Source organism: Trachinotus anak, unplaced genomic scaffold, assembly GCF_046630095.1.
Source record: "Trachinotus anak isolate AG129_WGS33_773 ecotype Australia unplaced genomic scaffold, CSIRO_AGI_Tana_v1 ptg000011l, whole genome shotgun sequence".
NCBI lineage: Eukaryota > Metazoa > Chordata > Actinopteri > Carangiformes > Carangidae > Trachinotus > Trachinotus anak.
The window spans coordinates 4,629,237-4,894,850 of record NW_027273862.1 but is presented as its reverse complement, the minus strand read 5'-3'; the positions used below and the strand labels follow the sequence as shown (position 1 = coordinate 4,894,850).

Genomic DNA, 265,614 nt, shown 5'->3' with positions numbered 1-265,614 from the left:
CACCATCTCTCTAACCAGTGATTTGACCGTGGTACCACCATTATAATTATGTAATTTGTGCCTTGGCAAATGGAGATGGAGATACAGTTTGACTTGATGGTGTAATTCTATTCTTGGGGATGCTGCCTTCAGCAGCAATGCATGGAATACATAGCAACACGATAAATAACAAGCAGGGGACTTTGCAAATAAGACTCTCCAGTGTACATGTATGTAGTACGGCTGACGCAGATGGAGGCTGACTGAGAGTGTGAAGTGCATTAAAGTAGAGCGCCAAGTCAACACAATGAGACGTGATGATTCTGGTGGGCTAGCTGTCAGCAGACACAGCATAGCATGACGCACAGTGTCAAGCCAGAATTAGTTCATTTAAAAGCATGCTGTTAATGCATGTAATGATAAAAAAAACAAATATTCAGTATGTTACTAAGTTGCACACACTCTGTGGTTTGATGGACATGGTAATGGTTAAATACACATTTAACTCTAATGGCCTGCAAATTCTATTTTTGACCATGAGATAGCTTTATAATGCATACTGCATTGTGTTGTTGACATTTAAAAAAAAAAAAACCTCAGCTGACTCATAATCACTCACACTGCAGTGATTGTCTAATACAGATTTTTTTTTTCAAATAATATATATTTTTTGTTAAGGAATTCTATGGGATTCTGATTTCTGACATATCCGGTTTATATAGAGTATATTGTTTTTCCTGGCTTACTTTGTAAGTATTTAATATGTTTTGCATCAAAAATATGGATGTTTGTCCAGCTACTCACCATTGCAACAGATTTTAAAAAAAGATTTCAGAAAATGTTTAATCCTTTTGGGGTTTGAGATTGGGGGTTATAAAGGAGTATTTCATAATTTGGGAGGAAATACACTTATTCACTTTCTTCACTCACCAAGAAATAGTAATTCACATATCCCTCTGTAAAAATGAAACCGCTTCCCCCTGTTTTTTCAACCGGCTGCTGGTTATAGCTTAATATTTACTGTACAGACATTAGAGTTTCAGTCTCTCTGGCAAGAAAGCAAATAAGTGTATTTCCAAAATTGGTCCTATAAGTTTAAACCACCTACTATTCTCTGAAAAGTCCCACAGTTCAGTTACTCATGTTTTATGAGTCATTTGTTTGCTCAAGGTGGAGATTATTTTGGAAACTCACAACTCATGTGATGTATTTAATTTAGCACCTCTCTGAACCAACGGTATAAGATTTTAATTATACATCGATGCGGCTTTAGCATAATAAATAATAAAGAAAATATTTAGCAAATGGGGAAAATTGAATACTTGAGATCAACTCTAAATGGACCTACATTCAACAGAGAGCCATGCCAAACCAGACCAGGCTAATGTCTGCTTGTTTTGATGTGAACTAAGAGAGTGAAAATACAGATTTTTAGCACTGCAGCTAAGACTTGAATTATAAAAATGGAGGAATTTTTGAGTACTGGTGCCTGAAACAGTTTCCAAGCTCAAAATTTGATTGTCCCTGATGGGAAGTTCGGCTCCAAGCAGGACCTTCAGGAGACATAATGCAGAGATGTACAAACAAAATAAAAGGGAAGCTTCAGCATTTCTAACACGCAGGAGGAACCTGGTTAGCATGTCCTCCTTAGCAATCCCCCCACAGGTGGCGCTGTCTTTGATATCTGTAACGTCTAGTGTGTCATAGTGCTGACTCCTCTGTACATAATAGTGCCATACAAGTGCCAAAATGACACCATAGAAGTGTTCTGTAACATCCTGCAGAGAACTTTGTCTCAACACGCTGGAGCTCAGAGCAGATCCTCCAGCTGTATGTAGCCTTTCTGTGATATCCTCCACTTACTTTCACCATATCATACAAAAGTGTCCCAAAAACATATTGCCTATAAAATATTGTATATTGGTCTAGAAAACAGTATTATTTAGGATGTAATAACTGTTAATATGTAGGACTTTTCTACTAGTGAAGGTATTGTCTAATTTAGATTAATCTGTCTTTCCATCAGTGGCAAAGCTGATAACTGTTTGTTGCTTTGGTCCAAATAAAAACAATACTTTGCTTGAAATAAGTGGCACCAATGTTGCTGACATTGTACAGTAAATAAGGTTGACCTTTAGAAAATCAGCCAAACTTCACTGATAGCAGTCGTGCACCTGTGCCTGGATATTAAGCTCTACTCTGAGACTTTGTGATGGGAGCCGATGTTGTGCCATATCAACCTGTGCACTGTAACATTCAACACTCACGAAGAAGAAGCCAACATATTCTAGGTCTGTCTAATGCGCTGGCAAGTGTGACGGTGCTTGCTTGACCTTGTATTCACCTGCGGCGACAGGACTGTTTCTTTTGGCACCTAAATGTGCTTGAGATGTTTTGCCTTGCAACGAGAAAATAACTTTGGAGCATAAACGTTTTTTTACATCCTATTGTTCCCATTATTCTCTTCTGATGACCTTGCCTTTTGGTAACAGCAGTTGACTTTTATAGTGACAGAAGTATTGACTAATGAAGAGTTTACTGCCAAAATGTGACATTTTTGGGCAAAGATGTTCTTATCTGAGGTGTTTCAAGAGACGTAGCCAACAATGAACACTTATCCTGTAAATACGTCCATAATTAGTTTGACATTTTCGTTGCCCTTAATCGTTTCTTACAGATAGTCACTTTTTGTAGATGGAGAATGTTATTTTGGAAGGAAACTCTTCATATGCAGATAGATACTCCTTTGGTTTGAGCCTTTAGGCAGCATGTTGCCTTTTATTAAAGTGAAACCATGTGCTAACCAGGTTAGTGATGGTTTTGGAGTGATGTGTTTGCTTATTTTGTGGGTGGTATTCAATATGTGAATTTCATGGCTCTTTGCAGGGGACCTTTGAAAAAGAAAAGGGCATTGAAATAAGAAAATATCACTTATATTTTCAAAGCATCGCGGAAGATTTTAGATATGGTCTATTGCTTCTTTGGTTTAGTTTTCTTTTTTTCCTTAAAATTACATGAATTTATATTTAAAAGCTTTATGTTCTGTATATTTCTTGGAAAAGATTACATGATTGTATGTTTATTGTAAATACATTAAATATACTATTTTTGTTTTTAATATGACCTTTTCTGCCTGATTATTATAAAACGTGTGGTGATTTCCGGGTTAATCAGATCTCATTGTCACTGTCAGGTGGTTTTTACACCAATGAAACCTCATTTGTCATTTTCATTATACCAGAATCTAACATCTGCACTGTTAAACAAATGATAAATAATTTTCATCTGATGAAAATTTTGATTTACAAATCAAAATGTTTACTTGTGTAGAACAAATCAGCAGCCATACTAGTTACTCTGTTAGACTGTGCTTTGAGCTAAATGCCAAAGTTTTCATGCTAACATGGTCATAATAATGATGCTAATAACGGTAACTATGATCTCCATTAGTAAAGCATGTTAGAAAGCCAGGGGCAGACTAAAACAGTCAATCAGGCTGGGACTCCACAATTTATAGATGTTCCCCTGATTGATTGATTGATTGATTGATTGATTGATTGATTGATTACTTGACTTTATTGACCACCTCAGTGGAAATTGTCTTTGGCTTCTCCCTAAGAAATTGCAATTAAAAAAAACAAAAAAACAATCCACATATCAAAACACACCATTAAAAACATATAACATGTACAACATATAGTGGAAATGAGTAGGTACCTGCCTCACATGCAGACTATCGGTAGACACTACAATTTACAGGTGTTTCCTGAATGCGTCAAATGTAGGCGATAGCTAGATGCTAGCTACAGCCATAGACTGTATATGAAGACAGACGTAGCCTCAGAGTGGGCTGCTCCGCTCCGGCAGTGTCTGACTCCACCAAACTCACAGCTAATCCATAAATGGGCAAAGAGGTGGGGCGTGTAATGAGTCTTTGGTGCATGACAGTGTGGCAAGCATAGGCTCCTGTTAGCATCATTAGCATGGCCTGACGTCTTTGCGTCTCGCTTGAAGGCTAAGTCAATGCTGTTTCATTTGCTGGCTAACTAGCTAGTGAATGAGCTAAGCTAACCAGGTATGGTGAGCGCAGACACCAATACCTGCTAATTAGTGCTTACATATAACTTACATAAAATTATACTAGAATCACAGGAGCACAGACTCATATTGTGTTTATGTTATGTTCGATTAACCGAACAGCAAGCCTCAATATCAGAGAGTTCAGGCTCAGTAACTTGAATTAGCTGAGGGGGAAGTGAATGGACAGCTAGCAGCTAGCTAGCAGTCACTGAGCGGCTAATCAACTGTGATTGCACCCACCTGTCACTCAAAGCAGCCACACCAACTTTAGGCCTTAGTAAAATTAAAACAGGAGAGTTAAAAAAAAAAAGACAAAATTGTACCAGACTCTGAACATCTTTACTTTTACTGTAAAGTTGGACTCACTTTTGGAGCCAGCCTCAAGTGGCCATTCAAGGAATTGCAGTTTGTGGCAGTTACGCGTTTGCCTTATTTTTAAGCCACTGAGGTTCCTGCTTGGCTGCAGCAAACATCATCAGGGTCCCCACTTTTGGGACAACAGAAGTCCGCTATGTATGTCTTTATGGGAGGTTTAGGAGGGTTATAGTTGTCATTGCAAAATGTGCCAATTCGAGGGGCCATCAGGAACTCCTTTTCCCCTTGGGTGCCCCAGGCATTTGCCTGGTTTACTTCTCCTGATGGTGTGCCTCTGCCTGAGGGGGACATGAATGTTTTACCAAATGTCATGACAATCCATCACATAGTTGTTGAGACATTTGGCTCATAATGCAAATGTCAACCTCATAGTTACGCTAAAAAGTCAGAGAATCACCAAAGTCAGGGAGATTCATCGTTGGGGAATCTCCCTGACAGATGGACATCTGTTCAAAATGACCAGTGGACCAATCAACATACCACCTTTGCCATTCATAGAGCCATGTGTTTCACCTGGTTTTAGCATTTACCAGTAATTACCAGTATATAGGCAGAAGCTCTTTGTGATTCATCCACTAGATCATGGGTCAGCAGCCTTTATTATTTAAAGAGCAAATTTTCTCCATAAATAAAAAAACATATCTGTCTGGAGCTGTAGTAATATCTGTCTGTGATGTAGTAAATCATGCACATTTTAGTTGATTTATAGGCTACTTTTCTAATTGGACAAGGATGACTTTGGGCCTACAACAATGATAGCAGAATGTAAAATAAATAAAATAATAAATAATTCTACTCATCTCCATATTTTTATTTTTTTTTGACAAAGCTGACAACTGCTAGAGAGGGGCCAAAGAGCAACATGTAGCTGGGAGCCATGGATCTCTTCATTACATCACTGGTTCCCAAACCGGGGGTCAGGCCTCCACATGGGGTCACATGATAAAGACAGGGGGCATAAATGACATGATAGGAAAGAAGAAACAGATACATACTGTATGTTTAGCCTACTATAGGAATTCTGATCTTAGCTTTTATCATATGAATCACCAGATCGTTTTACCTTCTCTAAAAAGGTTCAAAATCAAACAATCTGAGAAGGGAACGTCACTGTTTGGTTGAAGTATTCACAGCTCATGTTGTCAGCTATATGAATGCATCCTGTGATGAGGGGTCATGAATAGAAATTTGTTACCTGTAAGAGTCACAAGAAAAAAGGTTGGGAACCACTGCATTAGATGATGATATGGAAAAGATAATTAATTTCTTTTTTTTTTTTTTTTGGCATTTCTTTCATACACAGACAATATGATGTAGAGTTTCTATATGATATGTGGAGCTATTCTTGTGTTTAAAGGCCTACATTCACTTGGTTAGAGTTAGGACAGACAGGATGAAAGGTCCCGTTTTCTTTTCCCATCTAGATGCACTGACAGAAGAAGATAAATCCTGACATCAGTTTAATCAAAATGTGCTTGTGCTTTGCCATGATCTAATTTCCTGTCGTCCAAGCCCTCTGGTTATCCACAGGCCTCCCTGTGGTGCTACAACAGCCCATGGAGATAATAGCCAGGGTTATGGATTGACCAGTGAATCACCTTGTACCGCTGCTTTGAGGGAGCAATGTACGTGTTTGTGGCCAGCTTGCATTGCCTTTATGCGAGAGCTGGGGCTGAGAGCTCTCCCCTGTTTCTCGAGTGCAGATGGGGTCTTGCCAGGGCCATGGTGCAGTGAAATGGAAAGCATGCCATTCCCTGTTCCGCTTGATGCCGAGTGACTGTGAGAGGTTGTGTCATGTTCCTTGGCTATTGACTCAATGACTTGGGACTTCACGACAAAAGCCTGAACCCGTGCGGGCTTTCTGCGTGCTGACAGAGAAATGTGTCTTCCACTTGTCTTCACATTGACCCAAGGACTCTGCTGGACTGACGTGTCCACATCCCCAAAGTCTCACCTTCTGAACCCAGAAATAACCTTTCCACGACCTCGCCTGTCTCTCACGCTCTGTTAGCCGTGGGTCTGACTGCTATTGAAACAATTCACTGAACTTGTGTTTTTTTTCCTAATATAGCTATGGATTACCTGTCTGTGGCAGTCAACCTATTCAGCTTCCGCTGCATGGATGACATGGCTGTGAAATCAGCCTTATGTGTAGCATATTATTCACTGTCACTGTGGGTTGAAAAGTCAAGGCACAGAGTAAGCACAGGCTATTAACTGGTACAGAAATGACAGCACAAAGAGCCAGAGCTTCATGGATGCCTCTGCCCTGAGGTTCATCCAGGAAACAAAATCACCATATGCCCTTCATTCGTTGTAGAAATTAGGATATCTGGATTTGCCATACTGTGAATACATGATATATTCCTCTTTACATTGTATGCAAAAGGATCATTCTGCATATTTGACTAATGCCTTGTCTTGTGACATGACTGCGACAGCTGACCTGATTTATTGCAAGGTTCCCCATATTGTTAAAAAACACAATCTCTGACTCAGTGACAGTGGCCCAATTATCCTTTTCATGCAGAAAAGGTCTACACACAAAAGAGGCTGTGAATTGCAAATCCAGTTGCAGGCTATCCTCTAATCTAATAATGTGATCCATCATTTCGGCAGTGACGGCTCTACACCCCAGGCATGGAAAAGAATCCCACAGAGGATTAATATTATATATTAAACAAAATGTTTGCATAACTGTATATGCAAAAAGGCTGTGTGGAGAAAAAAAATCACAATAACATATTTATAATAATGTACCAACTCAATACTCTGCATGTCCTGTGATAATGCCTCAAAAAAAGTATTTATTTATTGAGTGTATCTTTTCAGTCTATTACTGGCTGTCACTAAACTTCCAAACACACACTTGACATCCATAAGCAGCACAGATGTCTTCAGGAAAGCCAGAAGCTCTGTTTTCAGTCAGGAAAACCAGTAAAACTCTGTGTTCCCTGCTCAGTAGTGGCACTGTTGGTTGAGGGATGGTCCTGTTGCAGAATCATCCATTACCCTGATGAGCCTGCAGCCCCTGAGCTATGACAACACAGCCACACGATGAGCGACACAGCCGACTGCCAGTATTTGTTCCTCTAAGGCATTCATCACACTAATTACCCACGGTGCCAAGCAGCTCCTGCAGCCCGGTGAAGCTTTGGCTGCTCGTTTGGAGCTGAGACGAGGTAGGGAAACCTCACATGAGTCTAAACAGTAGGCTGTCCTCTTTTTCCTGGCTCGGCTGCACATAATTAATTCAGCACTCCAGCAACTTGACAAATTGGAATGATGAATCTGGCCTCTATGAATAGATACAAATACATGATCAATCAAAATACCGGACAGTGTTCTCAGTCTGAGGAAATGTGCCATTGTGAAGGACAAAAGAAGTGTCTTTGCTTTGACATGACATTTGGCTCTCTGATGGAAAAGTGAGAGGGGATTTGTGTTTATGTTGTCTTTGTGCTGCAAAAATGTAAAATCAAGTCAGTGTTAAAACGGTGGTGCGGAGAAAAGTGGCTGCAAAATCTCACCATTTCATCATTTAAATGCCAAATTAAAACCATTGTACTGTCTCCAACTTTCCACACATAATGCCTGTTTTAAAGGACTACACATGCAACCTGCCTCCCATCATCTTGGAAAACTATAACTGTGTCACAAGTGCAGACAGATGCACAGTGACAGTTTTTCCAAATTACAGTCATTTATGCCACCTGACCTTGAAAACCACACAGACACTCGCGTTTTTTGAGTTTCCATGTCATTCATACAAGCCTCACGCTGCCTGTGTCCCCTCTGGCCTTCACACAGCCATCTGAACCAATGTAACATCCAGTACATCACAACAAGCCAACACCACCTCCCTGCAGTGGTTCCAGATCAGCAGATCAAGGACAAGGAAACAACTTGTCCCTGATTGACCAAAAACAAGCTGCCTGACAGACAGCGTGTCACTACTGCTCATCAACCAGGGAGGGAAAAACCATTTCACTAAAGGATTCATAGCAGTTGTTGAAACACTCTGTTAGCCCTTATATGCATAGGTCATTGAAGCCTACACTCTTCATCTGACATCCTACCATACATACACACACACAATGCCCACAACATACCCAACATAATTCAGACTTCACCCCTAAATCTTATTTTATATACAGTGTCACAAATAAAGAAAAAAAAACAAACCTACACTCTTCCTTAAGTGGTTCAAAAATTATCCATATGGGAATAACAGTTTTTGGTTATGTTCAATAAATATATATGATTTTTTCTGATATTAATAATTACTTTTAAATTTCAAACCGAAATTATAAATTGTCATGTTTGTCATTTTCACCCTTAAGTCATCAAACTTGCAAATATTACTCTGTCTTTCTTATGCTACTCAATTAGCTGAGCTAAGCTAGCTAAGCTACTTACTACTAGTTAGTTATTGTGCAGTTCATCCACATCTACAGCAACACTGGCTAACAAGCTAATGTTAGCTAGCGCTAAAGTAGAGTAACCTGATCATCCTAGCGGATTCTTATTCACCTGTAAATATTATCTAAAACAGCTATCAGTTAAGTGATTTTCAGATAATACTTCATGTATTAAATGTAAAATTGACTTGATGTGTAAAATAATGTTTATGTGTAGTTGTTAATGTGGTTCAAGGGCAATAACATGTCATCTGTCACCAGCAGCAGGGATGAAACACAGCGGCAAAAGGCAAAGTGAACCTGGAGTGCTTTGTGTTTACAATGCACATTAAGTGAACTGCAACAAGGACTTGAAGTGCACCTCGAGAGGTGGTCTCAGTGAAGTGAACTGAAACTGAACTGAGACCACCTTGTTTGGTTCGCTGGCAACACTGCAGGCTGTAAACGCCTCTGTCGTCGTAACTGTTTGCGCCAGTTCATTTTGACAGAGAAATGGCCAATGGCCAACTCAGTCACATGGCATTCAGCTGGTCAATGGTGGCATAATGATCACTCAGTCAGCAACATTCACAAATATAAGGCTTAAAACGATGCATTTCTCTTATTAGCATACGTGGTATGTGGCATTTAAAACTGTTAATGTCTGTCAGCCATTACTAACAGTACCAAGTTTTTTTCATGTTCAGTTTAAAATGGCAACAATTCTTTTTTATACATAACACATATGTTACAATTGAAACAATTTTAAAGAAGGACTCATTGGACTCATGCATTGGTTGTAATAGCTATTGCGTGACAAATATATCACATTTCTTTTTTTCAAGTTCTGGTTTAATTGACTTCAAAAATTTTGTCTTATTTTAAGCTTAAATTGTATGCACTATGAGATGTTTCTTGCCAGTAACTTATTGGGTAGTAACAGACACAATTATTGCACAATATCAAATTCTTTATTTAAAACATTCCATATACTTAAAGAACTTTATATATAAATGTGTGAAAACATTCTCATTTCAAATTGTGTTATTTTCAGAAATGCATAAAAAAATAACAGAAAGCACATGAACTTACACATGTAAACATTTTTTCATTGTACTTATATTCAATGTCACATTTGTATTTTTAAAATACAAACATGTAGAAAATAAATTGAAGAACAAAGTATTTCGACTGCATAGAGAACTGTACTGTACACAAAAAACACATAAGGATATAAAAACACTTAAAAGCACAGTCTCCAAAAGCTGGGACACTGCAACATTTTCTTTGTCCATAGTCTGTTTTTAACTGCACTAAATGTAAAATTAAACAATGAAAGATTTTTAAAATTTTATTATAGTGTGTTTACATCCATGTTCATTCTTTGATATACAGTATTGAATACATAGAAAATGAATCATTATTATTTTGATCATTTTGATCATTTACTCAGTTATGTGGGTTAATCTTGTGCTAGGTAATGAGTTGCTGTCGCAGTGAGGTCAGAGGTTAAGTAGGACTTTGTACAAGTCTTAATGAGGATTTCAACATTTTGCCAGGATGATGCTTGTTCACAGATGGGAAGACCAGGGTTGGTGAGTTACCATTGCACACTGACCTGTAGCACAATGTGTCTCTCAAGCATGAAATTCCTCTCATGAAGAATGCTGCAGCAGCCCTGGAGGGGTCAGAGGTCAGTGGTGTGGGGCTAATGAAAGGTGAGAGACAGCCAAGATGTCACAGGCGAAGCACCGGCTGAGGTGCGCTAATCTCACTGACTAAACTATTGTTGCTCCCTGCCCAGAGTTTGAACCTGCTTAGGAGCCTGAGAGATTCCAGCTTTGTTTCAATGGCTGCCAAGGTTAACAGCAAGGAAACTGTCTCTCAGCTCTGTTTACTGTCCATCATCCACATTTTAAAAATGATACTCACTGTATCACCTATTATTGTACTTGTCAATGTAAATTATATTTTGGGTATGAATAACTTTTTTATGTGACTATAACACAACATATATTTGATTGTCAAATCAGTAGTTTAGTGTCTGCTAAATGTCTCTTATTCACAGCTGAAATTTAACACATGAACCATACGAAAAGATATCAAATTGGGACCCACCACCACAGATCACGCCAACCCTGAAAATATAAGACTGTATAGACAAAGGGGGAGAAGACATGTTTGTTGTATACATGGTCTATATTCAGTGGAGTGCATTCTTTGATGTAAGACTGATTCCATTCCAACTATCACATATGGGTGCTAGTTAATATATTATGTTGTTTAAGTGTCCCATACAACTTTGAGTTTCCCTTTCTTTCTCATTGCCTCCAAGCAGGGTTGTGACACTCCTAGATCTGCACACATGCTTAGGCTCTGCCCAAACCATAGCAGGAGACGTCTACCGGAGGTTGTGCAACAGGCTGCAGTGTAGGCCTACTTTTAGATCACAACCATTGATCTCATTAAGGTAATGAGTTTACTCCAAACTCATTTACTCTGAATGGCAAGAATAGTAGAGCATATTCCTAGAAGACTGTAATATACCCAAATCTAAAGTATTTCTTGTCTTGTCTTCTCTCTCACCTCATACAGACCTGTCATACTTCTACTGTATCTGTCCCATTTAACAGATGGTGCCACTGGTTGGTTAGATGAGGGGGTGCTTTCAAATTGTTAAAAAATGCTGCAGATCTCTGAGCAGCAAGCCAGCAATGCCTCCCACTGTGCCATAAACAGTCACATCCTGGTGGTTTTGCACACACAGCAGGTCTCTCCTGGCCAAACTCTCCTGCACTTTGTCTCCATTTAGCTCACTTTCAGCTCCCCACTGGTAATAAGTCTTAAAGGGCACCAGATTACCAAAAACAGGGGGGGGGATTTATCATCTTTAAACTCCAAAGTCTGTGATTCATGTTAACTGGACTTTTCACAAGGTAGGACAGGGAGGGGAGAGTTCAGTGAATTAAAGTTTGAAAGAATGAATCATCCACATCCAGTGAGATAAATACTTTAGCCTTGACCTTCCACTGTTGATTGGTCTTGGACGTCAGCCTTGTGTTATGTTAGCAAGCAGAGCAAAGCTTGTTTTGTGTGTGTGAGCAGTCACTGGATGACTGCAGCGCTGGCCGTCTGGAGGAACGTGACAGCACACTCGGCCTCAGGCCTCATGGAGCATGAGTCAACAGTGAAACGATCAGGCAGACATGTTCACATGGCAATGATTTGCTATCACAGGCCTCCATGAACATCAAGATCACTCAATCACAGAAATATAGGAATTAGTCTTAGTGACACTGGTGCAGAAACATATCAAGAGATTACAGTCGAGGCACAGATGGTGCAGGGACAAGTGGGTAATGCTATATGAATCATCCTACATACACTGTGTATGCAGCAAGTTGCAGATGTAATTCAGTGCTGTGTAGTATGTTGTTTTATGATATTGTGTGTATCATAAAACAACATACTACATGATATAAGTTGTGATGATTATGATAAGTGCAATTATTGAGACACGTACACACATATTAAACCACCAGATTAGACACACATAGAAACCTAATGTAAGTCCTGAATCTGTCCAGTTGGGTAAACATTACATTTGTGACAGTATAGGTGAAGAAACTGAGGGTGGATAAGATTAGACTTATAATAAGAATCCATATTGATCTTACATATTGATCTTTAAGGACATATGGTGATGCAAAACACTAATGATTTTTGTTATTCATGTTTTGCATGGGATGTCTTTTGATGATTATCAAAATCTTTGAAGGTAATTTGAAATTAGAAATGTTAACTATAGCCTAGAAGGTATAAAAACTGTAACACAGTGTGTTAGAAGTATTCTCGCTTTGGTAAAATTGTAAGTAGAGGTAAGGGGTAGAGGTAGAGGTAAGTTTTTTTTATGTTTTTTGTTTGTTTTTTTTTTTTTGAAAAAGAATATTGAGGGGAAAATTTGAAAAACAATGAGAGATTTATAATAATTATATAATAACAATAATGATAATTCTTCCCTTGAGTGGCGTCACCTTTGTTCAGTTCATGATGCACCAGTATCTTAAGAAATCATTACGCCTATGTCAACCCCATGAAATGATGTAAAAAAAAAAATTAAATAAAAGAGAAAAAAGATGGAGGTCACATTTGAAAAACACACTATAATAATAGTCAAATTGCACAAATAAAATTACAGTCAGGGGTGATATAGCCTACTGCAGCAAAGATAGGAGGAAATAAATTAATTAAACATGCCCTACTGTCCACATATGTGTGATAAACACTTAACATTAACGATAACATTTTACATGCTAAATATAAGAAATGTATCTCCTCAAGCCATGTGAGTCAAGTGCACATAAAGTAATTCTGTGTAATTTAATGATGTCACTAGGTGGCATCAAATTACTGCAGTTAGGATCTGCAGCTCCTGTGTCTGTAACACTCCTCATATCAGACTAATAAAGTGTGAGCTTAAGTACATCATCTCCTTATACATCAGAGGAAGCTGTATATGACAGATGTCTGAGAAAAGAACAGCAAGCAACACATACACACACACACACATACACACACACACACACACACACACACACAAGCAGGCAGACAACCAGAGAAGATCAGGGGGAAGATAAGGAATCACACTCTGAGGTGTGTATCAACAGAAACTGAAGCCTCACGCTGCCGCTGCTCCCAGATCAGCTTCTCCTGGCGTCAATCCCGCCCCAAACACAGACGTCACCGAGTCACAGCCGTGACGTGGGGACGCACCACTCTCCTCCTTCGTCCCGAGCAAAGCATCGTCAAAATCATCATCCATCACCCTCTCTCTCTCTCTCTCTCCCCTCCGTTGTCTTTTTAATGTAACTTCTGACTGATCGGGAAAGCAGGGAGCGTCTGGAAAGCCTGGTCCAGCGACTCCATCACTGATGAGGGATCAGCTCGCACGGTATTCTCTTTAAAGCTGGACACACCGGACAGAAAGGATCAGATTACATATTTTTGGGATAACGTTGCTTCCCCTTGTGGATTTTGGCTCAGATTTATCTGCCTTTATGTGGATGTTATAGCGCATATCTCGGTCTGAATGAAGCTTTCTTTTCGGATTCCCCCCGCGCCAAGCTGTTTCTGGGTGACTGCCCGTTCTCTACTTGTGAAGTCGCGCGTTATAATTTTATTACCGTTATCTTATGAGGTCTGTTCACATACTGAGGCGTAGCTTGCATTTATTTTTTTCCTTGAATGTGTTTTAGTAATTCATGTCGACATATCGTGTGCGTTAATTATTGCGTAAAAAGAGGAAAGTTGGGCGCGCAAAGTTTTGGAGACGGTCGATATGGCTATGGTGGCGTGGAGAAACACCGAGGGCGTCGGGGACACTCAGGGGACCCTCTCCTCCCCGGTGTCCCAGGTCGCACCTCTGTCTCTGCCCGGGGAGCTGACGGGACACATGAACCCGGCGTCTCTGGAAATACCTCCGGCAGCAGCAGCACCCCAGGGCGCACCCCCGCCCAATCCGTCCAGCACCACCACCGCGACCACCACCGCCAACATTAACAACAACACCTCCTCTTCCTCCTCCTCCTCCTCGTCCATGGACAAACAGCAGAGCCAACAGATCGAGTGCATCGTGTGCGGGGACAAATCCAGCGGGAAGCACTACGGACAGTTCACATGTGAAGGATGTAAGAGCTTCTTTAAACGCAGCGTCAGGAGGAACCTGACCTACACCTGCAGGGCCAACAGGAACTGTCCCGTAGACCAGCACCACCGCAACCAGTGCCAGTACTGTCGCCTCAAGAAATGCCTCAAAGTCGGCATGAGGAGGGAAGGTACGCGCTGGCATCCTCCTGTTGTTGCTATCGGTATTAACACATCATACTATCCAGCACCACACGGTCCAGGACACCGCTCAGCTTCACACAATGCTCTTTATTGACTGATTTATTTATCGATTGTTTTATTGACATCATTTTCTTTCAAGACACGTCTGCCTAATAAATTCCAATAAAATGTTGTGCACAGCTCTGCCGGGGTTTCTGGACACACTCATGTAGATGTTGTCTTTGTCTAGTCCATGATTAGCAGAGATATTTTCTCCGCCTGTTAATATTTCTGTAACAGAGCCTAGCTTCATATTGTTATCATGTTTGTTTTGGATGCTGCTCTTATAGCCTGCTGCCTGGCCTGTGATCGCGCAGAGATTAGTGCGCTGCGGCTAGCATCCCGTAGCATTTCCAGTTTATTATTGTTGCAGTTCGCCCGCTGTCTGTCCGTCACCTCGGCCATTGTGTGGCTGAAACAGTCTGAGGCAGCTTTAAATGCCACATGTTCAATTACGACCGCGGTGCTGCTGCATTTTAGTTTAATTTAGACGCGTTTTTCGTTTTAATTGTAGCCTTGAAGTGCGGGACGTTTTGGGCAGATAATGTGGGCGCATGTGGACTGTGAGTGTATGTGTGTGTATCTATCCATTATGCATGCTGGTCCTACAGGCCCAACGCAGCCTACTGCAGCCTACTATGAGCCCGCTTCAAAAGCAGCCCAGCGACATTTGAGAGTTCATTCAACAGTTTTATTCTAAATTCCAATAAACTTTAATCCAAATTTCCCCAACAAAAAATAACTGTCTCATCGAGGAGGGCTGAAAGTTGCTTGTGAGTGGTCTGTGTGCCCAGTGAGTAGGCATTATAACATTACGGATTTTTGACTGTCCATCGGGACAAATCCCGGTGAGCGTACGCCCGGTTAAACATCTCGCACACCATTATCTGCAGGTTGTGGCCTACAAACAGATTTCCGAGCTCAATATGACATTTTATTCCCCCAAAAAAGTCTAATGGTTAAAATGGGGACGTGGGGTATCAGATTGTCAATTGTTTTAATTAATATCTCTGTTGTTTTAAAGATGTCTCCTGCATTTAACTGGATGTATTGTTTTAATCGCCTGTAGCTTGATTCCACATTTCTGATGTTTTTCGTTGCAGCTGTCCAAAGAGGCAGACTTCCTACCCAGTCTTACCACGGCCAGTTTGCTCTGACAAACGGAGACCCTCTACAATGTCATTCCTATCTGTCTGGGTACATCTCTCTCCTGCTGCGGGCCGAGCCCTACCCGACCTCCAGGTTCGGCTCTCAGTGCCTGCAGAGCAACAACCTCATGGGCATCGAGAACATCTGTGAGCTGGCGGCCCGGATGCTCTTCAGCGCCGTTGAGTGGGCCCGCAACATCCCCTTCTTCCCGGACCTGCAGGTGTCGGACCAGGTGGCCCTTCTCCGCCTCACCTGGAGCGAACTGTTCGTCCTGAACGCCGCCCAGTGCTCCATGCCCGTCCACGTCGCCCCGCTGCTGGCCGCCGCCGGCCTCCACGCCTCCCCTATGTCCGCGGACCGGGTTGTGGCCTTCATGGACCACATCCGGGTCTTCCAGGAGCAGGTGGAGAAGCTCAAGGTGCTGCACGTAGATTCAGCAGAGTACAGCTGCATCAAGGCCATCGTGCTGTTCACCACAGGTAAACTCTCCGTCCCTTCATTCAAACATGGAGGCCTGCATGATGAAATGTGTTTAGGTGCTCTGAACACTGAAGTGTGGACAGTGGTTTAATGTGGTAAATACATTGATATCCAGTCAAACAACCACCAGTACTAACAGAATACTTAAAAAAAAATAAATCTCCCAAAAAGAAAGAAAGAAAGAAAGAAAGAAAGAAAGAAAGGCAACATACTACTACAGCTGCATGGGGCTTGAGAAAAATACAAAATTGGTGAACTATGGCTGAACTGAGTGTGTTTTTCAGCCTATAGAAGACAATGAATTTGTAATGGAAACAACCATCAGTTAAATAAAAGATATTTTAAGAAAAAACAATATTTTAATGATATTGATGGTGTGAACTTTGGTTGTGAAAGGTGAAAGTTGGTTAAAAAAATATACCTGTAAAACTTTATTTTGCTTAGGGTTTTCCTCAGTGATCCATACATAAATACATAAATAAATACTTTAATAAATAAAAACAAAAATAAATGCATCAAATATAAAAAAAAAACATTTATTTTGCTATACATAAATGCACAAATAAGAAAAGAAGAAGAAATCGAAGAAAAGACAATAAGAGGTCTTATCTTCATATAACCCATATAATTTCCTAACTACTGACTAAGACCTTCAGTGAACTTAAATGACCTTATAGAGTTTGTCAGCCCTTAAAGGAGCATAGTGAAGTGTATCAGTGTTATAAAGCGTATTTTTATTATAGCGTTTAAGAGGCTGTGGGTGAGGTTAGGTGGGTTTACAAACTGCATCAAATCCCTGCAGCCTGTAAAATATAAAACACTTTGCATGAGTCATCCAGTATGCAAATGAAAATAGGGCTGGGCATTTAACTTCTGACAGCCTCTAATATTTTATTCCATTTCTGATGCGTCTTTTATGTGGAGCAACAAAGCACTTTATCGAATACTATCTTATCCTATTGACAAATTTATTATTTTTATTTTAAGCCCCAAATAGAAAGCATCTAAATAAACTTGTAATTTGTCAGCTTTAAAATTTGCATTTATTTATTCATCAAAAAGTGAACAAAACAAATTAAATTTGATTTACAACTAATTCTTCCACAAAAGACCTTTATGACTGTCATTATTGGCACTGCAAATGCATGCTATTTATTTCACAGCCTTTTAATACAGTCAGAATATTTGATGGGTGGATCCAAAGGACAAGCAGCAGCAGTAAAAAATAAAAAAAGGTTTTCTATGTAGGTCTATTTCAGTCCCCATGAGCACTTCTGAACACGTGTCTTTAAACTGGGACACAGTAACCGTTCTTTAACCCCTGCTTCCATCCGGCCTGCAGCATTACAGTGGTGTTTACGGACAGAGGGGTCTGCTGTGTGAAGACATACCACAAATACAGTATATAAAGGTCTTATACAGTAACACTCGATGCTCGGGCTGTGCTATTGATACATTGCTTAATTTTTGTTTTTTTTTGATGGGAGCAATAGCACCATCTTTGATCCCTGATGGCAATAGACTGATGTGTTATCACTTTATTTCAATGACAGGGCAACTGTAGGCTGATGTTTTTCTTCATGCTGTTATGTTTTCACCACAGAAATTTAGAGATTTGACCCAGCCACAAATGCTCAGCAGTCCTGCCCATTCTTTCATTGTCTTGATCAGAGACATAGTAAATAAGTGGTATCAGTGAAAAACATCAGGAGAAAATCCATAGTGTAATTTCTCTAAAGTTTTTTTGTTTCTGGTGGTTTTTTGCCTTGTGATAATCAAGGTTTCATGAAACGCTGTCTTTCCTATGCTGCTGTGAGCTGTAGCCCCTCTGTCCTAACCTTGCTAGTGAAATTCCTACAAAATATGAAACTGTTTAGGTTTTTGTTGGCGATCCTTTCGATGCCTGAACCGCTGGTCCTGATCACTTCTTCTCCTGCCTGTTGTTTGTCTTGCTGTTGTCCTCTCTGTCTGTAGATGCTTGTGGTCTGTCGGATGTGGCCCATGTGGAGGGTCTGCAGGAGAAATCCCAGTGTGCTTTAGAGGAGTATGTGAGGAGCCAGTATCCCAACCAGCCTAACAGGTTCGGGAAGCTGCTGCTCCGCTTGCCTTCCCTCCGCACCGTCTCTTCCTCTGTCATAGAGCAGCTTTTCTTCGTCCGTCTGGTGGGGAAAACCCCCATAGAAACTCTGATAAGGGACATGCTGCTGTCAGGGAGCAGCTTCAACTGGCCTTACATGCCTATTCAGTAGAGGAGGAAGCTGCAGTGGCGCTGCTAAGGTCAGGAAAGGTCTCACACCTCAAATCAAGTCATTTCAGTGACTGCAGCTTAAAATCTGTGCCGCTTTGAACAAGGAAAAAAAAAAACTTCCACTGGAATAAGATAATTACAAAAGTTTTCCAGTTAAAAATGTATTACAGTTTCACCATTTTCTTGATACCTGAGCAGGGATCTGCCATATTCTGCATTGCGTTCAATAAATTAACCATTTTGGCAATGATCTGACCCCACTGGCAGAATTTTTTTACTTGTTCAAAAAGAAAGAAACAACATCTCACAAGATGAAATGGCTGGTCATGATGGACATTCTTGCAGCGCGGTGACCACTCACATTCTATGGTTTTTGGGATAACAAACAATATTTATTGGACCCTGTGTGTATATTTATCGTGCTTGTAAATTATGTTTTGGCTCCTTTTTTTTTTTTTTTTTTAATGTTTTATGTATTTTTGCCCCAGCCAGTGAGAAAACTGCAGGGATCGTCTTGTGTTGATCTATTTTTTTTCTGTTTGTTTGTTTCATACCTTCCAGACATGGCACTTTGGACTAAAGGAACGTTTCCTAACGATTTCACACAAGTGTTTAAAACCCAGCATCTCCTGACTTTTACCTATTTGCTCAGTTGTGTATGGACCGAAAAGTGACATTAACGCTCTGGTTTTCGTTAGTTTGGGTTCTTACTCTATTTGCATTATCGACACTGAAAGAATGAAAAAGAGCAAAACATATTTGGAAACTTCTCATGGTCAGTGTAAGCTTGCGCCAAGTAATGCATCACTTGTTAATCACTGAATAAGTAGTATCATTACTACAATATGTCCTTAAATATTTTAGTTAATACTTATTGGCTGATTTTTTTTCTTAATGGTCCATTTCTACTTCTTTGCCTTCAAAAAAAAATTTTAAATTTTTTTCTCCATGTCTCTTATCAAATGAGTCAATTTTGCCACTCACAGAAATTCAACTTTTCTTGTTATCTCTCATCCAAACAGAGTTAATGATGAGATGATGACGTTGAATAGGAAAAATAGATTGACTGTTGTAGTTTAATCTGATGGGTTTTTTTTTTTTTTGCGAAAAAAATCTTTTCTTCCCACTGGTAACTTGTTACAGTGAAAAGAATGACGTCACCCCACTGATTAATGACTGATGCATTACCACACGTCTCCAGGTCTTTCACACTGACTGTCTGAGAGAGATTTTCAGAACACTGGGGCCTGATATGTAACTACAGTTTCTTAATGGGATAAATGAACTGTACACAACTTCCCAGGAAAAAGTAACAAATCTATTTCATTATGATTCATGCATTTTTGAGCCCAGGCCGCTTTAATGGCACAATAGACCACTGCAGGGTATTACTGAACTGAAAGTGTGTGTATATGCATGTGTGCGGGCATGCGTCTGTGCGTGTGTGTATGAGTGTGTATTTGTGTTTACTTCTTTTTGACAACCACTCTGATGTACTGTGAAAGCATATTGGTTAACATATTGGTACCGTATTAAATTATAACTCAAGATTTATAAATAAAGTGTATTTGGTTTATTTTGTCATTTCAATCCTATGTGACTGGCCTCCCTCCCCACAGAGAGAAATATGTGTGTGTGTGTGTGTGTGTGTGTGTGTGTGTTTGTGTGTGAGTGAGCACATGAGTTTGTTTACTGAAACTGAGCAAGAAAATGAAAGTCAAGCAGAGCTGTCTGCTGCTCTGGAGCCTGTTTCTGACTGAAATATTGTCATTCATCAGACATTTTAATCAAACTAATTGCTTTCCATTGACAGCCTTTATGTGTGTGTCAGAGTTTATTTGAATTTGCCTTATTTGAAGACCTCCTGCAGGAAAACATTTAACTTGTCTTCAGCTGTAATGCTAAGTTGGGCTTGGTGAGCAATTAACTTGAACATATTTAAAACTTTATGAAAAAAAAAAAAAAAACACAAAACCAGAACAGACTGTTGACTCTGCATACAAGACGTGTTTATTTTTATTTTGCTCTGCTGGTACAGATTTGGGATTTTGTAATAATGTGAGATCTTATTATTTAATTACTGCACCAAATTCATTCTTATATATATTAATATGAATCACTATCTGAAGTGTAAAAAAACAAAAAAATAACATGTTAGATGCAACACTACAAATACAAACAGTGATAAATTAGAAAACGGAGGTATAACCTTTTAACGCCAAAATAAAAGCATCAAATGATACTTTTCCCCCATAGAAGTCTATTTTCACTTAGGTTAAACTAGTTTTTACTACTTGTCATTAACTTGACACCTCTTAACAACCCTGCTTTTTTTTTGTTTTGCTATTAAGGAATCTATTCATTCATAAAGGTGGTTAAACTCTGCATAAGGGAAGCGAGCAGAATGAAAATAGAGTTATAATCGTGTCTGTGTTACCAGATTGAGGGACAGGGGGGATTAAAGCAGCTTCTTTGCTTCTTAGTGGACAGAGAGCTAATGAGGGGCCCCTGAGTGCTCTGTCACTACCAGTTTACCCTGAGGAGGATGAAGCTGGGCGCTCCACGGCCCCTGTGCGTTCTGAGCCAAAGGGCCAACAGAAAACAATGGAGCATTTTCCCACACACGTCCAGGTCCGACAGAGGAAAATGCCAAGGAGCAGTGGGCTGGTGTGGTGGAGGAGATCCGGCTCAGGCTCAGGTGTATGAGCAGGAGAGACACCTGAACTGTTGCTCAGATGGATTTTCATTTGCTTCTGTATTTACCTCCCTTTATTAAGATTGGTCTAAGTCAACGGCGGCTCTGCTGTTTGTGGGCAGCTGCGGCTGGATCAGTCATTACGCGGTATGGTTTGGACATAGCCAATCAGCTTTCAGGAGTGAAAGTATGTAGCCAATCAGGTCACTCTGACGATTCTCTTTTTTTAAATGAATATTAATATTCATCATGTCAAGTGAGAACTAACTGTTCATCTTAAGAGACTGAAGCCCACAGGAGGATTTATCATAATGTGTACAAATGTTTAAGTGTTACAGCAAATAACATTATCACGTAGAATAATATTACAGTAGGCTAATATCTGATAAACTGTGTTTTTCTAGTGTGTGCGTGTGTGTGTGTGTGTGTGTGTGTGTGTGTGTGTGTGATCTTGTCTACAATGCAAATCAACCTTTTACGCGAATTCTTTTCACCAGGATACCCTAACACTAATATTTACTATAAATACAATTCTTTAACATTGTTTTAAGAGGTGGACCCTTCTGAAAAATACTGGGAAAAGTATAAACTGTGTTAAAGACAAGTAACATCATTTCTACCAATTTAGTTTTAAGAAAAAATCGTATATTTCAGGACTGAACAGAAAATAATATGATGTAAAGTACTGTTACATTTATATCTGTAGTTATAAAGTTACCGTATTGATCTCCCACGGCCCGTTTCCCAGCAGATGTCAGGAAAGAAATAAATGGACATAAGCCACATGACTTTTTGATGCTTTTGCACCTTGCTGATATTCTAGCTTTTAGGGCCGAGGGGTGAAATGAAGTCAGTCATTCTACAGCCTAATTGTGAAAATTGCAGTTAAATGTTTGAAATACTGTCTAATCACCGGGACGTGGCAGCTCCATTGCAATATATTGGTGATGTGATGTCAGCTTTTGAAAGTGCTTCACTGACATGTTTTAAACCAATAATTATCACTGTACACTGTCATTCTCCCCCCAAAATGTAATTTCACATCCATTGTGTCGATTATATATTGACATTTTATATTTTAGAAATAGGGTAGACAATACACAAATTAACCTATATATTCAAAAAAGATTTTCAAAGAAAAAAGGTTTGGGCTAATATTTTGATTGAAGACAAACAGTGCCAAAGAAAGCCACCCGGTTTTAGTCTCGAATGCCAAAAAATAAATAAATAAATAAATATAAGAAGAAAGAGCCTTTATGAAGTCGTTTTTTTTTGCACACAAAGCGATCATTTAAAACATCCTGAATATCGTTGGTGGTCGCATTTTTTTTTTCTTTCATAAGAAATAAGGAAAATTCGCCTTGTCCGTTTTCCTATTCTTGTTTGTATTTTTCTAATTATTTTTCATTATTTTTGTTTCTTATTTTTAAGATGCATCGCTGCTTTGGTGTGTTTATCTATCTATTTAAATCTGGAGGGAAACGGAGATTGAGATTATAATGATAAATAATCACTGATAGTTATTGCAGAAACACTCTCTTGAATGAACAGCTGAACCGTTGTGAAAGGCCTAAGTGGTGTAAAGTTGTGGCAGAAATATTTCATATTGAAACCTGCTAAATATCTGATAAGTTAGAGCCACCGTGTAGTTTATATATTGTAGATGTGCGAATATAAGAGTTTTACATGAATGTAATTTTTATGAGGCTACTGTCAAAACGTATAGCAGAGCCACGATAACAAGCCCACAGTCCCGACATACAACAGATAAACAGCTTCATTCCTGCTTCCACAAGGCAAAGAGCCAGAATCCTTCCTTTCTTGCAATTTTTTATTATTTTTCTAAATGTCGTGATGCCTTTTGCAATGATCTCTGTAGTTTTTTAAAATTTGTTTTTGTTTGTCTATTATGGAGGTTTCTATTATGGAAAAACAAGTAAAATATAATCGTATTTTTATGACAAAACACGTTCACTAACTGTTAACAGCACAGTAGGAAATAAATAAATATAGTTTGAGCTTCAGAGTAGGAAAAAAACAAGTTTAAAAAATTACAATAAATATGACCCAGAGTGTCAGAGCGCTTGGGCCTGAAGAAAAACGCTCCGTCTTAGTTTACGGTATTTTATCTCCGTGACTCCTTTGATTTTTACTGTACAGTGAATTTAAGTGCACAACTTTCTCATATGTCCTAAAGTGTTTCATTTTACTGTAGCCTGTACGATCCTTGATCTCTTCGCCTTTAGTTAGACTATTTGTTTATTTTTGTGCTTTTATTGTGAAGAATATAAAGTCTATATAAAGCGCTGCAATAGTGAACTTTGTCCGGTTCAGGAGCAGCTGTGAACAATGTTTATCAGACTCGGACTGGAGCTAAAACAACGAGAATCATCATGTTTCAGAAACACATCAGATACCGAAAGGTTTTGTTTTTATTAGCAAGCGAGTCTCTCGGCATTCAGTATTGTACAAGTCGTGAAAGTTCACCAGCGCAGTTGCTCGGACGTCCCTGGATGACTTTACGGATTTGAACGTGTCATCGCTGTCTGATACAGCGGGTTCAGGAGAATTCAAAGCACTGTGATTGCGGAAATGAAGCTCCATCTGTGCGGTAGCTGGCACTGAAAGGACCTGCAGGCGGAAACATCTGAGAACCAATTTCGCATTGCGTGCAGAAAACCTGTTCAAAAGCGAAATCTGCGGGACACTTTTAACACGGAAACCTCATCAGATCAAAGAAAAAACCTTCTTTCATCTTTTACAGGTGATCAATAGCTGCACTTAACATTTCATTACATATTGGGAATACATTACATTGCGTAATGTGTGTTTGTCCAGACTTTATCCATCACTTGTTTTCTCAAGTCTCTGAATTAGTTGAGGTCAAACTCAAACCATAAATCCGTCATCCTTCTATCGTCATATATAGATGCATTCTTTCTTTCTATCTATCTTTCTATCCATCCTTGTAACTATCTATTTATCTATCTATGGGAAAATCCAAGCTGCTTGGAAAAGAGAGCAGTGTCTTTCCTACTTCCTTTATTTCTCTTCCTTGTCCCCAAATTGCCCCTCTAATCCTGTTCTGTGTGTCAGACTGACATCACGCCACTCTGGCTCCCTGCTCTTCAAGCTGACAGTGTGAATCAAGAGGTTTCCCTGGATCCCTCCAGTCACCTTTGACCCCAGGCTGCCCTTTCCCTGACGCTGGCTAAAGTGATGGGGGATATGATGGCGGTGAGTTGATGAGCTGTTAGCATCAAGCCACCGGAATCTATGTACAGTCTCTTCATTTTATGTTATTTATCAAAATTTCTAAACCTGATGATTGAAAAAAGGTCACTATTAATCATCTTTACAGGAGCACTGATGTCAAGTGGCCTCTGACAGAAATCACTTTTTGTTTTGTTTTAAATTGGGTCCTCTCTGTCAGTTTTCTCCCTTGAATAATGCAAATTTACAGTGAGGGAGGCAAAGCTCCAGCGAGTGTGCCACGCCTCAGCGAGCCCATCTGACGCTCGTGGAAACAAAGTCTTAAAAGCAGTGAATATAGGAGGACGGCTGTCTGCTGAGGAGCCCCCTCACAAAATATTTCAGCAACCAGGAAGGGGCAGGGGGAGGAGGGGGGCACACATACACACGCACCAATCAACTCAAGGACTGTACAAAGAGCGGTCTGTTGTTGCTAAGAGACAGATGCAGAATAACCTCCATGAGAAACCTGACCATGACCCTTCCTCCTCCTCCTCCTCCTCCCAAACAGTCTTTCCATCTCCTACCCAATTACTACTGAACATTAAAGCCCACCTCTGTCACATTAAAGCTGAGAGAGAGAGGGGGGTGCGGATTGGGGTGGGGTTTGTTTCAAGAAGAAGCTGCACAGAAGAAGATTTCGGATTATGCCTCACAGCTAAAAACAAACCGGTTCTCCTTTTTTCTTTTTTAAGCATGACAGAATGAATCCGGTTTGGCTGCAGCAGGCATGAAGGGATGATGTTGGTGCGTTTCGTGCAGGCTGGTGTATGGGCGGAGTTTGGGTTGGATAAGAGGAAGGTGGGGGTGGGCAGAGGGAATCTGTCAGACGAATGAGAAGATGAAGATCTGGCAGAGAGGTGACAGAGAGTTCAGTTTATAGGAGGCCTGTCGATTAGTGCGTTTGTGGCTGACAGGTGGAATCCCAGGGGCGCGTCTGTCACTGCAGTCTGCTGCCAGGCCCGGCCGCAGCACCGCCACCACCAACACAGGAGACACCCATGCATGGGCGGGGATACGCTACAGCCCAGCCTCCAAGTCAGAGCCTAGATTAAAGCTTTATTGTGCACAAAAAGCAGGGCGAAAGTCATCTTAATCCCCCTCTAATACATTGCTATCAGTGATCTGTTTTTACAACACGATCCAAACAAGCTTCCTGGAACTGGCATTAATCTAACCGAGGACACACCAGATTTTTGAGCCCATGCAAAATAGTATTTTTTGTTTGTTTTTAATTCATACTGTTGCAGCAGTGCATGTGGCACTGAAAAGTGCAGTGCTGAGAGGGCCTCTGCTGTTGCTAAGATCCATTAAGATGCAAATCTTCCTTTTTGGAAAGTTTTTTTTCTCTGAAAAGGCAACTGGGGCAAAAGTAAAAATCATACTGGGATGAAAAAGACATGCCAACAATTAAATCAGACAGTATGGTAAAATCAGATGAGTGCAGCGTAGATCCATTGATAGCAAAGATCTAGATGAAATGTAGGTTGCTTGTTGATGTTCTACATAAAACAGTGTTGTTTCCTGTCTGTAAAAAAAGTCATGGCAGCTTGATGATCCCGTTTTTGTTGTTTTTTTTAAATCTTATTTTACAAAGAAAAGTTATATATATAAATATATAAGTATAATAAAATACCAATATAACCCTATTACTTTGTTCCTGGCACTAATTTCAGTTGTGAAGGATGTTTTCAAATCTACTTAAAGCACTAATTATCCATTTTTTTATAATCACAATAAAAAAAGAAGCAAAACACAATATGACAGTGAAAGGGGCCACTCATAGTGCTTAACCTGCAGAGAGTGGCTCCACTTGTTTTTATGAAGCTAGCGTTCACTCCTCAGGTGTCTGATCTGCAGCTTTTCTGTTCTAGTTCACTCTTGCTGCAGTTTCAGTTCAAAAGAAGCAAGCAATGAAAATTATCAATTAAAGTACAATTGCCTTAAATTGTATTTCAGTAAAGTGGTTAGGGAAGCATTATTTTCTTGCTAAAGCTGCATTTCATTGCAGAGTATTGAGTCTAACCTGAGAAACATATGTGACCATATGCGAAGCTAAAAGCCTGTTGAATATCTGATCTTTATGGCATCAGCTGTATTCATTTGTCACAGCACGGCTCAAGGCTGGACAAAAGAGGAAGACCACACAAGTGTTACAACAAAAAATAAATAAGTTAATTGTACATATCTGAAAAGGAAATGAATCTAAAGACCAACAAAATACAACAAAAACATATAAGCAAATAGGCAGGTGTGTCGTAGGCTGCCATTCTGGCACAAATACTGCCTGTTAAATTCCACGTCACAATAATGGGAGAATTAACAGAAACGTTGAGGACAGCAAAGTCGCCTTCAGAAACTCATACAAAGAAATTCACATCCCAGTTGATTCAACCTTTCTGGTTTCAGCTATAATGTTACACAAAAGCATTCTGGCTATTTTCTGTGAAGTCCCCCAGTGGATAAATAACACATCTAAATATAACAGTCATGATTAACACAGTTTTCCACTGTTTTATCCACCTATTGGATAAAGTTGCTGCGGGAAAACTTTGAACCTGTCAGGTAAACGCCTCAGTGACCGTGGGCGATGATTCATGTGCAGCCCAGAGGCGTGTCAGTGTCCTGATGACACCGGGAGGCCTAGTGTACATTTTGCTCCTGTGTTTGCTGTTGCCTATTGTGTAGCATTGTTCTGAACAAAGACAGAAAGACTCTGATTTCCTTCTCAGCACTTGTTAATCATCTCTGTTCACTCACGGGTCACAGGAATATTATCCGCGTGCTGTGACCTTTGACCTCTTGATCTCCTGACTGCTGGTTTACTCAAAATTACTCAAATTCAATTTGTTTTAGTTCAAAATTCTTGTGTTTTATTTTTATTTTGAATTTTGTTTTTCTTAGTTTTCTCTTGTTTTACGGGCTGTTTTGTGCTGAGACTTGTGGGGTGGGGGGTGGGGCTGTTGGTTTCTAGAGGGGTAACATTGATGGAAAATGTTGTGCAACATGTAGCTTTACATATTGAGACCTGAAGATGTGAAAAAAAACTTGAATGTTGTAAACTTTCACAAGTTTAAGACAATGACCTGCTGCAGCCTCAGCTCTGAGTGGCTGACGCTTCAGAAACTAGGATTACTGCCTCACAGCTGTATGCATCCATGTCTGTCCAGACTCATGTAATATATGTAATGAAGACTCTGAAGGAATTTAATGAAAGGTATCAAGTGTACATTGTCATAATTAGCATATGAATTCTTGACCACTGGCCAAAACAGTGACCCTGAACTTTTACCTTTGACCACCAAAATCTAATTAGATCATTCTTGAGTCTAAGTGAATGTTTGTGCCAAATATGAAGAAATTCCCTCAAGGCGTTCCCAAGGTATCGTGTTCACAAGAGTGAGACTGACAACACAGATGTGTTCCTCAGAGTCTTGACACTAAACTTGTAAAGTTTGATCTTGTGGGATTCAAACTGTGCTGGTTGAGTTTGAGTCAGTGTGCTCTGGATCGTCCGTTCCATTCTTTTATTGTGAAACTTCAATCACATTGAAAATAACATCATAGTTTTTATATTTTTTCTGTGAAAATCAAAAGCAAAAATGACCATTTCCACTGAAATTGTGACTCATAGGAGTATCTATCTACTCATGTCTAAATATCTGACAAAATAATTGCAATATGATTTTTTTGCACATTGTTCAGTCCTACACAGGAGGTAGTAGGAAGCTATTATTTTCCTTTAAATTTTATGTTGTCACGACCACGTGGACAGAGATTACCACTGGTGAACACACTGATATCAGCTTGTTATCAGGGTAAATGTCGAGAGTCTACAGTGTTTAACTGGAGATGGGACTGAGACGTTTGGATTGTACATTAAATTCCCGTTTAGTTCACTCCTGAGATGAAAACAGTCACTGCAGTCAGACTTTGTGTCTCCCCTTTAACTGCAGGTTGAAGCATTAGTCCACTGAGCTGAATTGTAATTACATCACATTATTTAATATACATTACAATTTGTTGGCCTTATTTAACTTTAACAGCGTTTACTTTTTATTCTTATAAAGCAAGAAGGCCAGCAGAGGTCAGGATTATTGTCCTTCTACAAAGTTTTTCACTGGGTTATGTTTGTAGTGCATCTGAATTTTGAGTCTGTGTGTGGCCATGTCCTATGTTATATCTCTAAGTAATATAATGTAACAGCATACTGTTTGATTTAATAGTTTAAATAGTTACAATATTATTCAAAAGTCCCACTTGTGACTTGACGTGATGTCAATGTCTCTGCGTGCAAAGAGAGTCTCTCCCTTGATGTTATGTAATAGGAGGCTGTAATCTGTTATATAATAACAGAGTTAGTGAAATGTACTTAAATTTGTGGGTTCCAGGATTTGATCTTTCTCTTACCAACATTTACGATAAAAAAAAGAAATATTGCTGTAATAATGTTAAATTAACCCTTTTCAGTCTGGAGTCTGGTTTATAGCTAAAGCAGAGGACGTGTAAAATGTGGGTCACATCAGTTGGCATAATACTCATAGTGTTGCTGATATCAAATAAAGGCAAAAAGACAAATAAATAAATAGAAATAAAAACTGTGGAAAAAAAGATTTCAAACAGAATCTTGCCTCAGAATTTTTTGGTCTAAGCCAGAAATTGATTTTTTTCATCCAGTGTTCTGTGGATTAGAGCTTCACATAGTTTGTTCTTTGTAGAGAGACTTCTCCTGGTGACCATGTGTGGAGGTATTTATTTCAGAAGACACAATAGGCATAAAAAACAGAATATGAAATGGTTGGCTCACTACAGTTAGAGACTGTGGTTTGGGTTAAGAGCAGTGATTTAAGAAAAAAGCAAAATGTGTATTTGCAGCTGTGTCAGAAAATGTCTGAAAAATATTATTTCATCAGGATGAAGTTATTTCAGTTTTTTTTCTGTCTTCAGGGAGTCTTTCCTTTTTACCTGGTACTAGCATACTAACACAGTGACACGCACATACACACAGGAGATATGGTAAGTTTATACTTAATATATACGGTATAATAGAGCTAGCACCTCAACTATTTTCGGACCTCAGTGATGTAATGGACACATTATGATGCTGTCAGTTATCTGAGCTTCAAACACAAAGTGAGACATTCAACTGTCTGTCAGTTGGATTTTGTGGAATAATTAGCACTGATTTTACTTTATTTTAATGCTGCAGCTAAAGAATTGATTACATTTAAATCATCAAACAATACTGACATGTACATATGTCCATTCATTGAAAGAGTTTTTGGTTGCTGCAGTAATTGTTCCTCCTCTCCGTGCCGACCATTGAGAGACCTCTTCCTGCTGTGATTCCAACGTCAGAGATGGGGAACAAAACACTGTGAAGGTGTGAAAGTTTCTGCGGCCTGAATCAGCCAGATATGAATTTTCAGTTGTCGGTGTTAGCAGTAACAGTAAGCAAACGTTTGCACATTCATCATGAGCAGAATCACAATGTATTAGTTACTATAAATATATATATATATCCCCTCTTTAAACAGCTGAACAAATCAGATGCTTTTTTGTCTTATGGTTACTTAGTTCGAGAAGAGAGTCACGATTTTGTGCATTACACAATCCAGACTGCAGAGGATCTGTCGGCTCCATTCACACAGCAAAACACAAACCGGTGCCTCTCTGTTACCTGCATGATGAAACCTGGCTCCACCATCAAAGCAAACTTTATGAATAAATATTTCTTGTCGCAGTGAGTCAGTGGGGAAAAGTCATTTCATCCTCATCAGACTGAATCACATTCTGTCAGAAACATTTTGAACTGTTTAGTCCTAGTCTGCAGAGGATATTTTTGGCTTCGATGTGATGAGCAGAGAGATGCACAGAGAAAAGAGAGAGGGAGAGGGAGAGAGAGAGAGAGGAGGGAGAGAGAGAGTGATGGCTGTCACAGGCAGAGAGAGGCTCACAGAATTCCCCCGGCGGGCAGTGTGTGAGATCTGGGGCCCTGGGGCCCTTTAGATGGCTCATGCTGAATGGGTGCCCTGGCGAGGTGACCAGACTCATTGAGAACAGGTTACAAGGGGAAGGGAATGCTTTTGCTCTGCGTTTGGCCCCGTGACCCACTGTCCAACGTCTGGCTTGGCAGCTTTGAGATCCAACATATTTATTTGCAGTGCTCTGAAGAGAGAGGGTGGAGCAGCTGTCAGAATAAAGTCATCGTCCTGCTGACAGCTTCATCTGCTGTTGAAGGCCAGCTATGACAAGCACACAATGTCACCGCGTCGGCCAGCCCTGGGCGAAGGACTGTCATATGTGGACTTGCTGGAAATCTAAAAGCCGCCCCACCTCTCTCAAGCTCCTCTGATCCACCAGAATGATTTCTTTGGCCCAGTTGGAAATGTTTTTCACCTGATTGTACAAGGATGTCAAATGGGTAACACATGGGAACCCTCCATTTTTTAGCTTGTCCGTTTTTGCTTTCATCAGGCAGAAATGTATTCATAAACCACATCTGAATATATTTATGTCAATATAAATATCTATCAATTACAGAGTCAGAAATTGAAATTTAAAAACCAATTCCAGTAAATTCATGTCAGTCAAGCTGAAACACAGGTTTCTACATTTTGTTTGGCTGCACACTTAGGAACTGTGGCCAAGAAATCACACAAAGATATGAACAGAAACAACACAGTATGAGCTTTTAGCTTTAAGTTTAAAAATCTGAACTGTGATTTTTTGAGCGCAAGCCATGGTTTATATTTTAGTTGCAAATAAGACGTGATGCACTTTTCCTTTGCCTTGGAGTTTAAGTAGTTTATGACTCTTCAAAGAGAAATGATGGCAAGATTAAGATGTTTAAACATTAACATAAAATGACAGCAGAGCGACCTCTGGGTACAGATCATCTACAGGTAATTGCATTAGCAATGTAACTGTACTGCGACCAGCTGGCATCATGCTAATATACACGAGGTACCCAGCATCCTCTCCTATCAATAAGTCATTATCTGAGCCATGCCACTGATGGGCATCCTGCAGCTCAGACAAAGAGGATGGAGGGGGCAGGAGGAGGCTTCAGCACTGGACTGCTGCCTATGTATGAGGAGTTGTTTGTGCCACAGAGCAGCAGGAGCAGCGCTGCCCCCAAAGTGGAGATTCAGACATGGCATTTAACAAATGGTCTGCATTGGTGCGGGCATGTTCTTGCAGGTCCTGGTCTAAAAATGAAATATGATCCAAGAGAAAGGCATAATTCCCAGCAGGGGTGGAGGGACCTCCCTCCTCATTTTCAAAAATCCTACTTTTGTTTCTCCCCCCACTTTTGAAGTTTCATTTCTAGATCGCCACAAATACCGCCGCTATTATCAAGATGAATGAAGCTCTGAGTTTACAGAAATGTGTTTTTCACGGCAATTTAGCTTTATGAGCAGTAGCAAGTACTTTGTGTAGTTCTCTTCCCCTTAACTGTGCCTCTCTGGTAACATACACCTACTCTTATCTTCTTGATCAAGGTTGCTGGGGCCAAACGCAGAAACTGCTCAGGGCTGAAAATAAGTTATCCATCTCCAAGCAATTTCTTTTCACAGTTAAGGCATTAGAATTCAACACCAATTATATAAAGGAAATACAGATGAATAAAGAAGGAAATACAGCATTATTTATTATGGAGTATGCAGTCAATGTAAGTAAGGGTCACTGCATTAATAATGCAGCAAATTACAAGACATTTTTAACAAATACTGCCATTCATATGGCAGGCATAAAAGGAAAACATGATATCCACTGTTATTGTAATTCTAGTTATTTACAAGATTGATTTCAATGTATCCTCTCTAATCTCCTCCTCTCTATGTATGCCGTGTATGTATGCTCTTACCCTGTGTCTATTATCTGTTTTCCTCTTGTATATCTTCCCGTATGTCTATATCATTTTTATTTGTGCTCTTATTTGTTTATTATTGTGTATTTTAATTTTAATTCTTTCATTAGATTTTATTCTTTGAATTGTGAAGCACTTTGTGACTAGTGTCTGTGAAAAGTGCTGTATAAATAAACTTTGCTTGTGTGCTTGCTCTCTGTGATCACAGCGTAAACATTACAAATTAGGGACATCGTTTCTTTGGTCCTGGCCTGATCCAAGTCCTTTAATAATGGATATCAACCAATACAGAGTCCAGTCCGATTCTTATATTTACATAGCAACAGAAGATATGCAATGGTGAATAAATATGTCTCTGCCACATTGAATTAGACAGCAGTCTTCATGCACATGCTTGTGCTTTCAATTACAGATATAATATGTGATATGTTTAAGTTGTTCAGTGGTGTAAAAAGTGGAGCTTCTTCACTACTGTAGCGAGCACACAAACTGACAAGTTTAATTTTGGTCTGTCATCATGTTGCCCATGATATTAGCATTAATTAGTGACGGCTGATATGACCTACCGCCAGTGATGCCATTTTAAATGGCTTAAGCAATGCTCAGTGCCACGTAAAAATGAGAAGCTGTTACCTGAATGTTTTGTGCTGCTACTCTTTGCAAATGAGAGACAGAGAGAAGCAAATTCATGTCTGTTGCCAACCTGGATGCCAGAACTCACAGTCACTTGTGCAGGTGTGCTGATATAATTTTTCACATCCACACACTTGCACACAGTAAGCAGCGAAATGCCTGCACCATAGGAGAGCAGTGCTGCAACACTGGCAGGGTGAGGTGGAAAAAATACACTGAGCGATGAGAAAAGTATCTGCATCTGATCAGCTTTATTTTAGCCAATACTCATCCCTCAAATTATCCTGATACCCTGCAAATAAAATGTATTGTGGTTTAGTGGTGGTTTTCAGATAAAGATGGACGTGTTTTTTGTTCGACCAAGTGTTGGTCTGAATACATTTTCTTTTCCGAACCTCTTTTCCGAACACAGAAAAGAGGTAAATACAGAGGAATGTTGGTTCACTCCACATGCTGCCACTAAATAGCTGAACAAAAGCTTGGCTTGGTTGTGACATTAACTGCCCCCCATATACCCACAACACCACCACAACCAAACCCATCAGCTCCGTCTCCACCATCAGCTCAAATTACCGTCCACCTCTAATTGATATGAACAATAACAGAAGAAAGCTTGTTAATGGTGAACATAATTGTCCCAGACAAGAGGCCAAACACTGCAAATCACACTTTACAGCAGAGGCGAGCAGAAGGCGATGTCTGGGCAGCGGCCAGTGAACGGGGAGATATTTCACTACAGATATCCATCTACCACCTGAATCACATTTCATCAGCGGGTCACCCGTTAAACAGAACACTGGACTCCAAAGGCTCCACTTTCACAGCCAAATACACGACATGGCAACGTCTCGGTTGGTAGATTTAATGTTTATGAGTGTGCATGACATAGGCACCGTAGTGACTGTGTATGTGTGTGGACTGAGCATGTGCAGGTGTGTAGGGGCATGCTGTATAAAAACCATTTACCTAATGAAATATATTCAAATTTCAGATTTAAATATTAAGAAAATGAGAAGTCAGGCTGTATCTGTGAAGGGACTCATTCATAATCTCCTGAAGACGCCTCACTGCTGTGTGTACTAGTGTTTTTTATCAGGTACATTGCATCACTACCAAAAAAAAAAGCTCCAGCCTGCTGGAGATGTTAAATGAGGTGGACAAGGCTTAAATCCTCCGCTGCGTTGATAACTGGCTCACCACTCTCTCTATTTCTAACACACTGCTGAAAGGAGGAGGGTTAACTATCAGTTATAATGTGTAACTGAAGATCAGCTTTCCCCGGCGGCTTCACTCCTCACACCCCCTCCTCCCGCACAGCACCCTCTTCCCCAACGACACAGCCCTCCCTCCCCTCCCAGCATCCCCTGCTGCTGTTGTTGCGGTGGTCTCTGCTTCTGCTGTCACCAAGCCGCTGGTCTTTCAGCTGCCTGCTCCCTCCCTGCTTTTTTTTTTTTTTTTTTTAGGCGTCACAAGATTACTGAAGCGGTGCTGACATCTCTATCAGCCTGACCTAACACTCTGCCCTTTTCCTCCCACCCACCATCTCCTCCTCCACCTCCTCCTCCTCCTGCACTCCAGGATCCATCACACTCTGGCCTCAGTCACTCTCTACAACTGTGCATTAAAAAATAAAAATAAAAAGAGTAAACAGAAACACAAAACATACAGAAAGAAAAACACAACTAAGTTTTCCCTCTCTGACAGAGCACATGAAATAAACACTTTACTGAGCATCTCAATAGTTTATTTTGCTGTGTTAAAATGTGAACTGGGATCTTTTACTCCTCATGCTCAGACTCAGCCATTGATCAGCTTTTAAACAGTTCACTGTGCAGTAACATAGACATGTCAGGAACATATTCTTTAAAAAGACAAGTCAAGTGTTTATTAACACTTTTCTGCTGAGCTTTGTTACATGAACTGCACATGAAACAAATACTAAAAATATAATATGAATTTGATGATCATGAAATATGATCATTATTCATAGAAAAGTCATTAAGGAAAGTAACAGTGGAAGTTACCTCCATTTACCTCACTGTACTTAACTGAAATCTTAGTTCTTGTACTTTACTTTAGTATTTTTATTTCACGCACTCTGCACTGCTCCAATACATCGATTTGACGACTACAGATACCAGTGACTTTAAAAATTAAGATTTTACACAGAAAACCTACAAACATTTGACATATTATTAAAAATGAAACCAAAAGATTCAGCCTCACCTCAGCCAACTACAACAGTAACACAATGTTTACACATGAATGCATCAGTGATATAAAATATAATAATATGTCACTCACTGGGGGAATTTTTCTGCTTTGAGCACTTTTAATTTGCAGGGTTCACACATCTTCTTAAAGACTCATCAAATTCTTGGACTTTTCAAGGACTTTACTCAAATTCAAGGACCCAGCACTGCACAGTTTGAGACACTTATCAAGGTTAATCACTGTTACAACAAGAAGAAATTTTATAATGAGAACTACAAGGATTTACATTCACAGACAACAATTAAGAAGAGAGAGAGGTTTGAATGTGTGAAGCTGTGCTGTGCTGTGTTAGATTGTGGCCTCTTGCACACATGCAGACAGCGGCACGCAGCCTATTTACGAACTGTAAGTAAAGAAAAATATCAGAATTTTAATTTCTATATTTGTACAGAATATATAAATCCAAGCTCCTTCAATGACCTGTGTTTCTTTATGACTATTTTCAAAAACTTTTTTTTGTTTGTTTGTTTGTTTTTTTGGTTACATTTTTGAAAATATAACTTTCTTTCAGACCACCTGTGTGAAAACAGTGAACTGGATAAAGAAACAGATGAAGAATTGTTTTGATGTTACATTTTCTGCTCAGAGTAAATGAGAGAAGTCTTTTATTTCATGCATGTGGCCTGAATAACCCCTTGTTGTATTGGGTACATACAGTATCTGCTGATGTAGATCGCAAAACTTTAGTTCGATTGTGTTTGTATTTTATTGGGATCTTGGCCACACACACAGAGTGCTGTCACATATTTGAAAGTCTGAAAAGCAAACAGACAGTCCACATCACTGTTTGTACCACCACCATGGCTTCAATAGCATTAAAAAAACACTTGAACTTTGTTTGTGTAATGAAATATCCACATATTTAGTATACATACATTCCCTGGGACTGCATATAATTCCTCCCTGTAGGAAACCAGAGCAGCCATCAGACAGGTGACGGCTGTTACATCATCTCTAAAATTGATCTGACTTATTCCAAACGCAGCGTCTGCATGTACCATTGCTATATGTGTTAAAAGTGTAATTGCAGAGTGATATGTGTTGTCTTTTGTTCCTGATGCCTTGCATTGTCGAGCACCTTGTGTGTCAGCATGTATGGCTCTATAATTGGCTGTCAGTATGTCTCTGCGCTGCTTTAAGAAAAACAAACGCCTGTAATTTTATTGTTCCTGCTGAATGAAGTGATTCTAATTCTGGTCTTTTCAGACATATGACCAGTTTCCCTTTGATAAGTTATATTGAATCCCCCCCCCCCCCACAAATGCCGTCTTTGCTTGCCGGCTGTATTCATCCAATCACCCCCCAGTGTTAGCTTTTCAGATTTGTGAGGGGAATGATTTTCATCTGCAAACAAACTGCTGTTCTTGATAGAATTCCTCCGTCCAGCCTGAGTGTTGTTTTTAAGCAACCTAAAATGACACAGTCTGCTGGGGGGCCTGCCAGTGGAAAGATGCTGTCTATTAGCTGTCAACAATGACCACTGGGTCTACCCTCCCATGGGACTGGCAAGCAAGGCATCGTCTCATCCTGAGTCTGGCTGAGAGATCACACAGGCCCCATTGTCTCAAACAGCCTGGGGTCTTATTGTAGCAGCGCCTCTGGGAAAGGACGAGCCTTCACGTCTGTGGTCTGCTAAAGAATGGGCTTTCTCCAGGCTAAGGCCATGAAAACTGTAAGGGATGAATCTAGGGGGACACAGAGAGGCTACGGAGTAGATTTGGAATAGGGGCACCCCTCCTTAGACAAGTTTGGAGTCCCCATCCAGACCTCCCTCTCCCTCTCCCAGTGCTGACCTCCCTTCTCCACCTCTGTTTAATAATGCCTGGGCCTTGGTCATTATTTTGGGCAGATGGAGACGGGGGCAGGCAGTGAAAGGAGCTGGTGTCACTCCTGAGGAGAGGATGGTAGGGATGACAGAGAAGAAAAAGCGAATCAGAGAAAAGATCAAAAGCAGAAGCTCGCCTTTCACTCGCCTGAAAGCGCTAAAGAGGATAAGGAACGATCGGGCCTGGGGTCTCCTGTCCTCTCTGGCAATTAGACTCAGCTGATGGAGAGAAAGGCGTGAATGGCAGGGTTCAAGGCCCTCTCTAGGACTCACACAACGGGAAGGAGTTTTTTCCCCGACGCCTCCTTTATCTCCCTCTCCTTTCAGAGTGTCAGAAATGCAGCTGAAATATCTCTCCAAAAAGACAGCACAATCCCCAATGCCAAACCTTAATCACAGTGGCTGATGAGATTGAGGGGAGAGGGTGTTGGTGGGTGGGGGGTGGTGGGGGCGATTGAGAGAAAACACATTCTTTTCACAATTCATCTTTACACTTTATATGAGGCCAGGATTCAAGGGAGGTGTAGTAGGTTTGTATGTGATAATTAAATTGAACAAATGAGAGTTTCATATTTTCACAAGACAAGAGAAGATCCAGGCCACATTGTTAAACACCAGTAAAAAAAACATTTATATCTCATGAAGTTTTCAAATCTATTACAGAATAAAGATGTTTTCAAGGCCTGCAGATCTTTCATCATTCATCAAAACATGGAAAGAAAATTAGATTAAAAAAATTAAAGGTGCTCAAAGTTTAAAAAGGGATGCATCCAACTAATAGAAAACAAATTCACTGATAAAAATGAATAAATTTGCATCCTTGCATCAGCGAACAAAGGTTACTGGTGTACACTCGCTGTCCCTGATGGAGGCGCAGCCATGATGGTTTTATACAATGGCCCGGACTGTTTCATACAATTTAGTATTCTTTTTTTTTTTTTTTTGACGAGAGAGCCATCTCAGCCACAGCCACAGCAACATGTCCCACAGGAACCTATTACCATCTTCTACATATGCAAGAGTTTCAATAGGCCGTCTATCATCCTCATAGCGGGACACACGGCTTTTGCTACAACTTTAACAGCTTGTCATAAAAGGCACACTGGGGATTTCAATTACACAGGTCATCATAGTATTTGGGTCACACAAATTTAACACATTTGATTTTAATTTATATGCTGCTTTGGTAAAGGTTGTGAAAAAGCCATTTGTAGAGGAAAGAAACGCTGTAGCTGTAGCTATAGCTACAGAGTAATTTGACACACACAGAGGACAAAATGGAGAAAAACGTTGGGGGATTAGATGTTGAAACAGTGGGTTTGTCTGTGGAGTCCTCCCTTCACAGGTTTATTTAGGACTAGCAGTGTGGACCCCAGCCCATAATCCTCCTGCAGACACACCTGCAGAGGAGAGTATAAAAACCCTGGACTGCACTGAGTCAAACATCAACCTTCAACCAGTCTGTCCTCAGAAGCTCCACAGCCTCCAGACTGACCCTGAAGATGACTCCCTCTGCCAGCCTGCTGCTGCTGCTCCTGCTTGGCCTCTCTCAGGCTCATCCTCTTCAGGAGGAAGGAAGTGCAGAAGAAGTCCCAGACACCATGGACATCACCACCAGGATTCTGACTTCTAACAATGCTACCAATGAGATCCTGCTGGAAGGAGACCTGCTAGCTCCCAGAACCAGAAACGCAATGATGTGCTGGTCCCAGAACTGCCTGTGGAGAAAAGCCTCCAACGGCTTGGTGATGATCCCCTTCACCATGAGCGGTGAGTTCACCAGCTGGGAGAGGCAGACGATCGACAACGCCATGAAGTCCTTCCACAGCAGTACCTGCATCCGCTTCGTCCCCCGTAAGAACGAGTACGACTACATCAGCATCGAGAACAGAGCTGGATGTTTCTCCTCTCTGGGCAGAGAGGGAGGTAGACAGGTGCTCTCTCTCAACAGGCAGGGCTGCCTCTACCACGGCATCATCCAGCACGAGATCAACCACGCTCTGGGCTTCCAGCACGAACAGACCAGGAGCGACCGCGACTACTACGTCAGGATCAACTGGGAGAACATCGACCCACAGATGGCCTACAACTTCTACAAGCAGTCCACCAACAACCTGAACACTCCCTACGACTACTCCTCCATCATGCACTACGGAAAAACAGCCTTCTCCATCCAGTACGGGGCGGACTCCATCACCCCCATCCCCGACCCCAACGTCCAGATCGGCCAGAGGCAGGGCATGTCCTACTGGGACATCAGGAGGATCAACACGCTCTACGGCTGCTAATAGCAATGCTGATGTCAAATGCTTTTTTCTCTTTGTTTTTCTGTAATAAAAGTTACTTTTATCTATGGAACCAATGGTGAAGCTTCATGTCCCTTTTACCACATTCTTTCAAATAGTCAGAGAACAGAATAAATGACCCCCAACATGCCTAAAATGTCTGTAATAAAGATAAAGCAACATGACTGATGTATCGTTATTTTCTTTGTCTATCAGTGTTCATACCTGTGAAAAGTTTCCATATGCACACATTAGCACAAACATGCAATCAATGAGCAATGTGTGGGATTGCTCAATAATTAATGAATATCTGCAAAACATTAGAAGTAGAAATCTCTTTCACTTTGATTTCAAGGGACTGAAACAAAAACTATTTTGTAACGGTGTAGTCATTTTTCTTTAGTTTCTGCGCAACTGACCAATTGTCTAAAGAATGAGAAAGGTATGCTGAACAAAAAAATACTCAGGATAACACTACAAAAATATTACAATATGTGTAAAAAAAAAAAAAAGAAGTTTTCAAAATAATACAAAAACTGAAACAAATTCTTGAGAAAATAATTAGGAGATCTGCAAACAGGTAAATTTAAAGCTTTTGTAGACATAAGCTTTGAAACTGAGATTTTTTCATTTGTAATAAATTCTGAGATGTGTGACTTACGGTCTATGTACTACACTGAACCAGCTTTGACATATTTTAAACAGCTAAATGATTGTCAAAAGAGGAACTGGACTGTAGAATCAGTCCCTGGAGATCTGTAGCCAGAGGTTTTGTTTTTTAACTATACAAAACAAAAAAGTTATTACAATATCTCTCATGAACGAAAACAATGTAACAGCCCCGTTGTTGATCAAAAAGTCAGACCAATGAAGGAACAGGGTCCTGTGATAATGTCATATGTTTAGGCCAAATTAAAAGGACCTTTTCATAGATTCTACTCTGTACGCATGTCTTTAGATATTCATATTATATGTTCAGTGGTTTCGTTGAGTACTGGTTATAAATTGACTATTTGGGAGTAATGCAAAGCTATAGTCTATATATACATATTTCTGAAACTGTGATGAAAAAGAAGTTGGTTTGAAGTGTGTATAAAAAGAAAATAAAAGAAAGCTAACGACAAAATCCTAAAATCTCTCTTGGACATTCTTTATGCACTTTAGAGATGGTCCCTAACTTCAGCTCATCATTTTCTCATCTACTGTTAAATCAGACAGGGTGCAGGCTTCAGCACAGGATGATGAGTTAAAACTAACACCTGTGTAACATGAGTCAAGTTTCATAACAAATCTGGTGAAAACTAATAAAGTTAGCGAGGATGAATCCCTCTGCGTATCATTGCCTGTTTGTGCCTCTTATGTATAATCATCAAATTTCTGTCACAGAGCTGAGCATCTGACTTAAACAAAAATAAAACCAAGTGATCTCCTTTTCTTGTAAGATGGAGAAGGTTTCTCCATTCAGCTATGTTAATGTCTGATTATTTAAATTAAATAAGACTAAGTATCCTCCTGCGTTTTTTGTCTGTAGGCTATTTGTTTACATTCTGGAAAATCATGATAAGAGTCATACTACTTTGGTGACTAGTACTTCAGCTTCACACCTTATATACAGTGTCACCTCCATGACTCTGCTAATAAATAGAAAGTCTGAATGAAGGAGAACTTTTTTGTCTTACTCTAAATTGGTTTACAAACCTTTAAGCTCAATTAACATCAGAGATCGTGCCACCACTTAAAACAGTGAGTTGTCTTGGTTATAGGAGAGTGTGGATGAAGTGTATGTGTTTTCAATTTGACAGAGTTATTGAAGAAGTGTGAGGTTTGTGACAAATTGTGACAAACCAATTACTGCAAATATTTGGATGCTGTCTGAATCCATTCAGAGTGTATTATCTGTTCCTATCTTTCGTATCACTATCATCAGGAGGTCTCAAAGAAATGATAATATAAATCCCTCTGTTTTCAGTAAGGGTAGTTCTTCTCAGATAATATGAGCTTTATTTGGCTGAAGACCATATAAAGTGTTCAGCTTAAGAAAATCCCACCTAGTGAAGCTGTGTTCGTCCATCTAATGATCAGACAAACCATGTTGAAACAGTGGGTTTGTCTGTGGAGTCCTCCCTTCACAGGTTTATTTAGGACTAGCAGTGTGGACCCCAGCCCATAATCCTCCTGCAGACACACCTGCAGAGGAGAGTATAAAGACCCTGGACTGCACTGACTCAAACATCAACCTTCAACCAGTCTGTCCTCAGAAGCTCCACAGCCTCCAGACTGACCCTGAAGATGACTCCCTCTGCCAGCCTGCTGCTACTGCTCCTGCTTGGCCTCTCTCAGGCTCATCCTCTTCAGGAGGAAGGAAGTGCAGAAGAAGTCCCAGACACCATGGACATCACCACCAGGATTCTGACTTCTAACAACGCTACCAATGAGATCCTGCTGGAAGGAGACCTGCTAGCTCCCAGAACCAGAAACGCAATGATGTGCTGGTCCCAGAACTGCCTGTGGAGAAAAGCCTCCAACGGCTTGGTGATGATCCCCTTCACCATGAGCGGTGAGTTCACCAGCTGGGAGAGGCAGACGATCGACAACGCCATGAAGTCCTTCCACAGCAGTACCTGCATCCGCTTCGTCCCCCGTAAGAACGAGTACGACTACATCAGCATCGAGAACAGAGCTGGATGTTTCTCCTCTCTGGGCAGAGAGGGAGGTAGACAGGTGCTCTCTCTCAACAGGCAGGGCTGCCTCTACCACGGCATCATCCAGCACGAGATCAACCACGCTCTGGGCTTCCAGCACGAACAGACCAGGAGCGACCGCGACTACTACGTCAGGATCAACTGGGAGAACATCGACCCACAGATGGCCTACAACTTCTACAAGCAGTCCACCAACAACCTGAACACTCCCTACGACTACTCCTCCATCATGCACTACGGAAAAACAGCCTTCTCCATCCAGTACGGGGCGGACTCCATCACCCCCATCCCCGACCCCAACGTCCAGATCGGCCAGAGGCAGGGCATGTCCTACTGGGACATCAGGAGGATCAACACGCTCTACGGCTGCTAGCAGCAATGCTGATATCAAAGTTATCATCTCAATGACAAGTGCAAGTTCCTGTTATGTTCTTTCTCAACAAGGCAGGATGATATAAGAATAAGTCTGTTTATGTGTGAGACCTCTGATCTGTAATTTAACCCATGCATGATTACAATAAATTCAAGCAAAAGATACATTTTTGTTTCTAGTTTTGCTTATTAAATCTGTGTGACTCATGTAAATCAGCTCACACATACACTGGTGTAAACTTGCATGAGGCTCTGAGATGCAGACAGGAAAACCTTGACAGTCAGATCTCATTTAGGGATGCTTGTAATAATCTATATTTCATTGATTCAATTGTCAAACAATCCCATGAAAAGATCCAAACCAACAAAGAACTGATTCTACTAACAAGTATTTTGTGTGTGTGTGTGTGTGTTTGTGACCAAAGCCTGACATAGCTTGTTCCTCTACACCAAAGAGCTCCACTGTTTCCAGAAACAATTAAAACACTTGCACTGGGCAACATGTTCCTTTATAACCGTGAACACACCCAGAGTCAGTCCCACTTATACTGTCCTGCTGCTGGAGAGAGTCACTGAAGTCACACATATGTGGTATACCTGGTTGAAATAAATTCAAGCAAATGATACATTTAGTTTTTGTTTCACTTGCTAAGATGTCTAGTTTTGCCTATAAACTTTATTTATACTATTTATTTATGATAATATTATATAGACTATCAGCATGAAAGTAGAGAAACTGAAAGAGTTAACTAAAAGTAATGGTGACGTGATTAAAATAGCTGTTTAAAAGTAAAAAAGGGATTAAGATACAGATTAAATTAATGGCTATGTGGATGAAATCGTTAGACATCCAGCTTTGGGCACACCAAGTTGCACAAATGCAAACTTAACCAAACCAACCTAAACGCTGACAGCTCAACTGTAGGAAGAAATATTAAGTTTTATATTGTATTATTAATGGTTCAATATTATCTGGTTCTTCACATTCAGATGAATACATTTGGAACATGATGGGTGGAGTCAGGGGCCCTGGCTGTGGGGGTATAAAGTTGGGAACCACTAAAGGACCAAACACGCATTCATCCATGGCTGAAAATAGTCCCAAACAGATTGACCATGAACTTCAGCTTGAGTGAAGTTTTCTACAGTGTCCAGAGGTTTAAGGAAATCATGTAATGATTTTTTTAAAAGCTGAAACTATTTATTGGAGACCAGTTATAAAGGTTTAGATTCAGTGGGGACTAGTGCACATGGGACTGAGGGTCACATGCAGGTGGGGGAAGTGCAAAACTACTGCGAGACAGATTTTTTTTCATGGGGTTTGGTGACACTAATTAAAATGTACAATACATGTCTGCCACCCTTTAAGATAATACAACAAAAGTATGAAGAATTAAGTTTTTCTTTAAGTTTATTTGTATGGCAACAACATTAAATGCTGTAGATGTAATTTCCTGATCATCAGTGGATTTTGCCTGTTGTGGAATGACAAAAATAAACACTTCAAAAGACTTAAAATGGCAACAGACAGATTGTGATTGTTCCAGTTTCTTGGAGGGCAGTATGAGCTCTGCTGTCCAGCACAGAATTTTACAATGTAAGTCAATGCGCACCGTGTAAAACTGTGAACATTTAATACATTTACACCTCAAAGTGTGTGATTCTAACAACATTTAAGGGTAAAGGACTGTTGATAACACACAATATTCATGTGTCTGAAATAAAACAGACAAAAGGCCGACTTAATATCAGAATTTTGGTCTCCCACCGCATCATTTTGCATCTCCTCTGTGGATCAGAGCTCTTGGCTGTTCGTTGCCTCAGGCTCTTCTGGATCAAAGGCTTTGATGTTGGCCTGCTCCGGGACAGCACAGTCACCCCACAGCCTCTGGGCAGCACAACTGTCAGTACACACTGTGTCTGTGATTTACCTGGACCCAGACTCCCTGAAGGATTGTCAACACCATGGGGAGCGATAGGGTGGTCTGTGGAATGTCCACATGGTCAAAATCAAGCTAATTACTGAAACTACATACAGCTAATCATTGTTGACTGATGATGAGACTAGAAAGAAATGAAATGTTTTAAAAATCAAGGCTTTCGATGACAAAGCTGTTGATCCCAGATGAGCTGAAACACTTCCTGTTGCAGTAGGAGAGTAAAAAAGTCTTCACCTGACGAAATGAGAACAGATTGATCTTCAAAAGGAAGAGCTATTTTTTGGAAATGTGCTTATTCACTTTCTCCTGGAGAGTTAGAGGAAGGGACCACTCTTTTGTCTATTTGCTAAAACTGAGACGTTAGAATAAAGGCAAAGGGAAACAGCTTGCTTGGCTCTGTCCACGACCTGTGAAGATAATTAACATGTTAAATCTAATTTGTTTAATTTGAACAAATCTTAACTGTAAAAATCACACGTTGCTGTTTTACAACCTGCTGGTCTGTCTCTTGGCTGGGCACTGTTTACTTCCTCAGGTCTCTGCTCGTTGCCTGGCAACTGTTAGAATGCAACTTCCGGCAACGGCCAGGACCGGACGCATGAAGTGTTAGCTATGGATGTTCTCAGGTTGTCCGTCCGTTCGTACGTCCGTCCCATTCTCGTAAACACGATATCTCAGTAACGCCTTGAGGAGACAAACATTCTTTTGAACTCAAAGGTCAAAGGTCAAAGGTCACTGTGACCTCACAAAGCGCTTCTTTGGCTGTAACTTACAAATTCATTTACTAATTATGACATAATTTAACACAAATGTCTATCACGGTAAAATGAAGTGACTTTTTATATCCAAATGGTCAAAAATCAACTGTAACATCATAACGTTCTGCAAAAACACTTCTGGTCATTATTCTACGCTGTAACTCAGGGAGGGAATATTGTGACCATATTTTCTGCAACTTGGCCGGTTGGTGGAGGCATACAACTATGAGACAGTAATTCTAGATGTAATTTGGTTTTCACTCCAACAGACTTTGTTAACTGTAGATACAGCCACTGGCTACTTCCTCTGGACTTAAGCCTCTAAACTCATATTTAACAGACATGAAAGTTATATCAACATTCAAACAGGCAACCAAAATGTCAAACTGTTCCTTAAAATTGAAAAACCTGCTGTGGTGATTTATTTTCCTTGAAAATAAAATATTTTGGAGATAATCGCAGTATATTAAATTCGTTCACCTCATGCTTTGCTCTAGTTATTTTCCTAATTAAAACCTTCATTCAAAAAGTGCATTCTCAGGTCAAACTGCTTACTCCAGCCATGCAGTCTGAAAAGCCCTCCTTTATTAAAACACATTAGCAGTTGTTAGCTAGAGGTCAGCAGTAATGATGGTAATGATGATTCACATTATCAGAACAATTTCAGGATCATCATACATCTCTTATGACGAGTGCGGATGTTTGAAAACAGACGTGATGTGGAGAAGACGAGAGGAGGTATATTCATAACATTCAACAAGAGCTCAGTGTGATCTGAACATATTTGACTGGTATCAGCTTCCAGCATTAAAATCTACCATGTGTCTGCTTTTATGCCACTTTCTATTCCCTCTCAGACAAAAGTGAATGTATAATCATTAACAGAATACCGGTGCCCATACGGTTTCAAACCAGCAGCCAGAGTCTGAGGGTGAATTGTCACAGACGCACAAAGTGAGCCACAAACCAACCACCTGGCCTATCAGTGTGGACACAGCTCCCAGCTGCTCTGCAGTTGGCTCACTGGCGATCTCTTATTTCAGGAACCAGTTAAACACTGTGTTGCTCATTAGACCTCTCCAAATGGTCCATGCTGGATGTAGTTATTAATGAGTTAATATAGACTTAATAGATAATAATGGTCATTCACAACCTCTACAGAGCTTTATATGCAGCTCCCCTCTTTGCGCACACACTCACACACAGAGGCACGCACATGCACACACAGACACAGCTGACTGTTCTCAGGTCCGATACTGAGTTGTAACAAGTCTTTTGAGACCTATCAGCCGCTGTATTTGTGGCTCATCAGAATGCATGTGCCACATCACATTAGTCCCCACGTGTGAACCATGATTTTACTTGGTAATTTTGACGCGTCTTGCTTCCCATACATATTCATGCTGAGCCTATAAGTGTCAAATTGAGATGTCCTTCCAGTGTCCTTGACAGCGGGTTATTAATATTGAATACCTAAGTCAACATTATAACTGGATGAAGAGATACACAGGTCATCATCTGCCACGTTCTCCACACCCTCTGTCCTCAAGACAATTGGACAAATGATCAAATTATTTCATATGTATGTGTAGCATTGTGTGGGATATTGTGTGGAAATTGCAATAAGCAGTTAAAGGACATTCAGCTTATTTCACAAGATGAGATGTTATTTCATGGATTTATCACAAAATCTAGTGTTACAGACATCAATTACACTCAAGTATCTATTGAAGTCAATCATCATTTGATACAAAAACTGTTTATTGTATTTAATGAGAAATGTTCCTCCAATTTACTCATTTCTCATTTAAGAGGCTGCTGACTGAGAGCCCACGCGCTCTGACTTAAAAGCCATAAATCCCAGGGTATTACTCTGAAGGCCGGCATCTTAACTATTCCAATTCTCCAATCCCTAAATTGGTGCTGCTGTTGTTGCTTGTGGCTGCTTTTAAAACCCTCCTCCTCCTCCTGCTGCTGCTGCTGCTGCTGCTGCTGCTGCTGCTGCTGCTGCTGCTGAGTGGTGAGCAGCCCGGTACCGGAGGTTCGTCTGGCTGCTGTGGTTGATAGGATGCTGGCTGCAGGCATCTCGTCACAGCAGCTGAGAGGAGGTCGCAGAGGTTCTTCTGCTTGTGGCGACGCCCAAGGGCCGTCAACACAGCAGGGAGCCCGGGTGCTGGTGAGGTCTCGAACAGCCTCACATCGCTTCATGAAAGCCTAATGAAGAGAGGGGGGTTCGGAAACTGTGCTGTTAAGACGCCCACAATCCTGCAGTACGGGAGCATGGAGAGGCTGAACATGGCGTGCAGGGGAATTCAGAGGGACACAGCATAGAACTGAGAGTGAGGCAGATAAAAGATGCGACACTGCGTGATTATGTGCATTTATTGCTGTTAGAAATGAGAGACACAAAGTGTTCATCAGTGATTATCATCAATAAATAAAGTTCAGTGTGTACAGAGCGCAGTGCATCTTCTGTGTGCAGGATAATCTAAAACTCAATGCAGGTGCTCACCTTTGTGTGTAAAAATAAATCCATTTATTAATTTAACTTTTCATATGTTGCTGTGCGGACATGCAGTATGAAATGTTGGAAAAGTGATTGTGACCTGAAATCCATCATTAATATTTAAAACCACAAAGACCATGCATAAAAATAAAACCATTTACTAAAAATATTTTTCTGCTTTATGAAGACTTCTACTTTTTTAGTTGCCCGTAATGAAATTTATCTCCCAGTAACAACATTGTTATTTTTTCAAATGGTGAATAATGCATTTTAGAATTTAAGTCTTCATATTTGTCAATGTAAATTACAGAAAAATACACACATACCGCACATATATATTTAGTATAATACAAACTGATATTTCAGTTGGTTTCAGGAGAATATAACCTATATATAAAATAAAGCAGCTTCTGATTGAGTATCTAAAAGAATAAACTGTACATACAATAAAACACCTACAATCTTTGGAAATATTCTCACAAATTGCTCCAAAGAACGCACAGGTAGTCACATTAGTAAAATGTGGTAAAGTAATCTCTGCAGGGTCCTCAGTGTGGACGTCTTTGGTTGAAAGGTCTTTAGGTGCAGGTCGATATGAGCGGTGCAGAGCTGTGTATCACCACAGCAGATTAAGCTTCAGACCTACCACACACCCTGAAACCAACAAAAAGTGAGATTCTGCAGACCACCATCAGATCCACTGGAAACAGTTTTTAGGTAGGAAGCCCACAAAGAGCAGCATCAGGTCCTGTTTACGAGATTTTCTTCTTCCTGCTGCTTCTCATCTCACTGTACTGAACCTGCAGGAGATAAGAAACAGAGTCGGAGAAAGGAGTCAGCACCAGGATAAGCTTTTCCGACACATTTCTTTTCATTTGTCTTATGCAGCTTTTATTCAATTACTACAGCTAAACAAAAACATTTTTACTCAGGCAGAGTAGGATGATGATGTGTAGTGAGCAAAATGACAACACTTGGTTATACACAGAACCACAGCGGTCAGTGGAGAGACCGCAGAGAGTCAAACTGAGACCCAAGGGCATTGGAGAAGGAAAGAGAGGAGACAAAAAGGGGTCAAACAGCTTAGAGAGAGAGAGAGGGACAGAGACAGAGAGAGGAGGAGAGAGGACGGAGTGTTAAAAGAGAGGGGACAGAAAGGAGAGTGGGAATAAAGGGAGAATAGAGGTCGGCACAGCAGAACACAGATGGAGGAGGAGAGATTTATTCTGAATAGTTCACACTTTTAAAAAAGAAGTGTGTGGTTTTTGGACAAGGCAATCATTCTGAACCAGCAGTGAAAAGTCCTGCAACGTTCATCATGACTTTCGTAGAGAAAGTGTGGTAAATATTCAAGTGATGTAAATTATTTTTTAAAACCAGCTCAGTGCAGTGCACTGGCTGACAGTTTGCTCATGCTCAGTTCAAACAGGAGACACCAGGCGCTGCGTCTCTGCGTCTCTCAGCCTGGGAACAGCAGCAGACCTCCACCGTCTCATGACCAAAACACAACAGAAATTATACAGGGCTACGTAATTATACAGATGAAGCTAATTATACAGAGAAGAGTGAAGAATGCCTGGGAGTTGTTGTAGTAAAACGCAAAGCTAGCAGGCTCTGGGATTTTGGGCTTCCTGGCCGGCTGATCCGGCGGGGCTTACCTTCTGCACATCTGAAGGCACCCTCGCCAGAAAATCAAGCACCTCATTGTTGTCGATGCTGTATGGGTTCCGTAATTTCTTGGTGAATTTATTGATACCTAAAACAGAAATTCACACCAACATATCATTAAGAGTAGTCTCTTGTAACTGCGCTCTTTGTTTCCACACAAACAGAAACCTGCAGAGGAGGCTCACGCTGTCCAAGAAATATTACTACGAGTACTAGAGTACGTGTCTTCTTCATGTTTTACTTTATTTAGGCTGGATGAACATTACACATTCTACCCCTTCAGCCAGTATTTTTAGTGAGACATTTTAACATTAGAATATGCTTCATTTCATCATCATAAGGATTTAATGGTAAAGAGAGAAAGGGGATAATCCATTGACCTTGTAAATCCAGTGTATCATAGAACGAAGCTACAGTAGGAAATAACTAACACTTGAGAATTTTTCTATGACAGTAAATTACTGCTGGTTGACAGTGGGGGTCTATGAGGTAATGAAATAAATTGGAGGCATACAGACACATAGACACCACACAGATAACATAACGGTGCTTGACACTCACCCCATATTAAAACTATGTAGCGTATAGGGATGTAGTATGTGAGGATTGCTGCAATGACAAAGACCAGCAAAGCCAGGACGGACAGGAACGGCACAGACCAGTTGAATGTGCTGACAAATGAAGATCACAAACATCTGTAAGTGTCAGGTAGGAATTTACTGATTGTACATAAAATACAGTAAAGAATAAAATGTAACTGAGGTCCCTCTAATGCAGACTTTTTTCTTTTATTATGGATAATTACAGGACAGGACAATTCAAATACTAGGGTAAAATATTCATTGTATATTCATACAGTTCCTTTCATATTGTGATCATAAACATTGAAATAAAAATAGATATTCAATAGTAAATAGCAACAAAATGTAATGGCTCTTTAATTCTTACTTTTTCATCCTCTCGCCAAAAGAAGCGATCTCATCCAGTAGGTTTTGAAGCGTGATGACAGTTTCTTGTACCATGTGGATTTTCTCCATCAGCCCTCTCCTCTCTGACTCCTACAGCAACAAACAACACAAACATTCACTGCTTAGAGGAAGTTCACACACTGTCTATGACTTCCAAGGGTTTCTTCACGGTTCATATTTTCTGTCTGGTGGGGAAAGTTATTCAGGGGGCAGTGGATCATTTTTAGCACAGACAGTAAAAAAGAAGAAACAAACAGAAAAGATTTAAAAAACAGTGAATGATAACAGTATAAACAGTCCTGTATTTGTATTTTAGCACAGGTCAAATTAAACTCTGTGTTCATGAATCTAATAAAGGTTTTTACATTATCTTCTTTCATACAGACATTAAAACTATTTTTTACAAACCACATTATTAGTTCTAATAGTACACATGAGATGATATGATTTTTAAAAAATGGAGGTAAAACTCAAGTACAAACATTAAAATTTGTATCTTTGCTAGAATTTGTTACATTGAGTTGTTTAACTTACTCATTTTGCTCAGGTATGTTTTCCTGTACTATATTTCTGTGCTCTTTGTGTTAACCATTTGACACTGCCCTTGTATTTGGGATAATGTAGGTAGATAATTGAATTGTAAATTTAACATTTAACTATTTCTTTTCTTAATTTAATAGGTTTTATTATTCTTAAGTAAATGTAAGTTGAATATTTCAAACATCTTGGTTTGGGTTGCCTTGTAGCCTAAAGCAATTTGGTGATAATTTGTCAGCTCAAATATAAACTAACTGAGTTTGTCCAGCTTTGGTTTGTCAGGCTGACAAAGAGACATTGTTGAGACATTCTCAAGGCCACAGGTTTGATCCCTGTAACACTTCATAATAATGCCCATCCAAGTGTCTCTGAGAAAGAAGCCACAGAAGTGAAACAGACTCATTCATCGCCGCTTGGGATGAGAGTGTCTGCAGAATGTGAATGTAAAGGCAGATACTTTGAAAGCAAGTTTGAACATGTCTTTTTGAAGTGAAGGCTCTTCAGAATGGGACTGGACTTCACATTATGAAAGAGAAGAGGTACCGTTCTCAGGCTAGACCAGATCCCAGGAGGGAAGGACGGCTTTTAAGTAAACAGAGGAGACCAGAGTCTCTGGAGATCTCTGCCGTGAGAGCCAGACTTCAGACGGAGACTCGGCCACATGTCCACATCAAACGCAGAGGAGGGTTACAGGACTACAGACAGGAGCTGGGCTCTGTGGGGATGGTGGGCTGGCAGTGGTGGTTATTGAAGGAGTGTTTACTGGCCAAAGCCACTGCCTTTGTCACTATGTGATCTCTGTGATATATGTTCACTTCTGCTTGGAATCACTGAATGATTGCTGGCTCAGTGCCATCAAGACTTTGGGGATGAGCCTGGGAAAAGGGCTGTAGAGGGGATCAAACCTGGGATCTTCCATATGCACAGTGACTATCAGTCTTAAAACACACATGTAAGACAATTTAGCTTCACCTCAGTCAAATATCCATCACTGCACTAAACCACTTGAGCCATTTCAGGGTCATATTCCCACTGGAACCAGTAAGAAGAAGCAGGCTGACGCAGGCCATTCAAAACGTCTACAATAAACTGCTGTCATTCTGGAGAAATATTTCATTGCCTAAAAGCATTGTAACACTTTCAACACAAACTTTCAAAACAAGCTCTGAAAAGCATGTCTAAGAGCTGTCATTAGTCCCATATTGATGGTATTATATGGTGTGTTAAGCGCAGGGACTTTCCCAAATGCAGCAGAACCTTTTTCTCCTCCCCTTTATTTGCATATGAATGTGTTGTGACATGTGGAAATGTCTTCATTAAACCCAAATGTCTTGTGGTAACCACAAGTTTACAAAGAGATACTAGTTTTTGGCAGGAATCAAAATGCATCAGAAGATTTGGTGCTGAATAAAGAGCTTAACAGCATGGAATCATAGATCATCGGCAGATACCTTTGTCAACATGAAAAAAAATAAATAAAAAATACAGCTAGATTCTCTTCTATTCATCTGCATCCAGAAATACAGAGTCAACAAAGAAGTGGAAAAATAAACAGCCAGCACATGAACGTACCTTCTCATCGTCCTCATCCTCATCCAAATCCATATTGTCCTGGAAAAAAAGAATTGTAACAGAGAGATGAGTGACTCCAAGATCTTTTACATGATAAACTTTGTCTCATTGTGACACTGGGACTCTGTATTAACTCCAGTGGCTCAGTGGTGACCCTGCAGTCAGCCCCCTGAAACACTGACTGACAGGCCATGTTGGCTTTGTTTTCTTTTTTACAACAAGCCACATGAAGGAAACACAACTCGTACTTCTATACTGAGATATGTTGAAGTGCCTGCAATCAATATTTTTATATCAACTGTGGATCTTGTGATTACTTGAATGTGAAAGTGAGAATTATCACCTGACTGCAGTTCCCCTCAGCTCTTCTGAACATCTTAGTGTCTTTAAGCTCATTTTTTTGGTTTTTTAGCCAACAACTTTACTATTCTCATAACTCTCCAAGTATTTTTTTGGCTGCAGCAGGCAGCTGTTTTCAGCCAATAAGCTCTAAAACCCTGTGAATACTGAATTTTCTGAATGTATAAATAGGCAATGTGATACCAATATGACACCACATTAACTTAAAATATCAACTTGCTTCTGCTGCCCACAAACTACCAAAAAAACCCAAAACTGTTATTATAGGTTGAAAACTTAACTGTGATCAAAATTTTCACAGATGTGTCCTCTTGTCACACTATGTAAGTACTGTCACAACAAAATTAATCAAAGGTATTAAAAGATTTATTTTTTCCAATGAACTTCTTATTATGATTAATGTTCTTGGTTATTTCACATGAGAGATTTTCCATCATTTTTGTTTTGTCTCATTTGAAGTGAGAGGGACTGGTAGGGAAAAAGGTGATATCTCACATTTTCTTTGAACCAATCAGGAGTGAGTGACATTTGAATTGAAATCTAAACCCTGTGAGGCTGTTTGCTCATGTTGCCAGTGAATCATATATGATCAGGGAATTTACCCACACAGTTCTGATGAAGCAGATTAGTTTGAGTATTTGAATGTAATATAATGTAATGTAATGTAACATGATTATTTGTTTATTTGATAGGGACAATGCATGTTAATGAATATCAGTACAAAATACAGGATGTAAACATGCCGAATTATGGCAAAAATGCTAATTTACATCTGTAGTCCCTTAGCAGGTAACATACAAAACAGAAAACATTACAAGTCCCAATACGCAAATAAAAATATCAAGTACACAAATAAAAAGACAAATACATTTTACTGAATACTGAGTTAAAAGTAATCACTTATCTGATTTGGCCTAAGCCAATACTTGAGAGGCGTCCTAAAGGTGGGATATATAGGACACTCCCTTATTGCAAGCAGTAAGCCATTCAAATATTTACTTCCCTTTACTGATAGCACAGTTTGTCCAAATATGATGAGGAGTCTCACAGTTTCCTCTAGTGGTCGCCCTAGTGCCACTGTCAGCCCTCTGTTTAATGAATTGATTTAAATATAATATTTTACTCAAACTTTAACTTTTATTGTGGAGTATCTAGTAATAAATATCTAAAGAAGAAATTAATTATTAAAGAGATTCAAAATCACATTTCCAGGAGCTTGAAATTAATTTTGATAAAAATTAAAAATAAAAATAATAATTGTATCAAAATGTTATCCCAGGGTCTGAAATGTATCTAAAATGATGAAAAGCATTCTGAAATTCTAAAATGACACCTGGAGCTGTTATTTTAAAAAGTTTGTTGCAATATTTTATATAGCATGGCTACACAGTGCATCAATTAACATAGTTGTAGAGCTGAAATAATTAGCTAATTCATTGTTTAGTTTATTGACAAAACAATCTGCAAACTATTTTGATAACTGATCAATGTAAACTTATTTATTATTGTTTTATGTGGTTGTAAATTTCATCTCTCTGTTTCAGAGTTCTGAAGATAATCTTGGGCTCTGAGAAACACTGATTGACTGTTTTTCACAAATTTTTGACATTTTTCAGTCTAAACAACTAATTAATTGTTGACAGATTGATTGAAAATAAAAATAATAATTAGTTGCAGCCTGCCTAATTATAAATCAGCACATTTCATTGATTTCACATCATAATAAAGTATGTTGTTGTCTGAACAGTGCCTTGTGTATATAATTTGGTATAACCTATAGTGTGTGTTGAACTACCATTACTGTGTACAGTAAATACAGCTGCTGCTCTACAATGAAAAACATCCTTTTTTCCTGTTAACAGTAAAAAAAAAAAAACAAAAAAAACCCAAAAAAACTGTTAATTGTGACTTTTTTTCCGAGCAGAGCATTAAAAATCTTTTCTAATTTGACCAGTCACAACAAGAACCAGGCAACAGACAGATTACAGTGAAGAAGACACAGGATTCAGGATAAGTAACTAGACTACAAAAAAAAAGAGAAAAAAAAAAAGAAAAAAAAAAGCACTGTTAATAAAGGACAAGCACTGAAAAATATCTTAGGCTATAATAATATGTTGGATTAGTCTTTTCAGTGAGTTTTCTATGCTTATGTATTATGTGTTATTTCATTTTTATGTGCCATGCAGAAGGTGCAGCTGGTTGCTATGGAAATGATAAATGGTAAATGCACTGCACTTATATAAACAAGCAGCTTTTAATTATGAGAACAAAACGTGGTTGAGATAGTTGTTGTTCTACATAATACAGAAAGGAGTGTGGATAGGAGCCTGCAGGTCCCTGAGCTGGAGGAGAACAAGATGGACAAGCTCTGCTCTGGACTCACCAGGTCTTGACTAACCCGACCGGAGCGGATCCAGAGGTAGTTCCTCAAGATGAGCAAAACCAGAAAGAGGGGCAGCATGTAAAACTCCCAGTACCATACTGTCACCACAAACACCTGCCGGCAGAGGTCAGATATCAGTCAGGTCAGGCACCATGGTGGTGGGAGGACAAAACAAAGCACGTTTCATTAAGTCACATTCAAAGACATTTTCAATAGATCCTGAATCCCTGCTAGCTAAAGGTTGATCCAATCTACTATTGATTAGATAAGCAGAGATCAAGCTGATGAGGGCTACCCTGCCACCATAAAGCCTGGCTTCCTACATATAGTTATCCTGCATATGCTGTGCGGCGCGGTCACTCTGCTCAGCAGGACTGACTCTTCCTCCAGTCCCTGCATATACACTGACATTAACCACATAAGTCTAATTGCTCTGCCTCTCTCATCTTGTGTACATTAAAGCTGACCGCATACGGAGGGTGAATATGTCATTAAAATCCATAATGGCACTTATGATGCACTTGCTCTTGTGTGTGGCTCAAGTAAAATGGACGAGAGAATAAAGAAATATGGCTTCTGATGTCTGGACAGCTAAATGGAACTATAAAATAATCCTGTAAGAGCGGCAGCACCGGCCAAAATGGCAGCGAGCCAAAAGGCGTGGGGAACGGTTTACAGGTTTTTAAATGCTAATAAAAATAGAAGTGAACATCTGGTAAAGACATCACTCTCCTCTGAGGCACCAACTGGCATAAAAGATGATCCCCCTCCTCCCTGCCTCCACCACCACTACCACCATCAGCTTTAATGTGCAAAAAGCCAAGCACGCTCTTGTCTGTGTTATCACAAGCCAAAACAGGGCCTGGGAGAGGAGATGAAACCAGTTCCTCACTGAAAGGGTTATGTTTTATTAGTGAGGACTTTGTAATGAGTGGGAGAGCCGGGACAAGGGGAAAGCCAAGTCACGCTTTGGTGGAAATGTATACTCAGCCCATAAAGATTGTGATAACTGCAGCCCATTTCAGCTTGAGAGGCATTACACAGTCTTCGACAGCAAGAAGGGATCTGGAAATACAATCCAGATTAGAGGAAATAAAAAATATGAAAGGCCACCTAATGCTGGGAGAGCTACTGAACAGGAGGGTAGCACATTTCCAGAACGCAGCAGGATTTCCACACTAATGCTTAGGGAAGGGTTTGCATTGCACAGATGTAATCCAAGAGCACAGAAATCACTCACATCATTGAAACCATTCATTCTGTTAAAGCCAGAACAAGTAACCTCCACTGAACAACCACAAGTGACAATTATGGGGCAACTGGTAAATGCTAAAATGTAGTGTAACAGTAGCACAAGTGGAGAAGATTCATGAACATTGGCAGCTGCAAAATCTATCAGTGTTGGATGAAGATTACTGTTATGTTGCACATTTTGTCTTCAGTCCAAAATTTTATATTTCAGGAGGTGTTGTCTGCTTTCCTGCAATCACCGACTGGCTGGCAATAATTAACTGGATGCCAGGAATTGGAAAATACATCATGAGTCTCTTTTTGAGGACTAGGTGACAGAAAATTTGCTGCATATGAATGAATTTCATATAGAAGATGTTATAAGACCGACAAATATTTCCTAAAGAGAGGAATACACATTTCTTTTATGAAGTGCAAGGATGAGGGGGAAGCACACTGATGACACCGATTTCCTTGTGGGAGTTGTGCTTTTGTTCTTCCTCTCTTGCGCCATTTTCTCCTTCTTCTTCTTTGCCTTATCTCTAAGAAAGCCACTTTGTGTTTTGGGTAACTTCTCTTGTTTTTGTGTTTGGGTGGAGTGAGAGTGGAAAACTGGGAGGTGCTATTTGGAAATAGGCTGCATCTTTTGATTGACATTATTCATATTTCAAAATAAAAACAGCAAGGCCCAGCACCTTTTCCAAACTAAAGTGATGACGGGCAACAGTTTGTGATCTACTATAGTTCAGAGGGCAGGATAAGGCACTAACAGGATTGAGGCTTCTCGCTGAGATAACCCAACCTAATGAGATACACTTAAAGCATACTATATTGACTAAAGCTCTTTGCACGATGGTGTCTGACAATCGGCAGGGGTTGCAGGTAGCCCGTCACCATTTCCTGTCATGTCGAGTGAACCTTTGATTCATTACTCTTATATGGCGGCATTAAACAGGCATTTATGTCTTCTCACTGAGGCTTGAAAAGGCGGGGAGCATTAGTGTGAAAACACGAGTACAGATGGTACTGCCTTTCAAACACTGAGCTGCAGTGGGCGAATGTGTGTGTACACTGTGTGCTTGTTCATGCTTGTATGATTCTTACTTTAGAGTGTGTGTCTGAGCTGTTAGAAAAAACAACAATATCATCCCCAATAATTAACACTATTTATAAGAGAGAGGGGATTACATGGTGTAAGAATCTTGTCTTCCATTGTGGGTGCCTCTAACTGTGCTTTTAAATATTTAAATTGCAAGCAGTTTCTGGTTAAACCACACTGACCTTACCCCATCCAGGACTAACTTGAATAAAAGCTAAAATGCAGACAGTCGCTTGTGTTCAGATAACAGATCTGTTGTGCAGCTCCCCCATTTTTCACAGCAAATTGAACAAACTGTACTATTGGCTGGCGTACAGTATCTCTTCACCAGCCCTATAAGAAAAGTGTTTAGATGCTGAGAAAAGCTTTAGTGCCATCTACAGGACATCAGCTTTAAAAACAAAAAGAACTCTGCATGACCTTGATTGCCTGCATCATTAATGCACAACTTTCTGTATGTTGTATTGATGGAGATAGATTTGAGGGATGATAATGTCAAAAAGATCAGCACCCACTTCACTTTGCACTTTAAAAACACAAGGGCTGAAAGGCTTCTCCTGTGTTTCTGGCTTTACACTTGCTTAACACTTGTATTGAACAATGGCAGGATGGAGAATCAGTCTTATCTCTGAAGAGCCTTTTAATTGGACTTCTGTCAGCATAATGGGGTCTAAATCAAACCAAGCACAGATTGGACAGAGGGTTAATGAGTTGTCAGGGAAGTAGAACAAAAATAGACTCTATCTCGACTCCACTGGGACTCTACTCTCTCCAGCTGAGGTTTAGCTCTGCATCCGCGACACACGCAACACTGAGAGCGTCCACTCCAGCACAGAGCCGCGGCCAAGCCTGCGATTCTGCTGAGCCCAACACCGCATTGATTAAGATTCTCGCTGGGAGAGTTCAAGTAGGGGTTGGCCAGACTGCAGTTGTCTTCCGCAGCCTTAGAGGGAAAACAGAGGGAAATGCAGATAGTGTGTTGATAAGCAGTGAAAGCACTTCACCAGGAAGGCTAGCAGGCTCCTCTGAACACTCTCCCACTGGAAGCAGCTTTTGATGTACTGCAGAGTCGACATGATGGCCCTGTACAGTGTCTGAACGCGCAGCACGTTCCTGGCCAGAGCCTGAAAGATACAGATGAATATTACATAATAATAATGATAACTCTAATAATAATAATAATAATAATAATAATAATAATACATTTAATTATGTTTATGTTCGATTCAAGCCAAATATGAAACATGTGGTCAGTTAGTGACACAGCGAGTGAGTTATTGTGGTCAGGGGGCAAAAAATAATAATCTGACCTGATTTTGTCAACCAAGACTTTCAACATTTAAACAAGCTGAAAACCTGCACATTACAACCAAAGTCCTCAGAGTGTAAGCCAATTTTGGCTTTAGTGAACTATCCATTGTCTCACAACAATGAGTCTTTGTCCAGGGCACAGACAGTCAGGCACCCTGTGTCACACCCTGTCTTTCACACTGTATATCAAACTAATGTTGTGGAACAGAGGACAAGAACTCAGCCACAGTTGGGGTCAATTAAAATAATTAAAAGCTCAATTCACCTAATTCAGGCAAAGCAAAGTCTTGCTTTTAAAGCTGTTGGTTTTTAAGAGAAAACCAAGGTAAAAGGTTCATGTTGGAGCTAAGTGATAAAAAAAATATCAGTTCTACAACTTTTTATCTACCTCCCTCTCTCTCTCTCTGTCTCTAAGAAAGAAAAAAAATAATTACTTCAGCCTTATTGTCAGAGTGCAATGACCTCTGACCCTTACCCTCCTTGCAGTTGGTTCCCACTAATGTTTAATGATATGGAGTTTAGGGCTACAATTACCTGTTATATTCTTTAATGAGTAATCTGCTACTTACTTTCTCAATCAATTTATTGTTTGGTTTATAAAAAGGTAAAGGAAATGTGAGAAATTAATTTTTAAAAAACAGAAATTCCTAAAAACTACCATGAAGTCTTCTAATCACTTGTTTTGTCCAAAAAACAGTCAGAAACCCAACGATTTTCTGTTTACTCTCACATGAGATAAAGAAATGTTCACAGCTGAAACCAGAGAAATGTCTGCAACAATTCATCAAATATCAAAATAGTTGTTTCAGTCGATCTGAACTAATCTAGCTTCAAATTAAATCTAATGACATTTTACATTCCTCCTACTGTATGCAGCTCTGGATAAGCAAACTAAATAAATTACAAAAGTTAAATGTACGTAGCATGTGTTCCAAAGTGAATCAAACTAATTCCTCAACCCTGAATTAAATGTTGAAATTATCAGAACTGTGACAAACCTTTTTGGAGAATTTGGGATTGTCCTCCATGAATCTTCTCTCTCTGGGTTGGAAGGTTCTGATACTTGCTCTGACCTGATGAAAAACAGTAAAGTTAAAAAAAAAAAAAAAAAAAAAAGACGCGGTGAGAAACAGACAGAATCAGGCCTGTATTTCATTTCCATCATGGCCTCTTGTCCTCATTGCAGGCTGAACTTTTACTCACAGGGTTAAAAATAACCTCCAGCTCCAGAGTGATGCTCCCCTTCGACAGTCCTCCTAAGTCCTCTTTCTTCAGCGGGAAGGCGATCTGTTGTCCCCTGCGGATCTGCAGGACAGAAAGGGCATCAGGTGCTGAACTGAGCCATGAGCCTGACTATCAGTCATGCCAGATTACATCTTAGCAAGTCTTCAACCCACTGGAGTGTTATCGCCCTCTTCACTTTAATTTAGACGCAGAGTGTAAATAGATTAGTCTATTGTCTACATGACGGACTCTTAGTGAGGTAGTGTATACCGAGAGCAGGGGTATGGCAACTTTTCCCAGAAAGTCTGGCGCCTTGTCTCCATCCTCATCAAAGATAGTCACCACCAGAACATCATGAATGTCTTTGACAGGGCTGTGCAGACAAACAAGGAGGTCAGGTACCACAGTGCTTCAGACTGCATGCATCTTGTAGCATTAATGATAAAATGTGGTTGGAAAGAGAAAGTCAAACTTACAATGTGAAGACTTTATTCCACTCTGGGTGGAGGCTCTTGTAGATGGTGTGGGTCTGAAGTCTGTCGTTCCCCAGCTCCAGCACACAGAAAGGGTCACTCTTGCCTACAGAACACAACACACAACACTTTAACTCTGGGCGCCCAACATCCATTTTACAGAACAGAATAAAGAAAGACGTTGAATCCAAGTGTGTGACATACCGTTTAAATCAGCAGCCAGCAGATCTGCAGCCTTGATAACTTTGACTTGAAGGAAACCAACATCACGGAGGTTTTTAATAGAGTTTGTCAAACCCTGTGGGGACAGTGACCAACATGAGGATATCCTCCAAGACTGCACAATCATCTATTGTTGTATTGTATTGTATGTCTACTGGCATTTTCTAAGAGATCAATCTTTAAAAATCTGGATCTGGAACAAAATACACATAGCGAATAATATGTGCCAGATTTTTTTTCATTCAAGTGCAGTAGTGAGACAATGGTGTTTTATGTCCAAATGTTATGAACTTGGATTCACACCTGGATTTAATATCTGCATCAAAAGCTACATACTTTTTCCAAGTCTCCAGCCTTCTGTTAAAATTTAACAGAAACGTATTGTCAGATTTACATGTCTGCATCATCTATAAATTGCTACAAACTAGTTAGGTCACAAAAACCTATTTGCACATTAGAAGATAAATGTATCAACAGCAACGATAGATTGAGGTTAATCTGTATATGTATACATTTCCTAACAAAGTGCTAAAGAGGCTGAGCACCGTGTCACTTCTGACAATAGAAAGATGTTACAATTAATACTGAAAGGGTGTTTAAATAATTGTGGAAAGTTGTGCATCTCAGTTTGAAGACACCGCAACTAAAAAGCAATGCTTTTTCAAGCTGCAGTATGTTGCTTGGTAATCCTTAGACCTGATACTAGGTGAAGGCATGAAGTGATTCAGGTGAATTAGTTCATTTTGCACTAAAAAGGTTCGTCTTCAGTTTTTTTCACAAGAACCTAAATCCACCAACACGTTACCATCACAGAACAGTCAGAGCTCGTAACTGCACTGATGCACTGAAATCTAACTTTTTTCATTTAAGTCACTGCAAGTTTATTTTCAAACTTGTCTGGTATGAATTGAAATCAGTGGCTGCAAGAAAGGTGTAACAGGATATAACCACTGAAAATCTAGAGTGTGTGGCACTTTGGGAAATGGTTGTTAGCAGTGTAAATGTAAAGTATTTATGTTTTTATTTAAAACACAAAAAATGTGGTGCGATAAATGCAGCTTCTGATAACAATCTCTAAAGCACCTGAGAGCTTGGTGCCCTCGTTCAGTATCTCTGCCAGAGTCGTGTTTTTTTTTCAACTTCACCATTACACTATAATTTACCTGAGGGGATTTTTGAATATATCTTGTTTTTATTGTGTACATTTTCTCAGCGCATGTCTTTTCCCTTGACATCCAGCTCTATCGCCAACTGTGGCACTTAGAGTTTTAATATTCTGAGCTCACTACACAGCCACGTAGCTGAAGTTCACAACAGAAAATGTCTGTAGCTCACAGAGCAGAAAAATTACAGGCTCTCAGCACTTTGCCAGAGAGATGCTGCCATCTCTTGGCCCCTCAACACTGAACACAGAAAGTGCTCTTTTCACACTGACTCAAAATGTGAACATCTGCCAATACTCTATAGACACTGAAACTATCACACAGTCATTTCTCCTCAGAAAATCGTCCTCGCCTTTTACTTGACTTGACCCAGAAAATGTGGATTGACTCCAGATTCTCCAGACCTCAGTTTACCTCTGTCACTTCCTGCCTTTATATATTAAATCTGATGACAGCCATACTGCATTTTAAAGCGTAGGTCTGGTTCCTCTTGTCTGATTTACAGTTGAGGCTAAAGTGGTGGTGAATAATAGACACAAGGCTCTTCTGCTGTTGGCTTGTGTAAATGGAGTAGATGGAGAAAAAAGGATGGATCTGGATCCGGCTGTGTATCATGGGGCTGACATCAATGAAATGACAGAAGTGTCAGGTATAATGACACTTCTACTGGGACATGTAGGGAGTGAAGTGAAGCAGCCATAGTACAGTTAAAGACAGAAGACACACGGCACAGAGACACTGACGTAGTTGTCCAGCTGGTTCTGTCGTTCGTGAGCTTCGTCGAGAGGTGCAGCACAGAGGTCAGAGATGGAGACACCGCTGCATGTGTTCAGGGTGAGGAGGAAAACTAGGCGTCCTCTCCCATGTTCCAGGGTGTGTGTGAACAGCTGCCTCTCATTGAAAGGGACCCTGGATAGGTCCACTTCACACCTGTACACACAATCACACAGCACAATTTCAGTCATGCACACAGGAACATACTGTATGCACACAACATTCAGTACATAGGTCTTCACAGGCATAAATGCACATATATGTGCATAATGTGCATATATGTACACTGTGCACACAACCAAATACACACAAGATATTGTGTCAATTATGGCAACTGCTCTGAAAATGCTACCAATCTCTTCTTAATTCTGTAACGACATTAGTTTCTAAAGAGGTAATCAACAGACCAAGGTGCAGGCATTTCATGGCACAGCAACTCCCACCATTAGTTTTAAGACAGGTCCAACACATAACTGTCAGACTTCGCACAATGTTTAGTACATACTGTACCTACAAGCACAGAGGTTCAAAGAGCTGAAGAGACTCACGTTCCCAAACACTCCTCAGTCCTTCGTCCTTCCTTGGACCAGAGCTCCACCTCCAGGATTTCTGGACTGTCCAAGAACTGATTTAAGGTAAACCTCTCTCTCCACTGAGGGTTGGCCACTTTGCAGTGATTCTGAATCGGACACAACATTAAACAAAAAAAAAAAACAACTTTCACATTCATTTTCTAACCTTAATCTTTTAGTTGTCCAGATGTATCACTACAGCTTATATTTAGAAACTTAGCTACTAGCAGTATGTCCAGATTTTCCAACATATTAGTGTGTGAATGTTTTTTTGTTTAGCTGCATTAGAAAGTCCCATTGCACATCAAAGTAAAATAAATAATTATTGTTTCTTTGAACCTGAACACAAAGAAAGGAAAAGAAGAGGAGCAATGCTGCTCATTAGGAAGCAGTTTAGATGTGTAATGGATGATGTCGAAAGATAAATGAAAAGCAAGATAATCATCAATGACAGTTTCCACAGAACCTGCAGCACAAGAAAGTGAGCATCAACTGCTAGACATCATCCAGCTGCCTGGATGAGCAGCAGTGAGAGCCTCAGTCTTTTATGTTATACATTTAAAATCTATTTCATATCTCCCCATGGCTCTTTTTGCTTTTCTTTTCCCAGAACATCCCTTTTAAATAATGTGCATTCACCAAAGACTATAAAGGTCTTCAAATTTAAACTTAACTATATAATAACTACATATTCATAAATCTGCTGCATAAACCACATTCAAATGTATGACAGCAATCTTTGTGTGCATATAATATGAATTTTGCATGTATTACACAAAGATAATTACAGCTTCTTGTTGTACACTTCTTGTCTTCTTGTACACATACTCTTAGCTCCAGGTCAGAGTTAAAGACACACTGTGTCCATATCTGGATGCCTCTACATCATGACTTTGCAAATCAAAGTCTGTTATAAGTGTAATGGCAACAACTGTAAAGATATGGTCTTTTTTATTATCATTATCATCATTATCATTATTAGTAGTAGTAGCAGCAGCAGCAGCATTTGTGCGCTTGAGAATATGTTTTAGAGCTGCAACAGCAACCAAGAACGTTCACAGAAAATCCTTCATACCAAATGCAATAATTTTGTTGAACTCGTAGGCATCATTCGCACTGAAATCATGTCTGTTATTGTTGTATTGTTGAACTGTCCATGTTGTGATAATTTATTATTGTATTTATTGTTTGTGAGTTACAATTCAAATTTCAACTTTCGTGGACAAGAGTAATAACAATAATCATCATCATCATCATCATTATTATTATTATTGAAAGGAAATAGCACAAGACAAGAAAACACAGGTTCATGGAAGAGGGATTGAATTAGTGAGGTGCTCAGAACTGGGTAGAGGCGGAGAGGAGGGGAGTGTGAGACAAAGAAAGGGCTAGAAAAAGGAAACGATGAGAGGCGCTTAGGAATAACAAAGACAATTCAAGAGGAGGAGGGGGCTGGAGGAGATGAAGAGTGTTAGTGCTTCAGTACCTTGCTTTTGTATCTCTGCTCTCCCAGTCTGAAGCGAACAAAGAGCTGACCTCCCTGAGTGTCCAGCGGCAGATCCTGACCCTCAACCAGTGTCACTGACACAACAGAAGTCCACAGCTGACTCTTCCTCAGTGATTCTGACAGACGCAAGTTCTGAGGGGAAGCTCCCGACTGCAGGAGAGGAGAGGAAAGAAGAAAAATCACACACAGAAAAAATGAATCTAATTCCTTTCACATTCTGCCCAGTTATATTTTTACTATTTAACACCACACACATGCATGAGGCAGAGACAGAGGGCAAGGAAACCAAACACAGAACCAGCTACACTTTTATAAGGCTACAATTAGATGGATGCATACTTCAGAGCAGTGCTTTGGACATTACAATCAGCACCATCCAAGATGGCCACTTATCAATCTAAAGCTGAGTGAGACAACATTATCTCTTTTCTCCTGTGAAAATTAACTGACCCTTCATTTCACTAGGAGATTAGGTAAAGGTAGCTACAGTGTCGAGCGGCATCTCTCTCTTATATGTACACTGTATAGTAGGAAGTGAAGCCGTATTCCAAGATAATGAGCTGAGCTTAAATGAAGACACGGCGCTGTAGGGAGATAAATTTAACCCAGATTTAATTAACACAAATCAAGCTGACACTGCTGTCTTGTCAGACTCTGTTCTGCCTCATGCAAAGCCGAAAACGATGTTTCAGTTAACATGCAGCTCTGAATGGGCTTGGCAGAGTACAGCAAGTGTCTGAAGCAGCAGGGGAAACATGCACACAGTGAACATTTTATTAGGGAGCCTACGCCTGTTTAGTAATGCAAACTCTGTCCAAATACAGAATCATGTGGCTGCCACTGAATCAGTCTGTGTCTGTCTGCTTCAAGTCTTAAATCTTTAAAAGTCATTCACAAATATATATTTTTAAAAGCAACACTATGTAACCTGAAAAAATAAATAATACATTCTTCTTCTCCTTATAAATAAATTGCTGAACTCATAGTCAATAAAACACACTCTTGCTAAATTCAATACACTCAATATAATACTACAGCCTTACTTGCTCAGGTATGACCAGCAGTTTATGGTGGCTAATGTAGCTGTTACTGAAATTACTAAGCACATTTGCTGACTTTGAGTACTTATTGTCCTCTTACACTAAGTTTGTGCTTCTACCACTATCCCACAAATGACACTTTTATCAATAGATATGTAGTCTCTCTTTAAAAGGCTCACTAATTTCCTAGAAGAGTATTTGTGACTGCAGGTTGGTGGATGCTGGATCGATCATACAGAGGAATGAGATACATCAAGCTTTTGATGCACAGACACTGTTTGTTAATTGATCAATTCATTGTTGTTTTTGGTCTTTTCATGGGATTTGTAAGAAACATATAGACTATCACTAAACTTACAAGGTAGGTAACACCTCTGCAGACCTATAGCTAAGGTCTGCAGAGGTGTAGAAGGTCCAACAAATTGAATTCTGTATAGAGTCTGTTTGGAAACACTTGGTTCAACTCAGGACTAAGCAGATATAAAGTTTAAGTTATCACTTAATACAGACATACATACATTTGATTTAATTTGCCACAAAAGCCATAGTGTTGTGTTTATTTAAAAAAAAAAAAACATGGTGATTTGCCGCCCTCTTGTGCAAGACATGAAAATGATTCTCATTAACTGAAGTACAGGTTATTACAGAAATAAGCACCACCAGAAACTGTCTGAAAAAAAGCTGTTCAACCACAAGGGACCAGATCAGCTGCTGTGTACCCCGTGGTATCATTTGACCAGCATGAGCTGTATCAGACGCCAAACCCTGAGCACGATGGTGGGAGCGTAATCTCTATATTTGTCTTTCAACCTCTCACCACAGCTCCTTGCTGCAGTGGGTGTCTCTTTTACCTTTGGCAAAAACATGTATAAAGCTGACCAGGGTAAATGCTACTTAATGTCTGTCCAGCATTTTCCCTCCATCATGCCTTACCCTAATACTTCGTTTTCGTTTTTGGGGCCACCGCTGTCAACAGGAGCATGCATGTTAGGTACAAAACAAAAACACTTTGGTTAGTAGGACATAAGACAGAAACTTTGAGTTAAAACAAACATGCAATAAATATAACGCATTACAACTCTCCCTCTTGCTAGGAAAGATGCAGTCAATGCATATGAGAGCTTGCCATACTTGGCCTTTTTTGCTGTCTCCACCTCGGAGTGACAGACTCATGTCCACGAACACAGTGCCCATGTCCTCCTCCAGGCTGTTTGGGTCATCCAGTGGCAGAGACAGCTGATTGACTCTGGAGAAAAAACACAAAGAAAATTTCAGCTTCACTTTAAGTTGAACAGATCTAGATTAGAGAGGGGGTGGAACAGAGAGAGGGCACTGTGCAGCTGCTCTGATGCACATGTGGTTTAGATGGTTAATGTGGGTTGAGGAAGCAGGTCCATAATTTTTTTTTAAATATGCACTGAGTTACCAGTTAATTATTGAAGTACAACTCTACAGTCTAATACTATCCAACACAACAGCCCTGCAGTAAATGTTACTTTTATAACATGTTCAGTTTTCCTGACTCAGTGTCAGAGAGGTGGCTGTTGTTAGTCATGTTGCTGTATTGCCTGTGCTTCAACAAAAAGACACAATTTACTGCAGGGCTGCTGCATTAGACCACACATCTTACTTCAGTGTATGCAAAGGAGGATTGTTCATGAATGGGCTGGTTAATAATAATTAATAATAATACTTTTAGAAGGAGACATGTTTTGTATTTTATTACAGTACGTCAGTTTTTATTATAATAAGGGCACTAATTACCATCCCCAATGATTTATGCATTGGGCTACTCATTGTTAGCACATTCTATACACAATATGCTGAAAGCAGACAAAACATTTGTCAATAATAGGCACGACTGATATTTTAGTTCACTACAGTGGTTCCTAACCTGAGGGTTAGGTCGCAGGATAAACCTGAGGGGTCATGAGATGATTAACAGGAGAGCAAAGCAGAAAAATACATTTCTACTAGAAAATGATTGTTATTTTTTCTGACATTTTTTTAGCTTTAATTTTTGTTTGTGGAGTTTACATACATACAAGTCTCAAATAATGATTTCAATCTTCACTTTAATCAATCTTCACACCATGCACAGAAATAGTGCAATATATAACAAATGGTCGGCAAGTACACAAAGTGGGCGTTTTAAGGGGTAACTAACCAAAAGGGTTGGGAACCACTGGTTTAGTACATGCTACATCTTCACTGTTCATAGTTCAGGGACAAACATTCCTCCCAGCCATTCCTAATTTCCACCACTTATAGCCTATGGCACAGTCGATCTTGACCGGGTGATATGTTGGCTGATAAATGTGAGCCATTAAGTAAACAAGAAACTGCAGCACAAGATGTGGTGAAGGTAAATTATTATAACTGTCCTCATAAGTACATATCATGGTCACAAAAAAAAAAATTCAAATTTAAGGGATCCTTATAAAATTTGTTTATGTTATGAAGAGAATTATTTTTTTATTATATAGGCATTTTTAAACTCTCAAATATCTATATCAGCATTGACCTTGAAAATTCAGCATCAGTTAATAAGCTCACTTCCAGTGCACAGTCCAGCACTGGCCACACTCACTCAAATTAACCACCGTACTCTCACTGAGCTACTCACTTGTCAATTTCCAGATCACTCAGGTTGACACTGGCGGAGCCCATAAAGTCATCAGTCGTCAGGTCACGGTCGTACACCTGTGTCAAGTCAAACAACAAGACAACGTTGATAGCGAGAGCATCAAGGAGACAATTACTCTAATAGTGAGAGGCTGAAGGTACAACTACTGTCTGTGTTGTTTTATTACTGTCAGTGGGGGGCAGAACTTGACCAGAGAATGTGTTTTTACAACACTACAACACAAACTTTGATTGTAAATGAGTCACTGAAATGAAATCCTGCAAAGCAGAAACATGCACTAACATGCTCTAAGGTTTCAGCTTGAGGGGACCTCTGAATCAACAGCTGACTTGAGGTGAAGTAATGTGGTGGGAATTTTTTTACTAAGAGACTTTAAACATTATACACACACCAGCTTCCAGTTTGGTTCATAATTGTTGTGTGAGTGAAATTTAAACTTCCCTTATGCAGGACTCTGCTGCTGCACCATCTGAGGCGCAAACACAGAAAGTCCCCGGGCTTTTAATACCTGATTAACACATTTAACACATTTGCAGGGATTTTCCTATGTTGACTGAGTGACAGGACACTAACAGGTTCTTTTATTTTAGAATAATACATTTCTCTGACAGAAAAATGCATTTGGCTCATGTGGAGTGACAGTGAGTTACCTTGATGTACAGTTTCTGATTCAGATCCTTCACAGGCAGAGAGAAGGTCTCATTCCATGTGGGGTTGAGGTTTTTATAAACCACTTTGCTTTTGTAGAACGTTTTTCCATCCAATTTGAACTTCACGTAAGGGTCACTGGTGCCTGAAAATGATAAACATGAAGTGATGGAGGTTAGATTATTTAGTTGTTGTTGTCTGTTACACATCAGTACCTGGTACTGGCACTTCACTAGGACACATGGATACTAATGGAGATCGCTTCTGTGACTGGGGATTAAACATGAACTAACAGACCACAGTACAGCTGCTGATTTAGCCTGGAAATGAGGCCAAAGGATTTTATGCAATGAATCAACTGATCAGACCTAAATTATGTGATGCCAACAATTTTTGAAAAGGTTTTGTTCTACTTTATAGGTCACAAAATATTCCTCCTGAGCTGTAATTTGCCTTTGGTTTGATTCAGGTCACTCCATCTTTGAAAAAGCAGGGTTGATTTGTAACGTGATCGACTGTTATAAATACAAATGAAATCTAATTTCCACACTAGGTTGCTAAAGAGCTCTTGATTCTTGTTTCTTAACTTCTTGGGAAATGTAGCAGTTTCCAGTAAAAGGGGCTAGCCTGCTTACAATGTCATCTCATGTCTGCATGGAGGATGTGGGTTTTTTACCTCCCCAACTGAGGTGACCACAACTTCCTGTAGCAGTAGCTAATCAGATTGAGACTTCCACTGCGAAAAGTTTTTTTTATTTTTGGTGAGGTTACACATGTCTATTAAGATGTTATGACCATCATATGCAGAGGGGGAATATGACTGCACCTGGATTAATAATATAGACTATTTATTATTTATTTATTCAGCTTTATACATTTTTTTAAATCTTACATCTGTTGATACTGTGACCAATCATCTCCACCTCAGAGTAAAGGAGGAACAGTGTTTTAACTTTTCTGTCGACCAGATGATGGCAGCAGGCAACCAAACACCGTGGATCATCAGCTTACACTACTCTGTATCGTTCTGTAAGATCATGCCTGGTTCTGTGCAGTTTTGATGTTATAAGCATTGCAATATAAACCCATTGCACCACAAACTGCTGTCATATGCTGTGCACACAGTGTGCATACTCCGAACAAACAGAAAAACAAAAGCTTGTTCATGCACTTCCTTTAAAAGGCCATATGGTTTGAACAACAATGCAGTGAAACCAAATCTTCCTGCATCTTGATCCTCCACCTCCACTCTCTGTGTTATCTTTACCCAGAGCCTGGTTGTGTAAATATGAACCAACACAAGGGAGAAAATGTAATTGAAATACTCAGAGTGAAAGACCTGGTGCAGTGAATGCTGGGTGTGGCTCAGACAGGTTGTAATATGCTTTGTGGAATCCTGCTCCGGCTGTTAAAAGAGCTTCACAGCTAACCTGACACGCAGCTGAAGTTAGTGTCCCTGGAGCGAATGACACTGTGTGCGATCAAACAGACATTCCTGGCTGTCTTTATCAAGACAAGGATAAATACACAAACTGAGGCTGATGCAAGCAGAAAACACACACCAGCAAAGGACACAGTGATTCCTGTAAAGTTCAACACGCTCTGGGTCCAGATCAGCTCAAAAGTTTCTTGAGTTGAGAAAACTAATCTGAGTTTTGAGCTTTAATGATCTATGTGTTGCTTCAGCAGTGACACAGGACACAACAGAGATAAATTAGACAACTGACAGAACGTATGAATAACAGCAATAGCACTTACTCACTGGTAAGTATCTAATGTAAGATGACATAGGTGATAAACTGTCAAACCATGTGTCAGAATAAGGCCAATGTGAAAAACACAGCTCACTATATCTGATGGGAAAAATTGCCAAGTGTGAAGAATGTCATTACTAGATTTAGAGCTCATGAACCCTCATATGGACAGGAAAAGGTAGGAGGGGAAGTTCTTACCAATCATCGATTTTCAGCTTGAGGACAGGAAGGTAAAGTGACTTATGAAAAATTGTTACCACAACAGCCCAGTTCCTTGTTCTGACCATTAGGGACTAATTTACCTCACTGCGGCTGAAGATCCAGTTGATTTAACGTTGTTTGCTAAAGCTCAGTATGTGTTCCAGGTATTTTACCATCTTAACATCTACCTACATTAAGTTGGTTCATTGTACTGCATGACTCTGATGTGTTCTGCTGTGCACTTCCTACTGTATTGATAATGACATGTGTCACTTTTGTTGAACCTATCCTGTGTTGTCACCTCACCATCACACATACATGACAAAGTTAATATTGTGGTACTGCTGATAGTGACAGCCTCAGTGACAGTGTTGGTGCTGGGACAGTAGCTGTAGTAACAGCAGCGCTAAGATGAGACTCTTACCACAGCGGTCCCTGATGACCAGGTTGCATCCTTCCCTCAGGTTGATGGTGAGCAGGAAGGACCTGGAGTGATCCCTGATGCTCCCCGACACACTCAGCGTCTCATTGCCCATCTCACTCTAGACACAGACACCAATACATTATCATTATTTATTTTATAACTACTGGCAGGAGCAAGTCTATTTATCTATTTAATTATTTGATCAATAAATATGTAGGGGATCATAAATGTAGCCAGATATTTGATTCCAGCTTTTGATAGTTGCACACATTTTGGTCAGTATCAAAAATGTATTGAAATTCCATGTGGGAAAAAAATGTCTAAGTTTCCATGTATATGTTCATATTTCAGAATTCTTTAATTTGATGTAAAATTTTATTCAAAATTCTTCATAGCATATCATATCAACTTATGCTATATTTTCTTTTGTCTCAGTATATTCTGCTGATAAATCGTAAACTCAAACACAGAACAAACACTTCTGTGTTTGTCTTTTTATTATAATAATACTAATACTAATACTAATACTAACAATAATAATAACAACAACAACAATAACAATAACAATAATAATAATGATGATGTTAAATTAAATGTTAAATGATGTTAAGATCCTGTAAATATTAGCAGTTATGGGCTTCACTAATTCATTTCAACAATTCAACAATTTACTCTTGCATTATATGTATTACTCTGAATTTGCACATTTAGACCATTTTACTGTTGTTTTTTGACTCAAAGAGAACACTGTGGAGAGCTTTCTGTAGTTTTATGCTGTGTTTCCTGTCCATGCAATGGATTATTTAATCACTATTAAGCCTCTCCACCAAATTGAGCATCTTTTAGTGAATAAAACCCAGTTGCCTGGAATCACCCGGCTCAGCTTTCCTGACCAGCCACAAAAGCCACGGTTACACACACTGAACACTGAACCACACACAGCCTACTGTCCCATCGTGTCCTGAACACAGCACGATAATCTGGAATTAAACTTTTGCATGAGTGTGTGTCATCCAAAGCACAATCCTGCAGTCTACATGATACATAACAAAAAACACTATCGCAGCCTCTTGACAGAGACAGACTACTGCAGAGTCCTTTTGATCACAGAGAGATGTAGCTCAGGATTTAAACACCTACACTCAATAAACCTACTCTCACCTTTTCAGCAAGATATGTAGATATGTATGTTTGTTTGTTCTAAATGTATGTAGCAAATTGTATATAATGTGTTAAGACAGGAAAAGATATACATTGGAAGTCAACTGATGATTATTAAATGCTGAGTAGAAAAGAGGTAAGATTAAATAAGCTTATGCTTCTTCCTACTCCTTTTTGAAAATGTCAAGTTGTTATTTTTCTTTTCTTTTTTGTTTTTTCTTTCTTTCTTTTCTGTTTTCTTTTGCACTTTAATGGATTAGTTTCATATGTTCAAAATAATGCCTTCATTCATTCATTCATTCATCTGTGAGACAAATCCTCAGTAGAAACCATACATAATATTAAAATTATACCAGTTCACAGAATCACCTCACAAATTAACAAATCCCCAAACTGGATAACAGCACTTACATTGTTGGAGTCCCCGTCCTTTAACCCATGACCATTGAAATCATGATTATCATACTGTGGAGAGAAAGATAAATGTCAAAAATTTACCATGTGGATTTCAAAAGTCCCAGCTGATGAAAAAGGAAAGTTTCAGTCTGCCGATCAGCTAAAGGTTCAGGAACTGATCTCTCTGTGGCATTCCTGCCACTGGGACAAATCCTCTGAGCATTTATTAAAAATTCCTGTGTCCTGGGGCCTGAACAGGGTTAAACCAAAGAACATAGTAATGAAAAATGCAAATTGTTCAGTTTTTTTTTTCTGAACCAAAATTAGGGTACAGTATTATTCCTTGTCATTTGTCTTCATCACTGTGTCAAGAAATAGCCCGTATATTATGTACTACAGTGGTTCCCAACCCAACCCTACAACAATACAAAGGCCTAACGATGCTAATACAGTGATAGGCCTTAGTGCTAGAAAAAAAAAACAATGAAAGGAGTTTTTAAATGCTTTTAAATATAATTTCTTCTTGAAATATTTAAAAACATGACTCATATTTTTCAAATCTTTTGACATTTTGCATCAAAACTGAACTGTTTTTACAAATGATTTGACGGCCAACTTGCAATACCTTCGCGGCCCGTGAGTAGGCAACAACCCACAGGTTGGGAACCACTGATACGCTACTTAGAGGAAAACAGTGGTGGAATCTAAATGTATTGCATTAATTAACAGCTACCACATAAGTGGATTTGAGGACTCTGGCAGGTGTTTATGTGTCTGTCTTCGGACAGATTTTGTCACAGTGATGGTGTCACAACTGTGCAAGATACAGTCACAAAAGTGCGTAGTTTACATCAAAATGAAGGCTGAGTTCACAGATGGGTGTGGTCCAACCCATGAGTACTGAGAAGTCATGTAATAATGTAGTAAAACAGTGCATTATGTTGCAAGATTATGCTTAAAGAAATCCCTTATCAGTCACTTGATATCCCATGATGACAAAGTAAAAATAGAATTTTAGAATTATTTTGCAAACACTGAAATATAAAATATCAAATACCACAAGTTTCTAACCCTTTTCTATGACACTTGAAATTTAGCTCAGACTCCTCCAATTTCTCTTCTACACCTTGACTGCAGTCCACCTGTGGTGAAATCAATTGATCGGACATGATTTGCCATGAGGAGGAAACAACTGCCTGCAGAGCTCAGAGACAGGATTGTGTCGAGGCACAGATCTGGGGAAGGCTACAAAGACTTTTATGCTGCCTTGAAGGTTTCAAACAGTAATTCTTAAATAGAAGGGATTTGGAACAACAAGGACTCTTCCTTGAGCTGGCCACCCGGCCAAACGAAGTAGTCAGAGGAGAAGGGCCTTGGTAAGAGAGGTGACCAAGAACCTGATGGTCACTCTGGCTGAGCTCCAGAGATCCTCTGTCGAGACAGGAGAAACTTCCAAAAGGACAACCATCACTGCAGCAATCTACCAATCTGGGCTTTAAGGCTGTGACCAGTGGCCAGTGAAGCCTCACCTCACTCGCAACAAAAGGTGGCAAAAATAGAGGACTCTGACTGTGAGAAACAACATTTTCTGGTCTGATGAAACAAAGCTTGAACTGTTTGGCCTCAATTCTGAGTGTCATGTTTGGAGGAAACTGGACATGATGCCTAGACTTGGCTGTCCTTCTGGAGGGTTTTCATTTTTACACTGGAGCCAGTTTTGATATCCATGAGAAGCTGCTTTGTGAAACTGCCAGTCCTGGCTGTAATTCATGTGAACAGTCCACGAACGTTAACTCAGATTTTATTTTAATTGTAAGGTAATGTTAACTTGACTGAGGCACTAGAATCTTTGGTTTTTGGATGTAGGCTCTGGGCTTTGACTATTTTTTCTCATTTTCATACATCACTTTCGGCACCACGTCCTTGTTTTATTTGCCTATTGAACAATTGGTTATGGGTGGAGGCCCAGGTGCATTTTTATTTTGACAGGTAAGATTAGTGCAGCCAGGCAGTGTGTTACCTTGGTTTTGTTTAAGCTGCTGTAGTGACTCAGTGTGGATTTGGTGGGTTAGGTAGGATGTAGATTTTGTTTTGTTTGTTTTATGATTTGGCACCACCCACAGTTCTTCTCCATTGTTCCTAGCCAAACTACTTCTACATTTTGATTTTTATTATGATTATACTGACATACTTTTTCTTAAGTACTTGGTTTATTCTTAAAGTATAGTCTTAGTACTTGTACTTAAGTAAAGGATCCAAATACTTCCCTGCACCACTACATAAAATCAGTGTCATTGTTTTAGGAATGAAGACAACAATGGTGATTTTCCTGTTTTCATCGGTGTGTTTTTTCAATTTACAGACTGTCCCTGGGGGCTGATGCAGTTTAAACAACTTGTCACCATACCATGTCCGGATTTACCTGCTCTGTGGCCCAAGGGCAAAAAATTAAATGCTGGGCGCCTATTCCGGTGTTCCCTGCCACTGCAAAACTATTGCAACCACTACCAGATTAAACAAGAACTCGTGCCTGGTTTACCTGAATATGTCATTGATATCCTCCTTGTTAAAATGCAGCACCCTTTCTTGGTTCTTGGTGCCAAATTTGATAGACCTTGTTTTTCTGGCTTAAAAAATCCCCACCCATAGACTTTAAATGGGATGCTGCCACAAATTAAGACTTGGGCGAGCCTTGCACTCACACACATTGCCACAACCCATTGATGTTCATGTTGAGTAGAGTAAAAGAAATCAGAAATCTCAAAACTCCCCCAGAGTAGTGGAAAATTTTTTAATTTTGACCTGATGATAGGACAAAATGAATGAATGATTTTGAGAATAAGATGACAAATGCCAGGGCAATCCATAAAATAGTTGTTAAGATATTTCTCTAAAATCCAATTCATCTAGCCGATGTTGAAATATTTCACTGGGTAAGGGATGGTGCTGAAGGTCTCCTTGATTCAGTGAAAAAGGTTTTTACTGGGATAAATACCATGTCGTCTCAGTTAGATCATCAAGGGTGTGGTGAAAAGTCATTAGACCACATCTGGTGAGATCCAATGTGACTGGCATGTATTTCACCTGTTGCATTCAAGCCACAACCCCTCAAAATGCACTGTGAGGGGAAAAGAATCCAAAAATACAAATTATTTTTTCACTTTCAACTCTGAAATATTATTAATTTATTCATTCATCGAAGTAAAGGAAGCTCTGCCACACGGAACAACACAACTCAGCACCAGTTTTTATTTAAAGAAAAAGACATTGTTCAGGCAACAATAGAGTAGAATCTAATGTAGGTGGAGATGATTCAGAACAAACGCTTTCCTTTGTTCATAGTATAATCCATTCAACAAGGTATTTACTGAGTTATGAGCTTTGATATAAGCCATACATTCAGCCTGGCCACCAAACAGGATTGTCTGTCCTTTATGTAAACAAAAACCACTACATGGTACCGGCTCAACTCGACTTTTTTTGTTATTACCTCAATCTTGGCTAGAAGTGAGCTGAGGCGATACCGAAAGATGACATGAAGCAGACGACTGACTGTTAAAAGACTGCATCATCACTGTGCGAGATGGGACAGCCAGTATATGATTAATATATGAAAGGGTTCGATTTAATGCCTTATTTCACTCTCTTTTTTTTTTTTTCAAACTAGGTGGGGACTAGAAGTTTCTGTGATTAGGGCGTTTAGGGAACATTGGTGAAGTGTAGCGTCTACAAATAGCCTGCATGTAAATTGTAGCTACAGAAAGCAACGTGAGTAACATTCCTCTCCTCTAAACTGCATGAGTCTCTGCAGCATGCACATCGGTGGCATGCTGCACCACCACAGACAAGTACATGCTCAACCTGTGGGACACACTGCACCAGAATATGTGGGATAGAGGGCATATGTAGATCTATTTAGAACGAAACATCTCTTAATACTGGTTCAAACCTTTGGAATATTCAATATATTTTTTAAACTGAAAATTACCAGTTTTGAAAAGAGATGCCATTAACCCTTAACGATGAAAAAGTTTCTGTGCCTGATATAACTTGTGGCTTCCTACTGATTTTATATTCATTAGATGGAATATTTTTACGACACATTTTGCCACAGTAGGTAAGAAAAAAGACAGAATTTTAGAGATCAAAGTTGTACATTAAATATTAACATTAAATATTCTCTAAGATTACTAAGTCCAAAATTTGCAAGAAAAAACTTGAAAAATGTTGTTTTCTGGTCAAGGAACCTCAGCGCTTCCCTTTCCACACAGTTCACAGTTCTTGTAATGTTTTCCTCCTCTCTCAATTCTGTATATATTTTTGTTTTTTTGCTTACAATGGGCCTAATACACCATCACAATAATAATATCTAACTGATCTTTTCAGACCATGTCAGTTTCACACCCATGCTCAAATCCACATCCTTGTCACTGTCAAAATTGTCGTGATGTTACAAAGCTGTGTGTTATTAAATCTCATACCGTGGCAGTGTAAAAACACACACTGCCAGTTTGCCCAGTGCTGCTGGAGACTATTGATTTTGGAAGGACCTCCAATTTCAACTATATCCAGCTCCTCCAAGTTAAACTTTGTGTATCCTGTGCAAACACACCTGACACCTCACACCCGCCAATGTACAATAAACCAGCCACTTCATGAGAGGTACCTTATCTTTTCGCCTGTACCTTATAGGAAAATAATATACACTAATATAGAAGCTTCTTCTATGGTCACACTTGCTGTTAAAGTTTCTACAGAAGTATTAATTAAAAAATGGATGCAATCTTTCTCTGAGTACATCCACCCAACAAACCTAAATCTTTATTAGGTCATCTGAAGACTATTGTTTATGTTTTAAAGACTGTTTTTTTTTAAAACTACTGATGCAACTTGTCACATGAAGTTTCTGTACCTGTGAGCTGTCCTGTGAGACCTCCACAGAGGGAGGGTCTGGGCTGTAGACAGTCATCATCTCCGGCAGGGCCAGCTCCTCAGGCTCCATGCCACTGGCAGGTCTGTAGTTTGTTTCCAGAGAGCTCCTCTCCACCTCACAGAGACTGCTGACTGACTCCTGGGAGGAAGCCCAGTCTGTGCAGTCTGTCGGCACGCTCAGTCTGTGTTCACTCCTCCCAGCACCTCCATCGAGTACTCCCACATTCAGGCCACTCCCACCTCCTTCCCTGCTTCGAGAGGACTTGACAAGCGGTGAGGAGGGATTGCTGTAGCTGGCAGTGTTGTACTGTTGGAGCTGCGTGCTGGAGGAGATGCGGGCGTACTCCTGCGTCATGTCTCTCATATCGGGAACGGAGGAGCTCATCCGATTGTCCATCATGAGTTGAAGGTGGGCGGCTGGCTTGCTTGGGCTCGTCTTGCCTCGCCGGAGGTGTGGCAGCATCTTCTGGCGGAGATGGCGCAGCACGCCCGGCTTTTTGGAGTCCATGATGGGAGGGAGTTTCAGTCTGTGTCTAAGATCTGGACATCACTGAGAGCTATGGTGAAGAGCAGAATCAGAGGAGTCATTCACTGTCATACACTTATAGCTTTCACTGACATTAAGCTACAGTTCATCAGTGTCTGTCTCACATTCTCACAGCTCCAGATGTTCACAACTGGCTGGGAAATTCTCAGTCAGACTAAAGTCTTCTGTCAACCACAAGAAACAACATGAATTCCTATGAAAATTGAATGAAGCTCAATTGGATCTTGATACGCCCTGAAATAATTACAGCTATTAAAGGATGACTGTATTAATGCGGATCGTCTTAAGTATTTGCTTTCATCCCCAAAGTGAGACGTGAATGTGCAGCCATCAGCCGGTTAGCACAGACACAGGAAACAAAGGGGAAAAATAGGGATGACCAATATGCAAGAAAAAAAAAAAATCATATTCCGATTATTTTGGCAGATATTGTGATTGTAGTATGAGTCACAATTTCTGTGCGAATGGCAATTTTTGTGTTTTCTGTTTGCTGAAAAAAATATTAAAATGATGATGATGTGATTTTAGTTATGTCTTGTGCCAATCAAGCATGTTCCTTTACATCTGGAGAATATGATTTGCAGGCCGGGGCATCTCTGTAGCACCACAACGCTTCATTTATCGTATGTTGTGACACATTTTACCTTTATCAAAAAAACTGCAGCTCTTGAGATCTGGATATCGCAATTGGCCATAATACGATTCTGATAATATTTAATTATTCAGCCCTAGGAAACAGCTAACCTGGCTCTGACCAAAGGTAACACACTTACCAGCACCTGTGTAGCTCACACATTAACAATTATATCTCGTTTGTTTGAGCCACATGATTTCTATGCCGGTGTAGTGACCTCCTAAAGATCCCACTGGTTGCTGAGCAATGAGCAAGGAATAGTCACATAATCCCCCCCATAAATCCTATATCCTATCCTATAAATAAAGGGTTTCACTTTTACATTCAAGTTTTTTATGTATTAAATGTATTAAACGCATGAGATAAAACAAGTTAATAAGAGATAGAGATAGAGTTCACATTATCTATCAGCTCTTGGAATAGAAACAAATGAGAAAAGAAGGAAAGGGAGAAGCCACGAGGTAAACACTCATCTGGAGGTTGATGATTAACTCATATTGACCAAGAGAGTCGTAAATAATAAATCATTCTTTGTCAAATGTTAGCACGAAATTTCACCTCTGTCAACTGTGAATTTTTATCAGATATGAAATAAATGAAACAAACTGAAGTGGCACTGAAAACCTGGAGGTAATAATTGTAGTCATGTAACTGTACCTAATTCATAATAATTAGGATAATTAATAGTTTCACACGCAGACACCTATGCACTGTTGATGAAAAGAATGTTTTCACAGCAGACAACATGGCTCATTACCCACCATAATGCTAGCATGTGTTGAACTGAAGTTACACTTAAAACATGTCAGACAATTATGATAAGGAGGGTGTGTGATCCAATGACACAGCTAAATCTATTTTTTCTCATTTCCCCTTATTAGAAATAGCTTCATACAGTACATTTGAACGTGGAAGTTCATTCTTGACCTTTGTAAACAGTATGTGTTACCTTTAACTAAATCTAATAAATCTAATGGTCTTCTGAAGCGGGTCTTTAAAGAAATGAATGAAATGAGGTATTTTACAATTGGGTGCAAAAGTTGTACAGTATGATGAAGCCTGTTTGTCCCTAATGTGATAATCCATAAAAACATGGTGTGACCTGAGGTTTAATCTCTTTTTTGGAGTGCAGTCACTACTGTGTTTTTAATGGCTTATTCCTAATGTGAATGTGTGTGTGTGTGTGTGTGTGTGTGTGTGTGTGTGTGTGTATTTGGCTGAGTCATCTATCATTCATTCTCAGTTTACTCACTGTGAAGTCCCTCTCATTAGGTGAAACAAGATCTGTAATTCAAATGAAATGAACAGCTGGCAGACAAATCAGTCAGTGCATACTATGTTGCCTCATTAATAACTCAAGCTGTCATCTCTCTCAATGATCTCTGTAATACAAACAGCAGTCAGAAGCACCTGCCCAGAGCTGCTGCTTCTGACAAAACCTGATTTTGTACAGCAGCAGCCCCATAAGCCTCTTATCAGCTTCATACTTCTTACTTTACTACCTCATACTATTGTTTGCTGTTACCAGTAACCAGCCATGTAGTCAGCTGGTAAGGGGAAGTGGAGGAAAGGGCGGGGAAGTAACAGATGAAGGAGCACGATAGGAATGAGTGTTTACAAAGCTGGCAAAGATGATAGCAGATGTTAAGGAGTGAAACTGAACGGATTATGTGAAAATGAGGGCGCAAGCATTTAATAATGTGACACCTAATCTCAGACACTATCATAGTTTTCCCAGGAGTTAGTCTACAACCTCTTATTTCTATATGTACTTTGGTAAAAACAGGAAAAACTAACAACTCTGATATCTGTAGCCTAGATTGAGAATTCTCTGGCCTGACCCAAATATAAGGATTAGATAGTGGATCACTGAAACAGAGAGACAGCAGGCGCAGGACAAGGATGATGGCCACTAATAGGCCATACAGCGGCCTGACTGCAGATCTGCCTGTTATTTAACCGACGAGTGACTGATGTTAATTTGATGTTTCACCTCAAGTGCAAAATTTGGACATGATCTACTACTAGTCTACTACAGACACACTGCGTTGACATTGCTAAAAAATGTCCAGAAATAAAATTAAAAGTCACTATGTGAAAATAAAATATCACAGTGTGATCATAGCATTTTTCAAACTGATGTGGAAAATGTCCAAAACTACACATAGCTGCTTTAAAGTTGCACTAATCAATGTTTTCATATTAACAATGGACAAAAAGGCTATGTGTAACGTGAAAGTGACCACTCATAATGTCAAACCTACAAAGAATTGTCACCCAACTTTACAACTCCACTCAGCACTATAGTGTTTTAGTGTCTTTTAACATAATGTTTTGGTTTTACAGCCTGAATCTTTAATGTTTTGATTCAATCTCACCGGCATCATTTTCTGCAGCAGCAGCAGAAGCTGTCAGAGAAGAAGCTCAAAAAAACCCACTATACACAACACTACCTTTCCAGCACCAAACAGCAGACACACATAGTAGCTAGCTTGTGAACATAATGACGCCTTTAGCAGCTAAAACACCAGATTGTTTCCCTCACGAGTTTGTGGAGACAAACAATTTTCAACTCATGGTCGACAGATGGACAGAAATACAAAAATGACAATAACAAAACAAATGAAAGCTAATGTTGCTCTGTGTCTGTTGGGTGTGTAAATAAATGCTACAGGTTTGTCATATCAAATTTGTTGATGATATGTCAGTGTTGTATTTACAGCTTGTTTCCTCTGCTGCTCCCAAGTAGCTAAAAAAAAAAATTTATTTAGTGGAGGTTTAAGATCATCACCATCACCGGCTCTAGAGCAGATATTATCCATATCATTCTCTGTATTGCCTCAGCACTTTGTATGGCCTTGTTGTTGAAAGGGCCATGAAGTTGTGAAGGCTGTAATATCAACCAGCCCAGTTCAAGGAGACGCTGAGGCCACCTATCCTTCCTGCACACAACCTTGTCCAGAAACCATCTGACCAACCTCCCTTACATCACATTTAAGTCATTTATCTGACTCTTTTGAAGCAACATTCAGTGAGATGGCAAAAACAAGCAAGTCTCCAAGATCATGATAAACAAGCAGCCTATAGTTCAGGGGTCAAAGGTCACAGTGTTCTGTAAACATGACTCTGAACACAAAATATACAGAAAACACAGAATTACTTTAAAAAGCCTTTCTCACTGCAACCACCCCCAACAGTACTTTGGTTAACTTTCTTGTAAAATACCTCTGTTAATATGGGAACATAATAATATAATATACAGTAGGTATTTTAAATTGGAAGCATATTTCCTTATGATTTATATGCTATCTGCTCTCTGAATGATAATCCATGAAAAGATCTTTTCTACAAGTGTGTTGACAGAAAAAGTAAAACAGCAATTGATGATCATAAAGAGAGACTGACAGTAATTTAGAGAAAATTATAAGGGAGCATGTAAGAGGGGAACAAAACACGAGTTCACTTATAAAAAATAATGTATATAAAAATTACATTCTATAAAAAAGACAACTAAATTATTCAGTAAATATTTAGACTATAATATTAGGGCATTTATCTAATTAGAATACACACTACCCTTGAAAGACTGCTGATTTTACTGATAACGATAAAGATAGTAGTAATAATAATATTAATAATAATATATAAGTTATAACACTATAAAAGTGTTGAATATATATTGATATCATGTTGTTGGATCATGTTCCCACAAATAACTAGAATATAATAACTGGAAACATGTGTACAGTTAATCAAAATACACATTTTATAACTGGCCAGTGACTGCTTTGTTCATGCAGGTTTGTTTTTTTTTACTTTGCATGAAATTTACATGAAAAGAGTTTATGCAAAATGAATGAAGCCAAGTTGTGTTAGTCATAAGGATGAGGCTGTCTGAGGTGCATCAGTTGAAGTGTAAAGGTGACAGGTTTTTAGTCATGTTTTGTTACTGGTAAGTGTGTAAACTCAATCTGAGTCTCTGTCATTGTTATTACAGGTCCTGGAGCAAGATGACACGTGTACCAGTGACTGTAAGAAAACCTTGCACATCTACACACACTGCATTTCCACTCTCACTCCCATATGAGGTCACCACCATTTGAAAAAAAACAAAGATACTGACTTCACAAAATGCCTGATAGAATACAAAGAACAGATGACAGCGTTTTAAAATGACAGTGGGTTAAGCCGTTGTTAAACACAAAAGCACTTGTGCTGACTGGATCCTCCAAATTTTAGAGATGATGAACCAGCAATGATTTATTCTGCCCAAAATTGACACACAATAAAGGAGCAGGTCCTGAAATTATCTCTCCATATATTTCTCATTCTCAAAGCAGTTATACAATATAAATCATTAGGAAACATACTTTCAATTTAAAATACCTTGTGTGTATGTTGCAGTAAAGTCTTGCATGTTTTGTGTTTTTTTTTTTTTTATTCTTTGAGCTGGGTTGAGCAAGACTGTGGGCTGTCTTGTCAGAACAAGACAAGAAGCTATTTCCTGAAACTATTTCACTTTGTGGTCCCACCTCTTTGATATGCTGCAAGACTACAGCTCACTGGAGCAAACACAAACAAAAAAATAAAATAAATAACAAAAAATCTGCAGTTCTGGTGGATTTAGAGTCCCTTAATTTGTCAGTTGCATGGTTTCAAGCTTTTGTTTACAGTGTCAATATAAAACATGACCTTAAGCACATGGCTTTAGTAAACACTGGAATTGCTGAGGGGAATACCCTTTTCTTTTGAGGCTATCACAAATGGTAAAAACATATATATATATATATATATATATATATTTTTTTTTTTTTTTTTTTTTTAATCAAACTTATCAATAATAGCATTTTTTCATGTAGTGTATGCATGAAACAGATACAGTGTCATGCTTTTGACTGGTACAGTACACTGACCAACAACCACCAGGCGTTTACGTACCCAGAAGTTGGTGCTCAAGGACCAGTGGGGGGGATACAACTCGACACCATCTTCATTTAAACTAGTTTTATTTGTTTGATATCAATGCCGAACTGATGACTGAGTCGTGCCGAAACAAAAGTTTTTGAATTTGTTGAAGACAATAAATAAGTTTGGGAAGCAGGGGTAAAAAAGTATGAAATTGCCAGATGTTTGAACAGAGTCTTACTCCAGGCTCAGCCTCCAAGGGCAGCAGCAGAGAAACAGAACAATCCGACGAGGAAACAAGTTGAAGTTAAGAGCTGAAAGTTGAAGTTGAAGCCGTTGAGGCTTCTCACCTGTCCGCCATGCGAAATGTTTCCGGGCAGGAAGGAGACTCACCTGGCATGCCCCACCTCAAAGACCCCCACAGGTAACTAAACTTGGTCGCTCCCTGCTTCTCGCACAGAAAAGGGAATAAAGGAGTGACCTCTTACCGTTTTCCGCTATAAGGGTACTCCGACAAGTGTTCCTCAGTCACTCACATTGTGGCCAGAAAAAACAAATGCAGCACCTCAAGACACCGACCGTGACGTGCCGCTCTGACCGGCTTCCTCCTCCCCGACTGGCGTCCAGCATCAAGCTGCCTCTGCTGGATGAAGAGCTTCAAAATAAAAGTCTTCCGGTGAGCGTGTGAAGCAAAAAGACTCCAGTAAAAGTCTAGAAAATCTAGGTAATACACGGAAATCATTTTAAAATAGGCTAAAAAAAGGCATCTGGTTATCTGTGAGTATAATGTACGTGATATACTGTATGTTTAATGATGTCTACACATTTTTAGCAGTCAAAAAGCCTGAACACTTTAATCGGTATACACAATTATCAAAATAGTATGGTAGTAATCCTCTGTATATTTATTCCAAGTTTGTTCTATTCAACTCTACCTACTCTAGAATATGCTAAAAATAACTTTAAGTCTGGTTTACATAATTAAAAATAAATAAATAAATAAATAAAATATTTTCCGGTAAGCTGTCACTCCAGTTAGCTTCATTTTAACTGCGATGGGAGAACAATATGCTGTGTGTTAGCTGGAGGCATCTTTGCCATAGGCTAAATCTCACAGCAAATGAAACTCCAGTGTTGTGCTTAGAGTCATTTGGTCCCTTTCACTTCTTCAAAGAACCTAAAAATATAAATAATAATATAAATTTAGATGGAAAACCTGGTTATCTCATATTAGGTATGTTTAGAAATTTGGAGTCAGTATGACCCTGTTGCAGAATTGGCTTGTAGCTTTACCAAAGGCAAAGGCATGGTGCTCCACTTTTTTTTTTTTTAACTCAGCGGTGTAGTAATGCAAGTCTATTCTAGATATGTCCATGTAAACCTGAGATAAAGTTTACTGGTCCTACTGATATGTTTGCCATAAATCTAAAGAAAAGGTTTATTTTATTTGAGTGTCTCTATTTCCTACAGGCACACTCACTTAACTTTTCATAAAAATTAATGATCAGTGAATGTATTTTATTTATTACATCTAAATTATACTGACATCTCATATCACATTGAGGACATCTTCTCTTGTGTTAATTTGACTTGTAATAAGACTAGTGTAGTTAGTCAACAAAGTAATCCTCATATTAATGATTTTACCATTAATGTTTCTGCTTTAATCAGTGATAAAAAAATTCAAATTTAGACCTGACAGGACATAGCAAGGCAAACAATATAGGACTTCAACTGCGATGCTTTAAAAGAAGAAATTGGCTTTTTTTTTCCTATGCTGATACATAACCTCTACACACTGTCATCTTTTCACACAATAGATCATCATTTACACGGCAGTTAATGTCAGTGCTCATGCTACCGGCCAGAGGTGTTACACATGACACCGCATCAAACCACCTTCTCTTCTGAATCCTCAACTTCCTCCACGTCATTCATATCTTACTGCCTGATGGGTTATAGTAATTCAGCTCTTGTTCCACTTCTCTTTCATGTAACACACACGGAATAAGCCAGGTCTTCTTTACGTTGTCAATATCTGACTTATCTGACAATATATGACCAGTACATCCTCATTGAACCACTGTAGTTCCTGTCTGTGTGATTTCAATCCAGCACACACTGTTGCTATATTTTAACATCCACCTTTCATGTGTTCAAACAGTCAAACTGTATTCTGTATTGTTTTTCCCCTTTTTTGGCTCATTCTTGCATTCCCACGACCAAATCACCACCACTTCCTCCACAGTTGTAATTTGCACTGTAACCACATTTTCCATTTAGGGTCACCTCTGCATCTAGCACATGCAGATACCAGATGCCCTTCTTTTAAGGCTTGTATCATTAAAACGCTGCTGTGCTTTTGGAGTAATCTGATGACACTCCCTTATACACTCTAATTGTTTATAAGCCTAAAATTTTGTCTTCCTTCTATAAGAAGGTGCCCCAGGTACAAAACTTTCTCTTTCTTTGTATTTGTCTCTGTTCTTTCTACTCTCACTCATCACTGCTTCCCAGCCATGCTATTGTTCAGTGGAACTACTGTGGTTACTTCTGCAGCTTTTGCACACTTCACCACATTTTTACCTTGTACTTACCCACATGTGCCATTTTTTCAGCTTTAATCATTTGCCATTCAGTCAAACAACTGTTCAGTACATTTTCTTTTTTTAAAATTTACAGTACTGAACAAAGTTGTTTTTGCATGTTGGTATGATTCTAAACTAGATGTTTGGCAAAACCAGGTCTCTTAAATACTTGCACTGTACTGTTATTTTTTAAATCTGTCCCTCAGAAGTCTTTAAAAGTCATTCAATTAACCGTCCCATAGTCATGCTAATGTTGTTTGCATTTAGGTTGTGTAAAGTATTCATGCATAGTAAGTGTATTACATGCAGTAGATTCAAATCAGCACGCTGCCAGTTAGGAGAGGCAGAAAGGAACATGTCACACTGGAAGAGAGATGTGCTGCTTTGCACAGGGTCAGCAGAAAAAACATGATTTAGACACTTTTAAAAGATGCCCACCATCCAATATCGGCTGAAATGTATGCTTCATAATATGTCCTCTGAGTAGATCCGTTCAGGACAGACTGAACGCTACAGTCAATCGCTATTGGAAAGTGACGAGACGGGCCAGAGTTAGCTAGTTAGCATGCTAACTTCAGTAGAAGAGAAGATGTAGAAGATGCACACATGAGTGATGGTCATTTGATCCTATTTTGAAGGTGTTAGGGGTTTATTTTTATTTTTCTATGGTTAGTGTGACATGTAAGTTTCTTTCTGGAGTTAATACAACAGAATTCAACTCATCCCGTATACTTTCATGTATGCTGGCCAGTTTTAACCCTGCTGAGGCCACAGGTCACATATCTGACAATCTGACCCTCACCATGTCTTTTCATCATCCTGGTCTTGTTTAATAGTGTGGCCCTTTTGGAAAACCAATTTCTGGGGAGTGAGATTCTGTAACAAATTTTCTGGCGTGCATTTACCTTTCACTATATTTTGGAGACATGGTTTCAAGAGAGTGCAGCGTGGCAAACTTCACAAAACAGATTTATCCAACAGACACTTGATGAGAGAGAAAATGACTATGCCTTTCAAATATGGCAATCATCCACAAAAATATACTTTTGTAAAATCTGGTGCAGGTGTTTTCACCCCAGACAGATACAACAGTCCAATTAACAATACAGTATATAATTACACCAAAAAGTGATTTATATATATATATATATATATATATATATATATATATATATATATATATTAAATATACTATTTACAAATCAATAAAGACATATTTCGGTAGTAAATACAGAAGTGTTCATGGCTTTAAGTTGTAAATCTGAATGAAATATTGTCTTATTCTGTGCACAATATAAAAACACTCACAAACAACATAAAAAACAGCATACTGCTTTGGCTGATATAAATAAGTGTTTTTGTAAAGAGGAGTTACAGGGGTGATGGTGTGGAGGGAGTATTGCCTTCATGCTGGACTTTGAATGTTTCAAACCCTGAGAAGATCAGAAATGAATTGGGTGACACCCAGTGGGAGACATCCATAAGCACGTCCCTGCCTAACAAAACCAACAGACAACACTAAACTCACCTTTTTCCATTATTGTGTGTACAGTACTGCGTCCCACTGATAAGAAAATGACAGACTGTACTGCAATTGGACCCACATTTTCAGTCTGTGATACTTAAAGTGATATATATTTCAAAAGCACGGCATCTTATGTTTATGTTAACGTAAGTATCACTGAAGATTTCTGAAAGTTGATGAGTTCCACAATTTCCAGACCGATGTTGTTTAATCCTTCTCAAAAATCAGACCAACAAAAAATAAACAGAGATAACTTAATGAAAAATAACAGAACACATCAATAAAATCCACATTTCATTTGCATAACAGTGTCCTTCCTGTGTTTGCCCTGGTGCTGTGTCGTCATGTGACTGCAGGGTCTATGTCACCCAGCTGTCCATTCGCATTCGTTTGAGCGTCGGACTCTCCCTGCCCTCTGACCGACTCATAGGGAGCAAGTGGAAGTCTGGCCGCTGCTGCTCCTCCCGGTCGCTGCTGCCTTCGTGGGAGCTGCAGGAGGAGCTGACACTGTCTGCAGGAGACCTCCCCATCTCTGCTCGGGTGGATAAGGAGTTGGAGGAGTGAGGATGAGGAGGGGCATGAGTCTGGGTCATGTACCCAGACTGGCTGAGGTGGTCACGGGGTGGGGAGATCGGCTCGGCTTTGATGTTAATGTTGTTGTTGTTGTTGTTGATGATGGAGAGATTGGAGCTCCCCGGCCTGCAGATAGAGGGAGAAGAGGAAAAGGAACATTTTTACAGCTGTGGGGTGAAAACACCACCTAGTGGAGAAACTAACACATCACTAGACAGAAAAGACATCTGGTTGGCTACATTTGCTCAAATACTGGATTTTAATACAAAATTTAGATACTTTGCATGAGTATTGCATTATATGGAGATAACCTTAGATGAACTTTAACAGATTAAACAACCCAACAGGACATAAAAATTAAATAAAAAATTAGCGTCAACTCGACCAGTTACAACAATAAAATGTTACCAACAAATGCATCAACAAAAAAATCTAATAATGTCATTTATAATAGTAAAATCCTCTCATGTGAAAATTGTTTTGCATTCAGTGCATTTACTTTTCATACTTTAAGTACATTTTTCTAATAACACAAACTTTTAATTTCAGTAACAGAAAGAAGAAACGACTTATTTTTTATTTTCTTACAAATGAAAAGCTGAACTCATGATGGCTTACTAAGATGTGTTATTCCACTGTTTCACTATGTTTTACCATTTAAAATTATCCCATAGCTGTCACTTGTGGCCACAGTGGCTGCTGCTCAGCAAAAGTCACTTTGATTTGTAATGGCGTATGTATTTTTACAGTGTCATATTACTAGTTAAGTAAAGATTCTGCGTACTTCCTCTACAACTGAACCTTTTATTAACCAATAATTTTAGCACTTTAGTCATTAGTCTTTCTCTTCATTAATTCATCACTGATTCCTAATAGATCCTGAGGCTTTTGACTACCTGTTTCCGTATGTCAGTTCATTTTTAACTAAGTAGAAAAAAACTATGTAAATGAATGAAGTGATGTTAACAAACTGTGAGAGAGTAAAAAGTCAACTGTGTCAGGTACTTACCCCAGGGGGCCAAGCTGGTGTTGCTGCCATGCTGCCATGGAGCCCAGAGATGGGCCTGCAGGGGAGTTGAAGCCCGACAGCTCTGCACTGTTTAAGGAGAAATCTGACAGAGAGAGGGTTGACATGTAACATGAGGCCACACACAACACATTCAACTGACACATGAAGTCAGAATGATACAACTTCAGTATCAGTCTAACAAGCTAAGGGGGAACTTTGCTTACATTGCCAGGATGAGCAGCCGCACCACCTGAAACTATTTCACTTTCACTTACCTCTGCTGGAAAGTGTAACATGAAGGCCTAAATGCACAGAGAACTTCGAGAACTTTGTTGATAATTTGAGATAAAATTTTAAATATAAAATATTTAAAGATACTATTTATCTCTATAAGCTTGTGTATCTGTATATCTTTACACTAATTACAAAATGCACATTAAAACACCCTTAGCATCATAGGACAGCAATGCAGGATACTTTGAGTAACATTGTAGATAATATACTGTGTTATTATACTTCCCCTTTTTTCATTTGGAAATTAAGACTGCATAAATAATGGTGTATGCACTTGTGCATCAAATGAAGTTAGAAAAAATAAAGACAAACAGCAATATTTCAATATATTTTTTAACCATATTGTGTCCTCTCTGGATCCACAGGGCCCTCACTAAGTACAAAGAGTAATAATGCTCAGGTACCGCTGTTGTAGGCAGAGCTGATTCCAGAGTAGACCAGACTTTGGTGAGGCAGACTGGGTGTGGTGATGGACACCACTGGGGTGGACAGAGGCTGGCTGGACTGACTGCTGCTCAGTCTCTGGTTGCTCTGGAAAAAAAACAAAAAAAAAAAAACAGGATTATACTCTATGATTGTTCTTTTAACTTCAATAACTCTACAAACTGTTCTCTCTGTGTGCTGCTTTTTCTGATATCCTGAACAGTGCATGACCTCAAGGTGAACATGGAGTGTGATACCTCATTTCAACCACATGATGTCAGTATAAATTCACTTTCTCTCAGAGTCTGTCTCCAGCAAGTGACATCTGCTTTCCTTTCAAGGAAAGAAAAAAACTGTTTCCTACATTTCCCAGAATGCCTCCAGCTTCCAGAAAGTGAGCTTAACTTGCTGAGGTCCAGCATGTTGCTCAGGAAAACTCTGGACGGAGCACAAGGCTGAGGAAAGACAAGTCTGCCAGGGATACACCAACCTGTCAGTGACTTTAGTTCATTTCCGAAACCCTATAAATCCTATAAGACAATCGTCAGCACTAGTTGTAAAACAGTTCTTGAAATGACAGCACTTCTGTCCTCTAAGAGCAATCTTACAATCTCAATTATTTGGTTCACTTTTGTGCTATTTTGCAAGATTAGGTGTATGCATTTGAAATGGGAGCAGTCTCACTACGGAATCATAATCAGGCATATTGCTACAACCTTAGAGCGAATTCACTTGGTTGATTGTTTTCAACAAACCACTGAATAGCGCAGGCAATTCATTCTTAATCAGCTGCTGTGTCAAATGAGGTTAGAAACCGAGGTGGTTTGCCACTCTCTCTGGTGGCTCTTTGACTGGACTTGTTTCCTACAGTAAGTATAAGTTTTGTGTTGCTGCTCTTGGAGCTGTTGGCGTTCCAGCTTGATAATGTCAGTAATGACATCACCCAGTGAGGTCATTCACTGCTCAACACAGACACGCATGCACACAAACTGTGGGTTAACCAGCGTGTACATGCCTAAAACATATTATCAAAGTTAAGCCCCTTGTGAGTCTGTGGAGCATTACACTGTGTTCCCCTGTCCCTGTGCTCTCTGTGTGGTAACCCTAACACCATGCACTAGAGAATTCATGTTCAACATGTCAACAATGCAGCATGTGAAGAAGGCTGATCAGTTTGATCTGTTTCGTTCTTTATGAACATAGCTTTAAAAAAAATAAAAGAACACATTTAAACCTTTCTAATCCGATAGAGTTCTTGCCTCTTTGTGCACAACACACAATTCACAAAGCATGTTGTAGACACCTACATGCACACACTGGCATTGAGGAGGAAGTGAAAGGCAGTTTCAAAATGATAAAACCAAGGGGCGGCTGTCTGACCACAACTCAACATCTTTTACTGCAGTGAATGAAAAGCAGAAACAAATCCATGTCATGATCTGAGCAGCTACCACCCTCCTCTGCTGGTTTCAACATGGCTAAGACAGCAGCAGGTTTGTGTTTCTGCTTTAATGCATATTTCAACTGTATGCTAGTGTCAACCCATACAGGCTGACATTTAACACACCCTCAGACAACTGAAAAAAGACCATGCTAACTGATAACTGCTGATTGCACCAATAATCATCCCAGAAAGAACAGAATGTTGAGAAATGATGATGACTGACAAAAATGTAATTAAATTTGGACAAATTTCTGCAGTGACAGTGTTGACGATCACATGTGAAATTAAATAATTTCTCCACCTCAAATTTAGTCATACAGTATCTCATTGACAATAATGACTATCCCTAAATGAGTCTTTTAATGCGTCTTTAATCCATCTTTTTTAATCACAAAGAACTGTTACATCATTTATGTTTACATCTTGGTAAACATTTCTTTGATGTATAGTATTAAAGAACCGTATCTATCAAAAGTCCAGACTTTTAATGTCCATAACAACAGATATGAAAAAAAATCCTCTCCTGTCCTGTCCTTTCACTGATGGGTCGCCGCTAAATGTAAAAATCCCCTTGATCCCACAGGCAGCAGAGTAATGGAGCCGCCTGGTCACCATAAAAAAGAAAAAAAAGTCTCTGTTTCCATTGTTTGCTAATCGTTACATCATGTTTGAGCATAGTGTGGGAGGGAAGGGCAACAGTAAGGGAGTTAAGGGCAAATCAATAACTTCAATAAGGCAGCACAGCTGCTGAATGTACAATCTGAAGACAGAGGAACGGGTTCAGAGAGATGTGAAGACTCCTTCTACACTTTTCAGAGGCAGAGAGTCAGTTCACCAAAACATGAACTCTGTTATATTTGATGCATCTTATCACCAGAAGTTTTGGTAATGTTTACTCACTTTTTGAGGCTGCTTATCTGCACCACAATTTGAGATGCAAGCAGATAATTGTAACAATTGTAACACCATATTTTTCTGCTTTTGTGTCTAAATCTGTCTTGAGCTCCACAGAGACGGTGCACTCCCTATACAACAAAGTGGATGAGTTAGCAGCCAACTTGAAACATCACCAGTCTTGTAGTGTGTGTAGCCTGTTGTCACCCAAAACTAACTTTACTGTAAATGTCAGGGTATTTCTGTATCACTGCAATGCATCAGGTTACTTTATGAGGTTCTTTAGGACGGAGGCAAAGATCACTGGAGCTGTCTGTGTGAACAAACAGTGGCGTTACCATGAACTGTATGTAAAGGAAAAACTGCACACAGCTAACACTAAACTGATTTTTATAGTCTGTCATGCTAGCGCAGGCTAAAAGACCACCATGATATAAAAGATAATACCCAAGACACTCCTGTTATTATCATTGGCAACCTCAACTTGTTTTGGCCTCACAATCCACCCATTTCATTATTTTAAATGCAACACCCAGAGTTATGAAATAGAAGTTCTCGTCTGTGCTAATGTTTAGGAGAGTTATCAGTCCACTGTCTTGAACAGTAAGCTGCTATTTAGTGCTGTGAACGGTGTATTTAGTCACATTAATTGTTAGAGTTCTATGATACAGTTTCATGGACAGCTATAAAGTGTTTAACTAATAATCAGACATAAATACGGAAATACAAGAAACAATAATAAAGCAAGAAAGCCTTTTTAGTGGGGACAGAATCAAACATGGACAGAAGAAACTGTAGAGGATAATCACAGTAATAGCTGTAATAGTTTCTGATCAGTAGTGCTACAATATTTTGATGAACAGCTCCATGATTTAACTGAATCTTGTTTTGCAATCTACAAAAACTGGCTTATGTTACACATATTGTCATATAGTCATATGGTGGTGGTAAAGTGCTGTAGCAATACAACAATAACAGGAAAAGGAGACTGCAGGCCTAAATCTTAAGCCTTAAAGAAGCTGTTTGTAAATTTAGCTATTGCTACATAGCTAGCATTAGCATTAACACCTGTTTACTTAACAGTCTCGCCAAGATCCTCACCGGTCTTTACAAGATAAAGAGGTTATAATACGTCCTCTGTGCAGCATTACTTCTTCATTAGAGCCTGGACACTACAGGGACTTGTTGGTATCGGAAAGTGACACGATGGTCCAGATGGGCTGCGGCTAGCTGGTTAGCATGCTAACTTTAGCAGTAGAAACGACAAAACAAGAGGGTTGCTTTTTACCACTGGAGACAGCTCTTATGAGTAAATGAATGAAGTTTGACGCTGAACTTGCAACATTTCTTGTAGACTGGAAAGTTAACAGCTAATGCTCCCTTACAGATGCATACTGCATTTGGATAAGAAACACTGAATATAAACAAATGTATCTTACTTCACAATGAAAACTAGAGACATGCTAAGAGGGACTATGGATCATGAAGAAGATTACTGGTTATGGGACAGGCAGATTGTTTTTCAGTCCAGAACAAAGAGATCCTTCCCTTTTTAAAAGAACAATTATTTCACTTGCAAACCCAGCAACCATCTGGTCCAGATGGTGTCAAACCAATTGTTCTGAAAAGTTGCTGACTAACTCTGTGATAGAGTGCACCATCTATTTACCTTGTTCTTGTCTGCGTCCAAGATCCCTCAGGCTTGGAGCACATCGTGTACTGCTCTAGTTCCTAATAAAACTCAGACTCAGGCACTGAAAGCCTGAAGGCTCGTGTTTGTCCTTGAACAGCTTAGTCCAATATGCTTAAAAACTGTGAACATGTCAGCTTGTTTTGACGATTTTCAGCTCATTTGTGGCAGCAAATCCATTTATGCAGCTTTCAGTATCAGATTCAAACATTTTAGGATATTCCTCTTGATTATTAACCTTTGTGACAACTTTTGTTGACACCCTAAACATACAAACCAAACACACACTCACCAGTGTTTGCATCATTCCTTTGGACTGGGGGATGACCACTCGGAGGTCAGTCTTACGGCTGGTTGGGATCAGGTTGTTACCAGAAGGTGGAAGAGGAGGAGGAGGAGGAGATTTGGCTGGTATGATCTTCCCCAAACTGCTTCCACCAGGTGAGCCCACAAAGCCATTCACTGAACAGAGAAATAGAAAATACAAGAACATTTTAGGACTGAAGTTGAGAAAGTCCCTGACAGGTTGACCTTCTGATTAATGGAGAATATCAGTTTATCTACATGGACGAGGAGTCATTGTGTATGTTTGATCTGTGCACTGTAAATCAATGTTAATACATTTTCTGCAAGGGATATTTGCAGAGCCTCTTGTGATCTTTTCTTTTTAGTGAAAAGCACAATGTGTCTATCCCAGGTTTAGAAGTATTTGAAGATTAGGAAACTGTTTTAAAAACAAAATCGTCCATCACCAGGCTCTGAGTGGTGAATGGAGAAAGTACAGCTATATATTATACAAAAGATAATGATGAATAATTTATCTTTCTTGCTCTTGACATTACATAATAGCAGTGCTGATCTGAGACGTGCTGTTTTGGGATTGAGATGACAGGGAGGACAGAGCACAGCGAAGGCTGAAGACAAACCAGCAGAAGTGACACTGAGATGCATCCAGATTCTTGGAATAACACAGATGCCTCCACTGGCCTTTCAGCTGAAACTGCTCAGATGTTTTGATGTGAGATAGTGACCTTCATCATCATCATCCCACACAAACTCAAACATCTTTGGTTTGGTTATCTGGGCCCCATCTGATAGGTCAACAGAACAGGAACTAAAAAGAGTGCTGACTTTCATTCTAATTCCTCTAATCTTTGTTGTTTCTCGAGAGAATTATTGGATGATTTTTTATCAAAAATCACTCTTCCAACTTCATATCCAGTTCACTGACTGGCCTGACTGCATACACCCAAAACATGAGGTTCAACATACAATACATACATTTGACAAAAATTATTTCCTATAAAATTGTATTATTATTAATATTAATGCTCTGGTACTTTTTATGTAGTTGGAGTACATCTAAAAGGCTTATACATGTTTTAGTACAATATCTTCTGCTCAGTGATCTCAGGAAAATCCCACCACTTGATGTCTGTAAAGCTCACAGCACATGTGAATAAAATAGTACAATATGAAACATAATACTATAACAATATGAATGTGAAATATTCATGTGCTCGTAGTCAGGCATGGTACTTGGTTGCACATGGTCATGAGAAAGCAGACTGGCCAACAACCAGCGGGCTGAGTTGTTGGACACTGAACATAACTGTAGACTGGCAGAGAGAGGGAAAGAGAGAGAGAGGTCATAACAGGTAAAGTCCTATCAGGGAGGTTGCTGGGTACAGCATGTGTGTAGTCCAGAGAATTGGGGCATTGTGGAGTTTGTAGTGAAGCAGTGTGATGTATGTAGGCTGACAGGATGTTTAAGAGACTGTCAGCCTACATCCTGTCTGTCTACATCAGCCTGAGGAGGAGAGGAGAGAGAGGAGAGGAGAGGAGAGGAGAGGAGAGAGGATTTTCTCCCTCTGAAGTCTTGATTCTCCACCCAGCCCAACTTTAAAAGAGGTTGAGAGGAGCAGATGTGATATGTCAGATGTGAATACTCCTCTTATTATAGTTATATCATAAATCAAAACAGCTTGTGCATGTGTTGGTGTGTAAGTCCTCTATATGTCAGAGTGTGTTTGTAAGACCCCTGTAAGTTACTGTACGTACCAGCTGGTCCAGATCCATTCTGCAGAGCCAGATCAGATCTGCCCTGCAGGCCACCTGAAGGTCAACACACACACACACACATTGCATACGTGTCAGTGATATTTGATTTTTCTTGGTTGTCAGACTTTTTTTTTGCTAGCCTTTCTCTGTCCCCACTATTTCCTGGTCATTATCTATTTTGTCTGGTGCATCTTTTAACATAAAGTAAACACAGACAAACTGCCCTCAAATATGCCGTCACTCACTAAAAGGAAGAATATTCACAGGGAGAGCATGAATGCACTCTAAATGTAGCCATAAGCCCTATTAGGACATAATTGTGTAGAGGCTGGTGATTGTAAAATAACATGTGTTGGTCTGTGACATTTTTCCTGTTCACTGTGCAGGTGTGCATGTTTTTTTTTCTTCCCCTTCTCTGGGAGGTAGTTCAGTCCAATTTGCCTAGTGTTTTTTGGGACTCCCATAATTGCAAGCCTCATCCAGACAAAAAGAGAACTCCCAATTTATATGCATGTTGCATTTCCTGAGCTTAGTTATCGAAGAGCAACACATGTTGTTACCTGCCTTACCCTGGAATATTAACACCTACATGTACACACCTGTGTTTCCAGTACTGGGAGGTCTTTGTGGAGAGTTTCTGTGGAGGTGTGTGTGATGTGACAAGAGGATCCCACTGTCAGCCAGAGCTGCTGTGGCTGCAGCTAGAGCCTGGGAAGTCACACCTCCTCCTCCTCCTCCTCCTCCTCCTGCTCCTCCAACACCAGGGCTGTACGGCATGCCGCCTGGCGCTACATGCATGAAGTTCTGCTGCGGAAGGCCTGTGGACTAGAGAGCAACAGACAGAGGCATGTTGATATGGGCTGGAATAATACTTGAATTGCTAATCAATGACAGGCTTGTTTTTCATCTGATATTTTATCTACATCCTAATTTATGTGTGTGTGTTTGGCTGGATACACCATAATTGCTCAGAGCGGGTACACAGGGGTCAAACATATGATTAAAAACGAACTGAATAATATGAATATGTTCTTTTTCCCAACATTTTGTACTGTTTACAACAAAAAATATGGAAGAAAACTGCAAAAAGTATCAGAGCCTGTGGGGAAGATGCAAAAATAATAGTTAAACAGACATAAGATTGGAAAGTCCCTGCAGAGAAAATGTGGGTAGGAGAAGCCAAAAGGTTACATTAATAAACAAGGAGGCTGTGATCTGTGTCAGCAGAGTTTGAAGTTGTGAAGTGAGAGCAAATAAAAATTGAGAATAAGAAACTAAAACGCAACTTACGATTTTATGACTCTTCATCATGTTGTCAAACTCCTCATTAATCTTCTTGTATTTTTCCTCAGTATTGGGGGTGAGGACGTAGGAGGCCTCAGCATCAGGGCTGTCACAGCCTCGGTGCTCCTTCTTGTTCAGGGCCTATAGGTGAAATAAGCACAATTTAGAGAATTTAGAGAAACAAAAAGATGAAAAAGAAAGAGAAATTACAAAAACATCAACAGGTCTTTGACACAGATTACAGTGTCCTGTAAATTGAGATTCATAGTAAAGCCACAGAGAGCGGTGAGCTGACTACTGAGAGCTGAGATCCAGCGGAAAATGAACTTGTGTGTTTGTTTTAAACGATTTACAAATATATTTTTTTTAATTATTTTTTTCTGATGTCAAACTCACTCATTCACACAACAACATGCAGTTTATGTACACAGCACCTACGGATTAACATCAGTACGGTCTGTTTTCACAAAGAAGTTTATTCGAAATGTGGAAAGAGTCTAGCTGACACAAAACAGTTTGAACATAAAACATATTTATAATTGATTATTTCTATATAATAACATTTGTCCATGTCACAAGCTGAGGCTTTGCAGACAGGATGTGTTTGGTACTGGCTGGTCCCTTTTCAATATGTGGTCAAAGAGCAGGAAGGACAACTAACCACTAACGAGACTAGAAACCAGATCTGATTCCCAAGAGGTTCCAAAAATACAGATACTTCCCTAACACCAGGCCATATTTACATTCCTGCAGTTGTGTAAATACAGTCGAGATAAGCTCCTTATTTTCATTCTTAAATCAGTGTGGATGGGTAAACACATTTCCACTCTGTGGTAAAATGCCTCTAACGTGTTCATCACTTTTAAAAAGCACTACAAAGAGTAGTCACTGTTTGGTTATTTACACATTACATATTTTTTATTATGAGAACATGTCTCCAATGACTTCGCAGGCACAACAATCAATGGCTGGTTTAATTTCCATGTTTGTCGCGCATTTAATTATCTGAGTGTCTCTCTGGAGAATCGATTAACAACAGTCATGGACAGAAAGCAGCATAGAGCTGGTAATGTAGAAAGTAAAGCACAGTAATAACCTCTTGAAACCTATGTTTTCACCTCTGTCTTTTTGCTTGTTTGTTTGTTCACACAAAAAGCACTTGGTGGAGGGATGGGGCACTAGCTTGGGGAGAATCCATAAAATTTTGATCCAGATCATTTACTATGAATCTGATTTTTTTTCTGGTGTATGTTGTTTCACATTGACTTTGGTAGAGCTCTGCTCTCTCTGAGTGCCCTTGTAGTTTATTTTTCAGCCAAACCTGCAGCATGGCTCTAGGAATGGCAAAGTCTGTCTGTCAGTCTGTGAGTCTGTCAGTCCGTCCACTTCTTTGGTCCAGGCTGAAATACCTCAGCATCTATTATATGGATTGCTGGGAAGCTGGTTGCAGGCATTACTTTGTTGATGACTTTGTTAATCCCCTGACTGTTCATGCCACGCCACCAGCATCTAAAACTTTTCACTTATCTGGATAAATATCCTGAAATGCGGAGTCCTAATTACTCTAATGTGTCAAACACCATTTGTTTGACATTTACATGTTTGGATTTTAGCAAAATTTCTCCTCAACCAATTAGATGCTATGAAATTTGGAATACGCATTCATATCCCCCTCAGGATAAAATGTGGTAACTTTGGTGATCATATGACATTTTCATATAGCACCCTTGTCATGTCAAAATTTTGATTTGTCCAGTACTTTGGTTTATGACGAAATGCCTGCAGTAACTAAGCTTAACAGTAATCCCATCAGTCTTATCTGTACTTTGTGTTTAGTGCTAATTAACAAAAGTTAGCACACTAACATGCCAAGTTATCTCCTGTCTAGGTAACTGTACTAACACAGTCATAAGGTCAGTTTGACCTATGGGAGGTGTGACCTACAATTAGATGAATCTGAGTAAAGTTAAATGGTCAAATGCTCTTAAATGAGACACTGAACCACTTACCTAATTATTCTCTGTGCGTTACAGATCTAATTTTTGGTGTTGTATAAATCACAATAATAATTACCTCCTTGCATTCATGTTTTGCATGTACAGCAGTGTAACAGCTGCCTGCATGGACTGTATATTATTCTGCTCTGACAGTTTGTTTCACTTTATGAGATATGAAGCTGCATGGCACACAAAAAGCTGGTCTGAGTGGTACGGACATTAGACAACTAGAGTTTTCCTCTGGAGAGATGCTGCTCCACATCACAGTCTTACTCATCTACATTCACATCAGCCTTTTAAACACAGTGGACTGGAGTAAGCAGATATTTTTATAGCAGGCCTGAAACAACTTTGGGTTTGGTTGGGTGTTTATAATGGTGCAGGGTGGGAAATAAAAGGCAAAGAGTTGGCGGTTAATCACAGAGATACAGCCGTCAAATGAGATTCATTAGCACAAACGCCTCTGTCTGTAGAGGATCATATTACTGTGAGTGCTGCAGCTCTAACAAACAGCCACAGCACTACAGAGAGGCAGCGCTGGTGAAGAAAATAATGCTGCTTTGAGGAAGGAAGAACCTGAGCTTAGCACCAACTCAGGTCCCTTATAGAGGTGTGTATGCATCACCAATCATAAACAACAATTAAGTACAAGCATTATTATAATATGAGAAGTATTATTATTACAGATAAAAATGTACACACATGAAAAAATGACATGGAACTGAAACTTGTGACATTTATTACATTTATGTGGAACCTCAAATCACTAAAACACTACCCATCCTCTTCACTTTCATTAAACACCTTGTCACTTCATATTATAACATCTGTACACCATATGTCTACATCCTGCTTATAGTTTGATGGGATCACAATCTGGGATCATCATATCTTTAACGTATCTACCATCTGATAACTCTGACCCATGCTCTATCAACACAAGGCACATTACAGTATCATGAAGTTTTAAGTTGTTTAGTTTTGAAGCATCTGTGATCTGTTACACATTTCTTTTTCCTGATATATTTTGTTTATTGTGTAATGTAACATACTATTGATAAATAAAAAAAAAAATACAGCAAGTTGGTCTGTTTAGAGAAGTTGGTTTGTGAGGTGCACTAGATGAAGTCAAGTCAGCCTGTGACTTTGATGTTGGCTGTTTGAATATCCACATCTGGAGGTTGAAAATGAAAAAAAAAGCCAAAACACATTATCATCACGACACACAACATATTATTATCTTAATTTAATATGAAGAAATGTTAAATGCTCCACTATGTTCACCAGCTTGCCACAAACCTTGTCTATATAAAGTACTTGTTTGTTTGTTTGTTTGTTTGTTTGTTTGTTTATATGAATTACAGCACCAGTGAATTATAGTGGAAGTTGAGGCTTGTGTGATGCATCATAATAAAAGAAAATATATAATTCCCACTGTAAATACAATGAAGCCATAAAGCACTTGGCATTGTTCAGGTGGTTTAGAAATTTAATTGGTTTAGAATATGGTTGGATGAATTTATGGATGTTATTGTACAGCACCTGGAGTCACTGCACAAAAAAAAAATAAAATCATACCAACATCATACAAGTCTGGATGATGACATCACCTCTCTGGTATCCATCATCTCATCTCTGCTCCTCATTACACATCATAGCGTGAAAAGGATGGACTGACAGACTGACATAGCAGCCAGCTGACTGTCTGTGCACCACATGTCCCCTGCATTCCCAGACACTGGTGGTTATTAGACGCTTTAAACACACATTTGCAAGTCTATTTTCACCAAAGGCCTGAAACTCCACTTTAACAACTGGTGACCACTTAAGAAGTCACACGCTCAATTCCTGCTCAATTTACCGCTTGTTCATTTCCACGCTCTAGTTAAAGGAGACTTTAAAATTCCAGAGGAAACACACAGTGTTTGGCTTGTTCAGCTCAGGATAGTCTTTCCCTCAATCTGTCAACCTGCCTGTTTGCTGGGACCTTTCGTTTAACAATTATGCCATTTGGTCTAATTATAGGAGGATACCCTTACGTGAGTTACTGTGTGGCAGTGCCAGCAATTATCAGTCAAAATGACAGGTGGAGAATGAATTATCCACCTGTGAATTCTCTACATTATAGATAATATAGTCACATTCTAACACACAATGTGAAGGAAAATATTATATTGCAATATTTACCATTCACTACCTATTCCTCACACCAGTCCAGTAAGATCAAAGGCCCTACCCTTGGTACAGTAAAGCACCACAGTATCAAGTATCATTTTTATCACAAGCTTACCACAGGGAAGTAATGTGATACATAATCTGGAACTGAGATATCACAATAGTCCACTAACACCGGAACATATCTGTGTAAACGTGATGTGTTGTACATAAGTATTGTTTATAGATTCTCACCGATTAAAATCAAGTTTTTATTATGTCCGTATGATGTTTTTTATATTATACAACAAGACATATCATGAGTGAAATATATAAATATATATAAATAAACCTTGTCAGTACAGAGAACCAGAATTTGCAGTAGCACAGCCCCTAACACTGTGTCAGCCACTGCCATTTGGCAAATAAAAGATGCTTACTGTGCTAAACGTTCTGATACGTCTGCTAGTTACTGATTTTAGTCACAACAGACTCCTCATCTGAGTCTGGGTCTGACTGAGGCTCAAATATGTAACTGAGTCTCTCTGATGTTTCGTCTAACACTAACCATCTTGATACTCTCTGCTCTTTCACCTGTCACCTAAACCTTGTCAACCACTAACATTGTGTCAGCCACTGCCAGTTACAAGCTAACAAACGTAATAATGTCTTCTATTCGCCAATTTTAATGCACAAAAAAACTCAAAAACTCCTGAGTCTGGGTTTGACTGAGGCTCAAATGTGACCGAGTCTGTCTGATGTTTTCTCACTGACCATCTTAATACACTCTGCTCTTTTATCTGTCAACCTAGAGCAAGCCGCTGGGTGGGGACTTTAGATTTCTCAATGAGGAAGTAACCATAGATCTGTTACACTAAATATTAATCACAGCAGAGTATTTTTACATAGATCAAAACACCTCTGGAGAGGATCTTTAAATATTCGGCTCTGCTTCTAAGGGTTAAAATTTATGTCTGTCACGTGAAAATAAATAACAAGAAAATAAACAGAAAAAGATGGAGGACTAATCAAACTCGGGCTGTCTGACTGCAATCATAACCTTTAAAAACCTGCAGGTGGAGGTATGTATAAGTAGTGCACTCAAATGCAATCTAGCAATGATATTCATACATAAAATGACTCAGCAATAATCATTATTATTATCAATAATAGGAGGAGAACTGAGACAAAAAACAGGAGATGGAAAGTCTTCAGTTACTCAGCATCAGGAGTTTGTTACTCTATAACCATTCTCTGATTCATGTGTGAACTCCGCTTGACCTTACAAGCAAAAGAAGAGGGAGTTTTCTTTAGAGGACAGCTGTCAGCCATCATGTGATTACTCCTGTTTCTTATATGTTTCACAACATACTCAGGTAGCTTTACAGCTCCAACTCCTGTGAAATAACTTTTTTTAGGGAAAGGACAGTGGACAGTATGAGGGTAGAGAGGAACACAGAGTAGATCCAGGAGAGGAGGGTCTAGGGGGATTTGGTCCAAGACCCATAGGGCTATATGTGGCTCCACAAATGCTGGTTTAAACCACTACATCATGTCTAGGAACTGAAGACTATCTTAAAGTGTCTGCTGGGGGATCTGAGAGTGTGTGTCTCCTTATCATCTCAAATGTCAAAGTCGGATTTAGTGGATCACTGAAGGCATCTGGATCATTGCCACCACAAGGCACGGGCTGCAACATTAAGCATCTTAACATATGAGGGTGATGCCTTGTTGCTGTTGGGGCTGCATCAAAGATAAAATAAGGCTCCCTCTTACCCTGGAGTGAGTCTTTTCCAGTTGGGTGATTGCCCTATAGGCTAAGAATAGGGCAGACAAGGGAGTGTTTGAGATGTGATGCGACACATCTCTGGCAGAGATAAGCTCAGCTCACACACTTTCAAAGGCTAATCCATACACAGTTTCTGCAGATTGTTTTTTTTTTTTAAATGAAGCGTGCTACCATACAGAACTAAACCAAAGTAACCGCTGTGCTGTATGCTACAATGTCTGTTTCAGTGTATTGTAGTTTTCACTTTCTGTTATGGCTCACATTCATCTCTGGGCTCTGCAGGCTGAGATGACTGCACTGCATACCTTGGACGACTGCTCTGTTATTGTTGAAACTAAACTCTGCAGCACACAAACTTGTCTCATTATTATGACAAAAGTAATCTGTTTGTGAGATTAGCTGACCAGTTGGGACTTTGTAGTTGTTCTAGTTGGCAGATCATCATCATTAAAAAAAAAAATCCTGGCTTCCACCTTTGCTTCAGGTTGACATTACACTTTCATCTCCTCCATACGGAGACAGATCTGTAGAGCGTATTTCAAAAGAATCTACTGCTTAAAGTCAAACTGAAGTTGAAAGTCAGTTTTATACATTGGTATTTTGATTCAATTTCAACACTGTTAGCACTTAGTGCCATTGTTTCATGACTCTGTAAGTTACACCGTGGTGTGATACAAATCACTTCTCACTGTGTTTTGACAGTCTGATCATGTGCTATCACCACAACTGGACACATGAAAGAAAATCTAAGCTAAACACACTGGATGCGTGGCGTGTGCACTGTGGCTGTGGAACCTCTTGGTTTTCATTCAGTGCCCATGTTAATGGGTTAGAGCAGACACACTGCGTGTGTGGGACATGCGTCTCACGTGACGCAGCCACAACGCTGTAGACTTGGCGTGATGCGTGTGGCTCCCAGGAAAATAGACAAAGAAAAGACCTGTTGATAGTCATATTGTAACCAGAAATATTACACAAAACGAGCACCTTCCACTGTAGTTGTCAATGTCTAGGCTGAATCTGAATATACCATAGAAATGAAAAAATATAAATATATTTTTAACTAGTTTAGCAGCTGCATGTTGAGACAGTGGCATTTTAGTGACATTTTTTGTCAATAATAAATCAGAAATTAATTAATAATTAAGAGAAATTCTACACTGTAGTAACCTGCAAACTCTAGGTACACAGATAGAGCTGGCCGAAGCAGTGACGCAGCAGACACACAGCCGTAAACACACGCATGCTTCGCCACAGCAGTTCAGTGACGGCGGTACAGGCAACGCAGGCAGTTTACTACCAGTGTTACTGTCGTTAGACTCCCTCAAACTGTGCTTTGTATACTGTGGGAAAAACACAACACTGAATGCGCAGAAGCTGTGTTTAAATAATGTGAATGAGAAGTAACATCTGGAGGGAATTCATGCTAAAAAAACAAGTTAGGCTAAGTTTCCATTGTCTCAGAGTAAGCTAGTTAGCCTAGCTTCCTAGCTTGGTATTCTGAGTGGAATTAACAGAATTAAATGTTGTAAAGGGTCAAACAGCTTAAAGTAATAGTGTGAGATTCACTTTCTTGCCAAGAGTCAGATGAGAAAATTGATACCGTGGCACCAATTAAGACTGGAAACAGGGGGAAATTGCTAACCTGGCTCTGTCCAAAAGGGAACAAAATCCACCCTTCAGCCCCTCTTAAGCTCATTAACATATTACATCTTGTTTAGTATGTACAATAACCTTAAAGTAAAATCTGTTGTAACAATCTGTAAAAAATGTAGTTTTACAAGGGCTATGTGCTAACTTTTTCCTGGCTGGTATCATACTGTACGTCTCCTCATCCAACTCTGCAAAAAAAGTGCATTTCCCTAAATGTCAAAGTATTCCTTTAAAGCACAAATGGTAGATAGCTAACTCTATTAGAACTTGTTGTGAAGAGGAAAATATACTTAGTTCTATCATTTTCAAGCCATTCAGTGTAATGTTTCTCAGTAACAAGCCCTGACAGCTTAGTTAACACAGCAGCTAAGAAGCTAAGATAGCACCTATAGCATCATTGGCTCTCATTGATCTTCTAGCCTGTGCCATTGGAGAGGTCGACCTATTTTTTCCACAAATATACCCATGAGGGGATTTTTCACCCTTAAAAATGAAAAACAATAGCTGCAGTGTCATTGTAGTGTTTAGTGCTCATTTCCTTACACAAAAAGTGAGTGAAATTCAAATTTCAATTTGACTGTAAAACATACATAAACAACCAAAGTAAAGAGACAGTGTGTGATGAATGTGGTAGCGCTCATGTGAAGGCTGCATGTGGGTGACAAAGAAACTTGTTAGGTGTTTGTTGTGTGTGTTTGTTTGTTGAGAGATAATCATCAGCAAACATTATGTTCCATCAAACAACGACAACAAACCCACAGAAGCTTTCCGCCAGTCCCTCCTGGCGTGGGTTGTCTGTTGCAGTCAATGGGGTGTTATTTTACACATAGTCAAATTCGTGCTTAAATGTTGCTGATGGACTGACCGATATGTAAAAGAGCAACCTCCTACTTTCCAGACTTTGTTTTAACCATGTTGTCTGTCTGCATGACATTTACGGGGGAAAAACAAATAAGGGCTTAAAGTATGCAAATAAAGCCTGGCTAATGGCTCGCAGAGCTGGCACAGGTGCCTGCTTGTGGTTTACAGCAGGAGACTAGACATGATTATTTTATATAGAATCACTATGGGCATGAGCAATGATGCATATTAACAACCTCTACCACTATTTTAACTACATATTAGAGAATGAATTCAGTTTGTGTTCATCCTTAGGCCTATATTTGCCCTTTTTTTTTCTTTTTTTTTTCATTTTCACCCATATAATTGTATAATTCCTCTAGAGAAACAATGTTAGATTAGAAAGCAAGGTTAAGAGTCAGACAGATAGAGGAAACTGAGTGAGGAAATAAAGCAGATGGAAAACTGGACTCTCCTGAAACACTGAAACTTCTCTCTTTTTGAGGAAGTGGAAAGAGGCATTTTGAAAACAAACAGTTAATTTGGGAAGTTAAGCTTCCTTTACACTCAGTTTGCATTTGCTACAGCACTGCTGTGTGTGTGTGTGAAGGAGGACGGGTGGGAGCAGTAAATACAGGCTCTCAGCGAGGCAGACACGCATTAGAAGCTTACATAAACAGCCAGAACATGAGTCAAGATGACCATTCATTTTTAATGGAAGCAGCAATGAGTACGTGCTGTAAGGGACAGAATAGCACTGCTCAGGGACCATGATGCAATGCTGCCAGCATCACCACACTGATGACACTGCAGGAGCCCACAGAATGGGTGGGTGACGGCTGGATCTTATCACAGAAAACATCTATGTTCTCCAGCAGGCCAGCTGCAACTGGAGTGTGGTAACGCTTTGGTCCACAGCTGGATCAGTTCTGCTGACTCCTGAGTCGCTGTGCTTTCTAGGAATTCATCTTTCTGAAGCACAAACTGCTGTGATTTCCTTCCTTAATCCTCTCCATTGAAGTTAACAGTGTCAGAGCTTTCAGAACAAATATTGAGGGATTTTCAGTCTCGGAGAAAAAGTAAAGAGTGGTGTTATATTTTCAACAATTCCCTTTACCTTATGAGCTCTCTCTCTATTTTGTGTTATTTTATTGCCTCTCTTTCACTTCCTGCTTTTCCTCTTCTCTATTACTTATACAGTTTTTTCTTTCTCAGTATTTACTCTCTACTAACTCTGCCCATGAAGAGAAACGGAACAGCTGTCTGGGGATGTTTATCTATTCCCCTGACTCCACTCAAATGACAAAAAGGCTGTTGGATTACGCATGTTGGCATTTAGCTGAAACTATTTTCACTGAAACAGCACAATATGTTTTAATAGCTCACCCACCAAAAGAGGAAAAAGAAAGTTCACATTTAGTCTACAAACTCAGTCTCTGCATTAGTAAGATCCTGTTCTGTGTAATCTGTTTGTCATCTTCAAACTCTCCAATGACAAAACACCAGCACTGAGATTACGACATGACCACCACTCACCTCTACAATGTCAGAGTTGGTTCTGCTCTCATGGGGCTCGTTGTACTCGGTGTACTTCAGTAGGACTTTGTCCATGTCGGTGCTGGCGTACTGAAACAGCTTGTTGGAGCTGTTGAAGATGATGAGGGCGATTTCACAGTCACACAGGACACTCAGCTCATAGGCCTTCTTCATCAGACCGAACTTCCTCTTCATGAACGTCACCTGGGAAGACAGACACCGAGGATCAGTTTAGTTTCCTTCAAATATCCACACAGACAACGAGACTGCATACAAAACTGTAGTATCATTTTCTCTTCATTTTCTATAACCTCAAGCAAATCCTGAAACAAGAAGACTCAAAATATCATAGCGTAAGATATATAATTATAATATTAAATTGACATGTGTAAAGGAGGTGGAAGACAAAGGGGTTTCTACAAAATTCTGCCCAGTGTAACTTCAAGTATTTTCTGTAAACTAGGAGTGAGAGTTGTCTCTTTGAGCAGAAAGCTTTTTTTTTTGGACATAAAATCTCTGAAAATGGAGTGATGTCAGTTACAGGCAGAATAAAACTTTCTAAACATCAGATCACAGTGTCATTCAGCATTTGTTGTCATCCATGATTACTTGTGGATATAAAAATGACATTTTAGGTGATGAAATCCAAATAGTTAATAGCAGGAGGGCAGGTTCCACAGGGGCATTTAATCAGAGGGATCTGTTGTGTTTGTCACCATGTGGTGCAACAATAGTAATTTAGCAACTGTTCTTGCCCAGAACCACTGATAAAGAGCCAAGGAAGTCAGAAAAGACATTCAAATTGTGTCTGTGTCACAAAAAAGAGAGAGAGAGGATAAGGAAAGCAGGTCAAGAAGGTGGTGTAACATCTGAAACTGAACTCCACCAAGAGGGTGGCAATAACCTGGAAATTTGTTTCTAAAGGAATTCCACTAACTGAATGAACAGGAAATGTGGGTGGATAAAGCAACTCAGTAATGTTTCCCCTCCTTTAATGATTACTATCAAGGTGTTCACCCTTAGGTGTTACCTCACAGTCATCATATTCCTTGGTAGTCCATGATACTGTCACTAACCCCTCCCTGAAGATTTAAAACAAAAAAAAATAAAAAACTTATAGTGTTATAGTGTACTGTGTATCTAAAATGACAGAAATCGACGATGACAGGCAACTGTACCATCAATCTAAATTGTGGAGCGGACCATTTACAGCCCACATACAACCCACAGGTCACACATCGATCATACTTTCATCCCTTTTTTGGTGTGTAGCTAACTCCCTGCAGTGAGTCAACTGCATAATCTTCCCTCCATCATAGCTTCTGGGATCCTGACTCACATCATATCAATCACCTTCCTCTGACTCTCGCATCTTCTAGCACCTCCAAGATTTCTGGCAGTGTTGAGTATCAGGTGTATTTCACGCGCTCCTTCCCTGCCCACGTCATGTTCTCACATATCCACATGTTCACAGCTTCCGCAGCTCACAGGGCACCTTTTCTGAAGCAGATGGTAGCTCAGGATCTCACTCAAAGGCACCTAACAGTTGCTGGTGATGAGGGTAAGAGTTTTAATTTTTTCAAAACTTTAACAACACAAATAAAAAAGGGATTACAACTGCAACCAGAAACCAGTCAAGTTATGCAGAAACATGGACACATGTAAGCAGGGTGCAGTAGTTTTCATTCTAAGGACATACAAAGTATAACCCATCTGCACTTGATTGTCAAAAAGCTGTTTTTCTGGTTTCAGTTTACCCAAAGTTTTGAGTTGGCAGACTCTACAGTGAACATGAAGTGTGTGTGCATTTCACACCTTTTATTCATTCAGTAGAAAACCCTCACTCCTCTCCCGTATATGCTTCTGAAATGAACAAAGAAGCTCCTCTATAGGCACCTCCTCGCCATCACTGGTTATTCACAGAAATATCTACTCAGTCTGTAATTTTTGAGCACTGACCTCCTTGTAAGAAAAAGCATGAGATGCCCTCATCAGTGTCGGCCTAACTGTGTCAGATAACTGACATCTGCACAGTGTAAAGCATAGGCTATGTAAGCCAAGTCATGTCGGTCGTTAGGTTAAATGTGTGGAAGCCAGTAACTTACAGCCATCCCCACTTGGAGGCTTGTACCCAGGGAACTGGAGAGAGTGCCATTATATGCATGAGAGCACTGTGGCTTTATATATTCTTTACCACAGAAAGCCAGCAAGAGAACGATATACTGTCAATAAGTGATTTAGTCTCCTTTTTAGTCATAAAAGTATAGTCTTCTTAAAACATTTTAACATTTTCCCAATGGGGATGATATGATGTCATCTGTCTCCAAGACAGTTTAATTTGTTTTTGAAAGGTCTAAGATGTTGGAGCTCCTGTAACATCACATGTTCCAGTTAGGAAGCAAAGGCTGCAGCAGAGGGCCAGAACCAAGTTCATGTTCAACCAAGCTGAACATTTGCACTAAAGCCAGAAACATTTGGAACAGTAGTTCTCATTGAATAAATGTTGCATCTCATTACAGTAACTAGAAGAGATGATAGTGGTAAAACAGACGCCACATTTCTCACTATGGTTCCAAGAAGGGTTTTTTTTTCTTCAGTTTCCTCTTTAACGAAGGTTGTAATTAAATTCATTATTTCTTGAGCATGAGTTGCGAACATATTTCTGTGAAAAGAGATAACAAAGATCTACCTTGTTCCTCTTTTAGAATATGTGTTCGTGCTGATAGCTGCTTCAAGACTGTATGGTGGTGACACCATACAGTCTTCATAGTGTGTAACAGAGTGATAGTTTCAGAAAGAGGAAAAACTGCAGAAACACTTGATGCACTTGACAGATAAAACGAGAACAGGCCAACTTCCCAAAATAGAGAGCAAGAACCTAAATATACAGCAGGCTCCAGTGATAGTGCACACCCGACAGCTAAAGCAGTGTCTATCTAAAAATGCTCTGGCCAAGACAACCAAACATCAAATATAAACATCATCCCAGATATTTACTTTCCAGCCACATCCCTATTTCCAGAGCCTGTGCCGTCCTTCCAGACAGGCTGGTATTTGTTGTGCTGCTGGAGGTGATATATATAGAGGAGACAGACAGAGAGGGATTCCAGTGGGCAGCAGTGTGGCTGAGCAAGGAGACTGTGAGGAGAGAAGGCCACTGTGTGTCCCTTACGCTGACCCACCCTGCTAATGACAGGGTGCCGTTTGGACACAGCTAACCCCAAATTACTGCCCTCGCCACCAGCTGTGACCACTGCACTCTAAAAAAATCTTTAGGACTTCTTTACATTGAGGCTATGGAGGATCCACAGAAGGTTCCTTGACAGATCTATTCACAAAGTGTTACTAAACCTGGCAATACTTACACATCACATCCATAAAATATTTGATGTTTCTTTTGAAAACTTTATGGGGCTACTTTCAAAATATCGCATTGTTGTTCATTTTGGATGAACACAGTGAATCTCTCATTTTAGAGCAGGCTCTCAGCAGGATTCAGTCGCTGCACATCAACACATCGGATGTCATAAAAACTAAATATAATAACAAAAACTCCAAAACTGCGGCTAGATGTTGTTTTCCACAGCAGAAATACACTGTGTGTTTTTATATGGATGCATGTTGTGACACAGAAGACTGAGGAGATTTTTAATAGTTCAGTAGCTTATCTGAACAGGAGTCTTTACCCACAGGTTTTTGTGCACAATTATAAATTGTGACATAAGAAGATAGAAGAAGAGGACACTGACCTGTCGGTTCCTCTCATCTACGATCCGGGTGATCTGGATCTTCTTCCTCCCCATTGCCAAAACACCTTCCAATAAAAGCCGAAGAAGAATATCAGTAGGCTCCAGGTAGTTGAGGTTTCAACAGACGATCTTCACACACAGTCCCACTGTCAGCTCTGGTACTCCAGTATCAGCTTGGCATGGTTTGCTGGGAAAGAGCAACACAGAGACAGAATCAGTTTAATCCTACAGTTATTCAGCCCCCACAGTATGAACAGTGCCAATGTTTGTACAAATCAGATATTACAAAGTCACAAAAGCATCAGTTAACAGAGGGTTATAGATTTCTTGCATCTAAGCTGCCAAGCCCAGGTTGTTTACAAGACAGGAGATAATATCAAGAAACTCAACATCTGTACAGTTTGCTGAACACAAAACATTGACAGTTTCTATTTGCTGCAATATGCACTAAAGATTACAGTGCCACAGACTATAATCTGTTCCAGGCTGGTTGCACCTGATGGATCATTCAAGCTCCGCTTCTGTATTTGTCATGTCTCTCCTCAGTTTGGTACGGTACATTCCCATGCACAGCAGTCTTTGTCACCATTAAGTTCACTGTCCTCAGCTGCTTCTTCACCTGACACCAAAGTTAACTGACCAACCAGCAGGACCTGCAAGTCCAGCAACAAGGACATGATCCCTCACTGGATTCCCACTCAAAGACAATGCCAACTGTGTTTGTCCAAATCCAAACTTGTGCCATAGTGGAGAGTAGAGCTTTCCCTGCCTTTCCCAGTCTTTTCCAAAGTACTTTTGGTCTTTTGTTTTTGCATTTAAAGTGTAAACACTGGATCTATACAAAACACACCAAGAAGCAAAAGAGAAAACTGGCTGAAAAAATTAAATCTAGTGCATCTTCTTCACTACGCACCTTGCCTAACTGTCTCCAAACTCTCTTCCACTGCAGTTCTCCTTCATGTGCACCAACATATTCAACCCTGCAGTCTTGAGTGAACTCGTCTCTGCTCTCCCACGTTCTCCTCCTGCAGGAGTGCCCACCTGCCTTGCTGTGTCCCTCCTCAGCCTCAATGTTTCTCAGCCTTGCCTTCCCCCAGAGCTCCTTAGCTCTTTCTTAATCTCATCTGATCTGGGAGGAGGCAGAGAGTGAGGCGAAGCCAGGCTTTATCCTAACCCTCTCTGGATTACTGCAGCATGTGGTGCCCAGAGCTGAGCCACCAAAACCCCCACTGCAGACCCAGTTCTCAGGGTTGGGAGATGGGACAAATGCATTTGTCATGCACCAGTGGAAATTTATCGGTGACTTTTGCTGATTTAAATGACCTCTATATTTGATAAAAGATAATACAACTGAGTGCCAGTCACCTAAATGCCCCATACAGAAGATAAATGAAGAATAAATAAAATTGAATAGAAAATCCCATGTTGATATAAAATGCATTTAAAGCCTGGTTTCCTGAAGTCGTCCTCAGCCTGCTCTGGTTTTGTCCCATTTGAGTGATTGTTTCAGTGCTCTGTATTGAAAATACACCATCAACTCATATTTCATATTCTTCAGTTTTTCGTCCTTGAACATTTCAAAGCTAAGTTGTATGTAATGCTGATTGGTTTGCAAGAGGCTGCACGTTATCATCTAACCCTTCCAGTTCCCCACCAGCCCAGATCCCAGCTGACCCTGCCAAGTCAGTTCCGGGAACACACTGCAACAAAGACTCCTCGCATATTTGGGATTTAAAGGTCACAAGGATTTATCTGTTTTACAATCTGGATGATTTGATGGCAAGACACAAATATTTTGAAAAGAGAAGAACGATCCTTTCCACCACTCCTCCGGAATAATAAACATTTCTGTGCTTTTGAGTGATTGTTCTGTTTGATTTCTCTGTTATATTGCTAATTTTGAATAAGCTAAATCCTTGTAGCGTGATAAAGTCACTCCTTGGTGCTCTGCTCTGGTTAGGAAAGCCCTGGAAAAACAAGGGACACTTTTTAGCACTTCTGTAAAGACATCATGCTCTGAGTTTAGCAACAAACACTTTTAATCACAATAATCAAAATGACTCAAAACTACTCTCCTGTCTGTCAGGATTGAAAAGGTGAAACTGGGACTGAATCTAGTCCTACTGCTACTGATGCCAAAGCCAGTATCAATTATTCTGGCTGTTTTTTTATTCAGGACAAAAAACATTAAGTCTTTAGTGTGTAGTATTATACATTTTATAAAGTAATTTTAGTGAAATACAGTAACATAAATTCTGTGTCTTACTTTAAAACTTTTAAAATATAACTCTGATGTCTATTTATCATTTTGTAGGAGATTAAAAAGTTTCACATTATTGCAAAAGTTTATTTCATTCAGTCATTACTGAAATGAAATATGGTTTCAAAAATCAAATTATATTAAATTGAGAAATAAACTCAATAATCACTCTTGAATTGAATTGCTAATTTGACAAACTGAATTTAATATCAAATTGTTGTTAGTAAAGCTAATCCCACCCCTAATCACCTCTGTGTGGACTACTAACTTGTTTCCCTAAATACACTTTGTGAGGAAACATAATTGCTGCCTGGATTATGTTTCCTGGCAATGTTTTTTTTTTTTAGTACTACACTAGTCGACACTACACCGGGTGATCAGGGTGTATGGAAACACCTGAGACAGCGGTTCATACCCTGAGTCCTGTGTGTGGTTTGGTTAGTTTTAACCCTCTGGTGAAGGTTAGAAAACCAACTAACTCGTTTCCTGACTTAAGGTTCTGTGAGTACATTAACAAAACCATAGCAATGTTTTTAAATTATTGTAGATGCTACAGGCGAAGGTTGCGTTGCAAGATCAGATACTGTAGGAAAACAAACTATGTTGTCAGTGAATATTTTGAACATTATGTTCATTAAGAACATTTTCTCATTATGTTTATAAAAGTAAATAATTTAAGCAGCATTACATTTAAAAATTAGTATATAAATATAGATTCACTGTTCACACTGACAGTAGGTAGCTTATCTGTGTCTGCTTTATTATTATAATGTCAGTGAGAAATGGAAGCTTAAATATTGAACACAACAGTACACATGAAATACAAATGTACCAATTGTTTCTAGACAATCTTCTCTGTGTGTGACAATAAATCTCCATCTCAGTCTGCAGAGTCTGTGGAGTATTACTGCTGTCTGTTCTACATCTCCTGAGCATGTGCTTCCCAGACAAGTTGTCCTGATCAGCGCAGATGTAATATGTTACTATGGCAGAAACTCTATCTGGCTGGCGTCAAAATCAATACAGCACAGAGGGATGAGCCAACAGGCTGCAGCAACCAGCACTCACACAGACATCTGCAAGGCTAGGCCATTTGTTATAATTTCATAACATCCAAAAGAAAAGTCACACCTAATCTAATATAATGAGTAGCGCAATTTTAAAAAATTTCACGGCAACTCAGGATACGCTTGACAGTTGGCAGTGACTAAATTATATGTTTACAGACTGAATCCTCTTGAGTCTCGCTGTGTTTGAGCCATGCTCAAGTGTATTTAGTTTATATATTGAAATGTTGATTATACACATTCACGCTGGACCAAAACACAACTTACATAAGAGTCGCAAATGATTATGTATGATTCCTCTATGACTTTCCTTTGATCACAGATCAAGTTTTTTTTGGTATCTTACCTTATCATGTAGAATAAAAACACATTTTAACAATTAATATTTCCTTTCTGAATATTTAGCATTTATTACATCATCTCCAAAGGCCAAAAAAAAAGATCAAAAATCGATGAAACAGCTCTGCAGTTTTCTTATCTATACTTGCTCTGACCTTCTGAACGCCCGTCTCTAACTTCAAAATACACCCTGCCTCTGGATGTATCCTTAACAAGAAGTGCTAAGCCCCAAGAGCGAACCTCACAGCCGAAGGCACTCCTCTTTATCTCACCCATGAAATCCAATTCCTGTGGATCTTTGGAAGCGTGACTATTCTTTGTTAGGGTGTGAAACACACTTTTCCAAGGTTGGATTGCACAGGATTTTATAGCTGTTATGCCTATACAATAGCAGAATGTCACTTATTGTTGTTTTGGTAAATTTTCTGAATGCCGTACATGACTGCACAATGAGGGGAAAATGCACATGCTTTTGCTCTGTCTGCTGTGATGGCTAATATATTTTACTGTCACACTAGGATATTAGTAATTTGAAAAAGTAGCCATGCACTAAAATGTTTGTTCACATGAAAATAAGGCATAGTTCATTTTTGAAGATGCACTTACTCGCTTTCTTGTCAAGGGTGAGATGAGAAGAGTGAACATATTTAAACAAGAAACTGGAAAACCTGGAAAGAGAGGGGACATCTAGCCTGGCTCTGTACAAAAGTAATAAAAATCCATCTTGTCATCACTGTGATACTGAGAGGCAATGAGCAGAGACTAGGATGTAAGAGAAACTGTGCAGCACATAACGTCCTATAAAACCCCATATAGTTGTTTTTACACTTTACTTATAAAACAAAATGAGATGTGCTGGTAGGGTTTTGTTATATTTTGCTTAGTGAATGATTTCTATACTGTTATAACAGCTGGATCACTTAAACATAGGGCTGCAAAATGTATCAAAATGTACTTGAAATCAAGTACAATATCCAAATTGCAGGAGATTTTTTACTTTTTTTGACAAAGGTAAAATGTGTCACAACATACCATAAATAAACATTATGGTGTTCAAGAGATGCCCCGGACTACAAATCATATTCTCCAGACATAAAAGGACATGCTTGTTTGGTACAAAACACAACAAAAATCGCATCATCATCATTTTTATATTTTTTTCAGTGAAAGTGAAATGTTAAAATGACTATTCCAACTGAAATCATGACTCAAACTGCATCTTTTGAGGAAGGCGTTACTCTGCTGAACAGCAGAAGACCACGACCTGTGACTGTACAGGGCAGTTCAGAAAATGCAAAGTGTAGAGTGGGAGTGTGAAACAGAAAGGGTGTTGCTGATGAACTGCATGATATTCATCCTTCCATGAACAACTGAATGTTAAACCATCTGTCTTCTCCTCAGAGAACTGAAACAACATCCCGGCCATTCAAAAACATTTTGGAATTACGATCACAGATATCAACCAACGTGTGTCTCAGACTCTGGGGTCAGTCTGTCACGAAAGGAAACACAAGACTATTGATTACCACAGAATGACGACAGACTGGACACAGATAAACCGCAGACTAAAACCCCTCCACACTGCTAACTTCCTGTTAGCTCTGACAACTCCACTACCTCCTCTTTCATGACCTGTCTTGCAGTCAAAGAAGGAGCATGAGTGGAAATAACCCTCCCACCACCACCACCCACACACATACCACCATTAACGTTTTCTCATTCAGCTGAGGATAAATGTCTTACTGTACCTAAACTATTTTACACTGACTGCAAAACTAGAATAAGCTTCGACAACAACTCACCAACATGCAATAGACAAGAATTCAAAGGACCAGATGTCACTTTGTGCCTGACAGAAGAAATAATTCCTAGAGTCCATTTTATTAACAACAATGAACTTTTAGTAGCTGCAGTTAGAAACGCAACTATAAAAACACTACTTGAGTTTATGAGCAAAAAGAAAAAAAGGAGGAACAAGACAAGTGAAGTGGATGAAGAGCTGACGAGGTACGAAGGCACATACTATACCTGTCCAATGGAGATATGGAAGGCATTTTGTCCACAACACTGTCCCCTACCTCTGAGCATGTAGCTTCAGTTATTGATTTATACTTGGGAAGAATTTAAAAGAAACACTTTCACTGTGTAAGTTAGATGAGACAATCACTACCGCCGTCATATCTGAACATTAAATGTGAAGCTAAAGCAAGTTAGCTTAGCTTGGCATAAAGAGTGGAAGCCAGGGAAAATAGCCAAATTGCTAGCCTGGTTCTGTGCAAAGGTAAAAACAAATCTCACATAGGCTCATAAGATGGATTTTGTTACCTCTGGACAGAGCAAGACAAGCTGTTCCCAACTTTTTTAAGTTTTTACACTAAGCTAAGATAAACTAAGGTAGGATAAGATAAGATAAGCTAAACTAAGTTTACTGGCTGCTGGCTCCTAATACATATTTACCATACAGACCACAGACTGGTGTCAAGTTTCACATCTAATTTGAAACAAACTATTCCTTTAAACTCAGAACCACCTGGGACACAGGTGACAGAGACACCTCCAAAACCTGCTGCATTTTTGTGATACAGGGGAAGCTGCTGGAGTAACTTCATTAGTGAAAATCAGTGTCTCAGGAATTGTCATGGTTTCATTTACAGCAATAAAAACGTTGTGATTTAAGCTTCCTGTTGACTTTGATTGCTCCTAATTAACTTTTGAACACATTAACACATGCTGAGGGCTTTTTCAACCTTCACTAATTGTGAAAGGTGTTACCTTTAACCTTGCATACACTCAGGCAATCATTCCACCAATTATTCTGTAGATAATGGTTTGTAAACTCTTTCACACAAGAAAATGGCCAGGCCCTGTTGACCCATTAAACCTCAATAAACTGGGTCAACAAAGAGTGTAAAAATCATTGCAGTTCTAATCACAATTTCAACAGCACTAATTAATAACCTCCCTTTTAACATTTCCTCATTTCAGAATCAGAATCAGAATCAGAATCAGAATCAGTTTTATTGCCAAGTATGTTTTCACATACAAGGAATTTTTTCTGGTGATTGGTGCAATTTAAAGAATAAACAAAATTAGAGCCGGTGAAGGTTAATCATGCTGTGTCTTAGCAGCACCAGGCTGTTTCCAGTGCAAAACAGCACAGAGTAATTGGCAACCCTTTCATCCCTCCTCCTCATTAAAGACTAGGGGCTCATCTCTAATTGTGCTGACCCCACTGTGACCTCTGCTCCAGTCACTCCAACAGTGAATCAATGAGGCTTCACGCTGATGGTACCCAGCATGCACCACTAGGTAACCCCTCCAATATTCTGCTACAATTGGAATAAAGAAACCACTGTCTACGATATGTGCAGGAGTAAACATCATTTTGGTTCGGCAGATCACGAAGCTGTTCCTTGTTATCAGCGCAGTTACAGCTACGGTGAGATCCATTTGCTGGAAGATGAAGGTTCTGTTTTGTCACTGTTTTCAAAACTGTTAAGGACTGATCGCACAGATTATATTCTTTATTCGTATCTTTACCTTCCCAGCAGTTTGGCTCATCTCCAGGCTCTCCTCTACTTCCATTTTTGCTCAATCTCATCGTTCTTCCCCTAGCAGCTTATTTGCATCGTAGCCATCAGCAGGGAGAGATTGCTCCAGGCATAACGAGGCAGACTGATAGAGGATTCTTCCTCCCCCTGGCAAACCCGGACATTCTTTGAAGTTCTTATAAATGGAGTTTTTTTTTTAGTTCTTGGGGGAACTAATTCATGGTAAACAGGCAGGCTATGTGGTGGACCAGCTCCCTAAGGGAGACTGAGTGAGATCAGGCTTGTTTACTGGCTGAAGTGTTTAACACTTCCCTGTTTACAGAACGACCCTCCCATCATGCACAGCTGTGAATATGAGTTTTCTTTGATGTAACGAAAGCGAATGACAATTTATGTAAAAGCATAATGGAGTTGCAGCGACTTAAAAGCACCAGCAATGAAATTAGCATTTTCTTATGCAAATGATGCTCTGGCACAATGAAAGATCTTTGAATAAGCAGAAGTTAATAAACACGTCAGAACCAGCAACGACAGTTGCAACTGAGTCTCCTTGTAAATCTGTCCAATGACAAAAGCTGAGAAAAAATTTGGCTCAATATTAAAATGTTCCACTTCACCCTTTTCTGTGGCTCATTGAGACAGGAACATGTCTTTTATAGCAGGACAGAAACAAGGAAACCAAGAGCTGCCAGGCACGGCAGGAGCACGCACTGTGATTAATTCATCACCCACAGTCAGACAGGCCAGCCTCTGGTATCATGCAGCCTGAGTATCGACGCTGGCCTCTGCTGCTTTGCGGGTCACTGAGCTAATGAGTTTTTGCCTGAAATGTAATAATTAAAGTCATCTTGCCCCACCAGCAGCCCAGCCATTTAATGCCAGGCTGAAGGCCAGGCAGATTAGATGGCTTAAACTGTCATCTGCCCTAGCACCCGACTCCCGCAATCAGTTAGCAAACTAAGATCTTGTGTTACTGTGTGAAGTATGGAGCAGTATAAGAAGGAAAAGAAAGTATAAATTTGTAAATGTGTATACATTTATGCAGGGCACATTAACAAGGAAACAATAAATGTGTTCTTACAAAAAAAAAACCATAACAAATGTGTGAATTTCATACTCAAGCCTGTATCTTCAGGCTTACATTCATAAACACCCTATTCTCCTGCATGCTACAGTGTTACAATCTCTCAGCCTAGTAAAAACTCCAAGACAGCAGTCTGTTCATTTAATTACTGGCTCAGTGTGATGTCATTTCATTATTGTGTTGCTTTTATGACAGTGGGATAAGATTTTCCTGTCTCAACACAGAGACGCTGATGTCATGCATGCAACACAGATTGAAACACAAGCTGCCCTGTAAAATATGCTTCCCCTTCCATACTCTGATCTTTTCATTAAAAAAGCACTAATTGGTCTTCAACTGAACTTTCAATACTGACACAATGCTTTTTATCTATTGTCACATTGTCCTGCAAAGCTAAACTGTGTGCAGTGATTGTGGACTGAGGTAAAATAACATTGGTAAAATGCCTCGTTACCAAACTGTAATCATGCAGCATGTACAGTATAATATACAGGCAAAAAAATGCCTCAGCTCTGCTGGGCCAATAAAAAAAAACAGCAGCAACTGCTGAAAAACGTGTAAAGGACCCTAAAAAGCACTCATATATATAAACACTACTGTGACTTGCACCATGTTAGGATTTAGTCATTTAGTCAGGCAAATGTCAGTCAGCATTCCTGACCAAGACACTTATGTCTCCAGTACCAACCTCATGCACACTGAGATAAAAGAATATTTCTTTGCAGAAATCAGTAGAATAATAGAAAACCTCTGACCAAAACTGTTGTTCTTAGACAATCTATCATTATTATGACGCAAGTTAAACTTAATCTGAGCTGCAAGCTTCGAAACATAAAAGGTACAAGTCTATTTCTGGTGCCCCTGGTTCTGGAAGTAAAAGTCCCATTTTCTCACAGATAGTGTAACGTGACTCTCAGTTGGAGCATTGCCACACTTTGGATGAAACTGGTATTCTCACAGTTAGATAGACATTTCCCTTATGAGTTGGTGTGAGAAGTCCACAAAAAACATTCTGACGTAGGCCTTAGGCTAAGTCCTCACTACCACGTCTTAGGTTTAAGACACATCTCTGTCACTATGTTTTATTTGCTGTTCACACTACTCCCAAGTTTTTGAGCATCTTAAACAGAGACTTTTGTAAACGCTGCTGGACCCATTTTAGTTTGAAAACTCTGGGGTCTTGTTGTAGACTGGATGGGCAGAAACAGAGACCTGGTCGCTCCCTGATTGGGTCTTATCAGCCTTGACTATCAGTGGTGAAAGCATGAATACAAAAATACTGACCTTGTTGTCTTTTCTAGCAGCTGTTGTGGAGTTAAATTATTTGCTGGAGCTATAATAGTCATCTGGACAGAGATCATTTTCATTTGAAAACACCTTTTTAAAATGAAAATGTAGTAGTGTGAATGTAGCTTTAGGCTCTAAGTGGATGCAAGTGCCATGAAGTAGTGTTAGGACAACAATGTCAACCCCCCATCCTGTTTGTAAACAAACTGCAGCGGGTCGATGTGTGTCTCTGACGCCTTCTGTAGCTGCAGAACAATGCAGACGCATGTACAAAGGGCATATGACCATATTGACAGTTGACCAAATGAAAGTGACCATGATTAATATCATGGATTTTACTAGATTGAAAACTAGGTTAATGTAAATACACAACTCAACAAAATATGTAACATAGGTCTGGTCATTTTTAGACAAAATCCATCTTAACAGCAATGAAGAGTGACATGGTGCTGAAGACTGTGGTACAGCATCTACTGAATAAATCTACTGTCCCACAGTACTATCATACAAAGACCACATATACAGTATATACTGTAGATCTGTACAACCAACCTTTTCCTCCCTCTTGCTCTAAACTCACTGCAGATCAGTTTGCAGAGCCACATAACTCCATTACTGAGAAGTATCTCTAGCCTCAGCCCAATCCTTTGATCTACTAAATGATATTATAATGAATTCTTTAACATTTTTGTTTGTTCCTGCTCTCATTGAAATTCTGTGCTTTCAGCAAAGTAATATCTTCCTTTTAATGTTGTGAAGTGATGGTAAGTAGATCTGAGGCCTCTATCCTGAAGGTCCTCCAGGCAATCTCGTACCCCCCCCACCCCTGACTCCCTCTTACACTCATATAAACACATTTTCTGACACTACCATCTCGCTCTTTGAGATAACTGGGTAAACAGTGGACTCTTTTTCAAGTTGGTGCATGTACAGGACAAGTGGGAGCCATTATACAACTGCTTCTACATACATTCATCCAGCATCAATCTCACATTGGTAGTGTATACAGAAGTAATGAAGATTGCTCCTTGTGAAGTGGCACTTCAGGAAGACCATGAACTTGAATGTGCCACTGAAGCTCTTTATGTTGATATTTTTGGATATTTCAGTTGAGTGACACGAAGTCAAAGCTTTGGCCTGTTTAAAATGGCTCAAACCAAACCATGGCACACTCCCACACAACCAGACATGTTGACTGAACTGAAAGAAAATAACATAACAGATTCACAGCATAGTGCTGCAGCAGTATGGTTTCTATAGATGTTTTTTTTTCTCATCAAAACTTCTGTTCTCTGTAAAGAAGGAAACCACAAATTGTTTAAACCTAGGTTTGTTCAGTTTTTGAGTATCACATAATGAATCAGTCCTCAAGGCAACAGATGTAGCACACACAGCTCAATAAGAATGAAGCCTTACTCTCATTATATATAAAGACATCATTTTAAGCGCTTGTAAGTGCAGCAAATCAGGGCTGGGCGATACAACTTCAAATCAACATCACAATTATTTCAAATGTTTACCTTGATTACAATCAATGAACAATTACTTTAGCGCTTATCATTCTCAGTCTTTTATTGGGCCATGCTCTCTTCATATTCAGCAATGTGACTGTGTTCCAAGTGATTAAACAAATTGATGGTGTTAACTTTGGTCACTGTTCATGCTGCATTCACCACTGTCAGGTAGTCATGAATGATGAAACCCAATCAGGAGGCGGGGTGGGTGTCTGCATCATTTCCTTCCAAAAGTCTCAGTCTCTGCTTGTCCAGACTTCAATGAGTTTTCAAACTAAAACAGGCCAAGCAGCGTTTCCATTAGTCTCCGTGTTAGGCACACAAAAACTCCAGAAGAGTAGTCGACGCCAGACATAAATGTAGCAAAAGTGATGCGTTTTAAAACTAAAACATATTAGTGTGGTTGCAGCCTGAAGCTCAGTGTTCGCACTCGTGTCACCCATGTTCGCTTCGGTTTGAGCGATCAGGACTAATGATGGGTGGGGGCGGAGGCATGTGACTGAACACCAGGTAGTATTTTTTTAAGGAGACAGTTCATGAATGCAGTGTTGGAGAGTAGTATTAACCGAATTAACCAACACGAGCGAGATTAAGTCTCAATGTCAGCTTTAATACATTTACAGTTACTCATTTGGCTTTTATCCAAAGTGACTTACAAGTGAGGGATGTCACTGAAGCTTTACTGCCCCAACCAGCCCTACGGCAAATGTTGTTGGTGAATGCTGTTAGCATTTGTCCATCCTACAAACTGGCTCCAGACTATTCTGGGGAGGAATTATGAAGCTGAGGTTAACTGTGTGAATTTGCTGACAGTTATTTCTTTTTCACTGAACTGCTGGCATGAAAAAAGAAATAACAGCTGGGATCGCCCGATCAGTTTCTGGGTCGCCTAGGATTAGGGTGTATATTTGCCAAAAGACACGTGAGATCACACTGGGTGCTTCTGCTCGAAATGAACATCAGACTGAACAGTCAGGCTGCAACAAGGCAAGCTGACGACAGTTTGTGGTCACCAAATCACCGAACAATCAGCCTACAGTTGTTCAGGACAGACACATCAGAGGTGAGCAAACACCAGACTAGAGATAAAATGCACATGTCGTGCCCAAATGATTCTTTTTCCAGCAAGACTGGAGAATAACACAACAAGTAAACAAGAGGTATGTGAAGCTGTACAAACTTATCCTAATGTCAAAGCTACACAAAATAAGGCAGAGACTGGATTTAAAGCTCCAGTATATAAGCTTTTTCCTTTTTCATTTTTTATTGTTGTTGGAAGAATCTTAACTGCCTTTTAGCTGTTCTATTTGTTTGCACCAGTTCTAAGATCGTTACATGGAGATATATATTTTTATAATAATTTCATATTTTATGAGCTCGTACTAAGAAGCTGTCTCACTTAAACATACAACACTGAGTGTGTGGAAGTTTATAGTATAACCTAGTCCTCAACTCAGCATGGAGTGAGACCGTCTCCATGTGCAGCCGGCATTAATAAGGTGTTGGCACCATTAAGAACCGTGTCAGGACTATGAGTAGACCCAAACCACTCTCTGGTCTGGACCCTGTCTCTGCAAATCAACACTGAGTTTAATTAAGCCAAGCCACGCTGCCATTGACCCAACATTACTGTTTAAGTTGGCAGGGCCGAGGGAAACCTATTTACTGGGAGCAACAAAGGCAGTTTTATGTGACTGCAGGAAAGCAGATTGCAAGGCTAATATTTGGAAATTGTTTTATTTGATTTCTGTATTTATTGAGTGTAATTTCTGAGCTCCTCTGCGGCAAATTTAGCATCAAACGTGCGGGTGTGTGGCCCAGCGGTCAGACGGCAGGCAGCCAGAGGTTTGGCTGGTTTGGAAGGACCAGCTCAGGCCAGATTACTGGGGCGACCCTGCAGGAAGAGTTCTCAAGTCCAGTAGATTAGGAGCTCTTCCAGAAACCACAGCAAGAGGAGAGGAGAGGAGATCAATCAAATCCTTTACTGCTATAAGGTACTGCTCCATACAATCAGTGTTATTTCAAACTTACCTCTGTATAAATATAAATTTTATATTTCCCCTGAGCCCTCAACACTGTCTGCAAGTAACTTGAATCAGGAAAAGCAGAGTTGATATTACAGACAGCAATTCCTGTCTTGGAAAAAAAAAGAAAATATGCTTTGTTTCTTCCTGTAAAGTAGAAAAAGTGGTTCTGCTCTGGTTGGGAAAGGATATCTTTTATTCCTGAGATAAAATGAGAGCAGTAATTCTGTTCTCAAGAGCACTTCTCACATCGAGAGCAACCAGCTTTTCTCCTCACGTGTGTCAAAACACATAGACGCAACTGTTTCTGTGAAGACCATCCTTCATGAATGAAGCCGTATTGATGTGATGAAGCCATCGGTGAAAATACGATCATTTCCTCAAAACTGACACAATGTTTCGTGTAATCACATCAGAAAAAAAAGGTTTACCCCACATGTGATTAAACCTTTAACTTGAAGATTTAAGTGCAGCAGACAGAACTAAAAGGAGACTGTTCAGTTTCCATAATCACATCTTTCTGGATGTTAGCCTCCGCACAGACAGGTAACAAGCCTGCACAGCTGAAAGGGTCAGCTAAACCTCTCGTCCTCGCTTCTCTTTGTGACACAACATGTGATTTGTTTAGCCATTCATCGCCACAGCTCATCAAAGTGGATATGAAATGCATTAGTCCATACAGAAACAGCCTGCATTAGCTTGGGCCCACTGGAGCAGGCCATGTAATTGACTACAAAAAACTAAGTCAGTCAGTCAGTCAGTCACGGAGGACTGGAAATAGCCTCTCAATAAAATACACACACAGTGCAGCCTCTATTTCTGCAGCATGTGGTGCAAAAAGAGAAGCCTGTCCTTCAGAAGTGTTGCTATTTCTGTTTACCACAAGGCCCCAAATATTCTATCATTAGGGAAACTAGGAGGGAGAGGAAATACCGCTGGGAAACACACGGGCTCCGTACAGGCACACAAACGAAACTAACCGACAGGGTTGTGGTTGAAGTGGTTGAAGACTGTCATGTTACTGGGGATGGATTTTATTTCTACAATACATATTCATTTTAAACTGTCAAAGAACTGATATTTTCTCACTTCATGTAATATATAATTTGCCAAAACTCTTGTTTCTTCCACTCGCCATTCTTGATTGACATGATGTATTACTGCTGTAAATACCCAGAGTTTGGGGTAAAAAAAACAAAAATACTGAACATGGTGTACAGAGCCCAGAAAATGGTGAAACTATAATGGTGTGAAAACGCTTGAAAATGGAGCACGATGGAGGGCAGTTGGCTTTTAAAAAGTGTAGCTGCCATATGATTGTATTTGGAAAACTTAAATAAATTATGATCTTTTCATTAATTTAACTTCTTCAAACTACAGCCTTGTATGTCTTGTATTGTGTTTTTGCATAGCGGAGTGTTAGACATCAAGACTGTTGTTCATTTATATATTTCTTTGTTATCTATTGAGTAGTGATTTCAAGCACTGTTAGTGTTTTCTATATCTCAGTGACCAACTGAAGGTTGGATACTATAGACTCATACGTATATATTTTTTTTAAAACTGAGTGATATCTTTCTGAATATAGTGGTGCCTCTAGTTTAATCTGGCCATACTGAAGGTATGATGGCTACTGGCCTAATGTATTTCTATTGTGCTTTCAGGATCCTCTCTATATTTCTATATGTCTGTGTTTCTATGTATTATCTGATTATTTCTTGGTACTTGTGATCATATATATGGATATAATGGGTTTGCACATACATCATGTGACTGTGAAGTGACTGGAGCCTATGAACGATTTAAGATGCCAAGTGTAAACAGTCACTTCAATCTGAAAAAGAGCATATAGCTCGAAACGTCCCTGTTGGATATCTCATTAAAATTACATAAGGGATCTACAGTGTGCAGACCTTTATTTTTCTTTCTCACATTGTTCAATGAGTCATAGCACCTCTTCATGTTTTACGGGATGTGCACATCTACTACATTTATGGATACTGTTCAAACCAGGTGATTCAGTAGCTCTTAATTTTTTTGTGTTATTTTATTTTTAATTTTTTATGTGTTAAAAACAGGACAAGAAAGGTACAATGAACGTTTTTGGAAGCTGGCATGTATTTAATGTTTCCTATGGCCAATTTAAATTACAAGTATCAACACAATCTTTTGCAGCCAATGTAAATAAGAGGAAGTTTCTATATGAGGCAACCAAAGAAGCCACAAGAGACAGCAGTCTGTCTGCCAATTTTGTTCGCTACTGTTGCAATGTCATTCTCACTTACACAACTCTGCAGAGGGCTTTTACTTTCAAATGACGAATACAGTAAGTGGAGTTACATGGTGATAATCAGCTGAGGCAAGAGGGAGAAAGAGAGAGATTTGACTAGGTAACATTAAGTTAGATTTTTATTACTGATTGATATTCACTCCAACAACCGAGGCCTGGCCATCAGGAATACTTTAACTCCTCCCCTCATGTGAGGACACTAAATGCAATTTGCAATCCTTCATCATGTGGATAACATCAACACCACTGTCTTTTCCTTAAGCATCCAGGTTCTGATCTTGTCTGTTGTCTCTTGTCTGGTCAATTCATGGATGTTTCTACTCTTAATTCTCCTATTCTGTGATGTCTGAATTTCTTCACTGTTTTCAGCTCATATACTGGGCACAAATAAAGCTGAATCTCTGTCAGCGTCCAACCAACATGACATTAACTGACATTAATTACTTCTATCACTTAGGTAATATGCTAAACTGAGGTCAGAAACTCTTAGCTGTATCAATAACAAAAAACTAATCTGACACACTCACTAACACTCAGCAACAAATGCTTGCTACAAGACCAAGTGCATTTGATTAAATGGGAAAGGATCCAAGGAATGTTTCCAGCTACATTACATTAGGACGAAGTCAAGTTTTGATTCTCATGAAACAATATGAGACGTGCAGCCAAGCACTGTAGAGTATGATAACCAGTTTTTGGAGGGTGTCCTCTTTCATTTTGGCAAACAGAGTGAAATATTTACTAATGCAAGTTTTAAATATTTTCTACTATTTTACCTACATGGTCAAAATCTTATTAATGGTTTTTATATGCAGCACCATGTATTCCTTCTATATTGTGACTGATGAAGGGATGACCAAGTGTTGGGTCCTTTAATGTCTCGTCCTATTCTCTGAATAGGCTGACCTAACTATGAAGGGAAGTTATGTTCCCTTAAATGTAAACACAAGAAACGTACATCTTAATCAGATTTACAGTAATCAGAACATTATGTGCATGTACCCAGGATGTGCAATGAACAACTGTTCTCCATGAAATATATAGTAACATACAGTATGTGATGTATCTTAAAGAATTCACACGCCCTCCCACATAAACTCTTAATTTTGTATCTTTTAAGTGGATGTGACTACTGTGTTAGCAAACATCTAAAGCAGCATTAGCATTCATTTGAAGTTGTCTTTCTGGTCTGAATGTATTGTAATATCTGGCTGTTTAGCTGCTCCACTATGTTCACTAGCTAGCAGCTAAATGTATCTGTATCATTTGATGCTCGGCTGGTAGTGCAAGTAGGTTTTCAGACCTTTTTGGCAGAGAACAGTTTCCTACTGCAGCTGTGTGAACCAAAACCAAAACAATGACCTAAAAAAGACAATAAAATGCTTCATAGAGCTGAAGGGAACTTCAGAATCAGGAGATTATTCTCTGTGGATTCATCACTTAAGGCAACACTTTTCACATAGAGGTAGTAATGTGATCCATTGTTAATATAAGAAAACTATGCAATACTCACAACTACCTGAGGCTAGCACAGCAGTACTTTGAGCTAAATGCTATATCAACAATGTTACGCTCATCATCACACATTTTACACTTATATGTCCTATAACCCTCACTATGTTGTTGGTTCATTATAGACATCTATTATACTTAATGTCATTCATATGATAAACTAAAATATAAAAAATGTGCAATGTAATGTGCTGTGGTCCACATTAGACAATATCAGCATGTGTAAGCCTGGTAAGAGATGACTGACTGGAGATGGGAGAGTTCTTTCATCCCATATGCTCCCTGTGGTCTCAGCAGTCTGACAGGGTGACAGTGTAACCATGACCTGATTACCTGTCCCCTGAAGCCTGTAATCACTAAAGCCAGCAGACAGGCGCTGTCGGTCCACTGACAGGGAGGATAATTGAAGGTGACGCTACATGCTGCTGGCCCAGCTAATGAAATATGAAAACAAAGAGCAGGGACAATTCAGCTGGGCATCAGAGATGCTGAAACTACAGAGCAGAACATTTTCTGTCTATCCACCAGCAAGTTTTCATTTTACCTGCCAAACAAATATTCAAAATTATGATCTCCAAATGATAATGATCTGTGGTTTAGACTGGCTTACAGGCCTAATATCTTATTTACTAACTGGTCTTTTCCATAGACTTTCCCTACAAGTCTGTGGTGTGTCATTTATTCATGTTCATCCAATACAGAATGATGTTTTAATCTCACTTTAGTGATAATAATTCTGATGCACCGCAGAGTTGCCCTCCTGGCATCACAGCTACAGTCTTGACTATAAAAAAATCTATAAGCTTTCATCAGTGATATCAACCGTAATGTTCTGAAGGGACGTGGCTTTGGGTTTACTGGTTAACTATGAGAGACTTTTCATACAACAGCAAACAACCTCCAGACAAATATCTCTTTCAACATATGAATATTGTTCTGAACAGATCAATAACTACATCGCAACATCTTGTGAAATACAGAATTTTCAGTTAAAAGAAGTTGGAGCATATTTCCCAACCCACTAGAATCTGTGCTGACTGAACTAAGAGTTGTGAGGCTCAGAGGGCATGTAATCCAAGGCAGGAAACCAAGAAATAGTGAATAAATAAAGCAATTCATTCCAAAACTAACTATCGACTTTTTGAGAATCCCCCAGTTCCTGCCAGGTTAAATAAGCAAATCAGACCATCTTCACGCGGCCTTTAAATACAGCTCTCTGACAGAGGGAGATCCTCTGTGGGAGCCCAGTGATATTGAGTTATGCTGGAGGACAACATTCAGAAATAGTAAAACTATATCTGCCTTGAGGAATCGCTGCTCAACCAATCATCAGTGGGTCAGGTTTCCACCCCAGTGCTTTTCACTTATCTTAATGTGTTGTCTAGATTAGCTATCTGCTTCATGAACAAACAATTGTAATTACCAGAACAAGCACTGACAAAGCACATAGCCGGTCTAAAATAAAAAAGAAAGGTGTCTCCTAACATTGAGCTTTGTCACTCTTTCTTTCCTTAATGTATTTGGGGCTATATCAACAACTGGTAAAATGCTCCACATATTATTAAAAAGAGCCAATTATTAAAAAGACATTTATTTTTCCCCAGTCAGTGTTGCTTCATCATTGTTCTCCATTTTAGTAGAGCTACACCAATAGATCAGCCAGGCTGATACATCAGCCTATGTTAGCTTATTGCAGATAAATCAGTATTGGAACATATATGAGCCAATAAATAGGAAATTGTAATTGGCCTATAGAGATGCTAAACTACGTTTCAAAAATACTAAGGGCTGATAGAGTATTTTGTTATTGTTTCTTTTAAGCTAACATAAAATAATAATGAACAGATTTTAATATCAGCCTCAGAATTCCAGTATCAGTCGAGAATACTGTAACATTGCCAACATAACACTAAATAATTCAATGTGTATGCAATTATGAAACTAAATTTAGCAGTGGTGTTGAATTTGTTCAAAATGGTGATGAATTTTACTTAAATAATCTAATTTTCCAACCATTTGTTTGATATTGTTGCTTCATGTCCGACTTGACATACCTCGATTTTGGGGCTATTTGTTAGTATCCGCTGAATCTTTACATTTTAAGGGAAAAGATATTATAATAGACCCTCTGAGCAGAGCTACATCTTCAGGGCAAATTGCAAAAAGTGATGAGATGGGCCGGGGCTAGCTGGTTAGCGTGCTAACTTCAGTAGAAGAAAAGATGTGATAGACAGAAGAGTTCATATTGGCATTGCTTTCTACTGCTGGAGACAACTCTTGGTGGGCAAAAGAATGAAGTTTGATGCTGAACTGGCAACATTTTCTTCTAGACTGCTGAGAAAACAACTGTCAACGCTAACGCTGACTATGTAGTAATAGCAGAACTTACAAGTAGCTCCTTTAAGAGTCATTTTTTTCAATGCATTGGTAAGTTATTAAAACGTTTTATTTAAATAAGTAAGTCTTGAATTATTTCAATTTTCTGCTCACTATTTCTTGCTGAACGCTTCTGCTCTAGATACAGTTGAACTCAGTCTGGTACAACAACTGGCTAATGTTAGCTCATGTCAGCTAATGTTTGCAAGACATTTCCGTGTGACTGATATTACTTGGGTAGTTTGCTGATTTACTGCTTTCACTCTGGGTTTGAAGGTTTTCCAGAAATGGTAAATTGTTAAATGTTATTGATTTTATCACAAGTGTAAAACAAAAACATAGCTAGATACACTACTTCAGTAAAATGTTTGATGTTTCTGACGCCACCTAAGGATTTGTCTTTATTTTGTGAGTCACCCTGCTATTTGCATTACACTGGTCTGTTAAATGTAGCGTGATAGATATGGAAAACATTCTGTGACAGTGTTGCAATTCATGGTTTTAGTGTTACTTTCCCTTTTGGATCTGCTGCAGTTAGTGGTCTGATACACTTGCCTTCAGTTAAGCCATGTAGGTCAGGGAGGGGACACTGTTTGGCATTTTGAGATAAGTTTTGGAATAAACCCCTTCAAATTCACATACCTGCAGCTATTGTATGTGTTTTGGTTGTGTGGCATCAATAAACTCTAAAAACAACCCTACTTTTTGAGACTGCTGTTATCTGTATACAGTCCATGCAGTCACTGTGATAATACTACAGCAGTCCTGAAGGGACATCCAGCTTTTGGTACTTCAACAGCAACCCTACCGGTGTATCTCTTATTAATTATCATAGAAATACACTTGTTTTTTATCACAGCAGCTTCACAGCATTACATTCAAAGATAGGTGATGTAAAGCAGTAGAGGAGCTGTATAGAGAGAGTTCATCAGAGTTTTATAAAGCTCTCCATCAAGGCGTCTCACATGTACAGTACACGTACTGTACTCACAGACAGTGACACCTACAGCCACAGAATCACAGCAACAATAAATCACCCCGATAAGCGCTTAGTAAATCGCCCATACACATAAACTCAGTCAAACAGAGCATCTACTGTCATGAATCTAGCCTGTAAAACACAACCGATCACAAGAGTAGGATATCTATCGCAGCGTTAACATGAAGTGCAGTGGCTCCCCTCCCTCAGTCTGTGGAGCTGAGAGGACAGACAGCAAACACACTTCCTCACATCCTGAGACACATGTGTTTGCTCCACTTACCCCACTGCCCTCCGCGTACTTCTGTAAATACGGACAATATTTTTTTTTCTTATCAAAGTGTCTCGCTGGACTCACACAGACAGAGCTTCGTCCGCTATATTTGGGAAACTGACAAACTCAGAGCAGCAGAGGTTTTAGCTCCTCCCACCAGTGTGTGAGTGTGTGAGTGTGTGTCAGGGATCCTCCTACATATGAGTGTTTATGATGTGTATGCATGCATGTGTGTTTATGTATTATGGGTAAGTACTATTGTGTAGGTCTTTCAGTTCGCGTGCTGTTATGAATGACTGATCTGTATGTTTTAGATTTACTTCTGTGAGTAATCCATCAGAGAATAAACTAGTGATTCGGATAAAAGTTCTCACATACTCCAACACAGACTACTACACTACAGATCACATATTTGCCAATTTTCCAATTTTTACTGAAATCTCAGCAGTTCAACTCCAGTGAAGTGAAACTTAGGTCAATGTCATAGAAAATAGCCTCAGGGGTGAAGTAACTTCAGCTTTCCTGTAGCCATGGAAGTAAGTGAAATATACAAAGTTAATCCAAACAGTTCCTATGGGTGTCCAACCTTTGTTGATTACTCACAAACCCAAACCCTGTCCAACCAAAATAATACTGTTACTACATCCTCTGATTCATTATTATGGCAATGCTACACTGAAGAAAGTAGTGCTATATATTTCTCTCATTATGGTGAGAAAAAAGAACAGTAACAAAGGAAGAACAAGATGGTGGCTTCACATGATGGATGAACCAGCACAGTCTCCAGACTTACACATCATGGAGCTGGACAGAAGGGGAAAGCAAAGCCACCTGCAAGTGCCACACATTTGTGGAAACATCTGCAACAGTGTTTGGACAAACTCTCTGAGCAACATTTGATTTCCATTGTAGAGAGAACATCTCGAGTGTGTTCAGCTGCTGGATGAGTCAAACATTTCGATTGAATTTAGTTGAACAAAAAGATTCCATGAGTCTCTGTTTATAAAGTCTCTAATAGTTTATTTCAGAAACACTGAGACATGGGATTATGTACATTTAGATAAGAGCTGGAAAATTTGAGGTGTTGTAACTTGTGCATAAATCTATAGAGTACAAGACCAGTAAAAACCTGGGGTGTGATCATTTAAAAGCTGAGATCATTATATGAAAAAGTTTTGATACCAGACTTTTCAGCTGGCAAACAGCAAACACAGCACAGCATGTGAGTCGCCTTCAACCCAAACACAAGCCTGGTATAATAATTGATCCATTGATATTTTATTTAGCCTTTGCCTGAAGGAAGAAGAAAGCTTGTGACTGTGAGACAACAGGTTCAGGTTTCTCAGCTGCTGGGAAGATCTGCTTTGGAGCCGGCCGTGCAGTGTTACTCTCTAACTAGCTAGAGTGACTTGCAAGTGAGGAACAACACTAAAGCTTTAGTGCAGTAAGAGACCTTTGTGTAAGTTCAAAGTACTACATCTATTCAATAAGTGCAAGATGATCAGGTAAAGTGCCAGTTAGGAAGGTTAGGGTGTTAGAGATATAAGGAGAGAAGGTGCTTTCAGAATAAATTAGTCTTCAAGAGATTCTTGGAGATAGAGATTTGATGGCAATTAGTAGCTCGTTCCACCATCGGGGAACCACATTTGTGAAAACACTCTGAGCTGTGATTACCTTCCGTGCAGGGATGGCAATGCCAGATGACATTCCTTGTAGGAACATAGTGGCCAATGGAGAGCATAAGCCTGTAAGATTCAGTTCAAGTAGATGGGTGCAGACCCATAAGTCACTGTGAAAGCAACCATTAGTTACTTATATTTGACTCATGCAGCTATGGGTTGTCAGTGAAGGTTGATGGGTAGCACAGTGACTTGTGTCCTTTTAGGCTGATCGAAGACGAGTTGGGCTGCTGCATTCTGCAGTTGTCAAGGTGAGAGATAACAATGGCCTGGACCATGAGATGGGTGGCATACTGAGTCAAGTAAGGCCTGATTTTTATTATGTATAGTACAAAGCGGCATGACTGGGAGACTGAAAAGGATAGCTGGTCATCAAACAAGGGGCACCCTTGTACGGAGGGGATGGGTTAAGGACATTTTTCCTTGCCATGACATACTGAAGGAGTGCCCAGTGACATAGGATTCAAACCAAGAAAGTGCCAGTGATGCCCTTCAGGAGAGAACAGACAGCAGGATGCAGTGGTTAACTGTATTAAAGGCTGCTGATAGGTCCAGCGAGATAAGAACCGAGGACTGAGCTGCAGCTTTAGCTGCCCTCAGGGATTCTGTCACCGACAACAGAGCTGTTTTCGGTGAAATGGTTGATCTTAAAGTCTGATTGATTGGATCAAGGCGGGCACTCTTTTCGATACATTTAGATAAGAATGGAAGTAGTGAGACTGGTTGATAGTTCTCCACTTGAACAGGGTCAAGTAAGGGCTTTTTTTTAAGCAGAGGAGTTACCTGAATCTGTTTGAATGAGGTTGGAAATGTTTGTGAAGCCAGTAAAGCATTTATTGCATTTGATTGCTGACACAGTGGTTGGACATATGGCTTGGGGATGGTTTGTGGGAAAGGGGTCCAGTGAACATGTAGTAGAACAACTATCCATCAGACAGGCTGATGCTTTCTTGACCATATGTAAGGGTTTCGCTCTGCGTGAAGGGAGGCTGGTCATCAAACATGACACCCAGGTTTCTCGCAACCTTGGTTGGGGCAAGAGATGAAGAGACGATTTTGATATTGACATCATGATTGAGAGAGTGATTGGTTTAATTACCTTTTCCCAGTTGCAAAGTCAGAAAAAAATGTAAAGAAATCAGAGTTTTTCAAAAGAATTTAAAACACACTGTATTGTCCTTTAAGCTAAAATACAACCAGTCCATGTATGAATAAATATGCCGTACAAGCATTTCTTAAAGAGAACTCACTAACTTTTGTCCAGGGAGGATAGGTAATGCATGTATGCTAGAATACACAAAGAAGGGTACTTTGTGTTTGTAATTACACCCCTAAAAAACAAAGCAATCAATCGATCTGTATATCAACAACTGTGTGGTGGAAGAACAGAAAACTCTGGTGCCATCATGTGTCCTTGAGCCAGATGAAAGCTGAAACACTGGTTAAAACAGACATTTATGCCAAAGCTCCAGATCTGTTGCAGATGACAGTTAAATATCTAATCATGTTAGTTTCACTGTATTTAGTGCAAAGGCTAGAATGCAGTGTTACTGAAAATAAAGCACACTCAATATTGAGTTTTAGTGTGTGTTTGACTCTGTCTCCCCCAACTGGCCAGCAGCAAAGAGATGGCTGTTTTTTCATGGCTTCAGAGCAGTCCTTCCACAACAGCACCTGTTGTACCTGCTGAATATTGGAGGTACGGAGAAACAGAAGATCGTATCATCTCCAGTTTGTAGAAAACACATCTCTGGCATTAAGAATTGCACATATAAATGTAAATTTGCATGAGAAAGACAAACTTATTTCGTTTATGTTATGCAGTGGTGTAAAGGACAAAATGTTTGGCAAAGATATTTCCTCATTTTCTGGAAAATTTTAGACTTACAGTTTCAGTGTCATCAGATGTCGAATGACCTTTTAACATTTTCCGATTGATAAATGATTTGTTGACCAAAATAACTGCCAGAAGCACATTTTAAAAAGACTGCTGATTTAGTAAAATTATTTTCTAAGCAGCCATGATGCTATTTAATTTTAAATGATTAGGGTCACACCTCATATACCTCTTTCATTTGCATTACCATTGTTAGCACTTTTGTTGGGATTGTCTGTTTAAGCAGTCTCTCTTTGCTGATTCCACTCAACTATCACACTGAAGATGAAACAAATCAATCCATCCAACCAACTGTTGTATCTACTACTATTTCAGTGCCCTTGACCAGACATGTATATGATGCCTTTGGTGGAATGATATTTTCATAATAAAATTCTTTTAATATAGTTATAATATTTTATTTTAAACTTATCTTTTTTTTTACAACTTCTAGTCATATCATCAGCAGCATAGTGACACGTCATTTAGTACTGTTACATGCAGACTAGTGTTGCTGTCATATCTTATCCTGGATCTTATTAAGATTATGATATGGAACAATCTAATTATTCCTAATGCTATATGATTCTAACATTTTTAATTTTTAATTTTGACTCCACATCAAAGATTGTTTCTGTCATTTTAACTAAATAGCAGGTATTATGAATATCCTAACCACATTCTATGATCCAATATTTATTTTAATTCCATTTTTTTTAAACCATTGTTTTCCTAAATTGTACATCTGAAGTGCTGCAGGCCTGCATTAAAATCAGTGAATCAATTCTGACATGTTCTAATTCAGTGCAGTACAAAAAACTGCTGCTTTTCTAAAAAATAAATAAATAAATAAATAAAATGTATAACATCATGTAATATTTTCTGTAACATCAGTCAAGAGGATGTCAGCGTGGATCTGGTCCAGTGTGTTCTGGCAGGAAACAACATGACGAACACATTTTTGGCTAAGTTTACAATCATTTTCATTTGTTAAACCTTCATTCTTCTGTGACTCCTGTGTTGTTATTTACTCTGGGCCTGTATATGTCAGTTTGTCTTAACCAGTCAAGATTAATTTTAAATCCATTTTCCTTATTTTAGTTCAGGGGTAAACATTGACCTGTGAGTCCTCCTCAGATAGGTTATGGGTTCCCTTTGCTGTGTTTAAAGTTCTTGGGTGTTGGCACCAGTTACAATCACATGTTACAATCTGTGTAAAAGTTAAAACTAAATTGTAATTTTGGTTATTTATCTCCTTCTTCCTAAGATGGAAGGAGATAAATGCAAGATGCAAGAAATCATCTTGAGCATAAAGTGTTCATTAGGTTAGCTCTTAACAAGCTTTTTTCTCTAAGTGAGTCATGCCTTTATTTTTCTGTGTTTAAAGATTATATATCTAAATATGTATATTGTGTATCCCCATGGTTTTTATCATGAAAGGAATGTGAGAGGATGGAGAGTGGGAGAGATAAAGAACGGATTTAGGGAGCAGACTGTGGATGAGACCCCTCTACTAAAACACAATAACCAAAGCTGAGAGGAATGTCATGCTTTAACAGGATTTCACAGCAGAAAACTCTTCCTCATAGGACATTTGTGTGAAATTATCTTTTAAAAGAGGCACAATTGTAGTAACTTTCTCTATGAACTGATCCACCAACAGAAACCATCATTCATGCTTCCTGTGTAAAAATATGCAATGAGTAATATTTAGCTTTAATTTGCCTGACACTTTTTAAAATGAAAATTATGGGAGATGACAAAGGCAAAGAAAATGTGTAAATGAGTGCATGGTTAAAATACAGTAAACAGAAACTGACAAATTTCCATTTTTATTACATGGGTTTGTGTGAGCAGAAACATTGTCTGCAATCAGTTAATGTGACAAGAGTAACACTTACTACATACAGTTCTTCAGTATTATAAAATGCAATAGTCATTTCAAAAAGCATCTGTAGTGCATATTCACACAGCAAACTGAAACTTCACCAGTAGTGTTAAGTTTCAACCAAGTGGCAGCAAACAAAGATATAGAAAATTAATAAATAATATGTTTTAAATAAACATAACAGATCATATCCATCCAGACAGGAATGACAAATGTACCACTATTTACACAAACTGTTCTCTTTTTCTGCATTAATATCAAACTACATCTCTGCTGCTCAGTTACACCTGATACCAGCACATCTGTCCAGCTTATAATATGAGCACACTGATTGAGATATGGTTGTATAAATTAATAACTATTATTATTTTTACAGTGATTATTCTGCTGTTGTTCTGTGGTGTCACTGGTCCTCTCTGGCTCCAGTGTTCACAGTGTTAGCAGCTGTCAGGAGTGAGGAGAACAGAGAGTCCGGTCTCTGCTTCAGCACATCTGGGTGGTCTAACTCCGCTGCCTGTCAGACGAAACACATGATATCAGAGTGGGTTCATGATTACGTAAGTCTAATCTTTGTGTACTGTATTTGTGTTTGCTTTTTACCTCTCCATTGTCCATGACCAGAATACGGTCTGCGTGCATCACAGTGTTGATACGGTGGGCGATGGTGAGCATGGTGCAGTCCTCGAAGGCCTCTTTGATGGTGTTCTGGATCAGAGCATCTGTCTCTGCATCAATGGAGGCTGTTGCCTCATCCAACAGAATGATCTGTTGGACAACGGCAGGGACAGTTAGTGTGGATAAAGGGACTGGTTTCCAAAGAGGAGAGTTAGCATGAAACAGGACGAGATCTGTGAAAGGAGGCCTGGCTGGTCACCCCAAGGTCAAGGTTTTTGACTAAGGGTGACTGGGTGTTTGGGCCCCCACACTCTGGAACTCTCTCCCTGCTGAAATGTTTGACTTGTGTTTTATTTATTTGTTTTGTCCCTAATTATTGTTTTTACATTTTTAATTGCCTCTCTTCACTTATTGTCAGCTCCTTTTGCATTATATTGATATATTTTTTTTAAATTTATGCTATTTTACTTTTTTATTATGCTGAGGCTCTTTGGCCTTCTCTCTTCTTCTTCTTCTCCTTCTTCTTCTTCTTCTTATACCTTGGAGAGCTTATAGTTCCCTATTTTCCCAATAGGACACTTCGCTCTCTAAATGCAGGTCAACTTGTGGTTCCCAGAGTTTGTAAGAGTAGAATGGGGGGCAGAGCCTTCAGCTATCAGGCTCCTCTCCTGTGGAACTAGCTCCCAGTGTGGGTTCGGGAGGCAGACCCCCTCTCTACCTTTAAGATCAGGCTTAAAACTGTCCTGTTTAGTAAAGCTTATAGTTAGGGCTGGCTCGGGTATGTCCTGACCCATCCCTTAGTTATGCTGCTATAGAGCTAGACTGCTGGGGGATTCCCATGATTCACTGGGCGCTCTCTCTCTATTTCTGTCTCTCTCCCTCTCTCTCTCTCGATGACTTCATGCCATTAACTTTGTATTTTTTTCTCTCCCGTAGTTTGTGCTTCTCCTCTCTCTCCCTCTCTCTGTCCTCATTCTGCAGGTCTCTCTGCCTCGGGAGCAGCAGGATCCAGATCCACCACTACTCATCTTTACTATTAACCACTGTTACCTGTCATTATTATTGATAACACCATTACCTACACAGCTGTTCCTGGTCTCTCTCTTCTCTCCTCTCTCCTCCCCCCACCCCCTCTTTTTATCTCCTCCTAAACCCAACCGATCGAGGCAGACGGCCGCCCACCCTGAGCCCGGTTCTGTTGGAGGTTTCTTCCTGTTAAAAGGGAGTTTTTCCTCCCCCCTGTCGCCAAGCGCTTGCTCGTTGTGGGAACTGTTGGGTTTTTCTCTGTAACAAAGTAAGGTCTTGACCTTACCCTGTAAAGTGCCTTGAGATAATGTATATTATGATTTGGCGCTAAACAAATAAAATTGAATTGAATTGAATTGAATTATTCTTGTTCTTATTCTTATTCTAATTCTTATACTTATACTTATACTTATACTTATTCTTATTCTTATTATTCTTATAAAGGTCAGGGATTAGTTGCATTAGTTGTAGGGATGATATAATAAAAAAGTAAAGGATATAAGAACAACTAATCATACAGGCCAAAGATACTGGTTGTGGTGAGGTAATCGATGCAAATGTGAACAAAGAAATCACAAGCAGTTTAATAGTTTGCAGCACACAGATACAGTATGTAGAGGTAATTAGCCATTGATTGAACTGTTCAGTAACACCAATATTGTCAAGTGTGCAAGCAAAATGGACAAACCTTGGAGTTGCGGAGCAGTGCTCTGGCCATACAGATCAGCTGTCTTTCTCCCACAGAGAAGTTCTCTCCATTCTCCAACACCTGTGCCTGTAGCCTCCCCTCCAGTCTGGAGATCTGAGGAAACACACCAATAAACATAGTATCACTTTTACTACTGCAACAACTTCTGACCAGACTGACAGTGATCAAACAGCCCATTAAAAGAATAGATTAACCAACCTTTTGGGAAATATGCTTATTTGTGTTTTGTGAAGAGAGTTAGATGAGAAAATCAATACCTCTCTCACATCTTGGTCTAGATAAATGACCACACACTGTAATAAAATTGTAAATATACTGTGCTGGCATCATACCGAGTCCTTCATGTAGGTCTTCTCCAGTGCTGCCCAGATCTCCTCATCAGTGTAGTTATCAAAGGGATCTAGGTTGTACCTGTAGGCAAACACATGCATTATTACAGTTGGTTAGCCAGCGGCAACAGCAGTGAGAAAAGTGAGGGCCTGTGTGTAAACAGAAAGCTTTGTGGAGTTCGGGGTTAACTATGGTTACCTGACTGTGCCAATGAATAACACAGGGTCCTGGGGGATGATGGACAACTTGCTGCGCAGATCGTGCAGACCAATGGCCATAATGTCCACTCCATCTATCAGGATGCTTCCTGTAGCTGGCTCCACCAGCCTGAACAGAGCCACGCCCAAAGAGGACTTCCCTAAAGACGCAAAGCAGAGAGTACCAAAGCATAATTGTTTGGAGAGGTAGGGCTTCCCTCAGCACCGCACATCATGGCTTAACATAATAGCATTTTCATTTAAACATTTAAACTCAAAGATGCTGCTGTTACACAGAGTCGTCAAATTTGCCTTGTATAAGACAAATTATGATCAATGTAGACTCTTTGTTTAATGAGTACCTCAACACTTCCCCAGTTGCCCATTTACACAAAAATTATGACCAACGACTGCTGGAGTCAAGGTCTTACCAGATCCTGTTCTTCCCACAATGCCCAGCTTCTCTCCAGCTTGGATGGGGAAATTGAGCGCATTCAGGACGATGGGTGTATTCTCTCTGTACCTCATCTTATAGTCCTGGAAGGTGATGGCTCCACTCTTTGGCCAGTTCTCTGGGATCTGAGCCTCCTGAATGTGTCTGGGAGCCTCAGGTTTGCAACTCTGCACAAAATAAACATCAACTACTTTGAGGGTGGATCTCTGAACTGCATGCAGCATCTTTAACAACTGCACTTGCTGAGTAGTTTAACAGTCTCAGGGACCAGGATAGATGGAGGGACTCTGTGTGAATGGTCATTATTTGTCTGAGGCAAAGAAGTCGAGAGTCTGACCGTGATGTATTCCAGTATCCGCTCCACAGAGTTGAACCTCGCCTCCACCTCTGTCGACTGCCTCACTACGTATTGAAGCATGCCTGTCAACTGGAAAACACACAAACATTCTGTTAACATGCATGTTGCATTTACTTTCAATGTGTCTTGTGACCCAAACATTGATGAATTTTCTATAGAAAACAAAATGTACCTGTATGGTGTAGGACATGGCCAGGCCTTTCAAGGATGGACTGATGATGTCGTTACTACTGAGCACCACGAACAGAGACACAAACAAGGTCATGGCCGCAGCCATGAAGTCCAGCCAGAAGGAGAGCCAACGTGTCCCGGAGTGAAAGAGTAAATAGTGGTTGGAGTTGATGTCATTCAGGGACTTAAACCTACAACATGATATCAGACAGATCAGCAAATATATAACACACAATTAAACTCAGAAATCATTGTCATCAATTTGAGGACACATGCGCTGCAAATACGATACAATGTGAGGAAAGCAGCACAGACAGTGGAAGTGTTTCCAGTGGACACAAAAAAGTGACAAACCCGGCTAGGACACACTTGTATGGATATATTATAATACACAATGTGCACTTATTGTTCAATGCTTTCAAAAGTCACAAAGCATTGAACAATAAGTACGTCCCAGCCGGGTTCATCACTTTTAAGCATCCCCTGGAAACACTTCTGTTGTTGTGTGTGCTTCTTGCAGCATGTTTCTGTATTTGGTTGTGTTGTGAGTATTTGCAGCACACGTGTTGTCAAATTGATGATGTTTTTTGAATTTGTTTGTGTTTTGTCTGTTTGCATGTGTTTTCTGCGTCAACATCACCTACTGCTCCTGCACTGCATGAATGTTAAGCAGCGAAGAATCAAAACATGTATGTACATTTTCAGGAGGCCTGAAAGTGCAGCGAAATACAACCTAAAATAGAAAGTATTTCATGTTGAGTAACTCCGGTTTCTTACATTTTTATGTGACTGTCCCTAATGTTGTAGGCATGAATAGTGCTGAGGCCCTGCAGGGTAGAGGTGGTGAGGGAGATGCAGGGAGAGCGACTGATATTCTCCATCCTCTTCATCTGACGGATGCTCCTCTGGAAGACACTGCAGAGAAATCACAACAGATAGTTGAAGATGTGCAGCAGCATCAATGACAATCTAAAACTGCTGCAATTGATTGTATCATGTTTAGACTAAACTGGTATGAACTCACAAGAGGATGAGGGTGAACAAAGCTCCCATAACAACCACAGCTATAAGCATGAAGGGGAAGACGGCTGAGATGATGATGATCGTGAAGGTGACCATCAGAGAAAACTGCAGGAAAGGGTCCATGTGGAGGGGAAGCACGGTGTCCACCTCCTCTTGATCTTTAGCAAAGCGGTTGAGAATGCGGCCTGCTGGCGTTGTGTCGAAGAAACTCATAGGGCTGTCAGAGATCTGAGAAACATAACAGCAAAAATGTTCTTCATCATCAGCCCCTTATTGGTGGTTACTGATGACATAATCACTTAACAAGTTAACACTATTCTCTCCAATTAAAAAGCTCATGTTTGATGATACAGTACCTTCTTGAACATGGTGTTGTGAAGTTTGCATGAAGCGTTCAAAGTGATGTGAGTGTAGAGGAAGCACTTGATGATGGCAAGTGTCACCATGATGACCACCATCATACCATAAATCAATTGGTAGAAGTGCAGGTCTTTGTTTTGTGAGATGTCCCCCTGGTTTGAAGTTGTGCTGTTGTGTAACTGAGACAAAACAGAGAATGTATGTTGTTAGAGGAGACCAGAGCCTTTTATGCTATTGTGAATATACTGGCACAGAGGTGTGGAAAAAACACACACTCTGCTATCTATCTGCTCATGTGTGATCAGCCAATACACAGTTGTGGTTCACAGTATACAGTAAGTCAATGTACATAAATAATGGCTGTGTATAATGATAATGGCCATCTTCAGCACTGCTAGTGGATTCTGTAAAGACTACAGTGTAATCTGCATAGAGGTGAGCAAGTCTGTGCTTAGACCTGTAAACTGCAGGGACCATTTGGTTTAGTCTGTATCATCAGTTTTAATGAGGATTATTTCCTAGTAGATGGTCATCATCATGGGCTGGTGGGTGTTAATCTCTCATACAGGTATCAACTGTGTTGTGCTATATAAACAAAAATTAGTTGAGTTGGGCAGCGTAAATATAAATAAATAAATAAATATAGAGTGAAGGTGTATAAAGTCATCAGTGTTATGCAGAATTCCACCTCCATCGCTGCCAACACAGACAGTTGGTGTGGCTCAGCAGGAAACATGGACAATGAAGTCCTGTGTGAAAAACTGACAACACACCTGACCAGCTACTGAAGAAAATGTGTGTTGCTGTTGGATTGTCAGTTTTGGAAAAGACTGGGTAACACTGGTCGTCTGAAGCAGCGTCATTCTCTAACCAGCCTGATAGAGCCTCATTGCTTCCAGCTGTGGGAGGTCACACAGTCACTGAGAACACATTCACCTTTCAACCAGGGCTGGTTGAGAGAGAGAGAAAGAGAGAGGGATGATTCTCACCCCATCACCCTGCCCCAGCCAATAGCTGAGCCACCAGTTGCTGAAGGCTGTGGATCCGATCATCAGGACGATGCTGAGGATGGCGAAGAAGGTGATAATGTATCCTGCAGTGACAAAGAGACACCAAACTTCATCATGCAGGCTGTGCAAGTGTGAATCATGTATTATTGCACAGAATTAGGCCAATGCATGTGTGTGTGTGTTGTATCAGACCTCCAGCTGCCTGGAAGTACTGGTGGTAAACTTTCCAGGAGACGGCGCCTTCTGTGGAGGACTCCTGACTGACCAGCTGATCATCAGTGCTGACAGTAGCTGAAGTGAAAGAAAATGATTTTACAGAATAATTAAAGTAACTTTCCTTTGCATCTGCTCATGTCCTGACTATATAGAAAAAAGTATTTAAAAAATAAATGTAAATGTCCAGTGAAGATCCAGTCACCTAAACATTTGTTACATTCACAACAGTAGAAATTCTTGTGTGTGTCTTGAATTCACATAAGTACAGAGGAATCATAATTATGTTATATTTATATAGACACTAGGATGTGAAATCAAGCCATCTGTCCTTTAAAGTTTTGAATCTGCTGCAGCATTTCTGCAGTAAGACAAGTGTTTATAGCTGTCCCCAGCAGTCACACTCAAAGGCGGAGAAAAAATACAACCATCTTAAAAAGGGGCGAGACGTGACAATTGTCTAAATATGGGTATGGCAGGGTGTAGTTTCTCTCTCTGAAAGGCGTTAATAGTGTTGCACATGTGTGCTGTAAACACGAAAAGTGACAGAAATAGGGAAGACAGAAATAGTGGTGTATGAATGAAGTGTGAATGTGTGAATTTCACATTGTTGGTTTTGGAAAATTAGAGAAATTGTTGGACACAGTCTCTGGAAAGGTGACAGGGGAGAGGCAGGGTTTCTGAAGCTGTTCTGAAACAGCTCTTCTGTTGAAGCGTGCTGGCAGCTTAACTTGTGCACCCTTCATCTTTTAGGTTCCCACATTAAAATACAACATGAGCCAGACCTCCATGTGGAGACTACATATTTTACACTTGAAACCCAATTACAATTACAAGTCGTGTGGACTTACATTTTTGGTCAGCTGTTGTTCCATCATCTTTTTCATCTGACATGTCAAATACTGAAAGGAAACACAGATGTCAGTCATTTTGCTTCTCACAACTACAGCTGACATAAAGCCTCCTGTGCTGGTTCAGTGAACATACAGACATGTAGCAGGATGTTGGGGAAAATATAAATTAAGTAACTCTCTATCTCTTGACCTCAGACCCTCATAAAGGTATAAAAATGACCAAATAATACAGTAATAATAGTATAATGACACTCAGGATTGTAGGTTTGTCTGATACATATATTTCCTCTCATTCACCTTTCTTTTGTCATCCGTTGTCCATTTGTTACCTGGAGGGACTGCTGCTACTACCTGTTTATGGTTAAATATTGGCTCTTTTGCAACCCTACATTTGGCGTGTGTGTGTGTGTGTGTGTGTGTGTGTGTGTGTGTGTGTGTGTGTGTGTGATGACACTTTGCTCCACAGGGAACTGTGCCAAAAGTAAAGCAACATGTTGCACCTCTCCTACGATATCCCTGTGTCTGTTCTGACCGGTTCTGGTGCCTTTACTGTTTTAGGGATTTATTTCCAACAGATACTAGAGACTATGCAACACGTCCTACTCCATAATGAACTCCAGCCTTACTTTCAGTCATTTTAAGTTCTCTACTGATGAATTTGAATTGAAGCATCACAAAATATCCAATTTCTTTGGTCAATAGTCTCACAAATATTTTCCCTACCCGGGTTCACTATCCCGCTGCTTGTGCGATCTCTTGGCTCCACCTCCTTTAGCTGAGCAACATCTTGGGCTGACACTTCCTCCTCTTCTTTCTGAGTCTGTAAACAATATAAGCAAAAACACAGTAACGATGCTGAACTGATGCTAAATGTTTGTGCATCCTATACGTAAAATCTCTCCATATCTGAGTCACCGCTTACAAATAACATACAAGCAATACTGAAAAATCTTCCGTATAATAACTTTTAAAAATCGGAACCATTTTTCTAATTGTTGTTGAGCTAGTAAAACAATAAAGAAGATGGTAAAACAGTAATGAACTGGGGAAAAGGTTTTACAGCTTGTGAAAATAGCAGAGGTACAATACATCAGACTTTTGTACACTAGGTTCTGTGACAGTCTTACTTTGGATTGCTCCATCTGATAGTTGCTGATGAGCTGAGCATAGCGTCCATTGGCTTTCATCAAGGCCTGGTGGCTTCCAGCCTCCCGGACCTCCCCGTCCTCCAGAACCAGGATATCATCACAGAACTCCAAATACTAGAAAAGACGTGAGGAAAATTCAGCATCAGACACCAGTTCTTGATGAGTGATTTACCACAGCAGAGTGGTGTTGAGCTACTTTCTAAAATGTAAACTCTTTTTAAACTCTTTTCCAGTGTTGAAATTGTTGATATCCTTAAGATGATATATTTGTGGTTTTAAGAACCAAAAACCATCTCAGTGTAGGTTTATATCTCCTTTATCTAACTTCTCTCTGGAGCTCAGGTAACAACAAGTCAATCAGCCAATCAGAAGAGAGGATCTGATTTATTTGCAATCTTTCTTACTGAGCCTTTACTATTTAGTGATTAAATATCTGCTGAAGAATAAAGCAGGGTTGACAGTAATTTCCTACCTGGAGCTGGTGTGTAACCAGGATGATGGATTTTCCCTGGAGCTCCTTCTTAATGCATTCTTCAAAGATATGTTTCCCCACATGGGCGTCGACAGCGGACAGTGGATCGTCAAGGAGGAAGATGTCCTTATTGGAGTAGACGGCTCTGGCCAGGCTGATCCTCTGCTTCTGCCCCCCTGACAGATTGAGCCCCCGCTCTCCAATCTGCCAGCAAGACAAACTAAACTAGTTAAAAAAAACTACAAAGACCAGAGGCCACAGGGTCTGGATCTCAGCATCCGCCTTTACTAATTTACGACAATATTTGCAAAATGAAACTGGCAGTGAAGACAAGAAAGTGCTCACAGCTTCAAATACACGTAGAAACATCAGTTGAACCCAAAACAGAGTTTAAGACAAGACCTGGTATTCAACTTGCTATTAATTAATAGCAATAAATGCAAGATCTTGTTTTTTGTAAACTTATTGTACTTTGCACAGATTGTTGGTCTCCCTGAACATCTCGTTTTATTTTCACTGTCTATTTTCACCTTTTTTTTTTCTTGAACTGGGATGCTATCCAAAACAATGTTGGCATAAACGTTAAACACAGAGTTAAATGAGTTTTGAAACTGTGTTAAGAAAGAAAAGTGAAGCTGCTCAATGATTGTTCAAACTAATGTTTAAACACTGTCACAGTCTGCTCCTCAGTTCCCCCCAGTCTCTGTCTCCAGTCCCTGCTCACGTCTCCCAGGCCTTGTTTACCCCCTCATCTCCCCAGACCTGCCATTCTCCATCAGCCCACCAGGTGTCCCCTGACTTCCATCCCATCCTCAATTCACCTCATCAGTGGTGGAGAGTAACTAAGTATATTTGCTCAAATACTGCAGTTAAGTACATTTGTTTTGTTCTTTGAATATTTACATTTAATGCTACTTTAAACTTCCACCCTTCATTTCAGGGGGTAATATTATGCTCTATACTGTACTTCACTACATGTGTTTGACAGCTTTAGTTACAAGTTACTGTTAAAATGAAGATTTTACACAATTGATAATATAACAAGCTTTTAAAAATCAACACATTGTTAAACCAAAAAAGAAAATCATTAAAGGAATCAGCTAAATGCCTTAAAAACAGTCAGTCTGGACAGTTCAGGGTGAATGAGAGAGAGAGAGCTCCTACCTCAGTTTGATCACCATATGGGAGGATTTTCAGGTCAGCTCTGAGACTGCAGACATCCACAACTCTGTCGTATCTGTGCAGGATCAATGAAAGAGTGTTAACTGTCTGACAGCCAAGGGAGCGCCATGTTTAGTGTATTCAACAGAGCCATTTTCTAGATGTAATTAAGTCATTTAATTTCATTTAGTTAATAATAAAATGTGATGGAAATGGGATAAATCATTTGGGAAAAATACATTTCTCAAGAAACATTTGAAAACCATTATTCTGTTTTCAGAAAATGTGAGATTTTGTATGAAATGTCCTAATACAGTATATTTAATATTAACACATGAATGAGAGGCGCTCTGGATAAAAGTGCTACATAAATGCAGCTATTTATTTCAGATTTCTGTCTAATTATAGTGTAAACATTGACAAAGCTTTAAATAGTTTTCACACTGTAACGAACAGCCTCCAACTGAAAGCTACAGCAGCAGAACAAATACTATGTAATTCCTGCAAACATACTCAGACACACCGTAACTGGCAGTCTATGAGAAGTAATGCGAGAACAAACTTTTTCTCTACTTCTTATTTGACTGTTTACGTGGTTACACAGACAAATGCACGTGGTAGAGAGTCAGCAAGAAAATCCACGGCTCAGAGAGGCGAAATTTCTGTGGGTAGTTTCAGAAAACACTGTCAGGATGTAACTTTTCCTTCATGTGTGGTGGTGATCACAGCCCAGCTATGTTGACCAACTAAGGTCATAAATGTCATAAAAAGTGTGTTGACTCATTAAATTCTGTGCACAGGTCAGCTGTCTTGCCTCTTGCCATCTCTGGCAGCATGGAGTGATTCTCCAATGATAGTCCTGTCAGATAACACAGATGACCTCTGTTCTTGTTTGACTACCTTGCCAGACGCAAACTCACAAAGATAAGAGGAGCTTTCTGCGAGTTAAAAATTTCTCAAAGGAGAAGCCTGTCTGCCGTGTCAGCCACGAGGAACAGCAGGGGTTAGGGGGTTTCTAGGGGTTTCTGATTAGGGACAATAATTTATGTGGCTTTAGTGATTCATTACTTGGCCTGGTCAAAAGGTTCCCCCATCAGGATGTTTTCTTGAACGGTCCCATGGAATATCCAGGCCTGCTGGGAAACGTAGGCAAATGTTCCGTCTGCTGTGACAGAGCCCTGAAGGAGGTGCATCTAAAATACCAGCATGAACAAAGAGGCATTAGGAAAACTGTTTACTGATGTTACACAACAGTCAGTAAACTCAACAATGACATGACAAAAATCATGCCAGGGATGGTAAAACAGAATAAAGAATAAAAAAGACAAAGGAAGAACCAACTTGTTCCAAAATGCTGGAAATTACTGACGTCTTTCCACTCCCCACATTCCCACAGACACCGAGCAGGTTGCCCTTCAGAAAATAACACAGATTATAAATTTACCTTTAGTCTAATCTAGTTAACTTCATTTATCCTTATCAGTGGTAACACACACCTTAGGCAGCGTGAAGGAGATGTTTCTCAGGGTTGGCACAGTTTCAGTCTTCTCCTCCTGGGTCACCTCGTCCACCTTGTGTCCCTTCACTCCATTGTCTGTGCTGGACACGGTGTCTGGTCGGCTCTCTGTTTTAGTCCAGGAAAACGTAGCGTTCGTCATCACAATGGCTGAGCCACTGTCTTTCCTCTGCATCAGGTATGGCTCTGGATTCTGGATCATCATTATTCTCTGAAAGAGCCACACACTGAGTTCAAAAGCTTTTCTCTGTTTTTAAAACTGAGATTTTAATTGCAAGTGAGATCTGCAACAGCAATGACAACAGTGAACGGTGGCATTTAAATCTGCAGCCATAAAATCCTGAACACACATACACACAAAGAGGAAAATGCCTCTGACTGTTATAAAAACGGAAACACAGTGAAGTAAATAAATAACTTTTAAAAAAAAACTTGAAGGCAAAACTGTAAAACTAAGACAACAACCAAAAAAGCATAAAAGCCTCATTTATGCTTCAGGTTGGCATTGCATGTTAAAACTTTATAAATGCAGTTAATTATATTTAAAATAAATAACTTAAAAATCAAAAATATAAAAACTCAGATTATGACTCTGTGGATTGTTTAAGGAGGAAAGCCATTCATCTATCATTACATATCACTAGAAGTTAAGATATTACATTTATGCAGTTGGTTTTACTGGATCACATCATAGCCTCAGAGCCTTCATATGAGTTAAAGTCATAGTAAGAGTTTACCCTTAGCCGTTTTATTGACACCGCAGCTTCAGCCAGAGCCTTCACAGACAGGGGCAGCAGAGCCAGGCAGAACCTCATGGAGTTGAAGATGGCGATGGTGGTGAAGGCCTGGTATCAACACAAAAAAGTGATGCTGAAACAATAGGTGACATGACACCACACTGGTAATATACTGGTTTTAAATAGACCACAATGCTGTGATGGCCAACACCTGTCCGTGGCACTCATCATGAACAACTGGTGACAAAACTGTACGACAATCATCTAAACACTCATTTGATATCTCATTGTAGGAGCTATTTACTAGTTTGTTGATTTTTCTATTATTTATTCATTTGTTCTGAGTTTGTTTGGATTTCTTTAATTGATTTGTTTTATTTTTGATAATATTCTCTGTGTTAGTTATTAGTTTCTTTACATTATTTGCTTATTTAGTATAGTTTAGGTTTGGTTAACTAGTATTTGGGGCACATTATGGGCACATGAGGTTATTTAGGTAGTTCCTAGGTGTAGGACCAGCATGCACCTGGGTGTGCCTATGGTTTTTTACCAGAGCAGGAGAGGCAGCAGCAGACATGTTCCTTTGTTCCTTTGTTTGCTTGCTCTTGGATAAATAAATCACAGAAGAAAACGCAATGGCCTTTTTTTTGGACAATGGATTCTATTGCCTGTGTAAACCACATATCCATGGTGCATCAGTGGCCATCTGATTTATGTTGAATGTAAGTTTGTTTGAGGACAAGTGGCCACTACACTCACACAGACACACACAGTGCTTAAAGGAACCACATGTACATAAAGCAACACACCTCAGCTAACCACTAAAATCGCAAAGTGAGCAAATGTTGCTCTGGTACTCACATCAGATGTGTTGAGGCTTAAGCCCAACAACGTGTGCACCACGAAGGTGAGGATGGTGGCGAGGGTGGGGATGATGCTGGTGATGCTGGTGTTAATGTTCTGGACATAACTGACCCTCTGCAGCTGTTTCTTCTCAAGCATCCTCAAGACTGTGACAGACAAGATCACATATTTGAAGAAATAAACATCAATTTCACTTCAAAGCATTTGAATTAGGGCTGTCAAAGTTAACGCGATAATAACGAGTTAACACAAAATCCTTTTAATGATGCTACTTTACTTGGCGCACGGTTAACGTTCTGTGATTATGACCTTCGGCCGCCCCGTAGTTTGGGAATGTGTGGAGGTTATTCTTGAGAATGTTCTGGACAGTATTTGACATCTTTTTGGATTGTTGCAATAATAAAAAACATACATTTGCATAAAGGAAGCATATTTGTCTACTCCCATGTTGATAAGAGTATTAAAAACTTGAAAAATATCCCGTTAAAGGACATTTAGAACAGATTTTAAAAATGTGCGATTAATTTGCGATTAATTGCGTGATAACTATGGACCGTCATGCGATTAATCGCGATTAAATATTTTAATGGAATGACAGCCCTAATTTAGATATGTAAACAGAAGAGTTCAGACAGTTGAAGACCTCAGGCCTCTTTTAATATGTGAAGCTGTGTGGAGTTCATTCCAAAAGTCAACAAGCACACAAAATACAAAAACATGTGTGTGAAAAAATGATTAGATTTCAAAAACTTAGGACGACACACACACCTGATAAATCTGGATCAAGTGGAAAATGATGAGGATGAGACCCACATCCCACCTGCCATAATACCACAACTGACCATAACATGGTCAAAGCAAAATGTGTTATGAATATTTATAAAAGTGCTCATGAGTAAGCTTCATCTCCAACCAGCAGCATGGTAAGTAGTGTAAAATGTCTTTCTTCGCTTTCTGCATTTGTAGATCCATTGATTCCCAGATTTCCCCTGAACTTTGTTTTTTAAAAATCCAGACACTTCCATGGAAAGCGAGAAGCACATCTTTCAAGTGGTGAGTGTAAAATGTGCCATGATAGACCAGAAGACAAAAACACGCAGCTGCCCGTCTTCATACCTGCAATCTTCTTCTCAAATGAGTCTTCCCAGGCGTACATCTTGATGAGTTTGATGCTGTTGAGAATCTCATTCATCGTGCGAACACGGCTGTCTGTTATCACCATGGCTTTCCATCTAAATATGTTAATGAGTTTGACCAACAAAACCTGAAATGAATTTAAAAAAAAAAAACATCAATATTAGTGACAATGCAAGGAGCAAATTATGCTAGATTTAGATGTTCCTTTGTGGCTGAGTTAGTGAGGTGAATACTACATGAAATGTGAAACATTAGCCTGATAGTGGCAAATTAAATTTCTGAAAATTGTTTTTCAGAGAGGTGAGATACAGAAGTTTCACAACCACATACTTAGACTTGGACATACTGGATTTATGTTAGACACTGTATTTTCTCATGCTAAGTCACTGCCTTTAAACACCATCTATCCTCATGATTGGTCAGGACAAGAAACTAGAGACTTTTTGGGAGCTTAAGTGTATAACATGGTGAAAACTAGTCTGTATTTGTGTTTGTACAAATGCAGAACAACTTTTCTTCACACAGAATTGTGCAGACCTTAAGTCCTTATCTATACTGCACCATTATAAATAAATGCATTGCTTGTTTACTACATTTGTTTATGGTGTTTGCATTACCCTGTTTTAGCTGATTGTAATGAAAAAAAAAAACTGAAACCATTACACTGCTATGAACTATATGCTCAGACCTGTATGGGGATGAAGATGATGTAGGTGCAGACTCCAGTCAGTGCGGTGTAGCCCAGAATGTAGCAGGCGTAGATTATGCACACGATAAAGAGCACCGGGGCAGACAGCAAAAAGCTCCCGAATAATACAGCCTCAAATAGTTTGTGTCCATCATTGGTCAAAACATTAATCATCTGGATGAGAGAGACAGAGAGAGACTGTGATCTTCATTTGCCACGATTGCACTGTTAGAGTGCAATATAAGTTTAGAATAAAAGGTTTTCACTACTACTACTGCTAAAACTAATAATAAAAATAAATTAATAAATTAACAATAATAATAATAATAATAATAACTTTGATTATTAATCATAATTTAATCTTTACAAAACAGAAAACATGAAAAAATACACAATAACATTAAATAAAATATTTGTTATTGGTAAAATGTGTTATGCAAGATGTGCATGATGCAAAAAAGTCCCTTATAACACCATGAACATGTGCACATAGCTGTGTAGCTGCCTATACAGAAATTCAGAAAAACTCTAAATGTGCCCTTAATACTTTTTTATTTTTATTTTTCATTACGATTCATTATAATGATATATATATATTTCTAGCAAAATTATGGCCAGTCATATGAGTGGTAAGTGATTCTCCCCATGTAACTGCTGTTGAGCTGGATCAGTGGCTGGGATCTAACTACAGTTTTTATATTACACACTCCATTAAATAAGCAATAAACCTTGTGTATGTAACACAGTGTCACAATCTACTCCTCAGGTCCCCTCAGCCCCCCAGCTCCAGCCCCTGCTCTCTTCATCTCCCCAGACCTTTCTGCCTCTAGCTGTCCACCAGATGTCCTGGGACCTCCCCTTTTCTCATCACCTGACTGCCACACCCACCGATACACCTGTTCCTGCCTCTCATCTTCCCCTCAGTTACCTGAGCTCCCCCCATCTGCACCTCATTCCTTAATAAACCTTTCACTACATATTTCACTTTGTACCTTTCCAGAATATTATGTTGTCATGTGCTTCATGTCTTTGTCTTGTTTTTTTGTTTCTGTCTGTCTGCATTTTAACCCTTTGCCTGTTTACTGGACTTTGGATTTCTGCCTGTAAATTTCAGGATTTGGTAGCCTGTTTTGACTTCCTTCCTTGGGTTTGACTGTTGCCTGCCTCACTGTTCTCTAAGCCTTTCTCCCTCTTTGAGTGAATAAAATCACTGAACTAAATTAGCTGAACCTCTGCTGGGTCCTCTCCCCTGCTGTGACACACAGTCTGTACCTCTCCCATTGAAATGCTGCCGAGCGCCCGCAGAGAGATGACTTTCTGAAAGGCCATTGACGAGAAGGCGCCCTTCAGTCTGACAGCTGTGCGCAGGTTCATCGCCCACAGCAAGGACACTAGGAAGGCTTTGAAGAACTCTGAGGTGAACATAGCAAAGGACAGACCAACACCATAGGCCACTGTGTACTTCTGTGGGTCCTCAATATAGTTTAAGATCTTATAGACTATAACAGCCTGGAAAGACAGAGACAGAGAAGTTTGTAACATTTCAGAAGAACAATAAACAGTAGACAGCACTTAACAGCATCAAACAGTATTATTGATGTAGTTAGGGTCATTGTGTGCTTGTGTTTAAAAGTAACACAAGTTCGGGGTATTGTTGTACTTACTGTGGCTTGGATTAACATCAAATAAATACTAGGAAATAGTAGGTTTTGACTGTTTTGACTGTGTCCACAATGGAAACTCAAGTTTTTCTGCCATTTTTAAAAACAAGTTTGAACATAAACTGCATTATGGGCAGTCAAACCAACTACAGAAGAACAATTTAACTCTGTCCTTGGCAAAGGATCGATGAGTCACAGTGACTTTCTGATGTCACCCAACAAGACTTGGTTTCATTACTTGTTTTGCAAATTCATCATTACGCATTAAGGAATGGAGAAAAACACCTTGGGAATATTTTCCACATGCTTTCAAAAATGCATTCGTTTTTTCCTAAATATATGAACTACTAGTTTGTTACTAATAATTACCAATTTCTACACAGTCAACATACATATAAAAATTCTATTGTTCCAATTTCTAGTAGGTTTCATATATAATTTTTACATATATGTTTTTATTTTATATGTACATATATTTCATATATGGAAATTCAATATGAACATATATGACATTAGTGTATGGGAACAGACAACTTGAATAAAAGTATATTTCCTCTGTACTGTACTTAAATACAGTTTTACAGTTTACAGTCTTACAGTTTTGAGGTACTTTTATGTTACTTTATACTGCTACTGTACTACATCTCAGAATTGTACTACACCTCAGAATTTTTTTCTCCACTGTAATTATAAGACAGCTATATAGTATGTGGTAACTTTTCAGTTTAAAATTTACCACCAAAAGATTTTATGATGTGACCATTAAATACAGTGCATTGTCAAAGATTAAACAGGTGGTTTATGAATCTTTTTGACTTGTGACTGTTTATAAGAGAAAGTGACTAAATGGACATAATCACGTTTTATATGTCAATGAGTTGTTAGTTAGTTCCACTCGAGACATTTCCCCTGTAAACTTCTCAGGTGGTTTCATTGAATTAACAGTTTTAAGCTCAAATAGGTACTTATGGCTGATTATACCTTAAACTTTGACATGAGCAATTTCTTGACACAGTGCTTTAATTATTTATTTTTACAGGGTACTGGTAGTTATACTTAAGTCACCACTGTTTTTCCACTCACCGGGCCCAAGAACGCAGCCACCATGACAAGAATACCAATCATGACGGACAGAATCAGCCTGGTTCTTTGAAAGCGAAGGATCGCACGGACCAAAGAGGCCTTCTCCAGGCCTACCTTTGCCACTTCCTCCTCCCAGAGTCGCTGGAGCCTGCACAGCACACATAATCAAGAGACAGTCATTAACAGTTTTTCCCCAATTATGTCAAGAGTCAAAATCATTGGCCTTGTCAATTTAGTACCAGTGTCAAAACACACATGAAGATGTTACTTCATATGTTTCGTAACAGATTCCTCTCATTTTCATAAATTATTTTCCAGATATGAATTTGATTGATTAGTCCTGTCTTATATCCAGTCTAGAAATGTGCTTTAATTGCATCAAATGACACTAGAGAAATGTGGGGACCTCAACACAAAGAGTATCATACCTGTCTGCACTGGTACTGGCAACATCCAAAGGGGACAGGTTGAGAGAGTCCATGTCCAGCTTATTCCTGAACATAGCCCACATCATGGGCGTCATCCAGGCAAAGGTTGTAAAGGACAGGAAACCTGCATTGTCCAGTGGGTGGGACCTGGACAGAAGAGAAACATCACTTGATAGAAGCTCTGCAGTGTGTGAAATATGTATTACGCACGGCCAGTCAAACAGGTCATGTACTGTAAAAATGCTTCATCAGATGATATTCAAGTGCATCAACAAAGACAAAGAGTGTCATCAATGAGACTTACTGTGAGGAGGACCAGCGTATGGGTTTGAGGGTCTGAAGGCTCTGCTGGTATTTTCTGAACGGGGAAGGGTGGGGTATTTCACCATTGTCCATATCAGCATGTCCTGGACTGGCGGCCTCAGATCCAGTTCTCCACCTGATGCCATCCACTGTCTGAAGAGTCAGAAATAAGAAGAGAGAATCAGAGAATCAGACATGCAGAGTTGAACAGAGAAACAGAGAGTAGAGAGGGAGTGTATGTGCAGGATGCAGGAGAAACAATAGGCAAAGGAAAAAGATCTCAGGAAGTGAAAGCAACATGCGGTCAGGAATGTTCTGCTTGAAGCTGCTGTTTCTTCTGTACTTACAAAAGAGACCCTGCGAGCATTGCTCTTCTCCAGAGAATAGTCTGTCTTCATTTTGTCCTGTGTCAAAGGCAGCAAGTGAGCAAAGTCACAACAAAATATTTAAAGTAAAAACATTTCCTGGAACCTCATTAATTGACATATAGACAGTATCAATGGCTGCAGATGCTGCATCTCCCACATTATGTAACTTGTCTTGACCTGACTAGATTTTTATGAGGGTCACTTGTACTATAGTTCATATGTAACATCTGAAAAGACAGTGTAAATAAACTACAGGAGTCATCCCACTATCTACCTCTCACCTCCATTCACACTGTGTCAAAGTTCCTGCAGCTGAATTAAATCGCATGTATTAAGATGAGTCCATGTGACCTTTGTTACTGCATAGTAAATTCATGAAAAGATGGAACAGGAATATTATACAACCACTCATGCATAATGGATGAAGCAACTTCGGTCAGTTGCAATGTTATAGTTTTGTAATGCATAAGGAGAATTAGTATAAACCATATAACTATAGAAGACTTGTATATTCTTTTTCCTACAACACAACTTATAAACCAACACAAAACCACAGACAGCACAAGCAACAGAGGTCAGGGGTCAGGTGACAGTGACAGTCCTGAGATGAGTTTCTAACCTCAACTCTAACAATTACGACTTGAAGCTGGGTCATGTAAACGAGTTAAGGGCTTCATGCCTGTCGTGCATCTGAGAGATGCATCACAACAGAGAGAAGCAACAGCGTATCACAGCCTGAAACATGTTTAAATTTGAGACTACATTTGTTTTAAGACTTGTTGAAACAGATTTTTTTTAAAGCAGAAGAATTGCATCCTCAGATGTCCTGTAAAATCACATAAAAACAGTGCATATTCGAACAAGAAAAGAGATTTCAGCACTATACCTGAATATAACTATTTCAAACATAAATATATATCCACATTATTCAATTAAGCTAAACCAGACCTAATAACGTTATCATAAAACAATTAAATATACTTAATTTAAATACTTAATTTAAATCAAACCTAAATTACCTGATTAAAATAAGCTAAATTAAACTGAACAAACTCAGGTACTAAATCATAAATAAAACCAAATTACCTCAATCAATATAACTGAACTCAAATAGGCCTGAAAAAAAAATACTTAGGAATTATAAATACACAACCAACACATATCAAACTAAAACAGAGTGAAACTCTTGCTGTGAGGTAGAACACTGAAACAGAACAGTACCTCTTTGTGGAGGACAGGTACGACGCGCAGCAGCTTATTTACACTGACTCTGAATCTGACACTGGAGCAACATTTAACTCATTTGATCAAAGGTTATTCTGTTGAAAGGTAGGTTTCCCTCACACTGGAGTGGGGGGTGGTGGGCGGGGCTTGAACTTAGATTGAACAAGTAAACAAATAAAAGCGCACAAGAATTTTGGGAGCCCTCTCGACCCCTCTAGACAACAAAGTCTTTTTCTTATTTGGACTTCAAATGAGTTAATAGAAATTTTCTAACTTTGTAATTCTAAGTTTGTAAAATTAAAAATGTTTTTGTTTTTTTAGTTATTTTTTTAATGTCCACTGTCACTGGATTTTGAGCAGGTTTAAAAATATGATGTCTCATAAGATGTAGAGGAAAGGATGCAAATATTCTGAAACACGTCACCAAATCACCAGGCCACTTAACTTGAAGACCAAGCTCCAGCTTCAGAGGTCAAATAGTTAGATTAAGTTTTCCTAAGTAGTCATGTCCTCAAAGGTACGTCTGTGCTGAACATTGACACCTCAGGCCTGTGGACCTGACAAGTAAGAAGTTGTCAGGAAAAGACTGGAATGTAATGGCAACTACAATAGAGTTACCGTATAAATTACCAGGTAGGTAACAGTGCAAAGCTGCCCTCTGCTGGTGGCTGATGACAACAACAATCAGGTGATCCAGATCTGTAAGTTGTTGAAAGCTGGTGTGACATGACTGGTTTTGGAGAGAAACACATCATGTCTTCAATGAGCAAAATTACAAGATCCAATGTACAGTAGACCTAACAGTTCACTTTATGAGTTTACATAAGAATTTTATAATTTCTATATCCTATATACAGTATATCTTAACCATTTTTCTAGCATCAAATATTATATATAGATATGTGTTTAAGGGGAACTCTAATCTCCTCCTACAGACATGTTTTTGCAGGAGTCCTTCTGACCTCCTGATACCTCTCTGGACAGCTGTAAAATGTTTTTGTGACCCTGAGGGAGCTTTGTCAAGTCTGAGAAAGATACTCATCATGTGATATCACTTGGGGTCTAAAGATATGCCTGAGAATTTCTTCACTTCATGGCTCTGTGCAAAAAAGGTGATGGTGTCTACTCATGGTTTTACATATTCTTTAACAGAGAAATATTCACACTGATTTATAGTTAGAAATGAGTAGTGTTGAGATTTAAGTCCAGCAGTAACTGCAGAACAGTTATTTTACAGAGAGTAACAAAGCAGTGATGTAAATTTTAAGTGCTGAACCAGCAATCAAAGTCAAAGTCAAAGTCAAAATGAACTTTATTGTCATTCAGATGATAAAACACGTCCACAGCGGAACAAAACTCTGTTCCTTCTGGCATAAAGTGCCACTGACTGACATAAGTGAGACAAACCGGTCATCATCAGTGGAGCGGTTAGGGTGGTATGCACACTAAAGTGGATCAAGTGGATTGCAGGGAGTCTGGATGTCATGTGGTCCTTGATCAGCCTCTCAAAGCGCTTCGTTGTGATGACAGTGAGTGCTACAGGGCAGTAGTCACTGAGGCTTGACATTGGTTCCTTCTTTGGCACTGGTATGATAATCAAGACCTTGAAACATGAACAGACAACAGGTTGACTCAGGGAGGTGTTGAAGATGTCTGTGAGGACATGTTGGTCCACATATTGAGCACTCGGTATGGTATGGGTCAGGGCATTCAGCTTCCTGTGGGTGGACTCTCTTTAGGGTCCCACGGACATGAGCTGGGTCAAGACAGAGCACTTGGTCATCCAGAATGGGGGGGTGACTTTCTTTGCTGACGTCTCATTATTTTCCTTGAATGTATATTGAGGAAGTTGGTGTTGTCATTGCAGGGTGGTGGGAAGGTAGTCTGTGATAGACTGGATACCTTGCTTGGGCCTTGGATCGATGGTTGGGATAAGTCCCTACCCACAGCAAGGTGTTGATGAATTGTATATATTCAATATACTTATCCATCTCAAATGATCTTGCCATTTTTAGTCCCCTCTGTGTTACCAAAAAGATCAATGTGTCATAACCCAGCTCCTAGGCCATGACAAAGTAGGTTAGTTTGAATATTTATTACAACAAAATGAAAAAAACTGAAGAAACAGAAACAAATATGGGGTGTGTCAGTCAGTAATATCAGTGATGTAAATGTGCATGTGTGAGCATCATGAATTGTGGAGTGTTGTGAAGCAAAAATAAAAACAGGAGCCAAACAAAAGAAAACATGCAAACACTGGCGAGGACGAGTCCAAGATGTGGGCCTGTGCTTTTAAGCCGTGGGAGCGCACAGCCCAGATGCTTCAAACCTGGCTGCCGTGATCACATCCCTCTGTTACCTTCAAGAACACACGAGCACAGTGACATGTCCACAACAAAAGCCCGATAGGCAGGGACCGTCACAGCAGCAAATAGGAGTTGCCAGATTTGTGTGTTGTCTGCAAAATGTTGGTTATTATGATAAAGAGTGAAAGTCTGGAATATATGGGATACTCAGCTATGATCCTGCAACCCTCCCCTTTAAACTGCATTACACATAGTTGACCAGCTGCAGCCCAGCAGAGGCTTTAGCGGAATTTGTGATGAATCTGAAACAGTAAGAATTTATAGTTTAAAGGTTTCAAATGTCACAGAATTGAAAATGTATTCACAGCCGGGACAACACAGACACACAGGCAGGTGAGCTACAGGCTCTCAGGTGAGTTCTGATGTCCTAGTGAAATGTCTTGCGTAAGTGCAGGAGCTGAATGAAACGCAACACAAGAACAAGTTTTTATGAAGGTTTTTTGAAATGTGGGTTTTCCCTGGTCATAGATGTGATCAGTCCTGCAGATGTGGTACAAGTAGATCCTCTGTATGTGGGATCACCAGAGAGTTCAAAATATTATATTTGCAAACATTGTTGACAGACCTGATACAAACCATTAGAACTGAAAGTGGGGCTATTTGCTGTATGTGGAAAACCAATACTGTTACTCAAAGTGTTTGTGAAACCAGTTGGACTGAGCCTGTGCTGACAGAATACTCTTCCAAATGTGTGATTTTCAAATTTGCAGTATTTGATGCAATGCTAGGCCTTAGTGGCCCTAACTAGAGTTTCCCCTGAGGGATACTGTACTGGTATCAGAGCTTTCTGTATCTCAGATAGTTACTGTCATAATAAGATTCCTGGTGGAGGAGAATTATTAGATAGTAATCCTGCCCATAGCTACAGAAATGACATAGAAAACGTTTGCTTTCATATTTTCACTAGGAATTAGTGTGTCTTACTCAGGTTTTTAGTTTTTACAGTGGTTGTGATTCACTGTGAATACAGTTTACATGTTTTAAACTGGTTCATTTTTTCCACTGAATACCAAAATACACAGTTTGATACACACTCTTTGCTTAGAGTGCACATATCTTTCACTCTTTTCACTGTGCTGGATGTTTCAGCTCTAGCAGATGTAGGTCCTAAAGACTTTGGTTTCAGGGGATGGAGAAGATGATTAGATCTCAACATTTGACCTTACACATATACAATTCATTCTGTTTTACCTCATAAAGGGAAAACAACTGACATACAGTAGATCTGACCATTCCTCAAGAGGTTTTGGTCGTACACATCTGCCAATAAGACCTCGTGCAAGGAGAACATGTGTGACTGTGTGTGTGTTGCTGTCAGTGACCCTTCCCTGCATAAATAAAGGTTAAAGGTGTGACTTTGACACAACTAGGAATCGGTTTATGATCTGTCTTAGACTCCACTGCAATCAGTAACAAAGTCTTACAATACAGTAAATTGCGTTGAACACTGTTGGATCCATAAATTAATTTTATCTCACACGAGCCAGTGATGGCAGGTTCCAGTTAAATGAGTCTGATTTTGAGAAAAGAAAGTGTACAGTGGCAGTGTACTATCAGGCTGGGTCATGCTGAAACCTTGTTTAAGGCCAATAAAAATGTGGATAAATGCCAAATTTGTGTGTCTCTGGTGTCTATTGCTCTCCATTTTACATGGGATTTTCATATGGAATATTTCTTCATGTATGTTTTTTATTGTGCATAAAGTGATTATAAAACAAGTGCGGACAAGTACCAGGACACATTAACAGCCAAAACAGAGACACAAAGTAAGACGAAAGGGCCTCACAGCTGCTACAACACAGAGGGTGACAAGGGTTCGAGAGTTAAATGAGTTGTGTTGTGGGATTGAGTCGGTTTGTTGTGTGTATGTGTTTGTTTATGTGAGACAGAAATGTAGACAGATACATAATATTTATAATATTTACAATGGCAAAAATAATTAATGGTCATATTAATTAATCAGAATAGTAATAGTGATAATATATTAATTGGTTAGTATCAGGGTCAAGGGGTTTTCTTTTTGTATTTATGTTTGTATGTGTGTGTGTGGAGGGTCGACACAGTAGTCAGGATGACGTTACTTGTTTCATTGCGGTTTATGAAAGCACACGTGTGATTCTTGCTGACAACAGTGCCTGAGACGCTCACTGCTGTAATTTGGCTGACTGATTCGTTGGTCATATTTTCCACCTGACATTTTGCCCGACAGTAGGCTGTGTAGATTTGTTGGCAAGCTGTGTGTTCCACCCTTACACCAAGTCTTAGGAGAACCCATCATCCCATAACAGCTATCACATGTCTGAGCCACTGCACTGCCGTCACCCTGCTGAGTGTTCGTCAGCAGGGATTTGTGGTACATCGCTACACAGACAGTACTCTGCCTTGTGGTTTCAGTCTAATCCAGCAGGTGTGTGGTTGTATCAAGGAGGTGAGTCACAGAAAAACCTGTGGTATGTCTTTATTTCTTAGAAATCTCTTTATCTCTGCAGAATGAAAACACACTATTTTAGTTTCAAATGTTTATCATGTCCTCCTCCTCTCTGTGAAAGCTGTTTTTTTCGACTAGCCTTGCAATGTGGCTGCTAAGAACAAGATCCTTACATTTATATTTAATTTTAGTTCTGTGTTGTCGTGGAAAAGCAATTATTGTTACACAAACTATCTCAATAAAGAACAATTTGAGTCAGTGACAGAGAAAACTAATGAGGCTTGTGACCAAGAAAAAATCTGCTTTATTATTTACACAGTAAATTACACCTATGCCTCAAAACATAAACTGGTAGTTAAAGAAGGGTAATAATTATCATAATATAAAATTAAAAACAAGCGTGTATAAATATATCTACATTTCTATGTATATAAACACTTATTTTACCTTAACACTGTTACTCTTTCATTCTGTGTTTATTATTTTCAAACAAGGAAATTATTTTGAAATACCATCAATAGAATCTCTTCCAGATCAATCAATCAATGTCATTTTGAACAAGTCAGTTTTATTTCCTGTGATAAAAAGTTTGTACTTTTTTTTTTTTTTTTTTGTCTGTCTTCTGTACCATGTAGTATTGCAACTGTGACAAAATTAAACTATTACCACATGTGTCCAGCAGATGGCAATGTTGGCTGTGTTCTTTAGGCTTAATCAAGCCAAACATTACAACCCTTTTTGTTATTTCTTGTTTCTATTATGCTTGTCCTGGTCTATAAAACCCTGAGACTAATTTAAAAACACCAATAGAGTAAAAAAAAATCTTTGGAAAACACACTGTTCAAGTCTTTCCTGACTAAACAGACTGATGTCAGTTGTATTTGGCCACACATATTTGGTCAAAACTAAACTGTTTGTTACTAAATTATTTTTATGTTTTTCCCCCTTTTTTTCTTTCATTGTTTGCTATGTTTAATTTCAATCCTTCTGTTCAAATTAAGTTCTCATTTTGATTTTAGATTACTGAATTTACCTAAATACCAACTCCCTCCACTTTACTGTGCATACAGTGGGTCTAACTTCCCATTCAGTGGTCTCTAACTCATTGACCCCTGTGTATTTGCATCCACCAGGTAGATAACAGAAACGTATCACTACTACAATGTAGTTAAAAATAACTGTGCGTTTGTTCAAGTTTGGTGCAGGTTTACAATGTATTCATTTATGAAGCAAACTCAAGCTGGCATACTGTATATCTACAGGTAAACATGTTGACTGATACTGGTCTACAGTAAAGGCCCAACTGCCTTACTCACTATAAAAGCACTGGCACTCCTACAGGGTTATGGCTCTAAAGGTTTTAGCAAAAGAAATCCAGCCCATGCTTTTGCTTTTCATCCAAGGAGTTGTTTTGGTTCTCTGACTCAGATTTAAATACGGACCTTCTCTGGAGCCCAGGGCTTTGATGAGAGGTGAAGAGGGGAGGCCCAGAGCTGTGAGGCTGATGCTGGGTGGCCAAGGAGGTTTCATCTGGAGCCTGAGAAGGCCAGCCAGGAGAGGCACAACCGGGCCAACCGTGGAGGTCTGCAGTGAGTCTCGAGTCCAAAAGAGTGTCCTTCATCTGCTGGTTTTCCCTGGTTGCTGCCTGCCACACCACCTCCAACTCCTCCTCTACCTCCCTGAAGGAGCAAAGAGAGAAGAAGTCAGTCAGTCAGTCTGTTTGTCTATATCTGAAAAAACATGTTGTTGGGGTGACATAAGTAAAATGAAAAGACCAAAATACAAAAGCAGTTTCTGTAAACACTTTAATAACGCACAGTGAACTGAATTGAATTGGTTGGAAAGGTGAACAGACTGAGGTACCACTACTCAGTCTGTTCAAAGGCAGTAGTAGTGAGCAGTGAAGGTTTTAGGTTGAATAACAGGCGATAAAACACATATCTACAGTCATGAAGCTGATTCATGCATCACTGTGGCTACATCATGTGATCAGGCAGAGCAGACAAAGAGCTGAACGTGTATCTCTACTTTCTTATACTGTGGAAAACCTGACACATCTTCAGCCATCACTAAAGGCTGATTGCTTTTAAGTGTATTCTGCCAACGTGTTGCTTTAAACCAATGTTGGAGTGTCTGCTGATTTCCACTGTGCAAATGTCATCTGCATTAAGACTCAAGCACAGGAAGTGGCATTAAGCGGACACACTCCAGTGCTCACAAAGCTCAATTTCAAACTTCTATCACCAATGCTCATGACTAAAAGTATCTTGGGACTCCCTATTCCCACCACTCCTCCTTATCCAAAGACCCTGGGCTGCTGGGAATACAAGCGCATGCATCATCTCCTTTCCAAATTAGGGAGGGGAGACAATTTACACTGACAGTGTTCAAACCTGGTAAAACAAACCTGGATCGGATTAAAGCTCATACATCTATCTCCCTCTCTCTCTCTCTCTCACACAAACACAGACATCAAGTTGTTTTTTTAAATCAGTGTCTGATGGCAACGGCACTCACCTTCATGTTAGAGAGCATCATTTAGCTAAAGCACAAGAGCACTTCTCTATCAAATGAACTCACCAGGCACTAAAAAAGTGGAGTGTTTCTATATAAAGCAGCAATCATGGGGCTCAGCCGGGTGTTACAGTGACTTCAGATCATATGGGAATAACTGTCAGAGTAGAGTGATTGTTAAAGGCTCTGACTTGGAAGTGCAAATTCTCGCACTCCAATAAAACCATAAAACAGTTCTGTGGCGTTTCCTTCCACAACAACGTTTCAGCGTTTTATCAAGCAGCTTGTTTGGTCACAACAGTCATAATATAATGTCTCAAAATGAAATGTAGTCTTTCTGTAGTAAGATCTGTGTTCAGTTCCCACCAACTGTGGTAGAGAAAAAACATTTAAACATGACCTTTGTCAAAATTATATTATTATTGTTACTGATAATAATAATAATAATAATAATAATAATAAGGAATTATATTATTGTGACCTTAATAACTATTTAAACCCAAGCAAACCTGTTTATTATTCTGGCTAACCACCTTATTTACCTAAAGGTTCTTGGTTAAACCCCGCCAGAAGAGAACACTTTATATGACACCATTTGATAAAATGGTCCTAACAGGAATAAATACCTCTGTGAGCTTGAGAAGTTCTGTTGAGTGCCTGTCAGAGAGCTGCTGGTCCTCTCTGTTACTACAGTAAAGGTATTTCAAAGTGCAAGTAAAACTAAATGTGACCAGTATGTGCATGTTGGGAGACTAACAACCCGCTATCTCACACAGAGGGGAGAGGAAGGAGGGATAATGATGAAAAGAAAGGAATAACAGCTCCAAGGAGACAGCACGTAATTACCTGTGTGTGCTGTTATTGTTGAAATGGCTGATGCATTTAAGCTCCTCTGTCATAAGCTGTTCATACGTCAGCAACTGAAGAAATCAGCTAGCCTGTCTGGACTCAGTTAACTGCTTATTATAGTGGGTGGAGGGAAGGAGGGAGGGATGGAGGGATGGACGGACGGATGGATGGACGGACGGACGGACGGACGGATGGATGCTTTCATTTTGTACAGACATTCATTGTTTCCAGAAGATGAATCCTACTGATTTAATCATCCTTTTATACCTGGACTTTTCATCTGGGACCAACAGTGGGTCACAGTTTTCACATGTTGAAGGAAATACCTGCAACAAGATGTTTGCCATGAAGATGGATTTTCATAAAATCTGTTACAGACATTAATGTCCACTCAGGATGAATTGTAATAATTTTGATGATCCCTTAATTTGTAAACGAGCTCCATTATTACATCAAAATTTTAATTTGTCTCGTAGTCTTGGTTGATGACCAAATATCTTAGAGTTAGCTTTAGTGGTATTCCTGAAACAGGGAAAATCACTACAGTCTGTAAGTTGAACTACTTATTTAAGTAGCTATTTTATAATAAAACGTATCCAAAATGGAGTGAGGACGTATGTGAGATCTGATCACTCAGACCACATTCGAATCTGTGCCACATGTGGTCACATTCTGTTAGCAGTGTGAACACACTGAAGGACCACCTACTCTACTGATGTCCTCTGCAACAGGAACTGAAAATATTTCATTATTCAAATGGCCAAAACCTTTTTTCATTGTAAAGCTCTGGGTTTGATTCACTCAGCCCCTGCTTGCTCCACTCTCTCTCTCTCTCACACACACACACACACACACACACACACACACACACACACACACACACACACACACACACACACACACAAAAACATTGTCAAACAACTGTCAAATTTGGCTAATAACAACAACACATAGATGTTTATTTGTATATAGAGGAGAGGAGTGAGATCCAATCAAAATTGTGGAGACACATTTTAATGCCAGGTGTGAACAGACATAGCTGTCCTTTGTCATCAGGTCACTGAAGACCCATGTTGATGCCAGATCTGAATAGGATCTTATAGCCATGAGGATGTAAAACTTTAGAGACCCTGTTCAAGGAACTTTTTCTCTACCCTAGTCAAAATCTAACCAAACCATAACCAGAGAGATCAGGAAAGTCTAAGAATAGTTTTTGTAACAGTTAAGAGTATTGTTCTGAAGGCACCTACAATTTTGTTGTTTAAGTGTGAGAACTTGTTTGGCAGGAGAAGCGTGGTCGGTGATGTGATCTAAGCCACTCCAAGACAAGTTATTATCCTTTGTCTTTCTTGAGTAAAGACCCTGACAAACTTCACTGTTTGTTAATTGCATGTGTTACTCGTGGCAACCACACTCATCAGTTTTTCTCTCGAAGATAGACACAATAATTCAGACAGAATAACAAGATAAACCTTGCAGCTATAAGAGATTGAAAACTCAGTAGATGTGTGTGCATGTGTGATGTGTGATTTGATGGGATAGTTGTGATGACCACGAGGCCACACAGCTACGGTCTTACCTATAGAGAGGCTCAGCGGCCCAGTAATCTCCATTACAATTATAGCTTAGCTATAGCTATAGGATTTGGTCTCTCACTCTACAACAGAAGAGCTCCCTCTTTCAGCCCAGACACTAACATTAATCAATGTTATTCTGAGCAGCGGGGTTTATGAGGCAGGTCTGTCTGTGAGACAGCCACAGGGAATAACACTACCACTGGCATTAGATTAATTGTCACTTCAAGAAAGCCTTTGTCCGTATGATCCAAAACCAAAGCGAAGAGGGTTATTTCAGTACAAATACTGGACAATTTAAAAGCCCTGGGTCCAGACAGACACTGTAATGGTTGAGTGGCAATATATTAATAAAGCCAGTTGTGTGTGAAACACTTGTACATGCCATATGCCAATAAATGCGCTCTGTCCTGGATTTATTCTCCATGCAGTATGTTCAAATGTAGCTTCTGTTTTATTATGGAAAAAAAGACTGAACTAAGGTCAATTATATTGTACACATCAATGAATGTTTCATTAGGTTTACGAAATGACATCTTGGTGCCGGTTGCAGCTCTACAAACGGATTATGGATTATCTATGTGAGCTGAGCCTCCAGAGAGACTGGAGAGTACAAACCACATAGTAGCTACTTTTGTAAAGGTCACCATATACAGTGATCATCACCCATCACTGTCAATTTCATGTAGTGCTTTTCAGTATATGTTTTCTTCAAAATACTGAAGGTACAAGGAAGTACGAGTTATAACATGGCCCTCATGAGGAACATTGCCTGTGATATACCTGAGCCTTTCTTCCAACCTGTTGTTTCTGCTCTGCTGGATGCAGCAGCCTCAAAACCACTCCTGAATCTGATGGGAAACCAAGGGATAATTAAGTCCTACTAAATGTGTTTATCTGCATTTGTGAGCTTTAGCATTTATTATGCATGAGGTTCCAAGTGTGTGCACCATTAACATAATGTCAGTGATTTGCACTGCTTATTTTCCACTGTGTCAAAACAGGAGAGATTAAAACTGAACCAAGCTGAAACTATTTCTAAATAAAAACAAGTTTATCCTGCATTTAATAGTCTGGGGATTTTACCTCACAAACATTACACTTACTGATCATGTTTCCAGTTAATTCCGTCCATTCAAAATCATGAAAAATCCTCCTGAATGTGACACATGCATTTTACACAAATTTTTAACGTACTGCAAATGAAACATTTACTCCTCATATGTCCTCAGCCAGCTGCCTGTTGAAAGAAATTCAATGAAAGCAGGGCCATTTGTCAAACTGAAATTTCACTATAAACTTCAGGTATTTATGAAAACCACTCTTTGCTCATATATAGCAGATCTTTCTGTGTTTTCTGGGTGTGGGGAAGACAGGAATGCTTTTGGAGGGGGAAAAAAGTGATCTGAAGGCTCAATCCCCTCCTGAGCTCCTGGAAGTCTCAGGCTGCGCTGCTTCCCTGGAGGGTACGGAGAACTTAGCAGGCAGGCGGCAATCACAACCTATCAGCATCTCTGCTCCTGGTGCATGGGCAGAATATAAAGCAGTGGATCAGAGGGAAAAAAGAATGAGGCAGAGATAGATTTTTTGTCTGTGTGGAGGTGAAAAGTTTGACTTCTCACCTCCACAAGTTTAACTGGGGAAACCTGGATTCTAAACACCACAAGTCGGAAAGGAGCTCACCAACAACTACCACACTACTGTCACACTTTTGTTGTACCAGGTAACAGTCTTCTCTAGCTGCCATCAGGGCTTCACCCGCATGCATCTCAATGACTTGCATGGTCCAGGGAAGGATGAATGTTAGGTAGTACAGCGTATTGCGATGTGGCAGAGCCAGTAGGTTAGTAGTGTGAGTGGTGTGTGTGTGTGTGTGTGTGTGTGTGTGTGTGTGATTTGTCATTAAGATGCCCTCAGGGCAGAGGAGGACAGGATCTTCTAACAATCTGATTAGCTAGCTTTCATTTGATAGCAGCAGGCAGCAGGCCCAGAGACTGAGCTAAAAACAGCCGTCCTAACAGGGGAATAAAGGGGAAGTGGTGGGTTGTTTCAGGAGCCACAAAGGACCTGTCTGGGTTTTTCAAGGGTGTCATTCTGTTGCAGTAAAAATACCTTGAAATAATCTCTCCCTGAAAATCATAACCATAATTCAAATAGTTGGCAACATGACTCCATTCTTTAATTTCTTTCATAACCAAGGGACATAGCATTCTGTGTATGCTGCAGCCATGTCCTTGTATGATGGACAGAGTTGCAACTATTTTTCTAAATACAGTACATCTCTCACCAGAACAATTTAATCAAATTAATAAAACAGTCTATGGTTTTCATCATTAACAAACAGCCTTAATCCAAAAGACAGCTCTTTTCTTTTTGTCTTGACATACAGGCATCCAGCACTGTCCCAAAATACAACAAGGCTACACTGTGTACATATATATGAATACAGCATATACAGTATAAAAAACACATTTATCTTTCCGTATGGTTTTAACAGATTTCCCAAACCCAATCATTACCCATCAGCCTATGCCGTTTGTCACAGCAGTAGGTCTCTCTCCGGAATACTAAAATATAATGTCTCAGGCAATACTTATGCAAATCCTGTTGAGAAGCAGATGTGAGTGTTCCTCCCCCAACAACACAGCCTCTGTGAATAGGAATACACAGTGAGGATTGATAGAAATGGACGGTCCTGAGGGGGTTAACTGATTTAGTGTGGAGAGAGAATTTCAGAACGAAGCCGTGTGATCTGCTGAGTCCACTGGTTTACAGAGACGTCAGCATCTATCTCCTGAGCCCAACCATGAGAGTGGAAATGCACAGTACAAAGAAAGAAACTGTGAAACACGCGCGCGCGCGCGCGCACACACACACACACACACACACACACACACACACACACACACGCACACACACATATATACATATATACTATATATATATATATATGTGTGTATGTAAGGAGGAATTGATGTCTTGCTTTAGAAAAGGGATATGTTGATGTTGTTGTTGTATTGCCAGGTTGTGTTGCTGTGGTGTCTTTTGTACTCTCATTTATGTGTTAGGTTGTTGTATTGCTATGGGTTGCGCTGTGTTGTGTAAAGGCACATTGCTTCTCTTTTTCAAGGCTGACACAGACAAAGGTGTTTGAGAATAAAGTAAATTCCAATGTTCAAATCAATATTTAAGTAGTGAACTAAACACAACATAAAGAAACACTGTTGATTAGGATCATTAACGTTAAACATTTTTGGCCACTTGGGAGCAGTGCAATAAACTGTATACTAAACCGCAAAAGCATATATGTTCTGTACAATATGTATTTGAGACTGGGTTAAGGTTTCTATAAACATAATGAGGATATGTTGTCAAATTAAAATCACAAAGGCGTTGATACTGAACATATGAGTAAAATGTTGACAGACAGTGTATTTGTTTCCTTGCAGTACAATATCCATTTGGAGTGACTGCAGTGCTATTAAACTTTTTTGTGGTTATGTTGACACACTCACAGCACCTGGCTAAGTTTAGGGAAAGATTGTGGATAACTAGCTAAATGGTCAACCATGTTCACCATCTAATAGCTAACCTTGTTGTTCTTTCATTTGATGCCAAGCAGGTCACATACAGTGGCTTTAAAATAGCTCCAGCTGGAAATGAAACTGACGAGGGTGATGAGAGTGATTCAAAAAAGTCAAGTTGCAGGCTGCAAAAGCAAAACAATTAAATTCACTGCAGCTGAAGGGAACTGCAGAGTCATGTGATGATCATCTGTTGGTTCATCCATAAAAAAAACCTGTCTTACATACATAATATAAAATTAATGGTTATACCTGTAGCAGCTTTAAATTTGGTCATTGGGGGACCTGTGAGCATGTATTGGGCAAGGCATTTTACAGCTGAAAAATAAACCTGTCAAAACTCTTTTGGGCAAATCATGTAACTGCAATACACTTCCTGAATTACCTCAAAGAAAATCTTTGGCATTTCTGTGCTGCAATTCCTTGTTATTTTTAACCCAACATATATGTGGATACCAGAACATCTATGTCGAGGTAAAATTTAAGGAAGAAGTAGATTTCAAAAAGCTTGCAATTGATGTGTTTGTCTAGACATCACTTTCTGTTTCCAGTCAGTAGCTGTTCTGTTGAAGTAACCTGCTCTGTCTCCATGCACACCTTACTGTTGCCTCCCACTGCCTCTGGCCTCCCTCTTTTTTTAAGCTACACACCATTGCCTCGCTCTTTGTCCTCATCCTCTCATTCACACATTCTCTCCCTATCCTCCTCCCTTTTTCTGCCCGCCTGCCTCCTACCATTTCTCCTCCACTCTCTCCTCCCTCTCTCTCTCTCCTCCTCACTCCCCTCCTACCGTTTGGACTGCAGCAGTCTCTCCTCAGCCTCCTGTCTTTCTTTTAGCAGCCTCTGCAGGTGAAGGATCTCCCTCTGGTAAGAAGCTGTCCTCCCCTCTGCCGCCTCCTCCAACGCTGCCAGTTTGGTTGATGCCTGTCTCCGGTACACCTGCACATAACACACACACGCACACACAGGAATGAGATGTGGAGTGTTTCTATGAAAGAGGTGGATTTACATGGGGGACAGCGCAGCAGAGACAACTGGAGTGGAGGAGGGGGAGTCACACACATTGGGACAAGGTGAGGAACAACACACACACACTAACCTGCAGATCTTCTGTAGAGAAGCTTGTGTGAGTGCATCTGTACTTCTACTGCATTTGGTGTTTATTTGTTTGCACTTGTGTGTGTTTGTTTGTGTGTGTGTGTGTGTGTGTGTGTGTGTGTGTGTGTGTGTGTGTGTGTGTGTGTGTGTGTGTGTATCCAGCAAATAATAGTTCTGTTTTAGACTAATATTTAAGTTGTTGTATTCACAGATAAGCAGATAAGCAGCTGCTAACAGTTTCTAACTACTGCCCTTAGTGCAGCCCTCACACTCATACAAGTGGAATACATGTTTCTTGGTATGTGGACTAGTTTGCCTAAGCTAATGCAGTGTAACACTAATTCCAATAAAGCAAGGGGAGGGCCAATAAATGTCAGAAATAATCAATGAAAGAAAATGTTGAAAGAAGGCAAAAGAGGCAGAGAAAAATAAAGATGCACCACAAGAAATAGAAGGTAGATACTGCGTGTTGCTGCTCTGTGCTCTGCAGTTAGAGAAGATTTAGAGATGAGAAAAACAAGGTCTGAATAAGGACAGACACTGTGTGTGCTTTCCTTCTGTCAGCCAATTATTTGTGTGTGTGCATTGGAGTTTATCAACCCGTCTCCTTGATAAAGGGTAAAATAAACAAGTTGTTCTGACTCTTTTACCCTTCATACCATAGACAGATTATCAGCATCTTCATCACTGGCTTGTTTGGAATTGATTATTATACATTGTGCACCGGAGCATTGAAGTTATGCCTTAAAACTGATGATGATTTTGATACTGATTTATTCATAAGGCTGTAATGAAGCTATTCTGCTCCTCTCTTGTAAATCCAGCACTTATGATACCAGATCAGGGGACTGCTGAGTTGTCATTATCCTAACATGATGGTTTTGCAGAAAGCCCCCAAATGCTCCAGACTGTTAAACAGAAAGCAACATGAAGCACCCACATGTGGCTTCTCTTTATAAAGCCTTTTTTGGAAAAGCACCAACAGGTGTCAAATGCTTTTTCCTTAGCCAGCCAATAACAACCAGGATTCATGTTTCACATTTTCTATGATTCAGTCTATGGTCTGTGGTTTTGAATATGTGCCCGTGTACGTGACTGACAGTTTTGTGATTTCTACACATTTTCCTTACCTGATGAAAGATGGGAAAAAGAAGTGAATTACAAAGGACAGAGTTGAGAGCTGAGATAATGTCAAATTTATTTTTGCTCTGTGTAATAAGGATTTGGTGAATAAGGAAGTTAGTTAAATTAATTTTTAAGCTCCCAGGTTGTGAGCAAAAGCACTGAGGCAATGTCACTGAAGAAAACATGCATAAAAGAATCAAGAGATACATTAATTAAGTGACTAATTAATTCTGTATAAATAAGAACAATTTTAAACAACATTTATGTGTTTGTATGTACTGCTCCTCTCCTATACTATACTGTACTATACTATGCTATCAGACCATACCATACTGTGCTCACAGCTTACATTTGTAACAAAACAGACAAGTATAACTCACTACATTAGGGTTTATCTATAATCTTTGTGAACTAATGCAAGAAACAATTAGGACACGGCGCATGAATTTTCTCTACAAGCTGAAGGGGTTGCGTCTGTAAGCACTATGTGATATTCAAGGTGTGTGATTTGGGTTCAGTTAAGGTTGATTGTTGCACAGTATGTCTATTTCCATATGTTACTATGTCTGCCACACAGCTAGAAATTGTTGCAAAGATAAGATTCGCCTCTTTCACTATATATATATATATATATATATATATATGTATATATGTATATATATTCTTTCAAATAGTCAAAAGCAATATATGTTGAGGGAAAACAGTCCATAACAGTCAATCATCCAAAACTCATTAAATCATCATGGATAAATAACCTTCTACATCACAGTTAACACAACTTGTATCTATAATATTTGCTTTCCATGCCTTTTATAGGATTAACTAGCACATTCATTATGCAGCTTTCTACCTTTCAATTGACACATACATCTATTTAAATGTCATTTTTCTCACTGATAAAGAAAATCAAACCTCTCTGCATTTAATCTATCTGATATAATTATAGACCACAGAATATAAACAGAACCATTGTTCCCTGACGCTTATGAGCAAGTCATCATTAGCACATTAGACATGTGGAAAAAGTTTGTTTAGCAGTGGGCAAATTGAAAATACCTACTGCTGAAATGAATTAATGAATGATGTTTAAATACTGATAGCAGCATGGTATGTCCTGAACAGCCAGACCTTGACATGGATTGGGCACATGGGAAATATAGATATAAACCCCAATCCTTACCCTGAGCATTTAATTCATCACATAGGTCCTCCATTAAACCATTTGTTACTGGCATAGGATGAACAAGATGTAACTCACTGTCTCTCCCAAAGAGCTCTTCAACATCGAGATGGTTAGTATGACAAACTTAGAAATCTGTGATGTGTAATATTAGGCTACATAAACTGAATTTGACTTAAGAGGCCTTCAGCAACGACAGGCTATTTACTCTTGCTCTTCTTCATGGCCAAACTTTGAAGAATCAGCTTTGTCTTTACAAGGGAAAAGCTCAGATTCTGTGTGTGTGTGACTTTGAGAAAGTTACACACAACTTAAACAAACCACAATTGAAAACAATGGAACCAACCATCTTAAGCTGCATTCACAACAATATTTTATTTATTCATGTATTTGTTTGCTGTGGTCTATTAAAGGAAATGAATTGACAGAATAGATGATGTGTAATACACTGAGGGTACACACCAGAAACATTCAAGATGCACTCAAAGAAAGTTTGGGAGCTCAGGAACAGCAGGAAGTGGAATCTAAATATTCATCTGAAACTTAAGTGAATCTAGTATATACTATACACTCAGAGGACTAGAGGCTTAGCCTTCAATATGACTCTACCTTACTCCCCGACCAGCATGCTAATTCCCAGTTGTGCTCAGTAATGATAGGAAGTGGTATAATATTTTGGAGAACTATAATCTGGGAAGCAAAATGCCTAAATCTCCATCAACCCCCTCGGGAGGCAGGGGGGCGCCAGCATCAGCCCAGCTGAAGTAAGTGACATTTAGCCCTCACAACAAGCTGAGCTGAGCAATGCCAAACCAATACATCTCCCGTTGGAGCTGTAGCCCAGAGGCTGACTGACCTTCTCCACCCAGTAACAACAAAAATACTAAAAATTCAGAGCAGGCAAGTATTTTTCATTCTACCTCCCGGTGAAAGATTGTTGCCATATTAAAGTTATTTGTCATTATTTTGTTAACACTTTTGTAACAGTTCTCTCAAGAGTTTTCACTGAGCACAACTCTCTTTTTGTACTCTCAACACTGTCTTCAACTGGTGGCTACAAGGTTTTCAGCAGGGACTCAGATTTGTTATCAGTCTCAGTCATGTTCTGTTGTTTCTAAGATAACATTCAACTATTTTGTACTCTTAAAGATAAGGATAGGACCTGCGGTTATATAGGAGGGTGTTGAAACCTTACGAGTCACAACTGTGCTGTATTTTACATTCGAGCCTTAGCTTTCCATATATTATGCTTTACTGTATGAGAATTGGGCAACCTAAATAATACAAGTGGATGCTGTGGAAGAGTGTTGAATACATGTTGCAGTGACTAACAGTGCACCTGGAGTTGTCTGCTCCAACTTGCTCCCAGGCTTCTCATCATTAATTTTCTAAAATGACCAGTCACCTCATTTCTTTGTTTGTCCATATGAAAAGCCAGCTGAAGTTGGTCCTTTGGGTCCTAGCACCTCCCTGAAGCCAACAATGTCTGAGCACTGCCATATGTACTGCCTTCTGCTGAAATATGATTTGTGCCGCAGCCAACAAGTGCTACAAACAGCCTCTGTTTAGACTACTGTGCATGCAAGCTCCTCTCTTTCATCTTCCACCCTGCAATTATTCTGATTAACACCTTGCAGCCACACTAACAACATCATTATATTTTATTCAATTCATTCATTCACAATTCCAGATGATGTATGAATTCCCTGTTGCAATAACTCCATCCTATCAGCCATAAATCATTGTGTGTGTAAACACATTCACCCTTTCTGCAGAAATTGGCTGTCTTTTGTCATTGGTAAGGAAAAACCTAGCAGAGGATATGAAGCAGTTGCATAGGGTAGGCAAAAATCAAGTACACAGGACCTTACTCCACACCCATATTTAGTCTGGTAGTGTTGTAATAGTAGTAATATTTTAATAAGGCACAAGTGTAACATAAAAGTAAAGGTAAAACAAGACTAACCATATACTGGGTAGCTCCCAATTGCCAACAGCTGAATCCTGTGGGTATCTGGGGAGCTCCAGTGTGTGAATACGTGAATAAATAACACCTCATGACTGTGAAGAAGGCTGGGTTTGAAAAACAGCATTCACTGCAGGTCAGCTAACTTTTCAGTTAATGTTAGAAATTATGATGTTTCTCCTCCTAAGCCGGTGGTGTACAGCATAAAACTTAGTGTGAAGCTGAATCTAATTTGCTTCCACCCACAAGGTAGAGTCAAGCTTTTGTGGTTTGGAGAGTCTACAGTTGTGTGCTGGTTTGTTGGAGGTTGGCTTGAAAGGGCAAAAGATAATACAGTGTAAGCTATAATGTAGTGTGATGACAGAGCTGTGATAAGTACATTTTTTTTGTCTGCTGGGTTTGAAAAAACTTCAGAGAAAGACAAGGTGTAAGATGCAAATAGGTGACTCAGTGGCAGGGTGGAAAAGTTTGTTTCCTGTTTTCTTGTGCACTAATGGTTTCTCTGTGTAATGATGGTTTGGTTCTGTGTTTACCCCCTTGACTCTTTTCCTATTTCTCTGTAATGTCTTTGGCATATAATCATTTAGAGCTCAACAGAATAATACGGTAAATCTTTTTTTTTCATATCTGGACTTGGTACTCTATTTCTGCAGCCTAATAGTACTTACAGATAGCAGTTGGTTACATATGTTGTTCTATTTATGTGCTCCACAGGGCACGACGCTGATGTGGATACTGTGGTTGCAGTTACTGCGGTATTGAGCTGAAGTGCTGTCCATTCAGTCAACAGCAGAAATTAGACATGGATGTGCATTTCATGAGACCAGCAGCCACACTCACTTTGCCACTGTTACGTATCATTGCAGCAAGGCCACCATAATGTATTCAGTGGAAAACAAAAAGCCAGCATCGGTAACCGCTCTGAAAGCACTTAAAGAGCGCTTTCCTGGTATGGGGAAAGATGGTGCTCCCAAAGTAAACCCACATGAACACAGAGATTCAAACTCAGGGGCTACTTGATGTGAAGCAACAGTGCTCAGTCAGCTCTCTCATGCCATTCAAAGCCTTTTTTTATTTCTACTGGACTTGAGCATCTAATAAGGACTGTTCTGACAAACCACACTGACAACAGTGGCTGGATAAGCTGGTGGCTACTGTACAAAATGTCAAACTCTCAGCTGGCTTCTTAAGTCTGTCTGCAACAGTGTCACAGAGGCTATGTTCACTGGTTCTGTAACTGGGATGGAAGATACTGACTTGTGCCCTCTGAAAAATGTATCCATAGGGGCTGTGGAGATTCCACATGGAGACCACAAGAAATATGATTGATCAGACTGCAAATAGAGGAAAGGGCAAGTAATGTCTTTGATAATGTACAAATACATTATGATCTAGCAACACCGATCACTGTGACTATCACCGCAGAGAGAATCTGAAGAGTTGTATTTTGTGATCTAGCTACCATCAGTTTCCAGCGCAAGGCCTCCACCTGTTGCACCGTATCAAAAAGTGATTGTTGTTATTATATAGATTATTCTGTACTATTTTTGTATTTTGGTCCAATAGTAAGGCTGTCAAAGTTAACGCGTTATTAACGCGTTAACGTAACATGCCTTTAACGGGAGTAATTTTTTTTAACGTGATTAATGCTTGTGACATTTGAACCTCGGGCCACTCCGTAGCTCGGGAAATCAGGAAGCAATGCACCGAGGTCGATGCCGCCGTGAGCAGTAATGGATAAAAAAGATATTTTGAATGGCAAGTTCAGCTTCAAAGTCTTGCCAGATGGCTCTCTTGACAGTGGTGGTTTATTATCGTGGTGAATTTACGTACCACCGGAGTACGTCTAGTCTCAAATACCACATTACTATAATGTTACAGTTAGTAAATTGGTATGCCCATCTGTAATTTTTTTTGTTGGGCTTTTGTTTTAGTTTATTTCAGCATCTTGTTTTACAATGCAGTTTGCACATGTTAGTTACTTGAACTGAGAGTATTTCTCATTGTAGCAATAAATAAACATGATTTTTTTGCATAAAGCAAGCATTTGTCTATTCTCATGTTGAAAAGAGTATTACAATTTGAAAAAAATCAGTTTAAGGTACATTTAGAACGGATTAAAAATATGCGATTAATCATGATTAAGTATGATCACTCATACGATTAATCGTGATTAAATATTTTAATCGATTGACAGCCCTATCCAATAGTAATCAAAAGGTTAAATTCACTGCTGCACTATAAACAAATTCCTACACTGTACCTTGACGCAGAAGCATAAATCCACCTTTTTTTAACATGCCTGCAAAAACTGTGACGAGCCCGCTGTTCAGATTTTATGCTTAAATACTTCATTAAGGCAGTATAAGGCTTCCTTACATCAAGTTACAGAACATTCAACTTCAACCCCTTTGTTCATCTTATTGTCATATTATGCTTTTACGGTTAATTACCACAACTGGTTTTGTTCAATCACTGTTTACACAACCTGTTAGTGCTATAAACATCACAACATTATAGCACTTCTGTCATTGTTGCAGCAGGTTCTGCTCCATTAGTGCTCTTTTTTTTTGCAGCCTTGCACTCTTGTGCGTGCCTACATTAAGTGACAGGGAACCGAGCCATATGGTAATTGCTGCTTATGATGAAATGCATTTTGACAAATATGGTCCTGACAGAATATTGTCAGATGCATCATTTTAGATCCATAGATTTTTCTTTGTCACAGCTAAAGATTGGAGAAAATTGCCCGAATATCAATCTAAATGACAGCAGCTAAAAAGTTGCACAGGTGCAGAATATGGAGCAGGAATGCCACAATTGATTATACAGCAGTGTGTTTAGATAAATGTATCCTCCAATCCACCCGATGAAGCACCCACTGTTCTGTCAGACAAGGCTGAGTACTGTTTATCTCTAAACCTATTGTACAGAAGAAAACCAAGTAGACTGTGTTGAAAAATGTTACAGGCGAGTGTGAACCAGGGTCATTCAGAGATGTTTGCATGGCTGTTTTTTTTAAAATACTTTGGGAATATAAACTTTTTTTCCTTCTCTACTTCGAACCTGTCTCCTGCCAGAAGTCAGATCAACCAATCAGCATGCTTGAGGCACAGGTCTGCATGATGCATTGGTGTTGCACGTCAGCTCCTCTCTGACCTATGGTTACCCCATAACTCCTTTCTCTACCTTCTCAACAAAGATTAGGAGGAGATTTTCAAATGTATCTTTGCAGAAGCAAGACATACATCTTAAACTGCTAATCGATCAAATTTCCAAATCTATTTTTTTCAACTTTTGAATGAATGTTACAATCCCCAAATTCCAGCTTGGCCTTTGAAACAGTCACTTGACTGTGAGTGAGTTCTTATGCCGTTTTTCAAATGAATACATGTAGAAAATACAGTTGAAGCTTACTTTATGTATTTTAAAAGGACAACTGTTAAGAAAATGCAGAAAGTTTCCCAAAAGACTGCTTGGTTTTTACACATAATTGTTGTAAATTAGAATTACTGCCTAGCAGTTGTATGTCTCTGCCAGACAGAGGGGGGTGGTCACAATATCCCCTTTCTGAGTTACAGCACTGAATAATGACCAGAAGTGTTTTTACAGAACATTATGATGTCACAAAGTTTGGTAAAAGTTGACCTTCGACCATTTAGATAGAAAATGTCATCACTTCATCAATTAATTCTATTAGTTATTGTGTCTATTCTATTATTTATATGTCTTATAAACATATGAATTTGTGAGTTATGGCCAAAAATGTGTTTTGTGAGGTTAATGTGAAAAAATTCTAATGAGATCATCCTTGAGTCCAAGTGAATGTTTGTACCAGATGTGATGAAATTACCTCTGGGTGTCACCATGACCTTGAACTTTGTCCCTTGCCTGCTAAAATCTAAGTTCATCCTTGAGTCCATTGACATGTCTGCCAATTCCCTGGAGGATTTCCTGAGATATTGTGTTCACAAAACCATGTTTTGTGAGGTCACCGTGACCTTGACCTTTGACCACCAAAATCCAATCAGTTCATTCTTGAGCCAAAGTGAATGTTCATCATTAAATTTGAAGAAATTCCCTCAAGGCATTACTGAGATATCACATTCCCAAAATTGGGACAGACAGGCTTATGGATGGACAACCCAAAAGCATAATGCCCCTGGCCCTGTCGCCGGCACACAAGAATAACAAACACTAAAGATCTGCCAACAGCAGCATGAACATAATCCTCTGGATCAATGGTATAATTCAAAGAAAAGCAGATATTCTGACAAAAAAGGTCAAAGCTAAGAGGAGGAGTCAGGATAACAGAGAACATACAGGATTGAGAGGTTAAGTGTGCCATCTAGATTTGATAAGTCACAAGCCATACACATCCACACAAATGTCTAGCCATCACAGAGTTTAGGGCTGCAGTGCCTCAGGGGCTTTTTGTGAGGTATGTGTTTTGGGACACCCACTTAAAGTCTGGCAGTCAATATGTTATATGAGGTAGATCCTCTGCTGGCGCGCTGTTAGTCACATGACAGAGTTTTTCTTTCTTTTTCAAACCTAACACACACTTGACATATTTGAGCTTATGTTTAATGTGAAGTTCAACATTGTAAGATACAGCAGTTGTGCACTGTAATGGCAAGTTGTTAAAATGTGCAATGAAAAGATTTTTTCCCCAAATGAATATAACATTATCAGTAGAATTGGAGAAAGTCAGACTGCAAGTTACCAAGCAGCTCCTACCAGCTAAAAGCAAAAATAATCAATATTTTGTAGAAGACAGTATGTATGTTTTATTTCACCCATCATATGCTACAGTATAAGTGCAAGTAAACACATCATTTATTCCAATTTATCTTTCTATGATCTATGCAGAATAACAACTGTTTTGTAATCTTGGCTGTAAAGGTCCAGATCAAACAGAGAGTCTGGAGCTCTGTGATGTACAGACTTCTATAGATGTGATAACACATCTTAGACTGTGCTTTTAGCTTGGTGATCAAAGCCTTTTCCATTTCATGACAAAACTTACTGTCATACACTTTCTGCTTTTAAAAATACTGACTTGTTACTGTTAATGGTTTGTAGAAAAAATTATTGTGATACATGATTGATTTTTGCAATGGGGAAATTTTCCTCTGGTTTGACCACCACTAAGAGCTCAGGGTCAGCTACAAAACAGCATGAATGAATGTGGTAGCGATTCAGCACGACTTGTTGCTTAGTACATACTGTTCTAACTAAGTTAACCAAATTAAATACAAATACATTGTTTCAACTGCACTTTAGAATGACACATCTTCTCATCTGATGTCCCTAGTGGCTGGAGGACAGAATTTGTCAGTGTCCAAAACTGTTACAAATCATAGTTGATTTGATGTGACAAAGTGTTTAGAGGAAGATCATAGTTGAGCTTCATCATCATGGTCACGATGATAACCAAGTGGTTAAGGTTATGGAACAATCATGGTTAAGGTTACAAGAAAACTACAAAGAACAACAGTAGTATCCTTTGTGCAAGCTTGATGTTTTTGTGATCCAACCATCCACCCTGACCTCCTCCCTACACAAACCTTTTCACTATAATACCATCATGTAGCTTACTCCTTTGCAACCATCATAATTACTACAGCTTCTAGAGGGACTGGTAACTTGAACATATGCATTTTGTTCTGGGGCACTAGCTGAAATGACTGATGCTGTTGCTAATGTTGGGAGGACAGCCTCATTCTGCATGTGTTCAATTAGCATCTGATTTAATAAGGGAGCAGCCCGTTATGCAGTAATACCACAACAGAGAACAACTGGTCCAGCAGATGCTCAAATGGGATGTAGATGCCAATGATAAGGCTGATGAACCCCAAGGTAGTTTCACTCTAATGCACATTCAAAGGCTACATACTCCTTGTGTCTGCACATAGATTCACATATGTAAATATTCAGATGATATTTTCCTAAAATTGAATCATGCATTGCCTGTTTGTTCACCACAGATAATGTAGTGAGTGACACAGAAGCTGTGATCTTCAGAATCTAGTATATTTTATATCTACTATCCATAGCTGCTTTTATTCTGTCTTAAAGCTTTTCCATTTAGTTAAGTGAATTATAAAACCTTCTGAAGGTGGTAGGATAGGTTCTCCTGGACAGGTAACAAGCTGCTAACATTTTCCTGTAAATGAGTCAAATGAGTTGTAGCGGTTGGATGCATCTGTAGATTCACCATGAAGGCAGGCAATGAGTGGCTATGCTTGAATGTTGCTAATAGCGTAATTATGGACACCACATCTACTAGAAGTGCCTTGATTGACTGTAGGTAGTGCATATGGTCCAATAATGGATGTCAGGGCTCGACATTAACTTTTTGAAACACTTGTCCTTTGTACATTGGGAAAAAAAAGACAGTAATTTGCTTTTTCCATTTTGTTTGCAAATGCAGAATACAGAATTGTGATTGTGTTATTATTTTGCAGTCTACACAGCGTTCTATAAAATATCACTCAGTACATTCAAACAATTACCTCCCTGTTAATGACCTCTTTATTTGATCCTGAATTGTGAAGCACTTTGTAAAGTCTGTTACATTATGAGCTTTGTAGATTAATCATTGATCCTCCCTCTGATGTTTAAGGATGATAATCGAGACAGTGCTGCAATGACAGGTACATGTGATGACTTAGTGGTACAGTCGCCATAAATAGCCTGTGCCGGGCATTACAGATGCATGTAAGAGCGTTTCTACATCCATTTATGGATAGGTGAAAATGAAGCTTACGCATGTGCGCCCATTTTCATAACGACTACTCATTGACTCATACAGCGTAGTTATAACATTTCTTCTTCTTGGTGCTTTCCCTGGCACTTCTTTGGGCTGTGGATTTGGAGGAACATCATTGCTGCTGTTCTTCTGAGAAAACTGCTAGCAGGTCCTACACTGCAGAATACTCGGATCAAGTGCAGATAGGTCAAAGCCTTCTGAGTTGAACATATCGTGGGGGAAAATGTATTCGTTTCAAATCAGTATTCTGATATAAGAGATATGTATTTAACTAATTTTGTTTGTGTTGAATAGCACATGGACATAATATTAATTCTATCCTGTGCACTGCAAAGACAAACAACAAACAAACAAACAAACAAACAAAACCTATAAAATGGGGGAAATATTATCTAAAATAGACAAAATTATCTGTCAACAGAACAGGAAAATTTCACTTGCTAAGATTTTTAGAATAAGTAATATAAGCTTGAAAGAAGTAAGATGTGCTGCCTGATAGGAGGAAATGCCTTGTCAGACAAAAAAACAACTATATAATGCCTTGATTTAAGACATTTCATCTTACTTAGATTATGCTTTTGTGTGCTTGTCCCTGCTCTGCCTCTCTAATTTCCATCAGCTCTCTTTCATTTTCCCTCAGTCTCCTCATCTCGTCCTGTATATCTTCCCTTCCCAAAGCTGAGCTTTGATTGATGCAGTCTTTTCTTTTTCATCTGTGCCAGTAACAAAGGGATGTACGGAGTCAATTGATATTTAAATGCAAATCTTACCGGCCTCCGCTAGGATAATCTTGCAATGAAAATAGAAGTGTATAGGGATACGTCATTTTAACATGCATTTTAACCACCATGTTGGGTTTTGTACTAATGACCACCCACTTACACTATGGCACAGGTGGTAAGATGAGAAAACTGGTCTTCTTGGCGTAGTATCTTTATGGCACCAAAGTAGAGTTATTTTTAGGAAATTATTTTAAGACTTCCTGGATCCTATGACCTCAGTGGTGGGTACAGTCATGAATGAATTGCACATAATGTGAGCACAAACACCTTTTTGTCTTTGTTTATGACTATAAGCTTGTCTGGTGGAGCAAGTAAATTTCTTTTTCACTTGACCTACAAAAAAATCCACGTCTTCGACATGCAGACGAGCCTCGATGTAGAGCCCTGTACTTCATGGTACCTTGATTATATGCTGTAGTAACCGCAAAGGCTCCATTGATTCAGACTTGTTTTTGTTGCTCTTTTTCTCCTCAGTATTATGCACAAGTCATCTTGTCATCTCAAGTGTGAATCAAATTCCAGTTTTTTTCACACAGATCTATTGTAACAATAGGGCATGCTAGATTAGGTAGCAGGTAAACTCAGCCTCCAGTTTTATGCCTTTACAGTAGTTATTAAAAATTCCAATATAATAAGAGGGACTTTCTAGTCTTTTCCAGACAACCACGTAATAACCTACTGTATGTGTGCCACAGTAAGATGTAACTGGGTTTCTAAATTATTCTGGAACACCAGAACACAATTTCATTCCATCCAGCCTCAACTCTCCCCCAGTCTTCCAATTCCTAAATGTCAAATGTCAGCTTCCGTCCACCTCCTTCTCCTATGTGTTATTCCTTATCCAAAGTAAAGGTACATAACCGTTTCAAATCAGTGTTCCAAATTTAACATATGTACCTTGGAGACCAACTAATCAGTCAGTCAACCTGTCAATAAGTCAGTCACGTAGTCAGTTAACTAGTCTGTCAGTCAGTACTCCAGTCAATCGACTGCTCAGTCAGTCAGAATACACACAGTGCACACAATGTAGCACTAAGTAGCTGTTCTCCTACATTCTCTTCATGTGGATTTTTCAACACTGTTTTCTACCACACTATCAATCCATTAATTATCACTCCCCTTGATTATTGGTTCCTGTTATCTTGTGGCTCATCTATCACTCCTTAATACAGCTTCAGCTGCCCTTTGTACCATGATGCCCATGTATAAGCCCTCAGTTATTAGCTCTGCCAAGGAGGTCTGCCCGTCTCTGTGTTTGTTTATTTGTCGGCATGGTTACACAAAAAGCACTGAATCAAACTGCCCCAAACTTGGCGGAGGGGCAGATTCAGGAATGTTTTTATCACTTTGATTAAGATTGTAGGACTGCGCAGCAGGGTTATAATAGTTTTGGATTTTTCATTAGTTTTTATTTTTGTGTCACTTTAACCTTTTGTTTTCAGCTTCAGTTTTAATTTGTTTTTAAAGCATTTGCGTTTGCTTGTTTAGTTTAGTTTTTATGTTTTGAAAATGCTTAGTTTTAGTTTCGGTGTTATTAGTTCAAGTGTTAGTTTTAGGTTTTTTTTGAATATGGGGAATTGGCACATTTGGTCAAAAAACTCAGAAAAAGTAAAGTTTGTGTAACAAAACTCAGCAATTGTGTATTCACTGAGAACAGATAAACAACCATCCACAAAAGAAAACTATAAAAGATGTGTGTGTTTGTGTCATTAACCAGAAAATTTCAACTTGACACAACAACTACTTGATCATTAATACAATAAATGTTTTAGACACAAGTGTGCACAAACTGGACATAGACTGAGAGTCAGACAGCTGGTAAGATACTGCTCCATCTGGCACAACTAAAAAACTGGAAGATATATTTCATATCCACCTAAGAGACTCTGCTTTTGTATAAAATAAATTCATAAAGACGAAAACTATTTTTCTCTATTATTTTAGTTTCTGCAATTTATCTTTTTTTTTTTTTTTAAAGCCTCGTTTTAATTTTTATCACAATAAATGAAAAGGTTTTTTCACATTTAGTTTTTGTTATTTCATTAGTTTTAGTTAAGAATGATAACCTTGTAGGGCACCAGACATATTTATTGTGTTGACATCTATGAGTTTGTACAATTTACGTTCTATTGAGTGTCATTCTAGTTATCCCTCTTTTTAGCCCTCAGCCCATCAGCCCATATCCTGTTATACCTCTCTAGCATCCCACCATACAATGTGTCCACTTAGCTAACAACCAACAACCAATATTACCAAAGTATGATGCAGAATTGTTCAGTGGAAGACATTTCAATGCTTATTAGGATGTTCTACAATACCAGTGAATATCTGGGGATGTCTGTGTAGAGTTTTTAAAACAGGTTTTAATGCGGTGCTAATAAATCAGATCTAATTACATTTAGCTAGGTGTACCACATGATCTGAATCTGGGTAAATAAAGAAAGATCATTAAGTTTTCAAAAATAATGTATATTTGCTTGTATATACACATCATATATGAATATAGTATACAGATTGATTAGTAAAGCATTCTTAAAAGAATTCACATCTACATGAAGCAGTTTACATGTACTGTAAATACAATTATGCTATGGCTTGGCTTTCATCTCGATCTCACCACAAGACAAGACTTCCTCTGCTGATAGGAGCAGGCATATGTGCTAATAAAGATGGTTTTCATAGACTTTCCAGTGCCAATTTGAAAACAATTTCAGGGTTGAAAAATTAAGAATCTGGCAGCAGATAAAGATCAGAACAACATGGGTGGTTGTTTAACCACAGGAGCTCATCAGAAAAACCATAGCAGAACTGCTCTGGACCATCCATCTGATGATCCATCGCACAGGATAACGTCAGACTGGCTGTCCACTGACTGAAGCTCAACAGCAGTTGAGTTCCACCACCAACAAAGACACTTAAAATTAAATTTTAAAAAATTTAAATCGTAATTGTTTGTGTGTTATCAGCATATGCACATTGTGTTTGTCTATACTTGTGACTTAGATGAAGATCAGATCCCATTTTATGACCAGTTAAAGCAGAAAACCTGGTAAACACAAAGGGTTTACAATTTTTTTCTTGCCACTGTAGTTCTATAGCTTTTGAGCTCTTGAGTTTTTGTTCTCTTCCCTTTCCTTTCAAGGGGGCAGGAGATTGCATATTCTGTTGCATTCCCTTGCATGCATGCACTTCGTACCTACATAGGCCACACTCAGAATGTGCATTTATGTGATCAGTTGTTTGTCTGTTTTGCCAACCCAGCCAGGGACAAAGCTCTGTCTAAACTGTGGTTTTCTCATTGGACTGTAGAGGCTATCGCTCTGGCTTACAACAGCAGAAGCATCCCGTCGCCTCAGTGTGTATGGGCACATTTGACCAGAGACATGGCAAGTCATGGGCACTGTTTCAAGGGATATCTGTCAGCTATATCTGTGCTACATCCAGTTGCTTGTCACTGCACACTTTTGTTCAGTTTTACTGTTTGGATGTGATGCCCCCTTTCAGTGGCTCATGCTGTCCATACATGCCCCATACTTTGTGTTGTACCAAGCGAATCAACTAAAAAGGAATGAATTGTGGCTATAACTCCTGTTCCCTGAGAGGAACGAGGTACAGCACCTCATTGCCCCATCTGTGCATTTGGGCTCAATGAAGGGTGGCTGTTGAATTTAAGGATGACTGTGTTGACAGATGTATACAGCTTGTGCAGGCGGGGCCTCACATACACCGTCACAAGTCATCAGTCTTCAGACGTGAATACAGGTGTCTTCAGTCAGACCAGACAGGGACATGATGATATCACGTTCCTCTCCATCAGGGAACAGATGTTACAGTCATAACACTTCTATTTGGTCGGTTTGTATACAGTTGCATGTGTGGATCTATTGAAAACACCCTACAGGATGCACACTTCTGGCCACTGCAGCACAATAATGCATATTGATAGCTGGAAGTGGTATTGTGCCATTAAAGGTTGCCATGAGCCAATAAAAGATATGAAAAGTATCAAAACATTTTTAAAAAAGGATTTTAAAAATGGCTTATGAGATAACAAATGTATTCTTAGGCCTCGAGGAGACAAGTCTTTCTGGTAAAGCTAAATGTTTGTTTACAATGAGAACTCCACAGGATAGCTTTAGAGACAAGTGTAACCTTTACATTTGCGTTCATGTTGCATGTTGCATAATAAGGAGCTGAAATTTCCTATGCACAATCCCAGTGCTGTGGCCTTTCTTTACAACATTTAATTGTCCTTGACTTCAGGGGGAAACTGGGTGATTCTGCTCCTGGGATTGATGTAGTAGGAGCTGGTTCTTTTTGACATCTTCCTGACATGCTTCAGGAGGCTTTTTAAACGCAACAGACTGGTGGCTGAAATATTTAACAGTCAGCAAGTCACAGAGAGGCCTGCTGGGCAATTGCCAACGCAACATTGACCTATTCAATCTATATTTCATGGTCATGAATGAATGAATGACTGGCTTTTCTTTATATAGAATCTTCCTGTCGGGAGGGGGACTTGTTAATGACCAAATATAGACGTAAAGTTAGAAGTAACAGGAATGAAGAAACTGCAACTATAGGCCACTAAGGCACTCTGATTTTTGGGAGGTTTAACCAAACCCTTTTAAACTTTTTTAACCTTTACTAAATCATGTTGAATTCAACCACATAAACCTGGACCTGAACCAAGACTGCAAGGCCAGCTTCACTGCTGCGACCCAATCCTATTCATGTGGTCATATCTGAGGTATACACAATAGAATGCATATGAATGCATACCATCTTACTGTAGCAGAGATTAAGAAGAAGATGAACACTCATAATAATCTTTATATAGGATCATACAGCATGCTGACCTATATAGATATAGATTAGCATGTTCTAGTGGTTGATAATATAGTCCACACACCACAAACAGCTGCAAATAAGCATGGCTTCAGAGTGGACAGAGATGCTGCAACTGAATTGTCACTTAGACTAGAGATAAAGACCTCAGCTGCTCAGCTCCTCTTGCTCAACCATGCTGACAATGGGCTGGTTACCATACGTTTGCAAATTTCAACCTGAGACCTGAGAAAGTTGTGAGCAGATCCAGAACCATGATGGTCTTACAACCATTCAAGCATGGTCTAGACTCCACCTGGCACATGGAGTTCTGTCCCCATGAAGATATTTCATCACTGCTTTTGTGAAAGGTTACGTGTAAAGCAGGCTCTGAGGATTAATATTCCATAAGGATCATTGGTGGGTGACAGGGTGAACTACAGGAAACAACTTTTTCTCTTGGAGGTGAAGAGTTCTACTAACAGCCAATCAAATTGCTGGCTGATCTGTGCCAAGGGTGATGATTGTCCATGAGGACAAAGATGGATGTTTCTCCCACACAGAGCCCATCAGGGAGGTGCCAAAACCCTTGTATGCAGGAAAAGCTGTCCAGTTCCTCCCCATATACCAAAACTAAGGGGAACAGTTTCAAAGGGCTACATCCGCAGAGGCCTTTGTAGCTTTAAGTGTACTAAGAGCAACATCTCCAAGTGTTTTTAGACATGCCATCATGAGTGCAAGAGTCCAAGTACAGTTCCTGGTACTCTGTCTATTGACTCAGCCTCAATATACCCATTAACCTCAGTGTTGTTAACTACTCTTGACACAACCACCAATGAAGCCCACCAAGATAGTCTGGCCCCCAACAACAAGATTATTTGGTTAAAAAACACCTACTGTGTATTTCTCTACCAGTATAAGACTGGGATTCATATTTCATCTTTTGCTGTAGAGTATTTCAAGAGAAGAGGGTATAAAAAAACATAAATGGTAATCTCCATAAATCTGGAACATAAAATAAGTCGATCATAAAACTGTAGAGTTTCCTACATCAATCATTCTTAAAAGATCAGAAATATATGAAAGTAATTTACATATATAATAAGGCTTTGTAAACACAAAACATATAGGTGGATGGTAAATAGCATTAAGAGGTTCCAAAATAGTTGGTGATACATGCACATACTGCACTGTCTTCATAATCAAATAACTTATTTTCTACTCTAAGAACAAACACTTGGTTTTTCTCATATAAAGAAAGCAATATTGTAACTTAGTTAATGAGATTATGAGTTCCAAAGAAAGACAGGAAATTCAACATACACTGAACTTAAGATACCTCAAAGTGCACAGTCTTATCAGTTATCACCAGCAAGTTGATTGGTGTTGGACACATCTTTTACACAGGACACCAGTACACTTATACAACCAGCAATACCACTGGGCCATGCTTGATGACAGTATCTGGAGTGCAGTGTTTCACATCCAGTCCCCTGTCCAATATTTTTCAAGTTGATCTGGGAATATGAAATGGCATTTTGGAAATTACAGTACTGCTGCTCAGGATCCAATCCCTATTGGCCCCTGTTTCACAACCTTCATGGACACTGTAAGAAATCCACAGTTTAGCCTTGTCCTGTAGAGAAGAGGTGGAACAATACAGTGGTATGAGTGTTACAATAACAAACTACAGGTGTTTGTTAAAGGCCATAAACTGAGGATGAATCTGTCTTTCTTTTTAGAACCTTAGCCGGGCTCATGTATCCATAGTTAGTGTTGTCATTTTATTATTTTCGTCTACACCATGGCTAATTGTGCTGTTCCTCTTGAATTCTCAACCAGAGTTCTCCCCACAGAGTTACTTTCAGGGGCTCTTGTCGAGGCATATTTCATACAAGTTCACTTTAATTTTCTCATGATAGTTTAAAAGGGTACTGTGAGGCTTAGTGTAAGAGTGGGTAAGTCTATGTGGTTTGTAATCTTAATGTAATTAGTTGATTATAATTAGTTTGTCCATAGCAACTTATGTTAAACCCATGTGATGGTATGGTATTTCTAGCTAGAACAAACAACTGTATTACTGCTCAGAATCAGTATTCACACACCAGGGGTTCACATAGAGGTTTGAGAGTGGGTTCTACAACTGAAAAGTCACATGCTCTAACTTTAACCATCAGTCCAAGACACAACTCAATTAATAACATGGCATTATCATTACGACTGCATCTCCATTTTAATACTTTACAAATTGGTTAAAACCTCATCAACATGGTATCACCATAGCATCATATAACTGCCACTCCAAAGAATTACCACCACGCCAACATATTAAACTCCACCAAAATATTACTTATATTCCAGTATCAATGCTGACTGCGCCAAGACATTAACACTCTACTATCATGTTACCAAAAGATTAATTTACTTGGCCCCAATGAATCAGGAACACCTAATAACATCTCTTCTCAATGGAATTCCCTTTCACTCTTAAAAGCTTCAAAACGTGACCAAATCTACACAACAAACTAATTAAAGTAAGACAAAAAGAAAAACAGGCTATTCATTGTAAAACTGTATCAATCAAAGAGTGGCCATGCAATGTCAAATAGCCTGTATTAAAATAGTAAAAATTAATCACTGTATCAGTTTTGATACTTTACTTTATCATCATACTGTGAAGATCTTGAAAACAGAAAACATCTTTTATAGTAGGTCTGCGCAGATGACAGTTATCTGCCACGGTAAAGGTCTGGGGCAGACTAGAGGAGGTGGGGGCTCCTGAACCTCATTCCTATTCAGGCTGGGTGTCTATGGATGCATGCTTACAGCTATTTGACCTTATTAATGATGAGTGACAGTGTCTTGCTGTTTCTCCATGGAGAAGACACATCACTAGAGTTTTCTTGTATCAGTCCTTTAGGACTGCAGTAGCTGTCAGCAATGATGTACAATCCCAGTGAAGCTGTTCAAACCAACTAGACCTGATACAGTAATGTCAGTAACACAAGTATTGGTAATTTGCACATACACACTTGCTGAAACCAAATTCCCAGATTATAACTTGAATTTGTCTGTACAGGTGGTCAGTGCAGACAAGTGAGTGCTGTGTTTGAAGCATGTGCCTGATAAGTTTTGATAATATTGTGTGAATTGTGATAACTGATCTGTAATGATGCCTATATTTTCTCTGCTTTCTATTCTTCTAATTGTATCTCCTATGTATCACATTGAATACTCTTCAGGTATTTGCAGATATCTTCAAACATGCAGTATATTTAATTGGTCGGGATATAGCTCCTAGGCATGGCTGACAACACTGACTCATCTTGGGGAAAAAAATGGACAGAAGTGTGATAGTATTTAAATTGCATTTTTGATCTGAATGAATTCAAATGTTACAGATGCCAACTAAAACATTTGTTTGCTCAGTGACATTAGTCAGTATAAACAACATAGAACTGAATAGCTTCCAACAAAAAAGTTTCTTTTCTCTAGTTTCACATCCTAACAAACCACATAAAAAACTAAACAGGGCTTTATATCATCAAAGCGACAACACATAAACAAAAGAACTAAAAGAAACAATGTAAAAGATTCAATTCAGGGGTCATTTAATTATGAGCTGAACAAAAATATTGTATTCTACACAAAACCACTGAATCAACAAAAACTGTTGAAGGAGCAGCTATGCCTGCCACCTCTCCCCAAAGATCAATAGCATTACTGGCTCTTGCTTTGCCACAAACGGCTCTGTGATGACACCCTGATCTAATTCCCAAATCATAAATCATTAATCAGCAGCAGGTACACAGAGCAGAAGCAGCCAGAGAAGAAGGTAAAGTCCTGACCTTTTCCTGCTGGGCAGAGATACACCAGATACTGTAGTCAGAAACATCTGCTTGTTTCAGTGCCATCTCTAACATCATATTCAAAGTCACATGTAATGCTGGACCAGATAAAATCATTATTCTTTTCTCAATCCATCTCTTCCTCTCTCTTTCCCCAGAACATGACTTGAAGATGAGCTGCCCTCAGCCTGAGTTAGAGGAGAAGGACTGTCCTCCACCAGAGGAATTAGAGTGTAAAATCTGTTACCAGCGCTACAACACCCACAACCGCAAGCCTAAGATCCTAGACTGCCTGCACCGGGTCTGTGCGCGCTGCCTCATTAAGATCCTGGACATTGCTGACGGTGCAGGCTGTATCTCCTGCCCCTTTTGCCGACACCAAACTGAAATCACAGAGTTTGAGGTGTCAGTCCTGCCTGACGATGCAAACATCATGTCCCTCTTGGCGATGCGTGACAAATCCTGGAGCTCCGACCACAACAGGGAGGTGGTCTTGACTCCAAAGAGTTTCTCCTCCTCTAGCCCATCTCATGACTCCTCCAACTGCCTGGTCATCACCATAATGGAAGTGCAGAGGAACTCGCAGCACTCCCCAAGCCGCTCTGACATTTACACTGAGCAGAGTCTGGACTCAGTATCAGTGGGCTCGAATGGGCCAGCCGATCAGGACGCCCTGTCTAAGCTTTGTAATCATGTCCCACGCATCCTGGTCTGGCTGCTGGGTTTCTTATACTTCGGCTCACTGCCTCTAGGAATCTACTTGTTAGTGATCCAGAGAGTGACTCTGGGTATTGTATGTGTTAGCTTAGTACCATCAAGTTTGACAGTTTGCCTGGTCTATGGATTCTGCCAGTGTCTGTGTCAGGGTATGTGTGACTGCTCTTCCAGGGGCTGATATGACGCCACTAAATTGGTTGTCCTCGGACGGGATATCGTCAGCTGCAGAAAACATGCATTTGATTTGTCATGTAGATAGATATGAGGCCAAAATGTCAAGGTGATGCCGTTTCCTTAACAGGAGACTGACGGACTACCAGTCAGTTATTTACATGCAAATAATGGGCCATTCAGAACACCTAAGAAGACTATCTCCAGTGATGGTCTACTCTTTTGGCCTGACTAATCAAACTCAGAAACCAGTTCGAGCCACAGCCACTGACAAGCTATGTTAGTGGGAGCGGCGCCTATACCTGTATTCCTGTAATGTATTCCTGTGACCTTATTTGTTGTGTGTTGTGTGTATGAACTAAACTAACATAAGATTTGAGAGCGGACCTTTAATCTTTGACTTACAGTGTTGGTAAAGTCCTGGGCCCTCATTTATCAGTTTTGTATAACAACAAAAATCTTGCAATCATTTTTAATTGAACCGTGCATTTAATTATTTGCAACTTAACATTATGACGCCTGTACATTTCGATTCAACTCTAAACTATGAATACACACAGCAACTTCTGGTGAAAAAGGAGCACTGCAAGTGAAACACCATACACCAAATGGCAAGGGTATCTATATCATGGACCACATGAGCAAACTATTAAGAAAAATTAACAGTATTTGAATAATCTACTTTACAAGTGCGGTCTCAGGATATAATTAAATCAATTAACAGCTGCATTTATGCATGACTAGATAATTGCCAGTTGTCAGTAACAAATAAGTGGGGGAAATAAGACAGCATTTATTTTAGTGCTACATTTTACCAAATGTTTTTTTCTCTCCGTTAAAGCTACAGGTAACTCAGAATTGAATAGATGTTAACTGCCACACTGGTCTTGCCATCAGTTCCTGAAAATATCAATAACTGTATATTGTATGAAGGAAAAACACTGACCCTGACATCTATGGATTTAAAGATATCAGTCTATTAAACCTGCCGATACAAGTCTGTTTCAACATCTCTATATTCTGGCTGACACTCCGTGTAAAACTGAATATGGAATAGTGATTGACAGGTCATGAATTAGCTGGAGCTGTGAGAAGAGGCATTTCTGTTTATTATTGAAAAATGCAAGATTACGCAAATATTACAGGAAAAAACTTTCAGATTTTCCAAGTGAGGGAGAAAAAGAATATTTGCATGCAGTGCACATTTCAAATTACAAATTACTTAATTAAGTATGATTTGGCCATGATACTTTGTTACCTGTTTTACTGTTGCAGCAGTAGCTTTGGGCATTCAGTATATGTGATGAAGTTGTTGAAGTATTGCCTATCTAATCTGCCCCTCTCATTCTCTCTATCTGCCTCAAATACACACATGCCATTCAAGTTGTTGCTTTGAATCTATCTGGTACATGTAACATATAAGCCAAACTCATATCTCAGGTTTTTTTTTTGATACTCTTTCAGTGTTTAGCAACAGATGTCAGTTTCTTGATGTGTTGATCAAGGTGCTTGGTTGTATATAAACATATATATAAACACAAATGTCACTGACTGACTGAGTGATGAAGTTACACCATTGGTCAGCTGAGCATTTAAGTTCCCCATTAGTCATTGCTCTTTCCAAATAATTTGGTGCAAACAAGCACAAGAATCAACTTAGCGCCTTTGTCACCACATTTACCAACTTTTTCATAAAAGTACCCAGCAACAAATTAAGCGACTTTTTGAATAAACCATACCTATTTCTCAAAGAAGACAGTTGCCAGTATGGCCCCTCAAGTGTGAGGCTGGGTTTTCCCTCTGCAAGCACACATACTGACCGCACAGCAGCTGACATGAATGACCTTCTAACTTTCTCTCTGAGGGATCATTTTACAATTAAATATAGCTGAAAACACAGCACAGCCATTGATTTTGCATTTATAAAATCTGAATTTTAACAGTGCAGAGCAGCAGCTTGAAAATGGCTTGGAAGTGACTGCTGGTCAATATTTAGTCTTTGTGGGCTGTGTTTCAGTCACTATATCATAGTTGTTCCATCGTCTGACAATGGACATGTAAAGGAGATCAGCTTTACTGGGAATTAAGCTGTATCAAAGATCCTGTTCAATCCTGGCATTAACATGTGTCTTCGGTGGTCTGATCACAAGTGGTCAGCTCTAAGTACATCAGTTCACACCTGGCATTAGAAAGCATCTTCACATGTGCCTCCAGTGACCACTTGTGATGATGAAAACAGATGTTTTGTGTTTTGTTCTGTGTGTGTGTGTGTGTGTGTGTGTGTGTGTGTGCGTGTGAGAGAGAGAGAGAGTGAGACAGAGCAAGGGACCACCACTGACAGACCAACTCCAAATGTGGTCTGAATGATCAGATCTTAAATGCATCCTCAATACATTTTCGGTGCGTTCCTACCTAAGCTTGGAGCTGTCCACTTGTGATCAGTTCACCAAAGATGGATGTTAAACCAGGTCTGAACAGGGCCATGTTGTGTATGTGAGCACAGAGAATAGGAGAAAGACAAACAAATAAAGAGCCTACCACGAAGTCCAGCCATACACTAGGTTTTGACGCAGTCTTGTTTCTGTACAGGTTGTAAACAGCTCATTTGACTCAGAGGTACAGTTTATGGCTATGGGAGTCCTCTCTTACCCTCCCTACTGATATGGTATACATACATAGTAGTTTTGCTTATAGCCCTGTTGTCACAATATAAAGTCTACTGTGTCATAAGTTTCTCTTCTGACAAACTGCATTCATAACCATCAATTAGTTACATTTCCTGCAGCATTTAACAGGAAGCTTAAGACTATAAACTGCATTTTAGGAGCATTTCATCATGTCAGTGGAACTTGCAATACATTAGCATGGTGGTTTACTTTTTGGTGTGTTTGGAGCAAGTATTTACATTTGTCAACTACCAACTTTCTTGTCCTCATTTTACTCTTAGGAGTCAATTTAGAACCTTTTCAGTACAACCCCGATTATTGAGGGCCCTCGACTGATTATTAATTAGAACTTCAGGTAATGGTATTTTTTTCATAAAAATTGAAATGTAGCATTTTGGGAAAAAAATTATTTTGCGCTAAACTGTTTGTGTATAAGTCCAGTTAATTCTCTGATATTGGAGTTCTTTATTTTCTTTTTTTTCCCTTTCCTTTGTCAACTTCTTTCTAGCACTGTTTCTCTTCCTGTCTCCTGTTTTCCTGTGTTTCTGTCTATGATCTACTCAGCTCTCAGCTTAGTGCCACACTTCTGATTAAAGATGCTACTGGACAATGAAATAAATGGAGAATTATTTTCTATACATTGTGTGCTTATTTTCATGGCTGCTGGCTGCTGATTAAGTCCACTCTTTGAATGTCAACATGATCAACATCAGCGTTTAATCTTGCATAATCTGTGTCATCAGGCTCAAAGAGACTAGATACTGTTGTAGGCCAATACGTCAAAGTAAATTAATCAAAAGGTGAAAGCTTATTTGTACTGTCACAGAAAAAAATCTGTCGAGCCATTTCTAGAGGGGGAGTTTCTCATGACCTTCCCAAGCTTTATGACAGAGGTCTGGCCGCACAAGATCACTGTCATATGTCAAAAGAGTGACAGCATCAAAGACAGAGACGACAAAAGAACCATTCCTTTCACAGTTATTAGGGATGACTCAGGATGATAGCATTCCAACCGTGAAAAAGATCAATCAGCTCAGATTTTTTTTAACTACTGTGATGGTCAAAGATGCACACTAATAAGCCATAAGGTGCTGCTGAGACTGATTTATACAGTGCAACCAGCTGGAAACAAAATAAGAAGAGACAGAAGAGAAGTATAGAAATGAGAGATGACAGACAATGGCAGCAGGTCAGACAGTAGAAAGAGATTTTATTTTCTGCCTGACTGGCAGAGCTGTTAGACAGAGTGCTTTCCAGTGGAGCGTTTGTCCTGCTGGTTGTACTGTCCGACATTTACAGGACCCTGCCTTTCATCTTTCTCAGCTTGAGTGGCAGGTTACATCTAAAAAATCTCTTCTTCTCTCCTACATGAGAAAAGAGAATTAACATATTGGTCCAAATGAATAAATCACCTCTTCCAGGTTTTCTAGGATAATCCACAGACTGTTTCTCTGTTTAAAAATGGCACTAATTAGCACAGTTGACAGTAATTAGTGTAGTTAAGTGTAGTTAATCAAGGATATGCCATGACAGTAAAGAATCCTTGATTCAAATTGCTACCTGTAAGTCATCTCACACTGACGTCAAGCAGCATGGGTCATGCAAACTTGTGATTGGCTATATTTATACAAGCACTCAATGAAATATTCAACATTTTCAGGTGTTTAAAAGGAAAGGGCATGAATTTTAATTACACATGAATAATGTACTCACAATCTGTCCCCTCTTTATAGCACTCACTTAACACACAACGCCTGTCCTTTTAATTGATAATGCAGCAGCATGCATTTCAATCACTGAAGGTTTATAACGATCACATGAAGGATCAAGTGAATTCTATTTAAAAAGAAAGCCACTGCTGGAATTTGGTAGTGCTGTGTTTCATTTGTGTAAACCGTGAGAGAAACCTGGAGATAACAAAAAATAAAAAAATCATTAATTTACATTCCCATCTAAGAATGAGTCACCTGCTAACTGCTGTGAGGATGAGCACCTCATCAAGTTGAGGCTCCCCCATGATCTGCAGTGGAATACAAAAGGGACTGTGCTGTAGAAAATCTGACTGAGGCAGCTAAAATGGTAAGGCAGAACATTTATAACATTTGATGTGATGTCTGAATACAGTCATCAAGCTTTAAAATGGAACATCTGAGAGAAATCTCAGTAATGTGCCCACCATTTTGTAGACTTTTATTGTCATCAGAATAGAGTCTGTTTTAGGGAGATTGACTAAAGGCATATCAGTACCTTATGATGCATGTCTCATTTATTGTGTAGTGGCAGGTCAATCACAGTCAATGGTTTCAAACCTATGTTGAAAACAATCTCTGCATCATATACAGCTCCAGTATAACCTCTACGATACTTTGAAGAATTATAATTCCACTTTTGAGTGTAATCTTACTTAATCTCTTGTTTCTCTGAAGGGGAATAAGGGGGAACCCTAGTGAAGAATAACAGGCGGATGGGAATAATATACTTTGACATGTCTACAGCTCTCCTCTTTGGTCGGATTACCAACAACAGAACTCACATTCACAAAACCACACACCTCTTTCTCTCTGGGCTGTTGCTATAGAGACAGTAATAAAATTGTCAGAAGCACTGAAATGTTTTCCCTGCTATGGCTTGAGTGGCAAGCACTACTAACAGCTGGAACATACAGAGAGCACTGGCCCTAGAGCAAGGCACTAATACTGCCAGACTTATATCATGTTCCTGTTTGGCATGACGAACAAACAAACAGAGGCTGTACCAGTTGGTGCTGCAGCACAACTATAGTGGTAAGTTTCAAACCAAGATGACACTGTAGGTAGATGTAGAAAAGGTTGCCATGGTGACTCCCTGGAATAAGCTCCATTTTATTTGTGTGGAAAGGGGTAGAATCCATGCAGTTTTTGTCACAGAATAGATGAGGAGAAAAAAACGGGGCTGTCTTCCTCACTACAATTAGCTAGGACCATACTTGTGTCTCATACAGCATTTACCCCTTAGTAAAAAACACAAAAAAACCCACATCCATGTACAATGACCTTCATCAGAAGTGAGAAATCTCTGAATGAATAAATTATTGCTACAACTGGCTATCTGCATCATACTACTCATTAAGTGTACATATACAGAGCTCCCCATTCTCCCCAGTTTACCTAATTGCCTGCCTGACACTGAGCCTTCTGTTTATGATCTGAGCAAGGGAGCTTGTGCCTGCCCATTGCCAACTATTAGCCTGCTTGACTACATGTCAAATCATTTACAGGTTTCAGTTCTGTGTATATATATGTCACATATAGTCTATAAATTAAGAGTAAATAGGTACATTTGCAGCTGGAAAAATAGTAGTGAATGGCAGTTTATAGCACCAGTACCAGTTAGCAGCAGGAGTAGAACATAGCAACAGAAAGTAATAAGCAGCAGAAATAAAGTATATATAAAGAAATAATGTGTGACTGCCTGTAAGGCCCTGTGCAGTACCACATGTTAGAATAAACTCCATAACTAACAGCAGCAGCAGTGTCACAAGAATACTCTGAGATCAGTGGATCAAAGTCAAAGGGACCACATCACATAGTGCCACTGCTGTTGTTGCTGATCATTATATCTTTATGGTGATGTTTTCTTTACATTTAACCTACTGACTGCGTGTAGTGTGATTCTGTGCTCTATTAAAGATTGGAAAGTCAAGTCCTGAGAGACCCAATACGCTCAGCTCAAGGGATGGCAATCTGAGAGTCACAACTGTGGTGAGGGCTGATAACATGGTTTATCAAGTGCAGTGAAGTGGCCTGATCAATAGGAAGTGGAGTGGAGGGTTTTCCTGGGCAAAATGAAGTTTGGGTTTATACACCAGCTGAACCAAGCTGGCCTGGCATCAGGGGCTATGGTTGAATTAACTTGCATGCTACTTAACAGCGTAGTTTCACAGAAATATTAGGAACTTCTCCAGTTTTTGATTAAACAGATCTGGTTGGTTAATTCCCTAATCCTCTATGCAGGTCCTGAAAGTTGAAGCAAATGCACTGTAAAGACAGTGATCAAGGTTTACCTTTTCTAAAATGCTGATACATAATAGTCATGATAAAACGGGCCTTTTAAAGGAGTTGATCTAGTGAGAAAATGATGTTTGAATATAGGAACTTACTTTGACTTCTTCCTGTAGTTTTCCAAATCGTACAGTGCCATTCAGAATCCTGCTGGTGAATCCCTGCTTTTCCTGCTGAAGAACTGAAGCCTGGAGATGTAGAGAGGGAAGATGGGAGGTTACTAATCTAAGAGTGGAACACAGAGGGGTGTGGGTGCACAATTGGATGAAGGAAAGTGGAAATATGGATTATGGGAGAGATAGGTAAAAGAAAAGACGAAGCCTGTTGAAACTTGCAGTAGCCCTGTGTGAAGCTCAAACACTGCCACAAACTGCCTGCTTTCCGTTTCAATCAAGCTGAACTTGCCGTTCAAAAGACCCTTTTCTTTATCCAATACTGCTCCGGAAGCTTTGTTTCTGCTGGCATTCACTATGTTACTGCTGCGTTGCTTCCTGATTTCCCAAACTAGGGGGGCGGGTTGAAGGTCATAATCACTGAATGTGCATGCGTTAATCACGCGTCAAATAAATTAGTGGCGTTAAAAGGAATTTGTGTTAACTCGTTATTATCACGTTAACTTTGACAGCCCTAAAAGAAACATTTGTATTTGTGCTCCAAAGGTGAAAATCAGCAAACTGTCGAGGATATTAACATAAATACTGCTGTCCTGGGGGTCAGCTACAATTCAAATTCAACTGATGTGCCTGTCTTTAAATCTGGACATAGAAACAGCTCTGCTGCTCATCTAATGTGCTCTAGCCACAATGCAGCAAATAAACAATAATAACAGCTTAACACACCCACACACATTATTGTGGTCACCTTGCCCCCATCCAGACAAAATTGCTTCTTGTTAGCTTTAGACCTGCTGGCTCTAATATAGTGTCAGTCTGACCTTCTACAAGCTCTTGCTTATCCTCTAAACAGATATGGCAATGTCGCTGCATCCATTAACATTTACCAGAAAAACTTTCTCCAGTCTTCTGCCAGACATGCAGCACACTGAGCTGAGTACATACTGCAGTACCTTCTCTTACTTCTGTTTGTTTCCGATAAGGTTTAGTTTTTGATTTAACAAGCTGTATATTGGGGCTTTGATTGAATCAAATCAAGCCTAATGTTGTATAAACTGTGAAGGTGTATGGTTCACAGGAGCATCAGTCGACTGGCTAACATGACAATGTACAATTATAGTCAATGTTGTCATTCCAGACAGGTATCAAGCCTCTGGGAGAACAAAAGGTGTTATTCACTGAATGCTAACAGTCTTCTGTTAATCAATACAATGTTCCACAACCACAGCAAGAACAATACATTTTCTATGAGCATCAGTTTTCTATGGTTTCATTCTGATGTGGCTTTTTTTGCTGAAAACAGATCAAATCATTAAAAAATGTACAAATAACAGAATCTAAAATACTATTATGTGTGATCTCCTTTGTTCTCATCATTCTTTTCTCTCTCAACAAATAAAGTAAAACTCTAAACTGATTATGAGCTTTGACCAAACTGATGCCTTGGTCAAGTAAAAATGATTTATTTTCTGTTGACTGTCACCTCGTTTTATTTTTCTGCCGCTGTAAGATGAGTGTCTGTCAGCAGCCTGCAGAAAAATCTAGTTTACTAAACTAACCAACATAGGAGTTTATTAATTCACTTTTCTGGAGTGAGTGCACTGCCTTCTCAAAAAGTATGTGGCATGGAGTTGGCGCTTGAAATATTCCACTAGTCAGGGCCAGAATTATCAACACGAATAGTCTCATTCAATGTGCACTCCTGGTGTATGTGCACTAAGGCAGCAGCTCATTACTGCCTGCCAGGTGCATTCTGCAAGCGAAGGAGAGCTCAACATAGACACAGTTCAGTGCTGGGATTCTCAGAGATTACCAGCTCTGAAAAGAGATGTCATTCTGCTCGATTCCAAAACATTTACAACCCTTCATATCTAACCTATAAAATTATAATATATAATAATAGAGATTCATCTATACCTCTCCTCTACCCACTTATCCTGGATAAATCGGTGGAATCAGAGAGAGAGATAGAGAGATAGAGAGAGAGAGAGAGAGACACAGACAGAGAGAGTTTAGTGGGATAGAGCAGCAGGTCCAACAGAGGTTCAGACTGGATGAGGTGGAAGGGCAAATATGATGTCTCACTCACTGACATCCTGAGAAAAATGCAGCCAAATGTAAACTGTGAGCGTTTTCTCAATACAGAGCTATTGCTAAGTGCAGTAATTTCCATCTACTAGAATATCAAGTCTCTATCCTCTCTTTGTTTGTATTAATTTGTAATCTTGGGTCACAGTTTCTTTCATTTTGAAGTTATTTTTTATTCATTTACTTATTTATATATTATAATATATTATATAATAAACTAAGTCTCTCACTCAATGTAAGTCAGTCTATGTCTGTTGTCACTGAGTTTACTGCAGACTAGAGATGAACTTTTCACTGCTCCCACCACAGCCTTTCCTATTACACTTGCTCTTCAGGTGTGAGAATTTCCATAAACAGATGAAACAAATCTAGTTAACGATAGCTCAGTTCATTCAAGTGTCCCAGTAAGCCATGACAGTCAGCCAGAATGTAAACCATGAAACTAATCTAAAAGGAATCCAGTTGTTTCTAATTAGACCTCTGCTTCTCCTGCTATGATAAGTGTATTGCTGGCACCTCAGTATACACAGTGGAATGCTTTATCAGTCACATTTATCATATTTACACTGTCGTCCCTGCGTATTACTGCTGACATGAAGAGTGCTCCTCAGGTGGCAGGGAAACTATTTAATACACCATTTAATAAATGAAAATAAAAGGTTTCAAAAATCTGCCCTCTGAATTTTTTTTGGTCTATGTGGATCTGTTAGCTTAGTATATATAGAGTGCAGTGTTATGGTTATCAGGCATTTCCCAGATTGTCTGTGTTGCCTTGTTGCTGCAGCATTTCAGTGATTCCTGAGTGTCAGTTTGTGCTCTGGGTGCCTGCCAGCTCTGCTGTGGTTGATTCTATAATCCTACCTGCCTGCACATTGGTTAAATGCCTAGCAAATGACTGAGTACGCTGCTTTCAAAGCAAACCCTCTTGATTTTTGGTGTCTGTATTTTCATCTAATCGTATGTTGCCAACTGCTGACACTTCTAGTGACAGCCTAAAGGTTAAATAAACACCACAGTTCCAAAAACAACTGTCTTTCTGTCTTTTTGACTGTGGAGTAAGAAAAAAAAAGATTTTGAATCAATGGAAAGCTCAGGTAAATTAATTCCTCTAATTTGCACAGTAGAAATGATCTGTGTGTTGGTGTGTGTGTCAAGTTGAATGTGATTATAGTGTGGATTTCAATACATGACATTATAGTCTAACGAACTAGGTTTTGACACTCCAGAGTCAGTAGTGTTAGTACCAGCATATGTAATACCCTGCTCTTTTGTCAGGGGTATAACAAGTACCTGTGTGTACATACCTGATCTCACTAGGCCCAGGATGTATTAATAATACAAAATTATTCTACAGTATCAGTAGCATCAGTAGTACCATGTGTAATAGTTGGTCTCTCTCCTTGGAAATGTGCTCCGCCACAGAAATGACAGCCCCCAGGTAATGCCGAATCTTTTCCTCCTTCAACATACACTCTTCTTTCTGCCGCTTCAATACACTCATCTTCCTCTCAGCCTTCCTGGAAGATGTAGAGACAGGAACGAAGAAGGGAATAGGCAAAAGAGAATTAAAGCGAATGATGGAGAAAAAGATGGTGAGAAAGAAAAACAATGGGATGGAAAGGGAAAGAAGGACAGCAAAATGTAGGAAGATAAATATAGTGGAGAAGGGAGGAGATTTAGGACAAATGTAGGACAGAAAAATGCAACAGGGGTTAAAGGCAGGGAACATAGCAGATAAAGGCATAGGGAAAGGGACAGAAAAGAGAAACTAAGAGTTAACAGGATAATATCTTGAGACCCTGTCAGCTTGATGCAGGGAGGGTGAAAACACTGTTGGTTAATCAAACACCTCCTGACAATCTTCACACTTCAGAATGAGAAAGTCAACATTAATGTGAGCTTGCCTACAGGGAGCAGAGGAAGGTCCCAGAGACCAGAGCAGGTTTTAGATCTGCTGTGATCCACAACACAATATAAATGATGCACTGGAGGAAAATAACCTAATCTGAACTATAGTATTTATAATGCTGTTCCAAACTCCTGGTTATGTCTGTGCAGTGTTTTAAATAACATCACCCTTGTGCGGTAAGACTTTCATGACCATTTTTATTTTACTTTTTGGAGTGAGAATATTCATTTAAACACAGGATAAAACGCTGGAGAGTGGTGATGATCCCATCTTTGAAAAAATGGTTCTGAGCATGGCTTCAGTCATCAAATCTCACTTCAGGTTAAACTCAGTGAGCTAATCAGTGGCTTCAAAGCTATTTAATTTGATTTAGTTGTTGGCCATTTGATTTAAGGAGGCATCAATGTTTTTTCCTGTTTAAATTGATCAGATTTTCCATATCACACCTTAATTCAAATTATCAGGGGCACTACACAAATACATTTTAAATCATGCCAAATAATATGAGCTTGAGCAGTGGTAATAGTCGTAATAATGACAGTGGCAGTTCACGCTTAACCTTCATTTTTTCAGGGGGAGTTCACTGAGAGCCATGTTCTCTTTTTCAGATAAGTCCTGATCACACAGTTGTATAAACTCACACCTGGAACCTCACCAGTACAACCACAGACTGAGCTCTTGGCCACTCAGCAGCTCCACTGGGGCAGTTAGGGGTTAAAGGCCTTGCTCATGGGCACCACAGCGGTGGTAATGATGGGGGAGGAAGCACTGCTCTTTTACTTTCCCTGCCCACATTTGTCCCGCCTGTCCAGGGATTAAACTGGTGACCTTCCAGTCACTTTCCCACCCCAAATTTATCCCGACAAACCAAGTCAAACACAACACAACACACACAAACACGCACACACATGTACATGTATTTGGAGAAGGACATTTTGTATAGTCCAATCTTCTGACAAGAACTGTGTGGTAATGTAATGTTGAGCAAGCTGCTCCATCTGTCTGTTGTACTCATTACCTGCTAAGCTTTACAAAGTCACTGCTTCATCTCCTTAATCATTTTTGGTCTTGGACTATAAACTAATTTGCTTTGACTCTAGTGTCCAAAATCCAGTTAGGGTGTAAATCCAAATATATTTGACCTTGTGATGACTCAATACAGCAAATACATGTATAAGAGGCAAATCCATTAAGGAACAGTGTGGCATGCACCAGGATCCATGTGTTAGATGCAGACAGCAGACAAAGAACATTGAATGTTTAGTACCTGTTGGCTTGTCTGATGAGCTCAAGCTCAGCCTCCATTCTCTTTATATCAGCAGTCAGATTGGCTTTGTCCAGAGCCAGACTCCTGTTCTCTTCCTGCAACCTGGACACTGTAAGAAGCAGCTGGTCCCTTTCACTCTTGTTCCTTTTCTCCTGCTGCTCCAGCTGCCTGAGAGCCAAGAGCAGACTTTATAGCACATTATAACACAACACCTGGTACTTGATCAGCGTTTCCCTAAGGTGACAGTTTTGGGGGGACAGGTGGTGGCAGGGTGGGAGAGGGCGGGGAGGCAGCTTGAGTGGCATGTTCCAGCAGTAGAGGAGGCAGCAGTGTCCGCACGACTGCAGTCATAAGACTGCATTTCTAGGACCATCTACTATGTATCAGAAACCCAATTTGTCCAACGCTCACTAGCGCTTCCCCGAACCAACTCACTAGGTGGTCCTGTCATGAAAAATTATGGTCCTAGAAATGCAGTCCTTGGACAACTGTCCTGAAACTGCAGCAACTAGCATCCTTGCCACTGTCGCCAGATTTTATGCATTTGACAAACACTGATATTTTTGGCCGACTTTCAGACATTCAGGACTTTCAGCCCTCTCCTCTGCTCTGCTGTGCACTGTGTACATGACAGGAAGACACAGTAGAGACTCTCACATTGAGCTGAAATTAAGCTAGCGCACATAAATTAGGTAAATAACATCAATAAAATATTTTGTTTTTTTAAATTAAAACATGTCTCATGTCACTATATAATGTACCAGTATACTAACTAATGCTAACTGGCTTCCTTATTGTACTAATTGGATTTGTGTAAGTCAATCTGGCTTTCTTTCCCTCCTTCGTCAAACCTAACTAAAACACTTAAAGCTATGATTCTGCGATACCATATCAATTTATTCATGCATCTCTGTTGCCATTAAAAATACAAATCTTCAGGTGCTAGTCGTTTGTTCTGAACTAAAACTAAGCTGAGGTGAACTCTTGGCAGTGAGGAGCTCTGGCATCTGGCATTTCTGGATGAGAATATGGAGTGAAAATCGATCACCATTTCCTTACATACAGCAAGGGAAAATGTGTATTACTAAAATAAAAACTGTTCAGTGTTTGTTTTCAGTTCTTCATATTCTTGGTTCAACAAAAGAGAAAGAAGAACTGGAGCTCAGGAGGAGAACAGTTGTTAATACTGACTCTTTCACATTTTAGATAAAGAAATATTTAGAGACATTGTTGCATTACCCTCTGAGTTTGCCAGCAATGTTGCAGTGTTCATCCCAGGTGACAGCATCTTTCAGGTGGGCCTGCAGTACTTGTACCTCCCTTACATTTTTCTGCATCTCCCTCCTGCTCTGTTCCAGGTCCTCCTGCAACTGCTGATTTTCTGCCTCTAACAACAGCAGTTGCTTAGACACCTTGGATACTACAGAGCGAGGTAGGAGAGGAGAAGGAACACTGAGTGTCAACAGTCTAAATGAAAACAGAGCAGATCAGAGAAAGGAACCTGCCCCTACGAAGAATTTATTTATTTTTTATATTTAAGTTATTCACTGTAACCCGTACCTTCAGAGTGGTGTTTACTGTGGCTGGCCTTGGCCTTAACATGCTGAGCTTCGAGTTTATCAATCAAAACCTGGTTCTCCTTCAAAACCAGAATGGCCTGCTGCTGTAGTTGATGACTGCAGAGAGAAAGAGAGAGGGAGAGAGAGAGATTATGGCTATACTTTGTCAGAAAGAGCACAAATCTGCTTCAGTAATAATATGAATACAGCAGTTACACATTATCAGACAAAAACACAGTTTTAATTTTTACTGAAGGTTATATGTTTTTGAAAAGGGCAGCACTTTTACTTTAAAAGCCACTGTCTAAATTTACATAAGGACAAATGGATATCAATTTATTAACTTTTTACAAGACATAATTAGCATCATGACTGCTCTTGCTGCTGCTACAGGTAATCAGTATCAGAGTCAGTTTGTGTTTTACTAGCACTTCAATCAGCACTTAAATTAAACTCTATCCAGTTTATCTTGAAACCATTCAAGGTTTGTTGAGAATGATCTCTCAAAGAAAAGATCTTACATGCCTTTTGTAATCCTTTAAAGATAAAATAAGTCACTATCATTCAGTAAAGTATCTTTTTCCATTTATTGGTACTATGTGTTGCATTTATATTGATCCTTGTAACTGGCAATAATACTTTTCCTTTTTTTGTATCAATTTTTAAAAATAATTGTATTACGTACACAATTCTAAGTTAAAAGTAATTTTCTGTTTATTAGTGCTACAGGAAGCTAAAGTATGTGTATGCTGTGGTTTATTCAGCATCATAACCACTGTATATGTGGTATTTTTTGGACACTGGAACAAAGCTATTTATATATTTACAATGAAATATATAATTGTCTATCTGTACTAGATTGAATGTAATGCCTTCTTTATCCTCATGACTAGTTTTGTACACATTAGTGCACTGAAGTACCATCAGTGATCTCTGAGTGAAATCAGGGAAAGCAGTAGCATTTTACTAAGCAAACTGCAAAATTCTTGAAAAACAAAGGATTTTCCATCAACCTGTCAATGTGTGTAACGAACAACAAGATAGAAATGGTGACAGGTGAATAAGCGCTGGTCTGTTTTCTATGCAAACTGAAATACTGTGGACAAGTCTTAACACTTTGTCTTACATGTGAGGACACAGCTCAATAAGAGGTATTACAGTGTACAGTAAGAAAAGTATTTCATTTGAAATCTGTTTCAACCTGCAGTTCCTTTTGCTCTTATAATCATCTATGAATGGAGTGATAGGTTGCTCTTAAATGTCTGACTTTGCTTCAAGTGTTGGTGTTGTTTTCATCATGAACACTGGATAGTAAAAAAGTATATTCAGTGATCTGCCTAGTAAATTGGTCTTTATAAGAGCACTTGTCAAACACACTAAATGCAAACGTGTGCAAATTTATTATGTAACAATACACATGAGTACTACTCCAGAACTTTCATTGTTCTTGAGTTGATACAGCTACAGTAGACAATTTAAAATAGATTAAAATGTCTCAAACTGCAGCTGTTTCATTTAAAGTCAAAGTAATTATCTGACTCACCAGAGCTACTTACAATGACAAGATACTGTAAGTTTGTAGGTGTCAGCATTATTATAAGCCACAGTGATCATGAAAGAAAGAGCAGTGAAGAGGAAGATACAGGAGCACAGAGGAAAATGTAAAGGTTTTACTACTTTTATTTTATTATTTATTATTTATTATTTCACATATTATTATTATTTCACCATATACTGTAAACTTCAGTAACAGAGCCAAAGTCAGGCAAGCGCTGGTGCAGAAGAGAAAAGAGGGGGTATTTCCACTTGTCAACCAAGTGCTGACAGTGTGCGCACACACACACACACACACACACACACACACACACACACACACACACACACACAGAGAGAGAGAGACACACACACACACACACAGAGAATAGATTTCTTCCTACCAGTCCTCCTGGCTGACCCCGCTGACCTTTGAAATTTCACCATGGAGTCTCTCATTTTCTTTGATCACTTCTTCTACATGAACACGCAGCCTCTTCACCTCTTCCTGTTACAATAGACAAAGACACATAAAGACCTCTGATTTCAAGGATGCAAGATAAGACCTTTTAATCTGGAGAGTGAAAAACAAAACCACAAAAAGAAATCTTCTACTACTCTACTACCACCCCTCTGCGACCATTAGGGATCCTCCTAATGAGATGCTATCCTTGACTGTGACTACAGCTTGGTACACCTGTGTTCTGTTGGTGCTTTTATTGTTACCGTCATACACATAAACCTGCAAAGTATAATCTCATTGGCAACTTAATTATCCAGTGTGTGAAAGTCTTTTTTCCCTGGAGACTGTCATTGAATGTTTTTTTTATTTTTATTTGTCTGATATCAACAAAAGAAGGCTGAAAATGTTTTTTTTTTTTTTTTAAGGATCTCTAATTTATTCACCATCCAATATGTTCTTCTTTTCATTTTCTTTTGACAGTTGAAATAACCTATTATTATCAAGCCAAGAGAGAGCTTGTGCTTGTGGATGGAGAAAAACTCAATTTCAGTTCCACCTCACCATATACAGTAACAGCCTTAAAACAAATATTAAAACAGGTAGCCATTGTTTATCTCTAAAATATAGATATAGTTTAAGTTATGCACATCCTCAACACAATTTAAGTAGTTTCTACCATTTCTACCATTTTCTTCAACAGAAAAATGTTACCAATGGAAAAAACATGCCTGCTTTGGGTTTGCAATTACTGTCTGTATGCCTGCATGTTTACCTCACTTCCCAGACTCTGACTGTGTTAAATAGCAACCTTCAGAAATATACCAACACCTTAACAAATAATCCGTCATGCTCACCACCAGGTTCATTACAGGCATTAACCCCATTGGCAGCACATTACATGTTGATTAGCTTTTTGCAGCTCTGATAACACAGCCCACGTGACATTGTCATGAAAGTTGACATGACAGCTGATTGTGGGGATAATAATTAGAAACTCACACAAACTCACACAATGAGTCATAAACACTTCACCTCTGTGGTTTGCAGAAGTGCATCTTTCTCCTTTATCCTGTCTTCGTAGGCCAACAGTAGGGGAGATAAATACTTCGTGTCAAGCTACAAAAAAGGACAAACAGAAATTATCCAAATTAGCCACAGTATCAGAGCCATACATTTATTTCCATATAGGGCTTACTCAAGGGAATAAAATCACTTTCCACCTCACTAGTCACAGTGGTTGGTGAATCTGAACCATACCAAATGCAAATGGACGTTAATTTCCTTATTTATTCAGCAGGGTTCCAGTCATTGTGGACGAATAGTGAACAACCTGGCATTTTGATTTGGTCATTTGAGTGATAAAGCTTACTTTCTTTCTATCTCGTGCAGTGTTTTAGTGGATCTGATAGAGATAGAGATAGATAAGACTGGCCACATTAATCTGCTGGCCTTTAAATTATCATCCAGCCATATAAAAAAAAAAATAGTTGCCTATTAAACTAGTCAGCCATGTTGAACACACTGATTAGCAAAATTGGATTATTAACACGGTTAGATTACTGTCCTGCTATTCTACAGGTATATAGATACTAACCAGCCAGGAAGGAGGAGACCTGGAAAAGTCAGATTAATACAGTATACTGTATGTCAACTGTAAATGTTCTTTCACAAGGCCAAAATAAATATATAGAATATGTTGATAGAACCAGAGGGTTGTAGTCTATATGACAAAAGCATATCTTAAACCATTGAAGTCACTGAAGAAGGAAAAGTTTTAAATTTTGCTGTTTCTTCTAACATTTTCTATAGCAAAGAAAATTACAGTTTTATAGTTTAATAACAACTGGACAAAAGGGGAATCAAAAGTAAATGACCATGTTTATGTGACCAATGGAAAGAGACAATTTTAACTGATTGAACCTATTCACTTTTCTCCTTTCTTTTATTACTGCATGATTCTGCTCTTTCCTTTATCTTATCCTTTCACCAGCTACACTTCAGCTGCCCATAATGAGGGCTAGCAGAGACATGCAGCCAGAGAGGAAACTGGTAACGATGAGAGCAGGAGATCCCCTGGTGTGAAGACACAGTGTGCAGAAGCCATGATTAACCCACACAATAGCCCAGAATGGACAGAGAGCCACAGACAGAAACAAGAAACCCCTTTAGTCCAACAAATCAGATGGATGGACGGACAAAATAAAAACCTTGTGCTCAGCAGGACTCTGGTTCAAAGGCAGATTTCCATCGAATAGGTTTGGTTGCAAAGAAATGTTTTTTAATGTTAAAGCTAACAAGGGAGATGATAAAAGGATTACATTAAAAGACAAAACAGACTAAAATTTCTTATGGTGGTGAACAGAGAAGAAGAGGTGAGTACAGTACAATTCATACACTTGGTTTAATTTAAGTCTGGCAACTTGAACTGACTGATAAGTGGAAATCTTCTCAGGGTCATTCCCTGTCAGTCGGGGCTCTTCCACAGATAGATTGGCAATTTAAGTCCTCTACCAAAACTCTCTTGATCCAGGCATAAGCTATTCACAGTTCCATGTGGGCTACAACCAGGTTTAAGGAGGACAGATTCAGGAACTGTCACTTTATAAATTTGATTTTTTTTTGTGTGTTTCTTCAAAACATGCTGGTTATATTCTGTATCATATATAAAATGAGGTACCACTCAGAAGCAGAGGGATCATCTTGTAGCTTGTTTTACCTCCTGTTTGGACAGGGGTCTGAAGCGGGTTTGGTAGCGGCTCAGCTCCACATTCAGACGGTGAACTGTCAATTTGAGGGCATCATTTTCATCCACCAGTTCCTGAGCATGTTGTCTCAAATTCTGTAGTTCTGCCTGACTGCCTGGAAGCACAGTGCGTCACAGGTTATAATATTTTTAAGACATGAAATAATGATCCTATTCATAGTACCATGATACTTACTAGAACAATTAATAAATCTCAAAATATTATAATACATCACAAACAAGACATGTCACAGTCAAGAGCTTAGAGTCTTTACAATATGCCACACAGGCCATACTCATTATTATAGTTTTAGGAGGAAAGAACAGAGAGAACTAGTGAAATCTAATCTTAAAAGGACTACAGTATATGGCAGGACAGCTTAGTTAGACACTCCATAGTCTGCTGGCTGACAATGAACCTCAACCTGAGGGAGGAAAACAGGATTTCTCCCTTAGGGCATAATAAAGAGTACATAATCAATGTGTCACTAGCAGAGTCTGGAGGTAGAACTCCAGTACTTTTCCATACTGCTTGCTCCTACTCACCGGGAGGTCAGAGTCACTAACCACCAACCCAGCCTGCTGCCCATTAATACTGCCAATTTTCCATATTCCTTACAACTCTTTTTGATTTTCTTCACTTTCATGTTTCTTTTCATTGTTCCCCCTCTTCTTCTCATCATGCTGAGGAGGTGCTGTGGGGATTGAGAGTCAGAGTCATATCTACTGACAGTACAATCTCCACCTCCCTCCTTTCACCCTTGCACATGTATCTGTCTGCTGTGGCACTGCTTCATTCCCCCTTTCTTTCTCATGTTTCTTCATCCCTTTTCATCTCTGACTGCTTTCTACACTGTTGATTCTCTTTCTGTCTCTCTGTATATCTACAGTGGCTCCTTCACTCTACTTGCGGATGACCTCAAGTTTGAGGAGGCTTGGCTGTGACTGATCTCCTGTTCCAGGCGCTGCAGTCTCTCCTTCAATAGCTTTTGTTCACCTGCAGTTCTTGTTTTCTTTGACATGGCCGGTAATACCTTCCTCTGCACCTCACTGTATGCCTTACTGGGCCCTGGTGATGGCTGGGCAGGGTGGTGTTTTGGGTTTTTTGCTTGGCTGGGGGTGTCAGTCGTTAGGATGGGTAGCACAGCTGAAATATGAAAGGTAAACACTTAATGGAAGTACATTGAATAATAGGTGGAAATGTACTGTATTCATAACTGTAACATAAACAAAACAGTCAAAGGATTGCTTATGGGAATACTTTTGAATATAAAGCAATCATCTCATATATCTATTACTCCAACAAAGAAATTTCTGTGTTAAGTCAATTTCCTGAAATATTATATATCAAATAAAGCATAATAATTTGATTGTCACTTTGAGAATCTCTTGGACTATACCCTGTGACTAAAAAAAACAACTGTATTACATTAAATTAGCTATACAGTAATAACCATGCCAATAAAGGGGGATGATGTAATAGTGTGGTATGGTGTTGCTGCCTTTTGTCAAAGTAAGAAAGAAAACACAGATATAAATGCAGAAATCCAAACGAGAATAAAGTGGAAGGAAGAGAGAAATAAGGAAAAGATGAGAGATCAACAGTTTGCTCCATATACTGTTAGCAGGTAGCATGGTGCAATTCTCCTTTCTCAGTTGAGGTGTGAAATCCTGTAGTGTGTAAACTCAGAGGAACTCAGGTATATTACATTTCACCTTAAATGTTGCTGAAGCCCTTCTCATTTGGGGATTTAAACTTAAAAACAGTATGCTACGTAGATACATGCTCACTACTACAGTAAGTACAACTGAATATACCTTTCCTATACTTTGTGTTGCTATATACCATCAGTTGGCACAAAGATTGATGTCATGAACACATGTCAAACAGTAATGTACAACAGATAAAGTCTGCAATTCCCATTAGAAAATACTGGCCTGTCATGACATCTTCAGCACATACAGAGAGAGAGCAGCACAACCTGTCAGCAGTATGCGGTGACGAGTAGTGCAACCAGTTAACAGTGGCATGAGGCAGGTGGCTGAATTGTTTTTGATCTAAACACAATCTGGAGCAAGTCTTGGTTTGTTTTTGTTTTTTACTGAAATACTGTAAATAGAAAGCTGGCTTATCGCTTTTACTGACTTTAGATTGCACAAAATTTTGTATACTGTTAAACTGTAAATTCACTGACAGTGTCCACAGTGAGTGCACTGGTGAGATCGAGGTCTGCAACTGTCTATGTAGGATACATTACAGCATGAGGAAGGGAGGGACAAATGTTCAAAGGATCTCTTTCTCTTTAAAAGTTCAATACAGAGAGAGGGGACTTCACAAAATCAAGTTATTATTTATCAAGAAGCCAGAATTATAGGAAAACAGAGGGCAACTTTTGGGTCTTCACCTACATGGTACACTGTCTTTCTGACTGCCAAAGCTTTTCCTCACAGAGGCTTTCTTCTTAGAGGAATCACAGCTGGCCTCAGGAGACTGGACACTGGTTGCCTCAGTGAAATCTGTCAGATAAGAACAAAAGACCATTATCATGGTAAATAAAACTGCAGAAGATGTGTTGGGTACTGTGGGCTTAATTATATAACCCAATTTTACCATGAACTGCATATTGTTATATAAAAGTGACTTTCCCCATAGCTGGAATGTATAATAGGCAGCCTGTATGTAGCAGACACACTTTGATTAAGGTAGGAACATTTGAGGGGCACGTAAAATGTTTTAATTTAGCACTGCCAAAAGCCTGAGGGCAGCTCCGCTAATAACAACTATAATGAGGCTTTCCAATTAGCTCTAATGACGTAAAGCTACATTATGGCTATTATGAAACACATGTTGGTTGAATAAGAGCAGTATATTCTTTCTTCAGTAAAGGCAGAGGGGTCATAGTACATGGTGTAGCTGAGCCTGACAGATTTTGTGATATTCCTTTGTACAGGCAAAAATTCTAAAATCAATTTGCACATCTTTCTTTGTATCATCTAAATTGAGATGTGTCAATGTCCATCAGATGGCTTTAATGGAGGTGTACAGTACTATCAAGATTTTATTATTGGTAGGAGGTCCACCTATTCAGAAAGGCTTTGTGTTTCTGAATTTCAAGCACACTAATTTGAAAGTTCTCCATCAATACACCAACGCCATCCACATAAACACTTTAAATAAATGCTGAGTAAAGGGTGTGAATATTTTCTTCAATGTGATATTTCAGTTTTTCCTTTTTATTTTTAATTAATTTGAAAAAATGTCTGAAATTGTGTTTTCACTTTGTCATTATGGGGTATGAGGTAAAAATGTATTTAATTGATTTTAGCATGAGGCTGCAACATAAAATGTGAAACAAGCGAAGGGGTCTGAAGACTTTCTGTGATGGGACAACATCATGTATAAATAAAGATGGTGATACATATACAATTGATTTTGAAGTTTTGATACTATGCTGGCTGTGTGGAGGCTGAGTTCCTACTATCTCTGGATCAGTGCTCAAAACAAACTAACATAAATACGAAATCACAGTATGACCAACAAATATTGTAAAATTCAATAGCCAAATGTGTTAAGAATAAATAAATAAACAGTGCTCTATGGTAAGTTTAAATGGCTTGATATATTACACTATACTCAGCTTTTTGTGGTATTTATAGGTGTTGCTATTTTACCACTGAAAAAAGATTATGAGTTTGTCACTACTGTGTTCACACACTTGTGATTACCTATCTGCATATAACAGTGTCCATTAATCTCTAATCAGTGTGACGCCAGTACCTGGAGAAGGCACTCTTCTGCCAGACATCTGAGTTGGTGGGAGCATTTTGGTCTGGATGACAGACAGACAAAAAATACAGACAAACAGGCAGTCAGACAGATTGTGAGTGACTCCTTTCAAAGTGATTTCCCAAGCCCTGCTGCCTGGATCCCTTTTGTGCGAAGCAATTTCAGAGACCACTGCATTTATGGCTTTTGTCAAAGTGACAATACACATAAGACATTCATTGTTGTGAATTAAAGCAATGTGAATGAGTTACACTGGTGAGTTAAGTGTAAATAGCAGTCGCAGCTGAAAAAGAAGAGCAGGAAAGAAGCGAAGAATGAAATACATGACTGAGGAAGATTGCTCTGTAACAAACTATAACCTGTTCATGCAACGATTAAAAGAGGCATAGCAACCACATGATTAATCATATTTTCACATGCAAACACAGTACAATGATTTTTTTCATACCCACTCACATCCTAATGCTGCCTCCTGCATAATAAAGACGGCAGCTGATGAATGTGGCTGTCTGTTTACAGTCTTGCAGATTTATGAAGGTACAGACTGATGGATCTTATTTGTATAGTGGTACATCATTCTGTTAGACTTTAAAATATGAAGTACTACACTGTGTAAACACCTGATATCATGGTGTAAGTAATACCAACATCTTATTTTGTGTTGCTAAAATATTTCCAACTAACTTTGACTGAGTAGTGTTGTGAAGAAACTAGCAGGCAGCTAGACTCAACAACAGCCTGGAAAAACAACTGACAGGGGGAATAGAGCCCACTGGGACTCATATAGGTTATCAACCAAAGCAGCATACAGGACATCAGCATGAATAGGACAGCATGAGTCTGTGAGAGCAGACTCTTGGAGATATAATCACTGGGATACTGTCACACAAGAAGAAATTACATATTTTATATAGACCATGGAAAAAGACTTGACAGTGAGTAGGTAAAGCAAGACATTCCAGGCACTGAGAGAAAGACATTTTAGAGGTGTGGCTGGGTAAAAAAGTACCCACTATTAATACACTGTAGCCAATGACTACAGTAAATCACAATTACAAAGGCATAGAAAAAACTGCACTAGCAAAGAGGAACAATAGTTAAAAGTAAATCCCAACTAACACTGATTAAGCAGAGCACAGACCTCTGCCAAGGCCAATGTCAAACAACATACACCAAACATTCAAATTCATACTAAATGATCCTGATCCGGCCCAAAATTTAATGGGTTCCTCCCTGGTCCATGCGCCATCTCGCCACCAAGTTCAGTGCCAATTTGTTCAGTACTTTTTGCATAATACTGCAGAATAAACAGACTCAGGTGAAAACATAACCTCCTTGGCAGAGATAAAAACAACAACTTAGGTTAACCAGATCCTGTTAAAGTTGTAACAAAGACTGTACAGGTCACTTCTCTACAGTATAAGACTCACCTTTATTCTTTGTACAGCTGTGCCTCCCAGTGGGTAAGATGGGTATCACAATGCCCACAGTAAGCTTCAGAGGCATTACAAAGTAAACCAATTATAAAAGCTATGATAGATATTTTACCCTTTCAACATACATATTCAACACAGACCTTGCCGTGGTCAAAACAACTTTTTTTGCTTAGGAAGGTTCCAACTGTGTGAAATGACCCGGAAGTATCTAAGTGGCAGCCATGATCAGATTCTCTAAATGATAAGGAAAGGAGCTTCAATGCCTTCCTTCTTATCTCCTTAAGCATAGAAAACACTGGACCTTCCTTGACGAAAGGAAAGTAGAAAATGCCATCCCACAATTTCTTGCCTCAACAACAATTAAAGCAAAGCAACATTGTAGTTTCACCACAGCAGACCCACATAAAAGTAGAAACAACACAGATTCTGTTTTATGTTTGTGACACGATCCAAAACTTCCTTGTATGATTGGCCAAGCTCCAAATCCATAAATATATCATTCTCTTTCAGCTCTGTCCAGATTTGTAGTTAACAGAATCTACATAACAAAATACTGTATACATAAATGTAATTTCACTAAATCCCCTCCCATTGTGTAATGCACTAAAAATGTATTTTCTCTACTCTTCTCTACAAATGTGGAAAAATGTCAAAAGCACCGATGCTAAGAAACGATACACTAATGATGAGTATAATTTATTCTGATCCCTTATTCAGTTCCTTATTTTTATTTAATTACTATTTTAATTGCTCAACTTTTTCTACTTGTGTATTCCTGCCATGTTATCTTATTTTAACATTTCAATCTGTTTGCTTTGTTTTTGTGGTTAGGAAAGGAGTGTTTGTCCATGTCTAGCCCTTGTTTAAAGCAGATATTCAGACATGTCATAACATGAGAAGCACAGGTGTAACTAACAACATGATAACAATGTCTAAGTGAGCCAGTGTACAAACAGGGCTCTGCTAGATGTAATGCATGTCTTTATTTAGATAATTAATTACACCTGTGCTGTTCTTGTTCTAATGAGTTATTGGCAGCTGCCCAGTGCAATGTTCTGTTGTTGGCCACTAAACAACTGCAATTGGAGGTGAAGTGGTTTGTTAAAAAACTCTTTGACAGCAGTTTTTTTATGATGAGAAGAACATTTCTAATTTGCTTTCAATGAAAACATTTTGCAATTAAGATTAGAACCATAGACAGAAACTTTGTAAAAGCTCAAACAGAAGAACAAGATCTTTCTGTAAAACCCTACCTTAGCTTTTAATGGCAGAGCATAAACAGGTTCTGTGATTGAACAAGTCTCCCCTCTGTCCAGTGTTTGATAGATATGGTCCTCCTCATCCTCTTCATTATCTAACTCCTGCTGCTTGTCTTCCAGCTCCTCCTCTGAGTGGTCAGGGGAGGACAAGTGTGGCCGGCTAGCCAAATCTTCTGACCATCTGTCTCTGAAGAAGGTAAGAATTTATCTTAGCTGGACAAAGTAATACAACCTATTTAACTTCTACTATAAGCATTTCTCACAGCAAACATTTTGACTTGTTATACTAGGAAAATCACAGGTGATACTAATAACATTCACAATGGCTCTGACACATTCAAGCGTAAGTACATGAAAGTGTAACATTAAATAAGCCTGCACAATATCATGACCCTGGAACTGAAGCAGCTAATTGGAGATCAGGTGTAATTAATTTTATCATTTCCCCCTATGCTTTTCATTTTATGACATGTCAAAATTTATTTTGTGAGGCCTACATTTAAAAACTTTTAAAAAACATTCCTAAGGCTCATATAGGACCCACTACAAGATAAGTTTTTAAAGACAGATGTTCCCAAAGTTATGAGGAAACAGATTATTTCAAACTGAAGAAAAAAATGGCCTATACTATCATTATATATTATATACTTTATATCAAAACCTAAAAGGTAATATTTTCATATGTATTTTTTCCCTCTTTTTCAAGGTCACATCCCACATTTTACAAATGGCTCTTTTACATTTACAACCCCTTTTGAAGATCATAGAATTTCTACTTTAAAAGGAGCTCAAATTATAGGTTTACTGCTATTTCTAAAAACAGGACCAAAAACCAGTGTGCCATCTTGGCCCATTCAGGGACCAATTTTCTACGCAAACACACTTGATAAATACAGACCCAGGTCAAGTTTAAATTGGAGGCCAACTTGCGTAGTGAGAATCACTTGTCATCAAGCTTTTGATAATACTGGTGTGTTTTCCAGATGAGGTTCACCTATTGTAAAGTGTTGTGCTGATGTTTGGTTCAGATATGAAGGACTCTGATCGGTCACTCTCAGAGAAAGACCTCCGCCTGGCAGGAGGGAGGGCCCATGTCTGTCCCGTGAGCGATGAAGACAAGATGGCTGCTGCTAAGGCTGATCTGTAGATGGAAAATCACAGTTAATTTGAGGAGAGACGGACAATTTGTGTAACAGAAAGGCACAAGAAATGCAACCTAGTTGTCATATCAAAATTTCATGGTCATAATTTATTATTTCTATTATTGATATTGATGTGACACATTGTTTTATTATGCTATCAAACTCAGTTTCTTTAAATGAATTGATAGCATTGTTTTACATTCACCATATGGAGTAGTATGATTGACCCCATGGCCAATGCTTAAAAAATGTCTCCTTCATCCACCCCTTCATTTTTAAAGCACAACAATAACCCTGTGACCCTGATAAGGTACGTTCAGCAAAGAAAAAAACTCCACCCTATCAATTAAGTTTGCGGTAAAGAAAGGAAAATGAATGATGAAGATTAGTGATGTGTATGACAGTGAAAGCTCTTACAGGATGAAACCAGATCCACATGTAGTACATGCAGTAGCAGCATCAACTTGAACAAATGGGTCAAAAATCTCTTACAATCTAGCAACAAAATTGTTCACAATATTGCCCATTTGTTGCCTAATAAGTGACTCTTGCGAGACACATTCTAGAGGCTGTGTTTCAACAGAAATCATTCAACTGCTATGCATAAACACTGAGAGAACTTTTCACCACTGCAAATAATGATGTGAATTTAACAGAATGTGATTATTAAGCTTAATTTCTATTGAACCTTACAAATTGGTACAGGCAAAACATTGCAAAACAGTTGTTTAACAGGAAACAGTGTCATCCTTTCCCAAAATGAAAGGATGTTGGATAAAGATGATGGAGAGTGTTAGGTACCTGGGTCTCTCAGGTGAGGGGTCTGGGCTGCGGGGGGGTGGGGTACGAGGCACAGCAGGCTTTGGAGCAATGGAGGCAGCAGGGATCAAACCAGGGGCTATATGTTTCTACACAACACACACAGAGGAGAGGTTAGGGAGAGGGTTAGAATAAAACACATTAACACACACACACACCCTTGGTTCTTTGACAATGGTTGAGGAGGATTTAAGTTAGTACATAAAATAACACCCAAACTGAGGAAGAAAGACAGAGGCTACATAGGAGGGAAAGGTTGGAAAGGACAACATAATCACAACATGACCACTTGATTAACGTGATACCAATCTCACAACAGCCTCTTACAGCAGTGTGCTGTTTCTACTGTATACTGGTCACTGCATGTCAAGTATTCAATTGTTCTTGAAGTGCCTTTCCAAATTGCAGAAGGTAAGTAGTGGACAATATATCCCTCACTTTACTCACTGTCACCTTCTGGGTCAAAAAAATTAATACCATACACCACAAGAGGTATTAATGCTAATATAATGGCGTTACCAAAAGTAAGCTGCTATATTTCTGAAAATATTTAACCTTTGTAACCCTAAGTAGTTAGAAGTTAGCGTGGTTTCAATGACCAACGACAGCTCGGTTCATACACGAGAAAAAGCACTTAGACGTTCAACTAGGTAGAGACAGGATTATTTGTTTTGTAAAAGACTGAAAACTTACAAACTCTTTGTCTTTCTCTCTCCTGAAGCTGAATTTTAGCATAATGGAAAATAGGTTTTTGACCCTTCCGTCACCAGCTAAGTAAGTCTTCCAGTTTAGGCAAAGAGCTTGACTCGTTTACCGCGTATTCTTGAAGCCTAATAGCATTGCAAAAGTTTACTTCTCGCTGTTATATGTTTCAAATTATCAGTCCTCCTTGGCCGTTAAACCGATAAAGCAAAATGAGTAAGCTAACTATATTCAACAGGCTGGCTGCTTGTCGATTCCTCGTATCTAGACGCTCTACCAAGAGAACACACGTCGCTACAAAAGTAGCGTTGATTGGCTAAAAGTGAAGAGGGGAGCCAATCAGTGACTGCTATAATTCACCTGGCAACGAGGTCCTTAACAACCAGCGTCCTAGCCAAAAGGGGGCGATATTGTTCCATTTAATGATCAGCTCCAGTGACCCCCCCCCTTAAAAACATGATTACCTTTTAAAGTGTTCGCTACACACATATCACATTGCTGACCATGCAAATATTTAAATTCCATGCAGACTACTTTGTCCACAATATGTTTTAAATACCTGCAAATCTAAAGATGTGGCGCTACCCTCCAAACTTGGTTAAGTATCTCCACATTAATCAAAGCTGAGTGACAGAATTTAGGTTTTCCAAGAAAGAACAGAAAAGGCCGACGTATGTTGTCATAACAAGCATCCATACATCTAGTTTCTATACACATCTGGGTGATTATAATAATACACTTTACACTGTTTGTAGAGTGTAATATACTTTATACTTTACAAAACAAAACACAACAAAACAAAAAAGTGTATTTTCAGTTCCACCTGACTGTAAATCACTTGGAAAACCCAGTGCAGTGGGAGTTTTATCAAGTGCTGCCCTTTGCCCATAGCAATGTCAACAGATTTGATTTCTGCAATATTCACTTGTCCTGTAAGAATAAATACTGCAGAGATTGTGACCTTTGGGGGATTCATTTCCAGCTGAGGTCCAAAGCTGTAAGGATCAGCAGTCTGCTCTTTCACTCAGGCAGAACTCCCTTCTGCACATCACACAGCACACAAACCACACACAGACATTGCCCAGCCATTGTAGAAAGTCTGATGCTATGAATGGTATGGTTGAAGAAAGGCCTGATGGGTAAAACTTAATCACATGGTGTTTCTCTTCTCTTCTCTCTATGATGGTGGATTAGGATGCCATGTGAGCGCAGGCCAGATTTAAAACAGTTCATAGCCCATGCGTGTGGACTCAGTGAGGGGTGTGGTCAAACTTCATTCCACTCATTCCCACCCTGCTTGGTAGTTTCAACCACTGAGATACACAGAACAACAATTATGAACTAAAACAAAAATCCAGGAGATTTGTTTTGTCCCAGTTTTATTGAGATTTGAGTTTACACATATAACACAAAGACTTACTAACAAAGCATTTACACCACAGTTGCTATGCAGCACAGATTACAGATAAAGAAAAGGCAACCTGAAACCTCTGAAGAATAGGTGCTGTTACCCTGTGCACATACAGTGGGATCGAACCACTTGTTTTACCCCACTGTACACCAAGGCATTTAGAGTCATTATGCACTGTGAAATGCATACAAAGATCATTAAAAACATCATACCTGTGTAGGTAGACCCGCCTCTGTTAGCACACTTAGATGGCACTTATTAATATGTATCAATTACTGCACATTCTTGTTATAGATTTATTGTGATACTTGATTTAATATAAATGGCACTCAAGACACCACATTAGGTAAACAGGGACAGTAAAGAGTGTTATATCTTCTCAGTGTTACTGTTTAAAAAAACAACATGTTAAAATATCTTTACACAGACAAAATGTACCAGTATATAAGTTCACCAAATGATTTAGCAAGGCTAGTAAAATACATTCCTCCAAGAAACCAACCAAGAAATCCAACGTGCAAAAAATTCACAACTTGACCACTCACAAACTAGTTCTGACACCTACAACTTACAGGCAAATATATATATATTTTTGTGTGTATATTTCATGACATAAATAATTTGATTATCAAATGTGTATAAGAATCTACTTTGTAGATAAAGAGATAGTCCAACACTGCAAAGTGTCAGTTGAATCTGGGATGTGACGAGAATTAAGACAAGTAGAGACAAATAGTAGAAACCTGACTGTGGGCATTGATCAAAGTCCCCGTTGGGTGACTGGCTGTCTAGATTCAATGCAGGAATGTCATCATTGTGCCCACATTCTTCCCTTCTGAAGATAAAATAACCTTTAACCACATCAAGATTCACATTACTAGAGACACACAGCTCATGCTCTTCTTACAAATGGACAAGCTGCCAGATAGCAGCACTGATAAAAGAGGGTGGGTAAGATGAGTCAGGATGGTAAATGGTACATACTGACATACCAGAGACATGGAGGCATTTTGGTTTGTGGCATAACTGGTACATTAAGCAAACCTAAAATACCAATATTTCCATTTACACTGTGTCCCAGGCATGGCACTCAACAGAAACAATAATCTTCAAAGGCTGTCTCACAAATACAAAAGTGACAGTAATACAGAACCAAGGTATATATATTTATGTATGTTTTTTAGCAGCTTATAGAACATTGCATTCAGCAACTCTCCCCAGATGAAAAAAAACAACTGCAGAGCACAATTTGTTTTCCCTCAGTCACTGTTTAACATACTGCAACAAGGTTACATCTACATATGTATCTAGAAAATATATGTATTTCAAACCCCAAAACTGATCAGTATCCACTCGTTTCAACAAATATCGTGGCAATGACCTAAGCCTTCATGTGTACAGTATGGAATAAACATGTACTGAGGATACGCAGAGAACATAACTGCACAGTGCACAGCTACATCAGTACACAATGGAGCTAACAAGGGACTGCTTAAGCCACAGTAAAATCACCCCCTTGCAGTCAAGCAGAAACCGACACTGGGGCATGTTTGTACAACTTTGTTTTCGTCCTTCAATTCTGAGATGACAGTTTGACTTAGAAACCTGTCTCAGTGCTGTGTGTGTGTGTGTGTGTGTGTGTGTGTGTGTGTGTGTGTGTGTGTGTATATATTATATATTATATATATATATATATGGAATGATAACTGGTAAGTTTTTCCCACAGTGCAGTTGTACTGTGCTGTACGCATACTGGCATGGTACAGAAAGATTTTCCATTATGTTTTGGTGTGAACAGTCCAGATCACTTCAGATACTGAACTGTGCTGGGAGGGCACCCATGTACAGTATTTAGCACAGCTACTTTCCAGGGGAGCTGGCAGTGATGCCACATTGGTGACCAGCAAGCTACATACACTACTGCTCTTTATTCTAGTGGGAACACCAAAGGCCACTGACACTGTACCAAAGTAGGTCCAGTATGGGTACAGCACAGTACTGGATACAGCCATACTTGGCTCAATATGCATACTGCACAATGCTTGCAGACAGTAAAAAGTCTGCAGCTAGTGTCTGCAGCTAGTTCAGTACAGGGCGCTGTCGTTGTTGTAGGAGCTGGAGCTGGGGAAGGTGGGATACTGTTTATTCCAGGGCTGGGTGCTGGAGTGGTCTGCTGTGGGAAGGCTGAGGGTGCTGGCACTCTTAAGCTTGTTCTTCAGGCCCCAGCTGAGGAAGGAGGACTTCTTGGTTACTTTGCGGGACTTGGGGTTCTTGTCGTCATCATCATAGGCCAGACAAATCATGGAGTAGGTCTTCGGCAGGTTTCCACAGAAGGTGGCACTCTTGGTAGGCTGGACAGAGAGAGATTGACAGTGGCATTTAGTGGAAAGGGAAAGTCACAGTTTGTTTAATCAGAGTTGCTGTCTTGCTTTGGACGCCATTCAGTCTCAATCAATATATATAGAGTCGATAAGTCAGCATTTAAGTTGGGTCATTTTGTCACTGTCACAGAATCGATCTATTCACTTTAATTCATTTGAATCACACAGCTGCATTCTGTACATGTAGGTCAGATACAAAGAGATCTTTCTCATGAAAAACCACACAGGCTATTTATCCAGGCAGAAAACACTACCTCCAAGGAGAAATCTGGAGCTCTCCTCAGTTATCTGATACAAAGACCAATTTTACTGTCACTGTTTGTCAATCAAACAAACCAGACAGATTACTTTTCTTTTTCTCTCAGCCAAAAGGAAGGAAAGGGGGCATAGCATACCATGGGGGGGTTGCTATCCATCATGCTGACCACCTGGATGTCAATTCCCTCCTCGTTCACGTCCTTTAGCAGCCGCATCACGTCGCTCACACCCGACCATTTGCAGTCAGTGTCGCCCACGGCAACAATGTAGTCACCTTCTTTGAGCCCATCAGCCTGAAAAAGACACATGGAAGAAGAGGAGTTAGAGAGGAGGGCCGGTTACTGCAGCAGACAGAGTAAACATTTACACTGGAGGGTTTGTTTGAAAGAAAATCACATCAGGTTCACCTACTTTCCTTCAACACCCTGGAGGTAGCTGGGATCAGCAGAGAAAACACTGAGCCTTAGCCCCAAACAAAGCTTTTTTTTTTTACTCAGTAGAGCACATCAATTCATAGCTGTGGGAAATCTGTCTTATCTACATGTGCTCAACTATTTCTGTCCAATAAGTTGATCTGTGTTCAGCAGATGCAGATCAGTCAAGTCTAAAATAAATCCCGCTGAATGCAGTATTAAAAGTTATAAAGAGTCTGGCCTAGTTAAGCTTATGCAATACTACTAATCTGTTTCTCTACATAGCCTACAGCGCCTAATAAGAATCTGCTCTTTGTCAGCGCCTCTTAATGAGCTGTCAGACTGAACAGGATTAGCAGCCGGTGTGGATGAGGATGAGGAGAGGGAGAGGGAGAGGGAGAGGGAGAGGGGAGCCTCCAAACATTCTTTGAGGCTCCTGAATCCTGTTTAGGTTTCTGGGATGACTGTATTCAGTCGAATGTTGTCTGAAAGGTTAAGTATATTTGAACCAACTTGATATTCAATATGCCAGCATGTCTGAAATTTTAAGCTCTTAATTTTCCCACTGTAGAAAAAGCCACTCAGTGATAGTTAATCCTGCTGAATGGAGTTTATATTGAGCAACCTTTGCATCTGGCTTTTGTTTAAGTTTGACAAAAGAAAATACTGAGCAGGGTCCTTGAAATATTTTCTTAAAAGAACATAGTTTGTTAAAATATTTCCAACAGCCTGGAGATGATGAAAACTACAGACGTCTCTGGTGATGCATCAGTTAATGAAGGTGAGAGTAAGTCATAGATAACCCTTCTAAGGCTAAAAATGGACTCTCAAAACTATGTCATATGGCCATACAGATGGAGTTTATTCAACTGACACCAATTTGCATCACAGTACTTTGATAAAAATAAATGAAATCCTGATATTCGCTGTGATGGATTACCTATCTCAAGATCATTTCAAGTATCTGCAAGCTGATTTTTATACCATGCTGACATTCACTGAAACCAAGGGTTGGCTGCATCATGGAAAATCAATCTTCCCCTGTTCAGTTAAAAATGCAAAGAATATAGGTTAACTCACAGCAGCTGGGCAGAGGGGGTCCAACGAAACCACCTGGACTGGTGATTCTCCTTTCAGGGTGAAACCCAGGTCTCTGTCTTCTGTGCAGAGTCGTACTGTCCGTGGGGCTGTCCACCGCTGCTTGGCTGAGAAGACTGACAGAGGGCCCTGAGTGGAGACAGTGAGGAGACACAGTTAATGAGGCTACGAGAGGATAGTATCCTGTAGAGTTCAAAGATTTTAGTGAACGCCTGGGGGAAGACCAAAATCCAGCATAATAATCCCCTCTTGTGTCTTTTTGGGCTTGTTAAACATGGTTTAAATCCACACGTGTGACCTGCTACTACAGCGGACATACACCTCATAACCAGCACTGTGGTCAGGGTGAGACTCATGTACATCTAAACCCCAACTGACAGGTGGTGTACGAACATTATGTATCAACCAAGTGACACATATGAAAAACATGTAGATACACAGTACTTGCCGTATTGTATACACAACAACAGCTGTACAACACAACCAAAATCACAACCGGGAACTATTTTCGTTAGAATTTTTTTGCATTTATCAATTAGTCCTTTAGATATAAAAAGAGAAAAATGGCTGAATCATCCAGAAATAATAGAACCAGAAGTGATGTCTTAAAATGTATTATTTTATCTGGCCGGCAGTCAGAGTTACAGGAAAGCATTTTATTAATGACAATGACTTAAACTGAGTTAACAGTGTATTTTCTAATTAATAACACTGACTTATCATTTCTGCACTAGACTGAACTGATCACAGACATGTCCTACTTTCCCATTTAGCCTGCTGAGGCCTCTTCTGCTATCTTGCATTAATACACTAATCTGCTGGGAAAATCTCTTCTCCAGTTAATCCTGACAATCAATCGTATGTAACGCCACAACGAGGCCTGTCACTCACGCTCATCTAATTATCACTAGAGATTTTATGGAGAGACAGTAATGGATTTATCTTTTCAGCCTCTCACTGCTCTGCAGATCTTGTTGGATTGTGTCTTGTTGCTGAGACAGGTAATGAAGATCAAGTTATTTGCTTGTCTCGAGTTTGAAGCTGCTTCTTTGTTATAGTTCTTGTTAACTGTGCTAGATGATTGAAATGGTGTACTTGAACACAATTCAGTATCTCTTTCAGGGGATGTGAATAGAGGATTCCAGTTACTGGGACAGTGGAAGCCACCAGCCACCACCATGATAATGTGAGCAGTATAATAATATGACCTCATACATTTTAGCAAGAGCAATCCCAAAAGGATCAAACTTCAGCTTTTATCTAGCTAGAAACAGGAGGAATTTATGACGTGCTATTGGGGGAATAACATGAATGTAAGTCAATCTTTAGAGAGATTCATGAAACCTCATCTTCAGAATGAAATCTTCAGGTAAATTCAAATAACCAGCATTGACTTGAGTAGAGATGTTTTCCCACAACAGCAGTGCTAAATTGTAATTGCAAACTCCACCTCCTGCCATCTGCCTATGAAAAAATATCACAACAACCCAAGTAGAATTCAAGCCAGGGTCAGAGCCCCTGTATCCATGGTTAGTGTTAGTTTAGTATTTGTTGCTTTGGATGAAAGTCCAGGAGGCATTGGACACAAGCAGGTTTTGGTCAAATGTGCCAAAGCTCCCAAGACTCTCATCCATGGTTGGTTGTAATCAGGAATAACAAAAATACACTCTGGGTGTTCAAAACAAAACAACACTTTGATGAACAAAATTCCAGAGTCATTTCATGTCACTTGCTGAATAAACCAACCAAGGTGTACAAAAAAAAACAAAAAACCGCAATGTGAGTGGAAAAAGATTAGTAACCCACATACCAGCCTCTGGAAAAAGTCGGTGACTTTCACCTTTGTGGTCGCAGGAACCTCCATCTCTGCTTTATGCTCTGTTTTAGCTGTGGAGGGAAAGGGAGGAAAACAAAGCTGTCATTCACAGTGTTTGCTGTCACAACCACATTTTAACTGTTGCCCTGTAGAGAGGCAGGCAGACAGTTTGCAGTGTAAACATTACATCATCTAAACCTTGAAATACATGTCACTTATCACGTCTGATTGCAGCAGGTGTGGTACGCAATACAGTTTTTACGAACTGTTTCCAGAGAAGCACACCTCACAAATCGACACACTGGTAGCTTGACGTTAGTGTCATTTGTGAAGTGTTTGTTGTGGTGACTCTAAGGTTACTGGTGAGTTTCTATGTCAACCACAGAGAGAATAGCTGTCACCTCAGTGACGCTTAATGGAGACTCAAATAAACTTAACAATCACTCTAATCCTATCTGAGCTCCTTGTGTTTACTCTAACAGGATATTCTCATTGATTGTGGCATTGCCTTCTCTTAAAAACACTCACAGATGATGTCAGGCGCCTCTATGTAGTCAGTGAATTCTTCCTCGTTGTCATTTTCACTCTGCTTTTTGAGTGAGCGCTGGTGACTGGCTTTTAAAATGTCCTCCAGGATCTCCAGCTTGTTCAGGTCATGGCACAAACCATAAATCCTCAAAGCCTCCTCGTGACCCAGGATGGCCCGTCGAATGTGTGCTTTACCTGGAGAGAGGGAGGGAAAGTCACCATTAAATGGATTAGGAGAGGAATAAAGGGAAGACAAGAGAACAACAGAGTAAAGAGGAAGAGAAGAGGGAACAGGTCTTCTGTCATTGACACTCTACTGTGATCTACTGTGTTCTGCTTTCTCCTGAGCTCAGCCTGTGTGGTCACGCTTACCAATGCGTTCACGCTCTTCTTTCTTCTTCAGGATGTCCAGAGGAGAGCGTCCCTCAGGGAGGCGATCGTAGACCTGTGACAAGGTCTTCTCCTGCTTGTCCTCATCATCACTGGGACCCACTGCGCACACAGAGAACACAAAGAGTTACTAACAGAGAAATATTAAAAAAAAAAAAAAAAAAAAAAAAAAAAAAAAAAAGAAAATCTTCTCCCATGCAGGACAGGGTTATCACTGAAACAAACCGCTAACACTACACTCACACACTGAAAAGTATGAAAAGAGATGAGTCAGTAGAGAGAGGTGATGAGTGGATCGGCTCTGATGTCATCTAAAACTGGATGCATGTATTAAAACACCCACCTGAGCCAATTATTTTTAGATTTAGATTTAGAAACCTGCGCTCGCTCACATATTACCATTATTTCTCAGTGAGATGGAAACATATTACACTGAAGTAAGATGGTTTAAATAAACAAACATTTATCTGTCTAAAATAAATAATAAAACATAGGTTCAGCAGACTAAACACAGAGTTGAAATTCCTGATGAAGCTTAAAACATGTTCACATTTTACAGAATGTGATTAATATTTTCCTCATACATTACAGATTATTTTGACCATCTGCTGTCATCAGCATGTTCATTTTTATAACTCAGCCCGTGAATATAACTGCAATAATATCTCACATTACTAGCACACAGTGCATTTCTACAGTATATCCATTCATGCAAACCTTTAAACTCTGCAGAAATGGACACATTGGCTTTCCTTTTTAAAAGGTATAAATTTGATGTATACAATATACTGTAATCGCATGTGTCAGATTAAGTGTACCTGTTAGCATAGATAACCAGAGACAATCTACACCATTTTCATGGCTCTCTTCTAAGCTCAGATCTGCTTCTGCTTCATATCCTGCTCATCACATTTAACAGGTAAATCTAAAGCAGCAGAGCTTTCTACACTCTGACTGGTCTGTTTCCCAGAGACAGTATAAAGCATTTATTTAGTGGTGTTTGTGGTTAATGTGTTTACTACAGCGGCCTTCATTCTGTCCGGTTTCTGGGCTGAGTCCTCTCTCTACAGTCCTGTGGTAATTGCTCTGTTCTCCTCATTCACACAGGAATCTGTTAATGAGCTGCCAAACTCAGAGCTGCTTTGCTCCATTGTTCCCCTATTCAGTCCTGTCCCATTCACAGCACAGGGTAAAACTATGGCCATCCACTGTAAAGCTTCATATAATCTGCTGTATTCAGTTTAATTTAGTTTTCAGTTTGATCTCTCTTTAACTGAAATTATAAAGGAGTAATAAGAAAGACAAAGGAGGAATGTTTGAGTTATGGACCAGTATAAAACAGAAAATAACAAATGAATCTAGCGTTTACTTTTTCAACTAAATGATTGGTTGTGAACTCTATAAAATATCAAAAATAGTGACAAGACATCAAGAAATAAAGCAATATGATACACACTTAGCAACCACAACTACCACCAATCACTGGAGGGTTTTTGTTCACTGACAAAACATCCATCTCCTCCTCTCTCTCTCTCTCACTCAGTTGCTGGCTCTCTCACTTGCTCTCTCTGCCATTTGATCATGTAGGCAGCATTAAGAGGCTACATAACTGTAATCCTCCAGCAGTCTACAGTACTTCCACTTCACTAACTCCAACTGTCTCTCTTTTTCCCTCAAACTCTCTCGCTGTCTTTCTCTGTCACGAGTTCCTGGAAGCACAGCCTCTCTTTACCGTGGGTTGTGTGTCCCTAAATAGCTGTTATGTAATAGCATTGTGGCTGGCTGTGGTTCAGACCAGCCGTCCGACATAACCAACCCAGGGGCCTACACAGCACTTTAAGAGAAGGATCAGGTTTTCCGGGGTATTCACAATCAGGCGGCTGAAGCCAGAAGTGTTTTACACCTTTACAGATAACAGTCAGGCTAATGCCACAGAGCAAATACATTACAGTAGGTGTTCTGGTGGAGAGGGAACGAGGTTTAGAGTCACTAAGGCTAAGCTGACGTGAAGTTCACCTGTTAAAGTTACTGTGGCAGTGCAGTGTTTAAAAGAGAAGAGGGACCATGTTTGATTTGTGTTGACTTTGCCACAGTTAGGTTATCACTAGAATACTTTGTGTTATAGTTTGTATATGAGGAACACACTTGTCTATATTTAACATCTAGGGCACTGCCGTACCTGGTGCAGTGCAGACTATATGCAAATGACTATGCATTGTCCTGCTCTGACAACAGTGCTTCTCAGAAGCAGAAAAAATAACTTGCGTGCTCATGTAAAGTAGCTTGAATCTACGATTACCAGCAGATAACAGACATCACTTCAGTTTCATTGCAAACTATCCAAGACAAAAACCAACAATACACTTCAGTTTTTACTGTCTTTGACATTTTTTTTTTCCAATTGGCAAACTTTCATTTTTCCTGATTTTCCCCAACTCATCTTTCAGACACAGAATCAGAATGAAAATTATTAACTTCTCTATAAACTGTTTCCTTACGCTGGTGGTCGAGCAGGGCTGAGGCTACAAAGTAGTGTGCCATGGAGCGGTAGTGGTTGGTTTTGACTTGCGACATGGTGGACCAGAAGAATGGGACATTGTCTTTGATTGGCGTCTGGATCATAGACTGATGGACTTGGTCGTAAGTTTCCGACACCTGGCAGGAAAAAGACACCAGAGTTAGTGAGACGACATTAAAATCACGGATCTGGATAAAATCACATATAAGGGTGTGGCTGTGGTGACATTATCACTTCACATTCATTTGCACTACAGTTTATCCTATAGAGTCCACGGCAAAGGACACAACACTGTGTCTATAGGATCTGAGGACTGTGTGTACACCTGTGTTTCTATTTACCTTTGCAGCCTCCTGGGCCATTTTCATCAGGGTGTAGAACTGGTTCTGAATCCCAGGCAGCACAGTCTTCTCAAACAGGCACTCCTGAGCCTGAGCGAGCATCATCCGAATCAACATACTGAGCATGGCTGGGCTCATGTCGTAGCTAGGGGTGTGGGTGAAGGTCTCCTTCAGGTGGTTCAGGACACCTGGGTGAGAAGGAATCATCAGTGCAGCTCAAAACCAAACTATTCCCACAAATAATCATACTTAACAAACATTTATTTCAGTGGGAGGTTCTGTGCCAAAAGGAAAACTACGAAGATTTTGTTAACTTGAGACCAGTTTGTATTTTTTAATGTTTAAAAAACAAGCCGAGAATAATCTGCATCCTGTTAAGCTCTGTGAGAACAAGAATAATTTGATTATTGTGTACTGCATACTAAGAATTACGTTTTTTATTTTTGTTTCTGATTCTACTTTGAGGCCTGCAGGGGATTAAATCTCCTTTCTCTGTCCTATCTCCACAGTGAAGTTAGGCAACATAATCCAAACAGATAATCCAAGCAGAATCTGTCATAAACATCCAATGTTGCAATGGTCATTTGTAAACAGAACATCTCCAGTTTGGGTTTGGTCTCATGTGATTATACGGGAGACAGTATTCATGCATCCTGTCTAGACGAAAATATGAAATGTACAGTAGATCCCCAACATTCAACAAGTTACTCTAACAGTAGCAGTTTGTACTACTAGTAGTCTGATGGAATAATGGTTTGGGCAAAACTCAGACAGTCCATTTGAAAGATTCATATAGTTTACTGGTTCCCAGTAACATGACAGACTGGGCTCTTCAGCATGCTGGTACATGCACAGCCCTGATTACTGACACTGTCTTATGCAGAGGTTTTAAAAAGGCTCCACACAGAAGTGAAGTGATTCAGTATGTCAGATCATCTTGGTCTGCTGCTGTGTTCAGTGAGGGATTAAAGCTCCCTGCGAGCAGTGAGATCAATGTCTGTGTGTTTCTTTAAAATTTAGCCAAGACACAAAGCTTCTTAAATTCATGTTCGATGCAGGCAATAAGACCATCTGCATTCCAAATGAGAGCGCCTCCCTCTTATTTTATAGATTAAAAACCTGGCAGCAGAGAGTTGTAGACAACTTAATAACAGAGCACTGACCCACAAGTCTTCATCTAAGACTCTGTGATAGCTGACTCGCCCCTCCAGTCCTCTAAACCTCTGTGTCCCTGGCTAAAGGGCACTGCAGCAGCCCATTAACAGCTAGCATCCCTGTCTATCACCTCCCACCTTCCCTTACTACTGGCTTGTCATACTAGTGACAACATTCCTCCTAACAGCATAATTGTTTTACTTAGTTAGTTCAAGCCTAAATTAAAGCCATCAAAGCAATACAACCAAACCCCCGGTCTGTTCAGAGCTGTAATTATACTGCAATACTCCTCATACTGCCAAGTCATAATTCTATCAAGACGAGTCTGAGCTTCCTGAAACCTCAGAGGGTTGGGAAGCAAGTTCATATGAGTGGTACTTTCTGGAGCTCCGCCACATGACAAGCAGCCAGAGAAACATCGACTGCACTCGTTCTCCGTCATGAAGCAGGAGTCACAGGGTGGAGGCTGGCGTATATTTTGAAAATAAGGCTGCGTTCACACTGGTACACTGTCACTGCACAGCGAGTGCCTTTTTAATGTTAGGGTCATTAGAAAATGTCTGCAAGGAGAAAAGATTGTCTTAAGTTTGGTACAATCCCTGCACCTGGAGACTGTTGGGCCACAGTGATGAGCTGATTTACATGTCAAATGTTAAAAAGAACAAAGCCATTAAGATGACATGTTGATGTTACTACTGTCTTTCTTTTTCTTCCTCTCTCTATTCAAGTCACTTATTATACATGTTCTTGAACAGTTCCTGTCAGTGGGAGCACTGCAGAATTTTAAAGCACTGCTATTATTTCATTTGATTATATCACTGAAACCAAATGCATGGGAACACAAAACTAATAAAGAAAGAATTGTTTCTGTGTATTTGAATGTTTGAAATAACTCTATAAAAAACCTTCTAGGCTGCTGACACAGTTCACCACTCCTATTTCTTCCTACCTGCAGCTTTCTGGAAGGAAGCGATGGCCTCCTCTAGGCCAACTATTGTCTGTCGGTCACTACGAGTAGCAATCTGAGAGTAGAGGGCGGCCATGTTGAAGAGGATGCTGGCCTTCTCCAGTGACAGGTTCTGTTGGCACAGTGGCACTCCTGTGAAGGAGTCGTACCTGAGGGAAGGAGGAGGGAGGCGTCATCAAAACATCACAAAATGCCTTGCAGAAAATAAAACTAAGTAAAGACAAGAAGATAAACAATGTAAAATATGCAACTAGTAAATAGTATATACTGAATATATAGAATATGATATTTGGAGTCAAAAATATATCGAGCAGGAATTAAGCAGTTAAGTGTAGCAAAAATAAAAGCCACAATTAAGAACTTTACATACAATAGCTTTTTTTTTTTCCTGCCCTAAATATTTATCAATGCCTGTTTGTCTTTGCTGTTTTCTCTCTAGATAAACTAGTTGATCCATGGATTTTTGGTTGTGACAGAAAATGAGTATTTGCTGTTAAAGCTCAAAGGCTTTGGGAACCCTGGTGTAGTGACTCACGGCAGCTTTGACTATAATGTTTCCTGCTGAATTTCATTTTGATAACTGCTCTTATTATTAATATAGTATAGATTTTAATGTTGTTCTAATTGTAATGGTAAGTACCAGGTGAAGAAGATGCCAGTCTGACGATTTGGGGAGAAGAACCGGCTCTCCAACAGAGGAAGATGGCTGTAGTATTTCGCCAACATCTCCACTCCAGCCACGCTTCGACTTGGTGTTCGGCAAGCCTGGGACATGAGAGGAAAGAGATCTGTTACTACTGCTGAACAAGATGTTAAACAGAAGCCCTGTTAAAGGATCAGTTCACTCAAACCACCAAAAAAAGCTTTTTTTTCCACTCACAATAATCTAACCTAGTTATCTGGATAGGTTGTCTTCGATGTTCTGAGGTTTTCGCATACAAATGAAACAGTAGTGGGTTTTTTCTTTTTGTTTTTATTTGTGTCGCTAACAGCATCGAAAATTTACATTTACGAAAAATGTTTCAAGAATCAACGTCCAACAAATCTGTTGACAGCAAGATCTGTGGAGAATCCAGAGAAAGTTGGACATTATTTCTGGAAAGGTGCTTTGCTGTTTTTCAGAAGTCATTTCCAAAGTTTTGAGAACCACACACTGTAAAAAAAAACTCATTCATCTTCATTGTGTTTGGGCGACGGCAGAAATACCAGAGACCAATATCTCCGTACTTCAGACAGTGAATCCAAAACGATTTGCAAGGTTAATAATGTTAGTAACGTTTTTGTGATTTGGGTGAAGCAACCATTTAACTCTTAAGACAAATATATCATGGTACTTAATGTGGTGGGAACTTTAATGAATGCAGGGCATATTAAACCCCTTTAAGCACATGATTAATCTGAAACTAAGCTTTGTTTTATCTGTCTCTTAACAAATGGGGGGCCGCTGGTGCAAATGTAACACATCCGAAAAGATTCATATATAATGTCAGATCAAACTGTAAGTGTAGGTTACCTGTCGCAGGTCCATCAGGTCAGCAATCTCATCTTCAAAACTGTTTCCGTCTTCACTGTAGTGCTCCAAGATAAAGTCCTGTAAACAATAAACAGATCTCATCATCTCTACATTATATTTTCTGGCCAAAACCTTTGACCTTTCAGTCACAGGACGGCCTCTCGTACAACACCTCCTCTCTGTCACATCATGTCCGAACTGTACACAGAAGTCTGACTGTGTGGTGTCAAGTAGACCAGTGAGAGCTGTCACTCAACCAGAGGTAGGAGACACCTGGTCATTAGGACTGAGGTGTGATTACTGTTAATAAATAGAGCAGAATTAACCTGCTCTGAGATCATGAAGTCAGAACACCTCTCACGGTGCCTGCCAACAAACCAGGACAGGACGCAACAGATGCAATAAAAATGCCATAAGGACATTTTTGAGATGACCAGTCTCAACAACTGCTGACCCACTTGTTGCTGATAGGACACGTTTCTTTATAGGCAGATGATGTTCCTAAATAAACGTCAGACAATGTGACCCAGATCCTTCTTGAAAGGAAATGTTAATTTTGAAATCCTCACTGTAAACACATTGTGTGCATAATGGCTGCATTAGTCTTGTACAACTGTTTATGTACATTTTGCATTAATAAGAGAGAGTGGTGAAGCTGCAGTTTCTTCTGTACCTTGAATGGAGTGCAGAAGTTGATTTCTTTCGTCTCCTTCAGACCCAGAGCAATGAGGGGGATGTTGGCTGTTTCCCTGTACACAAAACAGAAGAACAGAGATATCATGACCAACCATTTTATTGTCATTATTACATCTGTACATCGGGTAAATAATCTTAAAGTTTGCTCACAGTCATGTTGACAACAAGGACGATAACACAGTGAACGCTGACAACACCTTACATACAATAGGACAATGCAGTTCTTATCTGATTCACAACAGTTAATATCCACAATTCATCTCTGGATACATTAATAGGTTAATGATGAAGACAAGCAATCTCTAAGGAGTGGCACGAGATATCAACCAACTCCCTCTGACGATAGACCAAGCCTTGTTAGGGACATCATGTTGACAGCTTGGTCAGATTAGTGAATAATGCGCATTACCAGCTAACAGCCTGATCACACAGCAGCAGCTCTGCTCCTTTAGAAAGTTTACATTTTCATTTAATCCTTAGTGTTGTTTCATAGATGGCTTTTCTGGATTAGGCAGATGGTGCTGTTAGAGCAAAGCACAGCACACACTGCAGGAGTTAGGATTTAAAGGTGAGTGGGGGCCCCACGTCTCCCAGTGTCGTAAAGCTACACTCTCTGCTGATTAATCATTATGGAGTTGTAACCTTGCTTCAGTAACGCAAATGATTCTTTCTTCCTTGCCAGTGAAAGCAGGCTTTCACCTTATTATTTTAGCTCAGCAAACAGTAAACAGACGGGGCCATAAAACACAGTGTTTTGGTTTGGAGTTTCTCTAGCTGTATGACCTGGAGCTCCTTGTTGCTGACAGATGGAAAGCAGGTTCAGCTTGTTATCAGAGCTGTGGAAATATAACCTGATAGATACCTGCTGCTGATCAGAGTCTTTAGAAACAAAACCCCTGCTGACAGGAGAATAATGAGCCGTTGCTAAATAAACTGCCCTTTTTAAAAACATGCTTCTGGATTTTCTTGGCATTTAAGTTATTCAAAACTCTCTCCAAAAAGTAGCACAAACTTCAGCTCCAAAGTAATCAACACTAACAAGTATTCATGAGTGATCTTATCCTCCATCTATTGAAATCATGACTCTTCCCATCAAAGAGATCAGAGCTGCAGTACAAACTTTTCTCTGCAGGACACATCAAAACCAGAGGGTTCAGAAAAAAACTCCTCACACTCATTCATCACTTGATGATAAGGCAGCATTCCTCTGGCATACTGGCTCTGTGAATCACAGCAAACCTCATTCATCAGTAGCTCTGACAGAGCACGATAGAGTGTAATCCATTAGTACTTGTAGATGAGATCACTCTGGTCTTTTCTCTGGTTTGACAGAGGGAGGGGGAGACGGGTGTGGGGGATGAGGATATCTGTTCTGCAGGGAATCTGAAATGTTAAAGCAACTGTTGAAGTGCCAGTGTGTGAGACATAGAGCAGACTCACCCTGGCAGTCTAGTCCGAGCTCCGGTTCACAAATTAAACTGATTATTCAATATAAAAATGTGTTAAGTCACAGTCTGACCATTTATAATGAACATGAATTTGTTTTCTTACAATAAAACCAGTTGTCACAGGGAATGTCTAAAATAATCTCAGATAATAGTACAAATTATTCTTCCCACTCTTTCTCCTGTAGCAGAGTTAGTCTTTATCTTACTGTTTTCATTCCTGCATCAGTTAAAGAGTGCTGAATGCTGAATCAGAGGGTGTTTGAGAAAGTTCAGTTTGTTGTCCAGGTCGAGAACATCACAACAAGGAGCCGAACAAACATTTCCTGCATCGCAAGTTAAAGAACAAGCGACACTCTGGTTCTGTGAGAGATCACACTCAGAAATGCATGTAATTGGGGGCGCCTCAGTGGCTCACCTGGTAGAGCACATACCATTAAGGCTTAGTCCTACCCACAGCGGCCCTGGGTTTGAATCTGACCTGCGGCCCTTTGCTGCATTCATCCCCTCTCTCTCTCCCTGACTTTCCTGTCACTCTCTCACTGACCTATCTAATAAAGGCATTAAAAAAAGGCCAAAAAAATTACTTTAAGAAATGCATGTAATTAACATAATGTTCAACGTACTTGATGAGGTTGGCAAGAACACAGTGATTAGCTGCTATTTTTTCATTGTGTGGTTGGAGGACGTCACTGACATGTACAGCACGTGTCCCACACCAGCCACATGTATGTGCTTTCTGTTATGCACTGCGTCATTTGCAAACCAGCTGGATCTGGTCTGAGGGAGAAATAACCTCAGAAAGAGACTATTCAGAGGACAGTGCACTGGTGGGAAAAGCCTAGAAAAGCGAGGAGAGGTGTTTTGTTTCCGTACCTAAGACTCAGGTTGTGTTTCAGGCTGAAAGGAGGAGACTAACTCTCCATTGTGGCTGCACAGCGTCATCCCACTGAGACACCTGCTCAGAAGTGACAGGGAGAGACTTTCTCAACATATCTGATATTCCCGCGTACATGTCACCTGTATACCTGTATGTATGGCCTTTTGTATGCCTGGTGGTGTGAATATAACAATGTGAAACCTTTGGACTTTGCACGTGTTTAATTTTCTTTTACGCAGACACAGCGGAGGAGAGCTGGTGGTGGTTTCTCAGCCTGCCTATTGTCTTTGCATCAAGCAGTGAGCAGGTGCTTCTCCAAGAGCCTGACAACGAGGCTGAATGTTCCCACACTTGAGTCTGTTTGATCCCATGTGACGTGACACTTGGGCCTGACGATTGAGAAGCAGCTGTTTAATTCTGAGGGTGTTGTCATCACATATTTAGTGAACTAAATATCTATTATATATATTTTTTCTTAGTGGCTGTTTTGCAATGTTTAATCTGAGGTTGTTTCTTCTTTTGTTCTGCAGGACAACAAACACCTTCACAGCTGACAAACTGTACGTTTCTGACAATATCAGCAATATGACTGAGTGAAACACAAAACACTGTCAGGAAAATATTTGTTTCACTGGATTCCTGAGGGTTAAAATTCATCTTCTTACATGAGGTAGAGCAAAATTTAGCTTTGTTTCTTTGTGTCACTGAAATAAATCAGCTCTTATTTGGAGATAAGCAAATTCTGACCTGTTTCTCCAACAGGAAAAAAAAAGTTAAGTTCTTAGGGTTTGAGATGAAGAAATATGAAAAATGGAGGAGGAGAAATAGACTAGACAAAGAAGAGGTCTTATTTTTGAACTTTCCTTTCCTCTGGGCAGTCCTGTCTGCCTGCAACCCTGCAGACAGGAAACCTGATTTATTAAAAAACAGGTTAAATCCTCCTGCTCCTTGCTGCACTGAGACTTTGTAAGCCAAACAAACTAATCTGGCCTCTTTGCCGTACCAACAAAAGACGGCATTTTGGGTTTTATAGGGTCATCTGCAGATTTACCTCAGAATTTAAAACAAAACCCTGACTTGGTCTGTAGCTAATCTACTAATCTTTTTGCAATGAAACAGTCTGAGTGTAGCAGCTTGATACTTTGTGAACCATGTAAGATTTCTGTCAATGACCCTCAGGACCATCACCATAGTTACCACCACACAACACCCCAATCCCCCACAAACCTAAACTACGCCTCTACCATCCTCGTCACTTTATCTGTTGTGATATGTTGTCAAGGTAACATGGCATCTTCATTTGTGTATCTATGTGTATATGTACCACACATGTGTTTATATATGTGTACATGTATTTTGTTATTGCCTCATTTGTGCCTGAGTGAATGTGTAGAGCAGGTTTAGTGTGTGTGTGTGTGTGTGTGTGTGTGTGTGTGTGTGTGTGTGTGTGTGTGTGTGTGTGTGTGTGTGTGTGTGTGTTGTCCGGGCAGATGGCTGATAGAGGTCTCAAGTGTTCTTAATAAGAGGAGCCACCTGGAGGCAGAGATGCTTCAATCAAAGAGCCTTTAAATCATTGTAATTCACACTAACACACAGAAACTATCTGAAGGCTTTTATTTTGAATATGTTGGAAAACTTGAATTCATCATTTATTATCTCTAAAACTGAGTATTAGTCAACCAGGTGCTTTCCTTTACAAAGCACAGAGTGACTGTAGCTTTAAACCTAATTTGTTATCTTGTTGGGTGAGATGTTATCATGGGGAAATGTGCAGACAACACCTCCCAAAGGATATCTGTCACCACTTTTATAAATCTCTGTATTTGTGTATCACAGTCATCAAGTCCTTTGTGTCGCACTTGACACGTGACTGTGAGCATCCTCACGACATAAATACTGCACTGTCAACCACACCCTATAAACCTGGCTTGTCTTCACAGAGAGAAAATACCCGAACCTATCAGTCCCACACACCTGTACACACCCGCTCATCAGACTGACTGAGAGAGGCCTTGTGCTAGATGTGTATCTGAGTTTGCATACAAACTCAGCTCATCGTTTCCTTGTTGCTCTGTGCATTGTATCCAAAAAACCAGCTGCTCCGGTTTAACAACAACAACAAACTCTTGCACTTTGTTTTTCTCTCTCTTTCTCCGTGCACCTCTTTTCTCTGCTCCTCTGTCATCAAGCACCTTTCATCAGACAGAGTGCATGTTAACTTAATCACAGAGTGCCAGGGCCATCACTCTCCTGTTGGTTGCCAATTAACACAACGTGTCTGTGTTTATCTCCTTCTTATTTACATACTGAGACAACTCGGAACAGTCCTCACTCGGTGCAGGTTTGGAAAACCAAAAATTGGGTCAGATTAAGATTAAGATTAGGATTAAATCAGACAGTTTTTTTGAGTTTGGGTCAGTGGCAACAGCCACAGCCAGAGAGCTCTGTTAGCTTTACAGTACACCTTTAATTATTCTGAAAATTATAGGTTATCATATTCTATTGCCTGCAAACACATTGCTTCTGATAAAACTACAGTCATTTTCATTCATGAAATTAACTGCAAACCAACAGTATAAAGTATTAGCTGGGTGGCTCCAAAACAAAACGCAAGTTGCAGTCTCACAAGATCTTATTTTTATCTTATGTTAGATTTTGATGATGAAATTAGTCTTCTTCTTGTACTAGCAGACAGTGTAAGTGGTAGAATCAGTAGCAGTAAAAGGAGAACCAGTGATATTTGCACTTACTGTGTGTTCTGATAGACCTCCACTGAGCTGTTGAGTCCCTCCAGCTGTCCCATCAGGAGCTGCAGGTTGGCGTTGACATAGCTCAACTCCAACAGAACCATCTCTTTAACCTTGTTGTTAGATGTGGCCCTGCACACAGGAGAGATGCAGAGAAACAAAAAAAGAGGGTGGAAGACAAGAAAAGAAATATCAGCCTTGTTATTATCCACTCTGACAGAGCCAAACTGTCCTGCAGCTGATTATTAAAACGAGCGTGCCTTCCCCTGGTATTGTAGACCACAGACCTGCGTCACTGTGCCGTGCCGTGCGCTTGATTTACTCTCCAGCACACAACCGAGAGCAATGAATCACAGCTGTAATCCCCATGTAGCTCATTCCCATGGTAAAAAGTCACTGTGTCAAAAAGATCCACCATCGCATGACAGATTTGATGTGTATGTGCCAGTACACAGAGAGGGGCCAGTGTCACAGTCGAGATCAGAAGTCACGTATACAACCACAACCCTGCCGCATGTACTGTAGGTAAGTGTTCAGGGACACATGGCGTGTGTATGAATCTGGGTAACGTGGCTGAGGAATAGTTTCTTTAAACATCAGACCTCCCTGCTGTTCAAGTGAAATCATGATAGAAAGCATCCTGGAAACAACGTCCCTTTAGATTTCCACTAGGGATTTATTTTTGTGTGTACTGTGTTTACGTTCATGTCTGGATATTTCACAGCATATTTCTGACACAAAAACATTCAATATGTGCAGTATTTACATTTTTGTGTTAAATGTGTGTGTGTGTGTGTGTGTGTGTGTGTGTGTGTGTGTGTGTGTGTGTGTGTGTGTGTGTGTGCGTGCGTGTGCGTGTGTGTGTGTATGTTTGCTATAAGGAGAAATCAATAAGGGATTAGGATTCACTGCACAGCAGAGATAAGGCTATAATGATATCTCCGAGGGGGATGTGTCAGTGTGTTTGAATGTGTGTCTTTGTGTTAGCATACATTGACAAAGTGGCTGGATCCTTTGTGAAGCACAATTTACGCCACCTTGTCATGGTGTCCATGGTGATACAAGGTAACACACACACCACAGTGCTCCCACTGTAGTCTTATCTGTGTTTTACAGGGAATCCTAACACACTCTCTGTCAGTCGTAACCCTGATCCTAATGGGACACATAACCACACATACACAACCCTGCACCAAACCTGTCAGTCTGGAGATGATTGGCTGTTGTAAATCAGAGCCTGTCTCTCTGTCACCTCACCGCTCTCTAGCCTGTAATTACCCTGCAATCGCAGAGGATGTGATCCTTAACAAGAAAGGTGAGATGTAAAGAAGCACCATCAGGCAAGGTAAAAAATAAGTTCAGCTGAAGGTTACAGAACAGAGAGTTTAGTGATCGTAGACTTTGATGTGGGAGCTTTATTTTTTAAATTTTTTCGTAAGAAATTACACATTTAATTGAGTTTACAAAAAATGAGCACCAGGAAATCAAAACAAATAATACAGCATTGCATGTGGTGGAACTTTTATTGGAGGAAATGAGTAATAGTGTATTGTTTCCTGCTAAGACTGGCCACAGCACATCCCCAAATCACTGGCTGTAGTTTTTTCTCACCATTTAACACACTGGAAAATAACAAGGTTGTCAAAGCCCGTCTTAACATTTGCACCACACCATCACTTCCTTTTGGCCCGCTGAAGGGTTTTCTGAGGAGGTCTGGTCTGGGGAATCCATCAGGGTGGAGGAGGTAGAGGTGTTGTGGTTTGGACTTAGTATGTGCCAGCTTGCTAGCCCAGAGGTTATTATTAATATTCTATTTAATAGCTAATATCATGCTGCAGAGCGTGAGAATCAGACTGCAAACCAGAAAGTGAAGTTTTCCTCTTCTCTGAAAAGCCTGTTCCTGTTTTTTTTTTTTTTGGGGTGGGGGGGTTGTCAGACTGACAGTTTGTTGGATTTTTCCTCAGATACCAGGTAGTGATCAGAGTTTGATCACTGATAGAGATGATTACTCTCTATTATATAAAGCTGTAAAGAAACAGTGCACCAATTTTACACACAAAGTTCACTCGTCCTGAGGGAGACGATTCAGTCTGTAACAAACAGTTGCGTGTTGTTGTCTGTGGCTCTGGACGAGGTTTCTAAAGTTTGAAAAAAATACAGAGAAGAGAACTGGTCTGGCCAGACTGACTCCACCTGTTGCTGATAGAGAGAGGAATGTAGAACAAGAGAGGAGAGGCAAAATGGAGGCAGGACACAGACACACACACACACACACACTCTTTCTTAATAGGATCTTAAATGTTACTAGTTTGATTTGAGAATATGAGAATCTGCTTTATACATAAATACAGCATGATAATCAAGGTGGATGTCAAAGGTAGGGTAGCCATGACAACCCACTTGACCCCATCCCATCCAACACTGACAGACATAGAAGAGAGAGCACCGGTAGAGCTACAGTCAGACTTCATATGATTTAAGGCCTTAAAAATAAAGCTCAGGGGGCATAACTGAGGCTCAGAAATGCACCCAGGCTGTTGTCTGGGCTGCAGCTGGGCTGGCGCACACACACACACACACACACACACACACACACACAGTCCATTTGCCTGGTCTTGGACTTGGCTGGGCAGACTTTGTGCGGAACTGAAGGAATGTGGAGGCTTCAGAGGCAGTAGACGCATACACTAACGCACACACACACACACACACACACACACACACACACACAGCAGTACCCTCCCTCACCAGACTAATCTCTAAACACAAACATTAAGAGAGATGATCCAGGAATCCCAGAGGGAGAAGTTAAGGCGACTGTCAGAGGAAACTGTTGAACCTTTTGTTTCTTTACAACCTCAGTGACAAAAGACGCCACAGGAGCCTTTTTCTGTTCACTGAACTTAACACCATCCTGACAGGTGTGAAAGACACAATCTCTGCCAAAGGCCACACAGAACGGGAGGTGGACACACTAACAGGTACAACTTTACAATCTGATGCAATCAAACACAGCACATCTGCAATAATATTTTCTCCCCCCACACGTTTTCCACACCCCCACACATGTAGATTTCCTACCATTACCTCAATAAAAAGCCAATAAAAAGATGACGTATCGCTCTAGATGTTTACTTTCAACATCCTTTTATGATTTAGATTTACTTTTAACCCTTGTTGTGAATCTTATCTTTAGTTGCCCCGGAAACACCAACCTTTACGTGGTGCTGTTGGGGTTAATAACACACACCACATTCAGATTTAAAGACCAAACACAAAGTTAAATATTTTAACACATTTAAGTTAAACAGAATCTGAATAAGATTAATTAATTAATATTTTTCTCTCTTTTTCTTTCTCCCTTCAAACTTATTAATTTTGATTTAACTTCTGGGAGGTTTGTATGGCACATCCAGAGGGATGGAGCTGGGAGGTCTGTGGGCCAACACTCCCTCAGTCACTGAACCTTGACTTTCATGCTTACTGAAGTGTGATGCAATGAGCTGCACAAATGTTCAAAAGTTAACCATCGTAATGCCAACACAAATCTGAATTCTGCTGCCAGCAGGGTGTATTTAAACCCTGATAGACTCACATGTAAATAAACATACATGCACATGTGAAGATTTTATTGGGTACCTAACCCTAAACATTACCTCACGTTTTACATAACTCACATTGTACAGTTCTGTCCTACTAAGAAAGTGTGTTTACTCTCCACCGGTCACCCCGTACATCTTATCTCCTGGTGGCCCTCGGTTGCTATGGCCACTGCTGATGGGGAATGTGTATATGTGACTTAACTGCTATACTAGAGATAAACAATGAACTGTTGTTCAAAAGGTACAGTGTGCAGGATTTGTCAGCTGTTGTGTTTGGGAGGGAGAGAGAGCGAGAGAGACAGAGAGACAGAGCCAGAGAGAGAGAGAGAGAGAGAGAGAGAGAGAGAGAGACAGAGAGACAGAGACAGAGCCAGAGAGAGAGAGAGAGAGAGAGAGAGAGACAGAGACAGAGCCAGAGAGAGAGAGAGAGACAGAGAGACAGAGACAGAGCCAGAGAGAGAGAGAGAGAGAGAGAGAGAGATGGTAGTCCAGCAAACAAAGCAGCAAATTGTAAAGATGTTATATAAAACCCTATTTTCTGATTGTTTCATGGTGGTTTCACTCTAAAGCACACGCCCTCACCTCCAAACAGACCTGCAGCTCTTTCTACATCAATTACACAAGCGTGGTAACTATGTTTTTATAGTGTCCCACCCTCACAACCTACACGCTGTTATTGGCTGGGGGTTACACACCCACTGCCTAAAGGCTGCAGCCCAGAAATGTCCCGAACACAACAAACAAGTAAGAAGAAAAAATACAGGCAGAAAAGAGGGTTTTTGTAGTTAAATACACAGCCACAAACTTCTACTGGGGTCATAAGTGATGAAAGAGTATGATTATTATTATTATTATTATTATTATTATTATTATTATTATTATTATTATTATATTTCTATCAGTCTATACACTGTTTTATGTCTTTTTGCATAGTATGCCTTTAAAGTAAGTGACATGTGTGTGACCTCTCTGGTGAAGTGTAGCCTCATACTAGACAAAGACCTAAAAACCTTATAATAAGGGAAAAATACCTGAAGAAGTAAAAATTCCTTCACACTATTTTAGTCTCACCAGGCAGCCGGAAGTTGACAGACTTGTTTTTTTTTCCAGTGTGGCGGGTTCTGGTGGTGTTGCAGATGAAAGAGTGTGCTCTTAAAAATTTACAACAGAGCGATCTTCAATTTGTTAACCTCAAATATGACGGCCTCTCAGTTACCAATAGAAACATAAAAACACTGACTCCAGTTATCGAAGGTCATCACAGACCTGTAGCATTAGCCTTCATGCCACATGAACCCCCACTCTGTCGATCCACAGGAGGAAAATCTGAATCTGCATTAATAACATTGCTTGTGCCAGATCACAGAGCACTTCTGAGAGTCGATTCCTATCTATAAACAATCAGAGACGGCACCTTTGTTCTGAAGGCTACAGAAAATAAAAACAACAAAGTGAAAGAGAAAGAGTTAAATGCCTGCACACATGACAGAGTTGCTCAAGTGCAATAAAAAGCAGATACTGTACAAACACTTGTGCCTGTGGTGGAGCAGCTTCAGCCTGGCTGGAAGCTCTGCTAACACTGTGAGTGAAAGATAAATACATTTTGCTCTATCCAAACATATCCATTTCTTTACAGACAGTATATTTGAAACTGAACTGATATTTTGATTTACAGGTTTTACTCTGTATTTGACACAAGAACTGAACAAACAAAGGGAAGTGTTGGTGCAATGACTGAAGAATGTGACAGCCCAAACAGTATTTTCATTTTGTTAATATATAACTTTTTACCTACTGTATTATATGTGTAAGGGGTCAACACTGCAACATTAAATGTTTTTACGATATATCAGTGAAACTAAATGTGATGTTTTAGAGGTCAGTTTAATGCTAATATACAAATTAACCCATTTCTATTATAGTCACATATGGCTTATACTGGTATGGAAGGATGATTGGGCAAAACATGATGACTGGTTTAAAAACAAAATGCTGGTGAAGTGAGTATAAAAATACAGGAAACAGCTTTTTGTGAGGAGATGCCTCCAAACCCGACTGAACAAAAGGCACAAGGTTGCAAAGGTTATGAGAGGTAAGTGAAGTTCCTCATATTTCTCTGTGGCACTGCACTTGCTGAGAAGTCTATCTCAAGTTCAGCCATTCAATCCTGCTAGAAGAGGTATGTCAGCAGGAAGGACATTCCTTGATTTATGTTAAAATCTTAAATTCCCCTTTAACCTCTACGGCTACATGATAACACGACGGAAACTAAAACTCTTCTGTCTTGTCTGTACAGAAGAGACTGTAGATTTACATAACAAGGGGAAATTATCCCTAGAAACATCCTGACTGGAAGCCTCACATTGTTGTGACCTATAATCAAAACACAAAGGCTCAGAAAAATGTTGACGTTTTTCTCAGTCACATATCACAGTGGCCCTTTGATTGTTGATATAACCTAATATCATATTTCCCCTTTGGTCGTTTTTGGTCTTGCCAGGATTTCATGGCAACTCATAACACAACCATGAAGCCAAACTGACCAGCTAGAGTTTACTCAAGGTCACACACACCACTGTGACCTAACTGACAAGCCACATAGAAAATGTGAATGACATATGAATGAATGATGTGAGCAGAGAGAGATAAAATTGGAGCAGCTGGTTTTCTCTTATGTAACACTTGTAAAGTTATTTCTGCGCATGCATTTATTTTTGTTTGAGGTCTTTGTCCTTTGTATGTTTTAGAATGATTGAACCTCCCCACCAAAAAAAAAACACACAGACACTCAAGAGTACAGTATGTAAGTATGTATCTAAGTATGTATGTATGTATTATCAGTCATCAGTTCAGTTCTTACTTCAGCAGGTTCTCAGCTCCGGCCCTCATCCTCATCTCTTTGATGATCTGCTGGTTCAGACTGGCTCGCTTGTTCTGCAGTTTGCTTCGTCCCGTCTGGGCGAACGGGTTACAACCCTGAAATGAGGAGACACAGGAACAACAATGTCAGCAGAAAATAATAAGTTACTCAAATGTAAGTGAAGAAACAATGAGAACATGTAGAAAAAACTATACTGTAAAAAAAAAAACAGTAGAATGAGTTCACATTTACATCACATCATTCAAAACTTGATTTGTATCTTTATTTATTTACAGCAGGGGAGTCCCAAGCAATTCATTCTCATGAGTAATTGTAGCTGGCAACAAGTGATACTACAATCTAGTGAACAAATGTCTTTAGACATGACTTTTAATGTGATTTTTTACTTTATCTCTGCTTTGATATAACAGTAAAAATAAATCTAGGTTGGGTGTGGGAAGAGCTGCACCTTTCTATACAGCACCCAGCTCACTCTGTGTTTACACATAATGGCCTGTGTGTGGCTGTACTGTGTGTCCTTGTCCCTATCACAACCACATGTGTCCCAGCCTTCCTAAGTCAACATGCTGTCACTCATAGCAGCACAGATAAACTGGCCATATACATTCATACTGGCTGACTAACAGCACAGCAGAGGTGTGGTCTGTACTGCACTCTGGATGGCAACAGGACAACATGATGCATAGAGACCTGTCAGCTCAGTAAAACCAGTTTGTTTACAGACTTCAGTGTGGAAAGCTTTTGCATTGTAGTTATTTATCTGACTAAATCTGATGTCAGCAGAAGAATAAGCTTCAGTTTCTGCTCAGCAACATCAAGGTAAAGAGTCAGTGGTCACAGGACTCAACACATGACAGAATCAAAGATTAAATATGTCAGTGTAGTTATATGTTCATTTCTCATAAGTTTTTTTTTATTCACAATCACAAGTTCACCTTTTCCTACCCTTGAGGTCAGGGTTAGATTCACATCAGCAACAGGGAGGATGACTCTTTGACTCATGCTCAGCAGATCAGACAAACCACCTGACTCAAGTTTACCTTCAGATTACAGAGTTGGGATGTTTCTGTCATGTGTCATAATGGGTTGACAATGGGTTGCTGATGTAAAGTAGCATTTTTGCTATAACCCGGCATGTTTCCATCACATATTTTGCACTGATCATCATCAATCATTAACATGCTTTGTCCTTATCCAACAAACAAACAAATAAATAAATAAACACCCGCTCTTCCAGTAGATCTGAAATCAGCACCACTCTCCTGTTACATTTTTCAGTTTTCATGACTGAACAGAGAAGAAAAAAAAACTTTAAAGAAAAGGACCTTACAGTTTGGAGACATTGTTTAAAAAGTTATGAGAAGAGAGGTACATAAACACCACAGTGATGAGCGCCGCACTGGAACCTGGAGACTAAGAATTTTGTTACATTACACAAAGCATCCAAAACAGCAGAAAACAACGGATATAAAACAACAACAATTCTGTTTTCTGTATTTTTCATTTTCTCCCCAGTTTCCAAAACCCACTTCTCCTGTGCTGTGGTCAAAGTCATTTCCAACACCACATTAAGGAGCTTCACCAGGAGGGAAAACCACGCAGGAGGTCCACACTATCCCTCCGCGGACCCCCACCTGGTGCTGCGGCAAAGATGTAATCCCTCACTGGCTTCCCACAGATTGATTCACTTCAATGAGTTAATCATAAAAGCCATATTACTCTTTGAGTGAACAAATATTTTTAATTTTGGCTCAGGTTCACTCGTCACATGACACAGATAATTACAGATCACGTGCACGTGCATATACACATACTGGATCTTTCTTAGTGACAGTATAATGCAGCTCAGCAATTCAACCACTCTGCCAACATGACTTGGGCGTTCCTGCACAAACACTTTGGCGTGCTGATAGCGTAATGATTAACCACTTATACAAACGACAGCCTCGTTAATTACACAACAGAGATGTAATGAGGCTGTGGAGGGCGTGGCCCGGCTGGACTTACCAGGAGCTACTCTTGGAATGACAGCAGGGTGAGGATGTTAGCACACAACAGGACAGGGCGTACACTTATTACAGTATATCATCACGTCAACAATTACATCAAAAATGGGGTGTGTGTGTGTGTTCAAGAACAAGGGAGTGGCTAGTGATTGACAGTAACCATAGTAGTATGTTTCAATTTTTAATATGTAGGACACTATGAAACTTTGATACATGCTAGCACCCCAAAGCAATGATCCTGATCCTGTGTCGTGATGCTAACTTAATCAATGACTATGAAATCTTGATCATCAGACCTGATCGTCTGGTATCACACCTATACTTCTGGAGAGCCTAGTTAGAAAAATGGTATCTTTGATATTGTTGTACAATGTGTCCTTTTAGTCAATTAATCCTTAATCTTTGTAGAACTAAACTGGTTTAATTTACCACTGGAAACTAAAGCAAGAACAGTTAATTGGGCATCCTATACTGACTGACACAGAGAACTGAATCCCTAAACCTGGCTTGCAGCCCTGATCATGCCTTGCCTAACCCACTAAACCACTCAGGGAATTGAACCCCTCCCACACAATGGTATGCTCAAACAGTGCGCCCTTTCTCTACAAGCGCACAAAACACTTCATTAGAGCAAAACAAAGATGGTCCAGTATTATATCCATTGAACAGCAAATAATTTTGCTGTTGTATAACTTGGGCTTCATAAAGAACATGTGTAGCAATGGCTCATGGGATAGCTGGTTGATACAAGTGGTGATTAAGACAGGCAGTCAGCCATGACCCAGTTATGGCAGCATGATGGATTCACAATTGCCTGGTCGCCCTATAAATATACAAACGTATGTTCAGTATCTCTATGGCCACACCTCTTCATGATAAAGTAAAAGATAAGCTGATATCATGTGTGCTCCCTAATTGACTTCACACAGTGATTCCACTACATTTACAGTAGGAACCCTTTGACAGATTGCTCAGCAGGGGTTGTGGGTCATTCAATCCTAAGAAAAACATCTTCATAGTCAGTGAACTACTGTAAGAGACAATATTTGATCCCAGCTGCATCTCTTATTTGCCTTTTTCCAACACAAACCCCACTGAGGGAATCTAAGTGTGTCTCCAAGTGGAGGGAGCTTGTCTGGTTTGTGAACCAGGACACATGTTGTCAATTTGTGGCTGTTGTCTGGCTGAAGGACGGCCTCAGGCCAGATGCTACGTCAATGCTCTCACTGGCCGTGGAGGATGAGGAGAAAAAACATGCCGATTCGGCTTTTTGTTCTGCCATGTTTCCATTCTGCAGTTCCTCCGGTCGGACCTCAGCCAGCTGGGGGTGAAACAGTGGATGGCTGGGAAGGAAGCCCTAAACCACAACAGCACCCTCGAGCATCAGTCGAACCCAGCGAGGCCGTGTAAATCATTAAACTAATTTTCACCCAGCAGAAAGCAGTGCACAAAAAAATGGAAGCAAAGATCATCTTGGCTCCACTTGGTTAAAATTTGACCAAAAAGTTTCCAAATTGCAAATCTCTTTAACATGACACAATGAGAAGCAGAACTCATTGCTTTGTGGTTTCAGTAAATGTGCAAGCCTTTTTATACAGAGACAGGCTTCTGCAATGAAAGTGGAGACTCCCAAACCTTCCTGGGGAAACACAGAGGGTGAAGGCAATGTAGAGAGAGATGGGCTCTACAATGTATGTTACGGTGATAAAGGAAACAATTTGTGATTGAGGTATTAGGCTCTACAGTCTCCCACCGGGTCCTGTGGCAGTCCCAGACCCTGGATCCAACTGGCCTTTTTATAGACACAGGAAGTGCAGCACAGAGGCTAAATCCAGACAGCGTTCAGAAGGGGATTCGGGGGGACTGAAAGACACAAAGGCCCTGTTCAGATGCCCATCTAAACAAGCTTGTCTATGAAAACACTCCAGTTGAGGACATCATTACAAGTGTGAAGGAATGAGATGTGGACCACAGCATGGCAGACAGAGAACTCAGTAAAAACACATTAGATAATCACTCAACCACTGCCAAGTGCCTTTCTCACAGCTGCAAACTGGACAAACTCACAGCTCCTGAAAATGTTTTGGCTACAGGTACACGAAACACAAAACTGGTTAGATAAATTTCTCTGCTGGTTCTGGTGCAATGAATCCTAATTACATTAATGACTGTCACTGTATAATGACAACGCACCAGCTAATTTACATGATGAAATACAGACAGGGAGACAGTCCCCTTATCTGAGTAGCAATTTGGTTAACCTGCCACCTACTTTACATTTCAGTCGTATGGATGATGCTGTTTTCCAGAGAATGTGTGCAACTCTAAGATACAGATAATAAATAAAAAGGTCAAAGGTCATGGCTTTAGCGCACGTACAATGTTCCCTTAAACACAGTGGTAATTATGTTGTGAAAAAATAAGAAAAGAAGTAAAAACATAGCTCAATTTTTACCAGATTAAAAGAACAAAACAGGTATGACACAAATATCTACAGACAGTAGGTTAATCTGACCTAAATTTACCAGGGCTATCAACAAAGCCTCTGAGGAACTCCTGCTTCCTGACACTTCCTGTCACACCTCTGACAGCCAGCAGGGACAAGAGAAGGTTAATTATAGGATGTTTGGTCACTGACCTTTCAGTATCAGTCACTGCAGGAGATACAGCTATTCTTGGAGTGACACACACACACACACACACACACACACACACACACACACACACAGACACCTGAAGCTGACAGCGCTGTGGTTTCTGCTGCTGCTGCTGGTGACACATCAGGAACTACAGTCTTTGTTACACTACATTTAAGACTGACACCCTGCTGTTTTTAAAAATAAAAGCAAAATTTATCGTGAATTATTTTACACACCTTTTTTTTTTCCATGTGATGTTTTATATGCACCTTTGGTTTATTATATTTTAATTATTCAAATTGCCTTGTATTTACTGTCTTTTCCATTCAATTTCACGTCATCGTGGTGTCTCATTGCTAATGTCTTCCCATGCCTCTGTAAAGCACTTTGCCTTGTGTCTGAATGAAACTACATCAATACAACTGTCTTGCCTTCTGTTTTATTGTAGTTTTTCTGGTCAGCTGATGTATCCTGAAACTAAGAGGCAGGTTACAGCCTGCAGTTAAAAACCCAAACTACAAATACAAATTACAATATAATTGTATGCGGCGCATGAAGTCTGTTACTTGGACTCGTGTGTGCTGCATTGGTGATGGACTGTGATGGTCACTGGAAGCAGAACATTTGAAAGGCTCTAGACAAACTAAAACCGGAGAGCTTACAGACGGAGCCGACATCGTGGAGTGAAGACCCGAGAAACAAACTCACCTTTTTGAAATAACTGCTGTCTCCTCGGCTGTTTTTGATGCCGTTTGGTAAAAGTGTGTCCGTCATCCTGAAGGCTCACACTCTTGAGAATAAAAAAATAAAAAAAACAAACAAGTGAATTAAAGGTGAATTTAGACGGAGCCGCTGCTGTTCACCAGGTGAGCGTCGTCTCTCCTCCGACAGTGTGTCTGCTGTGGCTCCACTCAGCCTGGACTTTTCCAGCACAAACCACAAACTCCGCCCAAACAGGAAAAAAAAAAAAAGACTGGTGATGCGTTCACAGGCAGAAACTCCCGGGAGGCACCTGTGTCATTCAGGTGACGTACACTGCAGAGCGCAGGATGACTCACAGGCCACCTGCGAGAAAAGTGTCCGCCCACCTAACCTGACCGTGAGGACCGGCTTACAGGGCCCCTGCTGCGCAAGCTGGCCCTCATGAGGCAGGTCGCCTTTGTGCTGAAACAACGTGGTTAATTAAAGGCCTACTGGTGTTGTTAAAAGCTGTCTGAAGCTATAAAAATGATAATCAACTACATGTCCAACACCTATCTGAGTAAAGCAACTCACAGGTTCACCTCTGTGTCAGTAATGCGTAGTATCAGTGCTGTAAGTTAAAACAATATCAATATCAAATTGTCAGTGAAGTTAAAATGCAGCTAAAATACTTTGTAGTTTAATGTAGTGCTCATTTAGCATATTTTTATTCCTTTAGGTACTTTAACCAAATTTGTATAATGCCACGATATAAAATTGTGCAAAATGGCTGCTTCCTTTAAAAAGCAATAAGGAGGAGTGCTTCCTGCACTGTGACATCACAAAGAGGACATACTATACTGGACACTAAGCTGCTAAGCTGGAGTGAACAAACTGCTGCTGCTTATTACATACGGTTATCATCATTATCAGTGATTATCAGGATGATCACAACTGTTACAGTAGTAATACCTACACAGAAACTTAATAACTTGATCGTGTCTTAAAATACTTGTATAATGGTTGTATGCGTGAGTAGTATGAAAAAAAAACAGCTAAAGTTCGTATTGTTATGAGACCAAGAAACTGATCTTAAATTAATAATGAGTAATTTCAATTATTAAATTAATATAAATAAAAATTTTAACAGCACTGTTCAGTGTTCAACAGAAGTGTCTGCACATCCAATCACATATGGAGAGAAAGACAGATGGTCGGAGATACATAGACACACACTGATGCAAACAATATAAAAGTCATAAAAATGTACAGCATCTGGTCTTTAAACTGCAGTTTTAGTTGGTTGCCTTGCAACAGCATCGAGACGAGATGAGGTCAGCTGCAGAGGCTTTTTATGCCTCCACACCAGTGACATCCAGGGCTGGAGGGGTTATGTTTTCATCCATCCTTACATACCCACATATGTCCGTCCCATTCCTGTGAACATGACATCTCAGTAATGCTTTGAGGGAACTTCCTCAAATTAGGCACAAACATTAGTTTGGACTTAATGAGGAACTAATTACATTATGGTGGTCAAAGGTCAAGGTCAGGGTGATCTCACAAAACACATTTTTGTCCATAACTTACAAATTCATACACTATTTATGACACAATTTAAATCAAATGTCCATAAGGATAAAATGAAGTGATTATATTTTATGTCCAAATGGTTAAAGGTCAACTTCACATCATCATGTTCTCCAAAAACACTCATTGGAAGATCTCATTACATTTTGGTGCTGATCTGGTAAAAGGGCAGGTCCATACATTTTTTCCCCAACATTGCAACATAGGCATTTTTCGACACTTTTGTCAGTTTCTCAGGAAATAATGTCTGGATCTTGATGTAAAAAGAATCAGACATATTTATGCCGTTGAGTTTTATAAATTTGTACAATTTGGTGCAGATTCAGATAATAATCTGGATCTCACAGACATGTGTAGGATTGTTTGGCCTTGGGAGAGGAATGAGCTCTACTGACTGCCATTCTAGTTAGTAGTGTTTAGTTTTCTCAGTCTGAGGTGAAACAAGAGACGCCGTCTGGTTGTATGTGGCTGGTTCTGCCAGTTAGAAAGCAGGTTAAACTCCTGAGGTGGTTATTAATGTCAGGAGAGGATTATTGATAACAGCTACACAGAGGTGAAGCCAGAGTATGAGTGTGTTGCTGTGGCTATAAACTAGGCCAAAGCTGTATTTGTCTGGGACATTTCTGCACCTGACAGCCAGACAAAGGCTTTTAAAACGGAAACATTTTTATTTCTATCCTCATTTAACGTCTGTGTGGCTGAATGATTTAATTTCCATTTGACTCATGAATGTTGAAAAATGCATACAGATGTTCTGTGTCCATGGCATTTACTCTCTGAAAGACATCTACACAATTACTGGCTAATCCTTACACAGTGAAAGCCTGCAGTGTTTTCAGGGCTCTCACAGAAGAGGTTACAACTGGACAAGAGATGGAAGCTGGAGCGCTAACTGACCATTCACTCTAGTCAGGTGTCACACGTTCTCACAGTAGATAACACCATCCTGTACAAACCAGCCAAACTGGTCATGTTGGTGACCAGCTCACACTGGATCAAAGACATTTGAACTGGTAGACGTTTGCTATGAATTCACTTCAGGCTGTTGACACCGTTTGTTTCCTTTCCTTCAGTTTTTTGGTTGAGAACAACCAAGTAGAGAAAAGTTTGTATTGGTCACAATTAGTCAGCAAAATGTTTATTAGTCTTCAAATTGATGCTTCTTGTTCTTGGTTGTAAAAGAAACCAGCAACACAGATTTGTTGCGTGTTATATTTGAAAAATAAACTTGACATTGACCTGATGGTAATAAAATAATCACTTGAATCATTGTTTACTTCTGTCATCATCACAGAGGTCTGGACTTTGATTACACAAAAAAATTTGCAAAATAAAGTTTAAAGAGTGCAGGAGCTTCTCAATCTGTGATTATGAATATATGAAGCCTCACTTGTAGTTGCTAATTATTCTGTGAAGTACTCCAATTATTCATTTGTGGATTGACAGTAAATTAATTAATGATAGATTAATCATTAAAGCTATCAAGGAAATTGAGACTCTTTGCTGTACTAAACAAACTCAACCACTAGATGGAGGTAGAGATCAGTGTTTCAGCCTTGCTTTCTTCCCCAGTGAGTTAATAGATTATCTGCTTTCCTCCTTTAGTTTTCTGATTGTTTTCTTCAGATAATTCAACTCAGTTCCACTGTAATGTAACCAATACTTGTCTGATAGGGTGGCTCACCCTGTCTAGTGTTTGTGTTGAATCAGGTGCTTTTTTTTTTTAATCAGATCATCACTATGCTTACAATCACCCTTTCACAGCTCAAAAAGCCCAACTCTTTCAAATGTGATGACAATTTTGTCTGTTTTTCACACACATTTGTAGTTTCAAATGATGAAGAAAATCAGTTATAACAACAATAACTCCTCTCTTCTCTTTGTATGTTTGTATCATTTGCAGACGCTCGACCTGCTTTATTTCAAAAGAAAGACTTTTAGACTTGGCCATGGCAGGAAAACACAGGTGAAACTGATATCAACGCTGATGGCCCACATAAAGGGATTATGTGTGCCTCTATGTGCCCACATGTACAATACCAGTGCCCTGGAACTGCCACTGCTAAATGAAATGTAGTCATTAATAACTATTATTATGTACACCTGTATTTGCCAAGTCACATTTTCTAGCATGAGTCACCAGTAGGCTTTTTCCCATGGCAGACATTTGACTTGTCACAGCAGGAAGAGGATGAATATTTAATTTAACAGTTAACAACTCACGCTCCACATGCACAAATACTGGGACATTCATGTATGTGTGCCGTACTGCAAATGTGTGGTGAATACATGCTAAGGAACATCCCTGATTTTACGTTATTCTACTGATTGACAGGCTACTGTGCAGGTTACATAATAGTAAACAAAATGCTGTGTAATATGTGTTCTTCATGTTCACACAAAAACTCCACAGGGCATCTTCAGGTGTCCCAGTAAGAAATGGAGCTGACTCAGCACATATTATATCACTGCTCAGAAACATGCACACCTAAATGGAATGCAGCTGTTACTCTTTTCATGCTATAACATGTCTGCTATATTTTTGATTTTGTGAATGATAAATTGGTGACAATACAGAAAATCAACCCAGTACATCTTGAATAATTGAAAAGCACCGCTGCACAAACCTCTCTGGGTTGAAATGTGAATAATCTCAGCAAGGTGCAGTCAGATGTTGTCTGTTGTGTGACTACACCTAACTACTGCACAGGATGTGAAAAGAGCATGCAATCACAAGTATTTAGCAGCAGTATTATTTGCTCTACAACAGAAAATGAATGGGACTCTATGGCAGTCTATGCAGTCAAGGGCATAGTGGATATGAATGTAAAGGCATGTGTGAAAGTTAATGTCTGAACTACATAAGCTGCTTATGTCAGTTAACCCAGCAGGCTCTACCAGTTATTCACTCTAGATGTTTTTGTTATTATCCCACGACACTGCAGGGTGGTGAAAATCTGAGCTGCATTTTCCATTGACCGCTTATTATATTTTATTATCTCTTCCTACTGAAAATGGGCCGTCCACATTCTTTACCATCACTGCTACATGTTCTGTGTTTTAGACGGTTTCACCCTGGAAAAAAGAACCCCCTTCAAGAAAGAGCTGATGATTTCCATTTTTTTCCATGCAAACAATAAAAATCAAAGGTAACAACACCCAGATATAAACAGAAACCCATATTGGTTAAACCATATAGAAGTCCCTGCCTGTTGAAGAGTGCAGTGAACTGAGGGTGCTTTGGCTTTCCGCTCATTTCTCTTCGCCTCACAACGGAGCACAAAGCCGTTTGTAAGTGAACTGCTTCCCGGCTGCTTTTCTAAAGGCAGAGGGGGCACGGCGGTGAACAACAGGCACCGGCGTTCAACCCCCGGCCCAACAGGAAGTGCTGTGGGGTTGCTATGCAGCTTTGCTCCCCAACCACAAGAACTCTGAGTTCCCTGTTAACAAATGATGTGTGGTGAGGGCAGTATGGCAAACCATTTGAGCAGGCACTCCAGAAGCTCTACAGTAAGAATAGATCAAGGGCGGGATGAAAGAGAGAATGAGAGAGCGTGATAGTTTGTCCTTGGCTGCAAAGTGGTGTTAGGTTCACGGCCCCATCTCCTTCCTTTCTGTTTGGGTCCCTTTGTCCATGTTTCACCTTCTTTGCCTTTCTACCTGTCTCTGTTCCTCCTTTCCTATCTCCTACCTCCTCTCTGTCAGCAGCTCTCTCCTTGCTTCATCGCTTGCTTGTCTCTAGTCTCTCCCCGTCAGTCCTGTCTCGCCTGCCATTATTGCTACCTCCGCCAAGGAGGTTATGTTTTCACCCATGTTTATTTGTTTGTTCCTCAGCAGTATTATGCACAAAAGACTGAACTGATTTGCACCAAATTTGGTGGAGGGATGGGGCATGGGCCAGTGAAGAACCCATTGAATTTTGGCACTGATGCAGTTGATAGGGCAGATCCAGGATTTTTTTTATCCCTTTAACAAATGTGGATTTAAATAGATTAATATGAATTAAATTATAGACCTGACCGTGACGGAGATGGTTGAGTAGTTATTGAACTCAAGTCAAACGATAAATATCACCTAACAACCAAAAGTTAGAGCAGCTAAATGCAGTTTTCAGTTATATGATGTGATGAAAAATTGAGGTAAGAAGAGTCAAACAAGAAAGACTTGGTCGGTAATGGTCACAAAGTCATTACAGTACCAGAATAGAGAAGCCTGAAAATAAAGAACAACTTTCCCATATTTGGGGAGATGTCAAGCAAGAAATAAAATATTAGTCATATTGGTTAAATTGTTATATATTACAGAAATCCCACACTATGATATGGAATTGCTGTCAGCTCCTGATTATCTTTATATATATTATTATGTATATTCTGTATCCTCAAACCATGAGTTTGAATGAAGAGTGTTAAATTATAGGAGGGCTGAAACAGTGAACAGTGAAAATTGTCATGTGGACAATGGGTAATCCAAATGGAACAGCTGTATTTGTAATAAAGTCTGTATCAATCTGCCCACCTGTTTTCCATTCTCAATCACCAGATCTTCCCTCCCCACTCAAACGCCCGTTCTTCATTTCCCCCATCTGCGCCCTCGCACTTATACCTGTCCTTTTTCCCAGTCATAGTGAGACAGATGCTGTCGCTCACATACTTCCACACTTACACTTACTATTTTGAGCACATAACTGTGTTCACATTGACAAGTATGAAGTATTAAGTACCTGGATGATTTACTCAAAACAGTCAAAAAAAAAGGGCAAAACAATGAACACTTCTCACGCAAAACAGTTGCCATCTTGGCTATGTAGCAGAAGGGGGGGGGGGGGGGGGGGGGGGGGGGGGCAATGTCCCACATCGTGGGAAAAATGGCACATGACACAGTGGGCACACACAGGAAAGTAAAACGAGCAGCGAGCAGATATTTTGGCGGGCTACAATCGTGCTCACATATTGCAATCATCATTTCACTAAGGCAGTGTTTGATTTGGGACAACACTACCCCAACGAAATTCATACACTACGCCAGCAGGTGACCTGTGTACACAGTGCTCTACATATGAGTGTACAGACTGAAGTATCTGTCAGTCCATCTGACTGTCACCCTGATCCTCGTCATTCAGTCATTAAAGTTCCTTCACTGATCCTGCTTCTTGCCCGTGTGTCTGTTTGGATCCTCCTTGGTTGTGCTGCTGTCACCACCAACCAGAGATTCATGAATATAGCTGAGGTTCCTGTAGCCTGAGAGCTAATTTCCATACACTAACATTCACACAATGACAATGCTGAAATGCTGATGCTGCTGATTAAGCAGGTGTAATTTTCACGACCTTACTCCAGCATGTTAGCATACCAACATATGCTAATTAGAGCAGGTAAAGCTGAGGCTGAGGGGAAAGGCATTCGTTTTTCAGGTGGAAGTACAAGAGAAATTGAAATTTTGACCCGATGGTGGTGATAGATCAAACATTAAGGGATAACCAGAGCCATCAGAATTCAATCTCTGGGGGTCATGAATGTATCAAATCTTGTATCAGCCAGTCCGGTAGATGTTGAGATATTGCACAGGATAAGTGAAAAATTTTACTTGCTGGTGGCATTACAGTAAAAGTCAGAGGAGCATCAAAATCAGAGGGATTCATCTTTTGGGGACAATGAATGTCTGTACAAAATTTCATGGCAATCCATCAATTTGCCAATTTCCCAAGTGGTAGAATGACTGAGATACGAACATTACCATCCCTGGAGCCATTCTGTTAGTGCTCTATAACACGTATCCATACAGAACTGCTCCACTGTAGAGGCTTTCTCCTGACATGATCTTCATAAACCTACATTTGAGAGAGCTGTTAGCAGCAACATAAAATTAATCTGATAAAGACAAACCCACTTTGTTTTCATTTGTATGTGTAACATCCTCTTTTCAATCTTGTCTCAACCAGTAACATTGTTGAATAAAGTAGGTTGTGGTCTGACTGTCACATGCAGCCCTTGCCACTCTCTAGTTAAGCGTGGCTGCACCAGTTAGACTTTCCAAGCATCAACCAACCAAACTATTACAAACTATTATAAACTATAATACTAAACTATAAACTATTTCCACATGTATACCTCTCATGTAGCTTAGCTGTTTGATCTGAAAGTGTCTGGGTCATTTCATCTGTTGCAATACCAGCAAAGAACCTAGTGCAAAATGTGCAAATCCTCTCTATAACATAAACAGAAACAAACTGGCTTAAATATGTTTGCCCATGACATATTTCAGCCAGTTGTGCCAGTTAATTGAAAAGTACATGCTGTCATATTGTCCATGCTGGTTCTCTAGCATGGCTCACCTTCAGGACTAGAACAGAGCCATCAGTTATTGTCATGTGTGTGGCTGGTTAATGGTTAACGCAATTAGTTTATTCAATTTGTTGTGGGAACAAGTTAGTGTGATGTGCAGAATTGATCGTAAGAAAAAAGGCATATTTTGAATTGCTCTGACTTTTTAAAACAAGTACACAGTCAATATCAGATTTAAATAGAAGTGACAGGCGGAGAAAGATTGCACACTTTAACTGTGAAATTCAATATTTCCTCATTTAGTTCCTCCTTTTGAATTCCTTTCCCCTGATGTAGACCTGTGAGCCAGAGCCTCAAGAAAAGGTGTGTGCTGTTTTCTTTTACTGATTCACAGACAAAGTATAACAGTGGTAAACCCATAAAAGCTCTTTAATAACAGCGAATACATCAAAAATTGATGGAAATGCAAAATGCACAAAATGTGTCCGTACATTTAGACAAAAGACAGGGTCTTAGCTGCATGCAAGTGGAAATGGTACAGGTCTTGTCAGCCCATTGTCAACTATTGAGTGGGGAGATGCAGACTTGTCAGAAGCCTCTGACTTGGGACACGGGATGTGTGGGTTTTCCTCAGGTGAGGTCAACCACAGAGCATCAATATATAGCTTTGTTTCTTATCAGCTCAGAAATCCTTTAGTTCATAGTCCACTGCAGCCTCCAAACACCTGCTTCATCTTCTTCCTCTTTTTCTCATTACTCTCCTCTCATTATTTTTTTCAACTGTACTTCCTTCTGTTCCTTCCACTTGCATTTGCCTTCTCATATACTCCTCTTCCTCTCCTCCCGCCGCTGTTTTGGGATGCTGTGATATATTTGTTTACAGCACTACTCCTCCCCTTATGCCACCACAGTATTTTGGCTGTTTCCCCCTCCATCTCCTCCTCTTCCTCATCCCCTCCTGCCATCACACTGAAGCCAGTGTTTCAGCCTGCCTTCCTGTCGCCAACAAAGCATCTCCTCTCTTTGTTGGGGCCTCCTTTTAGAGAGAGAGGCCAGCCTCCAAGTTAATTGTGCATTCGTTAGCATTCGCCTGCCACAACTTACTGACTTTACTCCTTAAACTGTAGATGAAGTGTGTGTGTGTGTGTGTGTGTGTGTGTGTGTGTGTGTGTGTGTGTGTTTTCATGTTTGTTATATTGATTGAAGCTGTTGAGACACCACTAGAACAGAGACATGAAGAGTCCCACTACCCACTACCATGTAAAAAAGCGAGCTTTCAGTTAAATATATAGTAAACCTATAAGAAATGAATAGCAGCTCTGTGCACAGTGGTGCTTTAAACTAAATGGTATTGTCAGTGTTGGTAATTACCTGTTAACACAAAGAACAGATGTGGCTTATGAGAAAGTAATTAGTCTTGCAGGCATTTTATCATAAACAAAAGCAGTGGATAAATTTAATTTGGACCTTATGCAAAGTTAGAGGATCACCAAAGTTATTACAGTTTTTCTGGTGGGGAACATAAATTTGTGTCTCAAATCTGATAGCAATACATCAAGATATTTAACTCAAAACTCAAATCAATAAATGTCAACCTCATGGTGGTGCGAGAGGAAATCAGGGAAACCCCAAAGTCATCAGGACACATTTATATGGGACCCATGAATGTCTGTACAAAATGTCAGGCATAGTCATAGCTAATATACAGATATTTAAGTCCGGACTGACAAACAGACTGACATGACCATCCCTAAAGACATGCCACGAGCATGAAAAGTGTAGTGTTTCCATGCTCTTTTACAGAAAAGATCTATTGTGGGATCACTGTTGAATTTTGTGCCAATCAATTCGGTGGATGGGATATTTCACTAGATAAGATAAGATAAGATAAAACTCTGACCTGCTGATGGGGCCACATGAAAAGTCAGAGGATCACCAAAAGAGGCACAACTTTCATGGCAATACCAATCCCAGTAGATATTTTAGTGTGGATCAAAGTTATCAGCCGATTGATTGACCAGCCAACATTGCCATCCCTTGAGCCATCATAGTGCTAGCACGGCTAAAAAGTATATTTAACAATGTCTAACCAATAACTCCTCCTCACACTTTTATTTTCTATGTGACCTTTGAATAGTGAACACAACCTACGGATTATTCAAAACTGAAGTGAATACAAATCCACCAAGAGTAAATGCAAATATCTTCCTATCATCAGTAGATGTTCGTACACAACCCTGGAAATAAATTGTTCATTTAATATTCAACATTTGTCCAGTTATGGACAAAGGATCAAGAAATAGACCAGCAACCTCTGGAAAGTTATAAATACACTACATTCATATTTTCTGCATACAGTTGACTGTTCGGTGTTTTGTTGTTAGCACTGAAGGGGTAAAATCTGTTTATAGAATAAACTACTGTCTGTCTGCATTTTATCATCTACCGTCCCTATTGTCTCTACCAGCTTGACCTTTTCTGTCAATTTTCCTCTCTGCTGTGTCACATATTAACGTAAATGACCTATCTCAGATTTTCTACATCCATTATCTGAAACTTAAAGTGTCTAACATCAGCTGTTTCTTCACCTGTATCATTTGTATTGTATGTACCACTGATCACCTCTACCATCCGTATCATCTGATTTCCATCCTGTCTTTTATCTTTCCATCTCTGTCTTCAACTGCTCTGTCATCTGCCAACATTTGCATAGCTTATGACAGAGCATCAGCTATAAAGCAGGAGGGAGAAGGAGCAAACGGACTGCAAACTCACAAATGCTCCCTCGAGGGAACTCAGATGCTACTTGCTGCTACGGCACAGACCTAGGATTGTTTTTTTCATTGCAACACACCTTATAACACCCAGTCTGTGGGAAAGTCATTGGAGGTAGAAACCTATATTTATACAACTAAACCTCAAACAGTTTGGTTGTGGAAAAGCTACAATAGTTAAATTGTTATGGTCATTGTAGTTAGTTGTTGTATGGTGTTAGTCCATGTATTAAAAAAGATCTGTTGCTGTGATTAGATTATGCCTTTAAATTAGACCTTAATAGGTTTTCCTCTCAGAATTCTTTACCTACATGTATCTCTAAGACCTGACTCTTCTTCTCCTTTATCTTCTTTTTCTTCTAGCTACTTATTTTGTAATCTTTAAGAGAGCACATTATTATTTGATGCAGCACATTTCAGATGTTATGTCCCGACCATGCACAAGAACTGCTGTAAGTGTCACATTGAAGAAAGTCTCTTTTTTTCCTCAGCTGCAGGAAGTGATCACAAGATAAAACCAAGGACTTAGAGAACCTGTGGCCAGATGGAAGCCACTCCTCAGTAAAAGGCACATGACAGCCCACCTGGAGTTCGCCAAAAGGCACCTGAAGGACTCTCAGACCATGAGAAACAAAATTGTCTGGTCTGATGAAACAAAGATTGAACTCTTTGGCCTGAATGCCAAGCGTCATGTCTGGAGGAAACCAGGCACCGCTCATCACCTGGCCAACACCAGCCCTACAGTGAAGCATGGTGGTGGCAGCATCATGCTGTGGGGATGTTTTTCATCAGCAGGAACTGGGAGACTAGTCAGGGTCGAGGGAAAGATGAATGCAGCAATGTACAGAGACATCCTTGATGATAACCTGCTCCAGAGCGCTCTGGACCTCGGACTGGGGTGAAGGTTCATCTTCCAACAGGACAACAACCCTAAGCACACAGCCAAGATAACAAAGGAGTGGCTTCGGGACAACTCTGTGAATGTCCTTGAGTGGCCCAGCCAGAGCCCAGACTTGAACCCGATTGAAAATGGCTGTGCACCGACGCTCCCCATCCAACCTGATGGAGGTTGAGAGGTTCTGCAAAGAAGAATGGGAGAAACTGCCCAAACATAGGTGTGCCGAGCTTGTAGCATCATACTCAAAAAGACTTGAGGCTGTAATTGCTGCCAAAGGTGCTTCAACAAAATATTGAGAAAAGGATGTGAATACTTATGTACATGTTATATTTTTGTTTTTTATTTTTAATAAATTTGCAAAAGTTTCAAGCAAACTTTTTTCACTTTGTCATTATGGGGTATTGTGTGTAGAATTTTGAGGTAAGAAATGAATTTAATCCATTTTGAAATAAGGCTGTAACATAACAAAATGTGGAAAAAGTGAAACGCTATAAATACTTTCCGGATGCACTGTATATCACAGAGGGGCGACTAGACTGTCCCATTTTGATGGCTCCTTGAAATGCAGCTGGGAAATGCAGCCTTCTTTTCCTGGACAATGAAACATCCAATGGGTGAATTCTTCATGGCCCAACCTATCCCAAGATTCATTGTGTGCTGTAATGAACAATATGGCAGCAAACAACATTTACAGA

General features: G+C 39.7%; 9 protein-coding genes and 1 long non-coding RNA gene across 15 annotated transcripts; 5 read left to right on the top strand and 5 right to left on the bottom strand.

Annotated features, from left to right (window-relative positions):
• The first annotated feature begins 13,689 nt into the window (after nt 1–13,689).
• LOC139628384 (COUP transcription factor 2-like) lies at nt 13,690–20,159 on the top strand. Its single transcript, XM_071490020.1, has 3 exons — nt 13,690–14,668; nt 15,824–16,348; nt 18,324–20,159. Exons 1-3 carry the CDS (start codon nt 14,173–14,175, stop codon nt 18,596–18,598), a joined length of 1,296 nt encoding a protein of 431 aa, XP_071346121.1. The 5' UTR covers nt 13,690–14,172; the 3' UTR covers nt 18,599–20,159.
• An 18,370-nt stretch (nt 20,160–38,529) lies between these two features.
• Nucleotides 38,530–39,782, top strand: LOC139628396 (high choriolytic enzyme 1-like). The gene has a single exon (XM_071490032.1). It carries the CDS (start codon nt 38,652–38,654, stop codon nt 39,435–39,437), a length of 786 nt encoding a protein of 261 aa, XP_071346133.1. The 5' UTR covers nt 38,530–38,651; the 3' UTR covers nt 39,438–39,782.
• Nucleotides 39,783–41,144: 1,362 nt separating this feature from the next.
• Nucleotides 41,145–42,509, top strand: LOC139627714 (high choriolytic enzyme 1-like). The gene has a single exon (XM_071488742.1). It carries the CDS (start codon nt 41,724–41,726, stop codon nt 42,507–42,509), a length of 786 nt encoding a protein of 261 aa, XP_071344843.1. The 5' UTR covers nt 41,145–41,723.
• Nucleotides 42,510–47,570: 5,061 nt separating this feature from the next.
• Nucleotides 47,571–84,691, bottom strand: LOC139627441 (multiple C2 and transmembrane domain-containing protein 2-like). 2 transcript variants are annotated; one of them, XM_071488181.1, is made up of 23 exons: nt 84,553–84,691; nt 77,959–78,535; nt 73,062–73,115; nt 71,490–71,607; nt 69,113–69,255; nt 68,442–68,518; nt 66,947–67,061; nt 66,749–66,781; nt 64,755–64,925; nt 63,245–63,375; nt 62,666–62,852; nt 60,742–60,835; nt 60,541–60,643; nt 60,335–60,437; nt 60,044–60,145; nt 59,839–59,913; nt 58,534–58,653; nt 55,201–55,314; nt 52,458–52,496; nt 50,329–50,438; nt 49,942–50,051; nt 49,371–49,468; nt 47,571–48,512 (listed from the first exon to the last, which is right to left on the bottom strand). In XM_071488181.1, the coding sequence occupies exons 2-23, from the start codon at nt 78,484–78,486 to the stop codon at nt 48,465–48,467; spliced, it is 2,673 nt and encodes an 890-aa protein (XP_071344282.1). In that variant the 5' UTR covers nt 78,487–78,535; nt 84,553–84,691; the 3' UTR covers nt 47,571–48,464. The 2 variants fall into 2 exon arrangements, with proteins under 2 accessions (XP_071344282.1, XP_071344283.1); XM_071488182.1 differs by lacking the exon at nt 66,749–66,781.
• A 3,675-nt stretch (nt 84,692–88,366) lies between these two features.
• LOC139627442 (myocyte-specific enhancer factor 2A-like) lies at nt 88,367–132,271 on the bottom strand. Of its 2 annotated transcripts, XM_071488184.1 has the most exons (10): nt 132,134–132,271; nt 111,568–111,754; nt 107,819–108,022; nt 97,856–97,990; nt 97,165–97,390; nt 96,566–96,619; nt 94,797–94,966; nt 90,458–90,584; nt 89,760–89,862; nt 88,367–88,876 (listed from the first exon to the last, which is right to left on the bottom strand). In XM_071488184.1, the coding sequence occupies exons 2-10, from the start codon at nt 111,619–111,621 to the stop codon at nt 88,537–88,539; spliced, it is 1,413 nt and encodes a 470-aa protein (XP_071344285.1). In that variant the 5' UTR covers nt 111,622–111,754; nt 132,134–132,271; the 3' UTR covers nt 88,367–88,536. The 2 variants fall into 2 exon arrangements, with proteins under 2 accessions (XP_071344285.1, XP_071344286.1); XM_071488185.1 differs by lacking the exons at nt 111,568–111,754; nt 132,134–132,271 and adding an exon at nt 109,158–109,291.
• A 5,224-nt stretch (nt 132,272–137,495) lies between these two features.
• Nucleotides 137,496–157,769, bottom strand: abcc12 (ATP-binding cassette, sub-family C (CFTR/MRP), member 12). Its single transcript, XM_071489216.1, has 31 exons — nt 157,675–157,769; nt 156,433–156,489; nt 156,087–156,238; nt 155,783–155,929; nt 155,355–155,502; nt 153,883–154,119; nt 152,611–152,784; nt 151,902–152,049; nt 150,783–150,931; nt 149,922–150,029; nt 149,165–149,395; nt 149,010–149,081; nt 148,737–148,861; nt 147,672–147,744; nt 146,508–146,711; nt 146,015–146,149; nt 145,611–145,707; nt 144,885–144,935; nt 144,013–144,111; nt 143,800–143,903; nt 142,807–142,989; nt 142,452–142,678; nt 142,205–142,342; nt 141,429–141,618; nt 141,236–141,325; nt 140,876–141,065; nt 140,446–140,605; nt 140,250–140,328; nt 139,897–140,010; nt 138,168–138,332; nt 137,496–138,081 (listed from the first exon to the last, which is right to left on the bottom strand). The coding sequence occupies exons 2-31, from the start codon at nt 156,481–156,483 to the stop codon at nt 137,971–137,973; spliced, it is 4,152 nt and encodes a 1,383-aa protein (XP_071345317.1). The 5' UTR covers nt 156,484–156,489; nt 157,675–157,769; the 3' UTR covers nt 137,496–137,970.
• A 1,255-nt stretch (nt 157,770–159,024) lies between these two features.
• On the bottom strand, nt 159,025–222,221 carry cep89 (centrosomal protein 89). Of its 3 annotated transcripts, XM_071488271.1 has the most exons (18): nt 220,999–222,221; nt 220,288–220,394; nt 219,339–219,485; nt 218,339–218,531; nt 215,641–215,692; nt 214,272–214,379; nt 212,770–213,009; nt 211,836–211,978; nt 210,152–210,235; nt 209,061–209,164; nt 207,125–207,240; nt 206,804–206,984; nt 205,565–205,732; nt 203,764–203,905; nt 200,286–200,375; nt 171,783–171,931; nt 163,914–164,150; nt 159,025–159,280 (listed from the first exon to the last, which is right to left on the bottom strand). In XM_071488271.1, exons 1-18 carry the CDS (start codon nt 221,038–221,040, stop codon nt 159,274–159,276), a joined length of 2,310 nt encoding a protein of 769 aa, XP_071344372.1. In that variant the 5' UTR covers nt 221,041–222,221; the 3' UTR covers nt 159,025–159,273. The 3 variants fall into 3 exon arrangements, with proteins under 3 accessions (XP_071344372.1, XP_071344371.1, XP_071344373.1); XM_071488270.1 differs by lacking the exon at nt 159,025–159,280 and having other exon boundaries at nt 162,756–164,150; XM_071488272.1 differs by lacking the exon at nt 159,025–159,280 and having other exon boundaries at nt 162,756–164,150; nt 212,860–213,009.
• Nucleotides 184,511–196,783, top strand: LOC139627490 (E3 ubiquitin-protein ligase RNF182). Its single transcript, XM_071488275.1, has one exon. It carries the CDS (start codon nt 192,766–192,768, stop codon nt 193,486–193,488), a length of 723 nt encoding a protein of 240 aa, XP_071344376.1. The 5' UTR covers nt 184,511–192,765; the 3' UTR covers nt 193,489–196,783.
• Nucleotides 215,726–220,277, top strand: LOC139627491 (uncharacterized). The gene is made up of 3 exons (XR_011692579.1): nt 215,726–218,173; nt 218,465–218,540; nt 219,373–220,277. It is a non-coding gene; the product is annotated as an uncharacterized lncRNA (long non-coding RNA).
• Nucleotides 222,222–222,369: 148 nt separating the features above from the next.
• On the bottom strand, nt 222,370–253,610 carry rhpn2 (rhophilin, Rho GTPase binding protein 2). 2 transcript variants are annotated; one of them, XM_071488273.1, is made up of 15 exons: nt 253,401–253,610; nt 248,027–248,142; nt 241,568–241,696; nt 236,470–236,545; nt 235,797–235,874; nt 234,924–235,048; nt 234,266–234,432; nt 232,162–232,349; nt 231,801–231,957; nt 229,285–229,404; nt 228,913–229,107; nt 228,379–228,455; nt 226,551–226,697; nt 225,195–225,350; nt 222,370–224,769 (listed from the first exon to the last, which is right to left on the bottom strand). In XM_071488273.1, the coding sequence occupies exons 1-15, from the start codon at nt 253,464–253,466 to the stop codon at nt 224,503–224,505; spliced, it is 2,064 nt and encodes a 687-aa protein (XP_071344374.1). In that variant the 5' UTR covers nt 253,467–253,610; the 3' UTR covers nt 222,370–224,502. The 2 variants fall into 2 exon arrangements, with proteins under 2 accessions (XP_071344374.1, XP_071344375.1); XM_071488274.1 differs by having other exon boundaries at nt 228,409–228,455.
• Nucleotides 253,611–265,614: the final 12,004 nt, after the last annotated feature.

What these genes read in the sequence shown, in the direction of transcription:
- LOC139628384 (XM_071490020.1), top strand. Translation starts at nt 14,173, where the DNA reads ATGGCTATGGTGGCGTGGAGAAACACCGAGGGCGTCGGGGACACTCAG. An exon ending in AGTCGGCATGAGGAGGGAAG is followed by an intron (nt 14,669 to 15,823) that starts GTACGCGCTGGC and finishes TTTTCGTTGCAG; the next exon opens with CTGTCCAAAGAGGCAGACTT. An exon ending in CATCGTGCTGTTCACCACAG is followed by an intron (nt 16,349 to 18,323) that starts GTAAACTCTCCG and finishes CTCTGTCTGTAG; the next exon opens with ATGCTTGTGGTCTGTCGGAT.
- LOC139628396 (XM_071490032.1), top strand. Translation starts at nt 38,652, where the DNA reads ATGACTCCCTCTGCCAGCCTGCTGCTGCTGCTCCTGCTTGGCCTCTCT.
- LOC139627714 (XM_071488742.1), top strand. Translation starts at nt 41,724, where the DNA reads ATGACTCCCTCTGCCAGCCTGCTGCTACTGCTCCTGCTTGGCCTCTCT.
- LOC139627441 (XM_071488181.1), bottom strand. Translation starts at nt 78,486, where the DNA reads ATGGACTCCAAAAAGCCGGGCGTGCTGCGCCATCTCCGCCAGAAGATG. An exon ending in AACGAAAACGAAGTATTAGG is followed by an intron (nt 64,926 to 66,748) that starts GTAAGGCATGAT and finishes CCTCTCCTGCAG; the next exon opens with TCGGGAGCTTCCCCTCAGAA. An exon ending in TGCCTTCAGATGTGCAGAAG is followed by an intron (nt 48,513 to 49,370) that starts GTAAGCCCCGCC and finishes TATCTCCTGCAG; the next exon opens with GTTCAGTACAGTGAGATGAG.
- LOC139627442 (XM_071488184.1), bottom strand. Translation starts at nt 111,621, where the DNA reads ATGGGGAGGAAGAAGATCCAGATCACCCGGATCGTAGATGAGAGGAAC. An exon ending in TCCCAGTACTGGAAACACAG is followed by an intron (nt 96,620 to 97,164) that starts GTGTGTACATGT and finishes GTTGACCTTCAG; the next exon opens with GTGGCCTGCAGGGCAGATCT. An exon ending in CAGCTCTGCCTACAACAGCG is followed by an intron (nt 89,863 to 90,457) that starts GTACCTGAGCAT and finishes TCTCTCTGTCAG; the next exon opens with ATTTCTCCTTAAACAGTGCA.
- abcc12 (XM_071489216.1), bottom strand. Translation starts at nt 156,483, where the DNA reads ATGAAGACAGACTATTCTCTGGAGAAGAGCAATGCTCGCAGGGTCTCT. An exon ending in TCATCTTCATCCCCATACAG is followed by an intron (nt 152,050 to 152,610) that starts GTCTGAGCATAT and finishes AATTCATTTCAG; the next exon opens with GTTTTGTTGGTCAAACTCAT. An exon ending in CAGCGGGATAGTGAACCCGG is followed by an intron (nt 144,936 to 145,610) that starts GTAGGGAAAATA and finishes GTTTCCTTTCAG; the next exon opens with TATTTGACATGTCAGATGAA.
- LOC139627490 (XM_071488275.1), top strand. Translation starts at nt 192,766, where the DNA reads ATGAGCTGCCCTCAGCCTGAGTTAGAGGAGAAGGACTGTCCTCCACCA.
- cep89 (XM_071488270.1), bottom strand. Translation starts at nt 221,040, where the DNA reads ATGCTAAAATTCAGCTTCAGGAGAGAGAAAGACAAAGAGTTT. An exon ending in AGCACAACACTTTACAATAG is followed by an intron (nt 218,532 to 219,338) that starts GTGAACCTCATC and finishes TACCTTCTTCAG; the next exon opens with AGACAGATGGTCAGAAGATT. An exon ending in AGACTGCTGCAGTCCAAACG is followed by an intron (nt 164,151 to 171,782) that starts GTAGGAGGGGAG and finishes TTGCTCCTTCAG; the next exon opens with GGAGGTAGAGGAGGAGTTGG.
- rhpn2 (XM_071488273.1), bottom strand. Translation starts at nt 253,466, where the DNA reads ATGACGGACACACTTTTACCAAACGGCATCAAAAACAGCCGAGGAGAC. An exon ending in AGAGGCGCCTGACATCATCT is followed by an intron (nt 228,456 to 228,912) that starts GTGAGTGTTTTT and finishes TTCCCTCCACAG; the next exon opens with CTAAAACAGAGCATAAAGCA. An exon ending in CCGACTTTTTCCAGAGGCTG is followed by an intron (nt 226,698 to 228,378) that starts GTATGTGGGTTA and finishes GTCTCCACTCAG; the next exon opens with GGCCCTCTGTCAGTCTTCTC.